At 33.4% G+C, this 288,358-nt stretch overlaps 2 protein-coding genes, 1 long non-coding RNA gene and 2 pseudogenes across 3 annotated transcripts; 2 read left to right on the top strand and 3 right to left on the bottom strand.

Annotated features, from left to right (window-relative positions):
- Positions 1 to 86,594: 86,594 nt before the first annotated feature.
- On the bottom strand, positions 86,595 to 87,168 carry LOC118613693 (annotated as a pseudogene).
- A 4,968-nt stretch (positions 87,169 to 92,136) lies between these two features.
- COL3A1 (collagen type III alpha 1 chain) lies at positions 92,137 to 131,682 on the top strand. Its single transcript, XM_016149143.2, has 51 exons — positions 92,137 to 92,375; positions 101,902 to 102,104; positions 102,364 to 102,414; positions 102,843 to 102,956; positions 104,186 to 104,263; positions 106,035 to 106,088; positions 106,544 to 106,597; positions 107,374 to 107,427; positions 108,087 to 108,140; positions 108,293 to 108,346; positions 109,002 to 109,055; positions 109,524 to 109,568; positions 109,709 to 109,762; positions 110,217 to 110,261; positions 110,859 to 110,912; positions 111,490 to 111,588; positions 112,151 to 112,195; positions 112,353 to 112,451; positions 112,647 to 112,700; positions 112,823 to 112,930; positions 113,147 to 113,200; positions 113,810 to 113,908; positions 114,198 to 114,251; positions 114,411 to 114,509; positions 114,841 to 114,894; positions 115,011 to 115,064; positions 115,386 to 115,439; positions 116,003 to 116,056; positions 116,386 to 116,430; positions 117,011 to 117,109; positions 117,198 to 117,305; positions 117,513 to 117,566; positions 118,993 to 119,046; positions 119,136 to 119,189; positions 119,867 to 119,920; positions 120,829 to 120,936; positions 121,384 to 121,437; positions 121,698 to 121,751; positions 121,971 to 122,132; positions 122,248 to 122,355; positions 123,321 to 123,428; positions 124,095 to 124,148; positions 124,237 to 124,344; positions 124,793 to 124,846; positions 125,363 to 125,470; positions 125,767 to 125,820; positions 125,917 to 126,024; positions 126,879 to 127,173; positions 128,199 to 128,386; positions 128,929 to 129,171; positions 130,552 to 131,682. Exons 1-51 carry the CDS (start codon positions 92,291 to 92,293, stop codon positions 130,696 to 130,698), a joined length of 4,401 nt encoding a protein of 1,466 aa, XP_016004629.2. The 5' UTR covers positions 92,137 to 92,290; the 3' UTR covers positions 130,699 to 131,682.
- A 1,904-nt stretch (positions 131,683 to 133,586) lies between these two features.
- On the bottom strand, positions 133,587 to 134,540 carry LOC107515480 (annotated as a pseudogene).
- A 9,905-nt stretch (positions 134,541 to 144,445) lies between these two features.
- On the bottom strand, positions 144,446 to 278,698 carry COL5A2 (collagen type V alpha 2 chain). The gene is made up of 54 exons (XM_016148931.2): positions 278,369 to 278,698; positions 213,732 to 213,956; positions 210,996 to 211,009; positions 206,930 to 206,962; positions 205,671 to 205,703; positions 204,301 to 204,354; positions 199,255 to 199,365; positions 197,889 to 197,966; positions 196,242 to 196,286; positions 194,980 to 195,033; positions 194,526 to 194,579; positions 193,382 to 193,435; positions 190,582 to 190,635; positions 189,563 to 189,616; positions 188,610 to 188,654; positions 188,091 to 188,144; positions 185,297 to 185,341; positions 184,167 to 184,220; positions 181,807 to 181,905; positions 181,428 to 181,472; positions 181,217 to 181,315; positions 179,914 to 179,967; positions 179,576 to 179,683; positions 178,051 to 178,104; positions 177,376 to 177,474; positions 176,151 to 176,204; positions 175,337 to 175,435; positions 175,176 to 175,229; positions 175,027 to 175,080; positions 174,011 to 174,064; positions 173,164 to 173,217; positions 171,563 to 171,607; positions 171,140 to 171,238; positions 170,138 to 170,245; positions 169,756 to 169,809; positions 167,475 to 167,528; positions 167,199 to 167,252; positions 166,706 to 166,759; positions 166,125 to 166,232; positions 165,956 to 166,009; positions 165,373 to 165,426; positions 164,499 to 164,660; positions 163,747 to 163,854; positions 162,512 to 162,619; positions 161,580 to 161,633; positions 159,923 to 160,030; positions 159,327 to 159,380; positions 157,155 to 157,262; positions 156,730 to 156,783; positions 155,114 to 155,221; positions 152,983 to 153,274; positions 151,340 to 151,527; positions 149,559 to 149,798; positions 144,446 to 149,038 (listed from the first exon to the last, which is right to left on the bottom strand). Exons 1-54 carry the CDS (start codon positions 278,460 to 278,462, stop codon positions 148,892 to 148,894), a joined length of 4,497 nt encoding a protein of 1,498 aa, XP_016004417.1. The 5' UTR covers positions 278,463 to 278,698; the 3' UTR covers positions 144,446 to 148,891.
- LOC118613851 lies at positions 202,829 to 203,717 on the top strand. The gene is made up of 2 exons (XR_004955967.1): positions 202,829 to 202,972; positions 203,073 to 203,717. It is a non-coding gene; the product is annotated as an uncharacterized LOC118613851 (long non-coding RNA).
- Positions 278,699 to 288,358: the final 9,660 nt, after the last annotated feature.

Below are 288,358 nucleotides of genomic sequence, written 5' to 3'. Positions count from 1 at the left end.
TATTGGATTAGCAAGGATTTCAAGTATAAGTTGAGAAGGAGGGGTGAGAGAGACCATCCTTGTCTTGTACTTGAAGTTAGTGGAAAAGTTCTACTTTCTCACCATTAAGTATGATACCGGCTGTAGGATTTTTTGTGTTTGTTTGTTTGTTTTTATCAAGTTGAGAAAGTTTCTCACTATACCTAGTTTTCTGAGAATTTTTATCATAAATAAGTATTGGTGTATCTTCTTTTTTAACCACATTCACTCTCCTTAATTTTTAATTAATGTTTCTCTCCCCAATTTTTATGGCACTAGTCCATTGTATAGAAGAAATCTAGAATATTTTACCTTCCTCCAATCCAAAATTGCTCTATCACTTTTATCTGCAAAATGATGACATATGTGGACATGAAATATCTGTAAATAATGGTTTTCTTGAAAATGAAAGGTTTAATATAGTTGTATAACTTTGAGTGGTGATATGGAGAGAGGTGTTCATTTTAATCTGGAAGGCTATGCTTTATCTTCAAATTTTATTTACTCTAATATTATTTTCTCACTTCCTTTATTAACCTCCCTTTATGTATTTTTCTACTATTCACACAATCCCAAGGTGTAAGCATCTTTTTTTTTTATTGAGAATTTGTTCTTCATTTGTTTCATACTTACTATGTGTATGAATCTTTTTAATTTATATACCAAGTAAATTTAATATTATATCAAATATTTAATTTCTATATCAAATAATGACTTAACCATTCATGCTAATGATAGATCAGGGATGTCTTCTTTGAAGAAAGAGATAAGAAAAGACATTCCAGACTGAGGAAACAATGTGAATGTATGTATGAGTCAGGAAATTGTGGAGAATGTTCAGGAAATGATGAGTTATTCTGCATGACAAAAACAGGTCTAAAAGTACATCTTAAAGATCTAAACTAATTTATAACATGTTTGCTTAGGCTGAGTAGTGTTTTTATAATGTTTAAATTAGTAGTTAATATTTAATATCTGGGGATTTCACATTACATTTAAGATTCCCAGTTTGTCTTAAAACACTGAGAGGGAAACTCAGCTTGTTTTCAGCATGGCAATATAAATTAATCAGGCTAGGATGAATTCTGTAATAAACAACTATAAATTTTTAGTAACTTAACACAAAAATTATTTATTTTTTCCCAAAACAATGATTCCACAAAGGTGTTTCTGATCTGGCACCTTTTCTGGATAGCCCTCTACCCAGTGATATATTATCAAAGGCACAAGCTCATTTTATTTTATGATTGCATCCTCTAGGTCTTTGATGTTCTTCCTATTCATCAGAGGAAAAAAGAGAATAGAGAACTATGCATGGGTGGGTTTGGCCTAGATATGGTGTCGGTCTTACTTATGTTTCATGATCTAGAAGTCCAGCACATGCCTTACCTAATGGCAATGAAGCCTGGGAAATAAATTGCTGGATGCTCAGAAAGAAAAGAAAATGGTTTATGAACAATTGGCCAATTTCTACTACATGACAACTGGTTGGAGGTGAATATTCTCCACTTCATTTATCATGTGTCCATTCTTTCACCATAATCTGCTCCCAGACTTCTGAACTCATCTGGATTGCTTTTCTGACCACTTTGGGCATTTGAATGTGTAAACTTCAGGATAGAAAACGGAAAAGTACATGTCTGAGAGTAGTGAAAAGAGCTCTTCCTGGAAAGGTAAATGAGTTAATAGACCACATATTGAAATTTTTAAGTGAGGGCACAATTATCTTTTTAGGTTGATGGGCCATATAAAGATGTGCCAAAAGAAACAATTATATGGTCTTTCAGTCGATCATTGAATATTTAATAATTCAGCATTGCTTTTGCTGTACTTCTCAATGAAATACAATATTGTGGCATCTTTATGGTGCCAATATTTATCTCATAGTCAGAGAACTCTGATTTATGGACTGAGATTTTGGATGATGGAGAAATATTTAATACATAGCTTAGCTGTTTGTTTGATATTTTTCTCTTTAAACCTGCCGATTTCCTTGATTGCTCAGACTAAGTTTATAAATGTCAGGATAAATAAAGTTAGCATTTTTTTGAAAAGCCTTGTGTTTGCAGGCATAATGTTTTAAAGGTTGTATCTCTCAAGCCTGAGAACATCTTAGGAATTTCTACTGTGATCTTCCTTTATACATTAGCTAAAGGGAAGAAAATAATGGTAAATATCTACATAAATGTCAGTAATAGAAAGGAAACTGGGAACCACTGAATCTAACCTCACTTTACGATGAAATCACTAAGATTACAAGAGGTAAATTGCTTTGTCCAAGTACTCAGAACCATTTAAATTTTGGGGAACTTCTAGGCTGTCTTACAGCATAGTCCTTTTATTGATCTCTAAACCACCATTAAATTCTACCAGTGCCTTTAAGTTGATGATTTAGGGGATATTCTGAGTAGTGTCAGCAAAGAAAGGAGAGACTTCAGGTGGAGCACAGACAGCATAGACTTGGAAGTGTTGCATGGAACTAGATTAGAGTGAGTATTATATAACACCCTTTTCAAAGTATACTAGAGGTAGATCATCCATGAAGAGATTTGGTAGGCTTTCAGAGCCTCCAAATACGCATAGAGCAAATGATACTGTCTCCTACTATTGTTGTATCTAGCCAATATTGTCCTCGCAGTTTGGTCCAAGCTCGCCCACACTTTGCTACCACCCTGACCCAGGTAGGCACACTTTCAGTGCTGGATCAGAAACAAGTTTCCCTCCTGCTACTTTTGCTGGATTCTGATTGTCCAGTTTTGTCAGTCTATTATCCAGATTCTTTATTGCTTTCATCATTTTTGTTTCCACACTTTCTTTCTCTAGGATATCAATTCTGTCCTTCTATACCTCTTAATTCTCCATATTACATAGCTCAAATCCCAGCTCTAGATACTCTTTGTCTCACCTATTATGACCATCCTAATCCTACAATGATAGATTTATTTGCTCTTTATTTACCTCCAAACTATAATAAAGAGCCTAAGCTTGCACTATAAATTTAAGATAAAAATTATCCAGCCATTAAATTTGTAATTTACAGTAGCTTTATGTGTGTGAATAAGGTTACCTGGTTCTAGAAAAAAGTATTACCAATTCCTGCTTCATATCTTTATTCTGATATTATAACAGAGATGTATAAAAACATTGATTTTAGGGAAACTAACCCTTCCTAACTATGTATTCGATTGGAGTTTATACACTAGTGAAAAGCTTTTTGCCCTAAATTAGTTTTATTAACAAGAGTCATTGATATTGGGTTAGGTACTGGGTACTGGGAAGGGCAAACATAGTAGTATAATGAGAGGTTTAGTATTGATTAAATTGTCTCTGGGTTCCATTTAATTTCCAAAGATACTTCAGATCATAATTCTCAGAATTTAACTGCATCTATTCTTAAAGTCTTAACAAATTTATTCTGACAAAAACAGAAATACATTTAGGTATATATCAGAAAAATTAGATAACGTATTGAAGTTTTAGAAATCTAAAATTGACTTTTAAAAATGTCAGAAATGTAATATAAGCTTTGGAAAAACAAATGCGCTTTAAAAATATGTAAAGTTACTCTCCAAAAAGTAAATTTTTGCTAAGATTTTTCATGAATAATATTCTGGATCTTGGTATACCACAAAATCTCTCTTTCAATCTCTAAATTTGGTCTCTCTAATCTTAACTTATAAGTTCATTGTTATCTTAAAGTCTCTAATAATATCATTTTCATATGTCATGATTATTAAAAATTGCATACTAGATATTTTATATAAAAGTAAAATAGAAGATAGAAGAGGGAACACTTCCCAACTCACTTTATGAGACTGATATATTACCCTGATGTCAAAACCAAAGATGTCACATAAAAAGAAAACTCAGACCAATATCTCTTATTACTACTGTTGGAAAAAAAATCTTCAACAAAATAGTATAAAGCTGAATCAACCAACATTTAAAAGAATTATACATCATGACCAAGTAGGATTCACCCCAGAATGCAAGGTTAGTGTAAATCAATTAATATAATACATAATATCTATAGAATAAAAAATTAAAATAACATGATCATCTCAATAGACACAGAAAAAGTATTTGATAAAATGCAATATTCTTTTTAGGTAAAACCACACAACAACTTAAGAATAGAACAGAATTTCCTCAATCTGATAAAGAGCATCTATAAAAAAAACCCACAACTAACATCACACCTAATGGTGAAAGACTAAATACTTTTACCCTATAATCAGGAACAAGAAAAGGATTTCCATTCTTACCACTTCTATTTAACATTGTACGGGGAATTTTAATCAGAGAAATTAGTCAAGGGAGAGAAATAAAAGGCATTAGGTTGGAAAGAAGTAAAACCATCTCTATTTGCAGATGACATAATCTTATATATAAAATAATCTAAGGAATCAACTAAAAAATTATTAGAACAAATAAACCAGTCAGCAAAGTTAGAGGATACAAGATAAATATATAACATTTAATTTTATGTCTATATACTTATAATGCATAATCTGCAAATAAAATTATTAAAATAATTGATTTATAATATTACCAAAAATAATAAAACATTTAGGGATAAATTTTTAAAAGAAATGCAAAGTCTACACTCTCAATATTACAAAATGTTGTTGAAAAAAGTTAAAGAACACTTAAGTTACTGAGAAAACATTCCATACTGATGGATTGAAAGACATATCTTATTAGGATGGCAATACTCCCTAAACTGATCTACAAGTTCAATACAATTCCTATGAGAATCCCAGATTACTTCTTTGTAGAAGCTGACAAACTTATTCTAAAATTCACAGAGAATAGCGAAAGTTCCAGAATACTTAAATCTATCTTGAAAAAGAAAAACAAAATAGGAGGGCTGATTTCAAAACATTCTGCAAAGCAATACTAACCAAGATGGTGGTACTAGCACAGGATAGACATAGATCAATGGAATAGAATTGAGAGTCCAGAAATAAACCCTTACATCCATGGTCAGCTAATCTTGGCAAGATTGCCAAGACTAACTAACGGAGAAAGAAATAGTCACTGATCAATGCTAAGACAACTTGATACCCATAGTCAAAAAAATGAAGTTTGACACTTATCTCATAGCATATAAAAATTAACTCAAAATCAATCACAGGATGAAAGGAATATAAGAGCTAAAATTATTTAACTTTAAATGAGAACAAAGGGACAAATCTTCAAATCTTAGATTTTGGCAAAGATCATTCTTAAAACCACCAAAAACGTGAGCATGAACTGAACCTCATCAAAATTAAAAACTTTTGTGCTTCAAAGGACATTATCCAGAAAGCAAAAAGACAATTCACAGAATGGGAGGGGGTGGTGTGGGGAAAGGTGGTTCTCTCAACTCTCCTACCCCTCCTCCAATGATCCATAGCTAAAAGACTGTCATCTCTGGGAATTTCTCCCAGCTTTCTTTCTCCACCCCTATTTTCAGCACTCAGTAAAGGTCAGAGGGAAAAGAATTGGCAGTAGTATAGTTTTGTTCCATGTCTCAGGCTTTGGTGAAATTTAACCTGTAATGCCAACTTACCATAAACAGCCATTAGAACTGTAAAGTGAAGCTGGTTTCTCTTGTTCCCATCTATTGAGAATTCTTCCTACTCCCTGCATGCAATTATAAGAGGTCTCTTCTTTCTTCTTTCTTATGAAGGCCTTGTCACTTTCTGGATTTTAGTTGATTAAAGTTGCTTTATATTTTCTGCTTCCTGATGGATTTTTTAAAATCTATGATTATGTAGCTTTTCCAACCTTTGGTTGAAAGGGCGAGAATGACAGTTTTGCAACTTCTAACCTCTTAACTGGAAGTGAGACTTCTACTAAAAGTTGAGAGGAGGAAAGTAAGTTGCAGAAAAGTTTATTAGTATATATGAAGCATTCTCCAAGCTGAGTTTCTATAAATAGGCCCTAAATTTTCCCCAACAAACAAGCGACAAAGTAAGTAGGCCTCAGATTTTCTCATCTTAGGGACCTCCGTTTCCCCCAAAAGATTCTCATAATTCAAGCATAATCTCTACCTTAATATATCAAGAAAGCTATAAATAGTAATGTGGCCACAGCCAAAGAAGGCTCTCATAATCACATGATGAACTTACCCAGTCTTCTGAAGCATTTTTTGCATCTGTACAGAGTATCCCTCTGCTGAAAGTCTGTAAATATCAGGTGTTCCTCTATCTATGTACAACCAAAGATTAAACAAGAAGTTGAGGTACCTACTTGTCTCCTTAATATGGTATAGATACCAAGTATACATTGCTCAACCTCATTCTTGGATCATTATTAAACCAAAGTGAAGATAACCATAAACAGCGTAAAAGGAACTAATGTTTATTAAAACTCAGTGGCTAATAATAATAATAGTAGTAGTAGTAGTAATACATATATATAGTACTTAGTATGTTCTTTACAGTTAAGCCTTACCAAAATAAAACAAAAAGCTGTGAGTTAGGTACAATTATTATTTCTATTTTACAGGTGAGCAAATAGAGACAAAAAAGTGGTCAAGAAATTTGCTTGAGCCACAGATAATGGTCTGTTGTATATAGAGCTCAGAGGGGAGAAAATTGAACTACATTGCTATTTACTTGAAATTTAGTCATTAACTATACTAGTTATGATATTGTTGTCATGTTGAAGATCAAGGGTGGCAATTCTAACAATCTACTGAGTAAAATCATTTTTTAAAACTGTCGACTTATTTTATGAAAGTCATTTCTTTTTGTCTTCCTTATTTACATCAACTTTATATTCTAAAGTGAAAAAAAAAAACATTGTTTGTGGAATACAGATGATCACAGGAACTTGGGGCAAAAAATCTTTATTTATAATTATCATTTTCAAAAAGAAACACAATATTGCTTTTATCTTTTTACAACTGCCCCTTTCAAATAATAAAAGAATGTAGTGCAAACTAAATGAATCTTTTCCATTACCATGTTATGTCCATAAATTATATGTTGAGAGACTCTTTAATGATGTATAATAATCAATTTGCATCCTGCTCACCAAGAAAAAATACTCTCAAAAATCAGGATTTACCCTAAAGATATATTTTAACTGCAAGAATGCTCCCATCTTCAATCCCTTTGTTGAAAAATATGAATTCCTTTTGGTAGATACCAGACATAGGTATAGTGAAAGTGAGGATGAAAGAAAGCCTTTGAAGAGAAAAGCATTGGGAAATATCTTTAGGTGATGCTTCAAAAGAGCAAATAGATTTATATTTCACATGAAATATGTTTAAAATAAAAAGGCTGTGATAAGATAAAGCAAGATAAGACTTTTTAAAAACTATGATCATATGCGTCCATTCCTCTCAATACAAAGTATTTACCACATACTTTAATATCAATCAAGCCTATTTGGAAAAGAATAAATTTAATTCCATATTGCAAAACCAACTTATTCGAAGGCAAACACTGGGTCAAACATATATATATATATAAAAAACACAAATAACAACAACAAAAATACACCCTTCCTTCCATGCTACAGTGAATTTTATTTTTACCAAATTTTATTTTATTTTTACCAAAAATATCTGGCAACATATTTGTACAATTTGACGCAATGAACAATTAGTATAATTGGATATAAGGCATCAGTCTAAGAAATTGTAGGAGGTTCATTTTCCCAAAATTTCAAATATAGGCTTATATTTATTTCTATATTAAGTTTTATGAATGCTAACTCTGTACATAGTATATCTAAAATCTTTACTTCCTGCATGTATTCATTGTGTAAATCTGAGTAATAAAGACTTCTACAGTAATTATAAATATAAATATATTTTTATATTCTAGAACTCACAATAATTAGTCTACCAACAGTAATGGATTTAATCAGCAATTAGAGTAGGGAAGGGTAAAATGAGCTCTAAATTATATTTGAGCAAAAAATGACTTAAAACTAACAATTTAAAAATCTTTTATCATCTTCAAATGAATACTATGCCTGGTTTATAAGTCCCTATTTCCATCCTCCCTTCTCTAATCAATTTTAGTTATTACATGGCTCTGTAATAACTTTTAAGAATGTATATGCCCAGTAACTTATTATGTATCATATCAAAATCACTCAAACTTAGGTAATTTCCTACTAATTCCATTATCTTCTTATGCTTTGCTACCTTTTTTGATTTTTTTTTTTTTTTTGGTCAACTCATTTCAATTGCAGCATTTTTCATATCACATTGAAATGGCAAAGAGATACTTATGTCCAGGCTCCATTCAAGCTGCTTTATGAATTAGTTTGTACTCTTTAGTTCCTACATAAAAATGGAGTGCTTGACATTAGGAAGAAAATTTCATGTTAATTTGCATTCATGCTGAGTAAAATCATAACTTAAAAATAATTTTCATTTTTTAATTTTAGAAATTTAATCCACCAAAAAAAATTCTTTTAAAGTATATACAATCCTGAATTTGGCAAAATCTCTTATGAAGCTTTCAGTTACATAAAGGAACACCGTACAAGGGGAAAATTCAATTGTTTAATCATTCATTAGACTAGCATAAATTCATGAAGCATATTATCTTGTGGAATAGTCTTCAAGCCACTTTTCTCACTGACTTAATTAAATGAGTCTTTCTTGACTTATTTTCTCTGCCATTTAAAAATATATATATAATAAACACATATATAATTTATATTAGTCTGTTTCTAGGATTTAAAAATTATATTCTAAGTGCATCTGGCCTCAAGATGAGTATCATCACATATAATTTTCTTTTCAGAGGTACGAAGAATAGAATTCATCTTAGAAAAAGGAACTACCTCTAAATAAAGGCAGCTGTTTTCCAGAATGTTATATTACTAGAAGTGACTGTGTTAGCTGGACAGGGATTTAAGCATGAGTAAACTGATGAATTTTCACATGTAAGCCTTTCAATGCAAGAGAAGATTTTTTAAAAAAATATTAATGTTCTATTCTCTTCTGTATTTTTATGTACCTGACTTAATCCTTGAAATATTTAAAATTTTAGAGCAAAAATACAAGATGGTGTTAATACATTACTTCTTACATTCAAAGTGGAAATTTTGCAACAAAGCATTGTTGACAGAGAAAGGATTTTCTAAATTCCTTATCTATCTATACCTCCCCCCACCTCATACCTCCCTCTGGAATATGAAGATTAAAACTTGGTTGATTAAATCATAGAGTTGTGCATAAAGAAGTTTTTGACAAGAAAAGAAATGAGGAAAATTCATTTCCTACTTGCCCTAAGGAATTGTGGGGAAAGAAAGAGGACAGAAAAAAAAAAAAGAGCACATGCTAAGATCACATCTTGTCTCTCCTCTCAACTTGACTCAAAAATTGATGGGTGTTTAGAAATATCAAGATAAATTAGAGGAAATTAAGGATAGAATGACTTTGCGATGTTCTGTGCAAACGACTCTGGAGTAAAATTGTCTCCTGTGCAGCTGATGCCAGGTCTAAATAAAATTGGTGGTGATTTATGCGGTTGAACAGAAAAGTTTCTATTTCACTTTCCTGAATGGAGTGAATGAATGCGAGCAAGAAGCAGATGATCTTCTGGAAGGTCAGATTGCCAGAGGAGGCCTCCAACAAAGAGGGGGATAGAGGTCATGAAGGTGATCACTTAAACCAAAGTCAAATGGGTGCCAGACCCAGGCATAACCAATTCTGCAGTAAAACTGAAACAGCCACGGAGAACTTCATATCTCTGGCTAAGACAACAGAGACCAAAACTCAGGTAATCGAACTCAAAATTAGATGGGCAATTTTATTCACCTCTAGTCGACCAACAAGTGTGTAGACACATGAGAAAGGCCATATCTATTATAGGCCAAATAGAGATACATATATATCTGAGTAATATTGTGTGTAAATTATGCAATCAGTATATTAATTTGGAGCTATGGGTTATATGTCTTTAAATTTTAATCTCCTGCTATATTGCATTTGTTAGTCTTTTGTCCTTGTGTGAAAATTTAATAACTACAATAATAATAATAACAAATAGCTAACATCACTATGTGCTAGGTTTGGTCCCAAATTACTTACATAGGATATTTATTCTTCACAAAAGTCTTTGAGGGACTCTTGTTATTCTCATTTTTTTCAAATGGAAAAAAAAAAAAAAACAGAAAATGATTAAATCATTTGCCAAAGGTATAGAGCCAGGATTCCAATAGAGTCATTTTGACTGCAAAGCTTGATTTTTAAGTCACTGTTTATGAGACTGATTTCATTACACTGTTCACTTTGATCTGAAATTGTGTCAAGCAGGTTGCTTGGCACCAAGGAGAATAAAAATGTCTGGATTAATAAAAGAATTTTTTACTGAGTCGATCATGTCTATGTTTTAATATGGCAAATTCATTTTGGGTTGTTTCTACATAAACTTAAAGAAATATTGCACTTGCTTAAACTATATGAGTTAAAAAATACCCTGAATATCAGGGTATTATTATATCAGGTATGCCTTTATTGGCCTACTTGTACATTCAATTCGTGAAGTGGAGATTCTTTAACTTAATAATTAACCGCAGATAGTCTGTCTTATTATTACTTCCCTTATTTTATGTACTATTTCTGCATTTTTCTTCTTTTTTCCAGTTCTTTGACTCATTCATTTTGATCTCTATTGTCTCCATGTTTACCTCATTCTGTACACTCACATTCTTTAATCATTGTTATTTGGGGGGAGGTATATTTTTCTTTGTTAATTCTGTCCTCCTATCAATGTGAGCAGTACAACTATAGCAGAAAGAACATTAAAATAAGAGGCAGAGACTTGAAGTCATTTGATGTTGGTCAAGTCATTTAATGTTTCTAGGTCTCAGTTTCCTCACCTGTGAAAGGGATTAAACTAGAAAGTCCCTAAAATTTGCTCTAGTTTAATGATTCTTGATTAGGCTTCTTGAGTTATTATGATTATATATATATATATATATATATATATATATATATATATATATCCTGATTACTTTAGGATGTGTCTACACAATGCCAAACATTAAATATATTTAATAAAACTATTTAGCCAGTCAACCAGATGCTGTCTTTGACACCAAATATCTAGGAGAACTGGGTTTTGTATTTATTTGTCCTGACACTTAAGCACCATTGCATAGGCCCAGCCAATCAATACATCAGCCTAACTGATAGTTTGTATCTACTTTCCAATAAGCATTTATATACGTAAATCAGGTTCTTCTAGTATCTGCATTTGAATTCAACTATTTATAATTTCTTAAGAGCCAGTTGAAATTTGAATAAAACAACGGAATCTTGTTGAACCTAATTTCAAGAAATAAAAGGTTATTCTCACTAACCGATCCTATGAATATCCTAGCCAACTTTGAGGATGAGACAACCAATTTGGTTTCCTATAGAAGTTTTGATTTTGGTTTTGGAGTAATAAGAATTAACTCCAATGTTAACAATAATTCTATCTGGTATTTAACAATTCATAGGGCCTATCTTCCTCGTACTTACATATCTACCTTATTCCTTAAAGCCACTGCTTGTTCATTCCTCTTGATCATTTCTTAATGATGATAAAGCACATTTATTCATCATTTTTCCTGTAAAAATAATTAACATATTTGAAGATGCTCTCCTTCAGGATATTGTCTTCTAGAAGCATTGTATAGAAGATCTGTCTTAGTTTTCAATTTAAACTTTACTTTGCCATTGTCAAAGCGTGGAGTATGTTTGGCTGGATGCACAGATCAAATAAATAATTATGATTAGGTGGTCACCTTGCTTAATGGTTATTGGAGGAAGCTTGGATTTAAGTAATTAGACTGGAAATAGTTTAGAAGTGCGGAGAAATTTTAGTTACAGTGTGTTGTGGTAATAAAAACTTCTATTTATTGATTATCTATTTACTTATACTACAGACATTTAAAAAACTATAACATCTTCATTTCAAAAATCAGGACACAATGTTTTAAAAGGACTACAAGAGCTATAGAGCCATATAAGAAAGTGCACTAAAATTTGAATTCTGGTTCCAAAAGCCATACATTTTCAATACACAATGTTATTACTATACCAAAAAGTTTTACAAACCATTATCTCACATAAAGCTCACAGATTTATTTGAAAGATTTTGTAAAGTTTTAAAAGATTATTTTAACATTGGGATATTTCACATAAAATACATATTTCTGACTTCTCTTAAAAAAGCAAAAAGTATAACAACATCCTCTCTACATTAGAGTTAAAAATAAATATTGTCTGCCTCCCTTTAAAATAAGCATATGCTATCCAATTTGCCTGAGTTTCCACCATCCCGTTATCTCCTTATCAATGTGTGTGAATATCTATTGTTATATAAAAATATTAAATATTATGCCATTAGATTACTAGAATAATAGTCGTTAAGGGACTTAAATTTATTATATTACTAGTTCATATGCATGTGAAAGCCACTAGATACTGAAACATGCATATGAGAGGAAATTTCATTTTAATGAAATTTTTACTTAACAATCATTAACTTAATGAATGTGGTAAAAATTTCCCTTCAATTCTAAGTAAGGACTTACCTATAATTTTAATCTATTGGAGGTATATAACTTCCAGAATTCAGGTACACATGAAAGGTAGGAAAAATGTATCAAGGACATTGCATGATTTGCACACAAAAAAAGTGTGACACATAGGCAGTGTTGGTTTGCCATAATATCCAGATGGAATGCATGATGCTATCTAATTTATGAAAATCTTTCCACATCATGATGTGATCACAGAGCCAACATGCTCTTGCTCCTCTATAATGCTGTGACACGTCTACATCTGTCATCCAGCTGTGTAATCCAGATTTGCTAAAAATTTGCTATTTTCAAAGAAAGAAGTCTTAACATTAATTTTTGAGGGATAAATGTGTTGAGCCAGACAAATTCTATGTTGGATGCCAAGTTTTATTTCATCCCATTATGATTTTGCCATGAATCCAGAAGATTAAATGGTATCATAAATTAAGAGATATTGTTTTACGTAGTTTTCCCCTAATAGGCCTTGTAAAAACATAATTTAGTTTCATAAATACTTGGCAGAAGCGTCTAGTTGCAGGAGGTAGTAGCATCATACAACTTTGAATTTGCACAGCAAGAAGTGAAGTTGTTGGCTAGAGGACCCACAAAAAAGCAAAAGAAACACATGGTATTTAACAATTTATATATTTGTTTGTTTGTTTGTTTGTTTGTTTAACAAATTTTAAACAAGCTATGTTCTGGACACTGGGCCAGGCATGATAGATACCATGTAAAAGAAAACCAGACATGGTCTTTGCTTTCATGCAGCATGCACTCTAGTGCGAGTGGGAGGGAAAGGCATTAATTATAGAATCATGTGAAAATTTTCTCTGGCAGATGCTTTGAAGAAAATCTGATCTGAGGAGAAGTGACCTCCTTGAGGAAATGAGGTTTTATACTGAAATCTGAAGGGCAAGCAGGTGTTAACCTTGTGAGAAAAAGACTGCACATGTTAGGCAGAGAAAATGAAGGACCTTTAGTGGGTTGCAGCACAGTGAGTGCAAAAGGACTGAAAATTTTTTATTATGGCTGGGCAGAGAGTAGAACTGAGGCTGGGGACATGGAGAGGAGCCAGATGATGCAGGGCTCTGTTTACCAGGTTAAGCAGTTAGTCTGAATTAAATGTGAAACTATTAAAGAGTTTAAATGGAAAATAGGTTGATTTATTTTATGAAATAAATCACTCTGACTGCCATAAGAAGTAATTTGAAAGTAGTCAAACCAGATGTAGGTAGCAGAAAGAAGAGCAAGAGAATCAGAGCAAGATGAAAGCTCATGCTGTTTTGTAACCTACTCTCAGAAATAATATTCCATTACTTTTGCTATATTCTATTCATTAGTCAGTAGGTCCAGTCCACATACAAGTGCATAAATATCTGCAGACGGATTTCCTCAGATGTCACCTAGCACCTTGGTAAGAGACAATAGTAGCCTGGATTAAGAAGGGATGGAGAAAAGCGTGTGTATTCAAGAGGTATTAATTTGGAGAAAAATATCAAGTTAATGTGGTAATATTGTTATGGGATGAATTGTACTCCACTTAAAATTCATATATTAAAGCCCTAACTCTCAAGTACTTCAGAATGTGATTACATTTGGAGGTAGTGCCATAAAGAAGCAGTTAACTTAAAATGATTGTATTAGGGTGCCCCTTAATCCATCTTGACTGGTGTCCTTGTAAGAAGAGGAAATTTGAACACATAGACTCCAAGGATGCACACATACAGAGGAAAGACCATGTGAAGATGCAGAGAAATGGTAGTAACATGCAAGACAAAGTAAGTTGCCTCAGGAGAAACAAAACCTACAGATAGATACCTCAATCTCGAACTTTTAGCCTCCAGAATTGTGAGAAAATGTGTTAAGACATCCAGTCTGTGGTATTTTGTTATGGCAGTGATAGGATACAATTTTCAACAGTGAAGGAAAAGAAAAATGAAAATGTCAATAATTCTTGCTGAGTTGTTTGACTGAATGAATCATGATGCCTTTAGTAGGAAATACTAAAAGAAGATCGAGTTTGGGCAGATTATTTTTCCTTTATTAAGCAAATATTTATTGCTCAACTAATATGTGCCAGCCACTGTTCTTCACACCAGGGATTAAAACAAAGACAAAGCAAGCAGTTCCTGCCTTCGTGGAACTTTCATTTCATGCAATGTGTGGGTCTCCAGTCCAAGAGAGCTGAGGTAGAAATCGACATATACGAATTATCTGATTAAGGGAATAATTAAAGTCATAGGTGAGCATGAGATACGTAGGTAGAGAGTAGAAAGTAAAACAACAACAAAACCCGAGAGCATAGGACCGATCTTAATGTGCTCCAACAATGAAAGCTGGGTATAGGGGAATGAATCTACACAGGAGGTAGGGGAGAAAGAAGGGGAGTAAGAAAAAATTATTTCATATAAGCCAATTGTTTCAAAGAAGAGGGAGTGGTCAACATAGTGGGACACTTGTGGGAGCTCAAATGCAATATAAAAAATGTGTGTTGGACTTAGTGCCATGGAGGTTGTTTGTAAGCTTGGTTAAAGCTAGATGGGTGAAAAACTAAGACTGAAGAGGATGCTGAGTAGAGAGTGAGAGGTGAGGATGTGTACATAGGAAGAACAATCACTTCTTCCAAGAAATGTGTGTGAGGACAGGTCTATGTAAGAAGGAGTTAAATCAATGAGAAAAGGGTGAATCTATACGCAAAAAAATAAAGGTTAACAAATCATGTAAGGAAGCTAGGAAAAAATGCATAAAACCCAAAACAAAGCATAGGTGATGGAAAGGATTAACCCCAGATAAGAAAAGGGGGAGCTTCTCCATTATGAGATATAGGCAACTTGTAGATTTGGTATGGGGTAGAGGTAGTATGTTTAGTGGTCAAAGGCATGGACTCAAATTAGAATCCTGACTATCTGAGTGAGAATCTAACTCTGCCATTTGCTAGTTGTGTGTTGATGGGCAAATTACTTAAATTCTCAGTTTTAGTTTTCTGATCTATAAAATGTTGATAAAAATAATATCTGTTTCCTAGGGTTGTTATAATCATTAAATTCGTTTATATATAAAGTTTTAAAGACTAGTGCCCAGCATATAGTACGTATTATGCATGTATTCATTGCTATTATTATGCCTCTAAACTAGAGGTAAGATAATTTGCTGAGGGTAAGAGTGAAAGAAGAGGGTTGGAGGTTTAGGAACAGTAGAAAGTGTTGGAGATAGGCACTGGTGGGTGGGAAAGTAGTCTAGAGATGTAGTAGGATGGTCTTGCTATGTCAAGAGTTCTTTTAAGATTGCAATTGTGAATTTAAAGTAAATCCAGGCTGCCTTATCTCGTAACCTTTTTAGCAGATTTTAGCTATTTAGGAGCAGCAGCAGAGAAAGTAGGTATTTGGATACCTACTCTAGATTTTTCCTGACAGACTGGTAAGACAAAAAGACAATAGCAACCACTCAGTAGGAATGATTATGGTTCCCAGTGATCTGCTCTGCAATAAGTCCAGCAGCTTTTGCCACTGATGAAACCAGTGGCCAGCACAGCTGTCACAGACCTTCTGTCACCTTGTCCCTCTCCGTTCCGTTCGGTCAATCACGCCCACTGGAGTCTGGGAACTGCACCAGCAGCCAGCCCAGGTCTCTGTGGCTATGTAAGTGCAAAATACCTGCTTAGACTCCCATAACTGACCCACACTGCCATAGGAAGATTTGGGCTAGCCCCTCCAGCTGTGTACTGGCCTTTAGTACTATATGATGCCCAAGGAGAAAACTGTGCAACTACAGGAGAGCATGCTGACACCCAAAGCTGCAGAAGCTACATGTGGCCCTGAGTGGGCTCTGTCTTCTGTCAATGGACTGCACTACTGAACTAACTTACAACTAGTCCATCCAGCTGTACACACGCACATCCTCTGCTGTGGAGAGACCCAGCAAAAAAAAGTAGTGCACACCAACAGCCAGGGCCTCTGCAGCTACAAGTGAGCCTGTAGATGGCCCCAGCTCTTGCTGCCTACACTGGCTCTCACCATTACATGTGTGTCTGTAACCAGTCCCTCCTACTATACAGGCACCTGAAGCTAGCATCCACAGCCAAGCATGTGCATACCACAGGCTATGGTCACCACCCCTGCATTCCCTGGTCTTAGCCACTGGACCTGGACATGACAAAGAGGACAGCAACAGCTCTTGCAGCAACTTCAGATTCCCCAAAGCACTTGCCAAGATGTTGTGGACCCTAAAGTTCCGAGTTGAAGAGAAAATACACTTTCCCAGACCCAGTGACAACACATCTTCCCACATTTGATGTCTTCTATTACTAAGCTCAGAGTAACAGTACTCTCTAGCATGCCATCGTCCATGGAAAATCTTCCCTTACCAAAGTCCCATGAAGACTGGAGAGGTGACTGCTTCTTCAAATGTGCAGACACCTACGCAAGGCTTAGGAATCAAAAAGAATCCAAGAAACATAACTCCATCGAAGGAATATAGTAAAATTCCAGTAACTAGCCACAAAGAAATATAAACCCCTTTTGTTTCAAAAATGTCCAGAAACCCATAAGAGAGAACAGACAAATAATTTAATAATATCAGAAAAACAATACAAGAATAAAATGAGAAGTCCAACCAAAATATAGAAAACAGAAAAAAGAACCAATTAGAAAATTTGGAACTGAAGAATATAATGACTGAGAGTTCTAGTCAAGATGGCATAGTAGGTAAACACCTTGCTCACCTCCTTGTACAAGCACATCAAATTTACAACTAAACTACAGAACAGCCATCATTGGGAGTTGCCTGAACTCTAACTGAACAGAAGTCCTACGACTGGGGACACACAGAAGAGGCCACTTTGAGACTAGTAAGAAAGGGGGAGACATGGAAAGGCTGGTCCCACACCCACTGGTTGAGAATGGGGAGAGAAATCTTATCTACATAGTTCCCCCCAGAGGAGCGAAGGGTCCCAGCCCCACACTGTGCTCCCGAGCCCAGTATTGCAGTGCCAGGAAGAGAGACTCTACAACTTCTGGAAACCAGAAGGGATTATGGCTGGGTGAAACAGAGGAAAATTAGAGTTGCAGACATTCTTTTTAAGGGGCATGCTCATTGACTCAGTAATGGACTCACTCACTTTGAGCTCCAGTGCTGGGGAAGCTGCTTGAAAGATGTCAGAAACTATGGGTAGGAACTGAGTTGTCTAGCTTCAAGGTGGAGACTGGAGGGGCAACTTTCTCCCAGAAAGAAGTACTGGCAGAAGCTATTATTTCTTCGTCGAGCCCTCCTTGCTCCCAGCCTGCAGATGCAGGCAGCTGCTATATTTGAGTCTTTATCAGCATGGCTAACACTGATCACCTTTCACTAGAGGTTCCCTGAGACCTTGTCACACCCGAACTGCTTTCGGTGGCTCTTTCATACAAACAACCTATTTTGGCTCATACTTTAGACTTTTCTAAAGTCTCTCAAAAGTTCGCAAAACCCAAAAAAGCAACATCGGCCTCAGCTGAGCAGCTCTAAGCCTGGCAGTAGCTGTAGTTGGCCTCTTGAGGCACCTCCAAGCTCAGCGCAGGTGGCAGCCACCTGCAGATTACTTGGTGACTCTTGCTAGGTGGCCCCAGGCAGGATACAGGCTGAGGTTGAATTTAGCCTGCGGCAAAGCTCCTTTCAGCAGCCACCTGAGCCAGAGAACCACCTGGGGCTGCATCTGAGGGTGATGCACCCAAAAGGCAGAATGAGCAGGCACCAGAGTGCTATTAAAGCAAACCCTATTCCATAGGGTCAGCTCCTGAACAACAGCCCCTCCACCATAGTCATTTGCCAATCGTCACAACCAATCAGCCCAGAGGGTTAATTCCTCCCATTAACTTGCAACACAGCAATCAAGGCTCAACTACAACTGAGGGCACACACATTTCATAAAAGGGACATACCTGGACCATCTGGCTCAGGTTAGCAGGGAGACTGTACCACTGGGCCCTATAGGACACCTACTACATAAGGCTACTCTACTAAAATGGGGAGACATAGCAGTCCTACCTAATACATAGAAACAAATACAGGGAGACAGCCACAATGGAAAGACAAACAAACATGTTCCAAATGAAAGAACAGAATGAAGGTCTAGAAAAAGAACCTTAAAAAATGAAGACAAACATTCTACCAAATGCAGAATTCAAAACACTGGTTATAAGAATGCTCAATGAACTTAAGGGACCAAGCATATCAACATTCACATCACATCAGATAGATTTTCAATTCCTTGCTCTAATTTCCTCCTGGTATAGTGCAGATCGTATGCTTAATGTTTTCCCAGAAGCCCCTTAAACTATCCTCACTTATTGTATTTCCCTTTGCTGTTCTGATTGGATGCTTTCTGCTGCCTTACCTTCTGAATTGCTGATTTGACCTTCTGCTTTATCTAATCTATTGTTGATCCCCTCTAATGTATTTTTATATCAGTTATTGTATTCTTTATTTCTGACTGGTTCTGGTTATTTTTATGTTTTGTATCTTCATTTTTATGTTTTCTATCTCTTTGTTAAAGTTTTCATGGAGTCCATCAACTCAGCCATAACAAAGAATGAAATCTAGTCTTCTACAAAAATATGGATGGACCTAGAGGGTATTGTGATGAATAAGTCAGACAGAGAAAGACAAATTCCATATGGTTTCACTTACAAGTGGAATCTAAAAAAAAAATAAATAAACAAGTCAAACAGAAACAAACTCATAGACACAGAAAACATTTTGATGGTTGCCAGATGGGATGTTGGAGGGGCGAGTGAAAAGGAGGAAGGGATTAAGAAGTACAAGTTGGTAGTTACAAAATAGTCATGGAAATGTATAGGATAAGGAATATAGTTAATAATGTAATAACTATGTACGATGTCAAATGATGGGTACTAGATTTGTTGGGATGATCACTCTGTAAATTATATAAATGTCTAATCACCATGTTGTACTCCTGAAACTAATATAATATGGTATGCCAACTGTTATTGAAAAATTAAAAAATATTTTAAAATATATGAAAAATGAATAATTCAAGAACAGATTTGACTAAGCAGAAGAAAGATTCAGTGAGCTTGAAGACAAATCAATTGAAATTGTTCAATCAGAAGAGGGGAGGGGAAAAAACAGAAAGGTTATTTAAAGAAATGATGGCTGAGAACTTCCCAAATCTGCAAGAAATTTGAACATCCAATTTCATGACCCTTACAAGGCACTCCAAAAATTCAATCTAAAATAATTTTCGCCAAGAAATATTATAATAAAATTTTCTAAAATCAAAGAAATAGAGAATTTAAATAGCAACAAGAAAAATAATTCTCTCTTACAAGGGAACCCCATAAGGCTACCAGCATTTTCTCAATGGAGATCTTGCAGGACAAGAGAAAATGAGATGATGTAGTCAAAATACTGAAAACAAAAACAAAAACAAAAACAAAAACAACCAATCAAGAATACTTTACCCAGAAATGTTCTTCAGAAATAAAGGTGAAATAGACTTTCCATAACAAACAAAAGCTGAGAAAGTTCATTACCAATAAACTTACCTTATAAGAATGCCTCAAATTCTTCAAGCTAAAATAAAAAATGCTAATTAGTAACTTGAAACATGAAAATATACAACACATTGGTAAAAGTAAGTATATAGTCAAATTCAGAATTCTTTAATACTATAATATGACGGTGTGTTAACCTCTTAACTATAGTGTAAAAGTTAAAGAAAAAAGTATTAAAAATAACTATAGTTACAATAAACACATAAAAAGATATAAATTGTGGCATCAAAAACATAAAAGAGAAGGAGTAAAACTGTAGAGATTTATACACATTTAAAGTTAAATTGTTGTCAGGGTAAAGTAGACTGTTATACCTTTAAGTCGTTTTAAAGGCTGGGAGTGGCCACAAAGCAAAAATGTATAGCAGTCTCACAAATGATAAAGAGAAGGGAAACAAAGCATACCACTATAGAAAATGATCAGTTCACAAAAAAAGGCACAGCAAAGTCAGAAAGGAACAAGGGAGCTATAAAACAGCCACAAAAAAATTAGAAAGATGACAATAGTAAGTTCTTATCTATCAATAATTAAACATAAATGGATTAAATTCTCCAATCAAAAGATATATGGTAGCTAAATAGATTAAAAAAAAAAACAAATATATGCTACCTACAAGATGCTCACTTAAAAGATATGTACAAGCCCAATGTGAAGGGATAGGAAAGATATTTCACACAAGTAAAAATCAAAAGAGCAAGGGTAGCTGTACTTACACCAGAGAAAATAGGCTTTAAGCCAAAAAATGGTAACTAGAGACAAATAATGTTATTATACAGGCATACCTTGTTTTGTTACACTTTGCAGATATTGTGCTTTTTATGAATTGAAGGTAATACCTTCCATAAGCAAAAAAATTATGACATGCTGAAGGTTCAGATAATGGGTAGCACTTTTTAGCAATAAAGTATTTTTTTAATGATGGTATGGACATTATTAGACATAATGCAATTGTACATTTAGTAGACTACATACAGTATAGTGCAAACATAAATTTTATATGAACTGGTCATCAAAAATATTTCTGTGACTCGCTTTATTGCATTATTTATTTTACTGTGGTGTTCTGAACCCAAAATATATCTGAGGTATGCCTGTATAGCAATAAAGGAATTAATATGTTAAGAAAATACAATAATTGTAGATATATATGCACCCAACATTGGAGTACCCAAATATATTAAGCAAATACTAATAGATTTGATAGGGGGAAATAGAGTACAATACAATAATAGCAATCAATGCTAATATCCCATTTTTCAAGAACGAAAAAATCATCCAGCTAGAAAACGAACAAGAAAACATTGGACTTGAACTGTACTTTAAATCAAATGGAAATACCAGACATATATAGAATATTCTATTTGACAGCAGCAGAATACACATTTTTCTTAAGTACACATGGAAGATTCTTCAGACAGATAATATTATAGGTCATAAAAGAAATCTAAGTATATTTAAGAAGATTAAAACATACCAAATATCCAAATATCTTTTCCAAATGAATAGTATGAAATTAGAAATCAATAACAAAGTAGTGACATAAAAGCCTTCTGAACTCATCTCTCCCACCAAACATACAGCTAAACATGGAGCAATTCCTTCTGAAAGAAATTTTAAAGACTAGTAAAGTGACTCCTACACATCAGGTAAATAAGAAAACACCCACATCACCTTAGAGCTTTTCCTCTAAAATCAGAAACAAGATGAGGATATCTGCTTTTACCACTTTTTTTTCAACATAATACTGGAAGTCCTAGCCAGAACAATTAGGAAAGAAAAAGAAATAAAAGTCATCTAAATTAGAAAAGAAGAAGTAAAATTGTCTCTATTTGCAGATGACATGATATCATATATAGAAAATCCTAAAGACTCCACCAAAAGCAGTTAGAATTAATTATGAATTCAGTAAAGTTACCAGATACAAAGTTAATGTACAAAAAGTATCTTCTTTTCTATACATTAACAAAATATCTGAAAAAAAAAAAAAAAAACTATTTCATTCACAATGGCATCAAAAGCAATAAAATACTTAGGAATAAATTTAATTCAGGTGGTAAAATATCCATACACTGGAAACTATGAGACTTTGATGAAAAAAAAATTGAAGACGCAAACATATGGAAATATTAACAATTTAATATTAATTATTATTAAAATTAATTAATAATTTCAATTAATTTGTTAGAATTAATGATTTTTGGATAATACAAATTTTGAAATTAATATTGTTAAAATGTTTATACTATTCAAAGTCATTTATAGATTCAGTGCAATCCCTATGATACCTCAATGGCATTTCTCACTGAAATAGAAAATAACATATGTGAAATTTGTACAGAACCACAAAAGACCTCAAACAACCAAAGGAATTTTAAGAAAGAAGAAAAAAGCTGGAGGTATCATACTTCCTAATTTATTATACTATAAAACTATATTAATCAAAACAGTGTGATACTGGCAGAAAAATAGACACATGGACCAATGGAACAGAACTGAGAGCCCCGGTGAAACCCTCACATATATAATCAACTAATATTTGACAAAAGAACCAAGAATACTCAATAGGAAAAGGATAAGATCTTCAATAACTGAAAAACTGGATAACCACACGTTGAAGAATAAAATTGGACCCCTATATTATACTATTCATAAAAATGAACTTGAAATGTTTAAAGACTTAAACATAAGGGCCAAAGCCATAAACCTTCTAGAAGAAAACTTAGGGGATAAACTCTTTGCATCAGTTTTGACAATGATTTTGGAGCTTTGATACTAAAAGCACAAGCAACAAAAGCAAAAATAAACAAGTGGGATTATATCAAACTAAAAATCTTCTGCACACTCAAAGATATAATCAATAACAATGACAAAATCTGTTGAAAAATTATTTGCAAATCGCATATCTGATAAGTGGTTAATATCTAAAATATGTAAGAAACATATAACTCAATAGCAAAAATAAAATCATTAAAAAATGAGTAGAGGAACTGAACATATGTTTTTCCAAAGAAAATATACAAATGGCCAACAGGTACATAAATAGGTGCTCACCATCACTAATTATCAGGGGAATGCAAATCGAAACCACAATGAGGCATCACCTCACACTTGTTAGAATAGTTATCGTCAAAAAGATAAGAGATGATAAGTGTTTGAGATAAGAGGAAGAAAGGGAACCATTGTGCACTGTTTGCGGGAATGTAAACTGCTACAGTCACTATAAAAGTATGGAAATTCCTCAAAATATTTAAAATAGAACTACCAGATGATCCCGCCTGCCTGATTCTGGGTATATATCCGAAAGAAATGAACACCTTGAATAGATAATTTGCATTGCCAAGTTTTATTACATCGTTATTCTTAATAACCAAGATATGGAAGTAATCTAAGTGTGTCAATGGATGAATGGATAAAAAAGGTGTGAGATGTGTGTGTGTGTGTGTGTGTGTGTGTGTGTGTGTTTCCTTCTTTCTCATGGAATATTATTCATCCATGAGAAAGAAGGAAATTATGTTATTTGTGATAACATGGATGGACCTTGAGGATATTATGCTAAGTGAAATAAGTCAGAGAAAGACAAATATTGTATGTTATCACTTCTATGTGGAATCTAAGAATGCTGAACTTATAAAAACAGATAATAGAAAGGTGGTTACAAGGGCCTGAGAGGAAAGAGAAATGGGTAGATGTTGGTCAAAGAGTACAAAGTTCCAGTTAGAAGATAAATAAATTCTAATGTGCAGCATGGTGATTATAGTTAATAATACTGTATTACATACTTGAAAGTTGCTAAGAGAGTAGATCGTAAACATTCTTACCACAGAAAACAAGATAATCATGTGACATGATGAAAGTATTAGCTAATGTTATGGTGGTGATCATTTTAAAATATACAGTGTATTAACACATTGTACACCTTAAACTTGCACAATGTTATGTATCAATTACATCTCAATAAAAAACAATAACAATGCAGGACAAAATAATTTGGTGTAACTTAGTCAATCTTGAGAAATAGTAAAAATGTATAAGTTGAGTACTTAAAAGCCAATTAGGTGATATCCTTGAGACAATATTGTTTTCTTTACGATATTATAAGAAGAAAAAGAAAAAGGAACGCTGATTTGTCATTGCTACCCATAGGAAGTATAACTTGCTAAATGGAAAAGAGTGGAGTAATTAAGGAAGATTTTCAGAAAGGGAAGTAGGAGAGCATTTAATCAATCTGCACAGTCTTTTAGTGAAAGTCTAAGTTTAAAAATGAACTGTAATGTTACTGTTCAAAAGAAAAGGTCATTGCTTGACTTGAAATGCTAAGATCCTTCCGGTGAGTGAGGTAGTCAAGTTAATGTGGCTTTAATTCTCTCTCTACTGCTAGGATACTTGTGATATCACCTATATGATCTCAGATCAGTTTATCTATTGCATCCTAGGGATTTAACAACAACGAAATAACAGTTATTTTCCTCTTGGAAGAGGAAAATTTTACATACATAGCCTAGAGTTACTCTAGATATGGGCTTAAAAATCTGAGGCAGACTTGAAATGGTTTATTTGGAACACCAAATACACACCTTTAAATTTCAGAAAACCAGAAAAAAATTTCTCAGTGTCATTACCTGTTCATTATTCTTTATAATGTAAAAATTATAAAATTTAATAATTTCATATTACCAAATGCTTGATTATTGATTATAAAAACTCATACTTACTATTATTGTTCAGAGACATTATATAGAAATAACTGAAATGTATATTTATATTACAAAAATTTATGTATTATTAATTACTAGAAATCTCTCTTGAAACCTAGGAGAGCAATGTTACATCTAACAAAATAGATCAGTGTGAAGTCAGAACAAGGCAACATTTCAGCCACTCTTGCATGATAGAATAAAGAACTGAGTTCAAAGCAAAAATAGCTTGTTAGCGTTAAGTATTTAAATTGAATGTTAACGTTGCTTGACATGTTCAACTGATGATTTGGAATGGAAAGAAGTATAATTATACAATTCAGCAAATGGACCCCTTTCTGGGTTAAATGTTTAGTGATATGTTCAGTAGGAATGTGGTGGATAAATGAAGTGGACCCTGGCGGAAAACCAAAATACCAAGTCTCATTTTGGTTGTCAGTGCGTTAACCGTGAGCAAAAGCTCAACCTCTTTGAGCCTCGGTTTCCTTACTGGCAAGAAGCATTAAATTTTAATTAAGCTCTGTGGCTTTTTTCAGCTCTAAGGTCTGTGATTGCGTATTCTGGGGCTGCAGTTTTTCTAGGTCAGCTACAACATTCCCTAAAGTACACTTAATAACTTAGATGTATTCACAAGCAGATCATCTGTTGCTTGCTGGAGAGAGAACCCAAGAAGGGTTTAATTTCATGATTTTAAAGAGGCCCAAGGAATTGTATTTCCTCCATGTGGTTTTGGTTATAGGAAAATGTAAAGTACATCTCTGCCTCAACTTGTGGGTGGTCAAATAAGGGGAAAGTAAACAAAGGCTAGTTCTGTAATATATTAGGTCACTGCAATTCTGTGTTTGTAGAAGCTGCCTGAGAAAAGATAAACAAACAAATGCTCGAATCAAGTGAAAAAAAGCAAACTTTTTGTTGTATCTAGCTAAAAACACATAGACTACACTGCTTCTTAAAATGGAGAAAGCTAAAGATGCCAGTTTTTAATCATTTTAACATTCTCTTCCACTCTCGCACAAACATAAACACATAAAGAGCCCTCATTAAAATCATCTTTGCAGCATTAATAATGTACAAGTTAACTTCAAGCAAACCAAAGTTCTATTTTACAAATTTTCTTTGTCTCATTTAGATATATGTTATCATATAATTGATTGTTGATAACATATATTTTATAATTATATATAGAATGAAAATATATATTTTTATAACAAAAAATTAAAATATAAGGAGTTCTAATATGGCTGATACAATAGAGATTGGTAATGCTCACATATAATCTATGTGCTTTCTTCAAAAGGAGTCACAGTATTATGGAGTTTAAGTTTGAAGAAAATGTAATTAAATATTTTGGAAATATATTCTGGAAGTTTTCTTATCAATTAAGTAAATTCTATGTTCTAATGAATTTAATCAATTATTATAGAATATTTATCATACACCAATAAAAGTTGCAGATAAGATTTCAGAATCACATGTTCCATTATTTAAAATGGTACAAAATCGATGAGTCTGAATATAAAGTAATTAAAATCAATTTAATGATCTCTTGCTGATAAAGAAATGTCAATCTATGAAAGAGTAAATCTCTAAGAAACTGTCCTCATTCACATGATCTGTGTTTTTCTCATAAATAAATGTGGTATTTCTCTGTTTATAATTGTTTAAATTAATTCAAGGAATTTTTCAATGGAAATTATCAGTGCAATTTGGGATCATGCATCAAATCCACACTTGGAAGTATTAGAAGTATCCCTTCTATTATTAAAGTAGTTTCTGTATCTTTAAAAAGCACCTTCTTTCATTATCAGATGTCTGAAAAAATACACATGTTCAAATCTTAAAACAGGAAGATATACGAACATTTTAAATATTTTATTTGAGTCACATTTCTTGGCTATTAGCTTTTTGTATATATAGTATTATCAAATTTGTATATGTGAATCAGCATGGGCTAAAGCTAAAACAGGAAGTAATATAACAATATTCAAACCATACCCATCAGGCCGTATGTAGCTCTTTTCTGTGCTGAGAAAATATAATTAAAAAAGTTTTAACTTTTTATTTCGCAGTTGAGAAAATTAACATATTTAAAAACAAAAATATTTTTGAATATTTTAGCATGCAAAATGAGAATGTGGTTTCTACTTAATTTCAAAGCCATTTCTTTGAAATTAAACAATTTTGACTTTAAGGTAGCTAGTCCCTTCATTCCCTTGTCAAAGCAGGAGAAAATTTCTAAGGAATGGATTTCCAACACACATTCCATAGTAAAAGAATCTCTGAAACCTAGGTAGCAATTACTTTGAGATTGTCCTTTGTAAGTTACGTGTATGCGCGCGAGCAAGTGATTGTGATGTATTAGTACTGGAAGTGGTTGTAATATCTTATAATATAAAATATTTTCCTCTTTAAAATTGAGGCTTTAAATAGTTTTGAGCTTTAAAAAGCTCTGAAAATAAAAATATTTTTATTTTTAACATTTGGTTGCTTATTATTTTCTCTTTTAGTTAAGATGATAAACTATGAAATGGATAGATTCATTTTTCCTGTGTGACTTGAAGCCATGTGTGGTCTATCTATGTGTGTCTATGAATCATGCAGTTTTAGTCTAAAAGACAATGAGTCAAGCCCAAAATTCTATAATGAAAAGTTTAACTTTTCATCTAAATCCCTTGTTATTATATGGAAATGTTTTATATTGGCGAAAATAAAATAGTTTCCTGTAACTACTGAATGCATGGGTAGATTGCATGTTTGCATTTAACTTCCACCTGTGCTTGAAATAAACAGAACAATCTCAAGAATTTCTCAGCTATAGCAAAACATGCACTCATTTCATTCACATTTATTGAGTGCCCATCACCTGCTAAAAACTATATAAGCAAAATCGAGATAGAAAACTAAAACGTAATCTCTCTTCCCAGGGCACCATAAGTCAACATGTGCTATTTGAAGACAGTGAAAAAAAGTGGCTGAGATCATCAAGGGCGAGACTGAAGATTGAGAACAGGAGGTGGCTAAGAACAAAACCCAGGTGACACTTGCATTTAATAGGAGGTAAAGGATTGAGAAGAATGGCCACAAGAAAAAAAAACAGGAAAGAGTGGTGTCAGGAAGGAGGGCAAGAGACATTCCTGAAGGACAACAGCTAGATTTCAACAAGATGCCATTTATTTTTCTTCTTTGTGTAGCAAGAGTAGCATTTTTAAAATACCCCCCAATTTACACTATTTTTTTTCTCCCCATACCCCCATCTAATATTTCAGGTTCAGGGAAGTAGATTGAGGAGACATCAATTCAGGTAATCAGAAAAAACCACGGGGCATAAGCCAACCACTTCCCATCTCAAGAACTGTGGCAAAACAAATTAGGGAGTGGAAGGATAACTGGTGGGTGAGGTTTATAGATCCAAGCCTCCCCTCTTTGGACATTGGCCTGGAATGTGATGAATGTGTTAAATCAAGAATGCCAAAAGAATGAGGTTTTTTGAGAAGTAATTGATCCACAAGGTGATTTCATGCCAACAAAGAAGGCTTGCCAGTACATCTATGAGGGAGGCATGGTCTAGTAGAGCAGAAAAAAAATCCTCATTTTATAAGGATTGTAGATGCCAAATTTAGAGCCAGCAGATCTGTCATGGGGCCTGACATGTGGCAAAGTGAGTGATCAGACAGCCAGACGATACTGGCAGATGAGGCAAAGATTCAGAGAGATGTAGAACACTAGCAAGTCTCTAAGGGAGGACAAATAAGTAAAGAAGAAAACCCCAAGTTTGAAGAAACCAAGATTGAATAGGCCACAACTTAATCAGCAGTCCCCAACAGAAAGACCTTGGGCAGGTCAGCTCGTCAATATTTCACGAGAGACCCCCTCCCCCCAGGACCACATCCCCACCCCCACCCTACACCCACCCCACCCCACCCCACCCCACCAGCATCTATCTGATCAGCATAAAGCTAGGAGATTCTTTTTCCCCTGTCACCAAAAGGTCATAATTGCCTCTTCCTCACGTCTCAGCTTAGGAATATGGAAGTTCTGAGCTATTATTCCAAATGATTAAGTTAAATCTAAAGAGACTCTTCAATTATCACATAGTCTAAGTTTTTAACTCAATTGATCTTCATTTAATTTCCCCCACCCTGCAGCTTTTCCAATTGTAAAATGAGGTACTTTTGCCTTAAATTCAAAAATAAGAGGATTTTTATAGCTTTGCATTGCTTATTTAATAGGAAATATATTTTGAGAAAATCCCAGATAATTATTAAACACAGGAAGGATCTTCTCCAAGAAAGGAGATGACACAGAATTAAGAAAGATGTTTAAATGTGAAAGCTATTCTCGAATGGCTGGTAAGTGTGCTCACTACCATTTATGAAAATCTATATTGAGAAGAGAGATGTGAAGCCACACAGCTTTCTTTTACATAGTGTTTTTATAGTATATACATTTTTTCATCTTCAAAATTTTAATTTTTCTATCTTCTGTTATAACAGTATTTCTTCAGTCATTTATAATTAGATTATTTTTCATTTATTAGTCTAGCAATCTTTGTCTTTTAGCTCAAACATTTTTAGAACACTTATATTAAAAAAATAATTACTATTGTTGCTGTGGCTAAAATTAGATAGCTAGAATCAACTGTCTATCACTACTTTGAAGGGACTATGTCTTCTTTGATTACATAAAATTTTTCTTTGTCTTTGATTTTCATTTCTTTATGTATATACGCATATATTTATCTGGGATGAATTAAATTTTCTGAAATTGTCAATGTGTGTCTGTGACATGTTTCATCATATTCTCACAATTATTTTTTCCATATTTAAACATACCTTGGTTTACAAGGGACAGCTACATCTCATTGATAATGAACTTATCCATGTAATATGCTTTGGTCAGTAAAATGTAGGAGGAAGTCAAAGTGTGTCAGTACCTATAGCCAAGGCCCTGTAAACTATCAAGTGTTTCCATTTATCCCTCTTGTGCTTTTGCCAACCACCTTGAGAAGAGCAGTTTCAAATTAACTACTCATCCCAAAATGAGAGTCATATAGAGCAGTATTGGACTTAATCCTCAACCGATTTAAAAAACTGAATAACAAAATAAATCTGTTTTACTGTAGGCCAACCAATGGCATGTGGGGGTTATTTGTTACACAGTATTATTGATGCAGGTTTCTTAGTAATGCAATATTTTTTTTTGGTCCTGGAAAGTTCTAAGCTATTATCATTCTTTTGCTGCTGCTGCTGCTGCTGCTGCTGCTCCTCCTCCTCCTCCTCTTCTCTTTCCCTTTCTCCCTCTCCCTCTCTGTCTCCGTTTCTCTATCTCTCCCCTCCCCTCCCTCCTTCTTTTCCACTCTCTCTTTCTCTTTCCCCACCTTCTAATTTTACCTGTGCTAAATATTTTCACAGTTTACTCTTCTAGTCACAAGAGCAAATTTTCATCTTTCGATCATTGCATGCAGTACTTCAGTTAATTTCTTCTAATCTACATTCTAGATCATAAACTCTCCATAACTCTGTTTATTTTGCATTTCTAAAATATCTATGGAGGGTTTTTCCCCCTATAATTTTAATTTGGCTCTTTTTTAAATATGGTATTCCATTGTAATTACACCCTGTAGGTATCTTCAATCTTGTCCTTTTTTTCTTATAGTCAGAAGAATGACTTCTTAGTCTATATCTAATAATTTGATAATCTGAAGTCTTTACAGTTGGTTTCTTTTTTCTCTTGTTTCATCTGGTTCACAGTCATTTCCTTGTACCCACTTATTTTTTTTATTACGTTTTAAAAAATGTGTTTATGAAAAAGTTCCCGTTTTTAGATTTGATTCATGTTAGATTCTGACAGGTGATTAGGAATACTACCTGTCCACGTCCATGTTAAACCATGCCAATGTTTCAGATGTTTTGGACAATCGATGGACCACCATGGATTGAATCCTGGGTTGTAATTCCACTCAAGGATTAGTTCTCTTCTGGTTTATATTAATCAGGATGGTATAGCCCTTAGAGTCCAAGATATCCTGAGGGTTTCCTGTTAGAGTCCACACCTACGTGTGCCTTCAGCTTTGAATTACATTCCCCTTCATCATAAGGAAGTTTTTAATTTTATAGGTCAACAAATGCCTACAGAGAGAAAGTAGCTTTTATGCTTGCTTGGTTCCTTGACTTTTTGCATTCCCTTTATTTTGCCATTGGTAACAGTTTACAAGCTTGTCATTTTCTTAGCATTTTAAAGCGGAAGTTTTATTTTTTAATCCTTGATTTAAGTTTTAAACTGCTCCCAGCATGATGAGTGATCTGAATAACCTACTCCATCATTATCAGGAACAGAAAGTGTCTCAGAGTTTTTCTAGGTCTTTTCATTATACAGTACTGCTGTTTTTCTGTTTAACTTCCTTTTCTTCCATCTGTTGTTTTTCCTATTTTATATATTTGTGCTGGAATCAGTTCTGACCCAAATTAAACTACATTTGCAAAATCTAGAGCAGCATAAAGTCAGTGTTGCTGTCATTCTGATTCTCATCTTTTACATTTATGGAGTTGAAAACAAAACCTCACTTTGGCCCCCAATTTAATAGTCATTTTTCTTCCCATCTGTGTAAGCCTAGAAAGTCTGCAAATTTTTCTAGTATAATATCACTGCTTTACCTTTCCAACTCTTCAGACCTCATGGTTAATGTCAGGAAAGACCATCTTGATGTATATGTTTGACATTTATATGTTATTTTCTATAGAAATCCTTGTTACAGTGATTTATCGATCTCATGAAAACCTAGTGTTATTTTCTGAACCTCTTGGATACTGACAGCTAATGAATTATCTCCTTTTAACCTACACTCCGGATGTCAAGTTCTCGCATGTGACTCATTTTATCCCATCTTTTACAGCTGGATATAAGGTATACACACAGCTTTTATACCTCTCATGGACTAAATGCAGTTCTATACCTTGGCTCCTCTGATAATTTCATAAACTTCCATGTCACCAGACGTACCCCTTCACCATTTGCCATTTAGGGGTAAAGAAAAAAAGATGAAAATTAATCAATTGATTTAATTATGTGTTTATATATTTCATCAAAGGTGTGAAATTTAAAAATGAATAAACCAAATGAGTAAGTAGTATTTTTAAAAATACTATCTCATGTTTCATATCTTTAACAAATATTTTGTTTACCTTGTGAACAATAGGATCACCCCTACTTTAAGCCTTTGAAAGTTGACTGCATTGACAGATTCTCTCTTAATAAAATTTATTAAATGTACTTGACTCAATATTTTGGCCTACTTTTGCAACCTAACTCACGGAGGAAAGGTATCAGACATAAAATCTGAATTACAGCTGTGTTGTTTCAAAATGAATAATGTCTACTGGGTGAGACACTGAGTCAAGGGTTTAGTTTGCAGCATAAGGAAAATATTTGTGAGTGTTGCTGGAAAAGCTGACAGCCTCGCATATGCAGCCTCCCTTTTAGATAGAGAAACATGGGAAGGAGAGAAAATTGCTAATTTGGCTAGAAAAGCAACTGCAACTTTTGTAACCATGTCATAGTATCCAGAAGTATCTCTGTCTTTCTCTTCCTTGTTCTAGAAAATAAAGTTGTAAACTTTTAAAACATTAAAAAAAACCCCTCTGGTCTGTTTTAATGTTTTAAAAGTTCATAACTTTTAAATTCATGAGAAGAAATTTTCTGGAAAAAGTCAATGAAAGCATTCTTATTGCTCAACACAGAGTTTTATTAAAAAAAGATCTTGAGATAATCATGCTAAGCAAAATAAGTCAGACAGAAAAAATAAAGAACCATGATTTCACTCATATGTGGGATATAAAACTGAAAGTAACAAACGAACAAGACAAACAAAAACTCATGAGACACAATTATTTTAGTGGGTACCAGAGAGAGATGGAGGAGATGGGGGAGGTAGGTAAAGGGAATTAAATATATGATGATGGAAGGAGATTTGACTTTGGGTGGTGAACACATATGCAATATACATATAGCATGTTATTAAAGTGAACACTTGAAAGTTATATAATTTTATTAAGCGACATCTTCCCAATAAATTTAATTTAAAAAAAGAGATAATAGGCCCCATTACAAGTTCACTAGTTATTACTTCCACAAACATAAGCAAGTAATATGGTTGTTGTATTGACCTTGATGAAATGCAAATTAGTTGAGGCTGTATGTTCTAACTATTGATTCATTATTCAGATAACTTTAAAAAAATTTTATTGAAAATATGGGGTTTTCATTCAGATGAGCTATGTACATTGATCAATTCTGCGAGACAACACTAAAAGGAATAAAAATACTAAGAAATATGCATTTTTTATTTCAATGTTGAAGACTTGATCTAAATTAAACCTACTGGCAAGAAACTAGTGGGTTTTAAGTAGAATCGAAAGCTCAGTTTATTAAGTCTAAAGCGTATTCATTTGCTCTCATTTATGAACTTAAATATGTACTAAGATGTGAGCATATGTGCATATGTAACTTGGCTATTTATGTATCTCGATGAGATTAAAAGAATATTGGAGTAGCAGTCAGAACAACACATTTTAAGCACCATCACAAATTAGCTTTGTAACTCTGAATGAAGAGCAAAAACCCCTCTTTTCATGTTGAAGCTTTTTGAAAGACCTAAAAATATAATAGCACAGCGAATAGGTCATTGCAAAGACAGACAAAATTTTTCCATAAATCCAAGTATTTTCCAGAATTAATCAACAAGTATACATTGAGCTAAGACACGACATGACCTTGCCTCAAGGAAGCAGAAGTCTAAGACAGAGGATCTGTGAGGTCATTTTCAGCTTTTACTTTCTTTGACAATTCAGTTCTAAATTGGGTGCTCTGCCTGCATGTGCAATAAGACTTCAGATTTAGAAAAGTTAGAAGAAAGATACAGTGAATATAGTGTTAACTGAAGGAAAATGAGCTAATGAACTCTAGGGAGGCAATCATATTGCAGTATAAAACATTTTCTTGGCTTCTAAAGTAAGAATTGATTTAATAATGTAATAAATGAAGTAATATGAAAACAGAGAGCCAATATCAGTCAGTCAAAACCTGCTAGCAAGCTGATGAACCTAACCTCATTTTTAAAAATCTATTTGCATGGGCAAATACGCACCATCATTAACAAAGTAAACACAATGCACAGATGTTAAATTTAGCAAGTAAATTTTAGAAATAAATTGCAATTTTTTTTTAAGATGATTAAGTTTTTAGATAATTTGAAAAAAGTCAAAGTCATGGTTGGTTTGTTTACATGAAAAGCCTTAGTGGTCAGTTTTAACTACTGCAGTCCACTAGATCCATTATCATATTGTCATTTGAAAATGGAGCCTAAAGATCCTGTTTGCAGTCAATCATCTCCTTTAGAGGTGATATGAAGAAGTTTTTAAATTAATACATTTGGCACAATATAAAAGACCTGAGTGAAGAAAGGGGGCGGGAACAGAGAAGAGAAATGAAATATGGTCTCTGATGACTCAGCTGGAACTAGTTAAATCCTCAGGGATTACCAACAAAAAGTCCTTTAGTCTTGCTTAAAATAGTTGCTTTTTGAATTTGTCAGACATATGTGAATTAAATTAAAACACTGATGAAATTAGATAGTACTGCCAGTAAAATGCCCACTGCCTCTCTCCACCCCCAACTTCTCTAACAAAAAAATGAAATAAAGTTTTAGAGTTGAAAAACAACTCTTTATTGTATTGTGCCAGTATGGCAAATTGGATAAGAAATTAGAAACACACATAAATATGTTATTCCCTCTTCCTTTAACCTAGGGAAATCGGTAAAGAGTTTTATTATGTAAGATGTCAACAGATTAATATAATTGTTTTGCAACACTATAAATTCAAAATACTGAATTTAATTAGACTCTTTTGCCAGTATATATCACTTTGTTAGCAATTATTATCACAAAACATAATTAATTAATTTTAAGTCATTAACCTTACTGTTTAAAACAGAATATGGTACAAAATGAAATTTCTGAGATATTTGAAAATTCATGAAGTAAGTTGTTACATGTGTAGGCTAATACTGACATGGCTGTTCTTTTCCCCCATTGGTTTGTTTCAGAATTATTAAATTGTCTAACAAGCAAAATCACATATATTTATAAAGAAGACTAGTAATGCTAATACCTAAAATGGACTTGAAACTATTACTTAATTCATCCATACATGAAATAGATGATTTTTTATTAGACAAAAATTATTTTTAATGTCTGTATCTTAAGAAGAAAATGTGTTTTTTAACAAAGCAAAAAGCCTTTTTAACTAGAAGAGAAAGAAAAGAAACGAGGAAAAGAAAAGAAAAAGCAAACTGCTATACTAGTAGATATCCTCCATACTTTCTCTATTAAATAATACATGGACCATAGAGTTTGTTTCTACAAGAAAAATATTTAGAAATTAGAGGATATTTAATAAAAGTATAGTATATAGGGTATTGTATATAATGGTTTGAGTTTCCTTAGCTAAAAAAGGCTAGCTAAAAATGTTTTTACTTCCTTTTTAAACTATAAAGAATTATTTTAAAAGTAGGAAAAATAAAGAAGAGGGAAGGAAAGAGAAAAGAAGGAAAGAAATTAGAATCTATGTCATTTCCAACAAAGATGTTACCTTTCAGCTATCCACTCATTGCATTTTTACTTTAAATAATCTTATCTCTGAAAAGCATATACATGATACAGAAATTTAATAGAAAATAAAAATAATTTTCTTAGTCCAGTGACATCAAAATGTTATTTAACTAATTAACTTGGGAATCTATAAACTGATATCTTTTTCTTCTCATGGATGAAGAACCAAATTAACAATGAGACATTAGTCCAAATAATAAACATTTTTTAGTTCTTTTTACATGAGTCATTGCTGAACATTGCCAATGTTGCTGATGTCATATCTTGGTATGCTTTTGTTTATTTTTTTCTCATATTAAGCATCTCATCTGCTTCCCAATACATTAGTGTAGTTTAATACATATAATAAATTATAAAGTATTAAGTCCATATTCCTTTCACCTCAGTTGGGCCATTGGTCAATCAGATACTTTGTTCAAGATTTTGAACCAAGAGTGTTAGAGAAAACAGGCTGTGAGTCACATTTATTGTGGAGCATTAGAAAGAAGATCCTTCAAACACCAGTGCTGATGTTCCCTGGCACCAATCACCACTGTCCACGTCATCAGACTTCTCTAACTTTCTCCCTGGTTATTCAATTTTTACTCAAATTTTATAAAATTCTGTGTATATTTCCAGTAAATTTCATTTTATGCTTAAACTAGATTGAATGAGTTTCTGTTACTGTACATTTAAAGAAAATTATAAGATGTAGCTGTGTACATGTGAATACATTAATTCTTATATGGTATATGTAGTACTAAAAATCACTTTTCTTGATTTGAAAGAGGGGACAAATACAAACAGGAAATGTTTTTTAAAAATGTAGAAAAGACTTAGAAACCATTATATATAGATTTTTATATTTTCTATTATGATCCAGCTTGGCTATGTATTTAAAGCAAAGTTTATTGTCATCCTTTGCATAAATTTTGCCTAGAGAGTAAAATCCACTATGTATTTCTGTGAGAATTTTAGAATTTTTAGTCTATATAAATACTGCCAAAATCTCATAAGCCTAAAACAAGGAAGAACTAGTTACCAATTAAAAGCACAACATATGCAATGTCTAGTATTCTGTGTTCATTATTTTGGGGAATCAAATACACGCCACCACAAAAAAAAGCTCCTCATTGTATACTCCTTTTTCAGCGATATATTTATTGAATCAAGAAGTTCAATATTCATATTTCGTTTTGACTAATAATTTATATAACTATAAATTTTCATTGATACAAGGAATTATGACTAAATTCCAAAAGATAAAACAAGACATAGAAATACGCAGAAAATGAAAGTAGATTGTTACATTACAGAGTCATTCTCTGTGGGCATCCTACCTCCCACAGCCTCTAACAATCCAGCAGGGTAAATGGGTTTAAGGAGGATCTCGCTTAAATAAATACATTCTCAGCCACCCAAGCATCTGCTGATTTCTGAAGGTCCAAAAATTTTGGTGAATGTTTTGCATTTCTGGTTTCTGACCTGGATTGAACTGGACACAGTGAAATAATGTGAGAAAGACTGTTTTTTGGCTAGAATTGGAAGTAAATTTTCCAGCATTCTCATGCGCATGCCTTTCTTCTGTCCAGATTTGACTATTTGAGAAATCGAGTTAGACCCAGCCCTTCATCTGAACTATAGCTACACGATGAGACTTTTCTGAGAATGATAGAAACGTCTAACCGAAATTTGAGGAAGCAGAGTTTTTAGGAGCACTGATATTGCCATAAGCAAAAAACATTTGGTAAGTGAAAGAAATAAATTGTCAAAAAGTATGTTGGTGGATATGTTGTTCCATCCAGGTGCAGTAACCTGAGGGAAACTTCTCACCTCATTTGTGACCAAAACCATTCCACAGAGAAGTCTCTAGCAGAGGTTTCTGAGTCATACGAGTGATAGTCTATCATCCACATTCAGTGGGAAGAAGAGGCAAGCCAATCGTTAAACATCCGTTTAGTCTTAGCATACTAAACTCATGTTTTACTACTAAGATATTTACAACAGTTTAATTTTATAATTTATAAGTAACTTTAAACTTTATTAATCTTCAAATTGATCTGAGACCACCAAACGCTATTTTCACTTTTAGAGTTATAATTTTTCAAAGAGGAACAAAGAGTAATGACTAATCTGAGGCTGTGTATTATTGTTAACATTCTGGAAGTTTTTAAAATTTATTCTGCTTATTCTTTTATCTTATTCAAACATGACTTGGTTCTCTTTTAGAATCATGAAATAGAGTTGAAAGACTTCTTCAAAGGTCAAAACATCCCAGAACATCTTTTTGAGGAAAAGAGTGTCACATTATTCCTATGTTACACAAACATTAGATTTTGTCTAGGCCTGTGTCCACAAGATAATCACAAATGGAACCCATATTTGCCTTTTCAGTCACCAGCGAAGATGGAGAACAACTGGCTCCTCTTTTTTGTATATTCATCTTTTATATACTCAAGCTCATCTCTTAGTGTTTAACCAAGACTAAACAATAAAGAGCCTTTGGACTTTACTCATCACTTTTATTCCCAACTCATTAATAATCATATGATGACCCCTGAAATTTTTCTATTTTTTCCCTCTTAAATTATAGAATTAGAAACAGACACAGTAGTCTTGAAATGACTTAACCATTCCTGTACACATATTTAAAGAATTTATTTGCGATTCTTAAAGTTTTTGCACATTTACCTTACTTCTATAACAAGGATGACACGTAGCTGACATATGTGCTTAAATTGAGTTTATTTCACCCGTTTCCAGCAATGTCCTGTGAGTGTGCATGTGGTATGTATTTTGTTCCCCATATATGCTTTTTCCAGCCCCAGATCCAATCAAGAAGCAATATATTTACATCTGATTTTGAGTAATAACCAATCTGATGTCTACAAACACCTGATGTCTACATGCCTGTCTGTATATAAAAGGGCTTAGAACATTATCACTACCCATGGCAAAGATTCCAACACATCTAATTTCTCTTTAATAATTACACAAATATAAGAAACATATTTTAAAACTGGAAAGCACATTTCAAATTCAAATATTTAAGCATAAATTATCTTGTGACTTTTGTTCCAAATAGAGTTAGAATTAGACTTTCCAATGGACTCTGCTGCTAGATAATTACCTATAACAAACACAGGCAGCCAGAAGTAACGTTCTTTGGGCTGGTACGCAAAATTAACTTTTGTCATTAATGACAAATTCAAAAGCATAGAAATCCAATGTGTGACTAATGATAGATGATAGATAGATAGATTAAATAGATAGATGATAGATAGATAGATAGATAGATAGATAGATTGATTGACAGATGATAGATGGATAGATAATAGATAGATGATAGATGATAGATTTTTATAGTTATTATTTCATATAACTTCTGTACATTATAGCTAAAATAAGATATGTAAATATACCTGTCAATGAGGAAATAATATCTACCTTCATTTTTTTTAATTTTGGTTTAAAATATTTAATATGCAATACTTTCATCAGTACTATTTTCTAAACTGCTATGTTTGCTAGGAAATCTTTGGCTACAAATGACAGACTACTTGACTGATTATGGCTTAAACCAGAAAAATATTTATTATTTAGTTTACAAAAATCCTCACAATGTTGGTGCAGCAGCTAAGGTATGTCATCAAGGATCCAGGCTTTTTCTCTCTTACTCTGTTATATTTTCATATTTCCTTTTTACCTTCTAATTGATAGGTGTCTGCCATAGCTCAAGACGTTATTATGTTCATTCTCAGAGTAGGAACAAGGGGAAAGAAGAGGCTTACCAAACATTAGTCTTATATTTGTCTCTTTTATTGGGAAATTTCTTTACAGATTCACCTTCTCCAAGGAGAATTTCTCTCTAATCCCTTGGTCTCGCTCATCTACAAGCAGTCTACAACAATGAGTGTCTATCAAATGAGAATAAAATCATTGTGATTGGTATAAACTAGTCACAATTTATTTTCTAAGTTTGGAAGATTGCCTTATTTTCTGGAGAGCAAGACCTCTCAGCCCACTACATAGACAAACTGGACTTTAGTAGAAAAGTGAGGCTGGTAAGCAGTCAAAAGTGTCTACCGCAGTAGCCATCCTTCCTGAGACAGCATACACTTAAACAGGCGCCATTTGTAACCAAACAGGCACCATTTATAACCAAACGTGTTGCGAAGAAGATATGTTTCAGGTAATAGAATCCGATAGTTTTATCTAAAATGTATGGAGGTGTATATAAGAGAAAAAACTGTCCTGAGCTGAAGAGAGACTAGAATATAAAGATCAAAAGGGTTCACTGTGTCTTCAGGCCCCACAACAATATTTCACCTGAGATGAAGGTGGCTGGGGTCTCTGGAGGGCTGAGCTTATCCTGAGAAAGCCCCTGAGCTCAGCCATCTGCCTCCTAGCATTTGTTTCTCCACAGTAATTGCAGTCTCTAGATGGTCAAGCCTGGCCGCTCTTCCTCTGGAATCCTTCTCTTCTTAATCCAACAGGTTTCATATAGGAGCAAGGTTTATCCTAATCCAGCCTCAGCAAGGCTCCACGAGTAGGTGGAGGTATCAAGTACATAGTGCACAGTGTGAGAGCTGTAGCAAGATATGGATCTCTCTCAGCCTCACTTGGTTCATCTGTAAAATGGGGATAATAATAGTAGCTGCTTCACTGGATTGTTGTGAGGATTAAATAAGAAAGTTACACATAAGACCCAAATCAACGTACTATTACTATAAAAAAGGTGGATCCATGTGTGAAATTAAGGGTAAGTGACCACTGCTTAGATATCTCTGTTGAAATATTTGAGATTCAGAGGTAAAAAATATCAGAGACTTCTCTTAAAAGATACAATTAATGTTTTCGATACGAAAAGAAAAATAGCAGTCATCTCATCTTCCTCCTCTACCACATTAAATACTGGAAGATAACTAGCATAACATTTACTGAATTTTCAAGTGAAAAGTTAAGACCCAAGACATTTTTATTCACTCAATAGAAGCAATAGAAAGACAGCTTCAAATACTCAGAGACTCAGAATATAACCCACAACATCTTCATCAAAAAAAAAAAAAAATTATTCAAAACATACTTTAACCAAGAATAGCAACTAGCGTCATCCTTTTTTAAAAGTAGGTCAGATCATGGAATGCTTCTGTTCGAAACTCTCCAATTGCTTGCTGTTCATTTAGGGTGAATTGGCAATGGTCAATAAGGACCAAGGAAATGCGGCCCCTGTTTTTTTCTTATCTTATATCCAACTACCCTCATTGTTGGGCACTCGGATTCGAGTTCAATAGCTTTCTTGCCATTCCTCAGATAACCCAGACACATTGCCACCTCTGGGCCTTTGCAGGGACAGTCCTATCTCCCTGGAATGTTTATCCCACGGTTATCTGCAAGACTCATACTTTCATCTTCATGTTCAAAAGCTCTTCTCCCTGTGGCCTCCTTTGACCAACCGTTTATTTGATTATTGTCACCCCCAATTTCACTTTTCTCTGTCCTTGCCATCTGCAATATGAGCTAGCCTATGGGTTCTCAGTGTCTCCCATATCCACTGACGTTTTTGTATCTTTTTTCTTTATGCTCAGGTTTGTTTGATCATTTTGTTCAACTTATTTCCAACTTAATTCTTTTTTATTATTAAATTTTCTGCATATTTTTAGTTTTTAAGAGTTCTTCTTGGTCTGTGATTACTCCTATTCCTTAACGACTTGTTTTTGCTTTATGAATAATATATTCTCTCAAATATTCTAAGGAGACATGTTAGAATTTTTAAATTCTCTACTATTTCTTGCATTATTTCTATATCTGTTTTCCACATACATGAGGGCTGACCGAGCCTCATGTAAGTTGATGGACCCTGTAGAAAAAATAAGCTTTTCTTTATGGTACATACGCGGGAGTAGGAAGGCTAGCTCAAAGACTCCACGAATGCCAAAGTAAAGCATATGTTACGTGCGAAGTAACTTTTTCACAAAACACTCCAACAGGCACTGTCTCTTCCTGTATGATTGTGGAAATATGATGTCCTTTCAGGTTAATCTTTGCTTCTTTTATTTCACTGCACAGACTATGATAGACCCCTTTCCAAATCTATTACTCACGCTGTATAGAAGGCATGTCTTGGATTTCAATCTGTGAACAAATGTTCTAGAATGATGCTCCAAGATGCATGGGGAATGAGGAACTACGTCAGACCATATGAATTTTTAAGACTCTGCCCAATTCTGCTCTTAAGATGTCTGCCAGTTTCAAACTTGGAAGAGCTCAGCTAGAAAGAGCTTCTCCCTGATCTGCAGCATCTTACTCCTGTATCTGTTCCAAAGCCATGACTTTTTTTTTTTATTTTTTTTTTACCAATCTGTTTTATCTATTAGTATAACCTTTCTACTTTCTGAATTCCAAAAGTTTGTCTGATCTCTGGTTTGCTGAAGGAATCTTCTCTTGTCTGCAGTAGTTCCAAAACTCATTATATTTTCTGTCTTTATTTTCATTCTATGGGATCTATGGATGGAGGAAAGGTAGTGTGTGCTCAGTTTGCCATTGTAAACTAAGAAACAAAGTGAAAGTGTTAACTGTACTATAACAATAAACATATTTGAGATGAAGAAATTAGAATACTGCAATAGGAATGTAAATTAGGGGTTTTCCTAAGAGAAACCACCATGCTATTTCCTATTACTCAGTTTTTAACCACTAGTTAAAAGAATATCACTAAGTTTTTATAGCCTTATGACTTATTTCTCAGGGCTTCTCATGGAATGTAATATAATGGTTCACTGTAGCCAACACCTATTTTTGTAGTCTATACCTAAAAATTTCAGGAAAGGTAAATGTGGAAATCAGTCAAGAGTCCAAGTTCTGGTCTGAAATTTCATGGCAAAGATGTCAATAATCTACCCTAAAAAAAAAGAATGGTCCAGGTTCCAAACCAATTATTGGAATATGACATTAACTTTATAGAAAACAATCTATAAAACTTATTTTAAGATATCCTTGTTCTGACTCTTTGGTCTTTGCAGAATTTTTATTGATTTGGCACTTTGATTTGCTCTTTCTTCTTTCCATCTCCACTTCCTCTGCAAAATCTTGTAAGAAAATAATTCAAGATGATAGACAAGACAACATCTTAACTTCATTATGGTTTTCCATCCCTTAAGAATTTTCATGACTAGAGAATGTAATTGGCCGAGGAGACTAATACTGAAACTGAGTTTTTGAAAACAAAAGTCAAGACATCAAAACCAGCAGGACAAATGAAGGAGGCACAAACCCCCTACATTCTCTAATTTACAACAAAGAATAAAAATGTTTTGCATTTTAAATTGATGTCTCAAATAAATTATGGCAAGAGTGGGATATAATAAGACTGTCCACTTTGTTGCAAATAAAATTTATTAAATACCACTGCTTCTGCTTCCATATTTGCCTTAATAACTACTGAAATGTACATATGTTGACGATAGCTGTCGCTTACGGCCTAAAGTTTCACTACACTGTGGAAAGTTTCCCCCGGGAGATCTTTAATTAGCATAGACAAATATCATCTGTTTTGGATGAATTCGGAGACAGAATTTTTAGGTCCCTTCCAGCTCTGACTGATTCTGTGTCTGGGTCTAAACAAAATGAACAATTTTAAAACAATTTTTCCAAACGCACACATCAGCACTTCCTAGTGCTGACTTGTCTCTACTACGAGCACGAATTTGGAAATAATCACTCACTACACCTTATCTCAATACCACTCACCCCAAAACACATTTCTGACTATGGTCTACCAATCATGTTCCAATCCCATTTTCTCAAGGGTGCTTCCCCTTTCCCTACTCCACCTACACACTATATTGGAGTACACACACCTACTTACTCTTTCCAGCTCATCAACTAATCCTTCATTTCCCCTGCAAGTCAGGCTGACCAGCTGCAAAGAGCATCTTTAGATCATAGATTATATGTTCTCTGATGTGACGTAAATCACTGTTTCAAAAGATGCTTTTCTCTGGGAAATTTCTTTCTGTTTTCAAAGACCTAAGTTTATTCACAAATAAGATAATTAAAAGTTTTGGCCTTGAACAGTAAACAGAAGTTCACACCAGCATGCGATAATATACCATTGAGTAAAATTATCATGCTCAACATAATTCATCTTTGATTTATGTTATAGCATTATTTCATCTCTGATATATGTTATTTCAATAATTTCTAAATAAGGTTAATATATCTAACAAAATACTTTAGAGTCAATAAGTTTATGAATTCTTTTTTCATTATAAAATAAGAGCAGGAAAAATGAAAATAATAACAATAGCCAATGTTTTTTGAACTCTGACTATGTGCCAGGCAGTGTTCTCAACACTCCAAATGGAAAAATCGATTTAATCCTCACAACATATCTATAGAGTAGGTGTTGTTTCTATTCAGAATTCTGCATAAGGAAATGAGATAGGGAGATTTTTACATATTCTACTCAAGATTATTGCTACTAAGTGGCAAAGTCAGGATTCAAACTTATAGCCTCCTTCCAGAATTCATGGTCTTAACCAATATGCTATCATACCTCAAAATATAATGAAATAGTGCTAAGTAGTAATAACTCTTGAAAATTATTTAATGAAAAAAGAAAACCGATATAGCGTTAATAATGGCATTGAATGGTTTCATAATAATGTAGTTATGTGCTGGGTGATTTTATCAAAGTGGATGAGATAATAGTTGCTTAGAAGGAAGAAGAAAGAAAACCCAAAATCCCTCGTATAGTAAAATTTTGTTGTATATATATATTATATTCACATATACCTCAATGGCTGCTGTGAAATGACAGATAAATATACAAAATGCAACATGGCTAGAATTGAAGTTATACTTACCTACGTCACATGATTATGAGTTTCCTAGTGCATATTGTTCAGTGTCCTTTGCACAATATATGTTTGTTGAATTGGATGAATTTTTATTGATTGCCCTATAAGGGTATCATAAGACATAAAATATCCAAGTGCCTTCTTCAAATGAAATTGAATTCAATTCTATTAGGATTTATAAATTTGAGAGTAATCTTTCAGAAACTGTCAGCAATATAAGCAGGTAAATGCTTTGCTATTAGCTGTGAAAATGTTAAAAGTAGAGCCAATAGAAACCTTCTAGTCTAATCCTCTCATGTACGATAAAGGGAAATGGGCAAAGGATGGTCCACTGACTGGCCCAAGCAGCTGGTTCATGGCAAAGTGTGACTAAAATCCAAGTCCCTTGATGCCTGGATTGACTTGAGAGGTGCACATGTGCACACAATATGCATAAATTCCATCTGTCCTAAACTATCTGTCTCACCAGTATGCCACTGTTCTGAAATTCTAGCATTGAAGGATATAATTGTATATATTTGCTTCTGCTGAAACTACCATCCAACAACTTAGAGTACCTTATCCACCATCATGTTATTCCACATAGCATTGCTCCTGATCAAAAAACTCATTTTACAGCAAAAGAAGTACTTCAAAGAACTCGTACTCATAGAATTCAGCTTTTGAAGACTTGGTCACAGAATACTATATATGTTCTGAAGCAGAGTCCAATATGCACTATTTCTCCAATAGCCAGGCTCCATGGGCCCAGGAATCAAAGAGTGGAAATGGGAGTGATAGTATTCATTGTTACCATTAGTGACCTACTAACAAACTTTTTGTTTCCTGTTCCTTTGACTTTATGTTCTGCTGCCTAAATATCTTAGTTCCAGAGGGTGGAATGCTTCGACCAGAAGACACAACAATGACTCCACTGAAATGGAAGTTAAGAATGCCATCCAGCCACTTTGGGTTCCTTATACCTTTAAATCAATAGGCAAAGAAGAGAGCTGCAGTACTGGCTGAGATGATTGATTCTGACTACTAAGTGGAAATTGGGCTACTATTCCACAATGAGGGTAAGGAAGGGTATGTCTGGAATATAGGAGACCCTTTTAAGCATCTCTTAGTATTAACATGCCCTGTGATTAAGGTCAATTGAAAACTATAACAGCCCAATCCAGGCAAGACTACTCATGGCTCAGACCCCTCAGAAATCAAGTTTTGGGTCATTTCATCAAATAAAGAAGCAGTCAGGAACAGCTGAAGTGCTTGCTGAGGTGCTTGCAAAAGGAATACAGAATAGGGTGTGGAAGAAGGTGGTTATAAATACCAGCTATGATCATGTGACCAGATACAGAAATGAAGATTTATTCCCTTATTCTATTATCACGTAACATAATATATCATAGTATTTAAGTTGTAGGATAACAGGAAGAGTAAATATAACTCAAGACCTTCACTCTTTCTGAGAGTAGGTTAGTATATTTTTGGTTGTATGCAGGATAGCTGTATCATGTTAGGTAGAATTTTGACTTGGTTATTGTCTTTATTTATAGATTACGTATGGTTTAAGGATATGTGTGTGAATGCCAAGTTGATGGTTAATTTTATGTGTCAACTTAAGTGGTCATAGGGTGTCTAAATTAAACATTGTTTCTGAATATGTCTATGACAGTGTTATTACCATTTGACTGCAGAAAGCATTAAATTAGCAATTGCCAGGCAACCAAAACACCAACAGCAGTACAGCTAGGTACTGCTAGGATTAGCATTTGAATCAATGGACTCGATAGATTGCCCTCCCCAATCATTTAATCCAGGGTTCCCCAACATTGGGTCTAAGGACCGGTATCAGTCCACGACCTGTTGGGAACCAAGCTGCACAGCAGGAGGTGGGTGACAGGTGAGCGAGTGAAACTATCTGTATTTGCAGCCACTTCCCAGAGGTAGCATCACCGCTTCAGCTCCATCTTTGATCATCAGGCATTAGAGTCTCTCAGGAACACTGGTCCCTCACGCCAAAAAGGATTCGATTCTAATCCACTGGATGTCTATATAGAACAAAAGATGGAGGTAAAAAGAATTCAGCCCTATTTTCCTGCCTCATAGCTGGAGCGAGGGCATCTCGTTTCATCTTCTCTTCTCTTCACTCTGGGATATACATCACTGAGTCTCCTGGTTCTCAGACCTCTGGACTCATACTGAATTACACCACCAAATTCCTAAGTCTCCAGGTTCAAATGGCAAGTGGTGAGACTTCTCAGTCTCCATAAGAGCTAATTCCTCATAATAAATCTCCTTTTATATCCTATTAGTTCTGTTTCTCTGGAGAACTCTGACTAATACATATATTGTTTTTAATTATGTAAGTAAACTAAGTCAGCTGCTACTCAAGATTTTAAAAGAAAGAGATCAAACAATGGCCTGACTCCTTATAGTTTTTATGAGTGGTACTACTGTTGGTGTTTTGGTTGCCTGGAAACTACTAATTTAATGCTTTCTGCAGTCTCATTGGTAGGCAACACATTGCCATGTATCTGGAAAATGATCTCAGCAGATATCTGGAACTTGTCCTTCTGTTGTGTTTTTATTTCTCTTCTCAACTTTCTTTATCCAAAAGTGATATATCCACCTACCTAAAGCTTAAGAGAGTGCTGGCGCTAAGTCTATAGAAGGAAGCATAATCTAACAGTCATCTCTTGGCTGTTTTTCCCCCTTAGCACTTTAGATATAAAAAGAAAATCAGAGAATTGAATATTTAGCACACCATGTAAACAGAATCACCTGTTAACTTCTTAAGACTATATATATCCATATACTTACTAATATAGATTAATGAAAATTTAACTGGTATAATGACTGGCTAACTTCTCAACATCTAGTTTACCTAGCCCCAACAAGTAGTATCAATACAATTTTGTGACCAAAATTATACCTTGATTTTTCTAGGACACACATGATAATCTTATCCTCTTTGCCAGTGATTGGATTAAAGGATGAGTCCCTAATCAACCTTGTCTGATGAGACACAAGAGAAAGTATTCAAAAGGTTTCTAGAAAGTTTCTTCACTCTCAAAACAAGTTACAGAAAAAATGTCTTCGATCTCTTTTCCTTAGTAAATATGAATAAAAAAACATGTAGCTCTTATTGCTATTAAAACAATTATTCAATGAGGTATCAGGGTTACTCTGGCCAGATAACTCTTTGTTGCCAGAATTGTAGGACATTTAGCAGCATTCCTGGGCTCTACGTGCTAGAAGCTTGTAGAAATCTTCCAGCTGTGATAATCAAAGATGTCCTAAATATTTTCAAATGTCAATTTTGCCCCAAAAGACATTTGACAATATCTGGAAAAGCTGACTTAGATGAAGCTGGAAAAAAGCATAACAGTAGGGAGAGACTAAAATAGAAGTATTCATGATTATATGATTGAGTCTCTAAGTCAACTAATTCTGAAACCCTCTTCACATTTGGCCTACTATATGAACTAATGAATTCATTTATCTCTTAACTAGTGTGAGTTGATGTGTCACCTGCAGTATACAGCCTAACGGATATTGAACAAGACCTGGAGTGAATTGGACAGTGATAGGAAAAGATAAAATTTTACAATTTTAAAGCAAAGCCTTGAGAAAGAAAGTGAGCAATACAAAGTATTGGGCACATGATGGTTATCAACTTGGGAAGAAAGTACCAAAAATAGATTGTTGAAAGAGATAAGAAAAGAGCACAAGATAGATTTACTCTATTGGAAAGGATTTTAGACTAATGCTAGCCACATTTTATTATTCTGCTCCTATATTTATTTCAACAACAAACCAAATATGTCTGCACAGTACATTTGCTCTCTCACTCCCCTAAATGACTGCTTTAAGTGTCTAATCTCCTCAAACCTTCATCTTTTCCCCATCTTCAGCATTAACCAGTGGCATTACTTCCTGCTTCACTGAGAAAATAAATCAGACAAACTCCAGACTCTCTATTCCAAGTCTATTTACCAACCAGTATCTGTGTCCATACTTGCAGCTTGTTACTTGTTACTATAGATGAACCATTCTAATCTCTTCATTTATGCAATAAATTCCCTTTGGGATTCATTCCACTTTCTCCTTGTAGCCTCATAACCTCACAAATTTCCCTTCTCTCTTTTCTTGTATTATTCCAATCAGTATTTAAGCATGCTACAATTTTTCTCACTTAGTATTAGTCTGAGTTCTCCAGAGAAACATATGAAGAATTGGCTCATGCAGTTATGAAGGCTAAGAAGTCCCAAGATTGGAAATTGGCAGAACCAATGTAAGTTCCAGTCTTAGGCCAAAGGCAGGAAAGGGCTAATCTTCCAGCTCAAAGATGGACAGGCAAAAAGAGTACATTCTTCCTTGCTTAGGTGTTTTGATTTATTCAGGCCTTCAGTGGATTGAATGAGATCTGCTCACATTGGGATTTCTCTTTTTTCCTTATTTTCCAGATTGACTCTGTTAGGAAATCCAGCTGGGTCTAGCCTCAGAATATGGCAAGAAACTGACTATTTCTCATTAGCTCTCGAGATCAGATGAGAAAAATGTTTCTTAGATATTAAAAAAAAACTTTTTAGATAAAAATGGAGACAATGTATTTCTAGTAGTTCTGCAATAAAAGAAATGCTAAAGAAAATTTTTCTGGCTGAAGGGAACAGAAATCAGATTAATACTTCAATCTATAGAAAAGAATATAGAAAATGAGAAATGGTAAATATGTTGATAAATATAATAGACTACAAAGCTATTTTATCACAACTTCTTTAAAAGACAGACGACAATGAAAATAAAAGCACTGTTGTGGAATTTATTGTAAGTTGCTGTATATGACAGCAATAACGATGCCCAGGTAAATGGAACTTTACTGTTGCAGTTATTACCTTTTGCATAAAGTGGTACAAAATTAATTCTAAAATAAAGAATGCATATTGCAATCCTCAGAACAACCACTAAAAATAATGTAAATAGTTATAGCTGAAAAACTAATAGAGAATCCTATTAGAAATCAATAACTTTAATATCTACAAAAGTCCCAATTTAGTCAAAATTTGACATACTATTAGGTAACTCACAGCTCATAAACAAATTATAAGGGTAATTAGAAAATATTTCAGAGAATAATATTAAAAAATATACTGCAATAAAATTTGCAGCATAAATTGAAAGCTGTGGTTAGGTAGAAATTTGTAGCTTTAGATGTTTATATATAAAGAAGAATGGCCTAAAATGTATTACCAAGTTTTTCCCTTAAGAGGTTAGAAAAAGAAGAGCTAAATTAAATAGAATAAGAGTTAAATTAAAGAGAACAAAGACAATTGTGGTGAAAAAAAGAAAATGATAGTGATTAGAGCAAAAATCAGTAATATAGTATGAGATAAAAAGACAAAATTAGCAAAGCCGAAATCTGGTTCTTTGAAAAGATTAATAAAATTGATAAACATCTAACAAAGGAAGAGAGGCAAAGAGACAGAAACAGATGAGGACATATAGATAGAGAAATAGATAAATAGATAGATAATAATAGATAAATGATGATAGATAGATAGATAGATGGATGGATGGATGGATGGATGGATGGATGGATGGATGGATGGATGGATGGACGGACAGACAGACAGATAGATAGATATAATAGATAATAGGGAAAGGGAGAAAGAAGAGAGATTTAGAGAGAAATAAAGTGATTGGGGAAAAACATACAATTGCTGAAGAGTATGTGGGAGTTCTTTGTACTATTCATGAAAATTTCTTCTAAGTTTGGAAGTATATAAAAATTTTTGAAACTATGAAAAATCCCTAAATATTACTTGAAATCAGAGTAACATCTCAATAGACTGATTAAATTCTCCCTTTTAAAGTAATTTTTCTACCTCTGTGAAGCTGACCTCTAGCAGTTTTCACCAACTATCAGTGGAAGTAATTACACTATGGAAATTAACAAACACTACAAATCAGGGTTTGATTTAATGTTTTGTTGATTGGCTAAAGTTAAAAAAATGATTGAGAGATTGTTAATAATGCAGATTGAACATAATAGCATGTCAGGTTTTTTTTTTTTGAATAGTACAAAAACAATTAAGGATATATTCTGTCAGTTTTCAAAAACTTTTATGGAATTCAGTAAAGAATTCAGTTGCTCAAAGCATTGGCTAATGAGCAAGGTTCCAGTATGTGGCTCTGTTATTTTACTTTGTCTTACTTATTGATACAGATAAAACTGTCAAATAGCATTTACGTCAGAATTACATTTATCCATTATTTACAATCATAGCTTGGCTATGGATACAGAGTTTATCAAAAATCAGAGTATCGTGTGAGATTTAATTGGTTATGTGGAATTTACAATAGAGTATTTTATGTTTTATTATTATTTGTAAATTGTGTTACATTATATTACATAAGTATCAATTATAATAATATATATACATAAATTTATCTATAATATAGTTACAAAGGTCTAAATATACATGCACATATTTATTTTCCCCAGAGTTGTTGGATAAACATTTAGCATCACATTATTGAACTCTGGGCACATTCTTTAACATTAAAAATTTCCTAGACACAATTTCACATCTGAAAGTTAATATAACTAAGAATTACCTTGTAAGTTCAATGTGATAATTAATAATATAACCTAAAAAATGCCAAGTTTAGAGTCTAACAAAAAGTGGCAACTACTATGATGAAGATCATAATCACTATTAATAGCATTTTTACTACTAATGGATGGTCACAGCTGGTCCCTGCTGATCCAGTTCTCTCATATCACTCTCCAACTTTCTTATGTGTCTTAGAGAAGCTTCTCTGAAACATATCTGTCTTGTGTATTATTCCCTCAGGGTTTTTTTTTTTTCTCCTGTGAGATTTAATTGGCTATGTTCTAGTTTGCTAACCTCAAAACAAGAAGCCAAGCCTATATGTCTTTGTAGGCTTTAATTTTCTCATCAGTGAATAAGGGGTGGCACAGTGTCATCCAAATAGGGCATACCTGTCTTTTCTGTGAGTGACTGCCTGTATCCTCTGAGTACCACCTCCAATTCTAACATTTTTGATATTTGGGAATTGAAAATTTTTCTAACATTTAAAAAATATTTCCTCTTTCTTTTTCCTTGAACAGTTCTGGAAAGCACTATAAATTAAAAATATTCTTTTAAGTCTACCACTTAATGCTTTTGTGAATGAGATCTTTTACTTTATAGCTCATTTTTAGTATAAAGGAAAAAAACTTTAATTTGTCTTATATCTAGTCAACATTTATCTTATCAGATTTAATAGATATTTAACTAAATATATGAATTTTTATAATATTACCTTTTCCTTTGTGATATTTTGTGTGATTAATTTTGCTTGATAATTGCATTTGATAGAAACATCAAAAAATGTTTGAATAATTGTAATAACAGAAAATTTTCCAGCTTCTTTGCAGATTATAACCATTTAAAAATGTGTGAAAAATTAACTGCTAATAATTTTAAATTATGTTTAGGAAGTGTCATTATTTTTTTTTTAATCAAGAATGGATGCTGCTGTTTATCAAATGCTTTTTTGGAGAGTAGGATTTCATGATGCAATCGTTTGATTTTTTTTCCTCTAATTTTTTAATGAAATAAATTTTGATGAATTTCCTAATAGTGAACCACTTTTTAAAATTCCTGAAATAAACCTGTTTAGTCATTGGATAGTACACATCGATTGACTAATTTTGTTATATACTTCTGTGTCTTTAAGAACTGGAACAGGTATCAATGTGTACAAAGTGTACGATCATGAAATTTTGACTCTCATTGAACTGGAATGAAATTCTGACTTCATGATTTGGTAGCTGTGAATCTCTGAGTATCAATTTTCATCTTTATGCAGAACTAATGAATTGCTGCACAGAAATTTTTGAAGGATAAAATTTGAGAAGATATAGGAAACTCTAGCAAGGATCTCTGTTCTCAGTGTTAATTTACCTGTTCTGCGAGCTAACAAATCAGGATAGCAGCATAACACATATATATGCTTTCAAGTGGATCATGAGTTACAGTAAAAAGAGTTCAACTGTATATCCAAAAATAGCAAGGGTGATATAAATATCACACTAAATAAAATATTTTTGACTTTTACTACTTTAATAATAGCAGCCACTAGTGAGTGAATCTCCTGGCTGGAGTACCTTTCCAGAAATGTCTTTTGCATAGCAGGATTTTTTGATCCAAACATGTGTTCTCATGAACCTTTCCCAGGACTCCTTATTTATAACTGCACCACAGCCAATGTAGTTCTCCTTACATATAATCTTTAAAACATATTTGTAGTTGAATAGTTACTGCCATTTCCTTCTTTGAATTTCTTTCTAGGACACATGGAAAGGAGGAAGGTCACTTTTACATAGCCAAACATCCTCTGTGTCCAGAAATTTCCTTTGGCAGTCAATGCTGTAAGTTTCTAAGCATGATGAGAATACACAGTACATTGTAAATTGTGAATGTACCAGCGCTATGTCTGGCATAAACCAGGTTTTAAATAAATATTAAATAAATGACTGAATAAATGAAACGAAATGATAAAATTTCAATTAAAAAAAAAAGGAAGACATTCGGGAAATATCTTAGCACCTTAGAACTGGGAGAATGTTTCAATAGAAAAATGTAACATATATCTACCCACTCATTCATTCAATAAATACTGATTGAGGGTTTGCCATTTTCCAGACATGTCACCATAAATATTGTGCTCAGTATGACTTACAGGTCCACATCAAAATTGCAGTCTGCTGAGGAGATGAATATTGACCATAATTCCGAAATTACTGAGAGTAATAGATAAGTCCAATTATACAAGTATATAAGAGGGAATAGAAATACAGAAATTTCTTGTTTTATCTGTAACATTATAGGATTTAGTGCATTGAGCCCTTTGCAATCTACATTTGCACTGTTGATGTTCGAAAATAACATTAGAATATACCATGATCAGGTTCTGAATGTTGTATATCCAAATTGCAGTCCAAGGTCCAATGTTAAATAAGTTCATTATAAATTCATCAACTACAAAATCAAGGAATTATGTCAGAGAATCTCACTGAGATTCAGCTGTTTGAAGCTCGGCTGCTCTCTTTCATAAGCTAAACATTTCTTTCCTACCATTAGCAATACAGCACCAAAAAATACTACTGTTCGCAAATAGATAGAGAAATATTTAAATGCTAATCTAGTATAACCCATAAAATCCTAACTGGACAAGAGTAACCGAAAGAGAAGCAGAATATGCTCAAAAATTTTAAAAATATTAAAACAACAAAATATACTATGATTCAGTGTAGAAAAAAATAAAGAAAATTACAGATGAATTTCACAGATGGAAGGCCTGAAATAAATAAGGAAAAAATACTTTTAGACCAGTCTGACTCTATTAGCTGAACATATGTAACTTTTACTTCTGGTATGATAAAGCAAACAATTAGCATATAGTATGTTCATTCCTCGCAATAATTACCATATCCTTTAGAGCTTTGTCATAATTTTCCAGGGACACTAATAGGACCCTGAAGATCCCTCACTTCTACCCACACAAATTCCACTATGGCTACATGAGGAGCTCTTGCTAAGATCCCTATAAGCCAACAAGTATCAGCCATAGGAGTCTTTCCCACCCACCTCCCACTTTGATACAGTACGTAGACCCCCTCATATCACCTCCTACTAATATCAAATAATCCTCTCAAGGACTTCAGACTTCAGGAAAAACAGGATTCTGAAAGGCAGAATAAACCTTCCCCAGAGGTAAGGGATTGCCATGGCCTGGTTCTCTCCTTAGAATGAGAAATTTAAAAATCAATGAATACATATGAGAAAATACAAATGAATATCCCAATGAATTCAGCACACTCTCCATCTCACTTGGAACCCTCTCATTGGAATTTTAAAACCTTTAAATATCTCCCATCAACCTAAAAAAATAAAAATATAAATATAAAACATCATCTCCATCAATGACATCCACATTGTCAAATTCATCAGGACTTTTTTTCCCAGCCTTCTGAATTATTGACCTGATTTTGTATAGGAATAGACTTCCATAAAAATTCTTTGCTGACCAAATATCTCAGTTGTCTTCAACATTTTTGGCCAGGTCCTTCTTCTTCAAACATTGTCTGTCCTTTGCTTGTGTAACAAACAGCTTCTCCGTTACACTCCTAACTGATCAGCTCTCAGTTATCCTCACCCCAACTGTTAAGAGTTTATCAAGGCTAGGCTGTAAGCCCTCTTTTTATTCTACTTTCTCATCTAAGTCTACAGCTTCCATCACCAACTTAGTCATTTGGTGACTAGGCATCCATGTCTTCCAAGTTTACATATTTAGCTCCAGATAATTTCATTGGTTTCCAAACCTGTATATAGAATTACCACACAGAACTACATAGTGGTCCCCTCTTATACGTGAGAGATACCTTCCAAGACCCCCAGTAGATACCTGAAACCATAGATAATACCAAACTTTATATCTAGTATGTTTTTTCCTATACGTACGTAACCATGATAAGTTTAATTTACAAATTAGGCACAGAAAGAGTTTACAACAGCTGATAATAAAATAAAACAATTATAACATGTTGTAATAAAAGTTACGTCAATGTGGTGCCTCTCTCTCTCTCTCTCTCCCTCTCTCTCAGCAAACGAGCACTAATTTTACTTTCCTTCCTCACAATTTCACAGATAGATGATTCATTCTTACCTTAGATATTAGCAACCTCAGCATATGATTTTTTTCTTATTAAGTCAAGAACTTTCACCTTTTCACTTGAAGGAAGTACTTTACAGCTTCTATTTGGCATATCCAAATGGCCAGCATCACTCTTCTTGTACTTTAAGGCCTTTATGAAGTTAAATAAGGGTTATATGAACACAAGCACTGCAATATCTAGGTAGCCAATCGATCGGAGAATCAAGAAGGCTACTAAGTGACTAACAGGAGAGAATGTATACAATGTGGATTTGGACAAAGGGGTGATTCATGTCCAGGGCTGGACAGAACAAGACAGGACAGGTTTCATCACATTATTCAGAATAGCATAAAATTTGAAATTTGGACAGCAGGTAACTAAAACTGGAAAGCAAAACTGCAGATAAGGGGGACTACCATATAACTCCACATGGATATCTCAGATGCACCTCACATTCAGCATGGCCAAAACCAAGTTTCTGATATCTCCCCAACAAAGCAAAGCTATGCAAATGAGTGAATGAATAAAATATATGCCTCTTTTCAAAACAACTACCTGATTATCCTCCAGGGTTTCCTATCTCAATACAGTGATCATCCATTCTCTACTTGTATAAATTAGAAATGTATTCTTTACTCCCATATACAATAAAATCTTTAGATTTCAATCTCTAAAAAGCTCTTGAATTCATTCACTCTTCTTTATCCTGTCTTTCATAACCTTCTCCAGTTTCATAACAAAAAATTCTGGCTCTGATTTTGTATCTATGACTTGAAACATTATTGGCTTATATACATGTACATATATTTTTATCATAAAATGTATATTTTTATCATAAAATGTAATCTTTAAAAAAGATTAAGGGACTAGGACACTCCCTATCCTCAACACTGATTTAGATTTAGGGTGGTCTTTTTTAAATTTGGGAAGAAATATTTTTGGCATCTTCTTGATTCTAGTAGCCCCCAAAAGTAATAGGACATTATATGTTAACTTAAATCTGATTGCAGAGAAATAATGTGAATTCTCGGGACAGTGCTTTACCGTACCCTTGAGAAAGCATCTGATTTTTAATTTGATTTGTAGAACTTGACTATAGCTGGCTGACTTATCAGCCACCATGTCAGAGGCACAACAGAAAAAAGAAAGACTTAATTTTAAGCCACTTATGTCATTTAGGATGCTGCCAATAATAAGCTATTTGCGAGCCCTGAAAAATATTGGAGGCTACTGATCAAGAATCTATATCCACAAGGCTACATAGCTAATCTCCTACTATAATCAATTCTTTGGAAATAAATGTATAAATTCAACTTATTTTATATTTTTATTTTTACATATTTATTGGGTGTTCATTGACTATAAGATTGAGTGTCTATTAGTCATAAAATTTTCAGTTGAATGTGTCCTAAAAGTAATAAAAAAAATTATGTGGCACTTTACTGTTAATATCATTGAATCAAAGTTGGTAAGTCTTCTCCAACCTCTTTTTAAAAAGCTATAAAACAGTTACACAGGAAGAAATACTAAGACCCGATTCAGAGTACTTTCAAGTGAGAAAAATGACAAATTCACATTTAGCTTACAACTAAAGCTCTCTCTTCATTCATTCAATACATAAATCTGCCAGTTCCTACACTGAGAGGCAATAATGTTCCAAACCTTAGAGAGCTTAATGTTATTCTCTCTCCAAGAATTTTAATCCAAATTTTGGTAAATTATATTATGTATTTATTTTTTTTATCCTCAATTATTGAACTTGTTATAATTCTTATTATTTCCAAATAGTATATGAGATTGACATTTAATAGTTAGTTCATATTGTATACACCAAATAGAGAAATGTTTTGATTTCTCATTAGGCCATTGCATTATTTTTTGAAGTATTTTTTAAAAATTTATCTCATATCTACATAAAATAAAACACAAAATAGATACTGTGTTTAGGAGGGAGATTGATTTTTCAATTCCTTTCGGTAGCATAGACTTCATATTTTAAATTACTGTAGGTCATTTATAAAAACAAATTTTCTCATCTGTTCCTCATTGCTATTTATACACCTTCTAGATCCCACCCCACAGGTTGGCAGAAATCTGCAAGGTTGTGTTGTTGGAGAGAAGTATTCATGCTGCTGGAGGGGACCATGAATGAACAGGGTGTGTTCAGGGACCTGCAGAAGTGTTTTTCTTGAACGTATTGACTGGTATTTAATGCCAATTGACTCATGCAAGACTATACACCCTTCCACCTCAATGAGGGAGTAAGGTGTCTATTCTTCATGCATGTTATTTGAGCGAATCTGGAAAACCAGCTGTCCCATTCAAGAACTGTTTTTCCTTTATCTATTCATCACAAAATATCTTGCATTCAGATAAACTATATCTGGATGTATATAGAAATGCTTCATGTACAACTATTATTATTGATGACTGCTGTCAGTGGGCAAAATCAAATGTGCATGCCTAGTCTTAACACTCTTCCTTTTGTCTTGTAATTATCAATGACTTGAATGTCTCTTAATCTGACCTCACCATGACAGGAAGTCTCTTTCAGGACAGGGAATATACATTACTTGTATTTATATTACTAGTGTCTAGCAAATATTTGGACTTTAACTAGGCACTTTAACATGTTTTTAAGAATAAAAGCAAAAAGTACCAATTCTCTATTTAATGTTCTGATCAATTAATAAAGGAACTCACAAAGTGTGGGAAAAAACCTCAGAAAGATACCAATAGCTTAGATTATTGCTGCCAAACCTTCCTACTTTGTTGACCATGCAGTGGTTATCAATTTTGGTCACACAATAAAATCACCCAGAAAGTTTGAAAAAAGATTCCACCCAGATCAAATGCCAAGATTCAATAAATCAAACTCTCTAGAAGAGAAATGCAAACATCTATATTTCTTAAAGCTCCCCTGCTCATTTCAATGTGCAACTAAGTTTGAAAACTCTTTTGTAGGGGAACCCGAACAATGCAGTTATTTCACTAATATATCTTAAAAATAAACAACTAAGCTGATTTCAAGAACTGATAATAATAAAAATAACTAATTTAACCAGACTTAGAACTTCTTAGATAAGAATGGTTAATATTTCAGTTCCTCAATCCTAAATGGAAGGATATTTTTGGATCAAAATATGAAAATATATGTATTTGAAAAGCTGTACAATGTGTTAGAAAATATCTTAAACCTGGAGGAGGATTCCTGGGTTTTAGAAACTTTTATCTATGAATTAGACTGTGCATCTCAGTTTTCTCACCTGTAAAATAACCAGATTGGGGTAAATGATAAATATGATTCTTTCCAGCCCCACAATTTTATAACTGGTTCATGGAGCACCTTGAATAATTATTTTAATCAGTTTCTAAATTGTACAATTATTTTTTGTAGAAGTATCCTTTATAACTATAATGAAATAGGAGTTCGTTGGCAATCAAAATTCTTTTATACTTTGAGAGCAATATTAAATAAGAAAAATAAATCTAGAGTCCTTTGGTTTTTATAAAGGGTTTTCTTTGGCTCAAATTTATTGAGGTTGAGTTCAGATACCAAATATCTGCCCATAGTCCACATGAATAATTCCAACACTGTTGACTGTCATCCTCTGTAAATCAGAGTTCATGGAACAAGATTGAGTCTGATTAAGAAAGGGCTTTGCCACCTAAAAAAAAAAAAAACAGTAAGAATTAATTCTCGCTGCCACCAATCTGTGTAGAAATTATGTGCAATAGACATGGTTCAGAGTTAGTACAATAAGCATAAAATTAAGGCTATTTTTGAAAATTTTACTCTGAAACTTAACATCAAGTTTAATCTTTCATGTTTCTTTTATACTTTCACAATTGGGGTTAAGTGTTTAATATCAATGGTAATGCCAAGCAAATATCCTAGTTTTTTTTTTTTTTTCGGTCCCCTCTCACATGTCTCAATAAATACTCAACAAATATTCTGTGAAGTAAAGAACATTATCTTAATTATTTTTAAATGAAAAAAACTAAGGTTATAACAAATTCAATAACTTGTTCAAAGTCAGTCAGTGGCAGAGCTAAGGCTTATATCTTGTATTCTTGACTGCAAATCCAAGATATTTCTTGTCATGCCTTGCTGTGATAACCGGGCACATTTTTAATCAAGTTGCTCTTTTTACTTTTTTTATTGACTCAATTTTTAATTTGGTTTAAAGTGACTACTTCTTCAATTTTTCAAGGCAGAGGGAAAGACTGAACAGATGTTCACACTCATGTTTGGAAACCACTTGAGACAATGGAGTAATAGATAATGTTTATGTCAGTCATTTTAAGAGGTAGCAGAAGAAACAAAGTTCTGGGATCAGAGATGGGAACTCTAGTCTTAGCTCTGCCACCAAATGACTGTTATTTTCTTGCACAAATAGGTGATTGAAATCTTTCCTCTGTGCTTTTGATTCACTTGCCAGAAAGGAGTACTAGATATGTCATTTCCCTATTTACATTTTCATTTCATATTTTTACATATAGTACATTGGCTAAATTATATTTTATTTCTTTCAATCTAATAATATTAGATGTTGAACAACTTTACATTCTAATATTCCAATTATATAGGTGTTATCAAGCTTATGCTTATCTAAAGATCCATAAAAAAATATCGCTTGGCCTCAATTTTCTTTAGGCAAGGTTAATAGTGGTAGATACACACTACAGTTGACCCTTGAACAACATGGGGGTTAGGGGTACCAACCCCTGGTCAGTCAAAATTCTCATATAACTTTTCACTCTACAGTCAGCTCTTTGCATTCACAGATTCAACAGCATTTTTGACACCTGAGTGGGAATCCATGGTTGGGAAATTGTGGATGGTAATGCAAAAATACTGTTTACCATTCACAGCTGGTTGAATCTACAGATACAAAACTCACTAGCATATGAAGAGTTGACTGTATTTATTGAAAAAAAAAATCGATTATTAGTGGACCTGTGCAGTTAAAATCCATGTTGTTCAAGGGTCAACTGTATACATTAAAGAATAAATAAAACAAGTTTTTCATAGAAAAGCTTTAGTATGGCATTTATTTATACTGTCTTCTTTGGGTAAACACAAATCTAACTTATTCTATCAAATGATAAGCTATTCTATTTCTAAGCAGTTCCAGATAGTTCTTTCCGAATGCATTTGTATGCTGAATAATTCATTAGAAAATTTGTTCTGAATCCTCATTTTCTCCAGATAGTAGAAATTTGTGTAATTCATGAACCGTCTACTGCCCCTACCTACCTAAGCACATTGTCCCTTGTATAATAATTTATACATGCTGTTGTTAAAAATAAAAATACATAAACAAACTTGAAGTTGTTAGAGAGGGCCAGGACAGACTGCGACGGGAGCCAGAATGGACCTAGGAAATCTTAGCAACCATCTTACTGTCTTAGGAGTCTAATATCAGGTAGTGGGGAAATGTACTGGAAACTGAAAAGACAGAGAGATTTGTGCTCTATAGCATGGTGAAACATTTGCTAAGGCCTATAATAACATGAAAGGTAGATCATGTTCCATTGCTCTTGTAGCTCTAGGGGAATATGTTGGAAAGCACAATGTTGGTTATGTGTTTTGGTTACCACTGGATAGTTTGGCAATAAATTGCAAGAAACAAATAAACTCAGGAAAGAAGTGGCTAGTTTTCAAATCCAGGGAGAAAGAAAATAGGATAAATCCAGAAACTAGTTCTCATCCCAAGTAATGAAAGATAAGATTGAGAAATACTATGTGGAACTAAAAACCACTAAAAACCTTTCAATTGATTGAATTACCTCTGGGCAAGAAGGAACACATTAGAGATGTGTTCAGTTAAAAAAAAAAATTCTGATTAGATCCTTAGGCTATGGCTGATTGATAATAACCTTACTGATTTTCTGAGGAGTCTATTCCTCTCCCAGACTTTAAATAATCTTAAGGCACCTAACCTTATACTATAGGCAGGAAATGAGTTGAGAAAGCAGAATTACATATTCTCCAGTGTCTCCTTAAAATGTGGCCAAGAAATATATTGAAAAAAGGAACACTCTCGGGGATTTAACTAGTGATTTGAAAACAATGAACAAAGGAGCTTACCAAAGGAATAGAATCAGGGCATAACCAAAGAACATTCCATACTTTCAGGGTAGGGAACTTCATAATATCTTCTCATTGAAATTTTGAAATTGCTATGAACCAGAGTTTCTAGAAAGGCCCCTTTTCTTCCCCTTTTTGAATGGGAGTGTTCACAGTTTTCTTTCCCATTACTACAGATCGTGTGGTTATCTGACTGGGAATATAGTACATTTGAGCTCTTTTGCACTTACTGTTCTCCAGATTAAGGGAAACCTCCTTAAGACCTGAAGAAAACCACAGTATTCAGAGATCCTAGTTTTAAGTTCCACACCATGACTGGCATGGACTTTTGGATTGTCTATTTTGAGTTGGTGATAGATGTGTTCTACATATGGAAAGAAGAGTAAACAGAATACTTCGTGATGAAGAAAGCAAACTGTGATAGATATTATTTTCTTAGAGATTTATGATTCTGATTCTCCTCCCCTTCCAGGAACATTTATTCTTTAAGTTATGCATAGGTGTAAGACTTGCTTTGGTAAATAAAATGTGAATAAAAGTGACATGTCACTCTTGCGCAGAAGCACTTAAGAAATTTTGTTCTCCATGTTCTGACCCTACCTTGCCTAAGATGTGAAACCTCATGCTCAGATGGCGACAGAGCCTATTAAGGAGATCTCTTGAGCAACTCCAATGAGCAGATTGCTGTTTGACAACCTGGATTACACATATCACATAAAAAAATAAATTTATTTTATTTTAAACCACTAAGAGGTGATGATTCATTATTTTGCAGCATAAGGTAATCTGTCCTGATTATTGCACCAGATATATATCACATCACATTTGACACTTTGATGGATTTAAACAACTTTACAGATTAAAAAATGTTCAGATTATACATGAAATTCTCAGAAAAAAAATGATTTTAGTTTCTATAGGCTTCCAAAATGCAGTATTCATAATAAGCATGTAAGAACAAGATATACAGGTCTGGATCAAAGTAACCTTGTGAAGTTAGTTTCTCAAACTCTTCTGCTTCCCTTTTCTGTGGCTATTTAGTCTCCAGAGAGCCCTAATCTCCATCCATAAACCCAACCTCTAAATACATACTTGTATACAACTTAGAGAATGATAGTTTTGGAGAAATGTTAAAGTGGTATCATTTGGAGTTAGTGCAAATTATCTCTATTATTTGGTTTGGAAAGCCTAGAGAAAATGATATGGGACGTAAAAAATAATGAACAGGTTTATACACATCTACACTAGAAGCATATTTAATCATACTTTCCCTCCTCTCTCCTACTCCCTTATTTGCTTTTTCTCTTTTTTCTGTCTTCTCCTTTTGCTTTTTCCTCTTTACTTTTTATCTTTAAAAAAGTAATTTAAAGATAAAATGCAACAATTTGATGTGATATCAGGAAAATAAATGATGTGTTCATTTAAGATTTTCTTTTTCTTTCAGAAATCCAATGTACTAACATAAGAATCAGAATAAATTCCATTTGAGGACTTGGAAATTGAAACACAGAAAAGTTCATTTGTCTGAAGGTTCATGATGACAGGGAAATTCAGATACTCTAGCTGGTGAAAACAAATATGACTAAATCATAAAGTAAGATCTCAGGTTCTATAAGCATGAGGTGTGCTACTCATTATATTGATAATTTTCACTAAATGTTAAAGGAAATAAATATTAGTATTTTATTTTAATATAAAGTCAGATGTTTTATGAAATACATCCTAGTTCTATTTTTCAAGATATTATTATTATCCAGTAAACCATTTTCTTATGAGTAAACATCTAGATATGGCCTCGTTTCTAATGTCCTTTTGATACAAGAAATTCAATGTATAATATGCTAATGTCCCAGCAACAAGAAATCAAGAAATACTTATTTGTTAACAGTATATTTTCAATATTATTTTAACACTAAATGGAGTTTATATTGATTTTGATAAAATATGATTTAAAAATATCAATTTATAGAGCTATGAAGTGTCTTAAATACAAAATATACACAACGAAGTAAGTCTCTTAGTGTACCAGTCATCTTGATTCTCTCAGGAATATGTTCCCAGAATCAGACCATTGACTGAGGGCTCTTTTCCATGACTGCGATGAGACTCAGCTGGGCTGCTAACAATCCGGTCCAAGGAGCTGGCAACTAAAAGGAGATGCTGTAATTGGCTTGCCCTAACCTTCACTTTGCTGCCCTCAGTAAAACCGTCTGGATAGAGGAAAGTGTACAAACAGAGAATTAGACATCAAGTTTAAAGCAGTGCCAAAACCCACTTTATTTAATGGAGGCGGTGACTTTCCATCCACAGCTCCCATCTCCTCTCAAAGTTCCAGTCCTGTCGGCTCATGAACAATCTTTTCCTGTGGACAACTGCCAATTACTTGATTATTATATTTTCCCTTCTAACTTCAAACTAAATTATCTTTCACTGTTTGAAAATCCTTCGGAAATGTCCCCCAGGAAAGGTTAACTCTTTTAATCTTTTCCCTTTAATTATGAAAAACTTAAGGCTGTGAACACTAAAGCGAAATGGGAGTGAGAAAAGAAAAATTGAATCTATGTATTTTACTAGCATAGAGGGAATTGATTGTTGTAGGAGAAGTGGATGCTCTTTGATAGTATATGTCATTTCTTTCAATGTAGCACTCGACTTCTGATATTATACCAGAGAAAACACATGAATGTTCTTGGATTCTATCCTCCTTGAAAAAGTGTAATAAAATTAATCACCAGGTCCAATTTACACAGACCAGCTAGTTTTCTACACAGAGCAAATTCCAAATTTTCAATTTACATATCATTAGGAAAGTAGTGATTTGAAGCTCAAATCTCATGAGGAATTAGTAAATTGTTGAGTTCTTTGGATATGTATGTAAACATTGATCCTTATGTAAAATATCCAGCCAACATGAAAGACAATATAAATGTTTTTCCTATCTTCTATTTAAAAAAATGTTTTTATTGAATATGTTTGACATATAATATTGCATAAATTTGTGTACATGTTGCTTCGATACATTTGTATATTGTAATATGATTGCCATTGTGCAATATTTAGTACCTCTACTACATTTGATAATTACCTTTTTTTTCTTTTTTTGGTTGCTAAGGTGAAGAAATTTGAGATAATTCTATAACAGTGATTATATATATATATAATTTGTAATATACAATATTTCTCAGAAAAAAAAAAAAAACACCACTCTGTCACATCCTAATGACACACCATTTCTAGTTCCTGTGTAAATTTCATTTGAGGACAGGTGCCATATGAGGTCAAGAGCAGAGTGGTTAGAACACGTATTACACATTGGCAGTGGCAGACATGACTTCTGGATAAAAGAATGAGAAGTTAATAGATTTCCATTCTAAGTGTCAGTTAAAAACTCAGTCTTCGGTGGTGATGACGAGTGGGTGTGGAAGGCTTTGCATGGTTTTCTTTCTCTTGTTATGGTTTTTAGAATGTTTCAAAAGTATATACACGGTTCCAAAATAAACCACATAGTTTTTAATAAGATAATTGGAGAATTTTACGAATTTGAATTATGCTCTTTACTTTAATATAAGAAATGTGCAAAGAAAAAAACCATTTCTACAGGTAATTGAGGCCTTAAAGTAGTAGTGATGATGATGATGATGATGATGATGATGATGATGATGATGATGTTATATTTAGCAAAGAGAAGCATGTATAGAAGCTCTAAACAAATTACACTTGCAATGATGGCAGATCTCTATCCAGCTGAGAGATGACAGCATGATTTATTTTCATTAAAATCCAAGACTTTCTCTCATGCTCACTAGAGCAACTGTTGCCAAAATCCACCATTAAGCAAGAGTACTAGGTAGAAATCTCCTGTTATTTAATAAATTAAAAGGTTTTTGAAGTAATAGTGATTACTTGTAATTCTTGCCTCTTCTTTTCCTTAGCTCATAAATTTTACTTTGAGGTAACCAGTTTAAGCTTAACAGATACTGTATAGAAAGTGTTTAGTTTATTATGTGACTTAAGGAAAATATTCTTTTCATACATTTATTCATGTAACATAAAAACCCAGGCTGGTAATTTTCTGGCAGGCAGAGCCATAATGTTTTATATTGATTGAAATTATGGAGATTGTATAAGTTTTTTATAGCTGCTGTAACAGGTTACAAATACAATTCTGAAGATCAGGAGTCCAAAATGAGTCTCACGGGTTAAAATCAATATGTTGGCATGGCTGCATTTCTTTCAGAATGTTCTAAAGGAGAATGTTTATTTGCCTTTTCCAGCTTCCAGAGGCTGCCCACAATTCTTGATTTGTGGCTTCCTTCCATCTTCAAAGTTAACAATGGCTGGTCAAATCTTCTTCACATCACATCACCCAACACCAACTCTTCTGCATTGTGATTACCTTTAGCCCATGAAGATAACCCAGAATAATCCCCCTATTTTAAAGTCAGTTGATTAGCTACCTGATTTCCATCTGCTTTTTTAGTTCCTTTTGCATTGGGATTTAACATATTTAGATTCTAGAAATGAGAATATGACATCTTTAATGGACCATTTTGTAGATTTGGAGGTGGCTCACAAATGGTGGGTTCTTTATACATGTTTGAAATTGAGCATCTTAAGGAGGTGATTCTCAATATAAAACATGTGGTTACTAATATATTTCTATGAATTTCCTAAAAAATAAAACTATTTGCTTCTTTTCCTAAGGTCATATTTTATTATATCTAGAATTTTTATCTTTGGAGAAAAAACTAATTTAAAAAATTATATTCCTTAAATGAGTTACTTGTTAGGAATATATTCAGGCACAAAAAATAATTGTAGAAAAAATATGGAATTGCCATATTTTAAAAATGGCATGTGGCTCAGCAATAGTTTCAATACATAGAGTAAGTGATTCTTTAATGGTTTATTTGTACGGAACCCTCCAAATCTATAGTTCTCTCCTTTAAAACTTCATCTTATATATTAAAATGTTTTCTTTTATGCATTAAAAGAGGACATTGCATACAATCTCGTTTTTTTAATGTTGGTAATTGCAAATTTAAGACAATGAGTTATATGTTTTTGTTTTGTAATCTCTACAATGGCAACCATATTATAACATATAAATGTATCAAATTACAGTGTTGTAAATACTTTATCTCACAAGTCACCAAAACATAACCATTCTCCCTTTGAAGATGAGAAAACAAGAGGCTCAGATCTGTCGAGTGATTTATCTAATCACTCATCTAGAAAAGGAAGCAGAGCCAGGCTTCGAACAGAGAAACCAATAACTTACAGTCAACAGTTCTTTTTAAGATACCATTTCTTATTTGGGAAAATATAATAGGAAAAACTCATACTGAAATGCAAACAAGATTAGAGTCCATGATCATAAGACTGAATTTATGAATACTCAGTAGAAATGAATTTAGGTAGATAGGTTTTAGTTTTTTTTATCATAATAAGGTCAGTTATTTGATATTATTTCTATAATTTTATTATTATTGTGTGACTTGAATCTTTGTTAAGAACCAACCATTGTCTTTACATTAATATATATTTTCTTATGTTCATGACTGGTATAAGCTGGTGTAAAAACATAGTCAAAAATAATATCAATTTGAAGTTTAATTTTCTGGTAAAAAAGACCCCACAGTAGTGTTAACATGTTTATAAAAGATAGGCTTAGTAAAAATTCTGAATGTTAGGGAGCTTTTCTGAATTCCTTCTATTTATAGTATTAAAAGCATTGGTAGAAATTGGTGAACTGAACTGCAAAACTACATTCATTACCTCTTTATCAGATTTCCTGTAGTTTTCCTGACATAATTTTATTGTGTTACAGATTGTCAATTTCTATTACCTTTGGTTTTAACTTTTAAATTGCCATGACTAAACCCCAAATCTTCTATTTTAAAGCCACTGTCTTTCATGATTTATCCATAAATTCTCTAAAAGTTGAAAGTATCATGAGAGATAAGTATTACTCATAGAAGAGCCCATTGAATAATAAGAATATACATACTTATTTCTCTCGCTGTAGGTGAAAAATTTAATGTGCATTTAAATATTAATGTGATAAAACTAATTCTCTCTTTATACTCCATTAGTTGCTCAAAATTATATTTTTTATTTGATTCATGATCTTTTGGTAGAACATTGTATATTTCTTTGAGTTTCTAAATAGTCTTCATGTTTTTGCTGTTGACAAAAAATAATGTGCCCTTTTAAATCCTTAAATATATGTTTTTCAACAAAATCACCTTGTTTTTCTGAAAACATTTTTCCTGTAACCCTCCCACTTGTACAGCTATTTCATATACAGGCACACACACACAGACACACACATAGACACACAGATACACACATGTGCACACACACACAAATCTTGATTATTCTGCCCGATAACTCTTTACCACTCTGTTCTTTTTATCTGCAAGCACCAAATCTTTTCTGGGAACCTCTTAAACAGTTAGACTCTCGTGTTTACTTACATGTCCAACTCTATTATCTTTTGGGCATTGGGGCAAGAAAGTAAACAGAGGCCCATGTATCATATGGCTAAATATTTAAAGGTTGTAAATCAAGTTAATGAAGTGCTAATAAATTATGCTTTATCCTTGTGTCTTAACAAATATGCATTCATAAAATATAATTTTAAAAAATATGTGTAAAGCTATGGTTTGTACATTACTGAAAGTCAAAAAGGTATCAAGGATAACCGAATTCAATTATTATTGTACATGTAAGAATTTTGTGATGACCTAACATTTTTCTTAGAAGAAGAATAAGATCAAGATGTAGGTAATAAATAAATTATCATACGTGCATATTATATCAGTCCATAAAACTTGTTTTTATTTATTTTTATTTTGATGAAATATTATTGCATGATAATCTTAAAAATATAAAATGAAATCTGATTATACTAAAAATGTTAATGTAAAACACTCAAAATGACTAAATTATATTCATGCATTTTCCAAAAAGTTATTTTAAAAAATCATTCAAAATTATCTATGAGAATTTAGAGGCAAAATACAATTATAATTTATATATATCCAAAATTTTAATCAAAATTATTTAAATGAAGCTAAATTTGTCATAAATCTTTAGAAATTTAATATTTTTATATCACTTAAAGTTAATCTAGTTGCCAATTTAAACAATTAATAACAATAGCACACTCAAAAATGGTATGCCTAGCTCCCAAAGAAGCAAAGTAAAAGTAATATGTTTAAGACTGCAGAAAAAGTTAATTGTTTAAAATTGAAAAAATATCCCTCAACTGCGATAATCAATACTTGTGAATATCATGCTAATTTATGAGACTCTCCAAAATCACAAAGTAGAACACAAAGAAAAGCAAAATAAAATGTGTCTCAGCATTACTTGGAAAGGGTACTTCATTAGGGAAGAATCTCTGGTAATCACACTGTGTTAATGGTAGGGTAGGTTGTCTTTTCTCTTTTCTAAGCACTTTTGCCATTAAAATCTCTACGCGTTTCTAAACACTGTCAGTTCCCAATTTTGACATCACACAAATCAAAATTTTCACAGCACTGTGACTGGATTGGCTTTCGCTTCCAGACATGGGGCAAGAAAAGCAGAAGTTTCCTAGTGGTCCAAATGGTGTTAGTACAAACTATGGATACATAGAGTAATGGATTATTTTGTTTTGGTGGTAAGTAGTGAATCCTGAGTGACAGAGGAACTTATGTGTTCTTTAATATGTAGCGAACAGTAAACTCTACCTAAAAGGAGGTCTGGTCTTTGTCCTCAACTACGGGGAGGTGATTCCAAGCCGCTGGAATATTCTGCTTGATAAGCATGTCTTTGTTTACAAGAGGCTTTGGCCACCAGGCACTCTAATAATGCAATTTATTTTGGGGGCTTTGGACCCTGTCATATTAGTTCTGACTTCCAAGAGGAACTAGACACTAAATATATTAGCTGAACATTGGAGGCTAAAGGTCAGCCATATGGGTCGTATGTGATAGAGCTCAAATAAAAATTCTGAGCACCAAAGATTATGATGAGCTTCCCTAATTTTAATACTTTGTGTATTGTCACATTTCAATGACAGGAGAGTAACATGTCACAGAGGACAACAGAAACTTCATGTTGAGAGCTCTCTCAGGTATATCCCGTATGTTTCTTCTTTTAGTTGGTCCTAATTTGTATACTTTCACAGTAATGAAACTGTACTTTTAAGTAAAGTGTTTTCCTGAGTTTTGTGAGCTAGTCTAATACTTATCAAACCTGTGGGAAGTTCTGGGAATATCTGAATTTGTAGTCAGTTGGTCTGAAGTGAAGGTCGCCCTGGGCCTCCAAACTTGTAGCTGGTATCTGAAGTGAAGTCAGTGTTGTAGGGACTGTTTGATCATACTGTGCAGTTTGCCTAAACTACAGTACATTTAATATATTTGCTTTAAAAAAAAGTTAAATTTTTTACATTGGAAATTTTAGATAAATTATTTTAATAAACTTTAGGAAGGAATCTGACTTGTCCTTAAGCTTTCATATTATAAACATGTATACTTGTTTTTTGTGTGTTTGGGCTACATGAGCCTTCTAAAGTAAAGCTCCCATGGGGTTCCCCTGCCTCAGTCAATGTGTAGCTTTATTCCCCAGAATACCTCTGTATATACTTTGTTTAATCCATAAATAATATTTATCCACATTCCCTCTTGCAAGAAATCTGTTATTTGCTGATGACCTCCCCACTACCACCAATTTCTGCACTTGTATATACTCTTTTTTTCACCTTTTCATGTGTTTAACAGCTTTTTTTGGTATAATAAACATATGATAAACCATACATGATTTAAGTTTAAATTGACAAGATTTGTCATATATATATATATATATATATATATATATATATATATATATATCTATCTATCTCCATGAGACCATCATCATGATCAATTACCCACACAATTTTAGGCAGTTCTTGTATTATCCCTCTCCCTATTCTTCCCCAATCCTTCCATCCCAGAAAATCATTTATTTGTTTTCTGTTACAATAGATAAATGCAATTTTATAGAATTTCATAAAAGTAGAATCAGATATTATGTATTCTATTTGTTCTAATTTTTTTCATCCAAAATAATTATTTTGATATGCATCAAGACTAGTGAGTGACTTAATAGTTCATTGCTTTTTATAACAGTAGTATTCTATTGTACGCCAAATTCTATAATGTTATCCATTGACCTGTTGTTGGAGATATGAATTGTTTCCACTCTTTGTTATTATAAATAACATTTGCAAACAAATATAAATATATGCTTTCATTTCTATTGCATAAACAGCTGGAAATGAAATGAAGTGATTTTATGGCTTTTGGTATATGAATTGTTTCTACTTTTTGTTATTATAAATAACATTTGCAAACAAATATAGATATATGCTTTCATTTCTATTGCATAAACAGCTGGAAATGAAATGTCTGGGTTATACAGTATAAGTATGTTTAATTTCTTAGGGAACAGAAAAGCTTTTTTAAAGCAGTTTATCATTTTTCATTTGTACCTGTAGTCATAAGAGTTTTGGTTGTCATACATCTTCATCAGCACTTCAATACTTCATCAACATTTTAATTGTAGATTTTGTAATGGATGTCTGGTGTTACTTAATTGTTCTAATTTCTACTTATTCATTGATTAATGATGTTAATCACTTTTCATGTACTTATTGCCATCCATATATTTACTTTCATAAAGCGTCAGTTCAAGTCTTTTGGGTTGTTCATTGTTAATATTGAGTTTTGAAAGTTCTCCACATACTCTGGACTCTAGTTCCTTATTAGATGTGCAGTTTGCAAATATTTTCTTCCCATGTAGTTTTTCATTCCCTTAACAGCATTGTTCAAAGAACTAAAGTTTTTAATTTTAATGATGTTCTGTATATCAATTCTTTCTTTGATGTATTATGATTTTAGTGTTATGTACATCTAAGAAGTCTTTACCCAACACAAAATCAAAAATATTTTCTTCTAGTGATTTTATGGCTCTTCATATTGAATTTAGGCCTATGAACTATTTTGAGTTTATTTTTGTATATGGAGAAAGGTATAGACAAGTTATTTTTTTTTATAAGTGGATACACAATTATTCCAGCATAATGTAAGATTTCTATTCTTTCTCCATGGAATGGACATTGCACCATTTTTGACTATCGATTGACCAAGTATGTGTATGTCTATTTCTGTAGTTTTTATTCTGTTCCACCAATCTATTTATCTTTACACCATGATCACTTTGTATTGCTAATTGCAGTTTATAATAAGTCCTAAAGTCAGATAGTTTTAGTAATTTAACTTTAATCTTCTTTTTCAAGTAGTTCTGTCTATTCTAGGTGATTAGAATGAGCTTGCCAATTTCAAAAGAAGATCCTGATAGAATTTTGACTGAGAATGCATTACACCTATAGTTCAATTTTAGAATGGAAATTTTAACATTATTGTATATTCCAATTTATAAACAAAGTATACCTGCCCATTCACTTAGATTTGCTTTGAAATGATTAATCAGAGTTTTATAGTATTTAGTGTACAGACCTTGTTTATATATTTACATATTTGTTTTTAAATATTTTATTTTAATATTATTATAAATAATATTTATTTAATTTTAAATTTCCAATTTTATTTTGCTACCATATACTATAAAATTAATTTTATCATATTCATCTGGTATCCTGCAATGCACTAAACTCACTGAGTAGTTCTTAGTTTCTTAATTTTCAATCTAGATGTCTTTTATTGATTTTTCTTGTCTTACCACACTGTCTAGAATGTTCCCATTTGTGTTAGTTTAGATTTAAAAATATGGAGAATATTACATGCTTTTACATGTTAAAATTATGCAAAGGGATATACTCAAGAAAGTGTCATATTCTCTCCCTATGACTTCTACCGCATTATCCTTCATATTTTCCCACTATTCTTATCTTTTCAAACTATTGTGAAACTTTGATTCATAAATCAAAACATGACCATATTATAACTTGGGAAAATGGAACATTTATATGTTAACTATTAATTTGACTTCTGCTGGTTTTCACTCTTCTCTTAGTTCAACTCAAATAAAATAGCTTAATTTGGCACCAAAAGTTATAAACACAAACAAAAATACAAAGACTATTGTTTGGCACTATTTGATTATAGAAGCGTCATACACATTATCTAGAGTATTCATATGTGCACATATGGGTAAGTGTTGATCATCAAAATGAGAACACAGTAATATAAAATCTCATAGGGAACACTGACTTCTAAAATTTATCTGTGGATCCAAGTACAAGTGACATGTGTGCTTTTCCAATTCTTTTTCTCAGAAATCATACCACAATTTAGAAAAAAAATAAAATGCTGCTATCTTTATTAGTTTATGTGTACGCCTTTTTTTTTTTTTTTGCTCTGCAACAGTATATATTTTTCATGGTACATATGGTGAGTAACATTTTGAAACTATATGTACTAGATGTAGTTTATAATAAATACATGTACATGTTCTTCCTAATGGTATGAATGATAAATATAATGAAAAACCTAAACTTAACTGACGTGTTCTTTTCTAGTCTTTATTTGCACTTTGGTGGGAAGTATGCCATTATGCAGGATATTTGAAGAATGAGTAGAGACTAACGATAATAATCAAATTACAGGTATAAAATAAAATAAGATTTACCCAAATACCTATTTTCTTATATCTCTTTCTCCTTTCTTCTATTCCACTCTTACGCCAGCCAGCACTCAGGCTCCCATGTCAAAATTTTGCTCAACATTTTTTCTATCTCAAAATCTCACTCCAATCAATTCCTTTATCAAGTTATGCCATATGTTAATTTCACATACTTCTTACATCTCAAATCTCACTTAACATATCACGAATGGTTCATTTCATAATTCTAGAAATCACATTGCAGTAAATTGACAATTTTGTGGTAAATTCATATCCAACATATTAGCAAATCATTTTGGTAATTACGGATAAAGCCACAAAAAAAGACAAAAACAACAAAAACAAAAAACAGTAAGTAATCAGTATCAGTATTTGATATTTGACTTTAAATAATAAAACCTGGTGAAATCTTAGGTTAGTATTTCATAATTAAAGTCTTATCTCCCACATTTTACTCCTTTATTCAGTTAGGAAGTGGTTGTCACAGTCGTAAATATTTTGTAAGAAGACGAAAAAGAAAAGCATTACACTAAAATGTGAGTTGGGATATTTTGACAAAAAAAAAAAAAAGCAAAGCACAGTAAAAAAATAAGGAATAAAATGTTCCTCTATAAAAATTTTTATCTGTAATATTTTTATTTTATTGTTATTGTCTTCCATTTATTTATTTATTTATTTATTTATTTATTTATTTATTTATTTTTTGCTGTGTGTTTAATTTTGTCAGTGTGGTGTGAAAGAGAAAGTTCTATTTAGAAATACCCGGGAGCTCCTCATCCACATACTTGTCTTAAGCATGAAGATTGAGTTTAGTTCTCTAATGATACCAGATGGCGTACTATCCTGCAGCATTAACTCATGGTCCAAGGAGGGTTATAACACGTGGCAGAGTCAGCTTAGAGATAAATTCCAAATCCTTTGCAGAGTTCTGAAAGATAGCAATAATATTTTGGCAAGGAAAAAATAATACACATGGTCTTGGCAGTATTTCTCAAGCTCAGGCTGATTCTACCCTTTTTCTTCACCTCCATTTCCAACTTTGTTGCAGAATGATTATTGTCACAGATTTGAGAGAAATGGACAAAACAAAAAGCCTCTAAATAGGCTGTTCATTTGTGAAGTTCACCCAGCATTATCTACAGCACTGCATCAGGGCCTCAGCAGGTTGACATTTGGAAGTACTTGCCTCTGTACCCTTGAAAGACAAAGGCGGTTAAGAAACTTGATCAAAATTAAGATATATAAGAGGGAAACTGTTTGGTGGTTTGGAGTTGTTCAAAAAATCTAAAACTACTAGAAGTATTGGGCATCCTGCAAAGTTTTGAATATATAGTTTTAGAACAGTTGCGAACATTTATTGACCACAGTGACTAATAATTTGTGGAACTTGATGACCCAAGAGTTGATGCTGTCTAAAGATATAACAATTTGATAATGATTTTGAGGAATATATAGATAATAAAATACAGCTCATTTAGAATTAATTAATTAAAATCTGTCATATAGAGGTGACCTCTATCCATAGAGTCACTCTCAGCCTCATGATGAACACTAGACTGGGAGAGCCATGTCCTGGCCTGGAGGGCAGTTTGAATGTTCTCACTAAAATACAGTAAGTTTAGTAAACAATAATCTGTGTATATTCACAAAGATTACCTCTTATCTGGCTGTAAAGAGCAGTCTTGTGTGTTATTTACCAGATATTTATTTAGTACTGACTCTGGCCTAGGGAGCATACTGGGTTATTAAAACAAGAGAATGACTTAAAGATAAGAATTAAAATATTTTATTCTGGATTTTAGATGCATTCTTTATTATCCAATTAAAAACTTTAAGATAAGAAAATTTATTTCCATGGGTAATCTATGCTTGTCTTCTTTTCAAATACTGAATAAAGTTGAATACTCTTGCCACCCCAACCTTATCCTTCCATTCGTTCTTACTGGTTCTTTCTTGTACTTTCAACAAATATCAAATGCATACCATAAGCTAGGCACCATGATAAACTCTAGGGACCTAGGCGTAAGTGAAACAAACAAGATGACTGTCTTCATGGCACTTAGACCCCAATAGAGGACACAGAAGAATAATCAAATTAAATAACATGCGATGATTGCTTTGAGAAAGTGCAAGTACTAAGTAGGTACTTATCAGGAACTATTGGCCTTTCTATGCTTCAGGGAAAGCTTCCTATGGCAGGGCCATCTGAGGATGGAGAATGTATAAGAGTCAGTTTAATAGATCGAGTTGTCAGAAAGTGTGTCAAACAGAATGTCTGTGAAAGTCTGAATGTCAGAAAAAAGGTGTTGAGTCTGGGGAACTTAAAGTAGTCTAGACTGGTCAGAGTGAAGGCTGCTGTGTCAGGAGCTGAGACCATAAAGTGAAATGAGGAAACTTAAGGCAATTTTTCTTCAAAAGTAGGTTTTTCTTCTAAGGGTAATAAGATACCATTGGCAAATTAAAAATTAATGATTGGCAAAATCAGATTTGGATTTTAGAACAATTTCTCAAGAGACAATGTAGAGAATAAGTGTGAAAGGAAGAAAGACCAGAACGACCAGGAGAGTGTTACTCAGATCTAGACAAGACATGAACTATAATGACCATCTCTAGGTTAGAAATGTGTGGCACTCAGAAAACAGGTCAAAAGTGAAGTCAATATTTAAGGTTTATTTATTCAATCATTTGTTTTATAAGTACTTATTGAGGATTCATTATGTCCAGTACTTGGTACTCGATTACTAGGTGCTAGTGCTGCAAGAAAGAACAAAACAGATAATAAGGAAGATGTGTAGTATATTAGAGGATCATAGTGGTAAAAAGAAAAATAATGCAGGAAAGAAAAGGCAGGAAGATTTGTAAGGGTGTGAGATTTTAAATGTGATAGTCAAAGAAGTACTTGCTAGGGTGATATTTGAGCAAAGATCTGAAGATCAGGTAGCAAACCATGCAGATATTGGGAAGTGATTTGGATAAAGGTACCAGAAAGTACAAAAACCTTGAGACAGGAGTATGCTCAGTGTATATGTCAGTATGTATTGGAAAGTCATAGAATACATAGGAAAACTGAGAGAAAGAGAGAGAGAGAGAGAGAGAGAGAGAGAGAGAGAGAGAGAGAGAGAGAGAGAGAGAGAGAGAGAGAGAGAGAGAGAGAAGAGAGAAGGAGAAGAAGAAGCAGGAGGAGGAGGAGGAGGAGGAGGAGAGAGAGAGAGATGGGGGAAAGGGATCTTAGGATAAAGCATACCTAGATTACTATAGAAATAGATACTTGAGGGCAGAAAAAAAATGGTGTAGATGATAGAGGCTCTGTTCATCTCTCTGGTGACCAAAACAAAGTTGTGACAGAAACAAGGAGCAGCAGCAAGGAAAAATCGCCTGGAATCTTGATGAACAAGCCATACAACTAGGGAGAAATCCAAGAAATCACCCTGCAGAAGGTAGGACGGGGTGAGGACGCTAGGCAGCTCAGGCTCCAGTGGCTAAGACAGAGGCTGCGGCAGCAGCAGTGGCAGCGGCAGAAGCCTCTTAAAGGGGCCTCATCCGCGAGCAGATTTTTGCAGTGACAGACCTGCTCACTCTGAGCAGCAGTGCTCATTTGGCTGCATGCAGGGAGCACTGGGGACTTACAAGGAGACATTATCAGAGTGAGGGCTGAGGCAAGACACACTCTGTACAAAGTACCGGTGGTATCCATTGTTCCCTGTTGAGACCTCCTCCTTCCCAGTGCGCAGACACAGAGCCGCCATAGCCAAGACATCATCAAACTGGATAACAGAGGTCACTCAGCCAAGAGGATTCCCTGAAACCCCGCCTCCCCCAACTACCGGCCCCACCCAAGCCACATCCAGGTGTATTATCAGCAAGTCTGGTGCTCCTTGTTGAGAAGCACCTAGACTCACACTGGAGGCAGCTGGCCTGTTTCTGGTGTGGCTTTTTGAGGCAACTATAAGCACAGCATCTGTGGATTGCTTGCTGAATCTTAACAGGTGGCCCCACAGTGGTAGAGGCTTGGGCTAAGTTTGGCCTGCAGCTGAACCCCTCAATACTGTGCCACTGGACCTCTACTTCACAAATCCATACTAATAAGAATGGGAGACTTAGGAGCTTTGCTTAGTACATAAAAACAGAAATGGAAAGGCAGCCAAAATGGGAAGACACAGAAGCAGAAACCATACTACAGAACAGAACAGAGGTCCAGATATAATGGAGTCAAGTAATCTAACAGATGCAGAGTTCAAAACACTGGTTATAAATATGCTCAATGAACTTTTGGGAAGTGTAGATAAATTCAGTGAGAACTTCAAAAAAAAGATAAAAAACATAAAAATAGAAATAGGAATTATAAAAGGGAATATGTCTGAAATGAAGAACACATTATCTGAGATGAGAAGTATATTAAATGGAATAGACAAAGGAATAAATAAAGTGAATAAAGAAAAGGATCGAGTGCCCTATCTAGAGCATGGGAAAGCCAAGAGCATTCAATCACAATAGCAAGAAAAAAGATGCCAAGACTATAAAAATAATTTAAGGAGCATATGGGACACTATTAAGGGTCCAAATATCTGTCCAATCGGCATAACTGAAGAAAATCAAGATGTTGAACAGCTGTTTGAAGAAATAATGATGGAAAACTTTCCTAAACTGGTGAAGGAGATGGACATAAAACCCCAGAAAGCTCAGAGAATTCCAAAACTCAGTGGTCCAAAGAGGCCCACACCACGACATATCATAATTAAAATGCCAAAGGTTAAATACAAAGAAAGAATATTAAAAACAGCAAGAGAAAAATAGATAGTTACTTATAAGAGAAAACCCATAATACTGGCAGCTGATTTCTCAAAAGTAACTATGTAGGACAGAAGGACTTGGCAAAAAATATTTGATAGGATGAAGACCCAGGATCTACAACCAAGAATAACTTATCCAGCGAAGCTGTCATTTAGAGGTGAAGGACAGATAAAGAGATTCCCCCCAAAAATAAGCTAAAGGAATTTATCACCACCATGTCAATATTACAGGAAATGTTGGAGGAACTTCTTTAAGAAGAAGAGAGAAAAAAAAACATGTATCAAAAACAGTAATAAAGAATAGTAACAACTACATTCCTATCAATAAGTGTTTCGAATGGAAATAAGTAAGTGCTCCAACCAAAAGATAGAGTGGCTGAATGGATAAGAAAACAAGCCCCCTACATATGCTGCCTACAGGAGACTTACTTCAGATAAAAAGGCACATACAGACTAAAAGGAAAGGTATAGACAAAGATATTGCTTCCATGGACCTAGAGGGTATTTAAGTCAGACAGAGAAAGACAAACGCTATATGATTTCACTTATATGTGGAATCTAAGGAATAAAAAGAACAAACTAATCAAAAACAGACTCACAAATATAGTGAACAATTTGGTGGCGGACAGAGGAGAGGGGGTGGGGGGTTGAGAAAATGGGGTGAAAGGTTAAAGAAGTACAAATTAGTAGCTGATGAATGGTCACGGAGATGGGGAGCACGGCATAGGAAATGCAGTTAACATTCATATGTCGGGTAGGTGGAGGGTCAGGGAAGGGAAGGAGCAATTGGAGGGATCGTTCTATGAACTACATAGATGTCTAACCAATGAACTGTACACTTGAAACTAATTAAAATAAATAAATTTTTTAAAATAGCATTTGACAGAACTTTCTTAAATGCATTACAATATAGTATATAACATCTCTCTCATATTGTTAATATTATTCGCAGTATTATGGAATGGGGTTCGTTCAAAGGATAATGGCTTCTGTGGATGAGTTTACTCCAACTCTGAGTGTTTGTAGGATATTGGGATATGATCTAGATATAAGAAAAAATCTAACACATCTTTTATATTCTGTCTATCCCTTGTCCTACTTTCTCTCATATAAAAGCTACTGGGGTACATAACCTGAATGCAAGTCTGTTGCTTATCAAGGAGAGGGAGAAAGTACTGTGAAAGCTCTTTGGTTTTCAGAATGTATTATTGATCAATTTTACATTTATAAGACTATTCTGGATGGTTGAAAAAGTAGAAATGGTACCATTTGATTCGGTCTTTTCCAGATAGGGAAAAGGGCGAAGGATAGCAAGACATACTGGATTATGTACCCTTTGTAGGTAAACACCTTTATCATAACATTTATCAATCTAAGTTGAAATTGCTTCTTCTGCCCCAGACTGTATACTTATTAAAGACATTGAACAGGTCTGTTTCATCACTAAACCCTGTGCCTAGCATAATGCTGAGCACATTATAGACAGACACTCAGTAAAGGATGAACTAAAGCTTTCCAACTGTTTTTGCCATTTTTTTTACATCAACTACGATTATGTGACTATATTCCTTTTCTCCATATCCTTGTGCAATCAGTTTTTACTGGATGCTTTTATACTTATCTCTTACAGAACTTTATTGTGTTGTGTAAAAAGCCCACTTTCACTATATTCTTAGGTTTATAATCCTAATGCTATCATGTAACATGTAGCTCTGTATCACCTACAAATTTGATAAGAATTTCTGCTACATCTATTAGTCATTATAGGAGTATTAGTCAAACTGAGTTCATACCTCTTATTTCAGTATCATCTCACCAAGGGATTTTCACTTATTCAACAAAGAATAATATGAGAGATTGTCAAAATTGACTAACATGAACTCTGCAGTATCAGGAAGAAAGTTGAGCATTTCCAATTAGCCCTAGAGATGTAGAACTACCCAACTGCAAGGTAGTAATTTTGAGATTTATGTCCTATCATTTTTAAGCATATTCACTCTTCTCTATACAAATAAGGGTTACATTGCTGTCAGCACTTTCCTAAGTCAGACTGAAGCATTCAATTAGAAATGCTAGAAGAATGCAGCCATGCAAAACCTTGGGTTTTCTATAGGACACTATGAATCACACTCAATTACTGTGACAGAAAAATAAAACAACCAGATGAAGACTATGCCTGTGGCAATTCAACAAAGCTAATAGACTAACTATTCCGCTTCTGGATCGTGAAAATCAATAATTACAATTATTTATCATGTAGCTAATACTAATTTTAAAAATCCAAAATCTCTTGATGTAAATTTCCTTGATTTCTTGGTATAAGAAACATAACGGTTGAAATGAAAAGGTAGGCTTCTTTCTTCCTTTATCTAGGCTAATTTGACAAAACTGTACAGAATAGAAAAAAAAATTAATGTCATCTACTATTAGTGAGTGTTTGCAAGTGTATTTCCTCATTTTGAAGCATCCTATTAAAAAATTAAGACCCATTAATTAATCAGTCTACTCCAACTGAAACCAAAAATAAACTCAAGCATATAAAATGATAATGATAAAAAATTAGAGTATATATAATCCTCTATTTTAAAGTATTAAAAAAATCTAATATGACCTGTAAGTGAAAAACATACATATGTAAGCACCAGAGAGAGCTTAAATAACCTAATGGTTGAGAAAACATTTTATGTGCAATGTAAAGAAAGGTTTGGTTCCCTTTACCCGTGTTTAATAATAATGTGCTCTAGGAAAAAGAATAATATTCTGTTATATCCAGAGAAAAGATGCATCTATTTCTAAGGGAGCTACTTGGAAAACAGAAACTTGTTGATAAATATAAAACATATTACAGGAGGGAAGAAAATTGGAGAAAATAATAGAAATTTCTTTTTAAATGGGAAAAAAAAAAGCTTACCATATGATTTTTTAAGAAAAGTATTGAATGTTCTAAGTAGAATAAACTACGGTCAAAATATATTTAACTTTATCATTTCATAAATGAATTTATGTCCAGTGGCCAAGTGATTTGTTCAATATTAATAGATTTAATCTCTTTAGGGCAAGTACAATACTTTTTGGCTTAAGGCTTGCCTTGCTCACAGTAGGTATTTGACAGCATGGTTAATTAATTAAATGGAAACAATTTGAGCCATCAACTAGATGTCACTATTGTTACCAAAGGAGTCCATCTGCTGGCGTGTGCCTAAAGGCCCCTGCCTATGCCTAAGTCAGGTTTTGCAGCAAAAAAAGTAAAGGTTTATTGTAGAGTGGCAAATCTGGGAGACACAGGAGAAAAGATGATCAAAGACCTGGCTCCCCCATGGCCTCTAGGGGATAGGTTATACAGGGAAGACTCATTAGTCATAGAAACTAAGGGGATTTGGGGTTCTAGGTGCTATTGATTGGACAGGACTCTAGTCTCCCATGGTGTTTTCCTGTCTGATCCCTCGAAGGTAGTAAGTGGGGTCGTTCCGATGGGTCTGGGGCTGAAACACATCTGAAGCCAAGATGTTATTCTTAGTTTAACTGAAACTGTCTTAAATCAAGAAAGTGTTCTCATGATCAATAGACCTGAGGCTTCATTCTTAGAAAGCTTACTGCTGGCCAGAACCTTATATCCCAAGTTTTAATGATTAAGGGAGTAGGCATGCAGTATGCACAAAGGTAGAAGGGTAAGCACAGAAAAAGCAAGTGAGTCACAATGCTAATACATTAGGCAAAGCCTGCTTGAGTTGGAGAAAAAAGCTATATTAAAGAAACGAAGTCTATGTGTAGTTATACTATTCATCCGAAAGCATTTGTTGAATTGTAAGAAAGTAATTTGGAGGCAACAAATGTGGAATGTGGATAATGTTCTCGAAAATAAAAATCTATAAAGTGAGAGCAAATGGGACATCTCTCAAATAATTAAAGTAAATATATATATATATATATATATATATCAAATAAAAATTAGAATGTGGTTAGCTTCTTGAATTTATTTAACTATTAATAATCCACAATGTCTTTCAGTTTAACTGTTTTCATGTTCTTCAATTGCTTCAGGGCACTGAATAAGAATGTACATCAAAATAAAAATGTTGTCTGAAAAAAAATTTTTCTTTGAGGAAATTCAAAATTAATCACGGTCTCTTTTGAAAAATGTAAAAAGAGAAAGTGATAAAGAATAGACCAAGCTGAGAAATGTTGGAAAGTTTAGGGAATACTACTGTAAAAAAAAATAAATAAAGCCTATGATCTTTTTGGAAATATTTGTCTAAGTATGTCATTTTGGGACAGATCTCTGCCACATATGTAAGTTTTGTTGGAAACTTTTTTTCTGCACTCTCAGGGAGGGATCATTTTGTACAGTTTCTCTCCCTAAGGGGAGAGAAAGCCTAACTTTTCACATTCTGGTTGCTTGGCTAATTCAAGCTTAATACTGACTACAGTAAAACTTGGATTGTCCTAACAGATTCTGAGAAAAAAAAATAGGGTTAAAATATAATTTAGTAAAAGAACAAGATTGTATTATTAACACAGACTTCTGTCTTCCAAAGTATATTCACACTTTCTTGATTTAAGACAATAGATTTAAAGGACTCTTCCACTGATTTTTAAATTTCATATAGTACTAAGGTTTTTTTTTCTTCTAGTCTTTCCTTTTTACTAGCACTACAGAAGAAAATACATCTATAACTCTATCATCATTTTTGCAAAAACAGATTTGGATCCATTATTCTATGGGATTGTCTTTAAAATCTTTTTATGAGACATGCAAGAAAATTAGAATCATTACCTTATATTCATGTTTGTTTCTTGATGCAATGTCAAACTCATTTAATTCTATGTATTCACCAGAAATTGCAACAAATTGTTTTCAGTAGTTTAAAAAAATTAAGCCTACCTTCAATGAACCCGCCAATGAAAACATTCAAAATAGTGTTTGAAATGAATACATAATTGAGGGAGAAAAAAAAAATGAGCTAAATATAGTTACTCAAAATTTTTCATTGAAGAAGAAAACACTCATTTGAATATAAAGTTCTAATCTGTTTAAAAGCACTTACTACTAAATTCAACATAACATTTGGAGATTAAAAGAATAGATTTCAGAACCAATCTTACTAGATTTGAAATTTGACTTTGCCAGTTCACTAATCATGTCATCTTTAGCAAGTCATCTTACTCCTTTGTAAAACAGATATAAAAAGTAGTACATGCTCATAGAGTTGTGATGAGGATTACATGAAATATATACATTTTACTTTTATATATTATAATAAGTGCATATATAATCGTTATACATATAAAGCTTAGAATAGGTATGAGTACTATATAAGAACTGCTTTATCATTATTATTTGTAATAGGAAGTACTACATAAAAATTGCTATTATCATTATTATTATTATTAAAGAAGGGCTTTGCTTATTATTTTAATTATAGAAAATCATGTGTAATTATTTTTTCATGATAATAACCTTTTTTATACTAATAAAACCAAAACATTTAAACCCGCTTCATAATTTAGCCACTAAACAGATGTTTATTGAGCACCTTATGTGCCAGGAGCTGTGTCAGGCGTTAGATACTTAATATTTTTCAGATTTATTTTGGGATGAATGAATCTCTCTGCCTATCCCTCTTTAGGACTTAGTGGTACAGTCAAAAAAATTTTCTGAGAATAGTTTAATTGTGAGAGACTCTCTTCCTCTTTCTCACTCAACTCCATTTGTTGCCTTTATACGAACTAACAATTACGGGCCATTTTTTTTTCTTATGAACTTAAAAAATAATTATCTTGTGGATAGTGGTCCAAAATAAACAGTTCAAACAAGATATGCTTTAGAAAAATGTTAATAAACTTGCCTCTGGCATTTTTTTGAGTTTTCTTGTATTTCTTTCACTTGGCAGGGACTCTATTTTGAAATTTAAATAAAAGCAAAGAAGAAAAATGTCTTAAGATTTTATAGATGGATACTTTTATTCCAAAGTGATGATTTCCTGATGAAACCATTATTCAAAGTTGAGAACTGGGAGGCTTTTAATTTAACCTAAATTGTAGAAATTAGACTGGAAAAATATTGAAATTACCAGAAAGCTTAAAATCATTGGTATTGGACTAGATTCTCAGTAACTAATCAGCCAGTAGGTCCTTTCTGAGCACCCGCTCTTTGAGACTGTGTGCTAGGTACCAGAGAAACAGGCACAATCCTTTCCCCATGGAGCTTAAAATCTTTCAGAAAATAAAAAGTAATAATTCTGAGTAATCAGTAAATTATTTTAATAAATAAACAACTACCAGAAAATAAAGTAAGTGCTTTTGGAATGTGGCCATTCAATATAGCCCAAACTTTGGCACCCTCTTCAGTATTTTAAATCCTGTGAATTAGTATTTCTTTGACTCAAATTTTTTATGTTCATTTCCTCTAAGTTCTAAGCTATTGAGAAGGGGACATGAAAAGTGTTATTTTTATCTTTCTTAGTCAAGGAGAAGAAAATTTAACTACGCCAATGTAGTGCTGGGAAGAACAATAATGAAGAAAGCTAACACCATGATGGATGCACATAGGCACCCAAATGGTTAACTGGTTATCATTACTGCTATTGTTTCCTCTAGTTCACTTGTCTACTTTAGTTCACGTCACACTTCCCTTTTATTAACAGCTAGGAAAGATTTTTACTAACTAGTATGGCCTCAATCATTAGCAGTTTGGTGAAATTCCAAAATCCACAACCCCTGGAAATTTTCCTGGATCCCCTACTTGGAGAAATACTGCAAGCAACTTATGACACACTAAATCAGAAAGGTTGGACTGGAAAACCATTTATGTAATTTCTCTGCTTTTGTTTTGGGGAATCTTCCAAAAGAAGTGTCTAGAGAATCCGATATAATTATGAGCAGGGTATGCTAACGTGGCTTCAACAATGATTTTACTTTTCTTGTAACTTTGCACTCAACATCATTTTTTCCAGTGGTGTGTCATGCTGTCCCAGTTGACTGTCTGGCCATATTCTGCTCTAGTGTTGGCTATAGCAAAAAGTGGGGATATAAAATTACCTTCTTCAACTTGATGTTAATTTAAGTAAAATCTCCGAAGATGCATCCCCTCTTTTTTTTCCCCACTAAATCAATAACAATTTCATAAAGTCCATCAGTTCTTAATTCTATTTTGAACAGGAAATAGTAATTTTGAAATTTTAAAATAATTCAAGTACCTTATTTTAGCTATGAATTTCCTCTTAATTAATTAGTCATCATAATTAATAACTAGCAACATATTTCTTTCTTTTTTCTTCCCTTCCTCATCATGAAAGTATGTTGCTTATACCATTTCAAGTTGGGAGATAGGGAAGTTCAGGGAATTCTCATAGAATCCTACCCAGTGTGATCAGTGCTGTCTCCAACTACTAACCTTCAGCTGCTGGCCTCCCACTGTCAGTCACACCCTAACTAAAATTTTAGGAATGATGTTTCAGCTCACACCAGGCAGTCATCAAGAGTGATACAACCCTGATGCTGAATCTAGGTCAATGTGGCTGCCCATTTTTCAGCTAACCTTGCCCCTAACAACTAACGAACGGATTCTGCCTCTTACATACAGGGGACCTCTGAGGATACTGTCCCCTGTCTTACATATCCCTTGACATACTCAACTAACAAACTGACATTTCCACACTTCTCCAGAGAATTAAACCAAAAAATCAAGAAATACAAAATAAAGCTTTAAACATTTGTCTTACATTACATGTGAGGTGTCTATATTTGTGGAAAGAAAGGAAAATTTCAGTATTTTAATTTGATATTTTACATTTTTTTTCCTTTTTAAAATTTCAACTGCAAGGTAATTGAATCAAGGGAAGCAAATTCAAACAAAAAAAGGGCGAAAATTACTCTTTGAAGCATTTTGTTTTCATGATTCTCATCTATATGGCATTTTATTTTTATCCCTAAAAAAAAAGAAAAGATTAAAAATGGGATGCATTTCTAGTTCAAGTATTTAAATTCATTTTGAAATTAGCTTTTGACTTTTCTGTCATTCTCTCTTATAATTCATGGTAAATTACCTGAAAATTTCTTTCCATTTTATAATTTTTTTTGTGGTCTATTTGTGATACTTGTGGTAAACACAGAGTTTGACTGCTTTTAATTTGTTTGCTACCCAGTTCTATTGTTTTTTTTTTCTATTTTAGAATTAATTCATAACATCTGGAAGTTTTAAAAATCCATCATGAATCCAAAGACTTCCTAGGCTGGAGAAAGTGACCTTCCCTTTTTTCAGAATGATGGAAATACTGGAAATAATTAAATTACTAAAAATTACATGAGTTCTAAAGAATACAAAAAAAAAACATTACTTCACATGTATTTTACTGGATTGTTTCCTATCTTAAATCACACACCATTTGATATTTATTATTGCCCTCTATATGCAAGGCCATGTAATAATCACTATAGGGCGCAAAATGATGAATAAATTTGAACCTTGCTCTGAAGTAGTTTTCAGTATAGTAAAGGGGATAAAAAGCTATAAATTAAGAGAAACTAAGAACCACAAGAAAGGTAGAGGAGATTAGAGGAGGAAGAGAATGATCTCAACAGGGGGGATCGGAAAGATTTCCTACACTAGGGGATTTTTGGATAGAGTCCTGAAAATTGAGTAAGATTTGAGCATGTAGAGATGAGAAAAGATCATTTCAGACAAAGGTAGCATAACCAAATGCATGGAAACAAATAAATATATTAGGCATTGCAAAAAGAGCCATTCCATTTATTAAAAAGGTAGTGACTAAAACAGGATGAATTTCATATCATAAATTAACTGAAAGAGTCTCTCGTTGGGGTGGGGGTATGGGATGAGAGGATGGCTGGACATGAAAGAATAGAAATAAAGTAATAGTAATCTCTTCAGCATCACCTGAAGATTAACACTGAATAATCGAGATGGCATAATTTTTATGTGGAAGTATTCTACTTGGAGCGGTTTGTTTCCATTAGCCAATTGTTTTGACTTAATCACTTTATGAATGTAGCTCACATCTGTGAAAAGGTGAAAGGTAGCGGCAGATTTCTGGTCTGGGTCTTGTAAATTTTAAGAAATGCCTATATTAATAAATGCCCAATTTTTCCTTCTAGGCTTTTATTCATTTACTTTTCAGTAAGTGTAAATCCTTGAAGAATACATAATCGTATGGATTCTGTGTCCGATGGCCATAACAGGAAGATCACTTCAGAATTTGGCATGAACCATGCTACTGTTTCCATGGGCACAAGTGACTTTTCCTTAAATTACTCTAGTTTTGTTTGATTTGCCACCAGAGTCACTTTGTTATTTTTTGCTTTGTACACATCAGCACATTTCTTGCTCAAATAGAATTTAGTTTTATCTCAGGCATAATAAGCATTTTGAATTTTAACAAGAGCTGTGTGCTCCCTCTGGTTCCAGAAACCCCACTTAAGCCAATAAAAATGGCTTTGGACCACAGCCTTGCAAATATACCTGCCATTTTAGAAATCCTGTTTCCAGCATGTCTCTACAGGCCCCGAAATGACAGAAAGACAATGCTGAATATTTTAAATACTCCATTCCAACCAGTCATCTATTTTACATATATCAATACCTATTATGTACAAGGGAAAAGATTTGGAGTGAAAAAAAAAAAAAAAGGAATGGCCTATAGAATAAATAAAATAAATACATCGATAATTATAAAGCAAAGCTACTAAAATAGACATTGCCACATGAAAGCTGACACTCCAGAGGGCAACACTTAATTAGATCTTTGGGAACAAAAGGAACTTATTTGCTATAACCTCCTTCTACCAAGAATTTATTGTTGGTAATATTCCATAGACGAATAGCATATCTAAATATAGAGCTTATGTAAACATGATTAAACATATAGACAAATCATAAAGTCTTCAGACAATTCAGTAGAACATTTTTTACATGAGCAATAATGCTGACCTTAAGAAGTTAAACATGGTAAGGCCACATTTACTTCTATTTATTTGGGGAGAGAGAGGCAGAAGGCTCTAAATCTCTGTGTTTTTAAGAATTATTTGTATTAAAATAATTCTGGGCCTCCATTGAGTATATGAATATTAAAAATATTGATAGAAATTAAAATTAGTCTCTGTTTAAAGCATGAAAATACAATAAGTTTGGCTTTGTCTTATCTCATGCTTCTATCAGAAGATTGTGATTTGGGCCTTTTTATCTTCAGACAAAATTGGCTACATTTGAAAAGCTATTGCAGCTGTGTTGGATACTGCTGAAAATTCCTAAGTATGACTCAGAAGACAAATTATATTTGATAGAGATTCTAGTGGGATTTGCAGAGCGGAGCTTCAATGTGGAGAATGATTAAGTTAGCTGAAGACCCAACAGGGAACTCCCGAATTCCTACAAAATGTTGTATCCTAGCCTCTGTGTCACCTTTGTGGCAAAATTTATAAAGTAACTACACTGTTGTGGGATGAGTCAGTGTGTTAGGTAATGAAATGAATTCCAACTTTCTATGAATTTTCAAATATAATTATAACAATAATTATGATGACAAATAATTATCACTGAAACATAAGTATATAAAGACTTCATTCAGGAGGACTTAATAATAATATTTCAGAAAATTTCACAATTCAAACATGTACATTAAAGCAGTTTCCAGGAAATTTTACTTGCTCAAATTTTTGTCACCTTTATAGGTATATATATATAAACATACATACAGTCATACGTATAAACACATAAACACACACAAACACATGCAAATTCTCTTGCATGCTCTAAGAATGAATTCATCATTCGGTATAAGTTAATAAGTATTTACTCAAAATTTTTAAAATTACAATATCAGAAATTACCTAAAGATTAATGATAAGCCAAAAAAATCGAAAGTATAGTGTTTTTCTTAATTGGCCATTAACTCTATAACTTTCCTTCTCTTTTCTCTATTCTTTTACAATCTCTCCATTAGAAAAGAAATACAAAATTAAGTGCCAAATTTATATTCACTTAATTTCTAAATCGTATACAAATATTGTTACCATAATCAGTGACTAATCTAAGTGGAAAACATGGTGAAAATTTTTGGCAAGTATACTATTTAGTTCCAATTCCAATGAGTAATTTTGAAAGTCATGTAACCTCTTTGAACTTTCTGTTCAATCTTGGGGGTAATTTTCAGCTGAAAAATACAGGCTTAACAGCAAAGGATACAAAAATATATACATAAGAATAGAGATATTTCATGTTTCTAAAATGATTATGTTGTACCACACTTTATTTCACTAAACATCAAGGAAATATGAGCCTTGTCCAAAAGCCAAATTTAAAAGAAGTGGTTATTAATATAGTTCTGTAGAAACAGAATTAAGAGGACAATTAACTCCACCTTGGGAACTAAAAAGTAATTAAAGAAAAGCTCTTAAAGAATTGGTCATAGTAATCACTCGGATATTTGCCTATCATGTCCCACTACCAATGTCATTGCTTCAATCTTGGATATCTATGATTAGGCACGCCCAAGTCTTTCAACTGCAACATGAGATTTTTCAACCATATTTCTGGCTCTACTGCACACATATTGGTATTTGTTCAAATTCCTTTAAAGGGAACGCAGCTCTCTAACTATGGTTCCACCCATGTAAACTAAGTGAACTGATCTACCTCTCTAGGAATAGCAAAGAAACTGTGCACTGTATTTTACAATTGTAGAATGTTACCCTATTTTTGGCTGTGATTCTGCCATGGATTCAGACTACTTCTAAATGAATCTTTATCACAAATACATTTTAAAGGAGCTTACGATGACCAGAAAGCATATAGAAAATATCCATAAAAATAACACATCTCCTTGCCTTAAAAAAGAAAACCACACATGAAGTAGAACAACTAGCAAGTGAGAGAGATGTCGCAGGGGGAGAGAGAGAGAGAGGGAGGGGGGGAGAGAGAGAGAGAGAGAGAGAGAGAGAGAGAGAGAGAGAGAGAGAGAGAGAGAGAGAGAGAGAGACTTCTCTTACATGTGTTTTTCATGATGGAGATAATTGATTTTCTTATTGCTATTGTAGAGAGCACTGCTGACATTCACTGGCCTACTGAGTTCATCACAGCTGTGCTTGTGCATCTCTCCCAAACTCCGTTTTCCACTGAACTGGAAAATATTTGAATTTTTGGTTGATAATTCGCCACACCCTTGCTTTGCCTCATCTTTCCAGCCATTCTTTCTGTTTAAGGAGAGCCAGATCAATCAGTGTGTTATCTGGTGTAAGTGTTTAGATTTGTTAAAACTCCACATGCAATCCAGAGAGCAAATGGAATGCTTGTGTGAGCTGGTTAATATCAGTGAAGTCAGGGATGTATAGAAAGAAGTGTATGTGTAGATTACTATGAGGACATCAGCTCTTGGATTGCATAATAGAATTCACCAATGTGTGTATTGCACCCAGTCATGACACCAGCTCAAATTCACATCCATCTAGACATTGTATTAAAAAGCACATGGACATGAGGTGGAAGAATAGGATCTGGGACACAGAATGTAAAGGATCCAAATATGCTCAAGGTAGTGAAGAATACTAAATCAGAAAATCTGGAGTCTAAGATTTCTTATCTCTGGATCTATCATTGATACCTTAATATACAACAATACTTTTACGTGCAAAATATCAATTAACTTTTCCTAAATGAATGTATCAATTGCGAATTTTTCTCCTAGCATAAAACTTTTATTTGAATAGCTACCCAAATAAGAATTTTAGGACAAACCAAAAATACAATAAAAATCATATATGTAATTCCTGAAATAAAGCATAAAAAGCATTATCTAGAAAATAATGTATCAAATAATAATTCTAATGAAGAAATACAATAAATTTCAATTTCATTGACCATCTAAAGTAATAAGGTAATAAATATAGATATATGAATTTTGTGCAAGTGTCAAAGACACCAAGAGGAAAACAAATCATTTTTCTGAATTGGTTTGAATACAAGCACATTTTTTTTTAAAGTATAGAATGAAGATGATTGAGAGACAGGAAGATGTATGTAACAGTCTTTCCCCCCAATATCTCGGCTATGATACAGAAAAAAAGATTATTATCATAGCTATTTTTTCCCTTTCAAATAATGACTCTCCAATCTAAAGCCAGAAGATGCACAAGAGATTGGTCCAATTAGTTCTCTTTTCCTATCACCAGATGATGTCATCTACATTGGGACATCTTTGTGCTTTTTAAACTGGGAATGTAGAGAAGCTGGTTTCTACTATTCTTGCTTATAGAATAGATGTACACTTGGGATATACATATAACATGTGAATTGAGTAACACAAATTGAGAAAAAGAGAAAGATAAAAAAAAGTTTAAAGAAAAAAATTTTGAACTGAGTTTTAAAGAAGTGGCTTGCATGAATTGGGTGTGAGGTGGGAAGAATTTGATGTGCACACATATGTATGAAGTAGCCATGGTTACGGTAACATGGAAAGAGTATAATAAATGCAGGTGATTTTTATTAGAATTTAAAAGCCTGTGTAGAATACAGAGATGAATGAAGTAATTACAGACTAATGATTAGGATATGAAGAATTACATCTTGATTACTAGAAATATCTTGATAATAGGGACAAACCTATTTTTCTTGCAAAGATTTATTAAAGACCTATAAATGGTATATACCCATTTTCAAATGTATTCCAGAAGTTACTCCTAGATCCAGAAATACATTGAAAAAGCTTTGTTAATGTGGTCCAGAATTTACATAAATAAAAGTCTAAATTTGGAAATATTTATACTAATCTTTATACCAATTCAGATAAAATGAGAACTTCATCTGGTATTCTCAATAGTTCATGTGATAAGCTCTTTCTTTTGTTTTTCAAAAATCAAGACATGAAAAGACTAAATTTTTCTCTAGAAAAATCTGTTCTGGATTTCACAGCAGCATAAAAATTTGAAATCTCACAAGAAATCACTCTGGCTGGCTAAAGAAATTTGTGAGAAATGGAAACAGCTATAGATAAGTATCTAACTTTTAAAATGCCATTCAAATATAGATCAGATTCTTAGTTTTTGACCTTTGCCTGAAATTAAACTTTCAAGACACAGGGTGGGTGGATGAGTAGAAGGGACAAACAAGCTTTTCTTTCAGTTAATCTTTTACAGTTCCCTTTTTAAATTGAGTTAGAGTGGAATCTGGCAAAATCCCAATATAAAATACTTCCAGGAAGATAAGGTTTGCAAATTAGCCATGCCCAAGCAAAGAGCATCAGGCACTTTCTCAAAATCATGTAATTGTTAAATGTTATAAGGGGAAATAAAAAAATACATACATTTAATTCTCTCATTAAAACACAAGGCAGAGTATTTTGATGTATACATTTAAGTTATACAAACATATATGTGACTAAAATATGTAACAAACTTATATGTAAACAGATGCATACAAGCTCCAGATGTGCTATTTTTCTTACTTTGTGGGTTGTGTCTTCTATAAGGGAAAAAGACATATTAATCATTTCTTTTACTGCTAAGGGGATGGGTGCTGCTCTCATATTTCAGAAAGGGGCTGGAAAGTGAGGGAAGCCAAACTTTTTCCTATTTAAGGCCAAAGCAAAAGAATCTCAGTGGCTGAGTTTTATGACGGGCCCGGTGCTGAAGGGCAGGGAACAACTGATGGTGCTACTTTGAACTGCTTTTCTTTCTCCTTTTCGCACAAAGAGTCTCATGTCTGATATTTAGACATGATGAGCTTTGTGCAAAAGGGGATCTGGTTACTTCTTGCTCTGCTTCATCCCACTGTTATTTTGGCACAACAGCTCCCGGAAGGTGAGTAGGTACTGATTTCAAGAAACTTTATGAGGTTTTTGTCTTAATTTCTCCTTGCAAATAGGTATAACGGGGAAATTAGTCTCCTAAAAGTTAATATCCTCTCTAAGCTCCCAATTTTGAAGCATAGAACTGACCATGATGGTGCTTTTCTCGCATTTGCTTAGAAAGAATATTGTCATTTTTATATTTAAAAGTTTTCCGGTTGTTTAAGATAAATATGTTCTTGTACTAACTCACTTTCATGTTAACGGCACTAGAAACCCTTAAAATGGCTTTTAAAAGTTCCCCTCCTGGATTGTTAACATCTTGGAATGCTTCCCTGGGCAGTCTGGAAGTTATTGGTCTCTTGTAATACCATCATGCTTTCCTTTGTATGCTGGATTCTTTGTAAGGATAGACTATCGAGCATTGTTTTTCCAATAAGGTAATGCATTTAAAAGATAGCATGCATTAATAGTACTCTAATGAAAATACTATACATTATTAGAATTACTGAATAGATTTCTAATGTAAAACGGCAACAAGATTATATTTTCAACCCTTTTAACAGGTTCAAACTGCTCAAAATCTTTCATGGTTCTTGTCTCTATTCTGTTTCAAGCACTTACATGGTTGATTAATATATATTTTCTAGTAGTTTGTTGTTAAAGGTCTAGTGTTTTACACATGTTCTATATTTTAACTACATTTGAATTAATAAAGAGACTATTTTTTAAATATATCAACAGGAAGGTTTAACTTTCTACAAACAAGGTAAAGACACTGGTATTGTTTGACTTTAAAAAGGTTGATCTGTTGTATTTTCTAATAAGTGCAGGCATTGGTTCTTGTGTGGTAATTCCCCCAAAACCACAATTTTCTTATTATTTGATTATGTAAAAATATTTCTTTTAATTCATATGTTTCTCTTAGTCACAAAAATACTGGAAAAATTGGAATACAAACTTTCATAGAAACATTTAAATGTTAAATTAGAAAAAATCATTGCACATCAATTTCTGTATGCACAAAATCAAAAATGTTTAAATTTAAACCCATGGTTTTTGCAAACATGGTGTCTGAAAGTGGTTTGCTTTTAGTACCAAATATCTTTGATGTCCTCACAGGTCATATGTATGTAAGTAAGTGGGAAACACCCAATGACATTTCAGTTATATTCGGCCCATGGCCACAAAAGAAAGGAAACATACATATTCCTTGTTCTTCTCATTTCCTCTCCCCCTTACTCTTTTCTCTCTCTCTCTTTCCCCTCCTTATCTCTCCACCTCTTTTGGCTCCTTTGTACATCTCCCCCCTTTTCATTCCTTCACTCATCGCCCCACCCCCTTCCTAAGGCAGCCCATCCCTTCTCTTCCCTCTTCCCTTCCTCTAGCACCCCTCCCACACCATCACGTGTCCTTCCTACTCCTCCATCTCTTTTCTTCTTTCCTCTTGCCTTCTCCCCCTTAATTTCCCTAGGATCCTCAATCCTTCATCCTCTTTCATTTCTCTCCACTTTTCCCTTGCCATTCTGTCCCTCCCAGAAGATGCTACAATTCTCAGTTCTTGGTTAGAATACCAAATGGCTGTTACCACACCCCGACCTTATTAAAAATTTTTGCAATTTTTCAGGCTCTTAGATTCTGATTTCGGGGGAATGGGGGAGGAATCACAGTTCCCAATTATTGAAAACACTGCAAACCTTTGGTGTTTAGTTCAAAGATTGACAAAATATTTGTAATTGCCTGGTGGTTATAATTTTTTATAAGCACTGTGGCTATTTTTCTTCTAGATCCAATTTTAGAGAGAAAAAGTATTTGATACCACATAAATTCTTTTTATTTTCCTTTTTTTCTTTAGCTGCAGAAAATAATAAATAGCTATGAAATTTTGCTGATATATTTGTGTGCTTTCAAGTTCAAAAGAAATTGAAAGGAATTGTTTTCATTTTATTGTTTTTGTTTATCATGAAAAAAATTAAGTATTTAAAGATAGGGCATCTTATGTTCCCTATAGGTTTTACAAGAAAATTCTGCTGGTGGATTAGCTTTGGAGAGGTTTCAGGAAGTGGCTGAGGCTGAATATGCAGCACCTGAGAACAGTCATATTTAGCTCTAGAGTATGGGTTTCTTACATGTGCCCTGAGAATACCAGAAACAGCACAGCCCTCATGAACACTAACTTCTAGTCTGCTCACATGAATTTTCTGGAACATAAAACATGTCCTCACAGAGAATTTTGATCTTCTTACAAATTTGTGAAAGTTCTATTTAATTCATGTTTTTTATTCCACCAGTGGAGAAATGTGGTCTGTTTTATATTTCCTGTAGTTTATAAACATGCCAAATTTTAAGCACAAAGACTCACCGCCTAGTGGCTGTCAGGCAGTTACATAACCAATGCCAACATAAAGGTTACACAGCTGGATTCTGTGTTTCATAATGAGATTTAAAAATATTACATGTATGAATTTTAAATATTAAACACTACATTCCTAAGAAAATAAGTATATTACTGATAAAATATTGCCAAACATATGTATTCACATACAATGGTAACAATATTTAAATATTATTCAGAAATGAGCTTGATATTATGGTCCTTTTCAAAATTTCACACATAACTATTCCATATATAACATATAATGACTTTTTCGAATGTGTTTCAAGTTTCTAATGTAGTCCTTATTTAACATAAGTATTTTAGCACTGCTTATCAGGTAGACAGATAAATGGATAGATATATATTACTAAATAATATTACTTAATTAGGACAAGGAGATCAACTTTATTTTAATTAAAAGGGTTTGAGCTTATATTTTGCTATTCTGATAATTCCACTGTAACAATAAACTATAGGTCTTTCATTGTTTTAGAATTACAAAACTGTAAATAGATGCAAAGAATCAGTTCTTTACTACAGGTTACAAGAGTCTATTTTCTATTATGCTTAACAAGAGAATTCGTAACAGACCAAGTAGCATTCAAGTTTTCTGTTTTTGTGTTGCCCCTAAAATTAAACATACTTAAGTAATGGAAAAAAAATCTAACATAAAATCACAAGAAATAATTGCAGTTTTAAGAGGAGAGAATGCATAATTGCTCACATATTTTAGTGTCAAGACATCTAACATGGATTCAGTGCTTTAGTTGGAATTAACGACTAGAAAATGTTAGAAATGAAATTCTGTTAAATCCTGGGTAATTAGAGAAAACAAAATATACATTAAATTCAGAGTATATGAATTTTCTTATTTTTGTAACAGTTTGTCATTGAAAGGAGATACTAAAATATCTGTGTGTGTGTGTGTGTGTGTGTGTGTGTGTGTATTCCTAGAAAATGTACAAGCTAATGAATTTCTAAAGGTGAAAAAAAAGTAGATGTTGCTTTCTGTTAAGCACTCAATTTTGAATTGCTAAATCTAATTTTTAAACAAGAAGATCACTTATGATTTAACCAGAAATTTTCTTCAGTTCTGTGATAATATAAATTCTAAGTAAATATAATGTTAAAACAAAATTTCGTGTTTTTCATTTACTATACCTGGCATTTCCTTATCACCTCCAGAGTATTCAGCATCCGATGATCTAAAGGCCTGTGGGTAAATACTGTGATTAAATTTTGGAATTAAACCTTTCAGTATTATAAGAGGCAGCAAAGCCTTTGGAACAATTCTGGGAGAGAAGAAAGTGTGATTACATGTCCTTTAACTAATTAAGCTTCTAAGATTGATGTCTTATCTACTAGTCTTATTTAAAAAACAAGAACCACTGGCTATAAGTTTTTCAAAAGTAAAGTTGAGACTAAAAGATAGCTTCTCAGAAAAGACCCTATTCCACACATACAGAGTTGTCATTCGGAGAAGAGTGCCATCTACCGAAACCCCATGGGTTTCACTGTGGATGACTTTTCCTTGATACAGAGTTCCAAAGATTTTGTAGCCCAGTTCTTTTATTTTGTAACATCAAATGATGTCACTGTCTTGAAGTGATTAAAGTGGATTGCTTAAGAGTTAAAGTTTAAACACAAAAGATGTTATTGCCTTTTCTGGACACGAAGAACATTTGTAAAGTTTCCAGGTCTACAATAACTTTCTGGAAACATCTCAGTGAACTGTTCCTTGTAAAATATTTTTCCTGGGAAAAAAGCTTAGTTCCATTGTTTTCTGCACTCAAAAAAAAAAAAGTGTATGTGATTAGTGGGGAGTCGTATGGTAGAAAAAATACAGTTTTCAAAGGGGATACTGCCTGTTTCATGTCAAGATGACAACGGAAAAAATGAGATAGATATTCGTACACAAATCATTTGTTAAATGTAGTTTGGGGAGTTATGTTAACCACCAGAATTTCTGTCTGTGCCTAATGAAAACACAGCAGAAAGTGGATTCCTTTCAGATTAACAAATCCCTGTATTTTCCATAACCGAGGTCAAGAACTGTAAGCTTAATGAACAAAATGAAAAATTCAAACAAGAGGGCAAAATTTTTAATGCTCAAAAGATTCAAAAATCAAAGATAAAGGAGTCAGAAACTATTAAAAATTAAATTTGCTTTGAAAATTCACAATGAGAAATTACTGCTTCAGCAAATGGCATTTATCTTTCTGCAACTTTTTCTATAGCATTTGGTGTGGAGGATGGCAAACAGGGACCATGTTTTTCAAGTTAATTAAAATCAGAGAAATACTCTTTGGAGCCTCAGTGTTCATAATGTCCAAATTTAGAAAAGAAGCTTTTAATGAAGTTAGAAGTTCATTAATATGAACTGTTTAGTGGCTATATTTTCTGAAAACCAATGTCTTAGACATCCTAACAAATATTTTCTGCATTGGATGCAGAAGCGTTACCTGTTCGTCCTTGTTGTTGCTGTTACTGTTGGAATTTTAATTCTCTCTGTATAGTAAAGGTATGCTAGGTTTTCCAGTCACAGTTTAATCCTGTTGGTGGTCTGGATGTCATTAAGGTGGCCTCGGAGATAAAACTCTGTTTCATAAGGTCAGAAGAAAATAAACAACAGAATTCAACTCCGGATGTTCTTGGTTTGAGACCAAATAGGAAAAGATATTCTATAGAAAACTGGTAACTCTTTTAAAAAATCTTCCTTTTTAGACTCTGATTTTAAGCTTTCAGGGTTTAGAAACCATTATGGGATAGAGCTGTGAAGTTGGTTCCTTTAATCCTACCCTGGCCTTTAAACTGCAGAAAGGGACTAGAATGTGGTTGGTTGTTAAGAGTGTCAAATTTAGGGACAGCTTTTCTAGATACAAATCTTAGCTTTACCCCTTACATATCACCTTGGGAAAATTACTTTATATCTCTGTGTCTCAGATTCCTCATCTGTAAATTGAGGATTACAATAGCACTTATGTCCTAGGGCTTTTGGGAAAATTAAATAAAATAGATATGCAAAGCACTCAGAACAGTGCCTACAACATAAGGGATGCAGTGCAAGCTCTGCCTAATATTAGTTTTACTAACACTGGAATATAACATTACTGTAAGGAAAAAATTAAAGTACTTAGTGACTTAGTGATAAGGAAGGTAAGATAAAATTTATAATAAAACAAGTAGAATATATGTTCTTTTCTATTCTTATAATTGTCACTAAGATTATATTATAATGTAATTGCTGATTGTTAGCTGTATAGTACTTTTAATTCTAATTCTCCATTTTATCTTTTGCAGGACAAAATATTAATCAACTTAAAGAAAATTTATAATTGGAGGCATAACAATCACATCTCTATAAGAATAAAATAAGAAAGTATCTAGAAATGATGATTCATAAACATTTGGGGGGTTTTAGGTGGGAACAAGAATAAGCAGAATCTACCTTGTCCATGTAAAACAACATTTTAAAATTGAAATTCTCCATCTTTAATGGTCTACAGATACTTCCTTCAAAGTATTTTTTGTTAACTAACATATCTTAACATATTCCAATAAATATAAAAGCAGCAGAAACATGTTAATAAAAATGTATGTTCTCCAAACATTACTGTCATTTAAAAGTCAAACATATTTTAGGTGGAAACTATATAAACTTGCACTTACAAAATATTCAACTTTCTAAAGTATCAGGAAAATAATGTTATGATGACTTACACATCATATCAATAAGAAGAGAAAAATATTAAACTTGTTACTCAAGCTAAATTAACAATTTGGATACTTTAGGGCATATTATTTTTACTCCAAAAATGGAATTATAGCAACATAATTTGCTTATTTTTTTGGTCACAACAATAAAATTAGCATAAACTAACACTTGAACATTAAAAAACATAAACAAGAGCTTTAAGTATATCTCAAAATATTAGATTATGTTACTTGGTTTTATTTTTCTCCAAAGTTCCAAAACAGAAAACTGGGATATAAAAGAAGTTAAGTAGATTATGTCATATACTAGCTTCACTTTATTTTGTAAGTTAGATCATGGTAAGCAGATGATTTCATCTAATGTGTTGATTGTGTGACCACAGAAAAATTTATTTCAGGACTGTGCTTTGTAATAATGAACAGAAACATCAAGTGGCATGAGAGGTGAAGTTTAAAATTAATTACAAATTGGAACAGGGAGACTTAGTTTAAACAATAAAAAAAAAAAAGAAGAAGAAAGTAATTGGAAAATCTATTACTTGTTCACTTTTTTAAAAAGTGCTCTAAAATAATTCAACTTTTATATTGAGAACTTTGTGTCTTAAAAAGCATAATGCACATGATTTCCAATAAAATTTAAAAACAGGATGCTTAATAAGCAATTTTCATTTATGTAACATTGGGTTTAATACAATTCTAACAAATTTGATTACAATTTTAACAAGTCCATGTTGTGCTCATTTATTTAATAATTTGCAGAGCAAATGGAAAATACTTATTTTTAGAGATGTGATAATACCTTCAATGAGACAAACATAGGAAGATAAATACATAGGGAAAATATGTTAATTTTAAGACACATTAAGAACATATTTAAAATTCGAGATGCTTGTTCATAGCTTTAACTGTTTTCCTCATTTGTCTTTAATATGCCATTAGTATTTAATAAGCAATTTCTTGTAACACAGGATACTCCTGTGTTAAACATGGAAGGATACTCCTGATCCAGAGACAGAGCTGAATCATTACTATAAACAAGTAGTTTTTTCCCTCAGCTTTACTGAAGTATCATTCACAAATAAAATTATATATATTTAAAGTGTATAATGTGATGATTTGATATACATTGTGAAATGATTACCACAATTAAATTCATTAATACAGCCATCACCACACACAGTTACCATTTTTTGTGTGTGTGGTGAAAACACTTAAGATCTAGTCTCTTGGCAAATTTTAAAGCATATGATACAATATTATTGCCTATAGTCAACATTCTGTACACTAGTGGTATTTTTAAGGAGGCTGGGAAGCCTATTATTAATGGGGAAATACTAAGCTAAAACTAATCTATTGGGACATTTCATATAAAATTAATTTAGAGAAAGTTTTTACATGATTCTTTTTATGAAAAAGAAGCCAATGCCAAGATCAAAGAAAGTATTTCATGCAATTTTATTGAACAGTCTTTCATCTCATTAAAACTTTCAGAACTTTTGTTAAAAGACACTGAACTTATTTCTTAAATTAATATGTCAGTTATGTTTACAGAATAATGTTTTTTATGCTTAGACCCTCATATTGTTATTGTTCACAAAATGAAAAAGATTGTGTTTCTCTGAAGCATATCTTTCATAACACCATTTAAATAAGCCTACTTCATTTGCATTAGGTAAGCATTTGGCATTCAGCTTTTATCCTCACTAAGTATAAAGGAATGTTTCCTTAAAAGCTTAGACAATATTGTTTCCCAGTTGTTCTCATGTATCTGTTTCAAACATGGAAGAGAAACTAGAATAACTTTTTTAAATAAATAGATTCTTTCCCACTTACTTAAAATTGCAATAAAACAATCATGCTTTCTTTTATTAGCTATAGACCACATTGGATAATTGGAACATAAAGAATAAACTTTTAAACTTCTTTGACTCAATTAAGGGTTTTGCACAAGATCACGAAAGTTGTATCTGCACACATAAATGGAAACAAGGAGTAGAGGCAGTTTTAGAATACTGTAGTCTATAGGTTTTGAAATTCTCCTTTTCTTTGAAGTTTTACTAAACCAGCTGAACCTGTAAACCCAAAGTATTTAGCATGAACCTAAATCATTATTACATCAGATATGGAAAAGATATAGAAATGGGAACTTAAAAAGGCGATCGTAATGGCCATTTGTAGTATCCAGATGTAAGAACCGTGGGACCCACTCAAAGGCTTCTTGACACAAGGCAGCAAAAAATTGTCAACTACCTACCTCCTCCAAGAGGGTCACTTTCAGCAGACATTTTAAAGATCTAGGCTCTGAGAAAATAAAATTTTACTTTGCACAAAAATACAAATACTGAACAGTATATCATTCATTGTTTACAAAAATATTTGCAGCTCTTTAGAAACTAATTTGTTTACTCAATTACTGGCAAGCTATTATAGAAATCCTCAAGAACTGAAGTTTTATTTAACCATAATCCATAGCTAATGCTTTAAGAATTGAGGCCAGATTATATTTTGGCAACCCCTGAAATGATTCATTCATAATAGCTGCTGAAATTTCAGTACCTTACATATAATTAGGAAATAGTCTAAAATTTTGGTTGAAGCAAATTTTTGACCATTTTTAAAAAGCCACAAAAACACTTGGTCATGATTCATATTTTTCCTATTACTATTACTTATTTCTTGTGAATATTTATTTATTTATTTATCTATCTATCTATCTATTTATTTATTTATTTATTTTTGTGATTTGGAGACCTATTTATATCCATATGGGATATTCAGTATATTATGTCATAGCATGTAGTCCTGCTGCTAATAGCAAACACAGCTAACAATGATATTAAATATATACAATAAGCTTTGTTAAAGTTTTCCCAGGAAATCTGGAAGAATGTTATGCTGCCAAGAGTATCCGAGTTTTCCCCCGAATTTCTCAACTAGGTTAATAAAATCCAGAAGTCTTCAGAAGTAATGACAAAATTATCTTTATAGTTTAATGCTCCCATCTACTGTTAAAGCAAAGAATAGCAATTGGGTAGAAAAACTGATTTTCAACTGCACGGTTAATAAATAAATGTTTAAATGTTTGTATGATTTCCACTGGTGTTAAATTCTTACCATAAATGAAATAAAATACTTACTGGCCTTAAGGAAAATTTACTATGGTGTGCCAATGTGATGTTAATAAGTAGATTTGGTATTTTAAGCAATCTCTTATTACTTAATAAATTATATAGAGAAAATATGATACTCTTGGTGCTTTAATTTATAGATTTTTTCTTGTATAAACATGCTGACAAGAACACACTCACGAATTAGCTTAATGAAAGGGAGAAATTATTTGTTTCAAAGTATCTCCACTTTGGCTATTGAAAATAGTCATGACAGCATAACGAAAAACACATTTCAGCAAAACATAAGAAAATATCACACGATCTTACTTATTTTTCAGTTGTTGATGGAGGATGCTCCCATCTCGGTCAGTCCTATGCGGATAGAGATGTCTGGAAGCCAGAACCATGCCAAATATGCGTCTGTGACTCAGGATCTGTTCTCTGCGATGACATAATATGTGACGACCAAGAATTAGACTGTCCCAACCCAGAGATCCCATTTGGAGAATGTTGCGCAGTTTGCCCACAGCCTCCAACAGCTGTGAGTTTAAAGAAAATCTGTACATCTTCAAGATTTATATTTAAACACATAAATAGTTCCTATATTATAGGAGCTTGAAAAGAAATGACAGTAATGTCTGTCAAACAATCTTGTCGGTGTTATGTATAACAGGTAACCATCCAGTTTAAAACTATGGATTTGTCGTGATTTGGGATAAGAAATAATTATGCAAATTGGGACATATTTCTTGGGAAATTGCTCTTGTATCTTTTTTAATCTGTTTATTTTCCATTTTTAGCCTACTCGCCCTCCTAATGGCCACGGACCTCAAGGCCCCAAGGGAGATCCAGTAAGTAATTAAATTAGTGGAATAAAATTAGTTCTTTGAGTAATTTGGTTTTTTGTCTAATAGCTTTTCCATATTTGAATTTCGTCATTCATAGATTTCCTTGAGTAACATATATTTAAATAATGACACAAAATAACTTAAACTGAGAATCTGTAATTGTACATGTAAAGATTCCAGTTTCCCACAATTTATATGAGGTTTTCATTCCCATTATCAATTTGAAAAATAAAGTATAGGACAATAAACAAAGGAATAAATGACACTGAAATTATTCACATGATTTGGTGAAAAATGTGTATATTCCCAAGAAAATGTTTCACTTATATTGATTTCTCATATTATAAAGCAGATAAGCTGCAATTGATAATGATTCTGAGTCACTAAGACTTTTCTCTGTTTCATTAATTTTTATCTATGACTTTTTTTAGGGCCCTCCTGGTATTCCTGGGAGAAATGGTGATCCTGGTATTCCAGGACAACCAGGTTCCCCTGGTTCTCCTGGCCCCCCTGGAATCTGTGAATCGTGCCCCACTGGTAGTCAGGTAATAAATTCCATGACAAAAAAAAAAAACCTTTAAAACTATCTACTTCATTTCCTTTTCTTTATCCTATATTACATCTAACTTTTGTGGGTTCCTTATATATATATTCTTTGATTTTATATATTTAACAAATTCTTATTTAGTGCTAAGAGTGCTGGGCACTGTTCTAAGTACTTTATAAATATTTACATTTCCTCATAATGCTAATGCTATTGCTACTATATCTTTGCAAAATTTTCCAAATTCTCAGCAAGAATGTTGAGAAATGCACAATCAACCCCTGAAAGAATTAACCCAGAGAATACAGGAATTGCTGCAACTGTACTTATTCTGTTTATAATCCCAATAGTAAAACTTCTGAAAGTTTGAACAAAAAGCAGTTAAAGAGCTGTGAATACTTTTATAGCCTTCAAGTCAACATTACTCAAGTCTGTGCAACTACTCTTGCCAAGCCTTCAGAGTACAGCTCCTCTTAAAGAGAATGTAAAACAATTAACCAAACAAATAAAACAAAATTTCTGCTATGTTGGAGTTAGGGGAAATTAGAAAACAAATCTAAAAATCACTAGGAGTTTTTTTAAAATGACTTCTCAAATATCAATTCAAAAGAAAGCAAAGGCTATTGTCTAACTTATTCTTATCCTGGTACCAAAGAGAACCCATTGCTGGGCCTACCATTCAAAATAGAATAATCTTCAAAGAAGTCCAATAAACACATGAGTCTTTCTATTATTCTTATGCTTATTTTTCATGAGAATATTTATTTTTTGGTGAATCTGTTCAGCATATTAACCAGAAGCAAGAGGATATAGCTTTTACTTGCATCTTTAACTGTTAGGAAAATAATTTGACTTTTTTTTTTTTCTCAAAATGAGAAGGTCAGGTCGTATTCTCTCAAGGCTCTTTCAGCCTCAAACAGTCTATGATCTTATGGTTCTAATGCTGTAGATATCACTTAGAAATAATATTTTGGGTAAGAGCCTATAAGAACAAATTATTTGGGATTAACATCACATACAGTTAGTTGAACGATTTGTGTATTGCATAAGCAAGTATTTCTGTAGGATATCTAAAGCTACAGAGAGAGAGGTAATTAAATACATACCACGTACTCTGGCATTCAGAAAGTTTATATCAATCAATAGTAAATGTTGCATGCACTTCTAAATGTTTTTGAAATGAACATTATATATCAAAATGATCATATCTATCTGGTCTCTTTGCTACAGAACTATTCTCCCCAGTTTGAGTCATACGATGTTAAGGCTGGAGTAGGAGGAGCAGCCGCAGGATATCCCGGACCAGCTGTATGTATAAGTGTTTCTCTGCATTTTAGAGCATTATTGAGCCTTCCAGTTTGTTAAATCTTGGATGATTTTTCTACTAGTATTATCATAGAGTTCTACTAGTATTATCACAGAGTTGTACAAAATAGCTTATTCTCTATCAAGTCTGGGAAGGAAAATAGGATTATCATGATCCTTCTCTCTTAACTCATTTTTTCCTAACTGCCTCTCTTCATGCCTGTTTTCCAATTCATTTCTTCTTTATGCAACAATCTATACCAGAGGCCCACCTGCCTTTATGCTTAGGTCTCACACTCATATGTTCCCTAACTTCAACCGAATGTTATTTTTTGTTTCCACTTTTCTCTTTCTCACTTAAGTTGTTCAGAATCTTCTTCTAAAATCTTTCCATTAATTAAACGTTACTTTCTAGATGACATTTTGAGTGATGAAGTCCAATATCACAATCTATCTTGCCTCAAATTCTGAAATAAAAATACGATTATTTCCAGAATTCATCAAGTCTTTAAGTTTACCTATTGCAAATGATAGTTATTCACACTGTGCCCAAAAGGTTTCTCTCAGTGTAAATGACCTAGAGTTTTTATAGCAAATAGCAAAAAGCACTGAAACTTGGGCATCGTACACATGATGCATGTTGGCCCATGTAAATGACCCTTGTAGACAGCCTTTCAGGAGAAGCAACAGTAGGGAAGTTTATCACTTCACTGCCAGGGAAAGGTATGTAAGAGTAAACCAAACATGACGCTAGATTCTTGGGGCTATGGAGGATTGCTGCCTAGATCATTGGACCCCATATTTGTGACTTCTAAAACTGGAGGAGACAAACTTTTAACTAATAGATCCAAATGAGAAGTTAAAAAAAAATTCTTAAAATTGGTATATGGTAAATTGTGAAAGGAGAATTTTGAAAATCTCTAATGTTTTCAGGGTTGTGATTTTTTTTTTGTATCTTTCAAAGCCAGAAGAATTGTATTAACGAAGTAAACATCTGGTCTTACTCAACTACACTCACAATATAAATCCCATTTCTCAATCAGATATAAAGTTTTTCACTAAAAAAAAATTAAAAAGCCACTACTTATTAACATTCCAAAAAAAAGTTATGAGAAAATTTAATTAAAAACTAAAGTTTTATAAATTTATTAATAATCTTTAGAAATAGCAGGTTACGAAACTGAAAATTTCCTAGTTTAATCTGTAGTTCTGAAAAATGATAAATCTGTTGGTTATAATTGTAATCCATTGTTATCCCATACATTGATAATTCTCATATGCGTATCTAAATTTTCTTGTCAACATAACTCAATGATGTAGTTAAGAATTTGGGGGTTGATTTACACCATTAGTTTTAGAAATGGGGGGTATAGTATACAGATAAGTACTTTTCTACAAGAGGCAAAAAGAGCTTCTTCACCAGTACCAGTATCCTAATATTGAAGGGATTTTTATAGTTTTTTGCATGGATTTTTCCAGATTTTGAGTCTCCTTTTTCAGGCCAACATTTTATAGTAGTTGCCAGTTATTTTTATTGATTTTGTAGGAATTTCATTTAGCATGACATTTTTGTAATATCTTCATTGTGAATCTAATACAATTAATCATATTTGAATGTAATCATACTCTTGAATGTAATAGTTATGTAATAAGGTAGGTTGTTCACATTTTTAAAGATGTCAGAATCATTAAACAGAGGCATCTCTTTGATGCCTGAATAAAGTATATTTCAGATACATTTATTTTGTGTTTATCCTTCAAATTTACATTCCAGGGTCCCCCAGGCCCTCCTGGTCCTCCTGGTGCATCTGGTCATCCTGGCTCCCCTGTAAGTATAGCCATTAGTGGTGTTTTTTTCTTCATTCATATTATATAAATCAAGTTAAAACAGATATTGCTGTAATTTAGCTCTGTCAGCATATATAATCCTAATTAAGTAGATAAGTAATGACCAAGAAACTATCATTCCTTCAAAGATGTTGGGGTTTCACATTTAATTCCTTTCCACCAACTACTATTAGAAATGAAAACTTTGGTAAAATTAAACCACATGTTTAATTTGCATGTGTATGACTCCAATTTTAAAACAATTCAATTTTAATGGAATTAAGTGGATGAAATGGAAGAAGTTAACTTTATTCGGGTCTGAAGAGTTTGATTTTAATCTTTATAAACTGAAATAAAATTTGCTGACTACATTTAAAAATCCTGATTTCATACTATCTTCCAAATGTAAATAAATCATGTACTTTTAAAATATTTACATATTATTTTGCCCACCAGGGTTCTCCAGGATACCAAGGTCCCCCTGGTGAACCTGGGCAAGCTGGTCCTTCAGTAAGTAACAATTATAACTATATTTAATATATTGACAATTCTATATAAAAACCATCTTCATTTTATTAAACATGATTAACGGTCTCTACAAAATATAGATTAAATTATGCTCATATTTTAAAATAAGAAATGATATTTTTACAATAGATGAACTGGTTTCAAAGATCTTTTGGACTCTGAATGATTTAAATATCTCAGGACACTTACTATTTAACCTAGAAATTCTCTGGCTAATTAGCCATCACAATGTTCCAATTCCTAGTATGGATATAAATCCTCTCTCTCTTAAACATAGATTTAATTTTTCATTTTTCTACAGCCACTCAATTCATCTTCATATCTATTCTTCTGATATATAATTTTAAAAACTTAATTTACTATAAATAAACATAATCTACTAGCATTCTCCAAGAAAGCATGCTGTATAAGCAAGCAAGAAGTTATTTTAATATTTTAAAATATTTGGAAATATCTATATTTTTAAAAATTCAATATCTCAAAAATGTAAAAGTGCATTTGCATTTATAAATACACTTGTTATATAAAACATAGATGCATGATGTTTTTAATTTCCATTAAAAATAAGTTTAACAAGCAGTAAAAACTGAATATGATATAGGCATAACATTAACTCAATGCATCATTGAGATGGTGAGAAATTTTGAGAATATTTTTCAAAAGGAGTTTTTTCCAGGAATACACATAATATATAATAATAAATTACCTGTAACAGAAAAATCTACAGATTTATTTGTTCTTTATTTTCTTGTTTTCAGGGCCCTCCAGGACCTCCTGGTGCTATGGGTCCATCTGGTCCTGCTGGAAAAGATGTACGTTTTTAAAGAGTGAATGGGGATACTACAAAATTCAACTTGGAATATTCTAAACAGCATATACCATATGCTGAAATTTCAGAGGAACAACCTTACTCAAATATCATTAACATTTTCATGACATTTTAGCTTATATTACTCTTCGAATATCTATATTGTATTTTCATAACTACATATGCCATTTATTAAATTCAAACTAGTAGAACCCCCAAATGTGCTACTTAACTCTGTCAAGAAGACCCACTCAGTGACTATGCCACTTAAAAGGAGGAGAAATAAGTTTTTTCTCTCTTACTCTTGTAATGAAGAAATTGATATCTGTACATTATGAATTTCGAAATTATAAATGCCTTTAATATTATGCTATTCTTCCTCTCACATTTAATTTCTAATTACAAATTCTTCTCGTTGGATTGAGAGGTGGTCATAATATTTTGGTTATGAAAAATGCCTGCATTATTCACAAGTTTACATCGAGGTGGGAGAAGTCTTTCTCATTCCTTCCATTAAGAAAGTTAATCTCACAATTACATGTTTAACCTAACCACTTTCATAAATCCCTGGTGTGAAAAAATGCAAATTAATCACTTCACTAATTGGCTACAATGTATTTTCTCTTATAAAAACATCTATGTATCATTTATTTCTCCACCTAGGGGGAATCAGGAAGACCCGGACGAACTGGAGAACGAGGATTGCCTGGACCTCCTGTAAGTCCTCAGCATCCACTTGATTAATTGAAGTAATGCTTGAAAATCATTATATAATTAAATTGGACTAAACTTAACTAGAAGGCATTTTACTATTGGATTGTGATTCTACTTGAAGGTTTATTAAAATCTTTTCTATTCATTATTTTTAGGGTATGAAAGGTCCCGCTGGCATGCCTGGATTCCCTGGTATGAAAGGACACAGAGTAAGTAGAGGTTCTAAACTGACTATAAACTGTTTCATCTGACAACGTTAATTGCCTAACCAATATTATTGGACCATTGAATATGTGCCAGAAATGGTTGATTCTGACAACTAGTTTGATTTTTTTTGTCTTAAAATTTATTTGTTGACCAAACTAGTTAATTTACACAAAGTGAATGAGCTGATTTTAAGTGTATAAAAATGTTTGAGGAAGAAAAATTTAATTTTCTTATCACCATCGTCAGGAAAAAAAACATAAAAATATATTGAGAACTGTGTTACTCATTGACTTAGTCAATATGACTTACAGATCTAATCAAGCAACTTTATTCTCTGCAAAGCATTAAGTAGATTCAAGCAATTGTGCTCAAAATCTATCAGCTTAATAGAAATAAAATCTATGAAACTGACATATTTGTTACTCAAAGTTAAAGCAACTTCCTAATTGGACTAAATTTTACTTTCTGATTAGTTCAGACAGTTCACTATACAGTCAATATTCATATCTTTAATTCATTTAAAGGAATGTTAAATTATTTAAGTGAATGTTAAAAATATTTCTATGTGAAGCAGCTAGTTAATTCAACATAAAGTTTTCAACTATTCAGTATTATTAACAGATTTTAATATTTTTACTATTTTTATACATTTCATAGGGCTTCGATGGACGAAATGGAGAAAAGGGTGAAACAGGTGCTCCTGGATTAAAGGTGAATCACAACAAAATCACATTATCATAAATGAATTTACTTAAATATTGTAGCTATATCTAAAATTTATATTTTGGCTTTTAACTTTTTCTGAAATTCACTACCATTTTTTATTTTAAGAGCTGAATAGAAGTGACTAATTGAGATGTTCTGTTAAAGCTTTCATGAAAGCTGATAACTTGAACTGTTTAGAGTAGAAATAATCGATCATCCCTGAGTGACTTATTGATTACTTCTGTTTGGTCCTCAAATTTTTTAAATATGTAAATTGAGATCTCTGGTAAATAAAATATTTGCTAAAAAATTTTATATTTTTAAAATGCATATCTTTTTCTCCAGTGCCATAACTTTTTTATATTATGACTTAAGAACTCTTGAAATTGTATTTAATTTTTAAAAGATAAAAATTTTAAAGAATAAAAATTTTCTTTCTGTTATTCAAAATGGTAACACATATAATGTTTCTAGGGCGAAAATGGTCTTCCAGGTGAAAACGGAGCTCCTGGACCCATGGTAATTATGCTTCTTATCATATAATTTTTAGTTTTACTATTAACCTCTATCTAACTGCAAACTTGTCTTTCTCCCTCAGCAACTGTTATTACACATGTTAAATTTAAAGTATGACCATACTTTTCAATTTTATTCTGTAGGGTCCAAGAGGGACTCCTGGTGAGAGAGGACGGCCAGGACTTCCAGGAGCAGCAGTGAGTATTGTTACCAAAATAGCACACTTACAACCCAGACTCACTGATAAGTGTCTCCGCCATGTTTTCAGGCTGTGACAACCTGTAAAACATTTCTTTTCTATAAAATTGCACTTAAAGTCACCTCCATCAAACGTTAGCCATACTTACAGGGAAACAAGTATTTCATAGTCATTATTCCTGTTGAGGATATTTTTTAAGTATTAACTTTGTATATGTTTTAGAGCCATTAATTCACATTTAGTTTTTAAAATACAGAATCCTATCCTTTTACATTAGATCGTTGGTATATATATATACAGATTTCAACAAGCTAAATATGTATAATTAGTAGCACATTTCAATATACTTGAGGAAAAATCAACTCGACTGAGTTGGAATTTTTAGTCAAAATATTACTTGTCACCAGACTTTTAGAATTAAGTAGATGTTTAAGATAAATTTTTATTTTTAGGGGGCTCGAGGTAATGATGGTGCTCGAGGAAGTGACGGACAACCAGTAAGTAATTTTTTATCTAACCTAATTTGCTTCAGGGTAATGAGAGATTATGGGTTGTGGAATATTGGAATAATATGGATTAGAGACTCAAAACTCACCATGGTTCATAAACATCCTATTCAAAATAACACTAAACCCATAAATAAAATCTAGAAACAGTTAATCTAGAAACATTAAACTCATAAACAACATTCTAGAATCCCTTATTATACTTGGCCAGTTGCTAACATCTGTATGATGCTAACAATTTTAGTTGTGGGCCATTATTGGATTTGACGATTAAGACCCTTACGAAATACATAATAATGTTACCCCTATTTTATAAATGATGGTTCAGGGCCAAGTAACCTATATGAAGTCACAGAATTTGTGGTAGAAGTCAGGGGTGGGAGGAGAGCCAAATTTTCTACTTTAGATTTTACTCTCTTTGTATTTTACCACTTTGTTTCTCCACATAATATTCATCCGTGAACGATAAATACTATTTTATCTGCTTAATTGTCTTTTGTATTTCATATGTGCTCACATATTATTACTAGTAGTGTTAGTTTTTGTTGACTTGATTAAGAGCTCTTGAATGGTATTTAATTTTTTCAGGGCCCACCTGGTCCTCCTGGAACTGCAGGATTCCCTGGCTCCCCTGGTGCTAAGGTAAACATGTATTTCTACGGAAGAATATAAAATATATCTTGGAGATGATAGAAAATCGTTGGATTGCTTCTTGAAAATAACTTTTTTTCACCAGTCAAGTGGATGATTTTTATTTGTACAGATGTTTAAAATCCTATTTTTTTTTCAATTAAAATTACTTAACAACATAATGTAAATTTCAGGCATCTGTTTTATAATATGACTTTTGTATACTTTATTGTGTGTCACCACCTGAAGCCTAGTCTCCTTGCATCACCTTGTATTGGACCCCCTTTACCCACTTTCTTGATTCCAAAAGTGTGTTGTATTTATCTGACATTCAACTATCTTGATATCTCTTCTGATGCTATCTTTATTTTCCCAGTCACTTTATGAGAAACAGAGATAACACGGTCACACATATAGTTACTATTTTTTTTCTTTTTGCCTTTATAATTAATGATTCTTGGCTTTAGATAGAATATAGAGTCATCCTACTCCAACCTTGAAGAGGAGGGTTTAAATAAGACTGAAGAGTAAATAATTTAAGAGGTGAGAAGTGGCAGGGGAAATTGACTACTGAGGGCTTATCTCTTAGGGTGAAGTTGGACCTGCAGGATCTCCTGGTTCAAATGGTGCCCCTGGACAAAGAGGAGAAGCTGGACCTCAGGGACATGCTGGTGCTCCAGGTCCTCCTGTAAGTAGTCAATATGGCCATTGAGAGGGAGAGTGTTGCTACACTTATTTTAGGAAAGCATATGTTTTAATGTTGCTATTAATTAAAATTACTTTTTTTTGAGAAAAATCTTGCTTAGTGCTCAGCAGTGACTCTTCTGTGACAAACACTGATTTAATCAGTGCTGGAAATGGTAGTGTTTGAGGTTTTCAGTCTTCTAGAACTTAGAAATTTTATGTTTACATGACACACACTGGATTAGAAGATGGTTGATTTTCTGATACTTCAAAGAATGTGCCCCAAACTAATTACCATGATCAGAAAAATCTGGAGAAGAAACAGAACCAAAATCTCTTCTATATATTTATTATTATAATTCAGAACAAGATTATAATCTTGTTATCCCTAATTTATTCAATGGTAATTTTTTGCCAACTTTTTATGTATTGTGCTATAGTTGGAGGAATCACTTACTCTCTATAAAACACAACATCTACTGATAAATTTATTTTGTAAATATATTAACAACTTCTAATATATGTACACTATCTGCATGATTATTAATACTCTCTTTTTTCTCTAGGGCCCTCCTGGGACTAATGGTAGTCCTGGTGGTAAAGGTGAAATGGTAAGAAGCCTCCATCCTTCACCCTCATCTCATTCACACACACACATTATTGGCTTCTTTTGCATGTTGCATGACAATATATTTGTGATGTTTAAGTTAACCATTTGGAAAGAAAGTTTAGGTTTGGCTGATGTTAGTGCTCTTGGGTTGTTTTTAGGGTCCTGCTGGCATTCCTGGAGCTCCCGGACTGTCAGGAGCCCGGGGTCCTCCAGGACCAGCTGGTACCAATGGTGCTCCTGGACAACGAGGTGCTGCAGTAAGTGGCCTATTTTTCTTTTGTTGCCTGAAAAGTGTGGCTTAATTTTCACAACAAAAATATAAATAGAAGATTTTTGTTCTTGTGCGGTTGAATTTATGTTGATTTCACTCTCATTTTATAATTGAATGTCAATGGTGATGATTTCGTTAGTCTATTCTCCCTGTTTTTAAATCAAGATTTTGTTTCATTTAGGGTGAACCCGGTAAAAATGGCGCCAAAGGAGAGCCAGGACCACGTGGTGAACGCGTAAGTATTACCCCAACAGATTTAGTTATCTTTTGGGAAAATACCAAACAATTAGAAAGTACACAGGTAAAAATTTTGCAAGCTGATTCAGGCATTATTCCTTTATGGGCATCCTTCTTTAGGGTGAAGGTGGTGCTCCAGGTATTCCAGGACCTAAGGGTGAAGATGGCAAAGATGGTTCTCCTGGAGAACCTGGTGCAAGTGGACTTCCAGGAGCTGCAGGAGAAAGGGTATGTTTTTCATGGGCGTCTAAATGAGAAATGACATCATTATCACCCACATAGAACTTCACCTTCAGGGTGAGGCAGCCATGGTTTTTCTTGAGTACTCAATCCCAAATATTGTTTTGAAAAACTTTATAACATGAGAATATCTCTATTCCCACTCAAATATTATAAAAAATTTTAATGTTTTGGACTGAAATATTTGCCTTTCACTATTTCCAGGGTGCACCTGGATTCCGAGGGCCTGCTGGAGCAAATGGCGCTCCAGGAGAAAAGGTAGAAAATTTAGTATATATTTTCAAAAATAAGACTACTACAAAAAGCTATATTCTTCTATATGGGTCTCCATTAATTAAATTCTAAATATCTAAAAGAAATATATTAGAGTTTTAAAAAATTTCCCAATGTAAAACAATTACTCCAGCCACTGCTCAGCTATTTTTCTAGCTTTGTAACTAAAGCAAGTCATTTAACCTCAATGAGAATCCTTTAACTTATCTATCAATTGGAAATTATTTATCTCAGCCTCATTGCAAGAACTGGATAAACTAAGATGCCTGAAAATTTTTTTAAAACTTTAAAGTTCTATACAAATTTGATTTTATACCATCAAAGATATTTGACTTTATATGCAGAAAAATATGTTGTTAAGCCCACTAAATATTACTTTTTAAAGAGTGTGATGTTCGTTAAAGTTGCCTCAAAACATTTCTAATATGACATTCCAAGCTAATAGGTAACAGTAAATATATACTGAGCATGTCTGCAACACATCAACTCTCTGTAAGAGACCAAATGAAGATGTCTAATTGTAACCTACATATCATCAATGTCTAAGTCAATGAAGGCTCTTTTACATATTTGCTGATTTATTTCACCATGTAGGGTCCTGCTGGGGAACGTGGTGGTCCGGGTCCCGCAGGGCCGAGAGGAGCTCCTGGAGAACCTGGCCGAGATGGTGCCCCTGGTGGTCTAGGACCAAGGGTAAAGAGAAATACTCATTTGCTAAGAAAAAAAGACAAATGAAGAAGGTTCAAGACACACCATAAATCAGACTACACCTTTTATAGGCTCATGACAAAATAGAATAAAATTCTTTTAAGAAAACTTAAGCTAGTATAGATTAGAGAAGAACAGAAAATAGAACCCTTGACTAAGATACTTTATAGGCAGAAAAAACATATGTGCAAATGTGAGACTATATATATGTGATAGATATACAGGTTTTTTTAATTATTGTTTTTAAATCACCTGACTGACTTCCTCAATTTAGGGTGCGTCCGGAAGCCCAGGAGGACCAGGCAGCGATGGAAAACCAGGGCCTCCTGTATGTACTTTTTTAATATCTCATTTTACAAGCCCAGTAAATAATGCCATGCATGGTTGAGCCTCACCTCGATGTATGTTTTATAGCCTTGATATGTATATTGTGTATTTTGATCAGATTTTTATCAAACTTCTACTAATGTGATTTTTTTCTCATTAGGGAAGTCCAGGAGAGAGTGGTCGTCCAGGTCCTCCAGGCCCATCTGGTCCCCGTGGTCAGCCTGGTGTCATGGGTTTCCCTGGTCCTAAAGGAAATGATGTGAGTTCTTTTTTAATTTTTTCAGTAAATGACAGGAGACCTTTTACTTCCTGTATGGGAGTGGAGAGATGGCCAAACTTAATATCTGCTTCAAGGCACAGAATAATATATGAAAATCAAATACTTTGTGAAAGGCACTAAATACACACACACACACACACATTTTAGTAGAGTGCTAGGGTAAGGGGGGCATCATTTATGGAAATCTACTTATAGAAAATATTTTTTGGTTGTGGATGTACATGCGTGTATGTAGAGGAGGCAGATCAAAATTCTGAGGGAACAGTATAGTAAATGATTTGAGAATAATAAGTACTGGTCATTTCTTTAGGGTCCTCCTGGAAAAAATGGAGAACGAGGTGGCCCTGGAGGTCCTGGCCCTCCAGTAAGTAATTTTCATCAAATTATTTCCAGCCTTAAAATACAGGCATTTATCTCCAACCTATGACTTCTCTCTGCTTTCCTAACTGCTTTTTTTGTTTTGTTTTGTTTTTCTTTTAGGGTCCTGCTGGAAAGAATGGTGAAAATGGAGGGCAGGGACCCCCAGGACCTACTGTAAGTTGACTCATATTAATTGGAGATGGTGGGTGGGAATGGGGCAGAGGAAACAGGAAATTACATAATCTCTGACACTGTATCATAATAGTTCACCAAACAATTATGAAGCTTGTTTATTTAGATAGCTAACTAAATGCTGACACTTAGTAAAGTTTATATTGCACATGTCTTCCTTGTATCCCTTCCACAGGCCAGACTCTGCTCTCCTTCACACCATTAATTTTTAAATTAAGCTGTTAGCCTGCTGAAATGAAAACGTGTTAACCTAATATGAAAGGTATCTTATAATGGAAAATCTCATTACATTTTTCTACCTAGGGGGCACCTGGTGACAGAGGTGAAGCAGGACCCACAGGTGCACCAGGATTACCAGTAAGAATTAGTTGTTTAAATTGTCATTGAGCGCCTGCTTTTACCACACTAGTACTTCCCTTGATAGTTGTATTTGTTAATTGACAGTTTAGTTGTTTTATTTTGTGTGTGACACTAATAGATTATAATTCATCTTAAGCTTAAAATTTGCTAGTCTGTGTTCTACCTTGAAATAAAATGACAGACAATGTGAATAGACAGGTATTATTTCTATGTCTATTCCAGAATGAATACATTAATAATTTTTTAAAAGTAATTAAGTTTACATAATTCTATTTATTTACATTTATTTTCATAAGAACTTAAATTTATATAGTTAAATCCATCTCACCATGATCATCAACTCATTTTATAAACATCGACAAAGAGAATAGAGGGAGATGAACCTTGATTCATAAGATATTATCACATACCTGTCATTGGATTTTGAGAGCCACATTTTTTTTACTTCTAAAGAGATTTAAAAAACCTTTTTGAATACTTTGCAAGAATATACATATGAGAAGCTTTTTTTGTAAGCAGTGTTTAAAGTGATTACACAATACAAATATGATTCTTTGTAGGGCACAGCTGGAGTCAGTGGTCCTCCAGGAGAAAATGGAAAACCTGGTGAAGCAGTAAGTTGCTTGTCACTTTTTCAAAACTCAGAAACCAAAAGAATAAATAAAGAATAATAATTTAACATTATTAACTTTTGCTTTTTCTCATGCCATGTTCTCAGTTTTAATATTTAGTTTTGAAATATTCATTAACAAAAATTTATTCAATAATAACTATTACATAAAAACTTTGAAATGTACCATAAAATAAAAAGAACTAAAGAAGGAGTTTATAGCTTGAGATATAACAAATCAGACAGTATGAAAACAAGTCAAGTGTGTATCTTGCTTATATTATATAATATGCATTTTGATATAGGCCTAATCATAGAATGTCAATCTTCTAGGGTCCAAAGGGTGAGGCTGGTGCACCTGGAACTCCAGGAGGCAAGGTGACTATTTCAATTTATTTTCTAATTTCTTCAGCATGTTATAGAGCAATTGATTGGTGACATACTTTTATTATATTACAACAAAATACTCTTTTTAAGAAGCGCAACATTACAAAAATATGGTGAATACACTTAAGATAACTTAAGGAATTTTGAATACGTTAGATATGCTTCATCTGAAAAATTAAGTTTTCTGACATTAATAAACACTATAGAATCAACTATGGGCCTGACATTTCACAAGAAAAAATTTTCCAGTACCTTGATACTACATAGAAAAACACTTTTTTGGTAAAAGAACTTGAAATTTTACTTTTGTGAGTAAAATAATAATAACAGTTTCAAAACTAGCTCATCAGATCAGGTGTCAAAGTTTTCTTGTTGAGACTAACTCTTTTTAAGTTTTCAGTTCCTACTCAGTTGATCAAATGTCCTATATAACTATGAAAATTTTCAACTTGTTCAAAAATATAGGTTAAGAACCTAGCGATCTGCATCAAAAGAATACGATTTAGGGTGCTTGGGGTTTATTTTTAGCATTAGGGTTTTCTAACAGAGATATTACACATTCTTACTATAGGGCGATGCTGGTGCCCCTGGTGAACGTGGACCTCCTGGAGCAGCAGGTGCCGCAGGAGCTAGAGGTTTACCTGGGCCCGCTGGTCCTGCAGGAGGAAAGGTAATACCACATAGTTAATTCAATTCACCTAGATTTTACAAAATGCATTCCCTTTCCTTGTGATTTACTATGTATTCTTTAATTTCAGGGCCCTGCTGGTCCTGCTGGGCCCCCTGGTCCTGCTGGTACTAATGGTATACAAGGGATGCCTGGAGAAAGAGGAGGTCCTGGAGGCCCCGGCCCAAAGGGTGACAAGGTACTGACTTATCTTTTGTTACTTATGTAACAAAACAGACTTTGTAGGTAAAAGAAAATACCACTGCTGGAAAACAATGTATTTTTAAAATTAAGGTTATCATTTTATTTGTAGTATACATTACAGCAAATCTGGAAGGTCGATTCTCTTCCTGGAAGATTTTCACTGAGAATGTTTCTAATCTGATGACATTGGCTTTATTTATAGGGTGATCCAGGTGGTCCAGGTACTGATGGTGTCCCAGGCAAAGATGGTCCAAGGGTGAGTACTCACTTTGGGGGAAATAGTCCCTCACCTTAACTTCTGTTTATTCCCAGAAGTTAGGCCATAGTTTGCCACCTTCTGGGTGTTTGATAATTAAAACTTCTGATTTCTATCTCTCACTACCTGATAGTTCAACAGTGACCTGAGAATGGGAAAAATCTCAAAAGTATAATAAAGGTTATAAGCTAAAGTCATAATGAGTCACTGAATTCCAAGATAATCAATACTGCTCATGAAGGAACTTTTCGATTTTAAAAAACATTGTAATTTTGTCGTAATCATACCATGGAATACTACTTAGCAATAAAAAGGAATGAAGTATTGAAAACTGAAACAATTTATGTAAACCTCAAGTACATCATGCTGAGATGAAAAGTCAAATCAAAAAGATACTTACTGCATGATTCCATTCATGTAACATTGTGAACTAACACAATACAAAGATACAGAATGACTTTATGGTTATCAGGAGTTAGGAATGGGGGAGAGGGAGACAGTTTTAGCTATAAGGAGGTGATACAAGGGAGTCTTATGGTGCTGTGCCTTTAAGTATCTTGATTGTGGTGGTGGTTATGCAAGGTTGCATGTGATAAAATTATATAAAGTGGTATATACACAAAAGAGTGCATGTATAACTGATGAAACCTGAACAGGCTCTATGGATTGTACCAATGTCAATTTCTTGGTTTGATATTACATGACAGTTATGAAAGATGTAACACTGAGGGAAGCTGAAAGAAAGGTGCACAGGAATCCCTGTATACTTCTTTGCAACCTTCTGTAAACTATACCTATTTCAAAATAAATGTTTAAAAAAAACATTATGATCAAATCTATTCACATTAGCAAACATCTAGATATATAGTCATATCTAGATAATAAACATGCTAAAGAAACATGAAAACTATGCCTTTACATAGATATGATATTTACTATAGTTGCCTTAAAGAAATTCATAAATACTTCACACTTAACAGTCTAATATTTTATTTATTTAATGTAAGTATAACTTAATATTTGAAAATGTCAATTTGAAAACATTAATATGTGTAATGATACTTTGGGTAGTGAAATGGAACATTTTGAATTATTAAGCAGTTGAATAAGGCAAGGTATTTTAATTTTTAAGTTACTATTGTAAGATCTTATCTCACATTGTATTTACCTTCTGCAAGAGAAAGAAAACTGAATCAATAAATTTTTGTCGAATCTTCTAGTCCTTAACAGTCATTCCCTAGAATCTTATATTTACTGAGCTCTGAAGTAATTACATGTTGAATGAAAAGAACACTATTCAAGCCATAAAAAAATCATATTGTCTTGTTTATTAGAAGAATAATATGTCTATATGCTCTCTGTTTGATTAATTGGAAAAACAATGGTTTTTATCTCCAAATTAAAAATATATTTCTATGTTCTTTAGGGTCCTGCTGGTCCCATTGGTCCTCCTGGCCCAGCTGGTCAGAATGGAGAAAAGGTAACACCCAACACTAGTTAGAAACAAAAAGAAAATGCCTTTGGCTTTTTGGACGATCGCAATATTATTTTTCTTTTCTCTTTTTAAAGGGTGAAAGCGGTTCCCCTGGACCTCCAGGTGTAGCTGGTCCTCGTGGTGGCCCTGTAAGTGTTAAAGACATTTTCAACAGAATTTTTAACCCACACAGACAGCAGCTACTTAGCAATTCTGCCTAGGGGCTCTGTGTCTCAATGGTAGGATACTGTCTTTAGGGGTCATATGACATGAAAAAAAATGTTAAAGTTTTTCAATTTAAAATTCACAAGAGACAATTTTATGTCATGGTTTCTTTCCTAAACAGTTTTGAAAAAATTAGAAATTACACAAATAATATACATTGGTAAATGAGTAAGTATTTCCTAAACCTATAGAACCTTTACCTGAGGTTCCTTCTAGATCTAAAATTCTCTACCTCTAGGATTGTGACAAAGGAGTAATCTATAGTAAATGTGTTCAATTATTGATTTATTTAATTTCTCAACCTTTTATTATTTTAAAATTGTCACATTTTTAAATGTTATATGATTAAATGTGTTAAACACAAGAATTCTCAAATTATTTTTCTTGCAAATAATATTACAGTCAGAGGTAGAAAATCAATGGTTAGAGTGTTATTCACTACTAATTTTGTTTAGAAATTGTAGTCTTGAGAGGGTAAACCATGTTAGTTACCTTTGCACACTTCCTTCTTAAAGAAAAGATAAGATGATACAGAGGATGATGTGTGGTCCCTGTGGGAAGATGTGTTCTCCATGACTAACAAGGACTGTTTTTACTTCAGGGTGAGAGAGGTGAACATGGGCCTCCAGGACCTGCTGGTTTCCCTGGTGCTCCTGTAAGTATGACATTAAAATATGTCATGCAACCCAGAATGACTATCTCGTTGAAAAATGGCAGATATATAAGTCTAAATATAGCCTTGCCTCAGCCACTTATCCCCTGCACCTTTTTTTTTTTTTTACTTTAGCTCTATTCTTATTCTTTAAAAGATGAAGACAAAAACACTTGCCCTGTCTTGATGACAAGTTAATGAGGCTAACATGATATCCTAGATTTAAAAACGCTCTGAAATTTTAAAAGTTCTTTCATTATAAAATGATACCAGTTTAAAAAATTAATTTAATTTAATTTTATAGTATTTTCAGGTAGACAGTACAATGGTCAACATCCATATAATTTATAAAGTGATTGCCCTGACCACTCGAGCACCCATCCTGTACTGCACACAGCCACCATGATAATACTGACTATATTCTCTATGTTGTATTTACATCCCTATGGCTGTATCATAGCTACTAATTTGTACTTCTTCATCATTTCACATTTTTCACCCAGCCCCCCTAAACTCCCCTCCCCTCTGGGGATCACCAGTTCGTTCTCTGTATGTGTGGGTCTGTTTTCTTTTAGTTTCTTTGTTTCTTTTGTTCCTTAGATACCTTTTAAAATTAGCTCTAAGCCCAGTGTTTCTCAAATGATGTTACTGAGGCTCACTTTCAAATGCACAATCCTTAGAGAGACTTTCTCCCTTATGATAAATAATGCACATCTAGTGCTTTCTTGATAATATTATTTTATCAGGGAAATAGTATGATTGACTTTGTTTTGCTATGTCTTCTAAGAGCCTGTTTTCTGATTATTTCAACATCCTTCTCCTCAAGAATTCTATTTTCTGAAGAAAAATAATGTTGAGCCAAGTGTATTATGAAATACGAGAGCTCACGGGCCTTTTTTTTCTGCATACAGGGACAGAATGGTGAGCCTGGTGGTAAAGGAGAAAGAGGCCCTCCTGGTGAGAGAGGCGAAGGAGGCCCTCCTGGGGCTGCAGGAGCCCCTGGCGGTTCTGGGCCTGCTGTGAGTATTCTCTAAGCTGGAAATCACTTAGGTCACTGAAAGAATTTAATATGTCAGACCGATAGAGCTTGTCATGGTGACAAGTACAGCATTCATAGGAATATAGTTCTGAGTTTGAAGTTTGGCTCCAACAGTCTAGAATATTATGTCAAACAAGTTATTTTAACTTCTTCATAGAGTTACTTTTTTTTATGGTTTTTTTTGCTACAGTTTTTTACTTTTATTGTAGGTTGCTTTTTTTGTTGTTTTTTTATATATATATAGATGTATAATTGACATATAACATTGTATAAGTTTAAAGTGTACAACAGAATGATTCGATATATGTGCATATTGCAAAATGATTATGACAATAAATAGAGTTCCTGTTTTTGCAGCTTAACGCTTCTCCAGAAATGTGATTTTGGTGCTATTCTCATAAACCATTTTCACCTCCATTTCATTTAGGGTCCCCCTGGTCCCCAAGGTGCCAAAGGTGAACGTGGCAGTCCTGGTGGTCCTGTAAGTGTTAATCCTCAACTATTATTGAAGAGAACTAATTAATTAATATCAATCTGTATAAAACTGCTTCAAAAGCACTAGATCCTTAAAAAGAGTATAAAAATTATAATCACTTACTCATATATGAGTTATATGTAAATTCCAAAAGAAAACAACAAACCATACGTGACCCAGAGTAGAAGGCAGATCCTGCCACATTTTTAAATTTGTAATGGTTATTTGTTCTGCTAAACTATATAAAATATGTTATCATGTCGCAGGGTGCTGCTGGCTTCCCTGGTGGCCGTGGTCCTCCTGGTCCTCCTGGTAGTAATGTAAGTACTATTTAAAGGATTTTTCACCACATATTCCAAAGAATTTTTCACCACATATTCCATAAAGAGCACTCACAATTGCATAGGGTGAGAAACTTACACATTACTACATTTCTTTGTATTAAATCCCTTATAAAGTTATTTGAATGAAAGTAAAAGAGGGAAGATATTTTTAATTTTTTATTATAAAATACTCAAATTTCAAATATCTCTTTGTAGGGTAACCCAGGCCCTCCAGGCTCCAGTGGTGCTCCAGGCAAGGATGGACCCCCAGGTCCACCTGGTAGCAGTGGTGCTCCTGGCAGCCCTGGGGTGTCTGGACCGAAAGGTGATGCTGGTCAACCAGGTGAAAAGGGATCACCTGGTGCCCAAGGCCCTCCGGTAAGTAGATTCATTGCTCTATCGATCGACAATACTGTTTCATTTTTAATCATGAATTAAATAAAAGAGAATATAGTCACATATAGAACTGAGCCTTTATTATCTGTCACCACAGGGGGCTCCAGGTCCACTTGGAATTGCAGGGATTACCGGAGCACGGGGTCTGGCAGGACCTCCAGGCATGCCAGGTGCCAGAGGAAGCCCTGGCCCACAAGGCGTTAAGGTGAGCATAGCCATGTTTGTGTCACTGGAATCTTGTTTTCATTGATAGCCTTTAGAGACCACTTAACCATAGCAAAAACGGAATGAACAAATTTTCCTGTTCACATTTTCGAAAAGCGTGCATCTTATTATTTTCACGTTTTCAAAAAGCGTGCACCTTATTACAAGGCTTCAGAGCACAAAAAAACAATGCACATCATAGACCAGCCTTGAACAGAAACACAAAATAAATCGATATCGCAGAAAAATATCTTGTCATTTCAAATGTCTGTTAGGAAACTTGTGAGCATTGTTGGTTCAACTGTGAGTTTTAAAGAGGGAAATAATATCAGCTTATAGATCTATGAAAGCCCTTAATAAATACCAATTACCTATCACCTCAATTCATTTTGCGCTTTTAATCTTCTTTCATTACTATTACTATAACATTCTAGTGGTTAGCATCTTAAATATCTATCTAGCAAATGGGGCAATAAAATTCTTTTTTTATTAAGGCTCTTAGTTTGACACTCCAAGCATCTCTTTAAACTAAATGTCAAATAACATTATAGTGAAAATACAATATAACATTTAAGTGTATTCAGCTTATATAAACAAATCTAGTAAATGTACATTCTTTAGGTAGGGCCAAATGTTCAATGTAACTTAGTTGTAGTGGTCACCATAAACCTATAGTTTCATTATTTTTTTTCATACAATAGCCTTGTCTATTTATATGTCTCATATTAGAATGTATTCTGAATATGATAATCAGTGTAATTACTCAGGCCTTTGGTATCCAGGGTCGTTGGGCAAGTTGGAAAAGACATTGCTTCCCCAAAGCTTTTTCCCTATGGTGGGGACAGTTTTAGGAACAAACTCAATAGAAATTGAATTAAATAGGGTTTTCCCTGAGAAATAAAGACATATTATAACATTATATTAATTAATCTCTTAAGTTAAGAAATGTCTTATTTTTTTGTACAGGGTGAAAGTGGGAAACCAGGACCTAGTGGTCAAAATGGAGAACGTGGTCCTCCTGGACCCCAAGGTCTTCCTGGTCTGGCTGGTACAGCTGGTGAACCTGGACGAGATGTAAGTACTATCCCTTAGGAAATATACAATAAGCCAGGTTGTACTTGATAATTTATTTAAGCAAAGGTCAAATTGGGCCTTAATGTCTAAGAGTGTAAATACTGCAATGTGCCAAAGGTCTCCCTCCTTCTCTAAAAACAGGTATTCTTTCTATTACAATTTAAAACAAGCTTTAGATGTTCATGTTTATTAATATTTACCCAATGAATGAGTGTTCATGGAGAAGAACATGATCTTTAGCAAAATAAAGAAACAAGTTGTGGGTGGAGAGATTTCCAATTTGCAGCATTCCTCTGGGTGAAATGTACTGCATATTTTCTGTGGTTAGTCTTTTCTTAAATTGTAGATTTTCATTATCAGCTAAAACAACTGTCAAGCTTTTATGTATTGTCTTCCTCCTAGGAATCCCTTTAGCTATTTTTTTCTTAATTATTTCTCTTAGTCTCGCTCCATGAAATTTTAGTACCACTGATACATACTGAATTTAGGTACTGTCATGCTTTGAAGAGCCACACCCATTGTAATATCTAAGATTTTTCCTTCCCAAGAACCACCTCCATCTTCTTTAATATGCTATCACTCCCATCTAACATTGCTTAGATGGTATTTGTATAGTTCCAAAAAGGTTAATTTCTTTTCTCGTTTTTTTTCCCCCCCTTTCATTAGGGAAACCCTGGATCAGATGGTCTGCCAGGCCGAGATGGAACTCCTGGTACCAAGGTAAAACAAACATGTGTACAACAGGCTTGTGTAATTAAAACAGTAACTGCTGATCATATTTACTTTGGATCTGTGAATTTGTCCACAGGGTGATCGTGGTGAAAATGGCTCTCCTGGTGCCCCTGGTGCTCCTGGTCATCCAGGCCCACCTGGTCCTGTCGGTCCAGCTGGAAAGAGTGGTGACAGAGGAGAAACTGTGAGTTCTAATAAGCACCATCTTTCTTTACTTGTCTATTTTATGTAATAAAGAGATTAGGAGATAGAAGATATATGTTATATCTGTCAACTAAAAGATGTACTATCACTTGTTTTACAGTTTTTATGCTAGTCATTCCATAGGCAACTGTGGTAATAAAGATGTATGAGAAGTTTGTGGCAGTAGTCAATGAAGAATTCATTACTAAAATTCAAAATGGTCTTAATCAGACAAAGCGTATATTCACTGGGTAAATGTAAGAGAATTAACAGGACTTCCTCAGCTTTTCTGCTTAGAATCTCTGATAAAGATATAAACAAGGAATGAGCTTTGAAAGAGAAAATGATACTAACTCACAATGAAATCATTAACTTTTAAATCAAACAAAGCAATACCAATAAATGGACAATTCCCTGTGTGTTTGTTAATTTGTTTATTTTTATTTTAGGGCCCTGCTGGACCTTCTGGTGCTCCAGGTCCTGCTGGTGTCAGAGGTCCTGCTGTAAGTCTTTTCTTTTTCTTCCTTTCTTCTTCCTTCCTTCCTTCCTTCCTTCCTTCCTTCCTTCCTTCCTTCCTTCCTTCCTTTCTTTCTTTCTTTCTTTCTTTCTTTCTTTCTTTCTTTCTTTCTTTCATCTATCTTTCTTTCTATCTTTCTTTAAATTCATTCAGCAGTATAAGAAATATGCTATTTTCTGGCATACTCAAGAAAAGGGAATGACAAAATACATAGCTGTGGAACAGAATTTAAACTTTCCTTCAATTATATAGAAAGAAATTCAGGATCCAAAAGTTCGTTGGGGCCAAGGATATACACATCAATTGTTGGGGTTCCATATAATTATTAGTCCAAATCACAAAAACCATAATAGCAATCTTTATTATTCTATGTATGCAGTGTCTGTTGAAAGGATTTCTAGTTAATAGAATGTCAAAAAATGGAATTAATTGGTATAAATTCTATTTTGTTTTCCAATATGTGTATGTGCATATAATCTTAATTTGATATGTATTTTCAAAGGGTCCCCAAGGCCCACGTGGTGACAAAGGTGAAACAGGCGAACGTGGTTCTAATGGCATCAAAGGACATCGAGGATTCCCTGGTAGCCCAGGTGCCCCAGGTTCTCCAGTAAGTGCATCCATTTTGTTAGAAAATCCCCTTCAATGCGTTTTAATTGATGAAAAAGGCAAATCTTAGAGCCTGATAGTAGAATGTGTTTATCTCTAAAAAAACATGTCAAAAGAGATGAGAAATGGAATCGAGGGCTTATTTGAAATAGTACTTGGCATGAGACAATGGGGAGAGTAAAGCAAAAAGAAATTATATTTTATCATGGTCTCCATGTTTTTTGATCTGATATTGAATATACAGTCTCCTAATGTTTTTAAAGTCTTCACTCATATTCACCCTTCCTTTCCTCTCAGGGTCCTGCTGGTCACCAAGGTGCAATCGGTAGTCCAGGCCCTGCAGGACCCAGAGTAAGTACCACAAGAAGATATTGCAAGATCCATATTTTTATCTATTTGCATTGAAGGAAGATATTCTAGCATTGTGATATTATGATAATTTTTTAGGGACCTGTGGGACCTAGTGGACCTGCTGGCAAAGATGGAACAAGTGGACATCCAGGCCCCATTGGACCACCAGGGCCTCGAGGCAACAGAGGTGAAAGAGGATCTGAGGTAAGACATTACTTACTAGTACATGTGTTTAATTTGCCATAACTTCACATTTTCAGAAATGCTTTGGAATAGTCTAAGATAGTGAGTTAAACATAATGTAATCACCAAACATGATTTAGAAAATCAACAATGACTTTAAAACATTCTCTACCATATTAAGACTTTGTCTATCACACTATGACAACAGAGGAAACCCCCTTTTTAACAGGTTGAACAGAGAGCAGTTGTATCAGACATAAACCCATTTAACCAAATGAACTCTGCCAGTGTTGATCTCACATAAGTGTCTCTCGACTATAATTATTATGATTTGCAAGTATGTAGTACATTCTACTCCTCAAATAGCTCCCACGATTTCTGTTTTTCTGCTAATACCATCATTCCTAATACTGTCCTATATCACACCTTTGGGGTCAGTGGAATAAAAACTATTACCTGCACAAGTTATACATGTGACAACTGAAACACAAATAGTTAAGTGATCAGCCCAAAGACACAAAGCCAATGACAAATCTGAGATCAGAATCTAGATTTCCTGATCATATTCCCTCTGTCATGTCAGCATTAAAATGGCTGACAACATTTATACAGAAGGAAATGTGACCGAGTAAAATTTGTATGCTTACATCACTGATTCTCACACATTGGAGCAATGACTTTGTGATAATGAATTATAGTTATCACAAATTCGTTATCATTTGGTCACAAAGCAATTCAAATAAAACTTTGTTAGAATAATTATAATGTCACAAGGTATTAATTGTCTTTAACACATTTTCTTGAACTAGCCACATATTCCTTCAGTGGAGACCAAACAAGTAAACCTCAGTGACGTATGTTTTTATACTTCCTAGGGATCCCCAGGCCACCCAGGACAACCGGGCCCTCCTGGACCTCCTGGTGCTCCAGGTCCATGCTGTGGTGGTGGAGCTGCTGCCCTCGGTGTTGCTGGAGGTGAAAAAGCTGGTGGCTTTGCCCCATATTATGGAGATGAACCAATGGATTTCAAAATCAACACTGAAGAAATAATGACTTCACTCAAATCGGTCAATGGACAAATAGAAAAGATAATTAGTCCTGATGGTTCACGCAAAAATCCTGCTCGGAACTGCCGAGACCTGAAATTCTGCCATCCTGAACTCAAGAGTGGTATGTTGGCAAATTATTCACATTCCTCGCAACAGGATTACAGAGAAAGCTGCTTATATTAGAATTTAGGGAGAAAGAAAGTTTACTGTAAATAGAAAATATTTTATAGCAGAAACATTTCTTAAGGTTAGTTGAATTAAGATTATGTGACATTGTGAGAAAGAAAACATGAATTGTACAGGTATACTTAAAATGTAATGTGAATAACTTCAAAATATTCCAAAGGTAGGGCAATTTAAAGACAGTTTTGTAGAAATCAAAGTTTGGTGTGTTTTCGCACATCATCACAATGTTATTAGAGTGATAAAGCAATAGCGTTGTGTTCTCAGGATCAAATATATGTAATTTGATGCAGATATAATTTCTGATTAAGTTATTGCTATTTAATTTTTTGTAATAAATACAATTATTAAAAATTTCAAACTATTAAATTAAAAAAAAACAGAATATTATGTGGAATTTAACTGAATAATGTGATAGTATACAGTTTTGCACATATTCGGTTAATTCATTCTGAAAGGTAAAATTATTTCAAGCTCTTAAATATCTTGACATGGAACATTGCCTTGGAGTCATTTCTAGAAATTACTTAAATAGAGGACAATCATCAATCATGGGGACTTTAGGTTTAGGCTTATTGGCATAAATCTAGATTAGACAAAGACCTTACATTATTAAGTAAAACCATATTAAATAAGTATTCAACTTTAAAAAGGGGGATTTTAGCAAATATAATACAATAATCAAAAGATCTTAGCTTGATATATCTTCGTTGTTCAATATTAAGATGTTATTTTTTAATTCAGTGCTTTTTAATTTTTATAGCTACCTCTTTTACCTCAATAATTTTAATCTAAAAGTTTCTGTGTTATGCTATACTATTAAATATAAATACATAAAATACAAATACATTAGCAGTCAACATTATGAATGTTTTACTAGGCAAATGAACAGATTCATTCTGGTCCAAATCGGTTACTGGAGTTTATAAGCACTTTTTATTGTCTTTTTTTGTGACTATACAGGAGAATATTGGGTTGATCCTAACCAAGGCTGCAAGATGGATGCTATTAAAGTATTCTGTAATATGGAAACTGGGGAAACATGCATAAATGCCAGTCCTTTGAATGTTCCTCGTAAGAACTGGTGGACAGATTCTGGTACTGAGAAGAAACATGTTTGGTTTGGAGAAACCATGGATGGTGGTTTTCAGGTAAGAAAGATTATATCTTTTTTTTTTTTTTTCACTTAATCATCCCTACCTACCTAACTTTCTTGGTACCTCCTATTTACTCATCACAAAGCAAAGTTAGTTAATAAAAGGAAGAACCCAAATGATTATATATATTCAGGTGTCTACTCTTATAACTTTTTTAATTCGTTTCTCAAGAGCTAAGCTATATTGAATGATTTTTTGTATACAACCATTTTTCTCTCAATTCTGAAGATCTTTTTTACTCTAGCATTAATGTTTGTTATACATGCAATAAAAATTTATGTATATAGTGACACATAGTTAATAGATTTACCACAATGATCACATCATAAAGTATACAAATGTAGAATCGCTATGTTGTAAACCTGAAACTAACATGTTGTATGTCAACTATACTTTAATAAAAATTTCATATATAAAATATTCATACATAAAACATGTGAATAACCTACATTACAATGACAAACTATACTGTATGAATCCCTTATACACAGTTGCAACCAAAATGTTTGATCAGTTTTATTTTTTCCCTGTTACAGTTTAGCTATGGCAATCCTGAACTTCCTGAAGATATTCTTGACGTCCAGCTGGCATTCCTCAGACTTCTCTCCAGCCGGGCTTCCCAGAACATCACGTATCACTGCAAGAACAGCATTGCGTACATGGATCATGATAGTGGGAATGTAAAGAAAGCCCTGAGGCTGATGGGCTCAAATGAAGGTGAATTCAAGGCCGAAGGAAATAGCAAATTCACATATGCAGTTCTGGAGGATGGTTGCACTGTAAGTAACAACATTTTTATAAGCATGAATCATAATGAGCTCAGAATTTCTAGTTTAATTGCACTATTTTAAAAAGAAGAAATAAAAATAATGAGGGTGAACAAAAGAAGGCATTTGGTGTGAGTTATATAGAATCTACTGATGCACTGCATGGCATGTTCAATATCACAAAAAATATCACAAAAGTATATTTTCTCAACCTCCAGGTAAAAGGCATTTGAAATTAAAGCAATTGAAATTTAAATCCATAATATAAACTTTATTAGATAATCTATATGGTTACTATATGTTCTGCATAATAGCCCCATCATATAGACACAATCTAAAATCTCTGCTTTGTTTTTCATTTTAAAGGTTAACTTTAAATCTAAATCTATTTTTTGTTATTATCATTTATGAACAGAGAATTCACTTCTAATATTAACAAAATCCATTGTGAAAAACCTTCTTCCACTTCTTAGTAAATGAACTATATACCTGGTAGCAATGACCAAGACTTCTGAAAATGGGCTGGCCATGAAAATCTCCCTGCTGGGTTTACCCCGAAGTCCTACAAGCCTTTTCATTTATGATATGGATTATCAACTGGGAGGATTATAGCTTTGAAGTGGAGCAGGCCTCATATGTTTGGAAGATAGCATGGCAAATTGGCAACTACTTTCAAACAACTTTTTAAAAAAACTTGCTCCATTACAAACGTCTAAGTACAGCTATGTACCACATAATGACATTTGGGTCAATGACAGGCCATGTATATGACAGTGTTCCCATCAGATTATAACGGAGCCAAAAACACCTTAGTGACATTGTAGGTTGTTGTTCATGAGATTGTAGCACATTTCATGACTCATGTGTTTATGGTGATGTAAACAAACCTACTGAGCTTTCAGTCATATAAAAGTATAGCACATATAATTACGTACGGTCGGCATATAATATTTGGTAATGATAATAAATGACAATGTTATTGGTTTATGTATTTAATATACCACACTTTTTATTATTATTTTGAAGTTAACTATTTCTATTTATAAAAAATTTTGCTGTAAAACAGTAAGCCATGTTACTCCATCAGCTGCCTCATACGTCTCATACTTACTGCATCTCTTGATTGCGTCACTTTCTCTGTGTTCAGCTTAACCAATCTTATATCATTTTATGCAGTAACAGGCTATACTGTGTAACCTAGATATGTAGTAGGCTGTACCATCTACATTTGTGTAAGTGTACTCTATGACGTTTGCCCAGCGATGAAATTACCTAATTATACATTTCTGAGAAGGTATCCTCTTTATTAAGCAGCACATGAATGTAATTGTAACTTCATGATCACTTACATTTTTCTCTCTCTTTTTTTTTTTTTTTTTTTTTTTTTTACAGAAACACACTGGGGAATGGGGCAAAACAGTCTTCGAATACCGAACACGCAAGGCTGTGAGACTACCTATTATAGATATCGCACCCTATGATATTGGTGGTCCTGATCAAGAATTCGGTGTGGACATTGGCCCTGTTTGCTTTTTATAAACCAAACTCTGTCTGGAACCCCAGCAAAAAATTTCACACTCCATATGTGTTCCTTTTGTTCTAATCTTGTCAACCAGTACAAGTGACCAACTAAATTCCAGTTATTTATTTCCAAAATTTTTGGAAAAAGTATAATTTGACAAAAAAAAAGAATACTTTTTTTTTTTTTTGCTGTTACACCAAATACAGTTCAAATGCTTTTTGTTCTATTTTTTTACCAATTTCAATTTCAAAATGTCTCAGTGGTGCTATAATAAATAAACTTCAACACTCTTACAATAACACTGTGTTAAATTCTTTGAATCCTAGCCCATTTGCAGAGCAATGACTATACTTATCATTAAAAGATAATCTTTCTTTCTGAAAGAGTCAAACATGAAATTTGAAAAGACTCCCTGTTTCAACTACCTCAACCTGGTCAGAAACACAGATGAATTCTCTAAGTTCCCGGAAGACTAAAAAAAAAAAAAATTATATAGTGGAAAAACTTAAGAATTTAATTGATTAATTTTTTAAAATATTTGTATGAAAAAGTAGACTTTAGTGCAAGAATTTAAAGAAACATTTAACAATCCACAATAATTTTAATCTTGGATATCAACTGCTTTTAAAGGTGCTTTTCTTGTCATTGCTATAATTATCAAGATTATCAATATTTGGGAAGGTTTTAAAGACACATGTTATGGTGCTAATGTACTTTCACTTTTAAAACTCTAGGTCAGAATTGTTGCCTTTCATTCAAAATACAAATGCACACCATCTGTACATGTCTCCTGTCAAAAAGATTTATTGCCATGTCGCTTCAGAGGACTATGTCCCTTCATCGTGTAAAAGTCAACAACAACAACAACAACAACAAAAAGTTATGGGGCTGATTTGTCACTATGACACAGAGAATGTGTTGAAATTTAACTTGTAAGCTTGTATGTGGTTGTTGATCTTTTTTTCTTACAGACACCCATAATAAAATATCATAATGAAACATTCCTGTTTTTTTGTCACTTTTCATAGATATAACAAATGCATGTTTACACTCAGGAACTCTAGTGATTTTTCTTGAAAAAAGAATATTGAATTTAACTCTCTAGCTTAATAATGCAGTGATTTTCAAAAATGTGAGATAATATAACCAATATTCAGAACAGAAATAATGCCCGGTGATAAAATTGTAGATTTTTAGATCATATTTAGTGGAACTCCTGAGGCATTTTGAAAAATGAAGGCATTCTATTAGAGTCAATCCCTGGAAATAGTAACATAATAAATCATGTGGTCCCCAAAGTGGAGGTAATCAGGGAGGAAAATGTTGGTGATTTATCAGGTTGTAAACAGGGTAGGCAACAGACATTATTATTAAAAATCATTGCAAGTTTAGGCTTTTTCTAAACTTAATGCCATCTTGGGTCAGCTCTTTCTCCACCATCAAGTTCTTATTCTTTTAGTTACTGTAAAGAAAAATAGCATCGTCTTATACATTTGACTTTGTGTTTGAAATTTTCTCACTGCATACGGTTTATAAAAATAATGATACTTTCAAAGGTAAAAATTTCATCAGTCAAATGTCAAAACTTAGTCCATTTATTCTCCATGTTAGAGGCAACCAATGTTAACAGTTTCTTCTACATCTTTCAGGAAATCTTTTATATAGTATATAAATATATGTTATATATTTCATAAATATTTGAGAGAGACAATAAAGAGAGAAATGAAGACAGAGAGACAGAGACAGAGAGACAGAAAGAAAGCCAACCTTCAGTATGCATTAACAAAATTAAAATACTGGAGTTCTAAATTTAGACATTGTCAAAGCCAGATATATTTGGTCAAGTTTTTTTCATATTGCATCACACTGACATTGGCTCTCCTGCTTCCATTTTTCACTTATATGGACCTTTATAATTATACTGGGCTCAACTGGATAATTTAGGTTAATTTCCTCATCTCAAGGTTAGTTGATTTAGCAACCTTAATTCAATGGCAACCTTAATCCTTCCTTATCTTGCCATGATAGTTTCCAGGGGTTAGAATATGAACATATTTAGGGGTTATTATTCTGCTTACCTCTCTAGTGACATGAAAAAGTGAGGAATAGAAAATCCATGTTAGTTGTGGTCAAGCTGTAGTCTGGGCAACAACAGACATATTTCTAAAGAAGCTCTGCCAAAAATGGCATCCAATGTTTAGTTTTATGATGGTTTCACCAGGCTGCTTCTAGAATGTGATCTTGAAGATGGCTCTGAATGTTAGCATTCCCTTCATTTATGTTCATTTTATGAACCTGAGTTCTTTAACTTTCTCTAAATTTTCCTCTGAACTTCAGATAAAATCTACAAATTGCATTTCTCTTTAAATCAGCCAAAGTTGCTTTGTATTGTTTGCAACCAAAAATCCTGAATAGGCCAGCAACTGGTAATAGGCTATAATGGCAGTGGGTAGAAATTTAGAAAAACAGAAAGACTCTGGGATCAAATATTTGCCCCAGTTAGGGATAAATATAGGAAAATCCAATTAATAACCAGGGATGAGATTTGCTGGTCCATGGAAATAAGATTCATCATTTGTGATCACCTGGAATGGTTTGCACTTTGAAGTCAAGGCTTAAGATGAGTGGATAAACACTATACAACAAGATATTTAAATTTCATGAGAAATCGCAGGACTGCCTTGGGTGTGGATGCTTCTCCTGGTGGTATACAGAAAGAGAATGACAAGTTCAAATCCCTAACTTGTCTCAAGGTGATCGAGCTAAACTAAAAACATAAATATATATTTAAAAATTGTTTTATAATGCTTTGATTTTATTTCCTGGGATAAAAAAGTATAGGCATAAAAATTTTTACATGGTCCTCTTGAAGATATCATTTAAAATAACTTACCAAATGGCTTAATTCATGTCTCTTGATTATTAGTATCCATCAATGTTACTGTCAGCCTTGATTAATTTGTTGAAAATTTCAGAGCAGAATAAGCAACTTTTATGAATATTTTCCCAATTCCTGAGAATCCTATCATCATAGAAATATTTTATCCTTTCATCATAAACCTCTGGAAAGTAGCCATGGTCGTTCATTGTTAATAAGGCAAGGGGCAGTGTTGTAGAGGGTTAATCCATATAAATTGGATTCTATTCGTAAGAAATTTTCCAAAAATCACAGATATAAGTCAGGAAAAAACAAAGAAGAAAAATGATACAGGCCATTCTGCTGCAGTAGTGATCATGTGAAGCACATAACTTTTGTCCTTGGGGTTCCAGTATAGTTTCTGTACTATATCTGTGCCAAAACTGCCACTGTGCAAAAGCAATGAGCAAGTCAGCATGCTAAATGCCCTTACTCCACACCAGATTACTCCCAGCAGTCTGAGCCAGAAGACTTGTTTGACACAAATTTTGGACTGCATTCGATAGGAAAGGATGATCTGAACCAAAATGTATGTATAATGAGCCCATACCAAAAGTGAGCACAGCTCCACATACATTAACAATTAAAAAAAAGTTTCTTTTCTGGAAGTTGGCCATCATGGAAAGTCCCAGACAACTCAGCAATCCAAGTACAAGGCCAGCCTTGTTTAATCTGATGATATAATTCCCTTCAGAATTCAGAGCATGAACTTGCACATAATGAACATAATAAATGATAGAAATACGTAAAACTGTGGTGAAATTTAACATTGCCCCAATCAAGCATTTTTCTGGAACTACTGTACCAGTGTCACTGATATAAAGTAAAGCAGGGTCAATATGGTGGAGGGTTATGGCAGTCATGTATGAAAATTAGAAAGCAGAGGTAGTCCAAATAACAAGGGCTGAAGGAAGGAAACAGGCCTTGCTGAAACTACCACATCTCAAAAAGTCTTCGTTGCTTGCTTTTTTGGTTTTATCTTCCTCACTAAACTTTAAGTTCTGTGAGAGTAGGAACCAATTGTATTGCCATTATATTTCCAGCTCCTGTTTTAAAGGACACAAAGTGTCAGTCTTCAAATCTGCCCAAACCTGAACTTTTTGTATATCCTGTCTTCTCTGCTTTCTTTGAAGATCCATGAATCAGAACTACAGTTAAAATTATAAGATGAATTACTTATGCTGTTTTCTCTAAGTAGTGACTACTCACCCAGTGCAGGACGAGCCTTCCCGAGATAAAGAAATAAGCTGTGCCAGGCCTGGGGCAAACCCGCCACCCCGAGGAGCACTCTGCTCTGCAGCTTTTTCAACTCTGTTCTGCATTCCTTTCTAAAAATGTTCAAACTTATCTCTTTATATAGGTTTGAGATAATTGAAAAGCAAATATAAATTTAATTCTGCAGGTTACTAAACTTCAACATAAATCTAAATAAATTTTTAATTTTTCTGCATGATTGCTATATAATTGAGAAAAAACAGAATCCCAGAAATTTGAATGGGGTTTATGGAAAAATTCTCTTCAGATATTCCTGATGGAAATAGACCCAGCTGAAATAAGCTTCTTGGTTTAAATGGAGATGACAGGATTCCAGCAAGTAAAGGCCAAAGGGCCTCTCTAGACTACCAGAAACAAAGTGAGGGTAGCTGTAAAATACAGCAGGCTTGCATGGTTAAAAACAAACAAACAAAACCTCCAAACAACAACAACAAAACAGTTAATTTGGAAATATCTTTGGTGGTAGTTAATTGATAATGGGCCTAATAAGATGGGCCTTATTAGATGGGCTGCGTAGGAAAGTTGTACTTAGTTGTTTTATATATATAATGACACACACACAAAAAATCAGTACAGGTGAAAAGAGAGCTTAGCCAGTTCACAGACTATGAGATAGTTCATAGAGCCAGGAGGATGAAGGAAAAAGTTTAGTGCTTTGAAGGAAATCTCTTGCAATAACATTACTAATGAGCAATTAACATATGTCAAATATCATTCTAGTCCCTTTAAACATATTCATGTATTATTCACTTGAATCCTATGAGGTGCTATTATATTTATTTAACTAAAAAATGAAAATTACTAGAGGTTAGATAAATTGCCCAAGGTCACCGAGCTAGTAAGAGAGAGAGTGAAGATTTTAAACCAAACAATCTGACTTTAGGGCTAAAACTCCAAGCAATGACAGTAAACAGCTTAAAATATATATGTTACTGTTTCTTCACAAGAAACCAAAGCTACTAAGTTACTGGTGCACTGGGGAAAGAGAAAACGCATTTCTTAGTGGTAATTATTGAAGAATAATTAAAAATTATTACCAATCCCTAAGGATTCAGTATATCGCTCTAAACTTGAGTTAAGATTTGGATTACTGACTTTCAGGATGATCATAGGTGATTCATGTGCTGTAATTCACGTAAGTATGCATTTATTTAGTAAGCCACTTAGTCATCTAATGTGCACTAAACACTGAGAAAATATCCTGTGAACTTCATTTCATAGAACTAAAGACCCACATACTCTATGGCCTAATTGAGATCCCCACTAAAAATTTCAAATACAGTCATGTGCCCTATAACAACGTTTTGGGTATACATGCTGTGGCCCCTCAAGATTATAATGGAGCTGAAAATTTCTGTTGTCTATTGATGTCATAGCCATCTTAAAGTCATAGCTCAAAGCATCTCTCACAGGTTTGTGGTGATGATGCTAGTGTAAACATACCTACTGCTGCCAGTTGTGTAATAAAATAGCACGATTATGTACAGTACATAATACATGATAATGATAATAAAGGACTGCTAGCAGTTTATGTATTTACTATATTACACTTTTCATTATTAATTTAGAATGTATTCTTTCTGTTTAGTAAAAAGATTTTGCTGTAAAACAGTGTGCCATCTTACCCTGGCTGTAGTCTCATACATCTCCCGTTTACTGTGTCTCTTGATTGCATTATTTCTCTTGTTCTTGATTCAATCTTTTGTTGTTTTATAACTTTAGTGTAGCCTAAATGTACAGTGTTTATAAAATCTACAGTAGTGGACAGTAATGTCCCAAGCCTTCATGTTCGCTCACCACTTATTCACTGACTCACTCAAAGCAACTTCCAGGCCCGTAAGCCCCATTCATGGTAAGTACCTTATATAGATATGCTATTTTTAGTCCCTTATAGTGAATCTTTACTGTACTTTTTATATATTTGATATGTTTAGATACACAAACATTTACCATTGTTTTACAACTGCTTACAATATTCAGTATAGTAACACGCCGTATAGATTTGTAGCCTAGCAGCAATAGGGTATACTGTATAGACTAGGTATAGTGTAGACTATACCATCTAGATTTGTGAAGGTGCACTTTCTGATGTTTATACAATGATAAAAAAATCACTTAATAATGCATTTATTAGAATGTATCACCACTGCTAAGTGCCTCATGACTGTATCTTTCATGAAGCAAGCAATATGGAGATCTCAAAGGAGATCATTCCAGGTAGAGGGAACAGTAATTGCAGAGGTCTAAAAAGGGGTGTTCTTGATGTATTCAAGGAAGAGCAAAGGTAACATGATCAATGCAGTTAGCACTTGGGACAGGAGTACAAGAAAAGCACACAGAAATAGAAAGGGAGACAGATTTTATAGAGTTTAAGACCCAGGTTTGTCTGGGAGAACACCAGTTTCTGAGTATTTTCTTTTTTTAATGAGTGTTTTCTTGATGTATCATAACATTTAGCATTAGGTATTCTGATTTGATGATGTTATATAGTCACCCAGCTTTTGTTTGGCCACTCTGAAGATTTTGGTCTCTGTGCTCAGTGAGATGAGAAGTCGTCGAGCAAACAGAGAGCATTAACTGATTTGCAGAGTGTTGCAGTGGCTACTTTTTTGAGATAATGATGTGTTGGAGCAGAATCTATAAGAACAGTTAGTAGTCTGTCACAATAATCTGGGCTAAGGATCATGGTAGATTCCACCAGGATGGTAATAGTGGAAGTGATAAAATAAAAAAAGAAAAAAAAGTCAAGTTCTGGATATATTTTGAATACAGAAGCAACAGGAATTGTTAACAAATTGGTTTTGTGGTTTAAGAGAAAGGAAGATGTCAAGCATGAATACCAAACTTCTGGCCTAAATAACTGGAAAAGAGTTGCCAGTAGCTGAGATAGAATAGAGTAGCAATATAAAAGATTTGAGGGAATCAAGATTTCAGGCTGGACATGTTACATTTTAAATGGTGATTAGCTACAAAATCTGGAGGTCAGAGGAGAGATCCACGTTGGAGAAATACATTTAGGAGTTTCAGCATGGTATGGCTTTTACATCATGGAAGTAGATGCAATCATCAAGTAGTTGAATTTAGAAAGAAAGAAGAAAATAAATAAGGACTGAACACTGGGGTATTTCATTATTTATAGGTTGGAGAATGAGGATAATAAAGCAAAGGAAATGGAGAAGGAAAAGAACGAAAAGCAGGAAAATGCAGTGACCTGGACACAAAGTGGAAAAAAAAGGGGGTTGTTGTTTAAATTTTAGAATTATAGCATATTAAAAGAATATAATAAGCTTAGAATTGATATATTTCAACTTATATATTTTTAAAAGGAGGTCAAATGAGTTTCTATGAGTCTTCCTATGTCCTATAGATGACAAATAGTATAATACAATCCTCCAAGTCATTGTCGCTTCATTCTCTCTTGATAGAGAATTGAATACAACCCTTTTAACCTTCAAACTGGCATTAAACAAAAAACTGTTTTTTAGAAGTAATGGCTTCAAAGTTAGAAATCGCATCAAAGTTAACTTATTTTTATCTAGTTTATATTAAAATTTTACTTGTCTAGTTTCTATCATAGAGGAATGTGCTTATTTTTAAAGTGAGTCATAAACTGTGAAAAATATTTTCCTTTCAGACATAACTCTCCATTGAGTCATAACTCACTAAGTGAGCTTGATACAATATTGGTGAAAATGTTCTATAAGACAGAGCATCCATGAAATCTCTCCCCAAATCTTTATGTTCCCCAGTCTGCCTCAACTAAGGTATTCAGAAATATCACTTGTTGAGTCAATATAATGGATAAAAAAATCTATGTCCAATATTTTTAAACAAATGTTTCTCTGATGATATTTTTGCTCTTCCCTTTTTTTAGTCATCTCTCTAAACTGTCTTCAAAAACATATTTCCCTTTAAAACTCATATTTTCACTAAAATGCACGGAATTACTTGGCATCTGTTAACTACATTGACATGATTCTTATTAACAGAATTCTGGCTTTTTGTGGTTCATAAAATTTTTAAATAAGAATTATTATATTTCACACCAGTTTAGTGATGATGTGAAAGCAATGCTATGCTTGTTTCAATCCTGCAAATGAAACATTCCATAATTAAATAGGTCAGAATGAAAATAACAGGATTTAAGATCTGTCTTAGATTAGCTTCTGCAGAAACAGACTCTAAGATAGAGACTTATGTGTAGAAGATTTATTGAGGAGTCATCTCGGAGATATAGAAAGGCAAGTTTGGAGAGAAGAGGAGCTGGCCCACATGCAACTGACACTGAGGTTTCAGGCAATTCTATAAGAAACTGGAACTAAGATGGCCCACCCCTCAGAGTTATGCTTCACAATGGGCCACAACTGAGATGTCCCCTTATAGTTGTTATAATCAACTGTGGACCAGAACCTGAAAGGAATGAGGATTACCTTCATTAAGGCAGTCTTGGTGACTGTGGGAAATTCTTACTGAGGGGATGACTATGAGTTCACAGTAACAGATATTCCCAGGGACTCATGGGTCAATGGTTTGGTTTTGAAGAGAAAATATGGGTGGAGCAACATATTATCTACCAAAAGTTTCTACTCTGTGCTATGCACTTTGTTAAACACTATAGGGAAATATAACACATGATTGCTGCTCTTTAGGAATGTGTTGTCTAGAATAGGTAAGTTGAACCCACACGAAATGATGCAAATGCATTCAGAATGGTGAAAAATTAAGTGCTAAATTGTGCTGGGCCAACCATAAGAGATATCAATAGTAGATTAAAAAAGAAATTGTCCAGTGATTATGCTGTCAGGACAATCTTCTTTAAGACGATAAAAAATTGAGTTGTGCAATAAAGAAGGGGCAAGATTTGGGTAAATAGTGTAAAAAAAGAAAGCCATTTCAGACTAAGAAACAAAAGAAGATGAACGATAGAAGCATGAATGATTATTCCATGACCATAGGACAGTGAAGAACTCAAGCTACCTAAATTCTTTTATTTCAATTCAGTAACATTATTGAGCAACTCTTAAATGCAAGGCTCAGAATTCAGTGCTCCTGAAAATTCAATGAGCTTGAGATCCCATGACATGTGGAAAATAACATATCACAAGACTCAGCATAAGTTGTACTCAAGAGACATGAGGTATTAGAAAGGCACAAGGAAGGAACAATCCTGTCCACTTGGAGGCCCTCAAGAAAGGATATATAAGGAGGGTGGCACTTGAAATAGATTTTAAGTAACAGAACATTTTTAGGGAGAGAGAGAAGTCCGCCTAAATACTATAAAGAAAGATGTGCAGTTATGACGTGCATTGGACATTTTAATTATCCCATTTTAAGATGGAGCACAGATTTCATGTGGTGGTATAAGAGATAAGGTTGAGAATATAGTCTGGTACAAAGAACTCAGAAAAACAAGATGACAGGATGCTTTATTTATTTATTTTTTTTAAAGATGCTTTTCAATATAGAACCGTATATAGGTTTTCAATACTGGAATACTGTTGCTTGAGGAGAGCTCGTGGTCAAGGGAAGTGTGGAGAGATAGGATCGGATTTACAGGCAATTAAGAGACATTTCTTGTGGATGAAGGAAGGATGAATCTGCATTTTATGGAAGAAGGAAATAAGACTAAAGGAACTTGGCAAGGAATCAGAGCACATTTTTTTTCAGACTGGACTAAAGAAAGCATCATAGAATGCAGACATACTTGCCAGGAAAAATTAGGTTAAAAGGGGAAAATGAGGACAGCAAGAGGACATCAAAAGTCATACAAGAGACGTTTCTGTTTAAAAAAGGACTAAGTGGAAAATTACACAACTCTAGTCTTACTCATGGCTTTCTACGTGGCAGTTCAACATGACAGTGATTTATTTGGAAGAGTGGTTGAACATGATAAAATGTGTGACTGATTGGAGAAATACTAGGTCAGGGGCAGCTAAAGTAAATTTGGAAGTCATCCTTATACAGATGGTTGATGAAATCATCTGGCTCCAGATGAAATCATTAGGGAGCAAAACTTCCAAAGGAAAGGGGAAAAGGACAGCATGATGTGCATGTGGTGGAAGGGAGGCTGTGCAGGAAGCATCACCGAATGTCTGATTTGGTATCCTGTATCTTTTAATGGAGAAAAGGAGGATTTCATTTTAAGGGCTAAGGTCATGATTAATTCTAGGGCTATGAGCACAGAGAGGAAAATGAACAGAAGGAAGGTATCACTGATAAAAATGATTTGGATCTGATTTTCAAATTTTGTCTTGAATTTAAGTCACATGGAGACTGTCTTCAGTGGAGTCATCAAGAGCATAGACTTAAAGGAATGAAGGCAATTACTGCTTGTAAAAACCCACAGTATGCACAGAAACATGTCAGATGTCTTAGGGAGGAGCTTGGACAGCAGCTTCCTATGTGATTCTTTAGAGCTTACATTTTGACTACAGATGTCTTCAATTGCTATTTCATTTTTCTCATTAAAGTGGCTAACAAATGTGATTTTCATATCTCCAGCTGCCTTTCATTATAAGATCTATTTCATAACATTTTCAACTGCTGGGGAAATTTTTCATATTAACATTTCAATTCTATCTTCCTCAATTTGTTACCATTTGAATTTACATTTTTTTTTTACTTCACATATATGCAGACCAATTTCTTATAGTACTGATGGCATTTAACCATAATCGTTTATATGCATAAGCTTTTGGTATGCACACCCTAAATTGTGGTGAATCATATTCCTTGATAAAATTAAATGCAACCTTTGTTTTTCATTTTGTTTCATTTTGTTTTACTTATAAGATAGTCTCATGGTAAGGCATTGTTGTGAATTAAATTTATTTGAGATGTCTGTTGATGGCAAAAAATAAAATCTGGCAGAAAATTAAAAGTATAAATTACATAGGATTATGCTAAATTAGTACATCCTTAGGGTTTCCTATTATACCAGCCTCACTAGATTTGCCTAGATTGATTTTCAAACAGAATTTTCATCTTTCTTTGTACTTGTTCTATTGGTTTTCTTGAGTTTAGTCATGAAAGTGCAAAAATGAGAATATGAACTAGATTATAGCATCAGAGGTGGCTTCAAGCTTTTTTTCCATGAAGTTTATGGTTATCTTTAACAACCAAGATTCAGGATTCTATAAGTAACATACTATTCCTAGTGATTAGAATTGAGCTCTCTTCTTTCTGTCTTTTCCCTTTAAACATCAGGATTCCCCAGTGGTCTGTCCTCGCTCACTGATCTCCTTTTACATCTTTCTTGAGTGATCTCATTCCTACTCAAAGCTCTAAATCCTCGATGTGATGGCTTGCATATCTTCAGGTATAACCCCAACCTATCTCCACCTGGATGCTCCACTAATATATATCACACATATCCTCAGCCTATTCTCTATTCCCTATCTTAGTAAGTGCCATCCTCTCCCATCCAGCTACCCAAGCCAGAAAACTTGAGGATAATCCTAAATTTCTTGCTGCCTCACTCCCTCACTTTTTCATCAGATGCTATTGATCCTGTTTCTTGAATATCTCCCAAATCCATCTTTCTCCATTCACAGTTTCCTGTTTCCTTTTCTCCAACATTGTTCTAACTAATCTCTTTGTTTTCAGTTTCACTCATGTTGAAAATTTTTTGAGTACTGCTGCCAAGGTGATCTTTTTAATATGGGAATTAATGTCTTACAATATCTGGCAGTAAAAGTTCTACTGACATTTTGGGTACTTCACATTTTTTTTATAGGGATTGATCTGCATGCAAGATATTCAATATCTTTGGCCCATTCACAAAATGCCTAGTATATGTCCCAATTTTTGTGATAGCCACAAATGCCCTATTCTCAGCTGAGAGCCAAAAAGAGTTTCCTAAAACAAAAATAAAAACAAAAACAAAAACAAAAACAAAAAAACACCTTCAGAATAACTTTTAATTTCTTTGGCTTGGCATTAAAGTCCTTTCATGATATCTCTCCTTACTTCTTTATTTCCCAACGGCCCCTTACATGTAATCTACTGCCATGGCCATTTTCCCAAACAAGTCCTATCTTTTAAGAACTCCGCGCCTTGATCTATTTGTTCTTCACATCTGGTATGCCTTTATTGCTCAAGACATTGTCTTTCTCCCTCAAGACTCATTAAGAAAAACCTTTTTCTTGCTTTCTCTCCTTTCAAATCCCAGCCTAGTTTAGATGACTCAGTCCTGTGGTTCTGCCATGCATACTTCGTTAAGGTCAGTTATCACTATGTAGTTATTCAATTCAGTTGATGTGTTGTTATATGTTCCCCCACTAAATGGTAAAACAGCATATAAAGCATGGAGTGACCACCTGTAGCATTGACTGGATAATCATTTTACATTCGACATGAAAAATACCAACCTCCTTACATGTGCCCAACAACAGATGGGTGTAGTCTAAATTAATCTGCCACTATTGTGAAGTTGGTTTTGCCACATTGGTTTTAAGTTTTACTCTATTTAATATCTGTATTTGAATTTGTTTACAAATTATATCTGTTACTTGTCATCCAGAAAAAAAAACGATCCTAGAAAATACCCTAGTGTATCCTGCTCTCTCTCCTACTCGCAGCTTACATTGGGCCACACTTTCTTCTCACATTTACAGGAACTCTGATTAAACCAATTTGAGAAAATGAGTTTAACTATACTTTCTATATCCAGTGGAAAACAAACAAACAAACAAAACATATATAAATATTTTCCTACATTTTCTTTTATACCTAATACAGACATTTTAATATTTGTCAAAAACAGGTAGAATCTAATATCTTGGTTTTTCAGTTGCATTTTTTGTTTCTAACAATATTAAATATCTTCCACGTGCTTATTGATCTTTGTAGTATGGCTTTTGTGGAGTTATCTATGTAGGATTTTGCATACTTTTATTTGTTTTTTCTTAATGGTTCCTAAGGGCTTTCATAGACAAAGTATATTAAGACTTTTCTGTCATAATCATAACAAAATTTTTCCCAGTTTGAGCACACCTGAGAGTTTTATAATGTAAATTTAAAATATACGTTAGAAAGTGATCCTTCAACATTTTACTTTATTATTTACATATTTATATTCATTTCCATTCCAAGATTATCAAACTACTTTAAAAAATTTATGGTAATATACTTAAAGAATTTTTTAATTGAAATATTTAGTCCTTTTGGAAAATGTTTTGGTTTAAAGATTAAGAAAGAAAATATGCTTTAAAATGATAAATGTCTCAAGTTTCTGTAATACCATTTACTGAATAAATGAGAATTAGTTTAATTACATATTAAATTCTAATATAGATAGATGGATTCATTTCTAAATACTTTTTTTTCACAATTGCCAGTAGCCCTTATTATATTTTTTATATCTAGTAGGGCCAGGGACCCATTTTTACTCAATATTTTTGGTTTCATAGGGGATTCCTTATCATTTTTCTTACACATTTTTTATTCCAATGAGTTTTAGAATGGTTTTGTAATGTTCCATGTTTTAAGACTCTATAGGGATTTTGAGTGGAATTGTATTTCTGTATCAATTTAGAAAAAATAATTAGATTTTTAAGTATTGAGCTTCCTTGTGTGACAATAGGCATATTTATTTCCATTTTTTAAATCTTATTTTACATATCTCAGTCAAATGTTAACAGTTTCTTTCAGTCAAGTTCTAGAAATTTCTTGTCATCTTTAGTCCTTAGCATTGTATGTTTCTATTGTCATTGTGGATAGAATCATCTATTATGTTTTCTACCCATAATACTAATAAAAATAATAATAATAATACAGTAGTAATATTAACACATGCTTCACACTAGTACAAAAATCAAGTACAAATACTCTCTAAATATACTTTTCTAGTTACATAGTATATAATTTCTCATTATTCACTCAATACATGTATTTTGAACAAACACAAATATCAAGCAGTATGTTGGATCCTTGTAAACAGTCCCTGCCCTCGTAACAATAGAGAAGACCGACACTAATCAAGTAATCATACAACTACATAAACCATTATAATTTGTAAAGAAAAGTACAGAATGCCATGAAAATTTACAACAGGGAATGTTAATCCAGGTGGTAGTGAAAAATGAGGAATCTAGGTAGAATTTTGTGAGGATGTAGCGTTGAGTAGAGTTTTAACTGATGAGTGCAAGTAAACTGGGCAAGGGGAATACATATGCAAATACTTTTGACATGATGAGGTATCTGGCTTTTAGAAAATGAACAGAAATCCACTGTGTGTAAAGTAGAAAGAATGATAGTGGCAAAATAAAGCGTGAGAAGTAGGCAGGGGTCAGGTCCACCAGAGCTTCATAGATTTAAGAATTTTTGTCTTTATTCAAGAAAACACCATTTTGAATTTAGGTGGTGAACACACAATATAATATACAGATGATGTGATATTGAATTGGGTACTTGAAATTTGTATAATTTTATTAATCAATGTCATTGTAATAAATTTAAATTTAACAAAATTTTTAAAAAGCTATAGCAGACACGACTGAAGCTTTTAAAGATGTGTGTGTGCATGTGTGTGTCTTGTATTGGGTGGGGGAGAGAGTGAGATGACATACGCAGATTTATATTTAAATTGGCCACTCTGGCTCTCATGGGAACAGTGGATCAGAAGAAGCCAAGAATGGAGCCATGAAAGCCTACTAGAAGGCTATTGAAGGAACCCAGGTGAGAAATAATTATAATGTGGACTAACATGGTGGCATTGGAGATGTAGAGAAGAGTTTGGCCTTAAGGAACATTTAGGTAAAACTGCAAATATCAGCAATGCTAGGATTCTGGCATGGTAAGGGAGAAATGACTCCCAGGTTCCTGGCCTGCCTAAATGGATGGATGATGAGGCTATTACCTGAGATAGAGAACACAGAACACAAGTCAGCTTTGAGATAGAAATATCATGAATTTTCTTTAACTTACTAAGCTACAAGTACCTTTGAAACTCAATGAAGATGTTGGGTTCAATATTTATATATGCATTTCTTGAGCTCCAATGAGAGATTGGGGCTATATATATGCATTTGAAGTTGTTGACATATAGGTAGTAAGTAAAGCCATGGGCATGGATACAAGCCAGTGATGAGAGACTATTGAGTATGAAGGTTAAGTGAGAAAGACTGATTCTTGGGGAATGCCGAAACTTAAATATTGGAGAAAATAATGCATTGATAAAGGAGGCTGAGAAGAAAACCTCTTCTTGCATAAGCCAGCCATTTTGATAAAAAACAAACTTACTGGCATGCCCCATGTTCCATGGCCTTTTGTTTTTCACTGATGCATCATTGCCTCAGTTTGCTGCTCTTGGGCCTCAGCCCCCAAGTTAGCTTTTTAGAGATCATTCTTAGTCTCTCCTGAAATCTTCATACTTTCGAAGAAAAAATTATCACGAGATGCTTTTTATTCATAGTGGGATAAAAACTCTCAGTATGGTAATTACAATCATTTTTTTCCCCCAGATTTTTTTACACTTTCTTTCTGCTATAAAACACCATTCTCTTGAGAGGAATGTTTTCTATAATTTCTTTGACTTCCTTTTCAATTGGGAGCATATTATATTGAACCTAGCCATAATTTGCCAAATTTTGTGTTATGAGTTTGAGACTTTTTGATCGTTGTGCTTTCTTTGCTATTTTTCTTCATTTAGGTTAATTTTGGAAATTTTCGTTTGTATTTTTAAATAAATTGATAATTAATGTTACCATCCTCCCAACACGTAGATTATTTTACTTTTGAGCATGTAAGGTCTGAGGTGTCTGTTGGGCATGAAGGTAGAGAAGTCCACTAGTCCAATGAGACCTATAGAACTAGAATTCAGGCAAGAAATTTGAGAGCCTTTGAAATTATCTGAGGCAGTCTTTTAATTGTACATTCTTGAGCTCCAAATAAGAATATTTCTATAGTTGGAGATTATTATGGTTTTTTGACTTATGAGAATCAATGCATGTTTCTGGTTCATATACCTGAATTTATACAACCTGTTTAGGTTGAACTCAAAAGAAGTTTTAATAAAACAGCTCACAAATGTCTTTAGATATATAATATTCAAATTCAATATATAGAGCTCAAATAATAACCAATTTGGAAAAAAACAATGTTGTTCAATAAATATTGAAATAAAACTCTGAAAGCATTTAGGCTAAATTCATATGTGATACACTCTGAGACATATGTTTTATTATCACAGTTTATTCAACCATGAAAAATCATTTGATTTTCTTTTTTATCAATAATACTACCCTGAGATTTTTAAGGGCATAGACAGTGATAATTAGTGTCATGTTGCCTTCGTGATTGATGTTGCAAATTGATTTTAATATATAAACCAAGACTATACATAGGGGAAGATAATTGTTGTTTTATCTTTTAAACAAATGGAAAACAGAATACCGCAACACCTTACTTTTCACTATTGTAAATGAAATGGATCTAATATGATTAAAGGAATTCCACAAAACAAAAATCATTGACGTGACAAAAGCGTGCATTTAATTCGATGCTTTGCAGAGATACATGACTAAAGTTGTGTGCATGGCTTGTCCTTTGGGATGGTCCCAGTTGTTTATTTTCAAAGAAAAAATAAAAATGGAGCCAACAAATGCAATTAAGGAAGAAAAAAAAAACCTTGAAACACAAGGGGACCTACATATTCTGATCTAAGAAACGTGCAGATATTACAAAACATTCTAGATACAGTATGACAGATGAACAGGGGGAAAGGCACTGGAACAATGCTCCTTCTTTCAGAAACGGGTAGTCTAATAGTTATGCTTTCACAAATGGTATTGATGAAACCATCTTTATTTTAAAAGAATCTTATAGAAGGAATTTTAGCACCATCATTAAAGAAAAAATAATAATACATTTTAGCTCTGCCTATCTCCAGTCTTGGAATAATAACAGAAGCATAGCACCTTTTAGTATCTAAAATATAAACAAGAATAGTAAGTCCATCCCAGCTTCTAGAGATGAGGTAGCTCATGCTAAGAAATGTTGGGTCATTTTTCCTATGAGAGTTCAGAGGCCAAATGTTCTATTTCCAATCATCACATTTGCTTAGAGTTAGCTCCACAGCTCCAAGTTTCTAAATCTTTTTCTTCATTATATAGGCTCCAGAATGATGAGACTGCACATGTGGAAGACTCTCAACTTTGGGTCCTGGACACATGTTTATAAAGCTGTATGTTTAAATTTTTTGCATTCAATGTCTTAAATAAGAAAGTGCAAATGTATCCAATGGTAAATCACATAACTTCTATCTATATTGATAGACTGAGTCAAGAGGGAAAGGTAACTTTAACTTTGAAAGATAAAAAAGTCTAAACTTACCACACTTTATAAAATCTAAGACCACTTTGTTTTCAAGAAATTCCATTGAATATATATTATTTAAAAAATTCCATTTAAGACAGTGAGAAACTATTTTTTTCAAGATTCTCTTTAAAGAGTCTCTATAATAGTTATACAATATCAAGGAATGCATGAGAGTTTCAATCACGAGGATAAACATTTTGATTTCATTTTTAATTAATAATCTGGGAATGAGAGCTCACAAAAGGGCACTACTTTCTATTTTTCAAATTGCAGCCAAATGAAATAAACATGTGTTATAGTTCTACATACCCCACTCTTTAAGCTACCTGCCAGGAAGAGAAGTTTTCTCATAAATACTAAGCAACTTTGTCATTACTTTGAAATAAACTGAAGAAAACAAAGATTTATTTATTCAATCAGTTTACTTTTTTAAAAGGTGGTCATTGTCACTGGTCATCTTAAACCTAAACTCTTGTATTGAAAAATATTTTAAATCAATTGAAACTTGAAGATTGTAAGTAAAATAAATATTCTGAAGGATAAGGAGGCCAGGCACTTAAGACCATATATACAATGCTGATGCAGAATCAGCCATTACTTCAAGAGTCTCAGGATCAGCTTCGAACAGTCAAAGTTCTTGTGAACGGTGGTGGTCATTGATGGTGAAGGTGTTGCTCATTGTCGATGTATCTCGGCTTGCTTTACACAAAACAAACTGGCCCAATTTCAATGCCAAATTCTTGGTCTGTGCTGCCAACATCCACAGGGGCAAGATCTATGATGGGCAAGCGTGCCACATTTTGTGTTCTATATTCAAAGACGGTCTTGCCCACATTTCCATTTCGTTTCTGGAATTAAATTGTGCAATGGGTCAATAGTACATACAAATTCTTCCAAAGGTGTTAGGCAGCAACATCCAAGCCCATTTTTATAATGCAAAAGCAATGATTTTTTTTTAAGACTATCACTTAAGAGCACTGCTAACAAAGTGAGATATTAGCAAGACTGACAGACATTTCTTTCATCCTTTAAATTGAGGAAATGACCTTTGTTCTTTTGCAACTTCCCAAATGGGCATAGACAACATAAACGAAACTATAATTTGTCATTAAATATCTTTCTTTTTTATATACAGATATGTTAGGGGGAAAATATACAAATCAGTGAAAAATATAATGTATCTCAGATTGATCATATTTAGAATCAAAGAATTTTAAAGCATGAAACTTAGCTTTAATGAATTAAGAATAACTATGGACGAACTGTTGTGTCTAAACATAGGGTAAAATTACTCCCATCTCGAGTGCCATAACAATATTTTTAACGAATAGTTTTTTTCTCAAATTAATATAGATCAAAAGTACTTACTGAGCAAGTATCTTGAAGAACTATATATCGGAATCTAATATTTCCCTCTGCTTTGATTTCTAAGTCATTTGACCCTTTGAGAACCACAGCTTTCTTGAGGTTCTTAGCTTGATCATCCATGTAGCCTACACTGTTTTTACAGATGTAAGTAATATTCTGGGAGGCTTCTTTCGATAAAAGGCGCAAGAAGGTCATTTGAGTAATGGCTGCATTAGGTGACTGGTGGTCTCCATAAGCAAACTGGAAAAACAAAAAAGTCTTTGTTATATGTAACACTGAAGGCTTTCACAGTGTGGTGTGTGTGTGTGTGTGTGTGTGTGTGTGTGTGTGTGTGTGTGTGAATGTGTATGTGTGTTGATTTCAGACAAATCAATTTTGAAGAGTATTACTTTTATTCTTTCACATTACAAGATATTTACCTACACATATAAAAATATTTTAAAATTGTTCTGAATAATCGCAGACAAGAATCTTTGTCCTTACTACCTCAAATAAGAGGCAAAGAAACCAATGAAAATTATAACTCACCAGTGAAAGTTTAAGTATTTTTAAATCTGCTTCTCCATTTCTTTAAAAAAAGTCTTGAATATTACTTTTTAGAAGTTATATAATTTAAGCATTGGCTTGGATATTTAATCGGGCATCAAAATAACTCACTGTTTTTATTGTTAATTATAATAAGGACTTGACTATTCATATAAAATCTATTTTAACCCAATGGTTATATACTTGTAGGAAATATAAATTATAGGTCTTTCATTAGCTATTAAAAAACAAATAATTAAAAATAATTTCCTCGAGGCTCTTTCCTACTTATCTTCTACTTTAGCTTTATTTCTAATGCTCCTTTTTAAGCTTTTTACATACTATTTTATTAACTAAATTATATTTCAATTGGTTGTATTTTAATTTTAAAATTTTCTGCTCATTAAATAATGGTAGATTCTAATATATCTTGCACACACCCATATGTCTGCACATCATATTTATTATGAACATGAGTTCTGAGGAAAGATCAGACAGAGGTGAGATGAAAATTTCAGAGTTAGGCTGCCATAAAGAAATCCAGAATGGAATACTCATATTGAAATAGGAAGCAACAAGGTTGGTTGAGATTCTCAGTACTGGACCAGAAAAGAAATATAGAAGAGATTGGACTCAGAGAAATACTAACAGAATTCATATAATTATAAAAATGCATTAAATTTAAATAATACTACAATGTTTGCAAAGTGATTCAATGATTTAAAATGCTATTATAGTAATTATCTAATATTTATTTATAACTTACTATGTACTAGATACTATAGTAAGCATTTTATATTTACAGGGAGACTATGAAATAAATATTATCACCCTGACGTTAAAATGAAAAATCTGAGGCTCCAAAGGTTAGATGACTTGCTAAGTTGCAAAAGTCAGTAAGAGATCCAGGGACAAGTCATCTAGGTCTCCTGACAGTAAATACGATCCCTGTCTTTTAATTGTGGCAAAATCCCTACAAGTATTCTCCACATCAGTATGACTGATCAAAACTAATCAAAAATAACAAAACTAATCAAAAATAATTACTTTTCTACATTCCATCAATGGGAAAGTTATCATTCAGAATTTATGTTAATTTAATTCCTCGTAAAACTGTCTAAGCAATGATATTGCAATTGCAACTAATGAGAATATATGACTTTAAAATAAACATGTTAAGATAAATCTGGACAAAAAAAGCCCAATCACATAGTCTTAAATAAATATAATAATAATAATAAAGCATATTAAATTACCTGAGATCCTCTATTCATATCGAGACCATACCAAACAGGCTTATGGTCAGGAGATTTGCTGGCCCACCACGTTTTACGTGGTACGCTGGATGGATTTGCTGAAATACATGTTTCTCCTGTTTCCATGTTGCAGTATACTTTGATTGCATCTTCAACAGATCCCTGGTTGGGATCAATCCAGTACTCACCTATTTTCCAAAATAAAAATATTCACTGAATAAAATGAATTTCAAACATGGTGATAAGTCTCTAACAGAACTAATGGAGGATTCTAAAACAGGACTCATTGATTAAGGATTCTTTTATGAGAGAGTATCCAGTTAAGAAAATATTCTGCAGTGAGAGAAAAGTAACTATTATGAATCTGGGTCCTTTCTACATGTCAAGCACTGTTCTTAGGAACTTAGCCAAATCATGTACTTAAGGCTCAAAACACACAAGTGAAGGAAATATCATTATCTCCATTTTATAGGTGAGAACATTATATCAAAAAAAAGATAATTTAGGTATTAAGTAGCTTTGCCAAAATGAATGTGTGTCCATTAAACTTAAAAAGACAATATTTTAAAGCAAATTATAATTGGAATGTGATAAAATCATGTACTGTCAAATCTGTGAATAAAGTAAGTATATGAGTTGAACTACAATTAGAATGCTATAAATTATCTAACTGACCCTATTTAAAATTGATCTCATATATAAGAGATTCTTGAAACAGGCAATATACCAAGTTCGTACTTGGTGCTGAACATAAAGTCACATAAATACACAAACAAATATACATTTGTGCATATTTCTATATGTACATATTTGCTTGTATATGTATTACATGTGGTATACATGTATATTATATGTGTGCGTGAAAAACTACATTTTAAAAGAAATAAGGGCACAGTGCTGGAGTGTATAGAGTTGAGAATCAAATTGTCTCATCTTCAAAGATAATTTTAGCTATCCTTGTCAATGTCATTTCAAAGTTAACTGAAACTCTTAAGCATTTCATAGCTCATTCCTATGGTCTAGAATCCTTCTTCTCCAAATCTTGTCAAATTAATCAAAATGGCAGAATGATGTAAACTTTAGGCATGGTTTATGCAACTAGGACAGAAAAATTAATTCCAAAATACTTTAGAACATCATTGTAACATAATCCTGCCAGCGGAGATTCCTAAAGTGATATTCACAGAATATTAAACTATATGAAAGGAATTTCATAATCAAACAAATTTGAGAAATAAACTATTCTACTCTTGATCCAACAATATACGTTAGCATATTAAGTCCCTGAGAAGTCATGTAGGTAAATAAATGTTAGCCTTGCTTAAGCAAGTATTTTCTACATTTATATCATCACAAAATTACCAATATTTTAAGACTTCTGGATGGAAATGTAATTACCACCAGGAAACTGGATCACTAATAGACTATGTTCTGTATTATAGTACCTATCTCATCCTATAAATTTTCATGTCATTGACTGTCCCTACCACTAAACCGCAAACTCTGCGACATGTCTACCATTTTATCTCTTGTAACTGTCACTTAATATTTTTGGAATGCAGTCAATAAATATTTTTGGAATGCAGTTGAAAATAACACAATCAGAAACAAGGACATTGCTCAATGGGCAGCTGTCTACTTACCGCTTTGCTTTGCAGAATGGCAAAGCTTTAAGTCATCACAAGTCCGAGCTGGGTGCTTTTTAGAGCCATCAGGGCTGCGCATAGTTTCAATCTGACTACTGAGTGACTTCAGGGTAGCATGGACCCCAGGGTCAGTTTTGTTTTTGTCGTCAGGAGCTGCCTGATCTTCAGTAAACTCTGGAAGTGGATCTGACATGCTCTCATCATAGTGCCCCATGATATCCCCAAGAGCAGCTGTAAGGTGGCCAGGGGGACCTGGAGGGCCAGGTGGGCCAGGTTCACCAGGAGGACCCTAATTTTTAAAACATTGGAATAAAGTTAACATATTTTTTCTTTTTATTTTTCTATTGGACAACAGGCATTAATGGGACTTGGTGCACAGGGAGTCCCAATGTAACACCCCAATTGACAGTACTAAGACAACTATGACTCATGTCCTCTTTTAACTACATGGTTCTGGCCTGTCAACCTATAACATTCAAAGGATGAGAAATGATGCATAACTGTTTTTCAGGCAACATCTGTAAATCAGCATCTGAGATACATAAAGATCAAAGCATAAAAAATTTGCTCTGATGTTTACCTTGAATATGCAATATATTTTATGTTAAAAATATGTAGATATCTACATTCACTTTCAAATGATCTTGGGCAAGGCACAACTAAAATGTTTTAAAAGAATTTATGGACAGATGCCGAAAGAGGAAACACAGAGGAATTGTGGGTTCTAGTTCTAGAAAACTACACATCGATACCAAGAAACTACCCACAAGAGATGCTTACGAGACAATTTCCCCCTATTTCCAAATAAGGGGAAAAGCACAGGAAGTCTTTTTATGTGTGTTAATTATGGTGTAGATCAAAATTCTCTGTACTAAACAGATTTGAAGAATGTTCTTTTTAGCCTTTTTATTAACAAAAATAAAGAGCTCTCTCTTTTGCTAAGTAAGAATTTTTGGAGTGAAAGGGAGGTAAGCACAAAAAGTGGCAAAGGCTAGAAAATGGATCCTCTTTATTAATTTCCTTCTGCATTTTCCCAAGAAGAACTCAGCAACTTGAGAGAATCAGCCAACAGACTGAAGATAGGTGTGGTCCACACCTCACGTGGGGAGCACAGCCATGGCAGGCAGAAGGCTGGAGTTCTAATACTGGCTCTGTCACTTGTCATATGTCTCTGGACGAGTCGCTTCAACTTTGAGTGCCAATATATCCTCACCCTCAAGAGACTGTTAAATCATTTTTTTTAACGGTCTTATCATGATTTCATGCATTCTTTTATGCTAATCTTGGGGGAAGAGATTTTTTTTTCTATCATGGACCACTAAACTACAAGATAAAGTCAATCAAGAGCTACATAAGTCTGGGTTATTCCAATTCTGTAGCTGTTGTCCATTCACAGAAAAATAAATAGGAAATATTCCTTTTGACAATAGGAAATATGAGACTTTTTGACCAAATAACAAATATTTGGTATTGCCAATAAGGGAAGAGACAGAATAAAGAGGGAGAGGTAAATAAGACCAAAGAGAAAGAAACACCAAAGAAAGAAGCATAAACTCATATATACACATGCACACATGTATATGTGTGCATGGCAGATATGTGAGGATATTTCTCAAAGACCTGGGAAGTCAGACTCATATAATTTATAGCTTTAAATAATCTTTAAGTTGATACTATTAGAATTTTTAATGAAAAGTTTTAATCAAAATCTTTTCTGAATGTAATTTTCAATATAGAAAAACTTTAATTTCACACTCTTCACTTCCTAGCATTTTCATGATGACTACATTCCTCAAATCTCACCTTTAGTATATTGCCATTTAAAGCACAGCAACATTTTCATAAGTTTCATTATAAATACCATCATAACTTGCTATTTGCTCTCACTGGTATCACATGAAATCAAGGCCTAGGTAGCTTGGACTCTGATTTTATATACTCTGAATAACCTGTATTAACAATATTTGAAATAGCTACTTATACAGAGACGAGCTCTCGTTTGACTTTTAGGTTTGTTTTCAGAGTTCCTTCCATCTCTCGTATGTTGGGTTACAAAGATATTTCTTGGATAGAATCCAAGCTATGAGAACCAGCAGAGTTATTTACATGCAAATCTCTGTGATTTTACCTCAGGTCCCGCTTCTCCGACACTGCCCCGCACACCGGGAGGGCCAATAGGCCCAAGAGGCCCAGGGTTTCCTTCTTTACCTGAAGGACCAACTGGGCCAGGAGGACCCTATAAGAAACAAAAGCTATATTTTAGATTCTGTGAGAAAACTTTCACAATAACTTTCTCTAATCAAAGGGCTATTTTCCTTATGGAGCTATCACAGTGATTTCTCAGATTCGGATTCCTAATGACTAATAAATGGAGTTCCGGCACTTTCTAATATTTACTAAACTCTCTATCATCCATGAATGGTAAAAGACCAGTAACAGTTAAAAGCTTTACTGGACTAGTCATCTACTTTTACTAGTAGGAGCTGCTTTATCAAATCTCATGTATTGTAAACTTAACTAGAAATTCTATAAACTAACATTAAGAAAATGATAGAAGTTGAAGTGTTTGATACAAGTATAAATTAAATTTCTTTGCTTATACCCCAGAATCTCATCCCATCCTAGTAACTTTAATTCTCATATTTATGTATGATTTGCTTATACTGCATTTAAACACAGCAGAAATTCTTTCTAATGATTTTCCTAAATGTCTGCCAATTGTCTTATTACATTAATGACCTATTAGAGGTAGGCTTAATACTAATATAGAATTCCTAGGAGTGAATCTCAAGGAGTGAGAGTTTAATAGAAATTTCAATTAACACAGAGTAAGAAAATGAACCAACTGAACAACTTCATCCATATGCAAGTACCATAGAAAAACATTTTATCCCTGAATAGCTTTTCTGTGCATTGAATGCTCTTCCTCAAATGAATTCTTTGATTTTTTTTATAAAAGACTTTTCTACCAAAAAAAAAAAAAAAAGGTTTTTTTGTTTGTTGGTTTGGTCTTGGTTTTTAATATAAGAAGAAGGGTAGGTCTCAAAAGCTGCTTCTGTGAAAGTCTCCGTGATCTTTTCAGTGTAAATACTTCTCCTGTCATTCCATATTGTACTTCTTTCATATGATTCATCACATTCTCAGCAAAACACTTTCCCTTACTACCTCCCAAATTATTGTACATTTTTTTAAGTGATTGACTTTCAAGGTGTCAATCAAGGTGGTCCAAGAAATAGTAGAATCTTCCTTTTTCCATTGGTTGAAAATAATTACTTAGCATTTTTCAAACAATTTAAAAAATATATTGGCATACTTACCCTTATGGAACTACTCCAATATAGATGTTTGTAAATTGTTAGATAATAACTCATAAGCAACTGATTACAGTTTTGGCAACTATTTTTGTAGGATAATCTAGGTGGGAAATCATTCAATCTACTGGGTATTTCTACATTCAAAAAACATTAAATGTTTATTATGTTTACAAAATCTGTAAGAAAATCAACTAATGAATATATTTACCCTAAGTAGGATAATTTAAATGTGAGGCCATAAAGTAATATGTCATATTTCAAGATATTTCTACATAAGTTAATTGTGCTGAATGATTTGTCTCATATGTCTGCTGCCAGCAGTAGAGAACTTGGGTGATCCCAGCTACAATCCATGAAAATGATACTCAAGCACTAGCAGTATCTCTCTGAAAATAGTTACATCTGCAACTTGTTAAGTTTTGTTACTTACTCTTGGGCCAAATGGTCCCGGGATTCCAGCACTGCCTTGTTCACCATTTGGACCCTAAGTAGGAAAAAATTTTTAAACGTTACCAAAATATTTACATCCTACATTCTGCTTGTCTCAGCTTTGTAAAATGTGTTGTTATTGACATTAGCAGCATAAACTGCTTTCATAAAGTCATCGCTGTCTACGATGTCTTTATGAGTTGACCAATACTAAAGACAACTATAGGAGTAATGATGCATATGTACTTTTGCTTTATTTCTTAAATTTACATCTTATCTTGGGTAGCTGTATAACTAATTATTCACCAAGATGTTCTTTGAAATAAAAATAAGATTCAAAAAGTCCATCCATTTTAAAGACAAATCCTCATGTCAAGTTATCCATGTATTTTCACATGGACGGCAAATAATACTTAAATTACTTACAGGAGGCCCAGGAAGACCCTGAAGACCAGTAAAGCCTCTGTGACCCTTCTGACCTCGGTCACCTCGGTCTCCATGATCACCTTTGTCGCCACGAGGCCCTTGGGGTCCCTAGAAATATAGTCATGGCATGAATATGTCTTGTTGAGACTACAATTTACTACAATTTTACCTTTTACAATTATATTTACTATAATTTTGAATACCATATTTTATACGATCTAACATATTTATTTACCTAATTATAATTAGACCTAGGAATCTTTATTTTTTTAAGGAACATAATATTTTCCTGAAGACTTAGTTTTTTAAATGTTTTATCTTACATTCATACTAGAATGAGGTATTTTTAGGTTTGATCAAGCCTATCTAAGACATTTTCCAAAAACTATTATTTCACATTTTTGGCTGATATTGTTATGTAAAAATATCGCCACAATATATATAGATTCTTTTAAATTAAAACATAAGTTCTTATTTATGTATGTTACCTTCCAGAATAAAATGCTTATTAAATTTGTATATGCAAATAAACTAACTAGACATGACAGCTGGGAGTATATTAAAAAACTGACTATATTTGAAAGTTGCTGAAAGAGTAGACCTTAGAAGTTCTCCCCTTAATAAAATAAAATTTGCAACTATATGAGATGATGTTTGTTAATTAAACTTACTGTGGTAATAATTTCACTATATATATATATCAAATCATTATATTGTACATCTTAAACTAGCCCAGTGTTATATGTCAATTATATCTAAATAAAACAAGGAGAAAATAATAATTGGCAAGAACTGTCTGAGATAACGCAAGTGTGATATCACCATTAAGCCACTCTCCTCTATAAAAAACATAAAGAAACTGTTATCCTCATATTGGCAATTTCTATACCCAAATCTATCAATCCTGGTCTTAAGAAACTAAACAAAAGCAATAATTAAGCAACCTATTACAGAATAGAAGCAACATCATCGAGAGAAGATGTGAAAATTATCCAATTATTTTGATCATCTCAGGCGTCTTTCTTTTTTAAAGTGTTGGGGGACTAAATGCAGCTCCAGGGGGCCTGTGGTTTACAGTAAATTGACAAGCAGCTAGGGTTACCTAATATACAGGCAGCTTCTGTTGTCTTTAAAGTTTTCCTAAAAGAGAATTGAAACTTTCTCAATCTGACTTTGGAGAATGAAGATATCAAACAGATGGGCTCTCAGGCTAATTTTTCTCTTTCTAGTTTTTTGTTCTTTCTTTTTTTTTTTTTTGGTTCGGTTTTTAAATTTTAATTTGGATATCCTAATTGTTAAACTGTATGGAAATCTTTTCATAATAAAAAGACAACATCTCAATAACTTTTCATGTTGTATATAATAATATAAATTTAAATACTAAAATCAGTCTGAATGTTTTCATAATGTTAGAGAGATTTTTTTATTGCCCCAAATTTCACAATTGAAAATAACTAAACCAGAGAACGCCTATTTAAATTATTAACTAAATTAAATTAATCATGAAAAACAAAACCACTTTGTTTTTGTAACTCTTAGAAAACCATTCTCTTGACAAGCTATGTAACTATGAAATCTTCAGTCAAGCTTATCAAAACTGAGAATTATGATTTCATAATAAGCCATAATTTTAAGGCTCAAATGTTTTCTTCATGAATATAGATACTGATTTATAGAATGGGTGTAAAAAGAACATGACCTAGTGGAGTGCCTATGAGAGATGATTTATTCATAGTATGACATCTGTATAATAATCATTAACCTGGAAGCAACTGCAAATAGCAAAAAGATCAGAACATGGGCAGAGCAGTCTAGTTGAAAATAAAATGTAATACTTAAATAGCACTTTTCAAGTTTACAAAGAGCTTTTAAACTATTTTCATGTGGTTTTTATAAAATCTTTGAGAGAAGAGGACTATTATTCCTATTATTTTTTGGAGACAACTGTGCCTCTAAAAGACTATTTGAAAGAATTCATACTTAAAATCAGAGGAGCAATGTAAAAATTATAAAAACAAATATGACCTCTTAGGTATTATTTTAAATTAATATTTTTGTCCAAAGCTTGAGAAATTTGGTAATTTTCATTTGTGAATCTTATATTGCACTTTTTCTTTGGGAGCATATTTTATGCAAGAAGACAAATATTTTTAAGAAAAACAAAGAACATACATGTAAGCCACGTTTCCCAGCTCGACCAGGTGGTCCTATAGGACCCCGTGAACCCTAGAAGAAATTTTCACAAAAATTAATATGTAAACAAAATATGCATATGCTACATAGATATGGAATTCAAAAAACATGTGTTTGTAGTTGGAGACTACATAAATATATATTTACTTGTATCTATGTCTACTCCTAGGGCTAATTGATTAATATCAGGTTAATGTCTCTATATATAAGGCTGTAGTCACAAAACTCCAATGACAATTCAATAGTCGATTTTATTAACTGACTTAACTGAATGATTACCTTAGTTGATTATGGTAAGACATCATCACTTGTTTACATTTAACATGATTTCCCATAAACCAAAACATTTTTAGGTAATGAAAGTCAAAGCATCAAAATTTTTGAATACCTATTAGAATCAAATGTTTTCCTCTAAGACTAATACAAAATTAAAATTAACTCATAATCGACCATTTGTTTCTTTGTTTTGAGCCTTTAATCAACTTCACATGTATGGTTGTATGCATGCAGATATGCAGTTCATTACATAGAATACTGCTGTTTATAACTGTCAGTGTGAAATTGACTCTTTTTACCGGATCTCCTCTCTGTCCTGCATCTCCTGGAGCACCAACAGGGCCAGGGGTTCCAGGGGCACCCTGAGAGCCTGGAAGACCAGCAGGCCCAGGGTCTCCACGATCACCCTGTCAAGAATAACCATGGTATTATTTTTTAAAAATATTTATTATAAAACAATGGTGTTTGAAAATTCATGCTATCCAAGATAAGAAAAAAAGTACCTTTGAAAAAACATTTTTATTTATCATTTTACTTCTAAATTACTTAAAAATTTCCTTTATTTACTTATTAGTAAATTGAACTGAAAAGAATGTTTATTTTTCCCCAATTTCACACTTCATCCCTCCTCTCTTGCCCTATTACTAGATTGCTGGAATATAGGAGTGATCACCTCTAGAATTTAGCATGTTTCTTAAACCAGCAGTCTTCGCACAGGGCTATCTGTATACTTGGGATAAACAAATACTTGTCAAAAAATGTAAAAACAGAAAAAATTTTAAGAAAACCACTATTTCAGATTTTCAACTCTATATTTTCCAAATTTTCAACTCCATATGTGTTCTTTCAGAAAATTGGGGAGCATCTTTCCCTACTTCTTAAATTATCACCCTTCTCGCATTTTATGAAAAAAAAAAAAAAAAGCAGACTTTGTGCCATCTGCAATTTTATTATGGTGTAATGCCCCCCCAAAAGTAAACACCTCTGGCACCAAACTAAGGGACTTTCCCAGAATGCACAGTTCACTTGAGAATAAAGCAAAGAGGTATCTGGGAAAAAAGAGGCTGCCCTTATTTTATTCAGGTGACCCAATTATGACAGGGCTGCAAATCTTGTCTGCTTAAGAAGTCAGAAGTGAGATGATTGTTATATGAACATGGATTAACATAATTAATGGTCGAACCTCTTTTTCCAACAGAAATTGTCTTATTTGACTGATTAATTTGGCAACCAGGATAAACTTGGGCAATTAGGTTAGAGTACAGACATATAATACATTGAATAAGCTACATGATGGTCTCTTAGAGTGAAAAGAGTCATTACATCATAACAGATATTGGAGAGGGGGCTATTTTTGCCTTCCATGGACTGATATGTAGTATGAGACAACTAACTGCGTGACAGCCCATAGGAACTGAAGCTTTCAATAAGATTGAGGATATTTCCAGTTCAATACATGTCTAATATAAAAACACCAAGAAATACATAATATTTAGAAAGTCATATCATCTATTTCCTCATGAGGCATTCACTTTAGGAGGTGAGAAGAGAAATTTTGATGTTACAGTTCTATTTCTGCTCCTATACTTTTGTGAATGAGTTTGAAATTTAGACCACTTTATAAATATTCTCCTCTGAAGCCATCATGTTGTATCAGATATGAAAGCAATTTGCTTTCCTGCTCTTAAAAAAATGTCATCTCACTTTGTTTTGTATTCATATGTTATTTCATTTACAAGATCAACCAAAATTATGACATTACAAAAAAGGTTGCTTCTCTCAGAAAAATCAGGGCTGTCTTGAAACTATAAAAAGAAAGGGCAGTTTTTTACTCTTTAGTAAAAAATCAGGGCTGTCCCAAAGCTATAAAAAGAAAGGGTAGTTTTTTACTCTTTAGTAGTACAAGGACTTCAAATTTACATTATTTCAAATTTTAATCAACAAAACTGCTCTTACACGTTCACCAACAGCACCATCCCGTCCTGGAGTGCCATCATTACCAGCTGGACCCTAGGTAGAAACGTATTTGAAAAATAAATGAACCGAGTAATAAAAAATTTCTCATTCCAATTGCCAGAAAAATTAAAGCTTGTTTAACCTCTGTTCTATAAACTATAATTAGTATTTGTAGAAATCTCAGTAAAAGAAGGCTTCTGTCTCTTTTTTATTACTTTAAATTGCTTGTAAAATTAACATATTTTCATTTAAATTCATTTTTATTTTTTAGTTTAAAAAAGGAAAAAAATCCTCAAATCATTTGAAATATATATATGATAATTCCATTCATGATATTTTATCTTTTGCTTGTATTGTCAGTGAATTATTTTTCTCAATTTTACTTAAGCTTATCCAAATACTATCTTTAAAGTTAAAATAAAATAATTGTGTTTATATGATATGAAATTACTTTTTAAAATATATGTAGGGAACATGATATCAATAATGTCACTGTAGTGATATTTATGTAAAATTACCCCTACTTTGCCCTTTTAACAAGTTGTAATAGTTATATTCATCCTATCACCATAAAACCTGGCAATTTTGACAAATATCCCATTAACGGAATGAAATAATAACAAGGGAAAACAGGGATAAATGTGTCCTTTCACATTCAAAACAATTCGGCAACAACCTAAGTCAACTAAAATACCTGGTTCCAGACTACATGAAAGTGCAAAGGCACCTATATTATTACCATTTCTTTATATCATCTTTTAATAAACTCTCTAGGGAAGCAGAGTTCATCAAATAACATTGCTAAAAAAACTTCCTTCAAGTAAAATGTACAATCAATTTGTAAACTTTTAAATCATTTTCTAAATTAAAAAAAAAAAATGTCCCCATGACACCCAAATAATGAGAGAAGTTACTTTTACTGCAGTACTCACTTCAGGTCCAGGTTCCCCCACAGGGCCTTGTGAGCCTGGGGGTCCCACAGGTCCAGGTGGCCCTTTATCTCCTGGCGCACCAGTTGCTCCTACTTTTCCTGGTGTGCCCTGAAATAAAGTGTAAATATGTCAACCACTTCTGAAGAAATTCAAGAATGCCAGTTCACATAAAGGCTATATTTATTCAAATGGTGGTTCAGTTCCTCCTTCTACGGTAATAATTATCCATTATCCCGTGACATCCATGTCACTATGGTGCCTTTCTAGCGGCATGTTCACTTCTTAACACATCCTGAGGTATCAGGAACTAAAAAGGATCCTTTGCTACCAGCTAATCCAGTGTATGGTGGTCAATTGTGGCTGCCCTTCTGAAATGTGCATCACTAGTAAGACATGTCCATCCTTATCTGCTTCTGCTTTGTCTGCTCATTTTATTTCTATATCCTGGCACTTCAGTCTCATTATTGGGAGATTTTCCTTCCAGGTCCTTGGCTCACTTCTGATAAAAGTAAGATACCCCTTAACTCCTGGTTTGCTGCTTTCAGAACTTTACCCATATGTCCCCAGTTCCAAAGTCCCAGCAGCTCTGTCAACACTCTATATAAAACAACACTTAATTTGTTTCTCAAGCATGTAAACTTCCAGCTATAAAACTGATTTTCTTCAAAGCTAATAGTAAGTCAAACTTTATCCATACTCCAGGGAATATAAGATTCTTAGCACCCTCCAGGGACAGGAAATTACTTTCAGAGTCCTTCTTTATAGTTCACTTCACTTTCACAGTCAGTATCATTTTAGCTCAACTACTTCTTCCCTTTGATGGTTCATGAAAACTTGCTCTCTGAACTTTGAAATATGGATGTTTTTGTTAGGTATGTTTATTTAAAGAGACTATCTACGCTGCAGGAGATTATCCCCCTTCTCTAGCTCCTTGGATATTTTTAGTCTTGGAAGAAAGATTTAGAGTCACCAAAAATCTATATCCTTATTTGTCTACTTCTCTAGCCCCAAGGTTAAATAAATACATTTTTCAAAGACTTTGTAAGGTACTTAAGGATTTGACATTTAAAGTCAAAAGGTTTTTAAGATACTCAGAATTTGTGTCTAAAAGAAACTTTAAATATATTAAACAAAATAAACGAATGAACAAACAAACAAACAAATAAATAAAATTATCTCTTTACTAATTCTATTTCACATAATGAAATGAAATATTGACCAATGCAGCTACTCACCGCTGGTCCTGGCAGGCCAGGCATGCCTCGCTCTCCGCGTTGCCCAGGCATGCCAACAATTCCTCTCTGCCCAGTAGTTCCAGCTGGACCAGGAGGACCATCTGGGCCCTAATTTTGAGAATACACTAGAATTAGAAACTTTCCAGAGTAAAACTATATGCAAGAGCTTTACAATAGATCATAGCTTACAGTTTTATTTTTGGTATAATGAAAAGTTCTGTCTCATAAAACCATACAATTTTTTAAGTAGTCAGAATTTGGAATCCACACAGCAACCCCAACATTATTTAAAAGTAAAAACAGCTCATCAGTTGAAGAGGAACTTGAAGATTAATATGAATATTGATTAAATAAAAGAGGTAACGATTTAGGCAAATATTTTTCCTCTTTTTAAAAAGATAAATTTTAAAAATAAAGAAAAAATATGACTTAAACATTAATGTTTAGGGATATTTAGATATTAAATAATATAATGTACTCTCAAAAATTTTTCTTCATACAGTACAGATATATAAGAATTAGTGTTCTCTTGTTTAGATTTTGAATATCATATCCATTACTGTTATATTTTTATATTTATACATACACTTTTTTCTAGAGCAGAGAGTTGCAAATTAAAAATCTATAGGGCATAAGGAATTTATGCAAGTGCCCAGGATAATATAGAAACAGTTTCTTTGTGGCAGAGATTATTATGGATTTATTTTAGTAAATACCTTAGAGGTGGTGTAGAATAAAGATGCCAAACTTACAGGTTGCCCATCTTCTCCTGGATCCCCTTTGTCTCCTGGGCCACCAGCAGGGCCAGCTGGTCCTCGATCTCCCACTCGCCCATGAGAGCCAGGGTCTCCACGAAGACCTGGAGGTCCCTCCTTCCCAGGTTCTCCTAAGGGCCCTGCAGGTCCTGGAGCTCCCTAGTACAACACAGAAAGAAACTCAGGGAAGCAAAGTAGAAGTGACATTGGAGAAACTGATGCAATGGTCTCTGCCTCGGAGGCAGTTTTCCAAGCCTCACGGGTCCATTTTTCCTATTAGATAATCAGTCATTCAGTAGATTTAAACAAAATTAAAGCAAAATACAGCTGCAGATTCATTCCCCAGAAGAAAATCTAAATTATTTATAGACAATAACCTTTGAGTCATTGTTAAAAGTATGCTGAAATTAACTTGCATTTTCAAACTTCTTAAGGCTCTGCTCCAACAATGATTATATAACATTTTATTGACTGATATGATCTTATAATAAAAGAATAATATTTATTAAATGAAGTTTCAGAGATGCTTCCTAACTGAAGGAAACGATTATTTTCACATGACACTATTAGTATTTAGTAATCAAATAGAATAATAGTCAAATGTGGGGCTAAAAGGACTTAGAAATAAGCTCCTCCAAGAAACACTGGATGATTAAAGATGAATTTACTGACAACATACTAGTATGAATTACAGGGATGAGAGTTGTTAACATGGGAAAACAAGTCATTAATGGATTAAGTAAAAGGATAAATAATAAGAATTAATTATATGTGTGCCTTTATATCATATATATATGTGTGTGTACATATTTTCAGATGTGTATGTGAAATTACTTCACTATCAATGATTCAAATTACTGTATTGACTTACAATAGGGCCTGGAGGTCCAACTCTGCCAGCAGAACCAGGAAATCCTGTAGCACCCTAGAAATATAATATCATATAAGCAATTTAAAAATAACAATACATATGTTTCCTGGGATCTATTTTTTTTCACAGGGATACTTAGGCCTTTAGATTCCCTTCCTTGTTGTAATCAATATATATTTTTTCTTATACCTTTTGTTTTTGAGAATGGATCTAGATTAATTGGCAGGAGGCTATTTTTCTCTTTCCACTTTCCATTTATCTTGAATATATACAAGTATGTTCGAGGCTAGGGCTAAAATCACATTAATATTTTACATAACAGAATTACAGAAAGTGCTTCCACATTATTCATTACTTCTTCCATAGATAATATATTATTTATATTACATATGAGACATCTGGGTCTCCAAGATCACCAGACTAATTTTAACCCAGATTTCCCTCTAAGTTAAATGCCCTTTCCACTACAGAATAGTTATACAAGTAAAAATTTGTTGTTCCAGCTTCAAATTAACTTTAAAATGACCATGAAGCACTAGAGCTCTTGACTGTGTGTAATTCCCAGAGTTTCAGATCAACTTACAGGTGGACCCTGAGTTCCTCGACCACCTTTTAGTCCAGGAACACCATTAGGACCCTATACAGAAAGGAACAAACAAAAGATCACTGTAGTAAAGCAAAATGGGCTAAACACAAGGTCTAAGCATGGACACTGTACCCAAGTTTTGTCTTTTTTTTTTTTTGTAACTTACATGAGGGCCTGGGGATCCTGCTAGACCTTGTGGTCCAGGAGAGCCAGCATCTCCCTTCTGCCCTGGCTCTCCAGGTTCACCTTTTACTCCAGGCTGCCCATCAGGACCCTATATCAATTGTATAAATAAACAATTGATTATAACACTTAAAGACAAATTATTTCACAGTAATTACTACTAACATATAATTTAATCATCTATTGTAAAACAGCGCTTTTAATCAGTATGAAAGCATAGAAGAAAAAAATGTCCTGATGAGATCTTTAAAGACAGTCTTGAAAAAATAAGTTATCCCACTGTATTTTTATTATAACAAATAAGTATAGAATTTAAAATTGTGTAGACTTATCCCTTTTTGTGCTAATCCATGAAAAATATATTGGAAATGATAATATTGCCTAGAAAACTATAAACTTTCCAGAATCTTTAACATACTTTCAAAATACATGGCGATGATAATTAATTAAACTCACTTTCCAGAATCTTTAATATACTTTTAAAACAAATGGCAATGATAATTAATTAAATCCACACTCTAACAAGAGTATTCATTGTAAAAAAGAGATATGTAAAAAGTATACCTGGGGTCCAGCAAAACCAACAGCACCAGTGGGGCCATTTTCACCACGAGAGCCCTAGGAGAAGATAAAGATCACTGTAGCTTTCACACATTGTTCTAAATAGAAATGATATTGAAAAACACAGTGATATAAATTTGTAATGCCTTAAAATTATATATAGAGAAATTAGACATATTGCTTGAGGAAGACTCTTACATGTGATATAGAGATAGGGACCATAGCACAAAACTCCAACGTCTGAAGTCTCAGAGGAAGCTCTTAATTATTTAGCTAATGAGCTGCTTACTGAGACAGCATATTATAAAAAATAATATAATAAAAGTAATACACTGATAATTTTTTGAAGTTTAATGAGAAAAGTAAAGGTCAAAAACCAGGAAGTTATAAATAATCTAATCTATTAGGAATGGTTTTTTATAAGTATCAAGATGAAACGATGAATTGTTTTACTGCTCCATGTCATACTAAAGACCATCAAAATACTGTCACTTACAGGATTGCCACGGGAGCCAGGAGGGCCAACTAAACCTCGAGGACCAGGTTCACCCTAGAAAACAAATTTTAGATAGTTATTGTATGAAAGGGTAGCAGAACATAATACAACTGCAGGATGTTGGGCACTGTGTGGGGGACAGATAATGGAGAGAACTCTGAGATGATCTAGCACAACTTCCATATTTCATGAAAGAGAAAACATTATGAGTAAGAGCCCGCATCCAGACCTTATGATTCTGAGTCCACAAAATAACAGCTTATGACATGACATTACCTTTTCCCCAGTGGGACCTGCAGGACCTGGAGGGCCCAAAGGACCTGGAAGACCCTGTCAATTAAAAGAACACAAGCACATTGAGGGAAATGATGCACAGAGGTCTCCATGTTTAAGCAAACAAACAAATAAACAAGAAACTATTTTGTTGTAGTGTGGCTGCTTTTGTAAAACATTACCTATTATAAATGATATAATCTGTATAGTCTCAAGATTTTTCTATCTAGTCTAAAACAATTTCCACTAAATCTTCTCTACAGAATGTTATAATCTCTTTCATCCAATTCAACTCATCCATATATAACGCTACCTTTAAATATTAGTTCTAAATTAATGCTACTCTTTACCAGTGTTTCCCTGTTTCCTAGCCTGTTTAATTTTGTTAATACCTATTTGAAATTTGAGTATAAACTGAAAACTTTTCTTCTTTTATGTAGAATACTATATTCTAAAATTATTATTTAAGCAAAATATCACTTTTGGTTTTAAAAAAAGTGAAACTGTGTTAAAGCGTCCAATTTTCTACATTCCCCTGAGATGGAGAGAAGTGTTGCTACCTGGCTACCATGAGGTGATGGGATTCGTTTGCTCAGAGCACAGGGGAGCTACCACGTGGGATACAAACTGGGTCGTCTCTGCATGTGACCACAATATTCAAACTCCTAGACCACGCCGGAGTCCTTTATAAAACAAGTTTTCTCTCTGATATTTGTGTTTTGCCTCTCCACATGCACCCTAAATATTCTTTTGTTGTTTATTTTCTGTATGCATTACTGAAAAAACTTAAGGAACAAGAATGACTTTTTGATTTTATGTTTTTGATAAGAACATGAGAAAAGTGTAATATTAAATTCTCTGGATCTATAATGGAACCGTATTCTTACAGTAATTTACCTAATACACGTCCTTAAAGGGTTTGATTAAATATAAAGATCACTCAGTAAATTCACAGACATATTTGCTCTATGCATTATTCATTTTTTTACTATGAGATTATAGCAAATATTCAGCTTCTTCCCTAAAGAAACAAAAACAAAAACAAACATATTGCTCTCTCTAAAAATGCATTGTCCCCAGTCATTGCTTAAATCTTGATCCTATTACATTGCATTTTCAAAGTAGCTCATAAGAACAATAAATATGCATTTCAGATTTCCCCTTAAAATAAGTTGTCAATGCTTCACTTCTTCGAAGTACTGTACTGCTTACTGTGCACTCCTTACCATTCATAATATAAAAACGCAAACGACATACTAGATTTACTTAGACCATTTTTGAAATATTAAATCAAATATTAGATTTCATTAAAAGGCAACTGGCACTTCATGTTGATAATCTGCTAATTAGTTTTTCAAAAAAAGAAAAAAGGGACAATTACCACTAAAGCTAAAATTTTTCTATATATTTTTTCATCAAAAGCAATACAATCAATGTGTTAACAGTGGCACAATGTATCAGGATCAATATATTAACAGTAGCTTAGCGTAACCTCTTTTTTTATATATACAACTGCTATTGCCAGGGCACAACATGAAAACTAATAGCAAACCATGTCATACTGAAACAGAAGTTATTTATCAAATATCAGGAACTATTCCAGGAAATAGTGAATGTTTGAGTGGCAGCAACTACTGCTCTTATGTGAATCATTCATATCTGAAAATATATATTTTAATCCGATTGATTTCCTTAGAATTGCAAATGCTTTCTCTTTTGAAAGACCTAAAGCTTGTCAAATGTCAATTTCTGACATGAATTAAACAGTGCTCTGGGAATCAAACATTCTTTACATTTCACTTACTCAGCCTCTTTATTAATGAAAGCATTAATGATGATTCATCGTGCAGTAATTTTCTCACCCCTAACATCCAGTGTACTGAGAGACATTTAACACAACGTTTACTGCTCTACAAACCTCTACATTCCTGCACTGAAATGATGTCTGGAAGAGCTCATGAAATTAGCATTTTATTAGAAATAAACATTGCATATGAAATAAAAATACGATAGAGAAAGATAAAAGAGAGCCCCACCACTTAAAGCAATGGTCTCTCACAGATGGATATTTCGACAATGACTTTACTTTTCAGCTTGCCCTAATTCAAGGTTATTAAAATGAGTATCCATAGTTAATCAATGTCAAATCTCAAATTTCACCATTCTCCAAAATCTGACCAATATGAAAACATAATGAAATTTATTTTGCAAAGTTCAGGCAAATTTACATGACAATAATGATGTTTATTCCTAGCCCAGCAGGAGAAAGAATGATTTCACTTACTCTTGCTCCATCGTTTCCAGCTGTGCCTTCAGCACCTTTCTCTCCTATGCCACCCTGGGAAAACACACAAAACGTTATTTATTTATTTTGTCATCTTTTGTCCACACTTGCATGGAAATTTCATTGGAGCAGGGATTTATCTCTTATGTTGATAGCTGTATCCCCTTGAGCCTAGAACAATGCCAGGTATTGTGCATTCTCATTCATTCATTCTCTCTCTCTCTCTCTCTCTCTCTCTCTCTCTCTCTCTCTCTCTCTCATATACATATAAAGAATAAATGAATGAATGACTTGTAACTCAGGATGGTAGAAGTAAAAGTCTGCCCAGGAAATCATTATCAGTAGAAAATCTAAATGAATGAACTAAAAATATCATACTTACTCTGTCACCCTTAGGGCCAGGAGTTCCTGCAATTCCTCTTTCCCCTGGCATACCCTGAAGACCTGGTGGGCCTGTATCTCCAGGGGTCCCAGTTGGCCCTGGACTGCCCTAAAATGAAGCAACAAAAGCAAGCTTACCTATATATTAAGACTGAACCACACAAAATTTCTGTTTTTGTATGTCAAAAATATTAGAATCTCAACAATTTCATATAGTCCAATCTAATGCTCATATATTTTTTATTTTAAAAAGTTGCCTCTGAGTTCATAGTTTAAAATGAAAAGAAACCAGATCTTGCCATTTTGATTGTTTGTTTATGTTTTCAACTTTTCTCTTTGGGGAAATCGAGTACTGATTCAAATAAAAATGAGAGAGTTTCTTTCTTTCTTTTCTTTTTTTTTTTTGTGATATTATGAGATTCTAATAAAGAAAGAAGATGTTATACTTAGAGAGTATTTTATTCACCCTGTATTGAACCCATGATATTAAATTGATTTTCAGTCTCACTCAGTGATTAAACTAAAGAAGATCTCATGTAATCACTCTGGACGTCGAAGATAAGAGATCTAATGTTGCATAATCATGAAAAATTCTACTTCAAGTATTTGTTGGGTGTGACTTAAATTGGTCACACTGTTTTCTACCAATGTTAAAAATGGCCTCCTAACAAATTTTGCAATTTTCTATTTCTTGTTTCTCCTTGTTAATATAAGCCATTAATAAAATTTATATAAATAAGTATTAGGAATGGGTTTGTATATGAGAATGTATCGCTCTGTTTATTAGGCCAAATAGCCCATCACAAAAGTGAGACTCCTTTTAAGCTGACTCTTTAATGCCAAAGAAAAGCCTAGTAGGCGTGCATTAATTTTTTGCTGGAGAAGAAAATTATAAAATCAAATAACCTGCAAAAACGAGACAAATACATTCTAGTATCGTCATATGTATATTGAGCAGTGATTTTAGAACATTTTAAAGTACAGAGCTCATGACCATACTTACTTTTGGACCATCAGGACCATGTCCTCCAGCCATTCCCTTCTCACCAGGGAGTCCGGTGATTCCTGGTTCTCCTCTTTCCCCTGGATTTCCTCGTTCTCCCTAGGACAACATTGGATTGTCAAACATTCTCAGTGCTTGATCTCAAAATGGGTTAAAATGTGTCTAGAAATATGAAAAATGGTTTCTACTAAAGAAAAATTCAGAAATGAGCAACTATTAAAGCTCGGTTTTCTACTTTAGTGATAAGAAATTAACATGACGTAAGGATGTACCAGCTTCACAGCACAAAATATTTCTCATAAGATTGATTTTCATCAAGTAGAAGAATCTTAATGCTTAAAATAAAACCTGCTTTAAAATAAAGGATGCTTTTTTAAACTGAAGCCAATGGAAACAGTTAATTATGAAGGAGAAAATACTCACTCTAGGTCCTAATGGGCCAACTACTCCAGGATCTCCAGGAACTCCCTATAAAGCACATTTTAAAAAATTGGAAGAAAGCCTTTGAATTAAACTTCATGGATTAGAAATCTTTCTAGGCCATATACCTAACATTTTGTAATGTACTATTAGAAGTTTGACTTAACTCACAATATTGAAGAAAGAAAAATGTGTGCACTTTAATAAATGAGAGGATATCACATACATTACATGAAAATATTTTCCCAGAAAAATTTATATTATAAATGAATGTTTGATTTTTGGCAAAATGTTATCTCACAAAGATAGTGCATTAGTTTTTTTAGACACAACAAAATATATGCTAAAGGCCTCTTATTTCTTAATGGAATGTGAAAATCTTTTAAAGAGAAAAGTGAAATGAAAAGCAATGAAATGCTGATTTTTTAAACAGATTTAATTCAACTCAATTTAGTAAATATTTCTTGAACACATAATATGGACAATACTCTCTACTAGGAATTGTGGGTTTAAACTAAGGCAGTCATGATGGCTACACTAAAAGTTTGTTCTTAACTAAAGAATAGTCTGTCATTTAAAATTTCCCTTTGATAAAGATAATAACTACATCAAGCAGGCCTCTGGTCTTATAATACTGCCTTGAAATACTGTCTTCATTGTGGTGTAATCTTCCTAAAACCCAAATGTAGTAGTATTATTCCCTATTTAAAACCCCTTCATTAGCATCCCATTACTCTAATAATAAGAACAAATTAGACTCAAGTTAAGAGTCTCTATAACCTGGCCCCAGATTCACCCCTCCAGCCTCATCTCCACTCTCAAGTATTACTCCACATTTCCTGACTTACAGAACTTTTTTCAGTGCCTTCATTTGAGCAGCAAATCTTTGTACTTGCTGTTCCCTTTCCTGGAGTATTTGCTTACCTTCGCTCCTTCTTACTTACCACCATTCATCCTTCAGATCTCACTAAGGATATTACTTTGTCCAAGAAACTTTTCCTAACCTCCCAAGTCTGAATTAGTTGCATCATCTACATTTCCATACACACAGTGCCTCACCTATCACAGCATTTAGGACACGTAACTATTGTAACTGTTTTCCAATACTCTCTATCTCCTACCATAATATAGTATAAGGGCAAAGTCCATGTCCATCTTGTTCAAATGGTTCAGGCCAATGCTAAATAGAGCAAAACACACAGCACTCAGCAAGTATTTGTTGAAGAGTTAAATGATGAGTGAATCATTAAAAAAAAAAAAAAACAAATTAAGTAAGTCTATGTGCTTGTAAAATAATAGAAATAAAATGGTTAATATATAAATAATTTATAAAGCCTTCGGTAAAACTCTATAGTTACGGTAAGATATATTTAGAACACAGTGTCAGAAAACATTTGATATGGTTTCAAATCATATCAGCTATGTGACTTTGGGAAAATTACCTAACATCTGTTTGCCTCTGTTTCTTCATCTGTAAAATGGGTTGTTTTGAGGATTAAAAAAGATAATATATGTAAAGCAAACAAGAAACAGAGCCTTACACATAATAAATGATATTATGAACCAGTAATTTTTAATATCGCTATTCTTCTTTAAAAACATACCTGATCACCTGGCTTTCCACCTTCCCCAGGAGGCCCTGGAGGACCTGGAAGCCCCTAAAACAAAGCAAGAAAATAAAATTGTGACTCTGTGAAAATAAAATTGTGACTATGGAGCCTCCATGACTATATATTAAGAAAAAGATATTGTTCAAACACACGTTAAGCAAAACAGAAGGCGAAACCTACATTTAATGTTACACAGCAGCTAGTTTACAGGCTTTGATTTTTCTCCACACTTCATTTAGCAAAATATATGTATTTCATATGTACTTCATTTAGCAAAAAGAAAGAAAGAAAGAAAGAAAGAAAGAAAGAAAGAAAGAAAGAAAGAAAGAAAGAGAAAGAAAGAAAAAGAAAGTTCTTCATATTTGTAGATTTTTAATGGCTCTGAAAACAATATTTTAGGCTGCTAGAATAATATCGAAAGTCAATTCTGAAAGATTTTTTCCCCAAATTATGATTATCCATGCTATTAAATAATTATCCACACCAATATATATTTAGAAAATGAAAATTGGTTCAACGAAAACTTTTAGACACTATGTCGATAAAATTAGTTAAGCCTAAAAATCGTTAAATAAGTCTTGCTGAGATCCCAAGAACATTTTATGATTTTTAGTTTGTTACAGTTTGGGGTTTAATTAAGTTTTCAGGGGAAGCCTGTTCTTTCTCTTAAAAAAATATTTGATGTTATTCAAACATCTATCCTACTTACTAGAAGAGGAATGACCCTTTGAAAATTGTAGAATTTCACAGTATTCGACAATGTCTTTTGTTTATCTTTTACATATTTAAAGAAGCATTTTAGTTAGTAAAAGAAGAAATAGAAAAACTGAATAGTGCATACCTGAAAGCCAGTGGGGCCTGGAGGGCCCTGTTCTCCTCTCTCCCCAGCCAGACCCTAAGTCATGAGGAAAAGAAAATCATAAAAATCAAGAGCCAGATCTTTACGCCTGCTTCCTGTTTATGTGAACCATTAGAAGTATTACTATTTCTTTGTATTTCTTCCAATCACATGTTTTTTTACTTTAGCCAGATAATAAACTAGTATTAAAAGTCATCTAATGGTATTGTTTGAAGTCTCTGCTGGTGAGAAAATATCTTCTAAAGCCAGCGAAGAGACTAATGACATGTGTTTATTTATGATCCAAACATAAAATGTCTGGAGCCAACCATAAAATTATGGGGAAATTCGATAAACTGGGCATGGAAAAATTCATTACTTTCATATATCTAATCTAAAGAGGTAATATTTCCATTGCAGTTTATTTCTAAAAATTATTAATCATACCTTCAAAACTAGAAAAACTAAAGAAAGCAAAGCTAACATTTTAGAAAGATATTTAACTTGTCCCATCCCAAAACAAATAAAATGCCAAAATATTTCTGATAAACACTTATTTTTAAAACTGTGCCTCAGAAGATAAATGCTCCTTTTCTGCTGCTCAAAAAAGAAAAAGAAGAAGAAGAAAAAAAAAAAACAGCTTAAACAAATGTCTGTAAGACACATTAGAAGAAGGTAGGTAGGATTCAGTACTTATATTTTTTAAATAAAATACATCATTAAATATTTTTCAGACACTATTTTTTCAGTTGATATATTTTTTTTTTACTGTAACACATAAAGATGATAAGGTAGCTTTAGCTATCATCATTTTATAGAAGTTTAAAATGAAGAGAACAATCATTCTATTAAAAAGGCAAAAGATGCCAACACAAGAATCAAAAGAAAGTACATAGCTGAAATTCTTCAATTCTGCAACTTCTTATTTACTTTTCCCAAAACTTATTCATAAGTAAAGTCTTGGACAAACATCATTGAAAAGTGCAATATGGATACATTTTTGCTAAAAGATCACATACCGGGGGCCCCACAGGACCAGAAGGGCCAACTTCACCATCTTTCCCAGGAGCTCCCTAGTATCACACAGAGATAATCTATGAGATGAGGCCATGAGAGTTTGGATAATTTTATTTATTTATTTCTTCTTTAGCAGAAAATATGTGGTTACCCTCTGCCCAGGAACACCAGCATTTCCTGCTTCTCCAGGTTTTCCAGGGTCTCCCTAAAGGATAAACAGAACTAATTTAAATTTCAATCAATTTGTTAAAAACATGCCTGTTCCAAGTGAAAATTAGTTGAGATGGCAAACATATTATACACTGTACTCACACTGCTACCTTTAGGGCCTGGAAGACCCATACTCCCAGGCTGCCCTCTGATTCCAATGGAGCCTGGAGGACCTGGTCGGCCATCCTCCCCTGGAGCACCCTACAAAATTGACAGGAGCGTTGTAAGTTTTACATAAGTTCTCTCTAAATATCACATCACCCATATTGTTACTTGCCTTTGCTTACTGTAAAACATATATGTTTTAAGTTATCTGACATTTTTATCTTAGTAAATCAGAACAGTTGCATGTCTAGGAAAAAAAAAACATGTTGAAGTATTTTGACTATTTAGAACAGAGATTTTATTCTTACATATACAACCTTCATCTTCGTATTTTCTTACACTCTCATATGAATAGAGGAAATCTTTCTCCTTTCTTTCATTTACTCTGGTTTGTGGTAATGAAAACTTGGAACTTTTATTTCAAATTTGCAGTAAAAGGGAAGGGTCCAAAATATATTAGCTGTCAAAATTCAAAGCTGCTTACTTCTTAAATGTATTGAATTGGAAGGACATCAAGAAATGTGAGTGTTGCTAATAGACAAATTCCACCAATATTAAAAAGTACATTGTTTCAAAATTTCCACTAATGTCCAGGAAACAATTTCAATCTCAAACATTTATTTCAATAAAATGTGATCAATCTTTGGACAACTTGAAAAAACACAGATCTCAAGTATTTGCCCCTGGATACATGACATTTTAAATATGTAATCATAATCAGCATCTACATGATCAAAAACATTGACCTCAAATAAGTTGCACGTTTAGTAAGAAATATTAATTGTTGTGGACATTAGTTTAAATTACTTACCAAAGGTCCAAGTTTTCCTTCAGGACCTTGAACACCAGGATTTCCTGTCAGACCCTGAAAATTAAAGCAATTGTCAGTTTGTAGATGACCCACAATTGAAGTAAAGGTTCTGAACAGTCAAAATAGCATTGTGTTAAAAGGATGCATTTCCACTTTGCAGTGCCCACTCTCAGGAGGCTTAGGCTCCTCTAGACAAACTCTCAGGACTACTGAGCCAACTTAAGAAGGATACAAGGCAGACAATACAGCATGCCCTGAGGGGCAGTACCAGGTGGGGTTCTTCACTGGGAGGAGTCCTCACAGCTGCCCCCAGGAGCAGCCACTAAAGCCTCCCACAATGGACAGGCCAGATGTGAGTGAATGAGTCTACATAGTGGGTGCAGAAGCCACCCTGGCTTAGAAATCCCATGTAACCACTATGTATAAACAACACCTCTAATGTAGTATATGGGTCCCAAGAAGATGAGTGCTCAGGTACAAGTTACCCTAAACTCGGGAAAGCTAAATCTATGCTTCCTACCAGGTTTTTATAACTCATTCATAGCCCTTCTGGTCTAAATGCAGTCTAAAATTAGAGATGATTTTTTGCTATAAGCAATGTTGACTGGTCGTTCAATTAGACTATCTAAGCAAAGGTGACACCAATGCCAGTTTCTCATGTAAAAAGGAGAAAGGGCTATGATAGACTTCTACTCATACATTTAATGCTGGGTTCAAGATAAAAAACTAATATTGAGCCAAACGTATCTTCCCAGCCAAAAAATTTTTGTATGATCCCTTTCTTTAAGGGATATTGTTGACGACTGAATATAAGAGCAATTCCATAGTCCAAATATATTTTCGAGTGACGTTTTGTTAAGATGAAATGCATCGGGAATTTTCTCTGACAAAAGTCAAACAAGTTTATTAGCAAGTAAAAAAAATTATAAAAATTAACAGATAAGATTGTTTATCATGTCAAGTGGTAAAACTATGAATATATACTCCTTTGAAAAAGGAAAACTAGAAGTTACTGTGTTTTCTATACATGGTAAAAATAACAAACCAGTATTTAAAAATAATGACAGGTCAAAACCATTAAAAAAAAAAAAAAAAGAAATGTTCCAAGTTATGAAAGTGAGCTCAAAACAAAACAAAACAAAACATCAACAACAAAAAACTCTTCAACGAATTCTCAGATGCATTTCTCCTAGGCCGATATAGCAAAAACTTGCTGTGTTCTTACCCGAGCACCTGGAAGCCCAGGTTCACCAGGACGTCCTGGATCTCCCTGACCTCCTTTAGGTCCTGAGGAGCCTACAGGACCCCTCTCTCCTTGAGCCCCCTGTATCAAAGCAAAGCAGAACATGTCAGAAAAATACTACAGCGAAACAATCCTTGGTTTGCAAATCAAATCATTAATATAATATACAAATAGTTTGTCAAAGTAGTTATGAAGACTTCTTTGTAAACAATGTCACTTCACATTTTGTTTCTGACTTGAATTCCTTGTAGAATAGTGGTTTTTCATCACTATCTAGTGAAAGTTGAATTTAGAGCCTCACTCTAATAATTTAGATATGGGGGGGGGGACCATAGACTTTTGAAAGAATCTAAATTCTAGATAAAGGAAAAATCATAAATCAGCAAATGGAAAGGTCTGTGACCTTTTCTTCTCAGGAATGTCCTTGAAAAGTCTGAAAACAAATATCCATATACCTCAAACCATCATCTTCCCTTACCCCTAGACCTTTATAATGTAGAAACTGCACAAGAGGGATTTGGCATTTGGCCTGACATTTGTGTCCAACTCTTTTCTGGATCTGGACCCACATGGGTCAAGGCTAGATCAACAGGCTGGACAATGCCATCCTTTAGGGCATCACTCACATCAGGGTCAACATTGATGGGATAAACTCACCTTAGGTCCAGGCAAACCATCAGAGCCCGGAAAACCACGGTTGCCAGGAGCACCCTACAAAATGACCAAAATTTGATTCTTAATCGTTGTTGATATTTTTAGAATAGATAATGAGTGGGTAATTTTTATTTTTAGTGCTATAAGGTTTTAGGAGATGTAATCAAGCCAACATGGCAATAGATATATATGTATAATAAAAAAAAAACCTGTCTATTCAGAAATAAATTTAAAATTTTGAAAGAATATATAAGTACTGAGCCAACAAATTATTCAAATCAACAGTATTCTAAAAATTCATTGTAAAATTAAACATACATTTATATTCAGATATGAGAGGCAAAATGATGTCACCATCTACCACAATTAGATGTCAACAATAACACGCATTAGTATTGTCTTGCATATGAAGCCCTCTGTAGTCTCTGAAGCTCTGTACAAATGTAAAGTGATATTGTTGCTGTCCTTTCAAGCCTGTTTTCTTATACTCTAGTCACAGCGACCTCTTCTGATCTTTAAAATCAGCAAGTCCGAGAAGCTATTATGCTGAGTGAAATAAGTCGGTCAGAGAAAAATAAATACCATATGATTTCACTTATATGTGGAATCTAAGGAACAAAAAGAACAAACTAATCAAAAACAGTCTCACAACTATAGAGGACAATCTGGTGACAGCCAGAGGGGAAGGCGGTTGTGGGGCTGGGAGAATGTGGTGAATGATTAAAGAAGTACAAATTAGTAGTTGATAGATGGTCACGGGGATGGGGAGCATGACATAGGGAATGCAGTCAGTATTAATGCAATGGCTAGGTGAAGAGCCAGAGGAGAGAAAGAGCAATTAGGGGGATCATTTTATAACCTATATAAATGTCTAGCCAATGTACTATATACTTAAAACTAATAATAAAATTTTTAAAATAAATAAAAAATAAAAACTACAAACAAATAAATAAAATCACCAAGCCCTTTCTGGCTTCCTGTCTTTGTGTCTGCTGTTTCCTCTGCTGAAAATGTTCTTTCTCCTCATGCTGGCTCATTCTCTTCTTCGGGTCTCAGCTAAAACGCCATCTTCTCAGAGAGTACTATTTCCTAACCACCTAATCTAATGTTACACCACAGTCATATACTAAGAGTTACTCTCTTCCACATCACCCTGTTATTTCCTAAGTGTATACTGAACTTACAAGAATATGTAACTATATTTTATTTACTTGTTGGCTTATTTCATGCTTACCTCCCCCACTAAATTGTTTACTAGCCCCACATGAGTGCTAGGACCATAGACTTTTGCTGTAACCCAAGCGTCAATATAATAAATTGGCATAGCATAGTTGCTCAGTCAAGATTAGCTGAATGAATGCATGAACAATAATTAGTTGGCTCCTTCAATTAACAGATTACCATACTGAACTGTGCACTGCACCTGCAAGCATTTCTCATAACTACTCTAGTTTTCCTTACTATTCCAAAACTTACTCAGGTAATTCCCCCACAACTATATGAATTTATTTTATTATTCAAATTTTACCCTTTCTCCCACTGGGCCTGGAGGACCAACTGTTCCTGGATCACCTCGGGGACCTCGTTTGCCTTCTTCACCAGGGGGGCCTATTGGACCTTGAATACCATGTGGCCCCTATTAAAAACAGAAAGACAGTTATCGGAAAAAGCCATTCAATGAGTGATTATAGTCAAAAGATTCATTTAATAAAGTCAGCCGTGACTATATTAAATAGCTAAACTATTTCCATCCAAAAGAATTATAAGTTTCATTGTTCTTATTTTAAACACTTAAGCATTTTGAGCTGCACACTTCTAGAAAATATTTATGATCTTCTTAGTCTTTAAAGAAAAATGAAGGCTTACTGGTTCCCCTTTTGGTCCAGCTTCCCCTTTGAAACCTGGAACTCCTGGATCACCCTAAAATAAATATATCATTAGTTGTAAGAACCAGGATATTTAGCCAGTCCAACCTGCTTTAATTAACTGTAGTGAATGGGCCTTGAAAAATTTCTGCAGCTGAGTCTATATTGAATCAGCAGCATAATGTAATTATTTAAAAATGTTTGCAAATCGTATAGAATGTGTGTGAATTTTTTATAAAATTCAGTATAATTTGGTAGCACTTTATTTTGTAGTGGTCTTCAAAAAATTCATTTTTTAAATATTTATTTTGTTAACAGACATACTAGAATAATTATAATTATTTAGTTATTTCAATTTAATAACAAATTAGAACTAAACAATGACAACTCTATAGTATAGATAAGCCTACTTAGGAAATAAACTGGTTCACTCAGAATCAAAATAGTTCTATTTATTGCAAGTTTGACAACTCATATAGGGCATTTCATCTTTGACTCCAAAGGGTTTATAGTTTTGTCTTTTTCTAGGGTTTTGGGTATCTGTGTCTTCAAATACCAATTGTACTTTAAGTAGCAACCAGATTGCTAAATTGAGAATATAATAAAATGAAATGTCAAATATCAGCGACACTCATGTTTTAATAAATCTGTCACCAGCACTTAAAAAAAGATTTATCAGCATAACCAAATTACTTGGAACAGAATCCTAAATATTTGTTTTAAGTAGTACTAGGAAAGAAAGTTTTAATTTCAATATATCAACTAAAACATATGTAAACACAACTTTTCAATGTGTTTATTTCTTATGGGCTCATAATAACATTTTTTCCCAATAAATAATTTCTATAAAATATGTAAACTCATTAAATATGAACAACATGTTTAACTCTCTCTTCAAGAATAACCCTCAAGAAATAACTGTTGAATCCATTTTTAGCCAAATTGTCATTATAAATCTCCATTAAACTTCCACATTTCCCCACACTTACTTGCAAATGTTTCTATAATGTTTATTATTCAACTACTCATAAAATTCTATGAGGTGGACCATGAAGTTATGACCTTATTATTTTAAATAAAAGAACACTACAATTTAACAAAATGCAATAACATTCCACTTTGAATTTAAACATCTAAACTGTAGATTAACATTTGCTTTCACCTTACAAAGATTCCTATCTTCATCTGCCTCATTCAGATAAGCCACATTATCTATATTTCACTCCATCTCATTAAATGTTATTGCTCTTGGCAATCTTACTTTGATCATATTAATGGTTAATAGTTGTGTTAGAAAACATTACCGGTTGGCCTCGAATTCCCGGGAGTCCAGTGCTACCCTGAGGTCCTGGGGATCCAGGGGGCCCTGCCGAGCCAGGGGGACCAGAGGTACCTGGAGAACCCTATCCGAGTGCAAGAGCGACATGATGAGCAGAGACCTGGTTAGAAGTCTATGGCCAATGTCCAAAGCTTTGTGTTTACTCAAACTTCATGTGGTATAACATAGTTGCTTACCGTTGGGCCTTTGGCACCAGGAGTACCATCGGTTCCCACCGCACCCTAAAAGAGTTTATGAAATAGTAAAGTTAATGAAATATTAAGTCATGTCTAGGTTAGCAGTCTAAGATATCTACCCATCTTCCAAAAGGAGGCAGAAAATATTATCACGAAAAAAATATCAACCACTATTATATCATAAAAATCACTTTTATGACCCTTTTTAACGAAATAGACAAAATTTGCAGAGTTTACAAGGGAAATGTGGCTTTTCTCATAAGTTGTAAACACTCATTCAGAAATCAAACAGAATATATTGAAATAGAGTGCCTTTGTTCTGATGTTGTAAAACATGTCCAGCTTTCTGTGATACTTCTTAAATATACTAGGAACTTACAGGAAGACCTTGAGAGCCAACTGGACCTGGAGGCCCTGTTTCACCTCTTTGTCCCTGGGGGCCTTCAGGGCCTCGTGCCCCAGTGGGACCTGCTTCTCCCTAATGGGTTACAAAGAGAAATGTTACTTTAAATAAGATATAAATGTGGCATAGTTCAAAGTTGATTGCTTTGAAGTTTTGCATTTTGCACCCAAACATTTAAAGGGGTCAAGAGCACAAACTGGTTTACAAAAGATAGGTGCCTAACCTCGCCTAAGAAGTGGACTCACCTTCCCGCTCCCTCAGGTGTGATGATATCTGCAGCATTAAGAGCAAAGTGGTCAAGGTAACCTGGTAGCTACACTTATTTCAACCCAAGATAGTAGTCCAGAGAGTAAATTAAAACAGGATGCCTAGTTAAGTTTTAATTCAGATAAACAACAAATACTTTTATTATAAGTCTGTCCCACGCAATATTTGAGACATACTTGTACTAAAATCTATTCTTTATTTAACTGAAATTCAAACTTAACTATGTTTCTGTATTTTAACCAACATATTATGTATCTAGGCAGACCTAATCCTAGAGGGACTTCGACCTGGAATTTTAGAACTAAAATTCTAAGCCTCAGGGAGCTTATTAGTATTAATAACACATATAAAATCCCTATTAAACCTCTATTATCTTTCATTGAAATGCAAAAAACTGGATGTGGAAATTTATTCTTCATCCAGAGAGCCAAAGACCATGTGAGAACCTTACAGGTACAGCAGAACCCTGGCCAAAAACAAAAACCTGACGATTTTACACTGAGGGTAGTTGTAAGATAGGGTAACAATTTCTAAGAGAAACAGATTTGCTAGGTGTTTGACTGCATTAAGCAGTTTTTGGTATCCAACAGCCAATACTAGAGAAACCCAGGAGAAGAGGTAGTATCCAGCGGTCTATTATATAAACTCTGATGATTGGCAAAGTCTTAACTAGATGCCATAGTAGGAGTAGAAACCACTTTCTGCTAAGTCAACGTCCTGGGTGTTATGAACATTCTTTCTTCAATTCTCTAGCCAAAGCTCATTTTGAAGGTGGAGGGTCTTACATGAAGAAAGGGGGATTTTGCATGTTTTGATCAGGGTACATAGGGAGGTTGGGCCCTCCATGGCCAGAGACAGTGGTGGCTGGATTAGGACATCGCAGAGCAGAACAGATACAGAGGGAAACAGAAGAAGGTTCTGCCTGCCTGAAAGTTCAGAGTGAGTTCTCAGTGAAAGAAGAAACTGGATAGTAAAAAGACTTAGGGCATCATTTTAAAGCAGCCAGATCCCTGTGGCACAGAGTTTAAAGATGGCATTAGAGAGGGCTTGAAAAATAATTTGACTTGATGAATCTCACATTTCTGAGCATCTGAAACACCAACTACAGACTCTTTTTTTTTTTCCGTTTGTATCAAAGTTCAAGACCAACTTGAATAACATTAATAAAATGAAACATTGACTATATTGAGATAATTCTCTGCATCGGGCACTATGCTAAGGATTTGCATAGATCATCTCACTTGATCAACAAAATTCCATGAGAAAACAAGATTTAGAGAAGTGAAGTGACTGGCATGGCTGTAGTCATTTTTGTACAGCATCTTGTGGGTAAATCTCTTTTGCAAGGTGAAGAAAATGATTGCCAATGGGAAACTGGACCAGAGAGATAATCAAATATATTGTGTTGCTTGGAATTTGAAAGTAGTATTCTGAATATATTCATTAATTTAATTAGTATAATCCTACTGTAATCCTTGAATTCATCATCCAAAATAATCCAAAAAAGTACAAGTTGTTATTCACTACAAATATAAATCATCCCAGCAGAATATTTTAATCCATTCCCACATGGAGAGCCAAATAGCCTTCCAGATCACTCCTTTAAATGGTCAGGAGTGAAAGGCAGGAGGTAGGGGTGGAGAGGAGTGAAAGCCAGCATCGACTGAGAGAACAGCATTTGTCAACCTCTGATTTATTTTAACCTCCTATTGTTTATAACACTCTGCTATTTATTACTGCCAGGCACTGTATCCAAGAACAGAGCTCTAATTCGGATTAAGCTCTTATTCCTTGCAGCTGTTATACTCGTCGGGCCTTAAAGTCCTAATGTAACAGATTCTTTGATATTATATTTGCATAATTATAAGTAATTCTCTTTTAATTGCACATTATATAGTAATTTTATTTTTACATTTTTAAAATGTGTTTTCCCCTACCATTCTGGACATTACGAATAATCTAGGCTCTTTCCTTAATTGAGAAGCAACTTCCATACTTTTCAATTAATGAAATAACATTCTTCACTTTAGGATTCACGTAATCAAGAGCTAAATATATTAAGATTTTACCTTCATCCCAGGATTCCCTGGAAAACCAGGAGAGCCAGGTATTCCAAGAGGACCCTATTTAAAGGAACCAGAAAGGTGATTAGACATGTATTTTAATCAATATTTAATTAAGTTATCTTTTATTGTTTGACAAAATTCTGTATCTTGACATAAAAGAATAATCCACCAAGCACTTTAAAAATCACAAAAATAATGTAATTTTATTATGAGTACCTTCCAGCTTTGATATGAAATAGTGCTAAAAGACATGTCTAATGATATTAATCATAATAGGATTTCCTAGTTGTAGCATATAAGACTAAATCAGTAACAAACACAAATTGTTTGAAACAATTGCTTCTTGCAACTGCTTTCTTTGTGTCAACCAAGTTAATAAAGATAGTGTTTAGAAAGTTGTGTTTTGTACCAAAATCTAGGAGTGTACTTTATAAAAATGATACTTAAGAATCACCAGAATATTTTACAGTGTTTTTTTTTTCAGTCTAATAAGAATTGGATAATTGTCACTATCCTATATTGGGGAAGGCAAGCATAGAGTTTAAACTATTGATTTAAAGCTAGATTTAAAGGAAACATTCATTTCCTTTAAAAGGAATTCCATTCTAGGTTATCCTAGTTCTTCATTTAAGACTGTATTTTAATTCTGTCAGTTTTGCATTTTAAAAAAAGCTCTTTTTAACTACACTTATTTTTTCCTCCTATATGTCGTCTTTCTTTTTATGAGTAACAAGGGAGAGAAGATTCTAAGGGTACATTATTTCAAATCTGATTTCCCCTTCTAGTATTTCCCTGAGCTCATCATGTTTTTTCCACTATCCATTCTATGGATGGACCTTGCTATATTCTTGCTCATTTTATACACTCATCTTTCAAGAAGTAGCTTGAAAAGTTGCTCCTCTTTAAGTCTTCCTTGACATCTTTCTCTCACTATAGCTGTAGGTACTTTCTCTTTTACGTCGCCATACCTCAAGTTGTAGTCTATGTTATTGCAGTTACCAATAGCAGCATGCTACAATATGAATTGCTCTAAGTATTGTTTGTTTATCATCTTTTTATTCCAAGTAACTGAGACACAGTTGTAAGAATGAATGAATGAATGAATGAATGAATATGCAAGTAATACAACTCACCATTGGCCCAGGTTTTCCAGGCATACCATGTGCACCTCGTTGTCCCTAATTAGAAGAAAAAGGGACAAGACAGGGTAAGATTACTTTTTCTGCTGTATTTGCTCATAATTCATTTTTCTTTGTAAAATAATTAAAGAATACATGTTAAGGTTAACTGGAAACAATCTTAACTTGATTAAGAGCAATAAAAATATACATTTATACAAAACTTGTAAGGAAGTAATAAACACACCTATCTTTATAGCAATAAGAAACAAAAAATGAAACTGATTAAAATTATCCCTTTTAATCGACTATATCACCTTCTACAAAATGAGCTCAAAAACAATGTAATTATGAACACCTACCTTAAGAGCCATATTAACTCAGAGGAGGAATGTGCTCCTTATAAAAATAAAAAAAACTAAAGCACACATGCACACATAAGCACACATACATGCACAAGGAAATTAAGTAGTAGTGAACATTGTGGGTGTCACCCAGATACCCCTTCAACTTTGAAGTAATCATTCTACCATTTTGGGAAGTGTTATAAGCTAATGGCTCACAATTGAGACCCTCCCCATAGGGTGCCCTCAACTAAAAGAAGTTAACTCCCCACAGTCACACCCCTTTTATGGTCAATGCTACAAAGGACTAGACCTCATGCAAGACAAGTCTGAAGAGCCATCCCAACTCCTCAGTCCCCAAGGAACTGAGGATTTGTGGAGACTAAGGTGTCTGTTGCAGCTGTAACACAAATTTAATTTTTCCCTCAGATGAACCCTACTTCTTTAATTCTTCTTCACAAGTGTAGTTTCAGAAAGCTCCACCCAGGAAATTTCCTGCACACAAGTCTTTGTTTTGATGGTAGTTCCTGGGAAACTTGGCCTATGACTTTAGTGCCACTGGTGCCAGAAGGAGTAAAAGAAATAATACTCTAAAATGAAATTTTTAAGCTGGATCGCTCTTGGCCTGCTGTGGTGATGCTGTAGTAAATATTGTTTCCAATGGTGAACTAATATAGACCATAAGGGTAAAGGAATGGGCTGTGGGTAAAGTAACTCAGGCATCTGAGAAGTGTTAGGGAAAACAGCAATTTAAAAATTGATGGAATTGCACAGGTCTTGAACCCACTGGAGAAAAACAGTGAAAGGCTGACAATGATTAATCATTAATATAAGGCTCCTTGGCAGCATTTAAAAATATTGTCATCTTCTACAAACAGAAGGAAGAAAAAGCTAAAGATCAGGCCCCAGATTTGATGATAAATATTTAAAAGTTCTTGAGAAGGTTAAATTTTAAAACACGGAAAGTCTCCTAAGCTATGGTCAGAGACCTTCAATGAAAGGAACAGGACCCTGAAATTTAGCATTGGGATATCTGAAGAACTTCAAAATCTCAGATACCCAGAAGCCCATGGGCCTGTCAAATGGCCCATTCCCACCGTTAACAGTTTATACTTCTTCTTTACTAAAGATGATACAGAAGCCTCTACTTTACTGGAAAACACATGCCACCATCACCACCACCTGCCCCTTCCCCCAGCCACCAGACCAATACTTGGCATAAAGTCATAAAATAACTGGGTTGAGGAAGTACTGTTTCTGATAAAAGAGGGAAGAGAGTATATGCCAAAGGAGCTACAAGTTCTATATATCATCAAGAGGCAGGATCCAAGAGAGAAAGTATGGGACTAGATCCCAATGGTTCCAGATAGAGAGGAGCAAAATATAAAATTGGAGAAATTTAATGATACAGAAGCACTCCTCCAGGACACACATTTAACACCCTGATAAAGACCCTGGGAGATGGTATTAACATGTAAGATGGATCCTGGAAACGGAGAGCAATGGGCCACACTGAGTTAGAAATGCCATAACTACATTGGTAGGTGGCAAAAGAAAGCACAGAGAAGTAAACATACTAGATTAGATATACTACTTAAGACTGGATAAGGCAGCAGGTAACAATATTCCACAATGTTCTCTGCATTTCCAGAGGATACTCTGCTTACCAAAGTGATAAGGAATGGCCTGGTGAGAGGGTCTCACTTCTCCCAAACTGGGGCCCTGACCTTGGTACCACTGAGAAACTCTAAGGTGGTTATCTTTTGTGGGGTGACATAAACCTGAGATTCCTAATACTGATGAGGATGACAGAATCTCAAAATAATAGAAGCCAGGTGGTAGTCCATAATTATGAAAAGCAAAGTAGATGTAGTGTAATGAACTGTAAGTCTGAAATATTAGCGAGTGTAGCCTGACCTTCAGAGAGCTGTGAAGAGAATTGATAGAATATCCCCCCCACCCCCACCTAGGTTCAAGGTACATGGGCAGACAGCAAGGGTATTTCTCAATATGTACATTTAAAACAGATCAGGGGAAGATGATCAGGAGACTCATAGCTTTAAAATGGTATATCCAAAGTATTTACCTTTTAGCATTGTAATAAGCGTAAAATAAAGATGTTTGGAAGAATTCTTAGTGTATAATAAGTGCTTGATAATGTTAGTACTAGTCCAAAGCCTATGTTTTTCCATGAATTATATTCTATGCTATGTTTTCAATTGTTTTCTTAATTTCTTTATTAAAATAATAGGTAACAAATGTAATCTGTTTATGTAAGATGTTTACATTAACAGAAGCTAGGTGAAGAGTACATGGGAATTCTCTATACTATCTATGCAACTTTTTGCAAACCTAAATTTACTTCAAAAGAAAAAGAAAAAAATTAAAAATAGGCAACAAGTACTGTCATTCTCATTTAAAAGGCATATTCAGTAAAGCATTTGAGTTAAAACACATATACTTACAGGAGCACCTTGTGGCCCAAGTCTTCCCCTCTCTCCTGGCATTCCCCTTGGACCCTGTAAATGAAAAAGTAAAAACAACTCTTCAAGCATCTTATTTGAACTCTAGTGTAACTTGATTACAATACGCAATCCAATTGAGACTCAGTATACTTGGCCACTAAGCAATAGCATTTCTTGGGGGTGATTTTGAGTTTGAAAAACTGCATCTATAGAAATATGTAAATCTACCATCTCTTACTTAAATAGATTTCATTTAATCTAGCTTTAATGAGATGATTCTACAAGAATACTGATTTGATTTATATAAGTAAATAAGAGCACTCAGAGTCAAGAAAAACAATGAAATACAGGAAGACTTTTCTATTTGAAGGATGCAATTCATATAGTATGCTTGCCTGACAGCTTATAATCAACATTATTTTACCAGCTAACATGTTTTTCATCTCTTTTTTTTTCATTTAAACATTCTCTTAATATAACCTAAAAAGCAAAGAAATAAAGAATTAAGTTGATACATACCATAGGTCCCATGGCACCCATTGGACCAGTAGGGCCGGCTTCACCCTAAAGCAAAAATGAGATCACATTTTTACAATATGAGAAACCCACAATTTGTATTCACATCATTTTGTTCCTTATGTGTATCGTTCTAAAGGCGTATTTTCAAAATGGGCATTTGAAAAGCATGCTTTCAATGAAGGACCTTGAAAGCCTATTGTTTTACCTTTTCTCAAAAAATTTAGAAAATTTAGAAAATTCAGTTTCTAAAGAAATAAGTCTCAAATAAAACTAAGGATTTAGACAAGATTGATAAAATTATCACACCTAATACTCATTATCAATTAGTATCAAAAAAATAATTATTTATCTATGTATGATAATACTTTAGGTCAAGTAAAATTTTATTAAGCTAAAATTGACTGTAATATTCCTTTCATATCTATTCCTAGAAATTTAGAAATGGCGATTTTAAAGCCAAATGCTTTTCTATATATGTATCTCATGATACTTCTCTCTGAAAAGTTCTCTACAATTCTTTGATGTTCTCTCTCCCTCTAAATAAATAAATTTGGGGAATAAACAATGGCCAAAAGATCCTGGGATTAAAATGGTAGTATATAATATAACTGGGTTATATTATATCTAAACCTATATGATATCTCTAAAGAATAAAAAAGAGTGAATATGTTTTAGAAGGTGTGTTCAGAGTGCCACATGTCATATAAACACAACATCCATCTGACAATGGCAGAAACTCAGGGCTGTGGTGGCAAAGTTAGGTCACATCTTATCTCCTGGTAAATCTATTGCTACTCACTGATAAAAAATTACATCTCTACCTTTTTCACTATTTATTTCTTTATGCTCCTTTTTCCTCCAGAATTATTTAAGGGTGTTCTGAAAAAATTTTAAGCCTTCGAAACACAACCAAAAAGCTACAGGGAGGTGATGATGAGGCATCATACAATTACCTTGGAACCAATTGCTCCAACTTCACCTTTAGGGCCTTCAAGACCTTTGTGTCCCTGAGAAGAAAATAAATTTGTATTTTACTACTTTCCCGATTCTCAGACACATTAAGGAACCAAAAATAAGCTTACAGAAAGCGCCTTATGAAAACATCTCCAATTTAAAGTTATTACTCAAAATGTTTCCAAATCATCAACCTTTTTGAAAGTCTACTCAAAGAAAATTAGAGTTTCCTTTTTTAAATAATATATTCAATTTGCAGTGTTCTCACCTTTCAAATTTTCAAAATTGTGACTTCATTGAAATTTAATCTATAGCTACAAATAAAGGACTTATAGAGGCTTTAGAGAAAATAGTTATCAAGTTTGTATAGTTATAAATTCTGGGTTATATCCAGTAGTGATGTTCAAAATATTTAGTAACTATTAAGTACAGCAGCAAGTATTCTAATCAGAAGCTTAACCACTCAAAACAGAGGCCAGCTAGTGTATACTTAGTAAATATCAGCCATGCTTTCAGACAGACAGACAGGCAGACAGATTGATAGATAATTTATATGTATGTATGTATATTATATATGATAGTTACAAATTGATTATCTAGAGTTATAGAGAGAAGCAATCTATGTCCCCCCACATCTGAGTTGACTGGGCCCCACTATGATCTCATGTATGCTCTAGTATAAAGTCACTCCACTATGTAGTAATTGCCTATTTTCTTAACTGAATCTCTTATTAGGCTGAAGCTGAAAGCCATGGACATTTAACATTCATCACTGTGTCCTCTTTTTTTAACAGTATTCAGTACATAGTAAGAACTCAAAATATATTTTATAGAATCAAATGAAACTCAAAGGAAATGTAAAAAAGCCTCGTGATTTTAGTAACTACAGATGACTACCATGCAACCAAAGCCATTAAGGATGACTGACAAATGAAATTATAGATTTTTAAGGAAGGGCACCCCAGACCCTACTTGGTAAGCCACAGTATCTGAAAAGATTACAAAGGATTGAACTTACTCGGTGACCCTTCAGGCCTGGAAGACCAGGAGCCCCAGGAAATCCTCGAGCTCCCTGAGGAGGCATTAAAAAAACCACATAAGGCATTTCAGAGTTATTAATAAGAATAGAAAATTGCTTAACATACTTTTTTTTTCCCAAAAAAATATCTGGTACATAGTTTTTCACCAACAAACCAAAAGGAAAAAAGGAACAGTATCTGTTTATCTATCAAAATACATCTAGGTGATGAAAAATTTAGCAACGTAAACATACTGTTAGAAATGGAAGCATGACTTACACAGAGATATAGATTAATGCCAGGTATTGATTTGATGACATTTTCCAATTTTCAAATTATATCATTGTATTACAATTAGTAAAAAAAGAAAAAGAAAAAAATGAACAAGAAATTAAGCCTGAATTAACATATTCAGTGTGATTTGACTAGGTCGAGGTGTAGGGACACGAAATCTGATGTTTCAGCTATATATTTTAACAGTAAGGCATATATATATTTATATTGTATGTTCACCTCCAAGTTATATTTCTTTCTGTGACCACATATTTGACCCCTTTTCCCTTGTCCACCTCCCAATTTTAGGCTTCCTTCACCTAGGCATATAGAATTTAAAAAAAAAAAATCAAACAGAAAATCAAACGCAAAAGGTATAACTATTTTGAAATGATGCTTAAAACTTTTCCCTCATACTCTCTTAAAATAGATAAGGACCCAGTGACTTAATTATTCACTTATTCTCATTGCCTACATTAACTAGGTTTTGAATTGAATGCCATTACTACTGCCACCAGTAGACTGAGTATTTGATAGCATACATTCATGCTATCAATTATTATCTGTTATTATTATTAATCTGCATATCCCTGGCACTTAGCCTTATGCCTCACTGGTGGGTATATAATGACTAATGATTTAATAAACAGTTCAATGAAAAGATGGTTAACTATTTCTTTTAAAACTCAGCACTTTTCCTAAACATTTTTTAAGGAACTTCTCTTTTGCCAGCACAACCTTATGGAGAGGAAAATTTGTCTGTTTTGCATTATCATAATCTTCACTTACTATTAAATTAATGAATAAAGTAACTTAATAAATGAACTTCATAGGATAAAAGCAAAGCAATCCTTTCTCTGTTACTGCCTTCAGGAAAATGTTTCTGTGGGGGGTGTGGATGGGGATCATAGTAAGGACACATCAAACCATTGCTCTCTGAACAAATAAAGTTCCATTAATTCTTCTGTTTACTCAGCCTTGCTTAGGAATTCTTTCACTTCAAGAACTCCCTTTAAGTTTTTCCACTGGAATGTTCGCCTTTATTGAGATTTTTTTCCCCACCATCCTGAGCAGGAAATTTAGTACATATCCATCTAAGCCTATAGGGGAATTACTGAGCTATGTTATTTCAAATAATTAGTTAACTTTTGAGTTTTTGTGGTCTGCAAGGGAATTCTCATGTGATTACATATCTCTAATATAACAAGAAAATGAACCAGATGTACTAGTACTCATAAAACTTTCTGATTCTGCTGACCCAAGACTGTCATCACATCCCAATCACACGTTATTGCACTGCACTTGCAAAGTGCATCTGTGACATGCTGGCGGGGCATGTTTCCTCCCCATGCAGGGTCCCACACTGTGAAGGTGCGAGAGTGCAGCAGGATGGGAGGGTCAAGCCTGGACTGGTTGACGTGAACATTTGTGCTAATAACTAAATCACATGCCTTGGTCTGCACTGCCTTTCCAGGACGACAGGGGAGGAAAGAAAAAAGAGAGCAGGGAGCTGGGAATTGGTTTTATATTTGAAACTACATAATCCTTAGGGCACTGTAAATTCCCTTAAAAGATCAGCATTTTTTTTGTTTTAAAAAAAAATCCTAGCATTGAACTTCATCAATTTTCAGAAAGTCAATAGGGAGGAATGCGGTACTGTTAGATGTATTGAGTGGCAGAAACTTTTGGAAATATAATAGGTAGGAGGTCAAATCAGTTTCGGGGATGTTGGACAAGGAGAAACTTGAAGAGTAGGAATGTTAGAAGATGTTTGCTTGCTTATTAATCCCTAATTTTCCCTATTGCCTGTGTTGCACATCCTTGGGGAGGACCTATCAAAGTATTGTGATCGAGGCCAGAAAGGTAGATTTAGAGTGCGGCCAAGTGGCCCAGGCCATGAATTCTGCTGGAGTGGGCTACCAGGGACCTCTCCCTGTAGGGAGCCATGGGGGAAGAAAACAGCTGTGTTAGGAATGCTGGCAATCAGTGTATCTTGTCATAAGATTTTAGGCCCCAGAACATCAACTAAGAATGTCAGCCAACATTAAGGTTTGAGGAGCAGCCAAAGAGGCATTCTGTCAACAATTTATTGTCCCTAGCATATAAAAAACAAGTCAGTAAGTTCTCTTTCAAGCTGTTGTTTTCAACATGTGAACAATACAAAATAAGAAGATTAAAAGGATTAAAAAATTATAAATGGGATTGAGATGTTATAAAAGGTAAGATGGTCAGGTGGGTGAGTTATCCAAAAAAATTTGATACGCAGTTTGGAGACAACTTCTCCAATATACTTCTCTGGCTCTAAGAGGGTCATCCGTATGGTGCAGTGCAAAACGGGTAACTGGAATTAGCTGGCACTCTGGCAAAATGTCCTGTTCCACAATGATGGAAAGAAATATATATCATGGCGATAGTGTCTAATGTGCATGTAGACAATGAATTGTGAGTTTGTGTTGATGTTCTTTTTTTTTTTTTTTTTTTTTGAAGTTTGTCTTTATGTTGTTATATTGGTAAATACAGACATACCGGAGATCCTGAGAATCCTACTTCACCGGGATTTCCATTTCTACCAGGTTCACCCTTTATGGAAAAAAAAAAAAAAAAAAAAGCAAGGAAGCAAAGAGGGATTAAGATATTCTTTTCTGCGACTAGATGACAAATCAATTGCAGATAAAAAAAAAGTCTTCTTTAGAAAGCTCATGTCCAATGTACTAAACAGTGTACAAACACTGAGCTCTATTTTTGATGGCCACACATTCTAATAAATCAGTTTGTGAAGGTTTCGTTAATTTAGCCAAAAACAAATATAAATTATACTGGCCTGACTTATCTCACCATTTTATGAATGTCGAAATTTATACCTACATATATATGCTATGGAATTCTATATCACCATAAAGTATGAATTAAATGGTATTTCTTAAAAATGCTGCTTGCCATTTCCTTTCTTGTTATAAGAAAATATTAAGAGCTACCAGAGGTATTTTCTTTATGGCCAAATTTAATGTAACCTGCTTAAATAAATCACATGACACACAAAGAGAAAATATTTAGTTACTTTAGTTTCACACAGAAATTAATGGCCTACGGATGATTTTATCCTCAACTTCGGTAAAACTAAGAAAAGAATCCAGAAAAGTGAGTCTGTTGTCGCACCCTGTTTTTCGATCATATATTTTTAATGTTAAAATCTGAAGCTTAGTCTTAATTTTAATTAAAAATCCAATTGAAGAAATAATTTTTTCAGCATTGGAGTGCAACACTGACACAATCCTACTAACACATTTTAAAAATCCATTGAATGAAGATCTCATAATAATGGTTTGCTATCAGAGTAATGTATTTTTCCTTAAGAACAATTCAGGAATTCCACCAGCAAAAGCTGCAGCTATTTTGTCAATAATTCTGGTATCTCATGGAGAAATCATAATGGAAAACTTGGCGAATGCAGGAAAAGAGATAGTGCCTAATAATATAATACCATCAAAATTAACGCCACTTTGAGATTTTGTAAAACTCCCTTCTAAATTCTCCAGTTTTGATTGACTTTAATGGAAGCTAAAAGTGGGGGAAATGAAATGGGAATTAATGAATAATATTCATGTCGACACTTTAACTGCTTTTTAGCCTCTTTCAAAATCTTAAAGGAAAATGAAGAAAGGCAGCTTACATCTTCACCAGGTTTTCCAGGAGGGCCCTCTGGTCCACGTGAACCAACTGGACCCTAATAACAAAACAAACAAAAGGAAAAAAAAAGAAGATTTACCTACACCTACTAATGATTCAATCTAAAATATTGTTGAGACAAATGAAACAATGAGAAAATAGCTTTATTAACATTCTGAATTTAATGTTGTTTTACTCAGGTTATGTGCCCAACAGGAAAGTTTAATCTCATAAATACAAATATCTCAGCATAGTCTACTGACAATATTCAAAGACTCTGAATTTAAATACTCTGCCACAAGAAACATAGCTTAAGCACAGTCTATAACACAGGGCCTCTGAACTGGCCTGTAATTTCTTGGTGCATTAGTAAAGAGCTAGTAAAATAAATAATTCAGGACACCATTATAATGGTAGGCCCATATTTAACTGGGTCTACATGCTTACTTAACATTTACCATTGGTCCAGGTTCACCAGGTTCACCAGGAGGTCCTGTAGGGCCAACACCACCCTAAAATTGAGAACAAATTATATATATATAAATTATATATACACACCACAGGAAAACAGAATACTAAATCCTAAATTCTCTGAAGTATATCAATAGTTCAAACTCCTGGCTACACCACTGTCCAGCTACATGATTTTGGATGAGTTATGTACCCTCTCTAAACTTCGGTTTCCTAATTTATAAAATAAGAATAATATGGTACCTACTTCATTAAGCGTTTATAGCTCTTTAGATAACTAATGCTTGTTAAGAATCTAGACTAATGCTGTCACAGAGTGTTCAATTAATGGCAGTTATCATCATGCTCATTTTCTTCTCTTTCTTCTTCTCTCCCTCCTACTCTCCTCTCCTCCTCCTTCTTCTACAACAACTATACATTTTATTCACAAGTGGTAGTAACAGAAAATGGCTTAAAGTAAAACAACACACATGATAATGACAATATGGTATCTCTGAGCTAAAAATTCTTCTTCCTTTCTTTTGAAAAGTTATTTCCTATTGTCTATCAAATTGCTACAAAAATTAAAATAACTCAACACCACTATTTTACTGGTGTCTCATAAACAATAGAAAATAAATTTTAGTATTATATTCTTTTTAAAGATTCTATAAAGTGATCACCTTGACTGTTATTTCTAATAATGCCACATAGTAATGGCCTTTTATGATCTGATTTCATAGCCTCAGAGTTGGCACATCACCAAATATAAGAACTTTCATCATGACATGAGATAATGATCTATTATTTGAGAAGCAAAGGCACTCAAAAATTCTTTGTATTAGAGGTCAGTCACATAAAGAAATGATATGCTAAAACTTTAGCCCCAAGAAAAAAATCTGAAAAACATGCTGCATGTATTTCTAAGCAAAAATTAATGGAATACGACCTATTCAAAGTGAGCAGTACAATATACAATTTAAAGGCAGCCAAAAGCAGTCATGTCACAGAGACTATACAAATATATATAAATATATATTTTTTATATATACCAACTAAATATCTATATATACATAAACATATATGTTTATGTATATATACATAAACATAAACATATATGTTTATGTATATATACATACATACATACACACATATGTACACACATACAGACACATATATATGTGTATATGCATGTATATGTGTGTGTATATACACACATACACACATACATATTTTGCTACCATATATAATTTAATTTTAAAAGACTTACTTGCTGCCCTTGTAAACCCTGAGGTCCCCTTGGGCCAACAGGACCCTTAAAAGCAAATAAGAAGAAAAGTTAGAGTGTTCATAACAATTAGGTCAAACATTTAAAAAATCTTGAATTAGTTTTAAAATCTGGAAAAGCGAAGCTTTGACAGTGAAGGGTGATGACATTCTCCATCTGTACTCATCTGGAATGCAGCTAAATTCAAGAAGATTAAAGCTAGCACATTTGGGATGATTTTGTACACACCCTCAGTGTTAAAGAGGAATAAAGAATCTGCCTGGACATACCCAATGTCTTTGGGACGAGAACACTCACATGTGTGAGGGCTGGTTCTGTGAAACCACAACATCTGACAAGAGAAGACCCTTGGCAGGCATAAAACAGTTATCGAACCATTTAATTCTTCAGTTTCACAGCATATAAATCATCATTTAAAAGAGCAAATTGAATTAAAGGCTTATGAAACCCCCAATAATAGTGACTAGATAGTTTTAAATGTAAATTTAAAATTACTCAGGGAACTGAGTTTTATGGATTGTTTCTTTTTTTCATAACGTACACTTAAAGTACGCACAAGGCTTTCCTCATTTAAACGTGAAATGATTACACTGAAACATAACCAAAAGAAAAAAAAGAAAACATAATTTAAACATTTGTTAATATATGTCTAGACAATTTTTTAAATGTCACACTTTAAAAAGTGAAATCAATCAAATCAAAATCAGGTTTGTTCTTATGGCAAAAACTTAAATTTTTGTTTGGAATTGATCATATTTTTAGCAAGTAAGAAAATAAGAGATTCATCGAAAAATAAACACGAATATAATTTGAACTTCAAATGGAAGAGAACTCACGTATTTCAGAAAATTATCCCAAGATAATCACTGAATGAAACCATATTGCTAGTGACTTAAAAATTATACAAACAATGTTTAAGTTACTCATAATGCCGGCCTTAAGCATAGGCAGAATTGGCAGTTATCCATGCAGCCTGACTTTATGTTTTTTGTTGCCTGAAATTCCATGAATCTGGGATGCTTCTGAATTGTGTTAGGAGCAAAAAAAGCACAGGAGAGTTGGTTCGGAAAGTGTTAATTCATTCAGTGGGATAGCTTTGCTCCAAATACCCAGGTTAAAGTTCTTGCCCAGAGGAAAACAGGAAACTGTCTGGCTGTTGGAGAAATTCTAAGGGGGATGGGAATGGTCAGTAGGAAACTTCAAAGTTGTTGGCAAGGCAGCCAGCTAATATTAAGGTAGGTAGACAATGATGTAAATAAAACTGTTACTATTTCTAACATCACAATAAAACGGTTGTTTTATTTATTTTAAAAAGTATACTTTTGATGTGCTGGTGGTTATGTTTTAAAATTCTTTATTTTCTTTAAATAATAAGTGAAATATACTGATAACCTTTTATTAATGTTGACAAATACAATACTTTGCACAGTTATGAATGGAATAACACTGGGATTTTAATTGGTACTTAGCAGGGTTTGAGAAATAAATTAAATGACTGAATGGATGGATATATTTAAACAGACACATTGCTTCTTAACCAGCTAACTCAAACCTCTCTTTTTATAATGTTCCCCACCACACACACATACACACACAGGTACTTCAATTATCTGTAATATTTGCCCTTACCACAGAGCCAGGCATCAGTCCCACTTGACTTCCAAGTCCAGATTTTTCATCCAACCCAGCCATCTGAGCTGAAAACGGCTATAAAAGCAATGTATTGAGATTATTTCCACAATAGAAGGCATATATCAATATTTTTATTAAATTGAGAAATACATGTAGATTCTCTAGGATTCTTATAAAATACCTCTCTGGGAATCATTTTATTTTCTTTTTTCTGAGAATCATTTTAAAGTTTAACTTTAAAGCAAGGATAAAGATTCAAGTTGTTCTTCATTGTATGTGTTTTTGATTGAACATTCATCCTCAGAGTATAACTATGTTGCTTCAGAAAAACTATTTCAATAGGCCAAATGTCTGATACTTGCTAAAAGTCCTGGATTATTCTTTTAAGTACTTAGCCAGTCTAATCAATTTCAGGTGTAAATCTCTTTATCTGATTTCTTCCCACAGTTAGAGAATGACAAATATCTAAACATAGCCTAAAAGGTGCTTTCAAAACATTTGTTCTAAAGATTCCAGATTCTATTTCCGACTATTTATTTAGATGGTATTCTTTATTTGTTCATGGCCAGCAAGCTTTAAGTTAATTAAAAACAAAAAACAAAAAACTGGTAACCCAAGTGACCAAAATTGCCCATATACATTCCAGGAATTCTATTAATTTCCAGATTTTCATGAGAAAAGAATGTGCAAATTGTATGTATTGTTCAAAAAATAAATTTGCAATTCCTTTTATAATCAGCTGAGAAACAAATATATAAACTGTTGTAAAAAAATTATATTATGAGGCTCCATATTTTCCCTTGTTATGCTATGCAATCTACTCATAAATCTCTATTATGCCACTAAGAATTCAAAGAGGCAGGTATAGACATTTTGTTTTATTTTACTTCTGGTAGAAAACTAAAATTCAGGAAATAATGAGATAGAATTTTTAATGTCAACTCAGTGGTCCTTTCACATACATCATTGTGGATGTGTCATAACACAGATTTCATCAGCATTTTGAACCTGAAGAACAGCAGAAGGCTTGAGACACATCTCTCTTTTAATTGTATAGTGAGGACAATGTTAGTGGTCCTTTAGAATCGACAAAAAGAACAAATTTCACAGAGTCCAGAACTGACATTGAGAAATGTAATTAATTTAAAGCAGCACTTAAAAAAAAAAAATGCTGCTTTGAATTTTCTAATAATTCCCTGAGGATTTATTAGTTTTATCATTTTTCATAGCAGCATTGCATCCACTGAGCTGCCTCTTATAGTCAAGGGTCAACAACTGAACTAACACAATTTAAAATCATAGTGATAAACCAAAAACTTAATATCTTTTCTAAACAGGACATTGAACAATGCACACAACTCACCCTGCTCATGCCATCGGGTCCTGGGTGAGATGGATGTCCAGGAGGCCCTGGGGGACCCGGTTGACCAGGAACACCTGGCTCACCATCAATTCCCTGAGGACCACGAGGACCCTGGAAAAACAAGCCCATGGGAATTAGAGCCCATTGCCAATTACATATTAGGCAGAAAGCTAAAAGCACAGACTTCTTGATGGAAATGCTATGTTCATTGTTTAAAAATGAATGGCCGTACTATATGGTTCCAACTACGGCATTCTGGAAAAGGCAGAAATATAGAGACAATAACCAAAAAAAAATCCATGGCTGCCAGGGTTTGGAGTGGGGTGGGAGGATGAATAAGCAGAATACAGATTTTTAGGGCAGTGAAAACACTCTGTATAATACTCTAAAGGTGAATACATGTCCTTATACACTTGTGTCCAAATTTGTAGCATGCACAACACCAAGAGTGAATCTTAATGTGAACTACGGACTCTGATGGGGAATGTCGATTGGAGAGCGCTGTGCCTGTGTGGGAGCAGAGGGGATACAGGGACTCTGTACCTTCCTCTCAATTTTGAGTCTTTCGACCTAAAACTTCTCTTGAAAAATTAAGTCTTAAAGAAAAAGAATAGTAACCCAGCCACCTGAAGTAATTCGGCATTGGTCACACCCTCTGCCACTGGGACATAGTACATTCTGGGTAAGAATTTTATTCTTGATGTGCTAAATCCCCAGTAGTCAGACTTGTTGGAATAATTATGAAATTGTATTTGGTTCATCATTATTCTAGAATAAGCTTCCTTATTTGGTTGAGTGTTACTGTTCAAGGTATTTAATCAATAATTTCTAAATTCACTGGCCTGTCTTAGATTACAGTTAACTATGGATGTGCCTGCTTGAACTCCCCCCAACAACAAAAGCAAAAGAAATGAGGAATCTTAATTGTAGTTTGTGTTTTTTTCCAGCTTGTTTTTAATGCTTCGCATAGTTCCTGCTACATAGTAGATACTCACTATATATTTATTACATTTTCACATTTCAATTCTCTTTATTCTAGTCCTTGAAGCCTAGCACACTTTATTTTCTTTACTACCCCCAGAGGTAGACCAAACCAATAGAAATACAGGGAAAAACACAGTGACCCAGCCAAGTCCAGTTCTCAGAGAAGTGAGCAATAATGTCTAGCTGCCAAAACCCACCTTCCTAACCCACATTTTGAAGACAGCTTGGGGAACAGCCACGTCCTCAGTTCTGGAACTGTTCCATCCCCTAACCTCACATCATTTCTACAAGTCTTGTTAAGCATTTGTTGGCTTTTTAACCCTGAAGAGTCTTAACAGACTTTAAGAAGAAAGAAAGGACCAAGGAACTTAAGTCAATATAATTTTTATAGTTAGAAGCAGGGACTGAGAAAACTATGGCAAATGAATTGGAGTTTAATAGTAAAAGAAGCTTCTCATACTTAAACATGGGAATACCTACTGGCCCACAATAAGTACTGAAATACGAGCTGATACAGCAGGAGTAAATATAAGAGAAGCTGAGGGGGCAATTTACATATGATGGTTTTGGGGAAGGCGACATATAGCTATTCTGAAATTTAATTAATGTATTTTAACATATTCAAATATTTGTATAGACATATTTACTTCCTAGAAGAGATAAGTAAATGCATATATTCGAATAGGAGATAACAGGAAAAAACTCACATTTAAAAAATAACTTCTCAGAAACTAATTTTCATCCTTTAAAAAAATTGAATCTTTTCACTAGACTCTTTCTATTTTATATAATGGAAGCTGATTTTAATTGCTGTCTAGGATTCCTGGATCATCACGAGGAGCATGGGCAATGTATATTGTCAAAGGCAATGGACAAAGTAGTCATCTGACCTACTCATGGAGCCTTGTGTAGAAAACTTCTAATGTATTTAGAAATGTGAAATTGCTCATTGATAACCAGGCATTGTTACACACAAAAAAAATGGACCAAAACATTATTTCTGTTCCCAAAGAAATTTCTAGGGACAAAACCAAAAACTACGTTTAGTGTCGATGAGCATTTAGGGATGTTTGGGTAATAGTAACCCTCAAAAAATTGTGTCCTTTCTCCAGCCCTCTGCGATTAATAATCACGTTTCAAAGTCTGCCCTGAAGACAGCTCACTTTTTCATTGACTTCATGATACATTCTGCGTCTCCGTGGCATGGCCTTTAAATAGTCTACAGGATGTACTCTTATACAGAGTGAGATTAAAATTAATACAAACTTTTGAAAATTATCCAAAATTAAGTGAATGTTATCAGCAAGATTACAAGTGAAAATTAAAAAATATTATAATACATGAGCATTTTTACTGATCAATATTGAAATCAAAAATTGCAATCTCAGAATCCACTAAAAATATCTATTTTCAAATTTCCAAGTGAGCTGAGTCACACACATTTTATATTAAGGTTAATGTTCTATATAGAATCATTCCCTCCCATTCCCCAGAATACTCTTTAGTATCTCAGGAAGCTGTCTACAATAAAAAGTACTAGCATATTGCCACTAGGTGGCGACCTTTAAACATCCACAAGTAGGAATAATGATCCAGCATCAAGAACTTTATTTACTGCTGGTTAGTGAGAATCACACACATACAAATTACAAAACATTAGAGTTGGTAAAAACTGGTGTATTTCTCATTTTACAGATGAGAAAATAGACCTATAGAGGTTAAGTGTCATGTGCAATTAGAACTCAGCACACCATTGACTGTCCTGATAGGTTGCTAGTTTGTTGTCACTGTTAAGTTACCAGGACATACACTTAAAATTAAGGACATGTGATGAGAGACAGTCATGATGATCACTGACTAGTAAATAAAGCTTCTCGAGAGTATCTCTATAGCAGTAGTTCTCAATCCTGTGCCATTTTGCTCCCAAGAGACATTTGACAACAGCGAGAGACATTTTCGGTTGTTATAATTGTATGAGGAAGGGGGGCCAGGTGTTGCTACTGGCAACGAGTGGGTAGAAATTAGGAATGCCACCAAACATCCTACAATGAATGAAGAATTATCTGCCTCCAAATATTAATAGTATCGAGATGGAGAAACTGCTTTACACATTGTGAACCTTCTGTGATGTTTGATAGTAATCAAAGTAGGGAGAGAAAAATGGTATCTGAGACGGCAGTACCACCCTATATTGTACCAGCCATAGCTTTGGTCCAGTTAAGCAGTTCCTGTAAGTCTTGGGACCTAAGGCAGAATATTCCAAGTGTGGGTATTCTGTGACATCATGCCAATATCTTGAAATCGGCCATGGTGGGAGTATTTACAGAAGGGAAATCAGCAAAAGCTACGGGCACATTTTTTTTTAATGAGTCAGTTGTTAAACATTTATCATCATACCACTGCTTGCTAGGATTAAGAAAGAAACAGATTTCCTACTTGGGTATCTTGCCAGGATTTCTTGCTTAATTCCAGAAAAATAACTACTCCTCGCTCTTTTTACACACACACATACACACACACACAAAATTTTCTGAATGTTTCAGACCTTATTAAGATAGGAAATGGAGCACATCACATACTAAGTCAAGAAAAGGAGAGGGAAGGGAAGGAGAAGGGAGGAGAGAGGAAAGAAGAGATATAAGAGTAAGGAAAAGATTCATTGAGACCTAACAAGGAATTCTGGACATCTAACCACTATTTCCATAACAACTTCCACTTAGACTCAGAACTCAGTGTAATTAATTATTCTGGGCATAACACATTGATATACAATGTTTCCTGCATGGTCACCTACCTTCCTACATTCCTCTCTCTACCTGTCTCTGTCATTCTAGATCCTGGACAGACATCTGGAACGCTACCAAAAATGTTGAAGCTACCAACACTGGCAAGACACCCAAGTTAACAGCAATGAAAAATGGAGCACAGATAATCAGAACACGATCCTGTTACCCACCTATATGGCTGTGCCCCACTTCCTTAGGACTCTGTCATTTACCTGCATGCCTGCAAATACTACCCATAATTCCACCTCCAGTCTGGAAAAATTATTGGCATCACACTAACTTGATGAAATGTGTAGAAGCCTAAAATAGCATCAAAGATAAATAGTGGCAAGAGTCCTAAAAACGTGATCTAAAATGTTTTTTCCTCATTTATATATTCAAGATTGTTTGTTTCTTCCTTGCTCGTCTATCTCATTTAGATATGGATAAGTACATATTTGGAAGGCTAAAAATCCATAGAGTTAAATTTTAATAGATATCAAACAGAAAATTAAATTTCAGACAAATTTTTATGATTAAGACATAAGATAATGACAGTAATACACAAATTAACCCCATTATTTAATATATGAAAGACATTAATTTTTGAGGATGAGATATAAAAAGGAAAAACAATTGCTATCCTAGGACTTGATAATAAGAAAAAACAATTTGGTACATATTGTACAATATTCTCATGTTTTATCTCAAGGGTGATTATTTAAATTTAAAGGTGCTTCCTTTGTTCCGGTAATGGATTTGTTGATGTTTAAAATTACTACTTTGACAGTTCTACAGCAGCTAGTCAATGAAAAAGGCAGCATTTTATTTGGGAAATAAATTCATTATACAACCACTTGAAAGAAAAGTTTATCCTCTAATAATTTCTTTTTCCTTTATCCAATATAGTTATTCTTGTAGCAACCACGGATCACAAAACTTGGGTGTTTTATCTCAACAGTACATTCTTGGCATTGTTTACTCATGAGTTACAACTTCTGAAAACAACACGAGGTATTCATTATACTCAGATTCTACTTTGTTTCAATTTGACCTCATAGACGAAAAATATCTAAGAAGATTGGTAATTCTTACAGTGTGATTATTTCCTCTGAATCAGAAGATATACACAATCATGGCATGATCTGAATTCTAGGTCACATTTAAGAGAGATGAATGAGAAACAAAGCCACTGGCTCTTTGCCACATCCAGAGAACATGGTATAGACAGGCTAACTCAGTACATAATACAAATCATAAAAAAAAAAAAAAAAAAAGTACTCTCCCATCAACTTACGGGTTTCCCCTTTGGGCCTCTCTCTCCTCTTGGTCCTTGTGATCCTGGAGGTCCCTAAAACAGAAATGATGGTTATGCCTGCAAAACACGTACACTTCAGATTTTTGTTTGAAAGGTTTGCTTGATATATTTAAAAAAAAAAAAATTAGGAAACGGAAATCCCACTCTTCTTTTTGAATTCAGTTCATTTTAAGACTATATAATATAAAGCCATGTAGATATATAACCTCTGAATGCACAGAAACACTGCTTATTTTAGTAGTGAAGCTTAAAGGCCTATAAAGAATTAAATGTTACATTATAGCACTGTGGAGCCCAATCAGCTGAATGTATTATTTTGAACAGTAGTGTCAAATTCAAAAGGATCATTTTTGCTGTCTCATCCTAGATAAGCCTTTGCCACTAGATTATGGGCACAAAAACTTATAGTGTACATTTTGAGAACTACACAGATATGCATACCCCAAATTACCAGTTACGTGAGGGAATGTATGAGTTCATATTGGTACATGATACCCCAAACTATTCTCACAGTTCAAGTTGCCCATGAAAGCAATAGAAAGAAGAGCTTCTTATTTTAGTACTGTTCTAGATACCTTCAATAATCTTTTTTTTTACTTGATTTACCTAAGAATACCTAAACTTGAGATGTATCAAGACAAAATACTTCAAGAATGTTGCATCATCTCCATTGTATATTTAAAAACCCACTTAGAATTTTCTGAAATAACAAATGATTATTTTATTTCAAAAGTACTATTATTGTACTGATATCTTAAATTAGCTTTTTTTCTGGAAAATTGCAGTTGCTAGGAGAATTTTATTTTTCCTCAAAAGAGTTTCAGATAAGTTATGAAAATTAGATTGTGTATTTACTAAGTCCAACATACAGTATTGTTTAAAAGCAAAAGTTTCAGAAGGACTGGAGCAGGTCTGCTAAAGTATACTTGTATTTTTCTTATGTTGATTTAATATATTTTAAAATCTATAGAAATTGTGTGTGTGTGTGTTACCTATCTATCTATCCTTAATTATTATCAAGAAACAAATATGCCTTAATTTCAATGAGTAAGGTTAATCTAAAATTAGCAGTGTAATACTAGCTTGTTTTGCCTTTCAAATAATCAATACAGACACCAACATTTGAGGAATAATAGGGTTCATTAACTTCAGAATTAAATGATCCCTTATGTGTCATTCATTGCTGCAAAAGAATACCTAAACTTAAGATATATCAAGACAAAATACTTCAAGAAACCAAGCACCATTGTTTTACATTTTATGGTCTTTTCATGAGTATGATACCTGTAAAGATTTTCAGTATGTCAAAGAACTTAGGAGTACCATGAATTTTGGAGGGAAGTACTTACTGCTGGTCCTGGACGACCACGTATGCCTGTTACCTAAACAACAAACAAAATAATCTATAAAGATAAAGTTTCTAAAGAGTTTTAGGAAAACCAAGAGTCAAACAAATATGAATAAAAAGAAAATCCTCAACAAATTAAAAAAAAAAATAAAAAAGGATGTTGTCAATTGATGCCCATTTGCTCCTTGCCTTATGAGTTAAGACATTATATAACTAATACAGGGAGACAGTAGTGGTATAATAATTAAAAGCACCAATGCCGGAGCCAAGAGGCAAGAGTCTAGATCCTCACTCTATCCCTTACCAGTTGTATGACCTTGGACTAATTATTTATTGTCTCTGTGCTTAGATTCCTCTTCTGTAAAATGGTGATGATAACCATAAAATTACCTCCCTCACAGAGTTGTTGTGAAGATAAACAAATATTTAGTAAGCACTTAAAACAGAATGTAATACAGAGTAAGTACATATAAGTATTTTTAAACGAAAGATAATAATATGAATGATTTTCTTTTTAGGTAATCTTTGTTAAAAACAAGCCAATTTAAAGGCAAAGCAAAAATGCAAACACTGCCCAATAAATCAACATGCATATGAGAGAGTAATGATAACAATTCCTTTAAAATCTAAAAGAGTAGTGGTTAAAGAACTTAATCTTATTTAATATATACTTTTCGATCATCTACAAAACTAAATAACTTGTAAGAACTCCTATACAACATGGAATCGCAGTCAGGATAATGACATAACATATTTCCCAAAGCGTGGAATATTAAATAATGCCTTTCTCTTTGGATTACATGGCTATTTACACTATACAACTGAAATATCACTTTATATTCACACGCAATGTATTCAATTTTGTAAAACTCTAATTTTCATCTATAATGAGACTAGAGACTATAAAAGTTAGAAATATTGTATTAAATAAATATTCGATATTACATAAATAATGTATTTGTTAATTCAAAATTGTATTAAGTAAACATTCAATTTAATTCAAAATCATTTTAAGTAAACATTCAATTTAATAACAACATGCATATTATATTAAAGAAAGAATTAATCAATTCTGGTGTGCTTATTTTATACTAAAAATATGGTTATAAAATAACTAATTTCCCTTTTTGAGAGTATGTATATAAGCAATAATATACAACTATACTATAGCTAAGTTTATTAAAGGTACATGAAAACCATATATATATATCTATAGATCTAGATCTATAGATATACACACACACACACACACACACTTACAACAGGCACTAATCCTGGTTCTCCTTTTTGTCCCTAGAAAGTAAAAAAAAAAAAAATTCAATTAGCAAACTATAATGGCTTTGGGGGCATAAACTAGAATATTCTGTATAAACATCGGGAATTTCTATGTGAGAAATATTTTTAAAATTGAGAAAAATAACTTAATCAATTTTAGGATATTTAGTCAGACATTATTCATGAAAAAAAATACTCATCTGAAAGACATAAAAAGAAAATAAATCCAATGTGTAAAATGTGTGAATTTGTTTTGCTTCTGGTTTTATAGCAGTCAAACCGAGTTGACAAGACCAAGAAACGTTTGTGATGAAAAGATGTAAAGTTAAAGTGCCATAAGAAAAATGACCCAAAGACTAAAATGACAAAAGAAAATTCAAATATTTGAATATATTTGAATTTTCACAGTCATATTAAATGCCACCTAGTTTTTAGTAACTTATCAGATGCCATGCCTGAAACACTTGCCACCCTTTTTTAAAACTCATGTAAGAATCTGAGAAACAAGAGATAAGTTTGCTCATCTTACAAGAAAGAACATTATAACATTAGTCAGATAATTCTCAATATCTGAGGAAGATCTAGAAAAAATATTGTGAATAGAAAAACAAAAAATAACACCAAAAAACAATCAGAAAGTAAATAAAATCAAGCAGTTTAATTAGTTGATGTAGCACAGATAACAGATGTAGATGAAATTTCTTTTGGTGCTTAGAACTTTAAATTCTCAAAAATTATATTCTCATAGCATGATGTCAAGTACATAGATTAAGTAATATTGAATGAATTGTACCTTTATATATCTCTATTTCATCATATATTTATTTGTATTATTTATTTCAGGATTTGTCTTCCAACAGATTTTGATCTTCCCAAGGTCATGATCATGTCTATGTTATATCCTCAGTTTGCAAATGAAAGTTCTCAAATTCTTCTTGAATATTTTCATTAATATATTATGAAATAATGCTTTTTATTAGGCATTTACAGAGGATAAATACATTAAAGATTTTATTTAAAATGTAAAAGAAGCAAAGGTAATGAGTTTTATTTAGTTTTTCCTTTCGCATATGTTCTTTGATCTGATTGTAAAAATAATATGAGTTCATAATAGAGGCAACATACAGAAGAAACTAAATATCATACTCAACACCCAGGAGACAATTGCTGTTAAGAATGGGTATTCTTAGTTTCCCATCATGAATTTGGTTTACCTAATCAGTACCTTAGTATTTTACTCTTAGATTTTGATTTCATCTTGTAATTAAAAATAACATTATAATGAATATCTTTGTTTATAAATGTTTAGGTGGCATCTCTAATTAATCCTTATGCTATATTTCTAGAATTTAAAGTTGTATTTTTAAGATATTTGATCTAGATTACCAAATTGTACTCCTGAAAGGCACAATCTAATTACATCCTCACGCCTGAAAATATTTTGTAAGGTGAAATTTTAAAATTATTTTAGAATCTTAATAGTCTTAATGACAGACTTAATGGCAGAACAATACCATGATTATACTTGCTGATTCTAATGCTAAGGTAGCTAATACCCCAGAAGTCAGGAATAAACTGAGAATTCAGAAGTGGGAAATAGCTCTGTAGAAGCAGGGGGGAGGAGCTCTACATGAGCGAGTTCAAAGTACAACATAGAAGACTAAAAGACAACATACGAAAGGACTAGGGGAAGAAGGGATCAGCACAGATGGGCAGCAAAGCACAACAGACTTATTTCTGCGTTTCCACATCTGCTAACTTAGACTGGGCATTTCTATTTTTAACATAATGTGAAAGTCATAAAACTTAACCTTTTAAGAACTGTAAGAGCTTTCTTTGAAATACTGAAAGAATTTGAATTGTTCGGCAAGGGTATATAAATCTGTGTTCGATAAGAAAAGGACTTTATGAGAATGATGCTGGAAAAAAAAAATGTCCCTTTCTGGAACAAGTCTAGAAAAACAAGGAAAACAGGAGAAGAAATTATTTCAGCCAAAATGAGAAAAATAGAATATACTGCTAAAAATGATTGTGAAATCTCCATCCTGAGACTAGCGAGAAAAATGCATGCTTTGCTCTTTGTATTTAGGAGAACAGAATCTGCTGATTTCTTTCTTAGCCAGATTATAGGCCTTTGATATCGTGAGTTATCTCTCCACAACATTTGACATGAGAAAAATATTCCATTCTCAGGGTCTGATAACAAATTTGTCTAATGATTCTATGATATTTACTATTTTGGAAATAAGCCACAGATGTAAATATTTGCTGACTTCATTAATATGTACTTTGAATGAGTTAATTTATGTGAAATGACGACCTATCTAAAGTTTAAATTTGATTTTCATATACATTAAAATACTCAAATGTAGATAAGAATTACAGTTTAATTTTACATATTGTCTGCTATTCATTATCTAATGCTATATGGACATGCCTTAGGACTTTTATAGAATGCTGTTACCATGAAGACAGTCCAACAGTGTTTTTCCCAGTATCATATCATCTGTATCATTTGCCTCATATGGGGTTATAACAAAGGCTCAATAATTATTTGGGGATTAACCTGAATGAATAAGTTATAAATAAAAATTAATATTGATATAAACCAAGCACAAATGCATTTTGATAGCAGCACTCTGCTCTTGTATTTCTGATGGCAAGAGTCATGAAGATAGAGGCACATAACTAAAGTGTGCTAAGGTGGCAACTGCTTTGAGTGTGTCCTTCTCCCAGCTGGCCATTGTCCTTGAAAAAAAGACAGTAGGCTAAATGATATATACAGTTGTCCTTCAGTAAGTTGGGTGATTATTAAATAATTAAACTAATTATTCTAGGGCAGTTCTCACTGTTAGTTTTTTTTTTTCCACAGATTAGATAGGTAGATGATAGATAGATGATAGATAGATAGATAGATAGATAGATAGATAGATAGATAGATAGATGATAGATTGTTTGAGGTTTATACTCAAACTTTTAAGTTTCTATTTTTCTAGCTTTCATACATAAATGAAATATGAACTGGTATTTGCAGTCCTTCTCCTTTGACATATGTTTAAATAGAAATAGCTTCACTGATAATCATTGCAATCACACCAAATTCATGGTGTTGCCCTCTGGACCAAAAAGTGTAAAAGTGGCCAGGACATCCCCTTGATAGTACCACTTCCATTTACCATGAAGGTATAGCATTGCATTATCTGACTATCTGATTATCACTCTACTGATTTTCCATTGTATGCAAAAGTAAAGACAATTTAAATTCACTGGTAATCTGCTTAATCATTGCCATGAAATTTGGATTCCCTATTTCCATTCCTGATTCCTATGCCTATCCCATCTGGATAAGACTGAAGCAAATAGTCATATTTTTCAACTTGACCAGAAAACTGAGCATACATCCAAGAGAATTGAACTCTCTTCATTTAGTGGGATTACCTATGTTCAGATGACAAGTGGCTAAACTGGCTAGTGTACTAGGGTCATGGTTGTATTGCACCATTTTCCTCTTGAGTGTAAGGTTTGTCTCTGGGATTAGATTTTTGGCTCCTTGAAGGTGTGAGGAAGGGGAGCAGAGAGGAAGTGATATGTATTTGGTAAAATGTTCAATTAATTATTTTATTTGAACCTTTACTTTCTAACTAATGGAAGAGGAACTACAACCCCAAGGAAGTAAAACTAACACCCTCCTTTCTCTCTTTCCTTCTTTCCTTCAATTAAACATTTATTACACTTCTAATATATGCAAAGTATATACTCAGCTCTGTGATAAATGCAAGTAATTCAAAGGTTAATATGACACAGTTCAATTCCTAATGGATTCATAACCTTCTGGAAAAAGAATATCTATAAATAAAAATTAATAAAGTGAATAAAATAGAGGCATCTGTAATCTACAAGCAAAGTAGCTGAATTGTGCTCATATATTTGTATTTTAGGGTACTTTCTACCTTACCAAAGGTTTTGAACACTTCAAAGCACAGTCCTATGTAGACAGTATTAGAATAAAAATGACATTTATAAAAATAAAACTACTCAAAGTAAAACTTACCTTTCTTCCTCTACCTACAAAAAGAAAAGAATAAATGTGTTATTTTATAAAGTTTTATACAGTTTTTGAGAATCTCCCAAATATTTATTTTAATAATAGAATTTTTATAGAGTCAGAATTTAACTTAAACAGCTTTCCCTAACACAAGCAAGCAGGACTCAAAAGTTGTTTCAAATCAATATCTCTATAGAGACAAAATAATACATGCCTTTTGAAAATCCTGACATTATTTAAATATTTTTCACATCATTTATATAGCATTTAAAGTTATTAAATTATAAAATTAACAATGAAGATTATAATGTTATTTTTAATTAATACTTCTTGTGTTTTATACTTTTAAGGAAGACCATTCATATGGTTAATAAACCAAAATATGTTAAAGGTATACAATTATGCAGTGAAAAATCTCCTATCTTATCCCCTTTCCTTTATTTCCACATTTCACGCCCCCTATAGAAGGCCACTGTTATTCATTTTCCTATAATTAGTCTTTCCAACCGGTACATAATAGAATATTCTATTAGTCATCATTTGAGTTAGCAGTGTTTTAAAGTCTTTTTTCAAATACATTTTGAATATTTCGTGTTAAGTTTATCCTTAGCCACTTTATCCTATCAGTTGCTATTATAAATGAGGTATTTTTTTATTCCCATCTTTTATTCTATGAACTAATTGCATAAAATAAATCTATTAGTTTATTTTACACTGCCCCGTATTACTAAAATCTTTTATTTTTGTAGTATTTTTTACTCCATTCCACAATTATATTTTCTGCAAATTGATCGTTTTACCTCCTCCTTTCTAATTTCTAAACCTCTAATTTCTTTTTCTTGTCTAATTGTTTTTTCAGATACATTCAATAATGTTAAATTGTTGTGATAATGAATAATTATGTTCTACCTCTGAGTTTGGAAAAACATTTCTATTATTAAATATTCTTTTTCTCTAGTTCTCCAAAATACTTTTTTTCTTGAAGTTTAATAACTTTACTAAGTCTCTATATTGATTCTTCTGAGTCGACTTTTTCAGAAACTTGCTTCTCTTTTTTAATATTGAAATTGAAGTTTCATGTTCTTTAGAAATGTTTTCTTGTAATATATATATTACATATATATACACATATATATGTATGTATGTGTGTGTGTGTGTGTGTGTGTGTGTGTGTGTGTGTAATAGCTACTTTTTCTTTGAGGATTCTTCAGGGCCATCTTTTACCTGTCTTCTAGATCTGCTATTTCCTTTAAAATCTTTTTTAATTTTTTTTCATTTCTCGTTACTATTTTCTATATCCCTCACTGTATTTTCTGTGATATCAATTCGCCTTGTGTTCTTTCCTATTTCATCTTCAGTTCCCCGTAATTTCGGTTTCCTCCTACTTCTTTCCTCATCACTATTTTTTTTATTTGTATTTATAATTTATGGCTTTCTTCTCAGAGGCAATTACTTTATTAAGTTTTATTTGGTTATGGTGACATGGTCAGAATTTTTTACCTGTTCCGTGGTAATACCTTTATCGGTGTATTCTTTATCACATAAATTAGCTAAACTCTACCACTTTTTTTCTTATAGTATCTTTGTATCAATGCTGCTGTCAACTTTTATTATTATTTGTCTTAGAATGAATTTCATGTTTCAAAGCCAGCAATTTATAGAAGGTTGTGTATTTCATTGTTTTTTGTTTTTGTTTTTGTTTTTAATATCTGCCACTATTATCCCAACATAGTATTCACTCATGAAGTATTTTACTTCATTCCTTGGAGCTTCTTTGCAGATTGTATCTGTTTCAGGTAGCCCTTAGGTGTCATATTTTTAATTCTTTCCATTATATCGTCCTTATTAAATTGCTAAAAATTGTGTTCATATGTTTATTCAAGACACATCATTACTAATGAATGATATGAAAGAGGAAAATGTTAAATTCTGTCTAATATTTCCATGAAATGCTGTTGAATACTTCACAATATTTGTTAATTGCAGTGGAATTTGGGGAAAAAAAAATAATGCCTTGACACTGTCTTCACAATGATGCAAGTCTCTATTCATTACTGCTGAAACAAATAACCTAAAAATTTAATATTAACCTTACCTTGTTCATTAAAACAAATATAGATTTGTTTCTCATATATGTATCTTATATGTACTCAAATACATAGTATGTGTTAAACACATTTTTAACAAAAAAATTTTTAAACCCAGTAATTTATATTATTGTTTTCTCTAGGAAATCTATTTCATTCCCTTATCTTTCTTAGTCAACATTAAAAGCATTCTACATTTATGAGCTAATGTTAATAGATGATGCTGTGACATTAAATTACATCAGAAATGATTATTCCATTTCCAAAGGGAAGATAAATGTGTTTTCTAGATCTCCTCTTAGAACATCAATGAACTTCATAAAAAAAAAAAAAAAAAAATCTTGGAGGTACCCAACATGGATAGAGTAACAAATGACCATCTTAAGTGATACAAGGAATTCTCAAATTAGACATAACCACTCAAAATTCAGCCAAAAATGGCCCTGGTTTTTAAAAATACAGGAAATCACTGTCTTCTTCTGACTAATGTTAACCTTCTGACTAACCTTCTGGGTGAGCAAAATCATTAACCCCAAAGACCAGTGAACAGTGCCTTAATTATTCTCTTGAGTTGCTGAATTCTGAGAGCAAAAACCACTGCAAATATAAAGATGAGTCACTGGATCAATTCTGAGCTGAACCTAGGGATTCTTACCAAAATTGGTATTGCCACCTCCAGTTGTATGTGGACAGACAGGACAGCATTCACCAGGGGGAGTTATAGGGTCGGCACATTCGAGCACATCCTGGCACTGTATCTTGTCGCAAAGAATGGCTCCATTGTCACAGACACAGATCTGGCAAGGGGCAGGTTTCCAAATGTCCCTGTTTAAGTACATCTGACCATTCTGAGTGCAGGCTATTTCTTCACCATATCCTTCTAGAATAAGAAGAAAAAGAAGAGAAAAAAACAGGTTAGTAATCTTCCGAAATTTCAGAACCTGGGAAATATTTAAGGTGAGTCATCTTGTGGGTTCCAAAAAACTCTGGGCTAAGCAGTAACCTTCCAAGGACACAATTCATTTAGTATTTCCGTACAAAGCAATATATAATTCATGAAAAAGTGATTATGATACTTACATCCTAGTACGATAAGGGAAGAAAAAAATAGTGATCCAAAGTAGGTATGAATAACCAAACAGGAGAAATAAAAATAAACCATGTGAAAAGGGGGAGAAAAATATATAGTTCTAAAGAGAATACATAATTTCAATGTTTGGGGAACCTCTGTGAATTTCAACTCACAAAAAACTTTAGTATATCTCACAATAACAAAAGACACTATATATTCATGTACCATGAAGAAAAAAAATTTTTTAAAGTGTATGGGTTTATCAAAATTAGTTTTAAACATAAGGTAAAAAAAAGAATAACAGTGTACCATTTTGTGGATTAGATTTATATTAGACATCCGAAACTAAAAGTGTTTACTACAGTGTAAAGAAAATACAAAGCTAAATGGTCAATGAATTAATTATCTTTGCATCAAAATTAATTTTGGAAAGCCATGACCAAAACAATATGGCAAGGTATTATATAATATCTGCCAAACATTTTTCTCTATTAAGATAAAAATTTAACGCAGATTTGTAAAATAAATATACATATATTATAGCAATTCTATTTTACATTCACAACAAAATCAACACATATATTACATCTTTAACTTTGCGATTTTTAAGAAATCAAAGTAGAGTATTTTAAAACATAATGTAGACCATATTAACCTTGCCTAATTCCTTCAGGAGCTTCACAACTACTTAAATTCAAAACCCCTTTTAAAGCCCAAAGGCCTCCCTTGCATAACTTGATCCCTTTGTCTGGCACTGCCTTCCCTTCCCTTATCTCAGGTTCCCATCACTTGCTATTGTGGCTTGTTTAATTATCACCTGTCCCCACAAGACTCTGACTGCCCTATAAAAGCAGGCTTCCTTTACACAATTAACACACTTCCCAAAACTCTTTAAATAACCCATTTATTCATCTATCCGTTCATTCATATTTTATTATGAAACAGTTCCTAAAATGTGAACAGACAGGCCAAAATCACTGCCCTCATAAAATTTATGCAATCAGTATCAATTTATTTATTCTTATATATTTTCTTATTTCCTCCACAAGACAGTGAACTCCACAGGTAAGGACAATGTGTCTTGTTCATCACAGTATTTCTAAAGCTTGACACCATGCTTTGAATAGAGTGAACATTCAACAACTACTTGTTCAATGAATGAGTGAATAAGTGAACCTAAATTATTGTTCATTGACTTAACTGCACCAGCATTAACTTCATACTCAATAAAAAATAAAACTAAAAACTTTAAAAATGCATTTGATATTAATCTATGAAAGAAATTATTACTTGTCAATAAATATACTTAACTGATAATACAGAACGACAGATGAAAATGATTTCAGTTTAGAATAAAGGCATTAACCCAAATATCCACCTTCCTAGCTTTAGAAAGTTTTCCTTGGATAACATTCTTCTTACTGCTCTACGGAACACTTTCATATATTTATTTAGTCTTTCATCACAGATATTTAGCAAATAGAAAATGGCTTTTAGAGCATGACACCACTTCCTGGTTTTTGTGTTATTCGTAAAAAGAGCACAAAGTTTCTAATTTGATTTATCTTCATTAAAAGATGTCTATCATATGATACATAGCTAATCAATACAGTAACACTGGCTTTGTATATAATATACAGCTCGGTACAGTGCATTTATAGGCTTTTTAAACCAAGAAGAAACTAAATCTCCTGCTTTAATATGCTTTTCTTCAGGACTATTTTGAAAAAAAAAAAAAAAGAAAGAAATTTATACATCAAATAAGCAGTAACACATTTAGATGAAAAATCACTTTGAAACAATGTAGTTCCATGATGAAACACAACCTATACAGAAATGGACACAGTCCATTGAACAATTCTATTAATTAAATAAATTCAGAATAACTTTTTTCATTAAGTTTTATGATTGAGAAAGAAATATCCAGTCACAAGCACTAAATACCACTGCTGAAAATCAGATATGCCATAAATTCAAGCTTGCTTGTCCCTTCCCATACCCTGGCAGGCAAAAGCGTTCACATGGATTTAATGAGGTTTAGTGAGTACATGTCTAGCACTGCATGGGAAAAATATTAGACGTATATGTGTTCTGTTCTCAAAAATATATATTATCATTGTGAAGTACATTTAAATTGTACCAATGAAATTATTAGGTATGTGGAAATAGAGAATAAGGCAACAAACAATAAACAAAATGACATGCAACAATGTTATTGATTAAATATGATTAAAATGTGAAAGACTCTTCAGGGGTGAGTTATACTGTTCCTGCAGCTCCTTTGAGGTTGGAATAAAAAGATACATTCTCTCCAACTTATGTTAACTCAAAAAAGGTCAGTTTCATTCTGAAAGTTTGAGACAGCATGACCTCAATCCCAGGGGCAGAGAAGTGGGCCACCGTATTACTTTCTTTAAATTACAATGTTCAAAGTTAGTTATATACTCTGAGTCATCACTAGTCCTTTTCCCCTGAAAATTTATAATTAAATTTAAGATGATGTTAGTTAGAATGCTTTTAAATGGCAAAGAGATGAAAAACCACATTCACTGCTAACCCCTGCCTTCTCTTCCCCAGCACAAGAATCCATGCACATCACAGAGGGCTCAAAAACTCAGTGAACTCTCATTGTTCACATCTGAATGAAAGACATGTACAAAGAAACACCGAGTAGAAAACACAGGGTGTCCAGCAGTTCTCGAGTTTATACGTGGTAGTTCTATACCTTATAATTAGGTTGTCCCTACTGTTTTTTTATATAAATGTCTATTTAAATGAAAAGAAAAGTAAAATAGAAAGCAAAATTGCAGCCAATTTGCAGTAAAGGCGTCATGACATAATTATTTTATGAATGACAATATTATAAAAAATTACTAAACAGGAATTTTCATATGGCATTCTGAGAGGTTCGATGCTGTCCTCCTGATTCCTCCATCTATCATAAAGCTAACCCAAGCTGACATTTACCTTTCTCTAAGGCTTAGAACTTAAAACATTATTGGTCTTCAAGTATGCGGGTAAACAAATATTTTTTATAAAATCTGAAAAAGAATTCGAAAACTACAATATTGTCACACTTATATTTTTGCTATATATGTTTCTTTAATATTCTTAAAATTAATGAGAACTGGTAGATATCTGATAGTACTGTCATTATTTTGTAATCTTCAATGTTGGAATCTTTCAATAGTGTAATCTTCAATGGAAATCTTTCAAAATTTTTATCTTCCAAGCTACAGAATTTTTTTCACTCTTACCAAATGTTCTAACAAATTGAACCAATCTATTGTGAAGTCATTACCACAGACATCTTGGCACTGATATCTTAGAGAAAAAAGATATAGTTTATCTGACCACATTTTATTTCAGAGTAACTCAGTTCGCCTGTATTTCTCATTTTTCCTCATATACTTGTCTTTTCATAAAGGTTATGCACTTTTAAATTTAGTTGCGAGAATTCAGTTCGTAATCACTAGATGGCAGACCAAATCCATCATCTTATTATAATAGACAATTAGAAACCCAGTCATCAGAACTGCTGCTTGATAATAATGGCCACGCCCTATATCTACATTGCTTTGTATAATTACTCATGCAAAAAAGGAAAAAAACATGCATAGAAATGACCATATCAAAACCTCTGACTGTGGAGAGAAATGTGATTCTACTTGTAAATTAAATCATAAGGGTCTACACAAGGAATTTGAAAAAGTCCCTAAGCCCACGAAGGATACTCCCTAGACATGAACCGAAGTTCTTTCTTGCAGAAATAGAGTACTGTGTGTCACAAAAACTTGTAAATCTCCTATTCAGACAAGCGTTTGTTCAGATCATTTTTCCCCACTGTACTGTGAACTTCTTGGGAGCCAGACATGTGTTCATCTCAGGAACTTTCACACTCAACATCATATAATCAGTCTCTGATAAATACATTTGATGCATGGATGAGTATGTGAGTGAATGAAGGAAGGAAGGGATTATTTCACTGATGTACTTATTTAAAAAATAGTACATGAAGCTCTCTTTCCTCCTTTCCTAAACTTCCCAGAGAAGATGTGCACTTAAGGACACCTATTTTAAATGAAAGGGAAATAGGTCACTTGGTGGTTCTTATCAAGAGTGTCCCTGACATAGACCTCTGCATGGCCAGAAAGGAAGAAGATGTGTCAGTCACAGCAGCTCATATTTTGGAACAATTTTCAGAAAGTTACAGCAGCCCTTCAGCCTTCCTGACCCAGCTGGTCACCATCCCTTCTTGGGTTGTGAAGGTCTGGGCTAATGTTATTTAAAATTCTCCAACAGCCAAAGTCTTGGAAGAGCTGGACTGATGGCACTGTCAGCTGGTGTTCTCATACAGTGAGCAGAGAATGCCTTCTGGGGCAAGGGGGGCAGCAGCAGAGCAGCCCCACTTGACCCTCTGGACCAAGCCATGGATGTTGCCTTTACCTATGCACAGCACGGCCCTGATGCTAGATGCGGTTTCAGAGAATCTTCCGAGGAAATGTCTCCCTTCCCTCTGTTAATGATCATAAAGGAGAGACAGAGAGGTTAGAGTATTCAGTTCTTCCTTTAGACCATCTGAGTAAATGCCAACAATTCCATATTCATCATTACATATGAAGCCACCAGGGTTAGTTGAGTGGGATCTGTTACATACTTGGACCATATTTTTCCACCTAGCCTTACGGTCTATGAGAGGATAGGTATGTAGGTGAATATGGAGCAGGTCTGTGGAATTTTGCATCTTTTATTCTTCAATCCATCTATAGACTTTCACTTTCCAATGAGCCCCCCAAATCTCTTTTTAGAATGTTTATCCAAATTATTACTTTTTTGGTGCCTTCCTCTTCTCTTACATTGAACAAGAGTAAGAATTCAATGATTGAGCTGAATCTAATTTTCGTTCCATTAAAGACAAATATATCTTATATTCTAAACCAATACAACAATTAATTTTGAAAACGTATCTAGAAATCTGAGAAAGTAAAAAGACAACTCATACACAATATTTCAGTGAAACATACAAATAAAATGAGATCAGATAAACTGTACATAGTTAATTTCTTCAGTGCAACCATTAAACATTTCTCAAGGCTTTTCGGTTAACTAGTAAAACTGCTGTTTTTACTTTACTTAAAATGGAAAAAATAAAAAGGAAAATCTCTCATATTAAGTACTACTCAAGTTTCTTTCCATGTATCATTGGGAAATCTAAATAATTGTGGCCAAAATGTGAAACTAAAACTACATATAATGCATATGCAATACTCATCTACAATTTTGTCTGGAAAACCAACTTTCAGTCTGCTAATGCATTTGACATAGATTTTTTTCCCCTCCAAACACATGGCTCAAACTATTGAATAGCCATAAAAACACCACAAAGAGAATTGGGCCTGCCTTATATTGAATGTACTATAAATTTCAGTTGTAATTTCTGTTGTAAACCCTAGTTCTATTCTCAAATGTTAATTCTCAATGAATAAGTTAAATAGAATCTGTGCTATGCCAAACATATCTGTCTACTCAAATGCATGGTTTTTGAATTGTTTTAAAAGAAGTTTATCAATTTAATCTCTCTCCAGCATGATATTGCCTGAAATAAAGAGGAGAACCAAAAATTTACGTAGCTTATTTCTCTTTCAAATGGGTGATATCATGGCTTTTAGTAGTCTAGAGATAGATTAAATAAGGAAAGAACAAACTCTGAGTAATATATAGTACCCACATTCCAGATTTCCTTCATCTACTTTAGGACTTAGCTCATATGTCACCTTTTCCATGAAGTCTTCTCTGACCATCTTACAAAAAGAAAAAAAAAAAGAAAATTACCAAACATACATACACCCATCCATGTCACTCTCGACCAATTTCTGCTCTTTTTTTCTTTTAATGTGATACTTGTTACTTTCAAACCTATTATATTATTGTATTTACCCTTTATTGTTTGTTTCCCCATGATAGAATTATAGCATTATAAGTATAGATATAATTTATCCTGGCTTGTTCATTGATATATATTGATATCTTAGAATAGTGTTAGATTATAGCATTATAAGTATAGATATAATTTATCCTGGCTTGTTCATTGATATATATTGATATCTTAGAATAGTGTTCATTGATATATATTGATATCTTAGAATAGTAGATGCTTAATAAATATTTGTTGAATAATTTATTCAATATTAGTTGTTTTTGTTAGCCGCTTTAGATGGTAGAGTTGTTTTAAATAATCTATAGTATGTAAAAATGATTCAATTGTAAAAGTACCAAGGAAGAGCTCTACACTATATAAGAAATAAAATTATTTGCTTCGATCCTACAGTTAGCATATAATTTTTAGAAAAGGCCCATTTTTGTTGTTGTTGCTATTCAAATGTGGGCCATATCTATATAAGAAGAGATGAAATTCTGCCATTTGTGATATGGATGGACCTTGAGATAATCATGCTAAGCAAAATAAGCCAGACAGAAAAAAGTTGAAAGCCATGTGATATCACTTATATGTGGGATATAAACCTAAAAGCACTAAACGAACAGGACAAACAAACAGAGACTCATGGACATGGACGATAAACTAGTAGTTACTAGAGAGTAATAGGGGAGAAGGAAGAGGGGAGGTAGATGTGGTAAAAGGGGTCGAATATGTGGTAACAGAAAGAAATCTAACTGTGGGCGGTGAACACACAATGCAATATACATATGCCTTACTGTTAAATTGTACACTTGAAACTTATTAGATTTCATTAACCAATGTCACCATTATAAATAAACAAACAAACAAACAAAAATATACGCCATTGTGTTCACACAATGTGTCAATGCTATTTATTCCAGATATTATATCCTAAAAAGAACGTATATTTTTATTCATTTTTATAATTAAAATGAGTTGTTTTTATAAGACAATATTCAATATGGGAAATTCAGATGGGTATCTTATAATTTCTTTGCAGCTGCATTTTGCATTCTTTTTCTATCTTCCCTGATATAAAAGAATATTTAGGCCTCTAGAGAAAATACAAACACTGTAGTCAGTTTGAACTTTCTAATTCATTCTTTATTCACTTCCCTTTCCCTGCCCAAGTTGAAATTTATTTTACAGTGAACTAAACAATGCGCAGTTCTCAATGACTTTTTCATCCCATTCATTTTACAAAGATTCTAAAAATATTTTGAAGTGTCTAAAGGGGATCTTGAGGGTTGCACTATTACCTCTGGAGCTCACTTCTGGAGTCAGGCAAGCACTCATGTTGTGAAAGCATAATTTCTAAATTTATCCACCTGGGTATATTTAGAGATTTGAACTAATACCCATTAATACCCAATTTTGTCATACTCTACCAAATTACTTTTAGAACAGGCAATAGACTCCTAAAATAAGACTAAAGAACATTAGTTCAGAATTGAAATCCATCTCCTTATGATCAGCTTACCTTCTATAATACACATTCATGATTGTCTAGAAACCACCTTATTCATTGTAATTTTAAGATCTAGCCTCAATATACACAGAATCTCAACACCAGACAAATGCCATAATAATATTTGAAAGGAGAAAAATAGCTGTTTCCTTTACTGGGAAATTATACTAATAACCTTTTAAATGCAAAGCAAAGTTATTCATTGGGAAATTATTGTGCTTGTAGGGGGAGCAACAAACAAGAAAAGTAAAGGCAGAGCAGGAGGTGGAGGAGAAGGGGAAGGAGGAGGGGAGAAAGAGGGAAGGGGTGAGGCTGAGAAGACCAATAACCAAGACAATCGTTTCCTTCTCTCATACAGTTTTACTACATTGGGAAGAAAGATTTGCAATTTTTTTAGCAAAATACAGAAATAAGCTAGGAATATTTCATTATCCTGTGGTTGGGCAAGAAAATACAAAAAAATGGAATCTAAGATTTTTGACCTGTAAATTATTGTGCTTCCGAAAAATTATTTTCCTTAATAAGTGAATGAATGGAGACCAAATTAAAACACACTTATGTAGAGGAATATGTATATGAATAAGCTTTATTGGAATTTTAAAAGCTTTAAATTATTAATAATTATTCAATATTATTCCTTTCAATATTGTTTAAATTCCGAAATTTATCATTATTATTTAATTTACATTTTAATTTCTTAAAACATAGTGATTATGAAGAAAATATATGTAAGAAAAGAATACTCTTGATATTTTCTTAAAATATTTGTGGGAAGATTTTAGAGTTTTCAAAAATTTTTAACCATTTCTTCAATCTCAAATAGATACAGAATACTTATTTTGTGCTAAACACAGTGTTTTGCAGGTGTTGAGATCAGAGAAGAATGTACAAAATTTGCTAAGCTGTGGAGTATAAAATTTAGGTTAGGCAGAAAGATTAACTGGGTTATTTGCTTTAGTAAACTGTGCCTCAGTTTCTCTATTTATTACTGTATAGAAATATATAAAATATGGGCCTTCACTTTTAGGTGACATGAGATATTCCAGGATATCACAAATAAATTTTCCTGAAATTACTGCTGAAAGTTAACTCAAATAAATTAGTCAACCTAGAAAATGGAATGGAGGCATTATTTAATCCATTTAGTCAATATTTACTTATCCAGCAAATTTTATTGAATACTTGTCAGGTACGAGGGCATACTTTGGATCATGAAATGAGAAATTTGGAGTCCAGCTTCCTTGCCAAACACAATCAAAATATACAGAAGCTGCAGCAGGTAAAAAAACTTTCTTGTAGGAGAAAAAAAGTTTGCACATATATGTAGTTCATTCGGAAAATTCTGCATTCACGTTGAAATTTTATAAATTCAATTCTCTTTTCTCATTAACCTATATGAGACTTGGGCTCTTATCCTAGAAATCTTCCTTTGTTTTGAGAAGTCTTTGCTTAACACTATTTTATCTATTTGTCATCTATCTATCTATCTATTTAAACATTATTTATTTTAATTAACCATAACTAATTCTCAGGAACATCAACTTAAGGATTTCTAGAAACCTAAGCAAAAACAACCTTCAGTCATTGGGGGGAAAAGTGAAAGTAATATAGAATTCCAATGGCATTAAATCAAGAGTAGAATGATTATCTGTTTGACTGTCCTTCAGTGACTTATTCGGTAATAAAACGTATTTCAAACTTTTGGACAGCCTGACTGAATATCAGTAGGAGAGTTAAAAGCCACAAATGCACACCATCCAGTGAGCCCCTACAGCACAGCAACCATACAGCTAATGTCACAGTTTTGAGACCCCTGTGTGGGTTTCAGGCTTCCTTGGATGTTTTCATCTTCTAATATCTTTGGCATTAGGAATGATTTCAGATTATAAAGTAAATGCACTTACTCTTGAAGCAAACATCAAAATAACATAGTGTACGCTTTTCGATAATATAGTTTGTTTATTTAATTTTTTATTATCTAACTGTTACTTTTCCAAGCATTGGGAATACAAAGGTAAAGTAATAAATTCCTCTCCATCCTTAAGAGGTTCATAGACTCGTGAGAGAACCAGTTTGGCACAGAGCAGTAGAATGCAAGTTTTTAAGTATAAAACTAGAGGCAACCCAGGTTGTTGTGGGAATACTTAAGAAAGACACTTTACTTATTGATCAACAAGTCAAGTAATAACAAGTGTTGGAGAGGTTACAAAAAAAAGAAACCCTCCTACACTGCTGATGGGAATGTAAATTGGTACAGCCACAATGGAAAACAGTATGGAAGTTCCTCAAAAAGTTAAGACTAGAATTACCATATGACCAGCAATCCCTCTTCTGGGTATCTACCCCAAAATTTTGAAAACATTTATCCGTAAAGGTATAGCACCCCAATGTTCAGTGCAGCACTGTGGCCAAGACAAGGAAACAACTAAAGTGCCCTTTCATAGATAATTAGATAAAGTAGATGTGGCACATACAGAAAACAGAATATTACTTAGTCATAAAGATACAATACTGTCATTTGCAACAACATGGATGTATCTTAAGATAATCATGCCAAGTAAAATGTCAGACAGAAAAAGTTGAGAACTATATGATTTCCCTCAAATGTGGGATATAAAACTGAAAGCAACAAACAAGACAGACAAAAACTCATTGACACAGACAACCGTTGAGTGGTTATGGGAAGGGAGATAGATAAGGGTAAAGGTGGTCGAATACCTGGTGATGGAAGGAGATTTGACTTTGGGTGGTGAACATGCAATGCAATACACAGATAATGTATTATTGAATTGTACACTTGAAACCAATTTAATATTATTAACCAATGTCACCCAAATAAATTTAATTAAAAAAAGAAGAAAGATACTCTAACCTAGGCTGGAGAACTTTATGTAAGACAAGTCAAAAGAACTCTGTGATTCAAGTTCTATAATTTCCTTATTTCCTTTTTTTTTTAATTCAATACTTTTTTGGTTTCTTTTAGGTGAAACAACTAAGATCCAAAGTGGTTTCTTCCAAAAATTCACTTCCAAGCTGTATAATATTGTCATTCCTGGCTCATTGCTGCTAACTGGCAATGGACTCCTTCCCTCGGCCAACTGGCCAGGACGGATCTGAAGAAGCATGGGCACTTCCTCTCACTCATTACTTCCTATTCCGCTTTCTTTGCCATCCCTTCTCTTGCCTGAGAGTAAAAAAAACAACACTTCTGTTTCTAAACCTCCCAGTGTCTCCATAGGTAGATGCCTTAGAGGAGAGTAGGGATGCCAAACAGTGCTAAAGCCAGGACTCTGGTGCACGGCAACATGGGAGGAATCAGTTGCCGCCAACAACTAACTTTGGCAACATTGCAATGAATTATAAATGAGTTTTTCCAGGACCAATTCCACAGCCCCTTGGAAATCTAGCAAAACCAAATTTAAATACCATTTTTTAAATTTAGATACAGAATTCCAGATTATATTGCCTTGACATTTTAGAAACTCAAAACTGGTTGTACGATATGATGTTTAGTTTGAAAGACAACGAGTTTTGTCTATCGATGCTAATTTAGAAAACAATGTGAAATAAGGCATCAAATACTTGTGCTAGAAGTTCACTTATTTTATACTTGGCAAGTCCGTTTATTTACATTTTCATAGATAACTGATTTATCGAAAATCTACTCTATGTTTGACTACATCTCATGCCAGAGAGATACAAAAGTAAAAGACACAGCTACTCAGAAAGGTTTTAATTAAGGAAATAAGAAATAAGTTTATAAAATCATGCTTTTAACAATATTTACTAAGGACTATCTAAATATAAAGTATCTTCTCTCCAGTTATATCGCCAATGACCACAATTAGTCCAGGTAGCAAATTGTTCATGTAAGATACTATGTGTAAAGAAATACATACACGAAATCTGAAAAGATGGGATCATTATGAGCTGAACTTATCTGAGGTGAGGTGAATAAAAGTGGGTTCTAAAGTAGGCCTGGAATAATGCAAGATATTTGAGATGGTGGAGGTATGGAAGACTGCCTGGAAAAGGAGCAGGAACCACCTAAAAGAGGAATGGAGAGAAGGGCAAACGTCGTATGAAGAAAGAATGGTACAATTTACAGAAGACTGCTGATATGAATTATTGGTAAAAGTGATGCCTCTTCCTCTAGAAGGTGTACTTTCTTCTCTGTGCTCTGATCTCACCTTGTCCGTACATCTAGCAAAGTACCTGCAGCAGTTTATAAAACTTCCTTGCTTGTCTACATGCAAACTCTACCAGGCTATCCATTTCTCAAGGGTGAAAAACATGTAATTTCTCTCAGTATCACGATTGTAGAACAATGTCTGACACAAAGATGTCCAATAAATGCTTGTTCAACAACTGAATAAGTGAATAAATAGGAGACTGTATGAGCAGCTTTCAGGAATATTAATCTAACAATAGAATTGACAACGAATTGGAAGCCGATGAAACTAAAGGTCACTAGTGTAAAATGTTATGCTGTAGTTAGGAGAAATAGTTCTAAGAATGAAAAAAGGGGGTACATAAATCCATGAGATACTAGATAGAAAATATGCAGAGTCTGACTAACTATGGGTGGGATAAGATATTAGAAAAATTAAAAAATAATTTCCAAAGCTCAAAATGAATGGAGGCAATTAACATCTATTGATGTGGTTATACGTTGAATTGTGTCCCCAAAAAGACATCTCAACCTTATTTGGAACTAAGTCCTTTGAAGATGTAATTACTTAAGATAAGGTCATACTAGAGTAGGGCGGGGTCCTTAATCCAATATGAGTGGCGTCTTTATAGAAAGAGAAGAGAAGACACAGAGACACAGAGACACGGACACATGTGACAGAGGCAGAGAGTGAAGTGTTGCAAACCGAGGAAAGTCAAGGACTGCTGGCAAGCCCCAGAAGCTAGGAAGAGGTAAGGAAGGATTCCCCATTTGAAGGTTTCAGAGGGAGCACGGCCCTGCCAACACCTCGATTTTGGACTTCTAGCCTCTTGAAGTGTGACACAATACATTTCTGTTGTTTTAAGTCGCCCAGTTTGCTATACTTTGTTATACTGCAGCCCTAGATAACTAATAGAGATATCTACAGTATAGGAGAATGGTCTACACACTGAATGAAATAGAAGTTTGGGAAGTTAAATTTGATTAGAAAAATTCTAAATCCTAGTTAAAGGCATATTGGGATGAATATTAAAGAAGAATAACCCAATATAAATATTAATAGCTACTATTTATTGTGTTATAAGAGCTGCATTAAGTGTCCTATGAAAATTATATATTTAATTACAACCCCCGTGGTAGAGGCTTGGGATCAATCAAGATCATGAAGTTAATGAGTGGCAGAGCCAGTATCTGAACAACCACACACTCTTCACTACTACATTCTAAGTCAGACAACTAGATTGCTACTTTAGAGAGAGAATAAAGGGAAGACAAGTTTGTACATGTAAAATTTAAATTTAAAATTCACACTCTACATATAAATTCTGAATAAGTGTGAATAATAAATTGAGGGCCCTTAGGAAGGATTAAATGCAAGAGGAGTCTGAATTAACTTGAAAGAAAAAAGAGAGAAAAGCCTGTTGTACTTTTGAGATAAGAAACAGGAGAGATAATGTTCTGTTGTTGTTGTGTTGTTTTGTTTTGTTTTTAATGAATTTGTTTTCAAAAGGAAGGGAGTGAAAAGTACTGAGAATGTGAACTCCATTCTTTCTTTCTATTCAGCTCCCTTTTAAATGGTCAATATTTCATTTCCTGCTGCTAGGCCTGTGTAGCCACTAAATGTTACCATCCTAATATCCTGTGAAATCTCCCCTAGTTTTCCTGAGGCTTCACAGGATATTGATGGGGAAAACTATCTCCATGACACAAATAAGCCTTCAGGCATTTTGATGAGTATGGATGGTAAATGATTGCATACCAACTGTTATTCAGTTCTTTTCCAGATTGGTTTATAGGGCACAGGAAATGAAATTTCCCCCCAGAAAATTCCACTTACATTATATAAATATGACTCCCCTAATAGCAAACAATACACTGTATTCTATCTACTTTATTTGAACTAAAGAAGTAATCCTGAAAAGGCATTAGAGAAAAATTTAATAAAATTCAACATTGAAAAATACGATTTGAAGCAAAACATCAACCACCTGCTTTTAAAATTACATCTTATTCAGATGTTCATTTCCTTTCATTTTTCTGAAGTCTGAACTAATCTTCACAAAAGTTCTTAACTTTTTTTAAAAAACTTAATCTTCAGTTAAGAGTTATGAAAATAAAAATTTGGTCCAAGGACCAAGCTACAATTTCAACTTTTTCTTGTTTAGTACCTGTCAGTCCAGTCACAATCAATTTGACTGACAATACTATTAAAAATAAAAGCAAATTAATAGAATAAATGCAATTATTCATTTTGTTATATAATAATAACAAGGCATGTGATCAAATAAAAACATTTAAACTTGACCCATCTGCATACTTATTTAATGAAAGATAATTGGGTGAATCTGCATATTCTTGTGATGTTAATAGCACAGGAACAATTAAGAGTTATTTCGTTTAATTTTATTGGCTAAATATCAAGTATAAAGGCTAATGGGATTTATCACGAGCTCAATCAAACTTTTCACAACTAAACCATATTAGCAAATAAGACGAAAAGATAGGTTGAATAAAAAAAGAAACTTAAAGTAAATTTGTCTCCACCAACAGAAATTTCTCTGGAATTGTAAAAGTTCAACCATAGTGGAATAAGGCCATACATGCACAGCATCTCAATAGCTAAACGGAACAGTAGATTTATAGGTATTATTTCATGCCCTTCCACATTTACCAATGACTTCTCTGGGAGTTAGGAATTCTAAAGTAGACACAAAATAATCCTCTATATCCACATCAAATTGTTTGTATACCAGAATTAAGATATTCAGTATCATTCTACTTCATCTCATAAAATTAGGGGAAGATGTTTTATTCCTTATAGGCCCTCAGCCTTTAGATTCCTTCAACTGTCTATAGAGTGATTGAAGAGTTTACTCAGAACTTATAGAAATATGAAATATGTAGTGATAACCTTCTCCCAGTCATGACTTTATGCTACTTTATGCCAGCCCAGGTACGATGAATTACAAACTTCTCTATTCAGAGCGTTCTAAAGATGTCAGAAACTTAAAAATTGATTCTTAAATAGGAACTAGATTATACTTTAAATGATTTGGGATTAATTTAGCTTCATAATCCCCCAGTTTGTCAATTTTAAGAGTTAAATAATTTAAAATATTAGTAAAGGAAAAAAGCCAATGTGACAATAAGGCTGCAAACATATATTACCTAACAAGCTGGTATTTGTGGATTCTTTACAATGGTAACATATTGTGTGATGAAAGAAACTGGAAAATTTCCCTCAGTTATGATCACTAATGCCAGATTAATGTTTCCTATTTTTGAAAATATTCTTAATACTTAAGTCTTTTATTATCAAAAGAAAGTATTTATCTCCCTAATATTTAAAAAACATTTATAAAATTTTATTTCTTTTCATGTTGTTAAACAAAGGTTGATTTCAAGAAGAGTGGAGAATTTCACAGGATTTCTTAAGAAGAAAAGGAAATCAGCACTTTGGCAATAACACTAAAATGTCAAAAAGTCCTAAAACTCAGGAAGAATAAAAATAAAATACAGGTGCTCTCAACTTATGATTGGTTATGGCTCCATAAATCCATCGTAAGGTGAAAATATTGTATGTTGAAATGCATTTAATACACTTAACCTACCAATAATCGTAGCTTACTGTAGCCTACCTTAAACCCACTCAGAACACAATATCCAAAAACATGCTGGTAAGACAGTACACTGTAGAGTATTGCTTATTTACCCTCGTGATTGCATGCCTGACTGGAAGCTGTGGCTTGCTGCTCCTGCCCAGAATAATGAAAGGACATTGTACTGCATATTGCTCTTCCAGGAAAAAATCAATGCATATCAATTTCGTACTGGTAAAGTCAAAGAATGTTAAGTCAACCCATGTAAGTCAAGGACTGTCTATAATGTAAACCAAATCTAATTTCCCCTACGGAGGTAGCATTGTAATAATAATAATATAAAAAAGCATTCCAAACCAAAGATCTAACAAAAGCAATAACAAAAAATGACCATATTTAATAAAAGGAAATATATACAATCGAGTGTGCTATGTAGGGACCTTAAAAAAGTTTTGGCAGGGTGAAGGAACAAATTGGGGTCCCCAAAGAAATATTCACAGAAATACTTCATAAAATGCTAAGGTCATGAGAATATGGTCTTTATTCACCCAACAAACACTGAACACTTACTACATGCCATTTCTCCATTAGATACTAGTGCTAAATAAAACAAAACATACCATTCTGATTTCAGGTACCTATAGCCCAATGAGAAAGACAGTTAGATTATCAAGCAATTAAAATATGCAATGATAAGTATCTTGGTGAAAATAAATACGGTCTGCTAGGGGAGGACATGCAAGCATTGCTGAAGGCATCTTTTAAGAGGAATAGGCTAGTCTTTCCAGAGGTACATCAGCTCAGAACTGAGAAAGTAAAATTTATCCAGAAGCTATATGTAATTTACTGAGGTTAGAAGAAAAACAGGGAAAGAGAAATTTAGTGGTGGGGTAAAGGGGCGGAGCTGGAAGAAATGGCAGCATCAGGGGTCCAAAGCATAGATTTCTGATGCAGTTCAGGTCTCTTCCTTTGGCTCCACCTTCATGGCTAAGTAGGACTCTGCTGACTCAAATCAAGAGAATGAGGAATGGGGAATAAGAGGGCAAATTTGCAGTGCTATCTGGTGCATTGAGATGTATTTTGACTTAGTCTAGTCGTTGGGAACCCCTAAAAGGCAAATTGATACAGTGGGGAATGGAAATGGAGGACCTGAGAAACCCTAGGGGTTTTGTGTTTGTTCGTTTTATTTTGCTTTTTTAACTTTGACACTGAAAATTACTTGTTATGAAACTTTTGACAAATAACTTTTTTTATCCTCAATTTTTTTTCATCTAAAAATCGGGGATAATATATTCCCCTCTCCACAAAGTTGTTTTGAGACTCAAATAGATGTGAAAGTTCTTTGAAAAATCAGTATGTGTTATTTAAATGCAATAATTATTATTTAGCACAAAGTTTCCCAGACTTCTCTTGTCTGCCTCAACCCCAATTACATGTCTATCAAAAGCAAATTCATGCTTAGGTCCCCTTACGAGGACCTATCAGAATCTAGAGTAGGGTGAGGGAGGAGAGAGATATCATGCATTACATTATATTGGCAGAACTCCATTTGTATAGGGCTGTGGTCAAGTATTTAACAACCAGGCTTCTGGCCTGTCCACATAAATAACATCACAAGACAGAAGTGCACTCGGATTTCAAGAACAGCACTGATAAGATAGAGGGAAGAGGGAAAAGGTGATTTTTGTAGGGCAAGAGGAATTTTTCTGAGTTAGCATATGATACTGGACAAAGCCATTATAGCAATTAGTTGAGTCTGTTAATGTCCTAATAACTGAGCTACCTGACCACAGAAATACACCTGATTTTAATATAATCACAGTTGGAAAGTTTTTTAGGTTAATTATATGGCACCTTGACAAAAGGCTATTTAAGCCATGGCAGAATAGGATCAACCATATTTTACAATCTTTCAGTTCATTCTTCATCAAAGATTTGACCAAAAAATTTGTCTCATAAAAATTATATGTGTTTTATGACTTTAATTGCTGTGCATCTCTCAAATTAAATTTTTTTTTTAATTTCAGCTTTGATTTTGTTTTAAATTGGTTCTTCTCAAATTTGGCTTTGCATCATAATCAAAGAATTTTTTTAATATCAATTTCTAGACTCTATATTTCGTGATTCTGATTTTGTTTTGCAACTGGATATCTGTATTTTTTAAAACTTCTCTAGTATTATGGCTCCATATTTGGGAATAATTACTGTAGTCATCACAATAGCACTTCGGATGATGCACTACTTTCTTTGAATGGAAGAAAACAAAAAAACTATTGTTTCTCAGTGTGATCATGCCCATTTTTTGCCTTTCTTTCCTATGTCCAGTTGTTAAGAAAATATTTTTTTGTTCCTTCCTTATAACAACACATTAAAGCTAAATGGTACTCCCCTCTGTAGGAAAATTTATCACTAAAAACTACCACAAACCTGAACACTCACTAATCATCTTTTTAAAAGTGTAAGCACCCTTAAATTAAAATCGCTTTAATCAGTAAGATTCTTTAGTAGTTTAGTAATAAGTTTCCCCGGAAAAGTGTCCGAGTTATATCAGTACGGTGAGATTCGAATGTGTATATAAGAAGTTGAAAGCTTCCCTGGAATCCATTTATGCCTTTATCATCCAGTAGTGAGGTCTATCACTGGATAGAATTTACAGACCAAAAAAGAAAGAAAGAAAAAAAAAAAGGAAAGAAAAGAAATATCAAGAAAAACATCTCACAGGGAGAATTTAACAAGAAAAAACAACTATATTATAGAAAACAGATGGCTAGCATAATTAAAGCTGGAAAGTTGTCAGCAGTGTCCCCATTGTTATTTGTGCTTTTATAAATTGGTAGGAAAAAATCCCTTACATTTTACCTAAAGGGGCCCAGCCCGTAAAAAATTTGCTAAAAATATCTGAAAATCCACATTTTGAATATGAAATATGTAAAATGATCAAAGAATGATTTTTTAGTGCTTTTTGAGAGATGACTCCGAAACGTTTCTTCAATATGCAAAAATAAAGAGAAAGTGGCATGAAGAAAATAATTGTTTATATGTGGAATATCATTTTTGTTTTTATCTTTCAAAACCCTCCTCTCTTTTACATGCAAAAACTACTAGGTGATGTTAATTTTCATAAATCACCTATTTAATTTAAAATTAATAAATTATAGTATGTGGCCTAGGTAATTATTTTTAAATTAGGAATCAATGAGTGACTTAACTCTGTGATGGCATTCATTCAGACTTCATTTATGCTAAGATTTAGGGGAAGAGGTTGGATTAGAACAGCCATTTATTAAATAAATAAACATATTATGCAGCTTCACTATAGAAGGTAGTATGCTAGGAGGTATATTAATGTAAAGTTCATGCCCTCGTGTGGCATGAATACTTTAGTTGTTTTAGATTGTGTTCTTTTAGTGGTTCTGACTATAGAAATTACAAATTTTATGACTATAACTGACCTTGAAGCAAAAAAAATGAAAGAAATGAGTACTTAACTAAAGTAAGATGTCTGTATTGTGCTATTCTAGAGATCTTCTTGGCAACATAATAAAAATACTTATTCCTTCTTATATTCCTTCAGTTCAATTTGACAAAAATGCATTTTCTGTCTTCTCTGTGCCAGACATTTCTCTGGACCCTGGTAATAGACTGATAGACAACACATTACTGAATACTTTTACTTCTGGGAAAAAAAAAGTCTCACCTGGTTTTGCATAAGAATTTTCCTTCCTCTAGTAACTCATGGAAAGGTGGCAGTATTTTGTAGAATCTATGTGTGTGCTTTTGGATAATTTATTCCAAATCCTGTTAATCACAGAGATATTGTGAGAAGAGATTCTATGATAAAATGTTTGACTTTTCACTTATAGAGAAAATGAAGAGATTAAATTTTGATTTAGAATTTCATTTACTCATTTATTTAATAATAATTTATCAAGCACCTAATGTATGCCCAATTTCAAAAGAGTGCTTATTTCTATAAAAAGTTGGTCATATTCATCCCTAATTTTCGCTTTACTACCTCCTAGACTATAATCTCCACTTATCAGGGTGTCTCTGTCATGTTCATAGCTGTATCCTTGACATCTAGCAGAAGATTTGAGACATAGTGGGTGTTCGTTGTAGCTGCACAAACTAAAAGGGAAGGAAGGAAGTAAAATCAAAGCATTACTATCACATTTAAATAGCCACTTTGGCTCTGAAAAGATTTCACACATTTCTATAACCTACAGATATAAGCATTTGTTTCATTTTATAGATGAAGAAATACTCAGAGGATAAACTAGTCTACAATCCTATCTTTTGCACAAGTAACTGTGAACTATGAATCCAGTCTTTAAATCCCAAGTGACATCAAAATGCTCAATATATTTCTTTTTCATTCATTCAATATATGTATATGTATTGTGTATCTATTTTATATTAGGCAATATACCAGTATAAGGAATGTAAGTGTGAACAGAGCAGAAAACATCTAATCCTCAAGAGGCTTATACACTAGTGGAGAGAAACAGAAAATAATGAACACTTAATCACCTCCTATGTCTAATAATGATAAGTTTTACATAGAAAACTAAAGCAAGGTAAAGACAGAGTGCTAGGAGAAAAGTGAATCGAGTGGAAACGGGACACTGGAGTTAATCTGAACAATCTGGGATGAACTCACAAGTAAAGTAGAATATGAGCAGAGATCTGATGGAAATAACATAGTATTTTTAAAAGATTATTCTTATTAGGAGAAATGCGATCTTTAAGTACTGTCATCATTAATAGTGATTTCAAGTTTTTTCTTGGGTTACAAAAAATGACTGATAGTTAAATGCACTGTAAAGTTCATAAAATGAGACACTTTGCCAATGTGACTTGAACAGCAAATAAAACATAGAGTATCTTCCCTAAAACTGTTCATGTTATTTCAAAAATTTCATGAAAATAAGACAATCATTCAATGAGAAAATTTAATTTTTGCTTAGAGTTTCAGCTGAAAAAAAAAAGTTCAATTAATTAGACTGTCTTAAGACACCAAGATAGAAGTCTTAGAACATTTTATTGGACAAAATAGAATTGGGCTTTAAGAGTCAAAAGTTGGCTTTGAGTGGCTGTTTGATACTGAGCAACTGCAAGCACTCTGCATACTTCATAGAGAAAGGCATATGTCACAAGAAGGTGGGTTGCTGTTGAGCAGAAACAGTATGCAGTTAGGCTTAGAACTTACTAATAAGATACTCAGTTGGTCTAGACCTGGTGTAAGAAAAATATATGATAATTATTACTCCAATCTGGCTTCTAGATTGATGATATCTTCTTTTGCCCAGAAAGGTAAAAATCTAGAAACTCTAATGAAATGTGAATTTAAGAACTGAATTGTTGACAAGAATACTCAACTATGATTCAATTAGTTCTACGGTCCCTCTAATAGAATTTCATCATACATATAAAACTTTTAGCTAAATTTACCTCTTGTACTTAGGAAAACAAATAAAAGGAAAAAGGGAGAGATTCTATTGGTTAATCAACAATTACATATTTTTCAAAAATATTTAAATATTTTGAACAAAATAATTCTATGTAATATAATTGATAAAATATAAATACTGAATTTTGGGTAATTCAGAGAATAATAGACTTTGATTATAGGGTATCTATTAATTAATGACTGAGGTTCACATTTTAATTGTCTATATTAAAATGTCTGTTATTTGAAAAATTAAATCATTGAGATATACGGACATGTGATTAAACATGCTTATGGCATGGTTCTCTGACCTCAAGAGGCCAGAATAGCCACGTTTTACATCTATTTTTATGATATGTAATCATGGCCTACTTTTTAGAGACATAAGTAGAAGTTTCCTACCACATCAATATTCCAGAATAACAGTATCATTTTGGTACAGACAACTTCAGAAAATCAGAGAAAAAAAAAGAGACCTTTTTTTAGAAAGATTACAAACCTGATGGCATATTTTTAAAAAATTCTTTTTAATCTTTTGTTAATCAGATAAAATAAATTTTGCATGCTTAAGGGAGTTGTATAAGTAACTTTATTAGCCCTGGCTTCAAATATTAAGTAAAAACTACCTTAACTTTCTAATAATTTAACTGTATTTTTATTTAAACCAAATACCATGAATCATTTTTAGAAAATCATAATAGAATTGAAAAACAATGAATGATATTCAAATAACCAACTCACAATTATAGAAATAAAATATATAATTTTAACTATCCATCTAATTTATTATAAAAAATCAGTAAAACAATATTAGGTATTCACTGCCTGTGAATGTCTAGCTAGGAGCTTCGGAAATAAAACCTAGGGAGATACTTAAGCAATTCCTCAGAGATAAGGAGTTGGAGATGGGATATGTTCGGGGAGCATTCGAGAATTTGGTTTGCCTGATATTGAGTTTTCTATCTATCTAACGAATAAGTGGAATAAGTTGCCTTCAATCACAGAAATCCTGAACACTAACAGTGTTGTATTTAACTTGGTTGATGGTGATATGATAGCACTGAAGTCTTTTCCTTCACTGAGCGCAAAATGAAAGGAGGAAGATTGAGTCTCCTGAGATTGTAGAGTAAACTAAGAGAATCACAGAGGAGAGAAAAGATTCCACGCAGTAAACCAGGTAGGTGGTCATTACTGTGGTTTGAACTGAGGAGGGTTCAATGTAAGGACAGAGGGGGGAAAAAAGAGAGAGAGAGAGAGAAAGAAGCCAGAGAGCCCACGTGAAGCCAAATGTTGCTGACGGAGTCAGAGGAGTTCAGAAGTTACGTTTCTTACGAGATAAAGATTTTTATAGAGCAGTCCGTCCTGCCTTGAAGAGTGAAAAGAATAATTCTTTTAGTTTTCTTTCAGGTGTCTATTTCTTAACGAAGGACTGAGAGGGACATACTGGAAATCACAGCCTCGCTCTCTGGGATCCTACAGCCTAGGGAGGAAAGGGTCATAAAGAATTGGTTCACGATTTCTGAAAACTCGTCTTTTTCTAATAAAAATAAATAAAGAAATAAATACAGAAAATGATATGCTAATCAAAATTCTTTGGTATCAAGAAAGATTCTGAGCTCTAGCACCTTCTTCCTGCCACTCTGGGAGTTACTAGTACCTCCAGCCCTCTGTTCTGTTCCAAAGTCAGTTGCTTAACAACCTATCATCCTCTCACTAGTCAGGAAGCCTTTGGAATTGAGAATAATTATAACCACACAAGCAATTGGTGGTTTTATCAGTAACAGAAGTATCTTCAATACTCCATGAAAGTGCAGGGTACCTACCTGATAAGAACAGCACCACCTACACTTGCGAATGAGGTACTGTGATGACTTCTAACAAATCCTACTCTTTTGTGTCATAAATATCTATTACTAACAATGAACTAAAAAAAGCAAAAGGTAGTGCAGTGAGCCCCCCATATCCATAGATTCTGCATCTGCAGATTCAATCAACCATGGATCAAAAATATTTGCAGAAAAAAATATTATATTGTTCATGTATACTGTGCAGTTAGGCCTAGGATGGCTGCATGTGTACTGAACGTGTACGGACTTTTCTCTTGTTATTACTACCTAAATAATACAGTTTAAGAATGATTTATATAGCATTTACATTGTATTCAGTATTATAAGTAATCTAGAGATGATTTAAAGTATACAGGAGGCTGTGCGTAGGTTATTTGAAAATACTATACCATTTTATATGAGACCTGAACATCCACAGATTTTGGTTATCTGCAGAGGGTTCTGGAACCAATCCCCCACAGAAATCAAGGGACAACTGTACTCACTTGGCAATTTACTGTTAATTATAATATGCAGGCTAAAGTGTTTCGATTGTTTCAGCTTTAAACAGTTGCAAACACTATGGCCATACCTACACACTTAGGAAATCGCCAGATTAACAACAATGAACTAGTGACTCAACATTTGGATGTTGGTCGTTTTTGATTTTATAAGACTTATTAAAATAAAAGATAATTCGGTTTAAAAGAACTTTATTTAATTTGATAGCACTCATAGTAACGATAACAGTAGAAGTAGCAACAGAAGCTTATAGTTACTGAATACATAATATGAGTTAAGTACTGTACAAACTGTTTTATATTCTTGATCTCATTTAACCCTCAACATAATATCATCCCCATGAGGTAAACAGTGGTTAAATTTGCTCCAGGCCAAGATTCTTACACCTTAGAAATGATGGGGCCTGGATTTTAAACCAGACTGTATTATTGCAGATGTTAGCTTTTTCATCAGGAATGAACATTATCAGAGAAGTAAAATTGTATTAATCATACATTCTTCATCAATCACATTCATTCTCTGAATGGGCAGTAGTCAGTGAGTGTAACAATAAAATGACTGGTAGTGTGGGAGGTAGATCCCTGACTCAAGCTCCGATTTCCAAGCACTGAAAATCCAGAATCTTAATGGTTAACTCAAGCTGTATTCATTAGACTTATTTTTGTAAATGCTAATTTATGTGGCATATGTTCAAAAGAAATTAATTTGTATATATAAATAAACAACATACTGTTCTGCAGACCAGAAGTTTCCATTAAGTTTACCAGTATCTTCTAATAGAAACATTACTGTTATGTCTGTAAAAATATCTGGTAGAAAAAAACTCCTACAACATACATATGTTTATATATATTTCTGTCTGTCTATCTGTCTGTCTGTCTACCTACTGCCTACCTTTCTATCTATCTAATCATCTATCTATCTTCTATCTACCTACTTACCTATCTAAAATATAGTTTCATGTGTGTATATTTTAGTTGTAGATATTTTCTTTTATATAAATGGTGATTATACACACTCATATTAGTCTGATACACATTACTTATTTTATAAATATATATACATATACATAAAATATTATACATGTATAACCATGGTGGAAGCTTGTGTTTATAAAATTATATATACAGATAGCCAGACATGCATACACATGGTAAAATCTTATAATGCCAACAATTATGCAATGATATTTAGAGGGCGAGATTGGTGGTTAAATTGTTAAACCCGATTTATTTTTTATATTTTTAAATTTTATTTTATATTATATTTATTTTTATACTTAAAATTTGATCTAAACTCACCTTTATTGGTAATTATAATCCTTTTTACTTCTTAAGTCCATCATCTTGCCAAATATTTTTAATTTGGTTGAGTCAGAGAAACTATGACAAGCTGCAAGCCTGCTTTACTTCCAGCTACTTATAACCTGAAACTTATTTTTATTTTAACTGCTGATGGCTCAAACTTTTTATTTTCACATAATATTCATCATTTTGATAATAGAAGACAAATGTCAAATAAGATGCTGAATCCATATTCCATATCTTTAGCAGACTAGAAATTAATATTCTATAATTAATAATATTTTTCTTAATTATTTCCTTCTGAATAAAAACTAACTGGACTCATCTCTATAGGCAAAAATGTAAATACAGCGCTTTTAATATGAGTAAAATGTAATATATAGATTTTGAGTAAATCGTTTATAATGTGGTTCAAGATTTATAAAAATTGTCATAGAAAATAAAACAAAATAAAAGACACAGAAATGTCTTCTAAAGATTCAATACTAGGCTGAATAATAATAGTATACACATCGAAGCCACACCAAAATCCAAGCTCTGCATTGGATCACATTACTTTTTGAAGTCATTTTGTAGAAGTGGCAGAAGGAAGACTTATGTTCTCATCCTCATTGGAGAACTAAGGATTAGGGAAGAAGTGCAAATTTAGTTGGCAGGGCAGAGTTCGTTTTGCTTTGGAATTTTTAGTAGTATTATTTTGATTCCGTCTCACTTTGCATGTTAAGCAAATAGGGATATTTCTTACTTGCATGGAGAAATATGCTGTCTGTCATTGTACTTGAAAACATATTTGTCAGACTACTTTTCATTTTCCCAATATGTTAGCTATGGTTCAAAAATATTTTCCTTTCCTCCTCACTATGGGAAAAATGATAGTTCGTGTGGGATAGAATCTCCACTGGCTCCTCAGGGTCTAGGAGACAGCGAGGTGTGGGTGGGAATTGATAGATGGGCTTAGGGTAGACTGGATGGAGCCTGTGTAGTCCTCACCAAGATCTGAACCACTTTTCAATGCAAAGTGGGTCCGGTGTTTCTGACTTGATACATTTTCAAGAGAACCTAGAAATCAATATTTGTATTTGACATCTCCTAATATTTTAATATTAGTTATATAATTCAAATAATTTTTAAAAGCACTGTGTGAGCCAAAGAAAATATATATGTAGTCTTACTCAGCCAGTACTTCCAGGTAGGGATCTGTGGTTTAGGATATATATATATAGAGAGAGACATATTTTTAAGATATTATTTCCAGGTTTTGCTTAGCTCTGCCCTTATGGTATTCAATAATATGTCCTAATTTGCCTCTGTTTCATACGATATCTCATACTTGAAAAGTTTAGGAAGAAATGCTATAGCAGCCAAGGCTATCCTACTTCCAAGTTGTCCTTGATCCTAAAATATTCATTAAAATATAATACATTAAAATATATACGTGTATATACACCTGTCTGTATACGTACATGTATTTCCTGCTCTGTCAACTGATGGGGTATAAAAAGTATGACTCCTCAGTAGAAATGAATACACCTGTATCCTAGATTATAGTTTCTATTACTATACTCCAATAAAAAAGAGGCTCTTTGGAGAAATGACTGATTCTACTACTGGGCAGGAAGCACAAATGATAAGCCTAGAGAATCTTATAATGCTAGAAAATAAGAAAGTACAAAAAAAAACCCACATTGATGGCATATCAAAGGGTCATGATAGCCAAAGCTGGAAAAACTGCCCAACAAAATAAGCAAAATATCATTGAATTTTACACAAAGTTTAAAATAGATATCTATGAGTCCATACTGATATAAATGCGGGTAAAAATTAGAGAATTAATTAATGGAATAAACAAATCTCTGTGAAGAATTTTAAATAATTTATATAGATGCACACTCTCAAGGAGATGAAATAAAACTCCCACTCAATTGCAGGCTGCACATAGTGACTTTCTTCCAAAGAGTACCATATAGAAAGAGAGAAAAATAGTAAATTTATCATGGAGACACCTGATAAACACTACCCCAGCCAGGGGAAAAAGTTTAACATCAGTAGTGACAAATCATGTTGGTAGCTTAGAATGGTACTTTACCTCTGAGGTCATCCTCCTTCAAATCCACAACCCGAGTCTAATCATTAAAAAAAAAAAAATCAGACACATCTCAATTGAGGGATATTCTGTAACTATCTATCCAGTATTCAAAACCATCTAAGTTATAAAAAACGAGGTAAGTCTGGAAAACTCTCACAGCCAAGAGGAGCCTAAGAAGATAGGATGACTAAATTTCATATGGTATCCTGGATGGGATCCTGGAACAGAAAGAGGTCATTAAGTCAAACTCAAAGAAATATGAATAAAGCATGGACTTCAGTTAATAATAAAGTGTCAATATCAGTTCATTAATTGTTAACGTAAGATGATAAGAAGAGGGCCAAGCATATATTTACAATTCTTCTGTAAACCTAAACTTCTAAAATTAAAAAATGACCAGAAGTTAAAGCATGTCAACATATAATTGTTTAGAATTTACATAATTATTTTTTATAAAAAACAAGAATAAAAAGTATCAAAATTAAAAAATTCATTTGTACTAACACAGAGAACTCACTGTAACATATATACATACTCCACACAATACCACATAGAGCAAAGAACTAACAAAAATTTCCCAGCACATTAAACACAAAGAACATGCCCAAGACCTGAAGATGAACAGAGCCCTCTAATTCCCATTCCAGGGCTCTTCCCTGGATGCCAAATTGCCTTCTTTCCTTTATTCTGTCTTAAACAGATTAGAGAACTGTTCTGAACATCAATACATTCTAAGCCTGGAGGCACATTTGGCACTTTTTCATGAAAGAAAGAATGTTTATAAAACAGAAAGCTAAACACACAGATCCCAATGTGCTTCAACAAAATTAATGATAAGGATACAAAAACTTTATTTATATGTTTGTATATGTACATATAAATAGAAAAGAAGAGAGAATGGGGAAGTTTATCTTTGCTCAAAATGTATAATGCTATATAGTCAAAGCTTTAAATCTCCACATTCCTTTCCTTTTAGGGGATTATCCTTACCCCTTGCCCTTGTTTTTGTTAAGTCTTAGTTCTTATTTTTAAGAAATCAGAAATAATGTATACTAGAAAAAATAGTTTCTGGCAGCAGAAGACAAGGTTTTCTCTAGTAATTATTAGCAGGGTCATCTTGAGTAAGTTATTTTTATAGGGTTCAATTCTCAAATCAAATCAAATCAAATAATTTACATGAAAAAATATTGTAAACTATTAAGCATTACATAAATATTCCTTGTTAGTTGCTATAGATTCAAATATCCTATTCTATGATGTAGTTTAAAAAATTCTACCTTGCTCATTTGAGACTTTAAAATATTTTTAATAATAAATTATTCTTTTATTGAAAGGAGATTAAAAAAAATGGCCATATATATTCTTTTTCGATAGAGACAGGCTGAAAGTGAGGTATTCTGGAAATTAAAGCAAGACTGACAGGCCAGAGATGGGAGATGAGTGACATGAGCTATGGATTCCAGATGGTTTAGTGTGGAGGCTAAATTGGAAATAAGCTGGAAATAGAGCATGCAACAGACCAATGATGACACTGGCTGATTAACATGCTTATGCTTAATAATAAGAACCATTTACTAAGTGTTTACTTTATACAAGGCACTTTTCAGATGTTACTTGGTAAATGCTCATGACTCTCTGAGGTAGGAATTATTTTCCTATTTTCCCATTTTATAGATAAAGGGACTGGGGATCACAGAGTCAAATGATTGTCCCAAAGGAGTGAAGAGTCAGTTTTTAAAGCCTTATTTATTTACGAGATTACAGAGGTGTGTTCTTTCTATTACTTTAACCAATAACTATGTCATTGATATATAGTGGAGGGCCCATTTGATTAGGATGATTTATTTGAGGCTCTGGTTAAAGAGCTTCTCTCACCCAATAAATACAATAAATTTACATAGGCACATAGGTTACATGGTTACAGCAACCTTAAAGTTAACACACTCTTGTCTCTCAACTTCTCCCTGAAGTCTTGAAATTACTAGTGCTGTAGTGCAAGAGTGAAGTGTATTGCTAAACATCTTTTGAATTCTTTAGGTGTCTTCTGAACTCTAAATAAAGTTAACTGGCTAGTAAACTGAATCAAAGGCATTACAGAGTTTAGTGGTAAAGCTATTTATCTCTTTTAAATTTGAAGAAATCCAGGTATGCAATATATTTCACTTGCTTAATTTCATAATAAAGTTTATGTCAAGGATCAAAAACCAGAATAAGTTAAATTTTTTTCTTTAGTTAAATTTAGTTAACTTTAAGGTTGCTTTAACCATGTTTTATGAATGGCCATTTTATAGATACTATCAAACCCTTTTCTGGAACCGCTTGTCTTATACTAAGAGATAATATAAATTTGATGTAATTAACAGTTAAATTTTCCCCTAATCTATGTAAATATTTAAAAAATTGCATAGACTCGACAAGCTACAATTGAAACAGATTTAAAATATTCTAAGATTTACATTAAAACTGTTTTGATATTATGATTAAAAATAATTTTAAACCAAAAATTTCTTCAAAAATAGTAAAATCTTTCCACTATGAAACAAGCTTATTTTCCTACTAAATTATGTCTAAGCATTTATAATTCCTCTAAATTCTTTTTTTTGGAGGGGGAAGGGATAAATGCTTAAATTTATAAAATAAGTAGATTACAGATTAGAATTTCCCGACAGTCAATTAGCTCACCTTAATTATAATTTTTTATATTTGTGTATATTATGTACCATTATTTATGTGTAGTTTCCATTAAAATCTATTTTAAATTGACTTTTCCATTTTTTAAGCTTTAAATTTTGAACTTAGTTCTGAACAAACCTCAGATATAAGTCATATAGTTTTTCCAAATATACATGTACACACATAACTTGCAAAATATCAAATGCTGTGTGCAACTTAAAATTGTCTCATGTACCACCAGAGACTAATGTCCTATGCTTAGGATAAGTTCCCCATAAATCATAAAATTTTAGAGTATGAGTAATTTTTAAAGTTAGCTTATGCCATAAAAATCACAAATAGATTATAAATTAAGAAAACCAATCTTAAAATAAAAAAAGAATACTTTAAACCTATGCTGAGATCATATTTTTGAATGCCACCTCAACATTATGTATTTGTTCCTATTCTAATAAGAATGCACTGTACACAGGCTTAATAATTGATAGCACATATTAGAAATGCAATAAATTGTACACTCAAAACAATAATAATATTCATAAGCATCCATTAAAGAACAATAATTTAAATCATTATTTATTATATCTGCTCACCTCTCAGAGCACACACCCTGAGATTTTGTACCCACACAGAGTCAACTAGAAATTTCTCTCCATACTTCACCTTAATCATTTCCTTTCTCTCTGCTTTCAGTACCACAGACATCCTGCTGATTTCTTTCCACCATTGCTACCCTGCAATCTATTTTAAATGTAGCTACTAAAATTGTCTTCTTAAATGGCCCTTTAACCATGGCACCCTTCTCAAACCTCAGCCATTGCCCTCAGTTGCACTCTGCCCCAATAACAAATTTGTCCACACCTTCGAAATTGTCATTGTCTTCACCTGGCCATTGTTCACACCTTACAAATCTTATCTGCTGCTTCTTTACCTACCTGCCAATTCTCTGGCTTATTCATTCTCTGAAATATATTTTATACTAATTAGAAACCTAGATTCTTAAACAAATCTTTTTCACATCAGCCATAACTACTCACATTTCTCTCCCAATGTATAACACATAAAAATCCCTAGGTTCTTAGCTTCTAGCTTCACATCACAGAGAATGTGCTATACAGAGTAGATACTTCCTAAATTACCAAGCTTCATTTACTCACAGGCATCAATTGTACCACTCTTTGGAGGGCTGCTGTGTATTTTCTGAAGTTTGTACATGTCACAATGGCTCCAACTAAGGTGACCAGTGGAAGCTGACATTAATTCCCAGCTCCCTTTGTCATGCTATACGCCCTAGCTCCCTAGCTTGAATGCTGCACCTCTGGGAGAAGGGAGGCCTTTTTGTTTACACAAAGGTACTGTCCACTTGCCTAGGGTCATCTAGAGGTAATGTTTTCTCTAATTCACATAAAAGCTATGTAAAGGCTAGACCTGGCCCTGTAATTAAGGTTAATATTTCAACTGCAGAATTTTTTTTAACTTAATTCCACTTTAATATAGTCTTTCTCATTTTCTGCATTAGAATGAGAATTCTTCAATGGCATTAATACAGTATTCATTCCACAACTATGTCCTGAATATCTATAGTGTCCCTTATACTGTCTCTTATACTTTACAAAATAAACAACCAAAAAAAAAAATCTTGTTATTAAACAATTTACACTCTGACTGGGAAAACAACATACACACATGAAAAATTTAAACCAATATACACCTTGATTTCATGTAAAGACAAGTGCTTCAGGCAATGAAAGAAAGATGCATAAAGAGATTAGATTAATTATGAAAGACTTCACAGAGAAAGATCTTAAACTAGCCTTTTGAGAAGGAGTTAGATGCGATAGGAAAGAATGAAGACATTACAGAATCACGGAAAACATCCTATAAGTGGAATGGCATAGGTATCATGCGTTCAGTCTTTAAAAATATATATAACTAGAGAATTGAATTCTTGAAGAATTTGACACGGTAATGAAGATTAATATGTTAGGGATCACCAGGGTAGAATTTTAGGTCAATCTGTTTCCCAGAACTTTAGGAGGAAAAAAACCCTAGTCTTGTATTTATCATCTGCAAACCAGATGGTTATGGGAAGGGGTGCGGGCTCTCAAAGACATTCTTCCCCTGTAAGAAACATGTTACTATGATGCAAGACTCTTGAGTCTCTAAAAACAGTAAACTCAAAAGTACTTTAGAGTTTTCTGAACGATTCAGGAAATCAAAAGATAGATAAAGAAAAGAAATACACAGTTTGACAAACATTAAGAATAGGAATCTCTGTTTCAATAAGCAAGTCCAGAGTTGGAAATTTGCTTAGCTTTACTTCATTAAGAAGTTTTATTTTTGAGCAAGAGTTTTCTCAAGGGAGAGGGAGGAAAAACAATCAGCACTTGTTATTGTAAATGTTAAATTAGAACACTGGACTGTGCTTTTATGCATATATCTTTAGGTTTGTAAAAACTCCGTAGGCTGCAATGGCCTTGTTCTAACCACACAATGCTGAAAGATTAGAACCAAACAAATGTATGTGTACATAATAGATGATATGTGATACTTTTCAAAGAATCTGACTGCGTGAATTCCATGAGCCATCTTGTTAACATTTTAAAATATGTACATTTTATCTTTTTTTTTTTTTTTTTTAGTCCTAATGAACTTGGGAAAGAGTAAATGCTTTTAATTCTAACAAATACTGTCAAAAACTTGGTGCACTAACTAGTCTGTATGAGTAGAATAGTCTGAGCAGTAAGTGTAGTTTAAGAACCAGGCAGCCCTGATTTGCTGATGTGGATAAAGAATTCCCCATTTGGTTCTGAGTAAAAACAGATGCTTTATTTTCTTTTAGAAAGGAAATTACATTTTATATAAGAGGAAATCAGCACTGCCAAATTAATAAGATAAGAGATTTCATCATCCCCTGGAATACATTAGCACACAATTTTCCTCCTATTACAGTGATTCTTACTGAACTTGTACTTCTTTGAGTCTGGGACCTCATGGAAAGATGAGCTAACCTAGTAACAACCAGCACCGCCTTCTGAGTGTTGCAGAATTCTTTCTAAATTCCTACATTATGGAACAATGGAAGCCACAAGTGTTTCCATTTTCTCATAAAAACTTTCTTACCCTAGACACTGAATGAGTGGGATATGAAAGGATGTAAGGATTCCAGCACCTAGAAAGGTTTAGAAATATTCTATAGGAACTATAAATCCAATAGCTATCTTATTAAAATGAGTAAAATAATGTGATAAACCATTTATGTCAGGAATTAAGAATAACTTACTCCTTGAGCATCTTTTACTTATTTAATGTTTTTACATAAGTTCAAGGTAGTTTTCATTGAATTCCCTATATAATAGTAAAAATACAGTAATGCAAATACACTAAAGTTCACTAAAAAAAAATGCATCTGAGCTTAAAATATAAAAGATTTATTCACACAACCCAAATATTTATTGAACACCTACTACAGTAGAGCATACTATGTGCAGGTACTATACTTAACACCAAGAACACAAAGTGAAATAAGACACCATTCCTCCTTTGTGAGTTTACAGACTAACAGAAGAGTCCAAACCACAAAAAATTAATTATAATACGTGGCTACATGTAGGAATTGAATTATGTCCTGGATGTTGTGGTAGCTATAGGAATGGCATCCAAATCATACTGGAGATCCAAATCAAATAATTTGGGAATTATACATTGCTGTTTGGACCACATACTAAATCAGAAACCCCATGACAGCAAAAATCTTATCTGCACTTTCACCACATGATCAGTGTCTGCTACACTGCCTAGATCATTGTGAGCATTTTAAAAATTATTGGCAGGTAATGAGCTAAAGAAGATTTTATTTAGTAGGACTTCCATTGGGCAGTTACAATATTTTAAAGGAAAGAATATATTTGCTAGGTTTCTTAGGGTATAGGAGAAATGCTGTATGAAAGGTGAAGTCAGGCTACAAAAATGTATGAGATAAGGAAAAATTACTGTTTTCTCTGAGAAGGAAGGTAAGGGAGATAAAAATAGATAAAGATAGAGATGATAGCTATAGAGACAGAGACAGACAGAGGGAGGAAGGGAGGGAGGGAGGGAAGAAAGGAGAGAGAGAGAAAAAGAAAGAGAGAGGGGAAGAGAGAGGTGTGAGGAAGAAGGATGGAGAAAGAAAGTAATTAAGATTTTAGGCTTTAATAATGTGACCCTTCCTTCGAACCCTAAATCTTTAATTAAATTATTAAATTCTCAAAAACTTGGCATGAATGGCCTGTGTTGTGTATATGAGTAAGGTGCTGACTCTCACATGTGGACTCAGACATGACATTAGAATTACATAGAAGGCAGAGGATCATGGATTTAGAGGAAGTAACATGGCCTTTAACTAGAAAGTGGCCCACAGTTAACATTTTGATTACAGTGAGGACATCTTGATTACATTTCCAGATATGGACAACGAAGAAGATAAAGGTAAAGAAGACTGAGGAGAAAGAGCAGTTGTGAAACGATACTGTTTGGGAGGAACTGCACTAGGAAAGAAAAGTTCATGTAGGAAGTGAAAGAAGATAGGGTAAATAAGGTCATCAGGGACCAACTTATTAAAGGCCTTGGTTGTTAAACTGAGGAACATAAAACTTATTCTAAATGTTCTGGGGAAGCTTTTTAAGTAAAATAATCAAGAAAGTTAAAATAATAAAGAAAGCTAAAATCTTTGATAACATAATAAAAATGTGGATTTATATTGTCATTCTCTCATAGGCAGGTAGACTGTGTGCTGGAATGTAAGAATACAGGCAATTACAAACATCCGCTTGCTAACACTGAATTTTCAGAGTCTAGACAGATTTGAGTAGGAATTGATGTTGTATCATGGGTGTCCATTTCTGTCTACTCATTATTTACAACAATTACTCTCAGCATTTGGGCAAAAGAAGCAATGCCATATAAAATAATTTAATTTTAGGAAAAGGAGCTTAGGAAAATGTGGCTATTATAAAAAAAAAATAAAAAGGACTAGTTTAAAATAAAGTAAACCACAGAAAGTCTGGAGACTATTTTAAAATACACCATTAGAAGCCCAAGATGAATTTTTTGTCATGAATCATAAAAACAAGCCAGAATGAAAGAAAAAAAAGATGCTTTCACAGCAAACTGTTACAGTAAAAGCTGACTTCACAGAGAGTAATGGGCATAAAATGTAAAGATGTACAAATCAAGAGAAAAAAAAAGGAAGCCTCTGAAATGTGACAGATCAGATACAACTAGAAGTTAGGCAGACCAGAAAAATATTTGTGAAACTGTCTTACGAAAAACTTCAAAGCCAATAATGAAAAATATCCTTAGAAAGTTCAAAGGGAAGGAATCCAAAGGAATCCTAAATATAAAATGGTATATTGGGGAATACTCAAAGAATGGTTAATTATTTTCTTTTTGCTATATTAACTTGAAGATTTCAACACTGAAACTGTATATTGAGGTAGGCAAGTCAGAGGTACTAATTCAAACTGCCAAAAATACATTAAGTGTTTTATGCATTAGAAAATCTGTCACAGATAAATATTGGTGACACTAAATTATGAAAGAACTTAAGAGTGAAATATTGAAAAGTGAGCCAGGACAAGTGACCTGCCAATAATAAATCACACCAAGCCAAAAAAATTAAATTGTAGGTATGGCCCCAATTCATAAACACAAAATCCAGTGAAGACCTTGGAAATCTAGAACTCATTTCCACCCAGGCAATCTTGTGGAACCTTCCATAAAGTGGGAGATAACTGTGTACTTAAAACAACAGATCTTGCAAAGGAACCATGGTCTTGGAAGGGGAAATGATGCTCCACTAACCTCCTAGAGCTGTCAAGCTAAGTAAACATTTGGATAAGAGAGAACTGGTAGATGTAGTTTGTTTATATTTTCAAAAGGTTTCTGACAAGGTTCATACCAAAACTACTTGAATATTGGGATTTAGGAAGATGTTTCAACATGCTTAAGGAGCTGGCTTAGAGTGAGAAAACAGTAAGTAGGGCCAAGTAATTATTTCTTCAGGTAGAGAAGTTCAAATATTGGTACCTTCCCAGGACTGGAGTGCTATAACTTCCCTAGACAAAACGGCGCCCAGAGAATCCTTTAGGCTTATAAATAATATCAGAGTGATTATTACCTTCAAATCTGTCTACAAAACTTTCCCAATACTCCAACATTCCCGGCACAGTCCCATGAGTATGAAGATGAGAGGAAGAGGAAGGAGAAAGAGGAAGAAGTTTTATCTCCTCTCTGATGCCTTTCTGGGACTTTACCAAATGAGCTGGTGGAGAAATTCTTGAGCATTTTGTCACAAATTCTTAGAATTGCTACTGGACAGCTCTAAACCCTTCTGAAGATTAAAAAAAAAAACAAGCTGGGCAGTTCTAAACCCTTCTGAAGATTTAAAAAAAAACAAACAAACAAATTGTGAGTGATTATCACCGAAAACCTCTGTGATGCTCTTAGTAGATAGATAAAGGACTAATGTGGAAAATACATTTACATTCACAGAAAAATTAATTTCTATTCATTGGCGAAAGGGGGACCCAAAATTCCCTTAGATGACAGGCTACATTATAATGAGAAAGACTCAGAAAAATAATATGAGTTTCTGCACAGTTCATCCTGAAGAAAGTCCAGCAAGATAACAGTTTTAAAAGCCAGGATACTTGTGAAGAGAGAAGCATATACAAATAAAGTAGTATCTGATATTGAAACAAAGTTATAATATAGGTGGGCCTTGAATATGTTATGTAGCTTAGGTTGCCACATCTAAGGAAAGAGACATAGAGGTAGAGAGAATCCAGTGAAGAACAAACACAGACCCAAAGGAGGTAAGGACTCGATAAATGCATACAGAAGACGTGGAGCTTCCAGGCTAAGATGAAGCCAAGAAGAGTGCAATAGGTCAGTAAAAGTCTACTGAGTCATGAGTGTGTAAATTGAGACCTGACAGATGTAAATATAGGATTAAAAAGAACATTCTAAAGTTAGTAAGAAAAATAAAATCCATATTTGCCCTACAATATGGAGTTAGAAAATTATGCATTACTTCAACAATCAATATTTAGCTAAATCTAGGAATGCTAGACAAGATATAAAGATATTAGGGGTAGATTTAAAATTCTTTTACTCCCACATATTTTAGAATCATAGACTTAGCTGAATCTTCATTTTTCTGCAAAGAACCTTCATTTCACAAACTGGATCTCACATACAGATTACTAATTCATATAGATCATGGCTTTAACCAAAGATGGAATTTCTAAAATATTTGAGTGATTATTAAGCTCATTTTAATTGTGTTAAGGTATTTTCTAAGAAATATTAATTGCACGCCAATAAAAGTTTGGAAAATAGAAAATGTTATCCCTCCATCAAAATTACTTCACTTTCTTCTTATCTAAAAGAAAATTTGATATGAAATTTTAGGTGAAAATTTTCTCACTGTTACATCTCACATATTTCAGAAACTAGTGGTGAAGACAAATAGAACTAAATTTCTACAAACTTCAAACAAGAGTGTTTGAGAAAGTAAAAAAAAAATGCAATAACACTTGCTGATTAATAACCTTGGAACATTAATATTTAATTGATTATAAAGTTTTTGGTTTTAAACATCTAAAATAAATTATTTATAAATATATTTAATATTGGGTCTAAATTCCATTTAATTCTAAAAGTCTGTGATACTTTTGATAATTACATGGAATGTGATTTCACTTACAGAGGTCTAATATAATAAGAATCAATGTGATACTTTATATTTAAAAAATAACAATGATTTACCACAATATCAACCAAAAAAAAAAAAAACCATAATAAAGTTCATTTGAAATTAAATTGGACTTGGCTAAATAGCAACATATTCTGATAATGCAGAAAATGAAGAAACTAAGAGTATTAAAAATGGCTGATTTTTCCAGTAGGTTTAGATTTAAATTCTACATTTTCCCTTTCCTATTCAGTATTAGTGGTTTCACGAAAGTTTGGAAGGCTAGCATTCAAATTTCTATCATTATTAACCTACAGAATAAAAACGTGGCCTTCTATACTGACATTCCTCTTCCATAGCCAAATTTTTCTAGAGAAAAACTTCATGATAACACTTATTAAAACAGAACCTTTTACTTAGTGTTCATTGTCAAGTTATAGTAGAAATTTAAATATACATTTTTCAGAAATGATGTATGTCATATACAGCTATGTAAGTTCAAGCTTGGTGCAATATAAGGGCCTTAAAATCCCTCTGTGAAGTATATTTTACATGTACTCTCAGTTGTTATGGTTTGCTTTAATTTATGTAATTACATATGAGGTTAATATGGAAAACTAGTTCTCACTCATTACATTCCTGAACAAACTAACAGGCTCACAGTCCATAACAAGGTCAAATGAAAGCTATCAATTGTTCAGCCACTAAACAGTTGTGATTGTTTCCTATATTACAATTGTACAGTTATGATTGTTTCCTATATTACAATTGTACTTTGGAGATGACTTAATAGACAATAAATTATATCCAAAATGCTTTCAGATGACAAGTGAGAGCATAGGAAGTGAATAAAGTTCATGCTAATTATCAAGTAATCGAGGCACAAACACAAATCTCATTGTTACGTTAATTAATACAAAAATCATTGAGACACCATGCATAGAAGGAAATTCTATTTGAAATTTCACCAACTAGAATTCTTTTCCAGGCCTGGATTTCATCACTTTCATTAAAAAAAAAAAAAAAAAAAAAAAAAAACTTAAAAGATAATGAGTTTTGTGTATACAATAAATGTTCCCTAATATTTATGATAACCTCTATTCTCAGATCTTTGCTCTGGAATGAACTTATGGAGCTTGTCTTTGGTTCCTCAAACACTAAATTCATTTACACAGGCATCGGAAGGGAACAAGAAGCTATTTACTCCAATTTCTTAGGAATTCTACAGTCCCTAAGTGACTACAAAGCCTCTGCTAGGTTACTTCCAGAGATGGCAAGTTCACCACCTCATTGGGAGCCATTCTGTTTTGGTTAGGTCATCGTTACAAAAAGCTTCCAAACAGAATCCCACATGACATTTTAGAGTGTTTCTATGTATAAATACAGAGCAGAGCAGTCCTCAATTGAATCAATGAACATATCACGGATTACTTGGCAGTCAAAATCATCCTGTCTTTACTGTCCATCCTATGGAGTGAGCTACCTTGGCCTCTTGAAGTTATAAAAAATTAAATCTAATTCATTTCCACACAATTTATCCCTTCAAATATTTAAGATGAGCTAACAAGGCTCCTACCTTGTTATCCTGTCTTATCTTTTCTGATAAGAAAATCACTTCACCCTTTCTATTATAATAGAATTACCCTATTCCCTAGACTACTTCCAAAATGTATCTTCTTTAAAATAAAGCAATCTCTGGTAAATTGTATTATAGTTGGTCCCAAAATGGGCTTATGGTTTATATTTAATAAAGGCGCAAAGACAAATGAAGCAATCTTCAGAGTGAAAACACTCGTAACTTAGATAATCAATCTCTCAACAAAAGTCATAACTGGGCTTTGACTATCTTATTTTCTATTGTATCCTTGACTGAAGTCATGAATACATGGCAAATGTTTAAAGAGAACTGATGGTTTAGATAATATGCAAATTAAACACCTGACATTTAGCTATTGTTTTTATAAAATTCCATTTCAGTTAGCTTATCCTCCTTCCACTATGAGTTGCAAAGGTATATTTCAGTTAAAATCTATGAAAGACCATAAAAACACATATTCCCCTGTCACTGTCTTACCTTCTTAACTTCAAAAAAGCACTAGAATACCTTCTCTAATTTTGCACTCTATAATTACTTTCAAATTTCTACTGTAATTGAGTTTCTTTACTGCACACATCTTACACAGTCCTCAATAGCTTTGGTAATTATATCCTAGTAATAACTGATTTTTAAAAAAGACATTTTTAAAAGCCATTGTGCTTCGTAAAAAATCATGTAACTATGAAGTTGACCCGAAAGTTGTATTGTTGGATCTATGATTCTAGTTATTTATATTACAAAGATAACTGTGTTTTTTCTTTGTTTGCTGAAGAAGCTTAAAAGATAAAGTCTTATAAATCAAGGCATAAATTGTTTTTAAAATTTAGGAGGAAAAAAAGTATGATCAACTAATGCAAAAAAAATTGTATGATATAAAGAAAAATTCATTGAGAATATTTTTTAGAAATTATTGAGTCTCTATAATAAAAATAAAAGGGAATTTTGTAAGCTTAATTCATACCACAAATTGTATTAAATGCTATAGGTATGTTCTCTTGTGTGATAAATAAAATAGGCAAGCAACGATTTTCATCCCATTTTACAGATAAGGTAACTGAGGATTAGTGAAGTTAACTGTCCTGCTCAAAGCCACATAGAACAAGGTAGCCCGAGATATTGATTTGTTGCAGCATGACTTCAGAGGCCCCATTCTTAGAAATGTTCTACATACCTCTCCTGGATCAAGCAAGTGCTAGGTACTAGGGCTGAGACAAATACACAGAAATAAAAATGATCTCTATCCTTTAGTCACTAAGGAGAAAGAGTCAAATAATTACAATGTGGTGTGAACAAAACTATTCAAAAACTCAAGAAGAGAACTGAGCAGGGAGTCATCCACTGTGATTTAAGTACTTCACATATTCCATCCTCACACAATGCAAGGTAGTCAGAGCAAGTATTCTTATCTTCTACATTTTAGAAATGTAGAACCTTAGGCTAATGTATATGATAGAAGATCACACTGCTAGTAGATGGAGAAGCTAGGATTTATGCTGAAGGTTTCTAACTCCAGGTGTAATAATAGGTAAGGTCAGCACCCTATGACTTTCAGGCTACACAAAATCATGATACCAAAAAATTCTTAATTATATCTCTGTGATATTTCATCAGAGAAAGCAGGAATGGCAAAGGGCATGGTCAGCTAATGTATTGAGTTGAAGAGGCAGGAAGATCAACACAGAGTGTAGCTCAACTCCATATCCAGACTTCAAAGCTTTCCCTGCAAATTCACAGTGGAAAAGTGTCCAGGTGTGGAATGAGCTTTTTCCCCACAGGGATCTCTTCCTGTTATCTTGGCTCTCGTCACTCCACCCCTTGGGAAAATAGTTGCAGTGTGAATTGGGTTTTTAGGTTCCAAATCCTGCAGAAACTGGCCTTTTGGAAGAGCCTGGTTTTTTCTAGCCAAAACCAAGCTTACCACAGAGATTGAAAAAAGAAAATCTCTATTTCAGAAAAGATCTGGGACAGAGAGTGTTGTAGAAGGGAGGGGGAAAATCAAAATGTGTAAAAGGACACATTCCATCAAAGATGGATTTTCATTTTCATATTTTCTTCACCTTTTAGGAAATAATTTCAGTAGACAGAATACCTGGCTGCCTATGTAATTCTATTACAAGAGCTCACAAAAAGTCAACCTAGCTGAAAATATCCAATATGTAAGTCTGTCAACATTATATTCAATCTCCAGATGTCTTTTGAAAATGTGTTTTTCCCAACAGGACAAAAACATAATGTTAATTCTGGAGGATGGTTGGAAGGGGCAGATGGGATGAGAATTTCATTCATACATGTCCTTCACATACATTATTTCATTTGGTTTTCATAACAGTTCTTTGGCAACAACATTATAACCTCCACTCTACAGATGAAGCTGAACTGTTTAGAGCTTAACCAAACTTAGTCGATAGTCAATAATGAACCCAGCATTTAAAGACATTTCTGTTTGACTCCAGTTATGCATGTTTTACTAATCCCATAAAATTTAATAAACATACTAACGAGGAAGAGTTTCCCTGATTAACACACTGACATCAATTCTTACAGGAAGATAATGAAGGTACAGCAGTGACAAGTTTGTGTGTACATCCCAGAACAGCAGCAGACATGTTTTCACTACAGGCGATAATGGGGCCTCCAAATTTTGCTCTCTTGGCTCTACTATCTTCCCTGTATCTATGCTCTCTGAGTTCTGTTTGCCTGGCTTGCCATGTGCCTGATCCCTCTTACATCAGTGCTTCACATCCCTTCTGGTTGTTCTGGCAAGACATGTTTCAGTTTTCTGTAACAGTTGCCAAAACAAGCATTCCAACATCTGGAAATCATCCTCCATCACTTTCACCGGTAAGACGCATTTGCCTTAAAAGGTAGTTCCCATATAGATCCCCTGAGATTCTACATTACCTTTGAGTAACAGCTTTCCAATACTTTCTGGCTATGGAAAATTGCAGCCCACTGACTGCACACTCTGGCACTTTCTATCATGTTAATAATGATGTATTTTATGAGTCAATGTTATAGCATCATGAAGTAAAATAAAGATAAAAATTAAAACAAATGATCAAGCTAACAAAAAGCGTGCATGCGCGTGCGCGCACACACACGTACATACACACAACACACACACACACACACACACACACACACACACACACACACACAGTCTCTGAATTCCTTAAAGGAGAAACCACACCAGAAAATCTTGATGTTTAATTCTATAAGACATAATAGTTGAAAGTCAATATCGTTAATATAAACTGCAAGAGAACATTGAAGTGAATATACCACAAAAACTGCAATGGTAAACATACACACTATCAAGATAAAGTTCTAAGGCAAGATTTGGGAAAAGAACCTAACAAAATTTACTGAAAATGAGACTCAATTGCTAGGAGAGCCATAACTCATGACTCTTACTTCTCCTTCTTCCACTGATGTAATTTGTATTTTTGCCAAGAGGGAATCATTTCCACAAATTGACCAGGCAAATGTCTTTGATACTGGACAGGTGGTAGGCAGTCCCCAGTGTAGCAGAATCCTGCCAGTTCTCCATTTCCCTTGTACTCCCTAGAACAATGCAAAATTGAAGTTTAACCCTCCACTACCAAATCAATGGCCTTCTGAAACTATCAAAATAAACCATAATTTTTAAAAGAAAACACTACCAGAATGTGAATTCCATTAGTTTAGCATCTCAGTCATATTCAATTTATTTATATTTATCTGGCATAAATCAGGCTGTCAGTAAATGCTTAGTGAATGAATGAATGAATGAATGAGTGGTTCTTTAAGAATACTTGAAAATAAAATGGTAATCATGTTCTCTAACGCACATTGGGAGGTTTTAAAATGCTCAATATCATATCCCTCTGTTTTACTTAAAACACTGATTTCTCTGTATCTTGCTCCTTCTGTCTGGAATGCCTTTTCCATGGCCTCTCACATACCTGATTCCTTCTCATTCAGCTCTTCACACAAACAGAATCCATCTCATATAAAGTAGTACCACTCTTCAGAACTGCCATGTCCAAGAGAACTTACTGTGATGATGGAAACATTCTATTATTTGCACTGTCCAATATAATAGTCACTAGCCACACTAAACTCTTAAATTTTAATTTTTAAATGAAATTTAAATTTAAATAGCCACAACTGGTTAACAGATATTATACTGGGCCACACAGCTCCAGAACTCTATTTTAGTTCCTTCATGTCGCTTATTATCAGAAATTATCTATTTTTTACAAAAAAATGTTTTGTTCATATATTGTCTTATCCCACTGTATTAATTCTCAATACTTGCTATAATAAACAACCACAGATTTGGTGGTTTTGAAACAACACCAATTTATTATGTTACAGTTTTGAAGGCCATGAGTCCCAAATGGGTCTCACAGGCTAAAAGTAAGGTGTTGGCATCCCCTCTGGAGGCTCTAGTGAAGAGCTTCCATTCCAATGCTTTTTCAGCTTCCAGAGGCTACCTGTATTCCTTGGCTTGTGGTTCCACCGAGAATATTTCTCAGTTCTCATTATCAGCAGAGCAACATCTCCAAATTTCTCCCTCTGACTCTCCATCTGCTCTCCTGTATCGTCTTCCCTGATGGCTTCTCTCCTGTCTCTTGTAAAGACCCTTGTGATTGCACTGGGCCCACCAGCTAATCCAGGTTAACCTCCCTCTTAAAGTCATAATGCCATCTATAAACTCAATTCTCTCTCACGCCATGAAGTGACCTATCCACAGGTCAAAGGAGTTAGAGCACAGGCATCCCTGAAGAGCCGTTATTTGTGAGCCACACCCTGCAGTAGAATTCTAGTTTCATGTGGTCAGAGACCTGCTCATTGCTATATCCCCAGAGCCACAGTTTGTGTCTGTAATATTGCAGTAAAGAAATACTTGTTAAATAAGTGAATTTTAATTTCCATTTTTAGGGAATTAGCTTTTGACAATGCATGTTGAAGACTGTAGAATTAAAAATAAAAGAATAAAAGACACCAGAAAATTATAATTTATGTCACATTTGAAAACAAATCAATGTACTATTTCTTCTTTTTGATATGTTGTCCTTTCATAAGGACTCATCAACACTTGGAAGTTTCAAATATGCTCTGTTTCCTGATATATACTGATGACCTTGCCCTCATATATTAATTTAAACAGTCTGGTTATCCTGCTTTGTTGGACAGATTGCCCCAATGAGATATATGCATTAAATAAGCAAAATATTATCACACATTGATGCATTAATAAAAAAAAATACTGTTATTTTTATATATACCAAGATATATAGATGTGTCTCAACTACATTTTGTGCCAAATATTTGAATCTGTTATCTAAGAATAAATCCCATTAAACTGACAGTGTAAAATCACATTATCTTCTGAAATGTCCAAAAAAGCTAGTACAAAATCCAGTATTAATTCACACTACAGAATATAATAAGCATATGGTCTCCTAAGTTACTCTAAAAATTTTCAATAAAATAGTGGAAATATGATTGAGGATCAGTTGCCATGGTAGCTGAAAAATAAGATTTCATCAACAAAATGAAAAATTCAATCTAGGCAACTGTTAATATGACTATGTCATAGCTCTGACTACCTTCTATATTTTTCACCCATCTCCCCAATAGACAGCACTCAACACTGAGACTATAATAAAGCAAGTAGCCAAGTACTATGTACAGTTCAATGAAAATTAAATGATAGATGATAGACAGACAGAATAGCAAAACAATGTTCCAAATGAGCTTTGTGAGAGACATGAAAATTTGAATACAAATAATGCTAACATCATTAGATCACATTAAAAGCAAAAGTTGTATAAATTTGCTTTCTTTTTAATGTTTCTTCCATGTTTATTAAAGCATATACAAATAATAACATATTCAGAACTTTAATCCCAAAACAAGCAAAAAAACAAAACAGTGGTACAGAAAAATTTAAAATATTTGTTGAGCTAAAAAGGCATGTGAAAGGTATTTAAATAAACAGTCTAAAAAGAACAGGAATATAATCTCATAATTTATTTTCAATAATAATGACAGGATTCTCCTATGTTCTTATGCTAGAGAAAGTGATATTTGCACCACTCTGCCAACCTGACTAAACACAGTAAACAACATGAGATCCCAACCTCAACTATTCTCTACTTCGAAATGTGTTTTACACATACCAGTAACAGGAAGTTTGGAATACAATGTGCTTTGGATGACAAAAATAAAATGTGGGCTAATTCTTCAGGAGAACTAAATGTTTTGTGGTATTCTTATTTGAAATAAAATTTTGCCAAGAGTTTGGCCAAAATGTCCTACTCCTCCTGGTATGTGCTGGTTTGAAAAAACTACTTAACATTGTTACCATCAATAAATCACTGAAATAATAAACTAGAACACAGTACATGTCAATAAATATTTGCTGAATTTTAATTAGAAAGTCAAAGTTTTTAGGTAATTATGCCAGTAATTAAAAGAAGAGTCTCTGAGAATCAGCACAGCAATGGCTGAAGCTACATACCATGACCAATCAGGTCCATGATAATGACTTTATTGAGTGATTTATGGAAATTTGTGGTATTTTTATGGTAACACATATTCCTGTCACATATAGATTAAATATCATCAAGCCAAAAAGGATTTTGTGCAATTCTTTTTTTTCTGTGATATGTGTTTTCACATCTATTTTATGTAATGTAAGTAGCTATCGCATCCTTGACTTTATCACCATTAAATACTTTGTGCCAGAGGTAGATTTCAGTTCAAATCCAATGGTCTGCCTATGTGATGAAAAAGCCCTCCACCTTTGGTATTATGGATAAAAGAGTTGGTTCTGCCATGGAAAAAAATGGTACTTGGAAAAACTTCATAGGTTACAATATATCATTCTTCGCACCATCAAAGAATTTTGACTAGGATAATGAGTGCTCGTTGTTCATGTTACACATTCAGGAATAGAGTATATTTCTGACACTAGTGTAGAAATACTCGAATTCTGAATTTTTACTTGAAACAAAAATGGAAAATTAAAAATTAAGCCTAGCCTCAGTGGTGGTTACATGGGTGTTTTCAATTTGTGATAACTCATTGAGCTGTACATTTATGATTTTTGAATTTTTCTATATGTATGTGATACCTAATTTTTAAAAGTTTATTTTCTAAAAGACTAATAAAGAAGTTATTGTAGGAAAAATAGGATATGTTCTAAGTCTCTATAAGCTAAGTAAGCCACACAATCACAGCCCAATTCTTTCTTCTTTATCTTTCAATCTGGTAATCTCACTTGTTGGAATTCTCCCTGAAGATGCACAACCACATATCTGGAGTTGTCCAGGAGCTGAAAAAAGACTTGCAATTCTCTTATCTAATCTACTGACCACAGTGCTCTACTTTTGCACAATACCTCACCAGCACTACGAATATTTCCTAGCACTAAAACTATTATTAACGCAGTGGAAACACCAATGAATTGTACCCAGTATTCCATTAATAATACCCAATAGGTCCTTAGGATTAGAAAACAATATGGAACTAAAATTAGATGAGTAGTATTTTAGCTAAATATTTAACACAATGGCTACTTAATATACAGTTATGCACCATATATCAAAGTTTCAGTCAGCAAACATATAAGACAGTGGTCCCATAAGACTATAATGGAGCTGAAAAATTCTTATCATCTGGCAACGTCATAGCCATTACAATGTCATAGCATAATATGTTACTCACATGTTTGTGGTGATGCTGGTGTAAACAAAACTACTATGCTGCCAGTCATGTAAAAGTACAACATGGACAATTATATACAGTTACATAATACTTGACGATGGTGATAATGTTACTGGTTTATGTATTTACTATATTATATTTTTTATCATTATTTCGGAAAGTACTCTTTCCAAAAAAATATTTGCTGTAAAACAATACGCTGTGTTACACTGGTAGTAGCTTAACACATTGAGTATTTACCCATCTCTTGATTGCATAATTTTCTCTTGCATATGATTTAATCTTGTGTTGTCTTGTAGAGTTGCATGGTTTGTAGACTAGGAACAACAGTCTATAGCATAAAGCCTAGGCATATAGGAAGCTATGAGATCTAGGTTTGTGTAAGTACAACTCTACGATATTCTCACAGTGATGAAATTGCCAAACAAACATTTCTTAGAATATATCCCTGTCAGCAAGCAAGACATGCATGACTGTATTAGCATGTATAAGAAATTTTAGCTCTGGAAATTTTTACTTTGATTCATAACTGTCTGGACAACTATTCTCTCAAAGATCATCAGAAAACTCCACGGTGCCAGATTCAGCACCTTTCCTCCATCACCAGTCCCTTGGATCTCTGTGATACAATTACAGAGATACAAATGAACACTTCTAAGAACCCTTCTGATGGCTTCCACACAGTATATTCTCCTGCTTGCTTCCTTTCTGAAACCGTCACTCATTTTCCTTACAACTCCAGCAGATTTTTTCCTTTCCTGAACTTACTCTAGGCTTATTCTCAAAAGTTCAATATATTTTTGTTCAGTGTTTATATAACCTATTTCTTAGCCTAATTATTTCAGGTATCTACTTTGCAACTAAATCAGAAACTTATAAAAGTCAGGAACCAAGGATTCTGCTTCTGACTTTATTGATAAATATATAGATTAAGTGCGCCATAGCATTTTGCTTGGTACACAGAATTCAGACAAATATACTTTATTGGCAAGTTGATTATCAGTGGACAGCACTCACAAAAATTAGTAAAACATTTCTGCAAGTGATTAAATTTTTAACTCATTTACAACTTTCATGGAAACTCAAACAAATGTTTTGATTAAAAAAAAATGTCACTACAGCATGAAGAAAATGTTTTTTTTAAACAAATAAATATTTGCATTGGAGATCTTCCTGCTGAATATGTTTGGTTCAGATGTCTGATCTTTATAGCTTTCAACTGATTTGTAGACCAGCTTAAACTCATCTAAATTTATGTTGTTATTTATATATCCATTCGTTCTTTATAAATATCAATAGCTAGTTGTACCTCTCATATTGGAACTCTTTAAGTATGAAGGCTATTTCTTATTCTTTCTACTTTCAGTGTCTAACATGGCACTTAGAATCCAGTAATCCAGGAAACACTCAATAATATTTGGCCAATGACTATCTCATTAATTTCATAATCAATAGAGGATATAAAGCTAGGACAAAAAGCCTAATGATTAGAGGTGTCTCACTGAATGTTAAACCAGCATTATTTATTATTCTTTCCAAAAGTCATTTTTGGCTCTTGTCCCGTGATAGCAGTTGTTTTTATCTCTATGCAGATTCTCACCGGGTTTCCTATTTCACCTCAAGTAAAATTTTTAGTTGGGTAAATTAAAACTTGTGTGGTTATTTCTTCCTCACTACAGCTCTTCATAATAATCCCCAAATTCCAGGTCTGAAAAAAAATCTTAAAAAAAAAAAAAAAAAAACCTTAGATTCTACAAGATTAAATTATACTTTCCTTAATTATTGCCTGCCACAGGTTTAGTCTCTCTGAGGTCTTTAAGAATGTGGCACTGAACAAACTTGATTTTCACATAGTGTGGAGCACTTTTCTTGATTAAAACTATCTTCTTCCTTTCCTTTTCCCCTCTTTATAAGATACAATTGAAAGAGCTATGGATTGGGAGCCAGAAAATCTACGTTATATATCCAACAACCACTGCATCATTTATCGCTTGTGAGTCTCAGTTTCTTCATATGTAAATTAAGGTTTTTAGGTTTCGTAAGTGTATCAAACGCATGAATGTGCTTTGTGAACTCTACTATCCTACTAAGACATAGTGTGGTATTATTATTTACAGAGGCAGAAAACTCTACAAATGAATGTCAACTGAATACAGACCACTGGCCAGCACAGCAAACCTCAGCTTTTCCTGAGAAAGTGAAGCTCTTTTATTTAGTGATTTGGGAACACCTGGTAGAGGGGGTGAAAGGAGGACCAAATAAATGATCAGGCATTAGAAACCGATGGAACGTTGAAGCTGACTATCCAAAAGAATAGCATATTGCCCAGTTGGAAAAAGAAACATTATGTATCATGATGCAAAAGCATTTGTAGGGTCTGTTTGATAAGTAACCAACCTTACCAATAAAAACAAATGACTTACAGATAACTTTATCTTCACATCATGTTACACAAACAGAGAAGTAGGTAGAAAGAAGAGTAGGTCTCACATGACAGCCCAATATATGTCATTTAATTGATTTAATTAAATTGATTAAATTTTGTGTTTAAAAATGATGTATTAAAATAACTGAGGCATTAAAATAATTGAGGCATTTAAAACAGTCGATGTACTCAGGCATGAACTAGCACAACCACCTCTCATTGTCACCCCTTGTACCCTTAACATATCACTTTAACCTGAAGCTACGTTTGCATCTTTGCCTCTTTGCATCTAGTGTCAAAGGTATAATAACATCCAGTCTCCTCTTTGAGGCTAACACCTCTACTTTTATACCCCATGTTGTGCCTTTCTGTATCCTGATCTGTATTGCCCTTTCTTTATCTTCGACATCTCCCTCTCCATGGGACACTTACTCTCAGCCTATAAACATCCCATCCCGTCATCTGAAAACAAAATAAAACAAAATTCCTCATTTGACCTACTTCTTATCTCGACTATGATCCTGTGTCTCTTTCCCCTCACAATTCAGCTTTTTAGTGGATAGGAAATGGAAAAAGAATAGTCTATACCTGCCGTCTCTATGTCCTCCAAAAAACCAACCCTTGCTCTCACAAGTAAATTGGATATTCCTATGCAATTATTTTTCATCATGTTTACTATATTGTGTTTTAGTTATTTGTTCATAGTCCCCTCATTACGGATGCCTCTTAAATACAGGATAATGTGTTAATAATTATCTCTATGTCCCTATAGCCTAACTAAAGTCACTATAGATAAAATAAGTAACAAAAATTATCTTTATTTCTACTTAGTAGTCAAGTAGCATGCTTTCAAGTATGTATTTTTATAAGATTTGCACAAAAAGACAATATAGCTAATTTATATATAAAAGCTGATTCTAATTTTTAAAAGTTTGCTGCTATGTATATAAAAACTAAGACTAAGTAATGTTATTAGGCAACAATCTGATAATTAACGTAGAGAAGTCATTTAATTTTGAACCATCAAGAGAAATAGATTTTGCTTAAATTATTAATCACATTTCTTGAGATTTATCAAGAAATAAATAAAAGTCAGATACAGAGCCAGTGCAGTGCATGTAGTAGGTACCTACTGAAGTGAATGCAGGGGAATGACTTTGCTCAGGTATTCCCTCCTTTGAGACCTTCCCTCACCTCTCCCCCCAGCCCTCCACCTCTCAGGCACTATACGGCAGGGATGTCCTCTAATGTTCCCCTCCTATCCCCTAGTGCCTCCATCAGACCACATGGTATTGTCCTTGATTTAATTTGTCCTCATCAGACAATTAGCTCCTTGGGGGCAAAGATTAAATATTTATTTCTGTATCATCTAGTAAAGCACCTATTCAACAATAGGTATTTAGTAAATGTTTAGTGAATTAGTGAATAATGAAGAAGTCGAAATAACTACCTCATAGATTGCATGGTGGAGATATCCTCTTCTGTGGAGAAAAGCAAGTCAAAATCACCATAATTTGAGATCAGAGTACTATTTCTTTTAATAAAAAGTCAAATTTTGCAGAATTATCTAAAGCAAATACCAATGTCACTAACATACTTTTATATTGGCTTTTGTGGATAGAACGAGATTTATGTTCCCCCCAAAAGTAAATTATTGTCAAGTGCTTTAAAATGACCAAGTCTCACCTCTGGAAGTGTACATTAAGCTAGACCCTGATGGTTTTCTTCCACTGGGTTCTCTGATTTGAACATGGATGTGAGTATCTGTGAGTAGTCTTTTTAAATCTTGTTGGGTTTTATATCTAAATTTTTTATGAACCTGGATTAGACACACATGCTCTTGTAGAGACTTTTCTTTTAAGGCTGTTTTCTCCCCAGACTGCCTGGAAGTGAATTTCTAGCAGGATTTGCGAAACTAAGTGTTTAAAGGCCTAGGTCATTATTCATGAAAAAGGGAAATTGGGAAAAGAAACAAGGAAATGGAGTCTAATTCTCCCTGAAGAAAAAGGACAAGCAGCATGCTCCAAAAAGTTCTGTGCTCAAGAAATGTCAATAGAAAAAAATCAAACTTTCTAAATATTCAGATGAATACATATATATCTCCCAACAAACATTATTACAAATACATACATACATACATACATACATACATACATACTCAAGAATAAATATAAAATAAGGAACCAAGAACAAAGACGACAATCCCATGATGTACTCCTCAGGTAAAAATCCATAACCTTTCAATTTTTTTTGTCCTTTTCTTTTATTTTTAAGGCTTGATAATAATAGCTTAGTAGGTTGTCAGGCAAAGTAAGCAGAGTCTCCACTGCAAAGGCTAATCTATCAGCTATAAGGGCAAGAGTCTAGGATACTGCTAAATTCTAATTATTCAGAAGAACAGCAAAAAGTACTTAGAGAACACTGCGTCTTATGGTTGTAACAGTGTAACACAACACATGATATATTTGCATATTTTACCTTTAATTGGAAAGTTCAAAATTAATAGGAAATCTACAAAATTTGTTGCCAGATTATTGTGATTTCTTTTTTTACAATCTCCTTTTATAACAGTGTCTGGAAACAGTAAAACCAATGGCTGAAAAACATATCATTTTACAAAGTTACAAATTGGGAGCCGTATTCCTGAAATGGATCATAGGTAACTAGAAACCTGGATCAAAACTTCAAATCCTAATTTAAAAGTACAGACACAAATTACCTTTAGAGATAATAATGGTGCCTCAATCTACCAAAACGTGTACATGAGATTCTTCCCAGTAGCATAGCACAAATCTGACCTGTGAAGTAAATTTATGTAAACCTTCTATAGTCATAGACTTTCAGAGCAGGAAGTGATTCTAGATAATATACCATAGATTTTACAAAGGAGGAAATTGAGGCTCAGAGAATTTTTGTCACTTAACACAAAGTCACCAAGTTAATTCATGACAGAGCTGCAATTGGAATGCAGATTTCCTGTGCGTTGGTCCAGTTTTAACTTAGAAGCTTTTCTTTAAAATTATTTCCACAATTCATTCATGAAAGAAAGTAACAGTCTATTTAGTGGAGGCCCTAATCTCTTTAACTGCATGTTTCTCTCTGTACAAGTAGAGAGTCCTAAAATATACCAGAAAGTAGACAGGCCTGAGGGATGATGGAACCTTCGTCTAAACACTTGGCTCAGATTGTTGTGGATATTTGTCACCAGTTTAAATTTCTAGCTCAAAGTCACCTTCTGACCCAGGGAAAAAAGATACCATACTACAAACAGGCCCATAGGGCTTAACTTTGATTTTGAGACAGGCTTCCTGATGAGAGATGAATAGGGAAAAAGTAGTAATAATAGTGGATTCAGCCTTCTGCCAGGAAGCTACATTTTTGCTTGTAGAGGCACTACAGTCCAGTTATAGTAGAGAAACCACGTTTTGTTTTTCCATCTGTTCTGTTTATCCTCAAGTCAAAGCCTCTATTCTTATTTTTTCCTATTTAATTCCTATTTGGGAGCTTTAGGAGGTTTCTAAACAGTTATATAAGCAGGGTATTTTACTTGCCTCGATTCAAGGTTTTTAAAAAAAGCAACTTTGCTTTCTTTCATTTTTATGAAGAGTTTTATATTCCTTTGGATTATTAACATTATCATTTACTTAAAAGAAAACTTTTAATTTGCATTCAGCTAACAGTTCATCACAGGAAAGGCATGATAAATTAATAGCACTGTAGCACTATGTTTATAGAGGCCTTTACAGCTGACACAGAATTCCCATAAATATTATGAATTCTTTATTTTGAACTTGTGAGGTAGTAAAATAAAAAGTGTTACCCTTGATTTATAAATGAGAAAATTAAGGCACCAACACATTACATTTATAAGCAATTTATAAGAACAGAGTCACGACTCTGTTCCAGTCATCTGACTCAGTGCTCTCTAGTCCCTACTGCCATGGTGAATTAGTAGAAGTTGAGTGAGCTCACACAGCTCCTTACTCTTCATTGACCACCCAGGTGAAGGAAGGTGCATGCCATCCCTCACAAAAACATTGCTCAGGATTCAAATAAGCCTGTCTTGACATCATTAAAATATTAGGAAAGTAAATAAATGTTTTATGTATTGAACATAGTTTCGCTTTTCTTGAACAACTCTACCTGAACCTAATATGCAAACAATTGTCAAAATTATTATAGTAGGAAAAAAGAATAAAATTAAATGAGTATATATACTGCTAAATTTGTGAAATGTATTCTAATACCAAAATATAACTTTAAGGGTTTTTGCTGATTTCCTTTTCCTGACTTGTTTGGTAAATAATCAAGAGTTGAGCACAGGCCTGGCCCAAGGGAAAAACATACTATAAAGAAAAATATATTACTGCCATCTCAAACTTCCCAACTATAACTCTCCCTCTTACTCTCTGCTCTGCCCCAGCTGCTTAGGACTCACTGCTCCCCATCCTTTCTCCTATCAAACCTAGCACATGGGAATGATATTATGAAAATTATTTCTGTTATGGAGAAACAATCTGTAACTGGCCCAATGAGGGCATGCATCCTAAAAGTACTAATAATATCCACTTTTCTTCAGTGCCTATGTAGTCCTGAGGATTTTAATTTAATTCTTCAATATGCAGATGAGAAAACTGAATCTCAAAGATCAGTATCTTGCTCAAGGTCACAAGGTTGCAGACAGCAAAGTCAAGACTTAAATGTGAGACTCCAGAGATCCACACTCTATTAACTGCTTATTGAAACTAAAAGGAAAAGAAGAAGTTCTAAATGCATAAACTGCCAAATGTTAAAGGCTCTCAGTGTAGAAAAAATGGTAATGATTGGGAACTGAGGGAATTTCCCAGAATCAAAAAATATCTCACTGTGAGACAATGAATGCCCTGTTCCTGCTGCCTATCGGCCTAATTGACAGTATACATACTGTTAGTGCAAAAGAATAGATATGTTACTGTGGTACGGCTTATTTGCTTATTTATTCTAAAATGACTATGTTTTAGGAATATAGGGTTAAAAAAGATTAGAGGAATCGAAGAACGAAAATTAAGAGATATCACAAACTTCCCCAACCTTTTCGAATTCTCTAAATCTAACAATATGATGCAGGTCTGGTCATGGAGCCTCACATCAGCCTGGAGCCTTATATTTTAGTGTATTTCAATGAGGCTATCTGAGCCAACCGTTGATTGGAATCCTTGCATACCCACAGAGAACCCATCTTCCCATCACGCATTTGTGCCTTCCAAATGGTGTACGATCATAGGGCTCTATCCTGAAGAGATTCAAAAGTCCATATCAGAAACAGTGGGAATCTGGTAAGCAAAATTCCATTTTGATTACACTTAGGCAACTTAAAGTTTCTATTAAAATGAACTTGAAGTGACTCTAATGTCTTGATTGTAGAACCCTTCTTGGACAAGGACAGAATGTCCATCACTGTTCTATTTCATCTGCCTATGGTATGAGCCCCAGAATCCATGTGATACTGGGGTTTTCATCCAGAGCAAAAACATCAGCTGATTCAGATGGCCAGAGAATATTGAAAGAGATCAAAATGGCAAATTACCATATAACGAGCTCACATTACAAGGGAGTAATATTATTAAAACTGTGCATTAGAATAATATTTGGAGGGGCCATGTGTTTTATATTAGTTCCCTATGGAATAGGAAAGAAGATGAAGCCAAAAAAAAAAAAAAAGTTCTGATAGGTCAGACTAGAAGTAAAAGTCTGTAATTTAATGCAAAATTTGAGAAAGCAACACCCAGATGGAGCTGTACTGTAAGATCCTGATTCCCAAGCAGAAGCCTGAATGCCCTTCCCTGAAACAGAGAGAAGGTTGAAAGTTGATTTCCCTAAATAATATAAATGAAATAATCTATTTCAGAACTGTTTTCCTAGAATTGCACCTGCTCATCTTCCTAGGACTTTTGCAACATTGCACCCTTGGAACAAATGTGGAAGGGACACATGGTAGCTCAGGGGAGTGTACCTTTGGCAAGTTTATGGCTATGCCAAAACAGCATTAAAATAGTAATTTAATTATAATTAAAAGTACTAATTTAATTTGTCACATCATTTTCCATGTACCCAAATACAAATACTGCTAATGGAACTTTTTATTCACTAATTTATCTGTATGGAACTAATTCTGTTTCAATTTTGTCTCATTCTCTACATAAAGGAATTACCCCTCTTTAAAAAATAAAACAAACAGATTCTAAGTATACTGAAATCTTACGAGGCTAATGAGAACTCCACCATCTCAGAAATTATTAGTTATTTCTCAGCAAAATTCAGTTGTTTTACTATGTATAAGGGGAAAAAATAAAAACACAAACACATGCCCATTCTAACCAGTAGTGATGACGATATAAGAGGAATTAGGGAAAGATTAAAGAAAAGAAGTGAGATTTTTTTATGAGCACTCCGGAAGACCTAACACAGCACCTTAAGGGTTGAAGACAAGCTCCCTAACAGAATGTTTAGTTGCTTCTCCTTCATTGGCCCCAAGGCCCTTTTTTTTTTCCAGTACAAATTTGTGTAAAAGAAAATGCTTGTATTGGAATAACTCATTTCTCTTAGAATAGTCTGTGCCCTTCTGAAAGTATAAGTCTTTTTTATACTACAATTTCAGAGGTTCTGTGTTTGTAGCCAAAGACCAGAAAACTAGGAATTCTTTTTTTTCAATTTATCTTTCCATGGTCACCAGTTAAACTCACTGAACACCAGTCCATCCTACCAGAAATTCTAGCTAAAATTTTAGCACGAATGTGAGAGACATGTTGTTCTTAATTAAACTGTAATTTAATCACTTCTTCAATATAAAGTACTGGAAAAAAATGAGTAATAAAAGGCTTAAAAATACTTTCAGACTAGCATAGATTAATAGGTTCTACTATGGGAGCAAATAATAAACATATAACTGCTGTTTAAGATCAGTGAAAATATTAAATCTCTATAAATAAATTGTATTTGCTGAGGGAACTATCCATATTTTTAGAATTTCATAATGAAAAAAATCTAAAGCCAAACAACCATATTAAATAGCAAAGATTTAATTAAAAGAATTCATAGCTACAAATTATCTGGTAAAATTCCATGTGCGTACCTCCTTCCAAGTCAAACCCATCATTTTGTTAAAGTCTGAGAAACAGAGAAGAAAGAAAAGTGCAGTAAAATATGGAAAGTCTGAGTATGAATAATGTGTCTATATCCTACATCATCTTCTGCTTTCTGGAGCCAATTTCACAAAACTGGGAGTAAAGGGAGTGAAAAAACCAGCAGCCTTTGGAAAATGAAGAGATGTGCTACAAAGTCTGGGAAAAGATGGTCACCCCTACTTTTGTATCCAAATAGTTCTGGGCACTGCCTTGTAAATCCCTGTGCAGTGAAGCAATTCCTCTCATTCCAAATGCAACCCAGAGCAATGCTCAGTGTGGAAAATAAGCTTCCAACTTTTATTAGAGACTTTTATGATGATTGTATTTTCAGAAAGTAAACTCTGAGACAGACAGAGATGGTAGACAGGCATGAGGAAGCACTGGGGCTTGTAATGGATCATGGTTGGCTTGCCCACACACTGGGAACAATCTCAGAGAATGAAACGTGTGTGGGAGGGTGTGAAACAGGAGAGAGGGAGTGATGTTTCAAATCACATGGTCATTAGAAAGTCTCCAATGGAAAGAGGTTTTTATTTCTTTGTTTTTTTAGTAGTAAACCTACATAGAAGACAATACAATAAAACTCTTCTATTTGAATAATAAACCTTTTTAATAGGCTTTAATACACACCATTTAGCGTTTGATAAAAATGCCGATGTATTGTGAAAATGACCATAATGTATATAAAATTTACATTTTAAGTTTTACACTAGACTTTAATCTCTTTGAGAGCAAAAGTTATCTATTTTTTCTATAACATCTAACATTTTAGTTTTCATAATCACCTTATAAGCATTTATTATTATTGCTATTATAAATAGTAACAGAGTAATAATATTAACTATAGTTTGATGAGCTCCTACTGTTTGTTGGGAGCCATACTACTATGTAAGTGATTTATATACAAGTAGTCTTCATGATAATTATTTAAGGTAAATATTATTACTCCAATTTTATAAATAAAAAAACTAAAAGAAAAATCAAGAAATTGCCCAAGAATATGCAAATATAATTTGCAAAGTCTGAATTTGAAATCAATTCGCTTATACTTAAATGAATAAATGGTAGAAAGATTTTTTTTAATTTTGAAAAATAATATTAATTTGGAATATATGTACAGAATAACTAAGTACATAATACATAAAATAAATTTATGACATGGAGTAGAACATAGAAAGTAGAGGCAAAAAAAGGAAATGTGTGTGTGTGTGTGTGTGTGTGTGTGTGTGTTACGTGGAAGGTAAGAACTACAAGTAATTCCATATTACCAGGCAAAGAATGGCAGCTGAAATGGGCTAGATCATGGAAGATCTTATATGCCATGCTTAGGAGCTTGAACATTATTTTTTTTCTTCAAGTTCTGGGAGTCAACTAAAGCTTTAAGGAAGATAATGACATACTCGAACTTCATTTATATATCATGGTGGCAACAGTTGGGGTCTATATACATGCCAGTGGGCAGTGGCCACCTGAGAAGCAAGGAGACGAATTTAGGTGCCATTGCAATAAGCCAGGGATTACTGCAATTAATGACGATGAGGGCTGACATTTAGGCATTTACAGCATAGAAGTATATTTGAAAAATATTTAGCAGGTAAAATGGTAGGGTTTCATGAATGATTGAAATTTTGCTTGAATGTGAATTTTAATTGAATTTTAATTGAATTTCATCAGGTAGGATAATGTTGCTATTAACTGATATAAAAAAGATAATCCTGTCTTGAAAGGAAGATAATGAGTTGAGTTTTGGATACACTGAATTTAAAGTGGTTCCAGCCCATCCAGTGGAAGTTGGGTATTCTGAAGTTCATGTGGAAGCTCAGGGGTGGAGAGAGAATTATCAGCATTTAGCTGTAGAGCAAAATCCTGTGAGTAAAATTCATAGATGATGTAGGAAGAGAAAATACAGAAAGGACCAGTGAAAAAATCCTATGAGAAAACAAGTGCTAAGGAATATAGGAGGAGAAGAAGCCCATGAAACTAAGAGGGAAAGGTCAGGTTGGTAGAGCAAGAATCTTCAGAGAGTAATTTAAGAAAGCTGGTGGTCGATGGTATTAAACAAAGGAGAGAGGACTAACAGTAGGTGAGAAGGTCCACTGGAACATCACACATGCCAGTCCTCATCTTCCTAGGCCAGCTTAAATAAAATGGAGAAGGCAAAAGTCAGAGTGCAGTGAGATGAGCAGGGGCGTGGAGGCAGAAAGAAAACTATACTGTTTACAGGCTAAGAGGAAAGAGTCCATAGAAAGGAAGTAATTAAAGTTATAGAAAAGAGAGCATGACTGGTGAAGCAAATTCCCTCAGGAGATGAGGAACAAACAAAATACAGAAAAACAACAAATCTAGAAGGTTCTTCAAAATAAATTCAAAGATCTGGTGAAAATCAAAAATAGACCATGAAGGTTCATATGAGTGATGACTGAAATCAGATAGTAATATCACTTTCTGTGTCTCATTTAAGTGCTCTAAAATTATTTTCAGGTTATGTTCCCAGATGATCCTCCTAAGAGTCTCATCAGATTAACAGGGTTGCATAAAATTTCCCCAATTTCAGGGAAGGACCCAAAAGCCCAGTGAGGTTGAATGACTCTCTTTAGATGGCAAAACTGCTAAATAGCAGAGATGGACCAGAACCTAGGTGTTCTTCTAGTGATGGCTGAACTCAGGCTTACTTCACTTACTAAAGTTTTTATACTACTACAAGGCTGTGATGCTTACATTGCAAGCCACGTTTCCACCAAAAATATACTGTTTGTCATCTTGAAACCAATTTTATAATTCAGATTGAACAGACACTCAAAAAAGAATAGAAACAACTGTGACTATCTTTTCTCCTTTTTAGATCTCAACTTTAAAAAAGAGCATATAAACATTTTTTGAGTTTAAACATTATACCAGAAAGCTATAGAGACAAAGCTACATTAATATATTAATATTAATTTATTAATATTGTTAACATTACTGACTTCTTTGTAGAAAGCAATGTGTAGGTAAAAATCTTGTGCTATCACAATTTACCTAATACACTGTTCCTTAGAGAATATATTCAGTACAAGATAGAACCACCTTGATTTCTTTTGAAAGGTTTTGTTTTAAACATAAATAAAATAAAACCACTAAGGCCACCAATTGATCACAACTTTAAGGCAAAATTTCCCATAGAATATACTATCCCCTAACCCCCCATGCAATGCAAGAGTAGATACTCTATTAAATACTGAATATAACACTTCAACAGTTTTACATGAAATTTAGGTAAAATAACCATAAAATTTATGTAGAAAGAAAATTAGAGCAAAACTGAAATGTCAACATCTTCCTAACAATTCCATTGTCTTATATAAAGTTGTGCAATTTGCCCAAACCTATATACTAGATGAATTAATAATTAACAATTGTAGTCTTTTTACCTTACCATTACTATATCTCTCATATGTAAAATCTAAACTTTTCCATGTTATAGTCTAAAAGCAAAAAGTAATAAGTCAAAAAGTGATTCATTTTTATACATTTTATGAATGCTATATAAGGCCAAGTGATGATATATGAATTATCCTTCAAGTAGAAGCAAACTGTTTGATTTAAAAAAAAAAAGATTTCATTCTGTGGCCATGGATTAACAGGACTTCAATCTTCTAAGTCTTTGATCCCCAAAACAAAACTTTGTCTTTCCTTTTTTACCACACATCCTGTATTATGTGCATTTCTCGAACCGTCAACACAATGACTTTTGGGTCTGCAGTGATAGTCCTAAAAGTATGAAGGGCAGGAAGTAAAAGTGAGGAAAAAAAAATAAAACTATATATTCACCTAGAAATAAGCTTTAATAACTTTTGTTCTTAGCATGGAGTGATTCATCTACTCAACCAAGAGGAGGATTGAGCCTTGAGTTATTTTTCCAGAAACGATGGTGAATTTGCAATGGTTTGTCTACAAACTTTAATTAGGTAGCCTTACAAGTGAAAAGAATAATCACAATAGCAAGTTTTTACCAAAGTCACAGTGTGTAGCCTTGGAAAAGGAAGCCAACTGGTCCCTATCAAGATCAAAAGCATGTAAGGCAGAGATTTAATACAGTGGTTCACCAACATAAATCATTATCACCTAGAAAGCTTCTCAAATCCCATTCACATTCACTAAATCAGCATATTTGGAAAAGAGGAAGCCCAGAATCTATTATTAGTAATGAGACCTACAGGTGGTTCTTTACATAGCCAACTAAATACTTACTGTGGATTGCTTACCAACTAACTTAACGTGTCATGGTCAAAACATGGTATACATGTGTTTGTAATATAAAGCATTCACTATACCTATCAATCCACTAATCTATAAATATATAAATATATATACTCTTCAAAATAAAGGCTCACTTATTTTGGATAAAATTTATAAGTACTTCTAAATTTCTCTGAAGAGGATAAAGAAACAAAAGAATTGCTACCTAATATTTAAGTGCCATCCAGTGTTCTTGGCTTCATACTCTACTCAGAAATGAACAATAACCACAGCAGACCTGGTGACTAAACTACATTCTGTCCGTTGAAACCAGATCTATTCCACCAAAAGGGGCTCACGCTTTTGCTCACTGTGGTGGGGACTACAGTGACCTCCTGTTAGCTATTCTCCCTTTTATATCCTTTATAACATATATAACTCTATTTAGTAGAGTATGTTGCAGTGCCACCCAACTAAAAGATTATTTCCTAGCTGTCCTTGTAGATTTGTGTGACCATATGACTAAATTTTGACCAACTATAAGTAAGTTTAAATGGTATGAATATTTAATAATCTCCATTAAAAAAAAAAAAGGGAGAATCACAGCCTTTGTCACCCATACTCTACATAGATACATGGAAAGTAAATGTAATGGCTGGAGCTTCAGCAGCCATCTAGGATCATAAAGTTAGAATTTTACCATGGGATATAAAAGTAGAGCGCTATAAGAGACTGAATCCCTGATGACTTTGTAGAGACAATGTACCAGCCTTTCACTACCTAACTAAAAGCTGCTTTCATGTATGAAAAAAAAAAAAAAAAATTAGTTTTATTTGTTTAAACTACTGCATTCTCCTATGTGCAGCTGAATCTAAATTAAATTATCCATTATAAAAGTAAACTTTGCATGTACTAAATGATCCAAAGTATCTGTTTTCAATAGAAATGAGTTTAAAACAATTTATAAGTGAACAAGTATCTTGAACAAGCTATTTAGTCATATTCTCTAACTCCTTTAAAATGATCCCATCTAAGTACTGCTGAGTGTTAAGCATCCACTTCTTCATATTTGTATTTTAATGATGAAATAAATGGTAGACATATATAACAAAAAAGCAGGAGATCATGATATAGAAAAGATTGTGAGACCCTCATCTCTTAGTAATGGGAAGTTGGTTTGGGTCCAGGATATCAGCGTAGTGTTGTAACAAGAGGGTTGCAAATTTATGGTCCATGAGCCAGACTTGGCACTCAGATATATTGTATTTGGCTTATGCAATGCTTTCTGAAAATGTTAGTTTCAAATGTCTTAAAGTAGGTATGCATCTTCAGTTCTCTACAGTCACATCATCCCTTGTCGATATACAAACACTCCCTTGCTTCACTTGTTTATGTTACCTACCTGGCCTCTGAAAAGCGCTGATGTTTACAGCCCCTAGAAATGGTACATTTCTACACTTTCCCTTCTCTCCATTGCTCCTCTGTTGTTGAAATCAATGATAGATATCAAAGATCATTTTCTAAGATTATGTATGTCCATTTCTAATACGAAATGTATATAGCTCATTGGGTATCAGAACTTTGTTTAGAAAATCCACTAGTATTTTCTCCTATAAAAAACAAATGGGAACCTTTCAAAGCACCCTCTACCACAAGACACATAAAAAACTCGTGAAAAGCTGATTTTGTCATCTTAACTCTGATTTTTATTTCTTAATAGTTTCAACTAAAGTTAACCCCAACTCCCAAATTTTCTCCTTTCAGTTTTACAAATTTAAAAAAATCAACTCAGTTCTTAAAATGTTGTGAGAAGTAGTAATGATTTTGGTCTAAGAGGCCTAAAACTTTATTCACTTCCTTTATCTCATCATTCATAAGTATTTCTATCAGGCAAGAGCTTTGCTTATGTTTTACATTTCCGCTAAATAACCATGGCCAAATAGAGGAAAAGTATACCTTGAAATATTAAAAAGAAAAAAATTATAAATATGAACTTACATGTGATAACAGGCCTCTACATTTCCAAGGGGATATATTTGTACGCAAAGTCAATATCATATTTTCTGACTTAAAGTTAACATTGGAAACATGTACTTGTATGCCTTAGATATTTCTTTAGTTTAAAGCATCTACCTAAGTTTACGCTTCCTCAAACTTAAAATCACATGGTGTTTCAAAATTCTGACACTTAAGCTTCTGACAAGCCTGAACTGGGAAAATAAAGTATTGACAAGTATCACACAATACAACTTAAACCAAATTATGTATGATAAGTAAATAGAAGTTATGTAGCTCTAGATTCTGAAATTCTTTTCTATATTACCTTGAATTAGGGCTATTACTACTTTATTTTGCTATTGAAATTTATCACATATATTCTGTTTGGATGAGTAACAAAACAGAAGAATGTATTTTTTGTAATATATATGCAAGCAATTGCTCTTTTTCGGTAAAATCTGATATTTGCAATTTCAGTTTCTGTGCTGTTTGGTTATGTTGGGGGGAGAAAAGCTGGTATGGAGTTGGGGACATTTTTGCATCAAGCATCACATTCCTAACATTTATGTAAATTAATATTGACAAAAATTAAACTCTGCTCATTTTTTAGAAACAACTACAAAATAATTACAACTATTTTGGAAGATCTTTTAACATATGGCCTATACCGTATACTTTAAGAAACATTGTTTTAGTTTATTCACACGTTTAGGTATTTCCATATTTTATTAAAAATTATTTATTTTAAAATACATTAACAAGGAAAATTGTCCTAAGTTTTAAATTAAAGTTGTTGGTAGTTCAGTAGGGGAGGGGAGTCAAAAGTTCCTTTTATAATCAGAATTTCTATTTCTATTTAACTTTCTGTATTTTTTCCTTCCCTTTACTGATTTCCACGTCCTATTCAATTATTTTCCCCACTCTTCCAAACAACACATTTTTCACATTATTACAAAGAAACTCAATAGTTTCTAACGTTTATAAACTGACTGATGTTTAAAACATAAAAAGTAACATAATATGTTGCAAGATTTTAGAAAGTGCCCCCTCTATGGGACTCTGGACGGAGTGTTGGGTATTCACCCAGATTTTTATTTTTACTCTTTAAATGTTTTTTATAACTTGTGGTCTCTAGACTAATTTTATAAACATCTTGAAATAAAAAATGCACAGAAGCAGGTATTAAAAATATATACACATGTATGTATGTATATGTACATATATACAAAAATACATATGAAAGAGAGTAATAGAAAAGTTTAATAAATGTGCTAAGTTTTAAAAGCTTGAGTTTGATGTTAAATAGTTATGAAAATCTATAATGGCCTATTATAAGCGAGTACATGTCTGTATTTCAAATTTCAGCCCTAGAGAGTAAGGATTTAATAATCATTGAAACCAATTTAAACATTTTCTTATATTCTATAGCAGCCATGCATTTTTGCTTAACCATATCATATCACCCTATCCCTAATATATGCAAATTGCAAAGGAAAAAATAAATAGTAACCAGGCAAGATTTGTTATAAATAAAAAGAAAAGGAAGTTGTATGTAAAAGACAATGTCCATACAAACACTTGATGATAAATAAATTATATGTAGGAATGCCGATTTCCTGCCTTCCACCATTCAACAGGGAACCACTACTGTCCTGATAATCAAGTCAGTAGGGTGGGAAAATACCACAGTTTAAGAAATCTGGCTTCTATCAGCCTCTGTCATGGAGAAATAAAGGAGACTGTCTCTCAGTAAGCAAAAGCGATTTTAAGATCACAAATGCAAATGGGAAAGAAGTGAAAGTCTGTAAAGAGAAAAGAATAAAGAGCCAAAGACAAAGAAAAAGCGGTTATCAGAGTGGCTGCAGAGGTTTTTCTAAACAAAGAATTTTATGAAGCAGCAGAAGTTCCGTACAAAAATGACTCCACCCTACCCAGCTTTTGCTGCGACTTTAGTTTGCTCTGAAAACTCCAGCCCACAGAACACAACTCCTCTAACTGAAAGTGCCTTTAGCGTTCTGTTTTTAAGCATTCTTCTTTTCTTTTAAACTTCCCATTCTCCACATTCAAGCAAAAGGACTTATCTTAGGTTTCCCCAGAAACATTCAGTGGTGTACTCTTCCCAACAGCAGATGTAGAAGCTATGGGCTTACAAATATCCCTATTGTCCTCCGAGCCGCTTCCAGGTGCTGTCAGCCCCCTTTTAAACTTCATACCAGAACCTCCTCTTCGTGCTCTTCCTGAGGCTTAACATTCCTCCTATTTCCCCAAACCTAGCAATAAACACAAGCAAAGCAAACGGCAAACTCACCATCGTCTTCTTCCTGGGCTTTTATTGAGACAAATTGCACTAATAAAACAGTAAGGATGAGGAGAGGTCTTGCTTCCACCCAGTTTACCATCATGTCTAAATAGTAGACATGTGGGTCCTCCTGGGAGTAAAAAGTAGATTCTAAGGTTATTGTAGCACCATGAAGTCAACTGCGGGCTCTTCTTTCAGCACCAGCCCCAGGGCAGCCTCCGCAAACCCCCTTTTTCAGCACCAGCTCCGGCACAGACTGCGAAAACTTTTTTCAAGCGATGCAGCTTTAAATAGGAAGAATGCTGCCTCCACTTCTTTTCCTGCCCCTTTTCAGCTTGTTCAGGCTCATAACCATCCAGTGTCTGCCAAGCAACGGTCTGATTGATGGTAAACAACCAAATCAGAACACGAGCCTCTGTGCCTTAAACTGTCCCTATTTCATTTATGTTTTAAGCATAATGGGGCATAATCACAGAAATAAATGTTTATTTCTTTTTTTTTTTCTTTTAAGAAAGTCTGTTAGAAGAAAAGAGTATCCTCCCCTCCCTAACCTTTCCCCCAGACACACACCCCTTAACTTTTTCCCTATACGCTGAAAAAGACATTAGGGAGGGAAATACAGCCTTTTAGCCTAGTTTTTGGCATGTAGAAAATTCAGGACTCTTGTCCACCTTACAGTCTCAAAGGATCAAATTTTAACCCTTTCTTTTGACTAAAGAGGAAATATACATATCCCCTTGCCAGATTCTGTTTCTTTTCCCAGATTCCAGAAAGGGATTATGAAAACTGTGTCCAGGTAAAGTCCAGGTGAAAAAACTGTTTTAAACAAATAAATCTGTAATGCATCATACCTTGAATTAAGGTTTTCTCCTTATCTTTCTATCTCTCTTACTTGGGAGGCCACATCTGTAGATCCTAGAGAATTTTATTATATAGAAAAATAGTCTACTATGCTAGCATAAAGGAATAGGAAGTACACTGCGTTTGGATCCAGAAAGCTTCGCTTCAAATATCAGCTCTGCCATTCACCAATTTTGTAAACACAAAGTCCTTTATCTCTGTGTGCTTCAGTTTTCCCATCTGAGTAAAGGGCTTTGCCCTGACCAGTGTACAGGGTTTAGTGACACTAAAATGAGTAATATATGATTAAATTCCAAATTGCAAAGAGCCACATAAAAGTAGATGGTAGTATTATTATTCCTAAACCAACTTTTCAGGGAATATGGTAGTCTCAGCTGCACATGCCACTTAAGAACAATATCCATGAACTTTTGAGCCACATTCGTGCTTGCCAAGATCTTAATGACCTCAGATTATTCTACATAATCTAATACATTTGCTACCTTGAGTCCATCTAGAATCGGAATGGCTGTTCTGTACAATACAGGTGAGTTGAGTATCTATAATCTCAACAGTGAGCAGGTACCCTGCACTCTGCTAAGCACTGGATGGGAAAGGATGACACAAAAGAAGCAAAGGCATGCTCACTGCCTTCAAGGAACACATGCAGACACAAGGAAAATAAACATGAAACAAATAAATATAAGCCAAAGCATATATTGTTGAGGTGCATTAAGGCCAGTACAAACTCAGAGAAAGGAAGAGAGTGTAGGGTGAGATTAGTAATGCATTATTATTACTTTTCTTAATAGAAGAAATTCAGGAATCTTTAGCTTTGGAACTAGAATCTCTGGAGAAATATTCCAGAAGTATTCCAACTTTCCAAGTAAGCAGACCTAACCCCATAGGTTTTATTTTAACTTTTAACTTAGGTTTCTCTTGTTTCAATTATTTCTGTCACCACCACACTGTTCCGCAGGGGTGGCCTGCTCTCACTAAAATGAGTGGACTGAGCAACCTTCTACTAATTTTTTCTATAATATTTGAGAGAGAACAAGAATTGAAAAACACCTTGGTAAATATTCAAAAAGAGTATTAGGAAAACAATTGCAGGGAAAAATTTAACTATTCTCTGGGCACGCCAGACATAAACATCCTATTACCAAAGGGATGGCACAATTTTCAGGCACCTTGTGTGGAATCTTAACTGAAATGCAGAGACAAAAGGCATTTATGGAGAAGCTACAACTCTCAGTATTCTAGATGCTGAGGATACAAAGATAATAAGATCACAGGACTTATAGCAGAATCGGTATATGTAAATGCTCAGTGCTTGCTCAGACTAATATTTTAGTATCTATTATTAAAACAGTTATTATCAGCTCATCAGTACAGTTATTTTACATTTAAATGTAAACAGTCTTTATAAGAAAGATTGATTAAAAACACAATCAACCCCTCACAGTTCCCTCCAATTTCAGTGTCTTCTTTCCAGCTGCCAAAGCACATGGTATGACAGGGGCATGGAAAACATTTGCAGGAGAGCTGAGTTAAATTAGCATTCTCTCTTATCCTTGCGAGCTTTGGGACTTGGGCTTTTCTACTATGTTTTGCTTTGGGATCCTACATTCAATTTAGAAAACAGTAAAGCATACACAGATGTTGACCAGGTGTGTCTGCTTAATAGATGTGACTGCATTCAGGAAAGAGAACTTGACCATTTCTTAGTTCTTGAAGAACCGATTCTAGGCCTCAGTGCTTGAGTGTGGAGCTCAGAAATCAGTTGCAATTCCAATGAAACTCATTTCAAGAGTGAACAAGTTATAATAATATATGCCTAGTGGGTAAATTTTTATCAGTTCTGTTTTTCACAGCAATCCTGAAAGGTATTTATTTTTCTCAAGTCATATATAAGGAATTATAATTCAAAGTTTACCTGCTCAAGTTTACTCAACTAGTAAGTGGAAGACTTAGGATTTTATTTCAGAGATGTCTAACTCTAAAGTGAATGGTCTCACTGCTTCCTCGCTCTTAGATTTACCTGACACCAATACTTCCAGTCTCAGAAGAAAAGGTGTCTCGTTGCCCTCCACAACTGATCCTTCCTTCTGTACTCTCTCTCTCTTTTTTTTTTTAAGTTAAAGTATAGTTGACATACAATATTATATCCCTCTGTACTCTCTGTCACTTCCCTCCACATCTCCTTCATTATACATTATACTCTAAGGGCCCCCTACATCATCAGAGCCCAATTTCTAATAGAACTCGACAACTGAACAGCCATGAGAAAAGTGGCAATGAGAATAAATAAAAGTGATTCTTACATGTCAACCCCAGAGGATTAGCAAAATGATGGTTCTAGTATAAGAAATATTTAAAGAAAGAAACATTGGTACTAGAATAGAAGAGCACATAACTGAGTAGGTGCATCTCTGCATTTACACAGTATGAAATAGCGTAACCATAATTTTTGAACAGAAAAATACTGCATATTGTTAACAGATTCTCTTTCTGGCCAAAGCTACTGTGAAAATAATAATTGTGAGAATAACAATAATAGTTAGGATGCATTAGGTACTTACTATGTGTCAAGTCCTATGTAAGCACTTTATATGTATTAATTAACTCGAATCAATGCTATGAGATAAGTGTTATTATTTCCCCTGTCTTACGGATGAAGAAAGAAAATAGAAGCTCATAGAAGCTAAATAACTTGCATCAAGTCATACGTCAGGAATGACTAGATCCAGGTTGTACAGCCTTTTCTAGCTGTACAGCCTTTTCCCTTAGCATGATTCAAAGGAATTATATGATGTTTATTTTCTTAACTTAAACTCTGTAACTAATTTTTTTTAAACAAATGATAATACTAAGAGAATCCCTAAGATGTCTTTAGTGTAATATCTTTTCAAGTAAATATATGAACCATCGAATTTAATTATGTGTTCTCTATATCGTAACTTCATAAATATAAGCTACCATTATTTGAATATTCGTACTAAAAATATACCTTTTTACATTTAGGCACAATTAAAAATATTTTCTTTTTAGTATTAAAATTTTTTAACTTCTTAAAATATGAACTTTCATTTTAATCTGGGTGCTTATATTTTAGCATGTCATATTTTGAGAAAAGTGTACAATTTTACATTTTAAAATATTGTCCTGTTTCCTAAGGTGATCAACAATCACATTTAGCAGTTATAGAGAGTCCTGTGAACCAAAATCATAAGTGACCTGATCAATAATGTTGGCTTGTATAGCACCCTACTTTTTGCATATGGTTTGAGCACACACTTACTCTTGGAGACTCACAATAATCCAGTAAAATTATATGAGCAGGATGATCATCGCCATTTAATATTGGGATTGAGAAAGATTGAGAGATTTTTTTCAGAAGTCACACAATGCAAACAACAGTCTTAAATATAGTTTTCAAACTTCTACCACTCTATCCACTGTACCTCAGGATAATTAAACTATAATCCAAAGTTTACTAACTAGGAAAGTAGCATCAAAAGAGTCTGTGGACTGGGGATCCATACAGCATGGTAACTGCAGTTAATAATAATGTATTGTAGCCTTAAAATTTGTTAAGAAAGTAGGTTTGAAGTATTCTCACCCAAAAAATAAAAAATGGTAACTACGTGAGGTGATGGATGTGTGAATTAACTTGACTATTGTTATTCTCTCACAATAAATACATATATCAAACCATCACATCGCATACCTTAAATGCATATAATTTTATTTATCAATTACAGCTAAATGAAGCTGGAAAAAAGGTAATAATAATGACGATGATGATGATTATGATAATAATAATAATAACAATAATAATAATAAATGTCTGTAGAACCGTAATGGTTATGAGCAGAGACTCTGAAGTCAGACTGGCAGAGTCTTGGCCATATCACTTACCAGCTGGGTGACCATGAAAAAACTGCATGTCTTCTCTGCAACTCAGTTTTCACATCTGCAAAATGAGAATAAACATATTATCTACCTCACTGTTGTTCTGAAGATTAAATAGTTCATATTTGTAGAGCTCTTAAGACAATGTCTGACATAAAGGTAATATTGTATAAGTGATGATTAAATAAAAATAAGTTAAAAAAACATAATTTGTCATCAGTTTAAAATTTAATCATGAAAATTTACTTAAAGATCAAACTGAAGGGAACTAGAAGGAAATTTAATTATTGACCACAATATGCTCAACTCAGTCCTCCATTCCGTATTTTTCTATTGTATGTATTAAGGCATGCTTTAAATGGAGCAAAATTCACCTTTTTAAGCATACAGTTCTTTGAGTTTTGACAGACGTATATAATCATATAACCACCATCCATTCTAGAGAATATTTCTTCGCCGACAGAAGGTCCTCCATTTGGAGTCAATCTCCCGCCCCTACCCCTGGTACCATTGATCTGATTTCCATCCCCATAGCTTTGCCTTTCCTGAATGCTGTATAAATGGAATTACACAGTATGTAGCCCTTTGTGTCTGGTGCTAAGATTCATCCATGCTGCTACATGTGGTTCACTCTTTTTTTAAAAAGTTCTATGTTTACATGTTTTTTTTTAAAATCTCTCATTCTTAGCCATTAATCCATTAGTTATTTGTTAAGCCTAGTAAATACTGAAGCATGGATGATTGTTTGTATTGGAATAGACAATTCTCTGTAGCTAAAATGAGAGTCCATGAGTCAGGGCTTCCCTGAAAGGAAACATTTTAGATGGCAGGACTAGGTACAGGCTACAAAGGGGAAACTGTCTAGAAACTCAATGACACCAAAGGCCATTTATACCAAATGAGTTTGCTATGTTCCATATATTGCTTTAAAAAAATTAAAGGTCAAAGATTCTCAAGTTGTTTCTCAAAAAAATGAGGAGTCATTCAGCCTTTAGACTCTGAGTTCTCACGTTGTTGAATTGACATTTCCCAGAAGTCTGAGAAATGTGTCCTTGTTATGGAGGGTAAGAAAATCAATATGGCCTATTTTATCACAATTCACAAGTTCATCAGTATTTTGTTTAATATTTTAAAATTTTCCTGTGCACTGGGGCAAACTATTCCTTCTGCTCCTTTAGTAACTTCAGTTTTGTTTTGCAGAGCTGTGGAGTTCTCTCCTTTGAAAGGAAACGCAGAAAGTTTTTGTAAACTGGTTCTTCAAAAAGGATAGTATTTTATCTAAAACTGCCGTTTTATGTGTCATTTATATTGTAGTTTTCTTTTATATTCATATCTGTGTTCAATGTTTGAATAAAAATAATTACACCAATTACCAATGTCAGAAGTATTCAATATCAATTTTTTTAAATACTTTTTTAGACAATCTGTGAGTAATAAAAAGATTCATCCCTATCTTCCTCTGCCAAATGTAGATATATCAGATAAGAAATGGCTGGCTGTGGTCAAGTCTTGTTAATGCTGAAAAGTAGAAACTTCTGCTCACAATCCTTACTATCACAATTCTTTATAAGTATGTTAATAATCATTAAGAAACTAACATGACATTATTGATTTGAAAATATATGATGCATTTGGATTATAATTTTTATTTAAAACCTTAAAGTAATCAATGAGTCACTTTGGTATAAATATACAGTTATGAATAAAGATAAGCTCTGACTATAGTAATTGAAGTCTTAGTAAATATTAAAATTAGTCACTATGGAGCCAAGTTTTTCAATGTTGTACACACCACAAAGACCCAGTGGTTCATTGATCATACTGCTTAGAAATCAGGAGCATTCTGTATATTGAGCTTGTATTGCCATAATTACTATTTAAATAAAACAAGTGGATATCTGCCCACAAAACACCCACACATACAAAAAGAGGTGGTGAAAGAGCACTTTATAAACTTGATTTTGAGTGTCTTCTTAATTATTGCAGTCACATAAATCTGAGTTTTCTTTGACATCAAAATATAAGAAAATTAAATCCTCCCGTGATCACTCACTATAAAAAAATGGGTTATTATTCCTATTACATATAAAGTACTAAAGCAGGTTTCCCCAATTGGAAAGTGTATTATTTTAAAGTTTTTTTTTTTCTTTTCTTAAGTATGTGACTGATATCTCATGAGATTTGGAAGAACACATGGATCTCATTTTCTTGTTGTACAAAGACTTACTTTTGTTTTCTCTGGAATAATTGCAATCATAAGATATTATTGGATGAGTGAGATTCTATAACTGTGCCTTGTCTTCCCTTTCAGGATCATCTCTACTTCAACGATTTCGAAATGAGAGGAATCTGGAAAATTGATCCTGAAATATCTGAAGTCTCTTCCATTAATATAATATATAGCTAAAACGATCAAGGGACATTTGGGACATCTGGTAATTTTTCCCTGTTAATCTAACTAAAATTAAATTTACACACATTTATTTGTAATTTGTGTCTTGTAGTCAGTCTCTAAGGTACATCGGTGGGCTTCAGAAGCCACGGTGCACTTAATTCACTAAGTTTATTCTAGATTCTGCTCAATTTTTATCAATCTGTTAAAAATCTCCACATTACTTCAATTATTTGGGACATGGAAATCATAAGTAACAGGAAGAACAAAGGAGTTACTGGGCTCCTAAAGCATGAGTATCAGCTGCCACACCCTCATTTCAAATGTGCCTTGCTCATCCTAATGCGTCCTTCCTACCTGCTCAGGGAAGAGAAGGTTCTGGTTTTAAAAGTTATATGCAGTTCAATAGAATGTATATTTGTTGAGAGATAACTGTGAGGATGCAAATATATAGAGGATATAGTCCTGGCCCTCCAACAGCTTACCTGGTTTGGTGATAACAGACAGAAGCACTGAGGTCTATAATCCACATAATACTGGAACGAATTCTATTACACAAGTACACAGAACAATGGAAGAACAGGGTAAGGTAAAGAATCTTAGAAAGAATATGAAAACAATTTATGGTGGTCGTGGTATTTTAGCAGAGCTTCAAAGAATGATTAACATTCCAGCAAAGAATGGGTGAAGGAAGATTAGGAAAGACAAAGAGGGAACATTCAAGTAATTTAAAGAAATTGTTAGTAGCCCAGCACAGTTAAATCATAGGCTACTCAACACTACAAAGTAGAGAGAGTGAGACAATATGTTTTAAAATATGAAGTATTTACAGTAAAGGACATGGGAAAAAGGGTCAGGAAATATTTAAAAGCCAACTACAATAAATCTCAACCTTAACGATACCTTCATCTTCTAATGGTCTAGTCAGTATTTTAAGATAATATCTATGTTAATTACTATATTTCAGGATACTATAATTTTTTTATGATTTATCCAACTAATAAACTACTGAATTGGATTCTCCAGAATCCTCTGTCATCAGAGCACAGAAGGACACAGAAGGATATCGATACTATCTCCATATCTTTACTGTTATAGTAAAAATAAGTAATTTCTAATACTCTGCACAGTTTTATTTCTTGTAGAACCACACCCATATTTTTGATTCCAAAAGAAGACATAGCTCAAGAAAAAATGTGCATGAATCAGTAACCATACATGGATTCAAATTCTGTTTTTCTGTAGCAACCTCATCTCATTTCTTAAGTTCACTCCATAGTGGTTTTTAGAATCCTGAATCGACATAGCAGAGAGAAGTAGAAAACACAAATCTATAGGTCCCTCTCTTATCTAAGTCTGTGAGTGTTACAAATACAGTTTCAAATTCCAAGTCCTGAAGAAAGGGAATGAATAGCTAGTATAATCAAAGTAATTTTAGGTTTTAAAAAAAAGGAAACTATCCAAACTCATCTTGAGTCATTAAGAACTTGAAGTGTGATGTCTCAGAATATTATCTCTGGCAGTAGTGGGCCATGGGAAACAGCCTTTGACAAACCACTTGATCTGAGAAGGGCCCCATACATCATCAGAGATCAATTCCATGTTTGCAAATGGGATAGTGAAATGTCTTTTCTTCTTTCCAAACATTGTTACTTGAAACAATTCATGAATTAGTTTTATAAATTCTAAAAATTAATAAAATATAAGCTGTCATTTGTATTATTATTACTACATCAAAGGGATGATTAAACACAAAAAGACTGAAAGGAACCTTACTCAATTTTTTGCTTAAGAATGAACAGTTTTAGGCCCTGAAGTTATTTTTAGCTATTAAAAGTGTATTTGCAATGGGTAAAAGGACAAACAAGTGAGCAATGTAATGTTCCTTGGTTTGGCAGGGTTTCCTTCAGAGTGTCTAAGCTCAGAAAGAACTTCTAACTAGAGCACTGATCTAACAGGATGAGCTAAGAGGAGAGAAAATTTGGAGAGAAAGGATGGGAGAGAATGAGGGAGACAATCTGATATTCTCCTAGAAAAAAAACCTGACATTCCACTTGCTTAAAAGTACAGACTGCACAGAATTGAAATAGTATTCCTTTATCATTTCTGACTATGGGTGCTTCATACAAAACTACTAAAAAAGATTTTATTTGATTAAATTAATACAAAATTACATGTGTGGTATCCCAATTCTTTGTTTTGGTACTGCAAAGGACTTACACAACAACATTCCACTGAATTTTTCTCAACCCCACTGTAGGATATGAACTTCATTTCATAGATAATTACACTTATCTATAATGTAAGTGTAAGTTCAGTGGGGTTAAGTGACATTCGAAAATTACACAACTAGTAAGGAAATCACTCAGGACTCAAACTCAGATCTGACTTCCAGCTCTTCCTCTACTTCAAAGAAAGGTTTAAGTACTCTTTCATACTCCCAAAATCTTATTTTGTTGGGGTTGGGGGAGATAGGGAGTCTGTGAGGGTTCCCTTTTTCTGAGTCCGTGTCTATATGAGGCCATATTTTTTTCATATATTTTAACCATAGCAACATACGGCCACGGATTGAAATCAGATGCAAATATGAGGTTCCTGCTGCATTCAATTCTCTCAGAAATTAAAGAGATATGCAAAAATGTAAAATAATACTTTTCTCATTAATTTTTGGGTTAAAATAGCTATTTTCATAAAAATATATTATTTATGTTAATACAAAATAGTTATAATATTTTTATTTTAAATGAATTAATAACTTTTGAGTTTTTTCCACAGTTTTGATTTCTAAAATGGTTAACATCAATAGATATAATATAGAAAATGTTCTTTGGAGTCCTCAGTAATTATAAAAG

The sequence above is a fragment of the Rousettus aegyptiacus genome, unplaced genomic scaffold, assembly GCF_014176215.1.
Source record: "Rousettus aegyptiacus isolate mRouAeg1 unplaced genomic scaffold, mRouAeg1.p scaffold_m13_p_2, whole genome shotgun sequence".
Taxonomy (NCBI): domain Eukaryota; kingdom Metazoa; phylum Chordata; class Mammalia; order Chiroptera; family Pteropodidae; genus Rousettus; species Rousettus aegyptiacus.
This window is presented reverse-complemented; position numbering and strand designations above follow the sequence as displayed.

Bases quoted from the DNA above. Each gene is read 5' to 3' on its own strand.
- COL3A1 (XM_016149143.2), top strand. From the start codon at position 92,291: ATGATGAGCTTTGTGCAAAAGGGGATCTGGTTACTTCTTGCTCTGCTT. The intron at 108,141-108,292 runs GTAAGTCCTCAG...CATTATTTTTAG, and splicing joins GAGGATTGCCTGGACCTCCT to GGTATGAAAGGTCCCGCTGG. The intron at 125,471-125,766 runs GTAAGTGCATCC...CTTTCCTCTCAG, and splicing joins CAGGTGCCCCAGGTTCTCCA to GGTCCTGCTGGTCACCAAGG.
- COL5A2 (XM_016148931.2), bottom strand. From the start codon at position 278,462: ATGATGGTAAACTGGGTGGAAGCAAGACCTCTCCTCATCCTTACTGTT. The intron at 188,145-188,609 runs GTATGTATCAAC...TTTCATTTACAG, and splicing joins TGGGTGCCATGGGACCTATG to GGTCCAAGGGGAATGCCAGG. The intron at 181,906-184,166 runs GTAAAATCTTAA...GTAACCCATTAG, and splicing joins CAGGGAATCCTGGGATGAAG to GGAGAAGCAGGTCCCACTGG.